The 288,358-nt window shown below is 44.8% G+C and overlaps 4 protein-coding genes and 2 long non-coding RNA genes across 41 annotated transcripts in view; 2 read left to right on the forward strand and 4 right to left on the reverse strand.

Annotated features, from left to right (window-relative positions):
* Window positions 1-1,213: 1,213 nt before the first annotated feature.
* On the reverse strand, window positions 1,214-7,065 carry LOC101943803 (uncharacterized). 2 transcript variants are annotated; one of them, XR_010599138.1, is made up of 4 exons: window positions 6,926-7,065; window positions 3,275-3,350; window positions 2,643-2,809; window positions 1,214-2,118 (listed from the first exon to the last, which is right to left on the reverse strand). It is a non-coding gene; the product is annotated as an uncharacterized LOC101943803 (long non-coding RNA). The 2 variants fall into 2 exon arrangements; XR_254854.3 differs by having other exon boundaries at window positions 2,643-2,813.
* Window positions 6,778-194,557, forward strand: RUNDC3B (RUN domain containing 3B). Its single transcript, XM_008169647.3, is given in 12 exon segments — window positions 6,778-7,029; window positions 7,031-7,041; window positions 17,564-17,679; window positions 80,308-80,441; window positions 89,497-89,582; window positions 93,160-93,249; window positions 110,385-110,465; window positions 112,215-112,383; window positions 130,158-130,315; window positions 158,634-158,780; window positions 176,035-176,156; window positions 192,163-194,557. Coding segments are annotated over 12 exon segments (1,512 nt in total). The 3' UTR covers window positions 192,309-194,557.
* On the reverse strand, window positions 35,983-111,970 carry LOC135981932 (uncharacterized). Its single transcript, XR_010599139.1, has 3 exons — window positions 111,872-111,970; window positions 50,771-50,849; window positions 35,983-36,670 (listed from the first exon to the last, which is right to left on the reverse strand). It is a non-coding gene; the product is annotated as an uncharacterized LOC135981932 (long non-coding RNA).
* Window positions 194,558-200,647: 6,090 nt separating the features above from the next.
* Window positions 200,648-269,392, reverse strand: SLC25A40 (solute carrier family 25 member 40). 8 transcript variants are annotated; one of them, XM_065586974.1, is made up of 12 exons: window positions 269,252-269,392; window positions 267,889-267,993; window positions 252,978-253,099; window positions 247,437-247,496; window positions 245,116-245,222; window positions 242,416-242,483; window positions 239,868-239,992; window positions 228,099-228,272; window positions 223,315-223,424; window positions 219,018-219,099; window positions 216,597-216,677; window positions 200,648-201,174 (listed from the first exon to the last, which is right to left on the reverse strand). In XM_065586974.1, exons 3-12 carry the CDS (start codon window positions 253,072-253,074, stop codon window positions 201,041-201,043), a joined length of 1,038 nt encoding a protein of 345 aa, XP_065443046.1. In that variant the 5' UTR covers window positions 253,075-253,099; window positions 267,889-267,993; window positions 269,252-269,392; the 3' UTR covers window positions 200,648-201,040. The 8 variants fall into 8 exon arrangements, with proteins under 8 accessions (XP_065443046.1, XP_065443041.1, XP_065443042.1 ...); XM_065586969.1 differs by having other exon boundaries at window positions 267,362-267,993; XM_065586970.1 differs by having other exon boundaries at window positions 267,362-267,993; window positions 269,180-269,366.
* DBF4 (DBF4-CDC7 kinase regulatory subunit) overlaps window positions 269,375-288,358 on the forward strand; it is a 40,815-nt gene continuing 21,831 nt past the window's right edge. For 6 of the 28 annotated variants that reach the window (XR_010599135.1, XM_005282417.5, XM_065586961.1 and 3 more), the window contains exons 1-4: window positions 269,421-269,561; window positions 270,020-270,115; window positions 273,181-273,359; window positions 287,978-288,172. Coding sequence is in view for 18 of the 28 variants with exons in the window: in XM_005282417.5 (XP_005282474.2) it covers window positions 270,070-270,115; window positions 273,181-273,359; window positions 287,978-288,172 (420 nt within the window). In the remaining 10 variants the exon portion in view is untranslated. Of the gene's footprint in view, window positions 269,562-270,019; window positions 270,120-273,180; window positions 273,360-280,383; window positions 280,673-287,977; window positions 288,173-288,358 lie in introns of all 28 variants that reach the window. The other 22 variants (XM_065586955.1, XM_065586948.1, XR_010599137.1 and 19 more) reach the window with 19 other exon arrangements.
* LOC135981931 (uncharacterized) lies at window positions 284,974-287,516 on the reverse strand. The gene is made up of 2 exons (XM_065586977.1): window positions 286,538-287,516; window positions 284,974-285,543 (listed from the first exon to the last, which is right to left on the reverse strand). The coding sequence occupies exons 1-2, from the start codon at window positions 287,112-287,114 to the stop codon at window positions 285,068-285,070; spliced, it is 1,053 nt and encodes a 350-aa protein (XP_065443049.1). The 5' UTR covers window positions 287,115-287,516; the 3' UTR covers window positions 284,974-285,067.

Consider the following 288,358-nt stretch of genomic DNA (forward strand, 5'->3'; position numbering starts at 1 on the left):
ACTCTAACTTTTTGCCTATCACTTATAATCACTTAAAATCTATCTTTTGTAGTCAATAAACTTCTTTTACTGTTTATCTTTACCAGTGAGTTTGCCTGAAGTGTGTTGTAAATCTGCTCAGGTTTGCATAGGCTAGTGTATATCCACTTTCCATTGATGAAGTGGTGAACAACTTAATAAATTTCCACTGCTCGTCTTGAGCAGTGCAAGATGATATATTCCTGAGGTACATTTCTGGGAGCTAGGGGGATTCGGCTGGTGCCTTTCCTGTATGATTCATGAATGGCTCTGGGAGCATTCATGTAATCTAGCTGGGTGTGTGGCTCCACATGCAGTTGTACTGAGTGATAAGAGTGCCTGGAGGAGCTTGCTGCTTGTCACTAGCAAAGCATTGTGAGAGACAGCCCAGGCTGGAGAGTTAAAGGGGCAAAGTGGTCCCACAGTCCTAGGCTGCACCCCGGGGATCCCATCACACTAGACTATTGGCCAGCTTTTTGTATCCCACCTATCGGCAAACTGGCAACTACTAGTGACAGTGTTAAAAGGAAATGGGAATGAGAGCTCTTAATCTCCTTTACCAACATTCAGTGAAATCAGATTTGTTCCAATATACCACATTGGTCACTAGATTTGGGATTAAGATTGATCCAGCAGAAAATCCTTTAGAGGATGCTCTGGACTCCTCAGACTTTTCAGGTCTGAAATGCTGGTCCTGCAATGCAGCAGGTGCTCACTTATACCCAGTGATGAGCTGCCAAAGTTTTAAAAACTGGCTCCCTACCGGTTCTTCGGCGGCACTTCGGCAGCAGGTCCTTGACTTGCTCCGGATCTTCGGCGGCATGTTGGTGGCGGGTCCTTCAATGCCGTGGAAGACGCAGAGCGAGTGAAGGACCTGCCGCTGAAGTGCCGCTGAAGACCCGGTAGGGAACTGCACGGTGAATACAAGCCCCCTGTCCGTCCCCCACCCGTGTCCTGCCCCCGACTGCCCCCCGCAGAACCTGCAACCCATCAACCCCCCCTGCTCCTTGTCTGCTGACCACCTCCTCCTGAGACCCCCCACCTTAACTGCTCCCCAGAACCCCACCTCCTACCCAACACCCCCCATTCCCTGTCCCCTAACCACCCCCCCCCCAGAACCTCCGCCCCCTCCAACCGCTCGCTGCCCCTAATCCAACCCCTCCTCCCAGCCCCGGCTTGGCCCCCTTACCATGGTGCTCAGGGCAGCATGTATGGATGCTGTGCGGCCCGCTGGAGCTCAGAGCCCCACCTGTTTACCATGCCGCTCAAAGTGGCAGGAGCTGCCGAGCTGCCCAGGAGCGGTCCAAAGCACTGGCGCAGGCGGCGCGGCATGCTGAGGCTCTGCGAGAGGAGGAAGGCGGGGGAGGGGCCGGGGAGCCTCCCCAGCCGGGAGCTCAGGCGGGCCGGATGTGGCCCGCGGGCCAGTATAATGACAGAAAAACCTCCCTCTTCCAATTGCCCACCCCTTTAACAACCAGTTCTAAACCGGCTTCTAAATTTAACAACTGGTTCGCGCGAACCCGGTGCAAACCAGCTCTAAATCACCACTGCTTATACCACATACTATGGGATTGTCCTGTGACATGCATCTTTTCTGGGCAGAGCTAAATATTCAGTCCAATTTCTTTCTCGCCACCAAGGTGCAACTGCAGGCTGGCCATGTCATCCTTGGCCTAAACAATCCGTGTTAGAAACTGGAATCCTTTGGAAAACTCTGATCATAATCAAATGTCTAATTCTACAATAGTGGAAGTCCCAAATGTGCCCAACTATCAAAAATGGCGTTCTGACTTGGTAGTCTAGTGGCAATGGAACTAATTACATGTTGTAAAAGAAACAAACAAGAGAAGTGTATGGATATATGGTCCCCAACCATATTGGAAGTCTCTGAATAATCAATTAAATTGTTCATTGGATAAGCCTTTTATTTTTGGGGGGGGTGGGGTTTGTGGTGCTCCCTGATACCCTAGTCCCCTCCCACTCCCCCCTTTTCCTCCTCTCTATTGCTGTCGGATAATTCATTTCCTACTTTCCTTTTGGGCTTTTCTTTGGTCCTTTTCTCACTCTCAACATTCTTCTTTCTCTTCCATTTCTCTTTTTCTGAAAAGGAAATTTTGGTGATCAGTTTATGATGTTACTTTACAAAGAACCCCAAACTGGGACTGAATAATGTTAGTAAGAAATGTTGTGTTGGTACTGTTTAAAGGTGTTTAATTAGCTGCTTTAATAGTGTATATAAGGTAAAGGTTATGTAAATCACTGGCTTTAATGAAATCCAATATGGAGTATATCATCTGTGACTCGTGGACTCCATCTCTGTAAACAGACTTGTTTACTGTTAAAGACACTGGATTTCCCTGGCTCAAACCGGACTGAACCAGTTTTTCCCGCCAAAACCAGCTCCCAACATTCTATTCCCTCAGAACTTTTCCCTCCAAAAAGTCTATATAAGAGCCTGCTCAGTGCCTGCGTGGGGCTGTCCATTCCAGTGGCAGCATGTGCACCGTCGGGTCTTCCTACAGCTCCAGAGTTAGAGAGAAGAGTACCATATATCCTGTAGCAAGGTTGAGGAAGAAGAGGCCTGTCATCACTATCCCTGCCACAGAGAACTGAATCCATTTTACCTGTGGAGGGTCCTGCTTTCCTGGTGCCTGTCATCTCAGAGGGTCTCCCCACCTGTGACGAAGTCCAACAATCGTCCGGACTCCCCAGTAGTCCTCCTCGAAGGCTCTAAATCATCCGGAGAGTAGAAGGTCCTGGGCTTCGCACCTGGACGCTGTGTCCACTGCTCCTAACTCATAGGAAAGGTTTCTGTATTGGGGTTTCTTTTATTGTTTTTCTAAATGCCAAGGGAGGTTTTGTGGGTCTGAGCTTGTTTGTGTTTCTTCCCCCCCATTTTCCCCAGTTTTTTGTACCTTTACCCTTAATATACTTACCTTTGTTTGCACCATATTACCTTGTCTCTCTTTATTTTTATTATATCACACAGGGAGGAAGGGACACCCTTATTGTAAGCTAAATCCACCGGTGACAGACACGGAAGGGAGCCGAGTCTGCTCTTCTGAGAAAAGGGGCTTTCCTTTTCTATCTTTCCCCCTACCATTTTCTAGTATTTTCTCTCAGAAGAGTTACCTTACTCCCCTTGGGGTAACAATAACAATGACCATTATTACATAATAGTACCGGCAAATCTTTTTAACCAGTCATATTGGTTATATTACTCTTTGCACTTAATAACAAAGAAGTATGGTCTTACCTATCTCGTCTGATATTGACTCTTTACTCCAGGTTCGATACCTTTGTTCTCTTTGTATTTTTGTTCTCTTTGTCATCTGTGTTAAAAGGATAAAACACACACATTTTATATATATTTCTTCTCCATTCCTTTTAAGCAAGCGACTTCAAACTGCAATTTGCAATTGTAAACTTTTAGCACTTTCAGACTGAATTTTGTATCCTACCTTCACTTGAGCGATTTAATATGGTTCATATTTAACAGCTAGTTTGAACTTCAAATTACTGGCCTGATTCTCAAAAGTCAAGTTAGGCAGAAGCTATGTATCTTCTTTCATTCAATCTGGAGCTCCTTAGACTAGGACTGAGTTTTGTAGTCAGATGTGTACAGGAAGAGAGTTAACAGGAATGGGGGAAGGAAGGGAGTAGAGGAGAGAAGGAGAGATTTAAGAAATTCTAATATATGAGATGAACCAAAGTCATTAGTGCAAAGTCCAGAAGTCTTACAGACTAGGTACTGAGGGACCACATCCCATTCACTACCAAAGAAAAAGGAGATGCTGAAAAAACAGTAAGAACAGAGAAGATAGAAAAATAAAGGTGAAATGACAACAGACATAGTCCAAATTCTTTCACCCTTCCCTTTGGTTTAAAAAAGAAAACACAACTGTATTGTGGTATACAAACCCCACACTGAAGAGCAAGGGGTTACGGAACAGCACTGGGATCAGGCAACCCTGCCCAGAGATACCTGCAAAGCCTGCACAAGCTAGAGGCAGGGCTTGAAAAGGGAGAGCAGAGCAGTCCATAGGCTGGCAATGGAAGGGAGCAAATGGCTGCTCCGAGGGAAAAGCACTGCCCAGGAGCTCATTGCCTGGGACCCGACAACACAATCCATGCAAACCCACAAGGAAGAAGCAGGGAACAGAGTGTTTGAGTCAGAAACTTTATTGGAGTAGTTTGGGGGGAGCAGTGACTTAATTCTAAGGCACTGGGTTTAGCTGCCTACCATTGGGTCCTGGACCAGAATTTGGTGGAGAGGATGGGCCTGGGTTCCCTTACCTACTCTGAGAGGACAATACAATCACAAGAGCCCTCTCCTCTACTCATTTTCACTGGGCTGGGGCAGGGGGTTGGGGTGCAGGAGGGGTGAGGGCTCTGGCTGGGGGTGTGGTCTCTGTGATCAAGCCAGAAATGAGAAGTTCAGAGTGAGTGAGGGGGCTCTGGGCTGAGGCAGTGGGTTGGGATGAGGGAGGTGGTGAGGGCTCCGGCTGGGGGTGTGGGCTTTGGTGTGGGGCCGGAGATGAGGGATTTGGAGTGCAGGAGGGTGCTCCGGGCTAGGACCAAGGGGTTCAGGAGGGGTATCAGGGCTGGGCAGGGGGTTGGGGTGTGGGGATGTCAGGGGTGCAGGTTTCGGGTGGCACTTACTTCAAGCAGCTCCCGGAAGCAGCGGCATGTCCCTCTCTGGCTCCTACGCGGAGGCATAGACAGGTGGCTCTGCATGCTGCCCTGTCTGCAGGTGCCGCCCCCGCAGCTCCCCTTGACTGTGGTTCCCGAACAATGGGAGCTGTGGGGGCGGTGCCTGTGGATGGGGCAGTGCGCAGAGCCCCATGGCTGCCCCTAGGCGTAGCAGCTGAGTGGGGACATGATGCTGCTTCTGGGACCTGCGTGGAGCCACAGCAGGCAGGGAACCTGCCTTAGCTTCAATGCGCCGCGACTGGACTTTTAACGGCCCCATCAGCAGTGCTGACTGGAGCCACCAGGGTCCCTTTTTGACTGAGCTTTCTGGTAAAAAAACAGATACCTGGCAACCCTAGATAGGAACCCCTGACAACTGGGATAGGAACCTTGGAGGAAGAGTTTACTTAGTAGGTCTAAGAGAGAGGGGTCTGACTAGGAAGGCTGGAGAATGAAAAGCTTGGAAGTAGTAGGAAGTAGTCCAGGGACAATAGCAGTAAAGTGGGTGTAGCTGCAGGACCCTGGACTGGAATGTCATCAATCCTGTTTCCAGATAGGCTAGAGAACATGCTATTATCCACTCCAAATAAGCATCTAGAAAGCTTCCCTCTGAACCAGTGGAGCAGGGTCTCCTTGTACTTTATGAGCAGGCATGAGTAATACTGAAGGGAAAATAACTGTAGTTCCAATCCCAACAGAAGGAATCATGATATAATTTGAAGCATCAGCTACACGGTAGATTAGTCAGTACATATCAAAGATAGATAAATTAGTAGATACCAACTGGCCAGCTGAACTCCGAAGTGGGAAAAGCTGAGCTCACAGGTTTTCTTTCATTTAATTAGGAAACAGATTTTTTTTTTTTGGGAAGATGATGGTTAAAGAAATGGTATATCATGTTCAACTAGTCCATGATAAAGTGAACCTGCTGCCCAATAAAAGTTTTCCAATACACCAGAATCAATTAAAGAACCCATGAAGCAATGTGGTGGGTGTTTAGAAGAGTATGTGTAAACCTGCTTGTATCACAGAACAAAAGCTTTCTCTAAGAAACCATGGGAACAGGAAACCTCACCCAAAAACAGCATGCAACCGGTATTCTCACCTGCCAGAAACCTGTCAGTGAGGGAGATATTCTGTATACCAGGGAGCTTTGAGGAATCATCAGTGAACACAAGTCTCAGTTTGATTGGACTGGTCACTGAAAACCACATCCAAAGTAGTAACCATACGACTGGACTCTAACGGATATTGGCTCACTAAACTTGGTCTGAACAGGTAATTCCACAGGACCGGACAGGGCCCTAGGCACACCATGACAAAGAGTTCAAGGGCTCTGTCCCTGATGCCCTGCCTCTAGGTCATGGCTCTACCTGACAGTGAATGGGCCACACATAGGAAGCAAAAAGATGTGTGGGGCTGTGCAGTGAATAGGAACGGGGAGGAAAACCTCCTGCAGATCCACAGAACAGAGAGAACCTGGGAGCAGTTAATTTGAGGCAGGAGTGCAAATGTTTCCAGGGCCAGTTTGGCCTTCCCAGGGAGGTGGGGGCAGTCCAGATTGGGACAGTGTGCCCTGGCACAGCCTCTGCCTCAGCAGCAGCTGGGCAATTAAAACCACCAGCAGCAAGGGCAGCTCCTCAAGGCTACTGAGGGCCAATGAGGAATTTCATATTTCACACCTGGGATGTGTGTGTGTCTTTGCCCTAGAGCTCGCTCCCCCCATTGCCTACCCCCAGCCTCTCCTCCCTACTCTCTGCTGGCAGCTGCCCCTCCTAGCCCGCACCTCCCTCCTGCCGACGCCCCGCCCCCGCGGTGTCCCGGCTCCGCCTCCTCGCCGAATGCCCCACGCGCCCCACGCCGCATCTTCGCGCACTTGACAGTTGGTTCCGTTAAGCGCACGCGCCCCTTTAAAGCATCTGCCGCCCTGTACCCCACCTCCTCCTGCCTTTTGATTGGCTGGCGGAGCCGGTGCTCTGCGGTCCTGGCAGCTGCGACTCTAAGCGCCGCGGTTGCTCCGGCTGCCGAGGGCGGGGGGGACCCCGGCTCCCTCCCTGCGCCGGCCGGATGCACAGCAACACCTGCCGCTCGGACACCGGCACCAGGCGAGGGAGACACGGGGGCCTCATCCTCCTCTGTGGCGGCGGCGGCGGCAGCCCGGAGAGCAGGAGGCCGGGAACAAAGGCTCCGCGCCAGCCCCTTCGGCTCCACCTGCCTTCCGCGGCGATGGCTTCCCTCAGCCTTGGGGGGCTGAACGACTCGGCCCGTAGGAAGAGCGTCCAGTCCCGCAACGCGGCGGTGGAGAGGAGGAACCTGATTCACCGTCTGCAGGTGACTCCCCAGCCCCGCGGCTCCTCCCCGCTCTGCCTCCGTCTCGTGCCCGCCCCCTGGGGCGGCGAGTTCCCCTCCTTCCCCACCCCCGCGCAGCCCCCGCAGCGCTGCCCCAGCGCCGGGCTGTTGCCCGCCCCAGTCTGTGCGGCTGAAATCGCTTTCCACCCCCGCGCCCGCCGCGTGCAGGTGAATGCCCCGCTCCGCCCTTTGGATCCCAGCCCCTCGCCGCGCAGCTGGCTCCGGGCCGGCGGCTGGTCCCCGTCGCCCTGGGCAGCGTGTGTGTCCGCGGGGGCTCAGCGCGGGAGCCTTTGCGCGTGCCTGGCCCAGGGCTTTGGTGGCCCCTGGCAGCGTGGAAGGCTGTGCGCTTGCCCTCGGGGTGTGTTGTGGGTGTGTGTGGGGGGTGACTGGCTTTGGGGCTGCAGTAGGATTAAAAAGGAAGGATGGGAGTCTCCCTCCTGACTCAGCGCCTTTAAAAATGGCTGTTTAGCTGCCTCCCAAGGACCGGCCTAAATTGCTTGCTGGCTTTATTCTTCTTCTCTTTTACAAGGCAGCGTGTGTATTTACCTGACTCTACGGGTAACGCTATTCAAACAAAATATTGGACTAGTTCATACTGGTAGCTTGAAACAAGAGGTTTGCATTTTTTTGCCAAAAATGTACTTGTTAGAACTAATAAATTTTCACATCATACTGTGAAATCTCTATGTACATTCACAACAGGTTGAAGGAAGAACCAAGATGGATTTTAAAACTCTTGAGGATGTTTAGTTCAAGTCTTGTCTTCATTTAGGCTTTCCTCCATGTGGTATCTTGTATGTTGTGAGATACAGCTGAATTTCTCCATGCAAAATAATACCTTTAACGGTTCTAATTTTTATACCCACTACATCTATAAAACGTAAAGTGAAGATTGAAGCTCTCTTATTTACCGTGTTGTACATATAATACAAATATATTTTACCTACTTTTTAAAGATAATTGCAATAGATGATTACAGGAATAGGTCCATTAAAAACGTGTGAGTCTGATTTAAGTTTTGATGCCAACATCTACCATTAATGTATGCGTTTTTAATATTTTTAAATTCTTCTGGTGAAAGCATAGACTTGACATGATTCTGTATGACTCCAAAATATGTATTATTTCACACATTTCAACAGCTCTTCTGGTGCTGTCCTAGTCTTGTAAATGAGTAGTTTATTTTTTCCACATGTGAATTATTACCTATTAAATCATGGGAAACCGTGAGTAAAAGTACAAAAATGCTTTTGAATGTGAATTCCTAGCCCTATCAATATAATGTAGAGCCACCAAATAGATTAATTTGAATATTGACTAAAATGCCTTGTAATGACTTAACTTATTGAAAATAAGTTTATTACTTTATAAATTCTGAACAGATATTTAACTGTAGTATCTCTAATATACAAATATTGTTCTCCATCTATAGTATAACTTTTACAAATTGAAGCTTTCACACAGGGATTGACCAGTGATGAGAACTGAATAAAGTGGGTAAGAAACTAGTCAGTTTTGTGGTTGCCCATTGGGTTTCAAGTGGCAGAAATGAAATTCTCCAGTCTTGTCAATTCCACTTGGCTGTTGGGAAAGCAGCAGAGGTGCTGACATGGCTTGCCTCCTCATAGACTTAGGATCGAAGTTCACTGGTTACTATTGCAACCATAAATACTAGAAAAACTTACAAAAAAAAAAGCAGCTTACATTCTGTGGAAAGTGATGGCTTAGACCTCATCTCTCCTGTTGTTATGGAAAATTTCCTACTCTCTACTGGAGAATGGTTTTCTTTAGCTGATATTTAATGTATCTGTGTTGAGACAGTCAAAAGTGACTCCAATATAGGCAAAGAAATTTTTGAAAACTGAGGCAATATAAATTGTCAGCAACAGCAGTGTATGAGTGATTCCTACCTTCCTATAGTCGCTCTCTAAAATAACAAAATGTTTACAGCTAGAATAACATCGCCAAGCTTAAAAATTAACGTTTTCCACAAGCTTTAAATCTTGGGAGAGAGGAGTGTGTTCACTTTAAAGCTGGTATATGTTCCTGATTGATTCTAGCCTTTTGAGCTTTTTCAAAGAAAAAGGCAAGGAGTAGTCTTATGGAAATAATCAAAACCCATCCGCAGTTATTAAGCCTTTCTGATATTGTAGCGTATCCTTCAGTAGGCATACACTAAAAAACTACAAAGCAGCAAATCAGGCAGCTGACTGTAATATGTTTGAGACAATCAGAAATGCTGTTGGTATAAATGGTGCCATTAGTGTACCCTGAGATAATTGAATCAAATGTGGAAAGCTAAGAACCTGCAAGGAAGAAATTCTTCTGCATTGTGATCTGCAGCCTTCTCTTATGATTACCAGAGAAGACTTCTTCAAATTATCATTCAGCAAAATCTTTAGCATTTCTTCAGCAGGTCTTTTTAAAGTGTCATCTGCATTATTTGGATTTTTACTTGCCCCTTTTACTGCCAATTTTTCTATGCTTGTTCTTCATTAACTAATTAACACAGAATATAGAGGGATTACATAGTTATTTAGAGACTTTTAAAATCCGGTTTTTAATATTGTAGATATTATTTATTATGACACATGCAGGCTCACAGTCAGATAAGATAGTACTGTCACATTATTTTCATATAAGAAAATAACCATTGACCCTCACATTTTTGCATAGGTCCATGAAAACAATTCCTTCCCCAAACAGGCTGACTCCTCTCTACCATGATCACAATAGGGTGCATAGGGTTGGTCTGAGAATTTTCAGGCAGAGTAGTCTTTAGGTTTCTCTCGCCTCCTGCTGTAAAAGTTAGGCCCCACTACTTGTAGTGGTATATATGTATAGTTCTGAACATTTAAAGTTTTGCAAGGGATGGGTTTGTTTCAAATAAATTGAAAAGGTTGCGGGGAGACAACTTAAATATTAAAAAACCATCATAATTTTAAGTGTGTTTAAAATTTGGAGATCTGTTAATAGCCTCAATGCTTTGCTGGTAATATTGTCTCAGTGTGTGTTGAGATTTCACAGCCTTGATGCCCAGCTGGAAGCATCAAGTTCTTTGACAAAGTTATCGACTTTCCCCCTATAAGGTGGAGATTGTCTTCTGTGTTCTTATCTCAAATCTATAAAGGGAAGTTAAAACAGAAGTGATATTCAGCTAAGCAAATGCCTAGCTGGCATCCAAAGTATAGCCCTTACATCTCTGCTCTGTAGACAGAGGTTTCAATGCAGACAAACATCAGCAGTGAGCCACCCTTGGATCCGAAATCCACATATCAACACAGAACCACCTTTCACTCAAGGATACTTCAAGACCATGGAGTTTAAGGTAAATGGCATTGGTGTAGAGCCTCAAGTATAAGCAATAAGGTGCATGAATTCCAATTTCTTGTGAAAATGTTTCGAGATACTGTTGCATTTCTACACATTGGTGCAAGTAGCTTTGATGCTTCAGAGCTCAAGACTGGTGACTCTTGAGCAGAATTGCATCACAAAGCTAAAACTCCATGTACAGGAGTTGATGCAACAATGCTTCTTCACAGAATTAATACTGTTGCATGTAAGGCAAGTGGCAGTGGGCAAGTACTGCTCCATAGTGCTTGTGTTTCCAAGGTGAGATCTGTTCTGTGACTGTTATGAAATAGAATAGAGACACAAGTGGCTGAGGTAATGAGACCTGGAAAAGAGCTCTATAGCTCTAAGTCTTCTCTCTCTCACCAATAGAAGTTGGTCCTCCACCTTGACTCTCTAATACCCTGGGACTGACATGGCTACAACAACACTGCATATGTTAAATAGAATAATCATTGTTTGTCAAGCCTCCTTGCTAGGTGCCATCAATTCTAGCTGCTTCAATCCTGATAGTCAAGGTATTGAACTTTTCATATATTATCTTGGCTCAGAGCTGCCTCACAAAGCTGGACCCCTTCCCCCAATACTCAGAAGCCTTGAAGTGAGGATCATAACTCAAACCCTGTTTGTCCAGTATAGACAGAGTTGTCCCATGAACAATTAAGCCATCTGTGCTTTTCAGCCTGAGATAAGTAGCTTTGATGCAGGACTTCCTCAGTTTGCTGTTAGTAGCCAAGACATTACTCTATTCCCATTTGTACTATGTGAATCAGAAATATGGAAACTTGGTAACATTGATCCTGAATTACCTTTATGGTAAATCAAGTTTCATGGCTTACGGAATCTCAACTTGTCACCTCTCGGTATAAAGTCAAAATACTGATGTAACTGGGACCTGGCAGTGTTTAGTGTGGCTTCAGATCACTTAAGAACAGAGGAAAATTTCCACAGTATGTATGTACTAGTTACCTGACTTCCCCCCCCCCCCCTCCCCAGCCTTTTGAAAGGTGATAGTGAAGAAGAAGAAGAAGAATAGTGTAGCAGCAAAAACATCACAGTTATAAACATGTCTAGCAGCGTCCTTCCGTGTTCTTAAAATAATCTCTAAACTTGGAATCCTCTCTTGTTGAGACATTATTAACTTAAGCCTCTTGGCCTGGATATATCCCAAATAAGGTCTGTTGCAGTTGACTTAAGAAATTTGGGAGAAATTCCTTTTCATCCTGCTGCAAGGATAGAAGAGGTTGCAAGGAAAAGATGGTGACAATCTTCCAGGTCTCCTTCTGACTTAAACATCTTAATAAGGACTCAGAAGGTCTTCTTCAGGTTGGAAAATGCAACCACATCTACAGCTATTTATTGCTGGTCCAGTCCATGACTACCCTGAAGGAAGAGAATGATGTCTCCAAAGGTTGAAATCGTAGGACACTAGAAGAGCTGTACAGAAGGTGTTTGGGAACCTTGTCTTGCTTAAAGAACATTGTGTGCAGCTAGGGACTGTTGCAGTGGTGTTATAGCTATGCCATGTTTGGAATACTTTTTTCCTTAATACTGACCTTTTTCTGTGAGATTACAGCCATTTGAATTGCCTGCTGGTTGGCTAGTGGTATAAACTACTAAGAACTCTCTCCTCTGCATTGCACTGTGAAAATTGCTGCAGGCCCAATAAAGTGGTAATCTAGCCTAGGCCACTGTAGCATGCACAGAGGAACCCAGAGAAGAGAAATTCAGGCTTAGCTTTCCTGCAGATTCTAGCTATTGATGATGATCTGGCGCAATTAGTCTGGTGGCATAGGCTATCTGTGTTGCTCAGGAAATCCAGTGGAAGGTGTGGGAAGCTGGTCCACTGCTCAGGCTGATCGTATGAGCAAGATGACTCTGGTGTCTTGCTGAGGCAATCCAGTAGAATACAGGGTGAAAGGATGAATTTGAAATAGGAATCTCTTCCCTTTTTTTTTTTTTTTTTTCCCCCTAGCAGAAATGTAGATTTCAGCAACTAGGATCCTTTGGTTGCCCTTGAAGGAGGGTCAACTGATTGTTTTCTGAAAACCAAGTTTATTTCAAGTTCCCAGCAATTTGCCTAAGAAAATTCTCAAACTATAAAGTCCTATTTTGGAGAATACTGAGTCTAAAGCAGATCTCATGGATGGATATAGACTAAACTGGAGTCAGATGATCAGATTCTCACCCCCCCCACCCTGGTCCCTGTAGGGTGAGTTGAGGGATTGAGGTGGCATAAAACAGCTCTAGAAACTTCAGATGAGACTGGGGGTGCCAGGGGTGAGGATGGAGATGTGAGGGATGTGAAAAGGCTCAAGATTCTGAGCAACGATGCTCTAGGCTGAAGTCAAGCAGTGAGATGGACGTACACAAGACACATTTCACCTGCCTGCTTTTACTATCCCAAATGTTTGGTGAAAAATTTCTCCAATTATTTGGAGAACATTTGAGAGGACTATAAAAATTAATGAGAGAAATTACCAGGGCCAGATGTTTTACTTAATGCAGTGGGTGTTTTTTTTTTTTTTTTTTTTTTTTTAAATTGCCTTGGGGCAGTGTAAAATTTATAATTCATAATTTCCTTTTTGGTTTTGTAAATTAGTATTGTAATTGCTTGTGTCCTGGTGGTGTCTACAGTCCACAACAAATGTTATTGGCTCTATTGTGCTAGGCACGATACAGTCTCTTTCCTGAGAACAAAAAGTTGGAGAAAGGATGTCTCTCTTAAATATTCAACATCCCTGCCCTTTCAACTGATCTGTAAGAATTCACCATCAACGTGTTTGAGACTGCCAAAAGGCCCTTTAGGAAAACCAGACTTGATATTCCAGATCAATGTTCTGGCAAACATAACACAAGATGCAGTGTTAGTTGGTGCCAGCTACACACCACCAAATCACACTAGGGAACAGGATGACTCCAGCTTAAGTGACTAACTCTACTGTGTAGGGGGAAAAAAGCTGCATGATTATGGGGGACTTCAATTTGAGTGACATATGATGGAGGTCTCGTTGCAAGTACTAAAACATCCTTAGAATTTCCAAACATTAGAGATGACCGTTTCATAACTCAGTGTTGCAGCCAACAAGAGGGAATTCTTTTAGACCCTTTCTTAACAGATAAAGAGAAACTGATCACGGAGTGAAAAATTAAAGGTTGCTTAAGTACAAGTGGTCACGACTTCGTCACATTTATAATGTGCAAGCACAATCAAGTCCAGATCAGTAATATACTTGGTGCTGTATTAGGGCCAGTTTCACAAAGCAGAAAACAATTAAGCCAAATCAGCTGGGAGGAAGAACTTAATCAGAAAAATGTCAATTATAATTGGTAATCCTTTGAAGAACACCTTATTAGATGGCCAAAAAGCCACAATCTAGGAAGAAGGTTGTGCTGGTTTAAAAACCGACCTGGTTTGGAGGGGAAGTGAACACCGCTATAATAAATGTATATATTTAAATTACATAAAAACAAATTAGGGGGTGGAGGGGAAATTGATAATAATGAATATAACTCAGAAGTTAGGAATTGTAGAAAACTGATAAGGGAAGAAAAGGGACACAATGCAAAATCTATGGCCAGCAGTGTTAAGGACAATAAGAAGGTGTGGGGTGGCTTTAATATATTGGGAACAAAAGGAATCCTGACAATGGTATTGGTCCATTACTAGATGGAAATGGTAGAATTATCAATGAAAAGGCAGAAGTGTTCAATAAACATTCATGTCCTGTCTCTGGGGGGAAAAAACAGGTGATACAGTCGCATCATATGAGGTTGATAACTTTTTTTTCCCTTCCACTAGTATCTTTGGATGATAAACAGAAGCTACTAAAGTTAGACATTTTTAAAGCAGCAGGTCCAGATAATTTGCATCCAGGAGTTTTAAAAGAGCTGGCTGTGGAACTCACTAGACCATTTAATGTTGATTTTCAATAAGTTTTGGTGCACTGGGGAAGTTCCAGGAGACTGGAGAAAAGCTAATGTTGTACCAGTTTTTTAAAAAGGGTAAACAGTTACCTGGGGTCATCCTATAGGCCTGTCAGCCTGACATCAGTCCCGGGCAAGATAATGGAACAGCTGATGTGGGACTCGATTAATAAAGATTTAAAGGAGGGTAATGTAATTAATGCAAATTGACATGGGGTTGTTGAAAACAGATCCTGTCAAACTTGTAATAGTGTCAAGTTTGGGTGATAAATGTAATAGTCTATTGGGTGCCTGACTTGGTACAATACAACATTTTGATAATTTATATCGTTCTATTTTTTTAACGTGGCACACATTAAATGGATTAAAAATTGGCTAACTGATAGGTCTCAAAATGTAATTGTAAATAGGGAATTGTGATCAAATGGGTGTCTTTTCCAGTGGAGTCCATCAATAATCAGTTCTTTGCCCTAAACTATTAACATTTTTTATCCATGATCTAGGGGAAAAAAACATTAAATCATTGCTAAAGTTTGAAGATGACACAGAAATTGGGGGGGAGTGGTGAATAAGAGAAGAGGACAAGCTACTGATTCAGAGTGATCTGGATCGCTTGGTAAACTGGGCGCAAGCAAACAGCATGCATTTTAATATGGTTAAATGTAAATGTTAGGGCAGTCAATCGCAGTTAACTCGCGTGATTAAGTAAAAAAAAATTAATTGCGATTAATTGCAGTTTTAATCGTACTGTTAAACAGATTACCAATTGAAATTTATTAAATATTTTGGATGTTTTTCTACATTTCATATATTGTATTCTGTGTTGTCATTGAAATCAAAGTGTATGTTTGTGATTACAAATATTTGCACTTCAAAAATAAGAGTATTTTTAGTTCACCTCGTACAAGCACTGTAATATAATCTTTGTCGTGAAAGTGAAGCTTACAAATGTAGATTTTTTTTTTTTAATTTTTGTTTTGTTTTTGAGTGCAGTTATCTAAACTTTTAGAGCCTACAAGTCCACTCAGTTCTACTGCTTGTTCAGCCAAGCACTAAGACAAATAAGTTTGTTTACATTTACAGGAGATAATTCTACCCTCTTCTTCTTTATTATGTCACTAAAAGTGAGAACAGTCTTTTGCATGGCTCTTTTGTAGCTGGCATTGCAAGGTAGGTACTTCCGTGCAAAATATTGGTATGCTCTTTCATGCTTCAGCCACCGTTCCAGAGGATATGCTTCCATGCTGATGATGCTCGTTACTTAATGCATTAATTAAGTTTGACTGATCTCCTTGGGGGAGAACTGTTTGTCCCCCTGCTCTGTTTTACCCTCATTCTGCCATATATTTCATGGTATAGCAGTCTCAGATGATGACCCAGCACATGTTGTTCATTTTAAGAACATTTTCACTGCAGATTTGACAAAACGCAAAGAAGGCACCAATGTGAGATTTCTAAAGATAGCTACAGCACTCCACCCAACCTTTAAGAATCTGAAGTGCCTTCCAAAATCTGAAAGCGACAAGGTGTGGAGCATGCTTTCAGAAGAGCAACACACCGATGTGGAAACTACAGAACCCGAACCACCAAAGAAGAAAATCAATCTTCTGCTGGTGGCATCCGACTCAGATAATGAAAATGAACCTGCATCTGTTCGCACTACTCTCGATTGTTATCGAGCAGAACCCGTCATCAGCATGGTTGCATGTCCTCTGGAATGGTGGTTGAAGCATCAAGGGACATATGAATCTTTAGCGCATCTGGCACGTACATATCTTGCGATTCCAGCTACAACAGTGCCATGAGAACACCTGTTCTCACTTTCAGGTGACACTGTAAACAGGAAGCAGGCAGCATTATCTCCTGCAAATGTAAACAAACTTATTTGTCTTAGCGCTTGGCTGAACAAGAAGTAGGACTGAGTGGACTTGCAGGCTCTAAAAGTTTACATTGTTTTATTTTTAAATGCAGTTTTTTGTACCTAATTCTATATTTGTAAGTTCAGCTTTCACGATAAAGAGATTGCACTACTGTACTTGTATTAGGTGAATTGAAAAATACGATTTGTTTTTTACAGTGCAAATGCTTGTAATCAAAAATAAATATAAAGTGAGCACTGTACGCTTTGTATTGTGTTGTACTTGAAATCAATATATTTGAAAACGTAGAAAACATCCAAAAATATTTAAATAAATGGTATTCAATTATTGTTTAACAGTGCGATAAATCACAATTATTTTTTTTTAATTGCTTGACAGCCCTAGTAAATGTATACATCTATGAACAAAGAATGTAGGCCTTGCTTACCTCATGGGGTCTCTTTCTTGGGAGGCCATTAATCTGAAAAATTTGGGGGGGGGGCGGTTATGGTAGATAATCAGCTGATTATCTCAGTATGCTGCTGTGGCCAAAAAAGCTAATGCGATCGGATGCGTAAATGGGAGAATCTCGAGTAGGAGTAGAGATGTTATTCTACCTCTGCATTTGGCACTTGTATGATTGCTGCTGGAATACAGTGTCCAGTTCTGGTGTCTCCAATTTATCAGCATCATTCTTGAATTGTGGAGTGTTCAAAGGAGCCATGAGAATGATTAAAGAATTAGAAATAGACTCAAAGCTCCATCTATTTATCTTAACAAAGAGAAGGTTAATGGGCAACTTGATTACAATGTATAGGTATCTACATGGCAAATGAATATGTAATAATTCTTCAGTCTAGCAAAGAAATATATAACATGATCCATTAGACTTGGATGTTGAATCTAGACATAAATTTACACCTTATTTCCATTTTCAATTTAACAATGAGGATAATTAACCATTGGGATAATTTACCAGGGGTTATTGTGGATTCTCCCTTACTGACAACTTTTAAATCCTCATTGGATTTTTTTTCCTAAAAGATTTGCTCTGGGGTTATTTTGGGCAAGTTCTATGCCCTGTGTTTATACAAGAGGTCAGACTAGTTGATCACACTGGTCCCTTCTGGCCTTGGAATCTGTGAATCTATGAAAGCTTTAAGTGTAAGACTAGTGATGATGATGATTTACAATATTTTCTAGGTTACTTCTTGTTGTACTTTAGGTAAATGAGAGCCATACATTTTATAACTTGAACATCTTGATCACTTCCAGTTTGTATTTTATTTTATTTTTTTAAAATTGTGCTAGCTGGTATAGAGAAACAATACTATCTATAAAATTGGTATCCCATTCTTCTCTTCTAGGTTCTCTGTGAAGACTCTGATTGATCGTTCCTGTTTTGAGACTATTGATGATTCTTCCCCTGAATTTAATAATTTTGCAGCCATTTTGGAACAGATTTTAAGTCATCGTCTGAAAGGTACATTAATAATTCTCTATCTTCCAGTTGTTATACCCTCTTTGTTTTCGATTTAAAAAAAAAATGGAGTGTGCACTAGGCTCAGTGAATACACCTCTACCCCGATATAATGCGACCCGATATAACACTAATTCAGATATAACGCGGTAAAGCAGTGCTCGGGGGAGCGCGCTCCGGCGGATCAGAGCAAGTTCAATATAACGCGGTTTCACCTATAACGCGGTAAGATTTTTTTTTTTGGGCTACCGAGGATAGCGTTATATCGAGGGTAGAGGTGTATATGCTCAAAGTTTAAATGGAAACAAAGTGTTTTTTACATTGAGTTTTGCTGATGTAAAACTGAAGTATAGTTACATTTCTATCAATGTCAGATTGCTAGTAATCACATCATGTCACTTGCTCTAGAACCCATCTTCAGAGTGTCAGAAGATATGGCAGCTGCTACACGCAACCAGATCAGGAGAACTAACACTAGAAGTCTTTCTGTGAAGTGCGTGGGCAAAAGGATTTTCAGTTTGTTTTGAATGTTTGTGTCCATCAGTAGAATCCAAGTCTTGAATGTCCTTGGCTAGTCTCATGTCTAATGAACATCCCAAAAGTTATCCTACAGAGCTACAATTTCCATGTGGAAAATCCCTGTTCTAAATAGATAATGAAACTTTGAACTATTCAATATTTGCCTTCCATGCAGTGGTCATGTGATTGTATTGGGTGTATAAACCCACACTGGGACAGGGGGGTTTCAGGAGCAGTTCTGGGCCCAGGAGATTCTGCTTCTCTGCACCTGCAGAGTCTTCTCTAGCTGGTGGAGAAGCTTTTAAAAGGGAGCCAGACAGCTCGAAAGGGGGACAAACAGAATATGAAAAACAGATCTATCCTGAGAACTCTTGAGCAAGGGCACAAATAAATCCTATTGCAAGGGAAGGGTTCGTAAGACAAGGAGCAGGAGAAGGTCCAGGGTGGAGACTAAAGTGAGAGGTAGCTGCAAACTTTCTCTTTTGGGCTTGGGCCTGAGTCTTGTGTCAGGAGCCTGACTATAGTTGGGTTGATCAGGGACTGTTGCTTGCATGAAACCTTGGATAGAGGGAGAGTGTGACTGACCCCGAGTGGGGTGCAGCCCAGGAACTTGGATCAGTGTGCAGCTGGGGCTAGTGTGCAAGAAATGGGGCTACTAGCTGAGCTGACCTGGACTGAACATTCAGTTGCTTTTGTTATTTTCTATTGGACTTTAAGGGAAATACTTTGAGGCCTTGTGAGAAGAAAGTGGTAGGAAGTGGCCCAGGAAGGCAGGCCCAAAGCACTCCAGAGTGTTTGCTATTATTGCCTCTTGTAGGGCCTTGGGTTGGCATCTGGTGGAGGCGGAGGGCCTGGGCTCTCCTACCAATCACTCTTTCCAGGGAAGGGGCATAAACCTCTCTTCCTTCTCCCCTACCCCTCCTTGGAGAAGAAGATAGAGACTGTAAGCACTCCTGCAATTGTTTATAACAAGGATGTATTGAATAAATGTAAAAGGACCTGTGGAAGTATTGAGTTGTCTTGCTACAAAAGAGACACCCTATTTTTTCAGAAGGGAAATAAGTGTTTATGCTATCTGAAGGACAGTAGAATCTTTCTGCAGGTAAAGAAAGGGTCTCTGGTTCTCATAAAATGAATCAGGACTATGAGTCCAGCTCAGGGTTGCCAGGCGTCTGGTTTTTGACCGGAATGCCCAGTCGCTCCCGGAAGTGGCCGGCATGCCTGACTCCTAGGCACAGGGGTGGCTATGAGGGCTCTGCACATTCCCCTTGCCCTGAGCGTCGGCCCTGCAGCAGGGGTAGTTCCTGTGGGACAGGGCAGCGCTCAGAGCTGCCTTACCGTGCCTCCGCCTAGGAGCCGCAGGGACATACCTCGGGCAGCTCCCATAAGTGGCAGTAAGTGCTGCCCAGAGCGTGCATCCCCTCCCACACTCCAACACACTGCTCCAGCCCTGAACCCCCTCCCGCACCTAAACTCCCTCCCAGAGCCCACACTCCGCATCCCCTTCTGCGTCCTAACCCCCTGTCCCAGCCCAGTGAAAGTGAGTGAAGGTGGGGGAGAGCGAGCAATGGTGGGGTGTGTGTGGACTGAGTGGGGGTGGGGCCTTGGAGAAGGGGTGGGGAGGGGCTTTGAGGCAGGGCAAGGGTGTTTGGTTTTGTGCGATTAGAAAGTTGGCAACCCTAGTCAAGCCATCTGTGCAGTGGTGACTTCTTGAGACAAACTGTTTCCTAGTAGGAATTGGAACTACTAGTTTGTGCTATGAGCAGGTTAAGTTGTTCATGTTTTCAAAGCGTAAACAGTGCTTTTCGATGAATATTATTGGAAAAAATGTTGGTCTGAGTCATGATATGCCTGAAAGTGCAATTCTACTCTGAAAAAACTTTAAAATGCCATTTTGGTTGTTTCTCAGTTCTTTCTCAATTATTTATAAACTGAGTATATTTGATACGTAAAACACTTTTACACCTTCCAACTCTGTAAGCACTGAACAGTTCTTGGTCATTCCCTGGAGGTGAGGAGGGTGGCCCTGTCTGGGGAGCCCCCTTTTACCTGCTGCTCTTTACAGTAAAGTGGTCATCATGGGGTTAACTGCATTACAGTTATTGCAGAATATTAAGGGATGGAGCCATCCTCTACCCCTCCCTCCTTCCTGTGTTGTCAGTGAGAGTACTCCCTCTCATGCCCTCCCCCAAACACTTGGTTGTGATGCTGTTGAATAAAACAGCAAGTTCCCAGCCTGCAGTCCTTTTGAGTGGTGGTGTTTTTGTTGCACTGAGCAGTTCCATTACAAACCCTCCAGTACAGCAGTCTTTGCTTTGTCTGTTTCTGGGTAGAGTAGTTGGCATCTCTGGCTGGCTTGTCTCTGCAGTTTTCCCAGAAGCCCACATGATGGTGGTGAAATAACATTTTCAATTACATGAATTTACTTAATATTTCAAAATATTTTATTGCTGACTGCAACTTCAAAATTTGTGTTCTTGTTCAGTAATGGTTTTCTATTAGTTTTTTAAAATTGTGACCTGTATAAGAATTGGATTTCTAGGTGGTCAAGATACAGTGATAGAAATTCTACATGTATACAGCACTTCCAGGTGAAATGATAATACTCTGAACCAGTGAATTTCATATTCCGTCTAATAAGTAAGTTTACTAAGTTAATAATAAGCTGCTTATTCACCTTTTTCCTGTGAGGTTATCTTGCTGTCGCTGTGCATCAGTCAGTCATGACTTTTATAATTGGGTGGCGGTGCACTAAAAATGAATGTCTAATCTAGTGATGAAGAATGTTTAATTGCACTTTTAGTTTTGAAGGTATCATTTTTAGTCTGATTTGAAGTAAGAGGGAAATTAGCAGTTGTCTTAAAAGTGGGCAGGTTCCTGCTTCCACCAGTTTGTTTCCCTAAGCACGCCAAGATAACCACTCCCAGAGGATTCTTGGTGGTTCTATGGAACATAAAGGCACAGCTCCCTTTTGCTCCTGAGCCGTCCTGAACAATCTGGCTCCACCTGGCCCTCTATACCACCCATCTACTCTCATACCTCCTAAATGCCATCAGACACAACTATGCTGTTTGCAAGCTCCGGGGCAGCAAAAAATCAAAAGGACGAGACTGTCTTCCCTCCCCTCTAGACAAAATGGCTGCCGAGGAGGAGAGTGGAGCTGTTATGGCCCTATTGAAAATGATTGGAGAGGACACAATTGAAATTAAATCCACCATGTTCACAATGCAAGCTCCAATTGAATCTATTGATTCTTCTATATTAAATCTGACTGGATATGTAACAAAGGCTGTGGGCTATATAGCTGCCACTGAAAATCAAATAGGAGGTATGCAGACTCAGATTTTTCAGAAATGTTATCAATTCCCTGAAAGCAGTGAAGTCCTAAAGAGTGATCATAGCGTACTAATTTGAGAATGGTGTGGTTTGTGGAAGGGGCTCCTTGCAGAGATTCTGGATTTACCAGAGGATTATGCCTTTGATATAGAAAGGGCACACAAACCTTACCTCTAAACCTGCCCCTGATGCTAAAACAAAATCCATTATTCATTTCCTGAAATTTACTGTTAGTTTGTTATGCAGAAAGCTAGGGAGGAGACATCTCTGGTGCAGTGCTTCTAATGCTAGGATCATGATTTTTCAGGACTTTGCTAAAGATGTGGCATGCAAGACTGCCTTTAATAATGCAAGGAACATGGGTAAGTGAAAAAGCCTTAAAAATACTCTCTGAAGTTTCCAGTCTTATTATATGTAAAGTACAGAGAAGAGACTCATGTATTTCAAAAGCCTCAAGAGGCAGAAAACTTCCGTTAAGTCTCCAGGTCCACTGTATGCTGTCCATTATACGCTCCTGTTTTTTAAAAAAATGGATTTGTGATTTCCCCAATCAATTCCTAACAATGGTTTGAAATTGCCTGTGGATTAAACTCCTCTCCCTATTTCCCCCCCCCCCCTTTCATTTTTGCCGTTAGAATTTTGAAACTTGCCTTAGTAGAGGGGTATCTCCTTAGCTTTCTGTGTGGCCAAGATGACGCCCTATTGCTCTTCTGTGGGATAATCCATTAGGCACTACAATCCAATTCAAATCTGTTTATCCTTTGAGTTCTTCCCGGAGGGTAAAATAATCCGCTTCAACTATTCACCAGTGGGGGTTGCTGCCTAAGGAGGACTCTGGGATCTTCTTTTATCCCTGTTCTCCTGTCCATATCCTATCCTTCCACTGGAGAGCAGAGTTTTGGCCCTGAACTGTTGAAGCCCAGAATCATGATGGGAGATCTTGGTAATTTGCCTAAATCTATAGTCCCTTCCCATTGGGAGTGCTGTGTAGGGAAGGACTGGTGAAAGTTATCTGAATTGTTACACTATACTCGCTCGCTGCTAGTTAACTGTATTAAACACCCTTGTGTATTGTCCGTTCTTTTGCTAGTAATCAGTGGTCCTGATAATGAGGGGTGCCTCTGGGAATGTAAAGGGATAAGATTGAAATGACTGTGCTCTAAGAGACACACTTGTCAGAGACTGAGGCTGCTCATCTTTGGAGGCTAGATTAGGGTTGTAGACTGTTGCTGTTATAACTCCAATGCAAGGATTGTGGTGATCCTGTTGCATAAAAAACTCGGTATAAGGATAGTGGATACTTAGGTCAGCTAAGGATGATAGCTGAGACATCAATTATTTTTGCTAGTATCTTTACCCATACTTGTGTTGATCCTAATTTTATGTCATTCAGGTCAGCCAAGAACACATGAGACATTGCTTCCCTATTATCACTGGTGACTTCAGTGGAGTACTTGATCCTGTTTTGGATAAATTGGTGCCTTCCACACATATAATGAAACTTCTTCTGCTTGGAATTTCTATTTGGATTTTTTACAGTACACTCTACCTACTCTCATCTAGATTACTTTTTAGTAGGCCATGATTTAATTGAAAATATAATGGATTGTCATATTGGAACAATTGCTGCGTCAGATCATGTGCCTGTACGGATAGGTCTTTGGCTCTTGTTGGACAAACCCCATCTGTTCATACTTGGCAGTTTAATATATCCTTACTCTCTGATCCTGAATTCATAGAATATAAATGATAGATTGAAAGTTTATATGAGACCAGAGCTCCAACAGCCCCCTCTTCAGCAGTTTTGTGGAAGACCACCAAAACATTTTTGTGGGAGTATTACTGCATATGCATCTTTTAAAAAAGAAATGGTACAGTGCTAAATTAGCCTCTATAGCAGTGAACCAGCAGTTCTTCTTCGAGTGATTGATTGTTCACGCCCATTACACATTAGGTGTGTGCGCGTCGTGTGCACAGACGTCGGAAACTTTCCCCCTCAGCGGCTCCTGTCGGGCCTGCAGGGTCCCCCCTCCCACCAGAGCAGCGCCCCGCTCTAGCGTGTGTGTGTGTGTGTGTGTATAGATATAGATATAGATATCCCTGCGGGCCTGACCCTCCCTCAGTTCCTTCTTACCATCTGTGGCGGCGTTGGAACAACTGTCTCTCGTCTGAGAGTGTCCCTTAGCGTAGTAGTTAGTGTTAATCTTAGCAGTTATCCGATCTTTCGAAATACTTAAACTCCTTTGTGTTAGGTGTTTGGTCAATCCCGACACCGGCCCTGGGTGGCGGGGCATGCCGCATGCCCAAGGCTTCAAGGCTTGTGCCACGTGCCGCAAGCCTATGCTGTTAAGCGATCCACACGACTCGTGTGTCCATTGCCTGGGGGAAGCACACCAAAGAGCGCTGCAAGATCTGTAAGGCCTTCAAGCCCAGAACTGAGAGAGACTTTCACCTTAAGCAGCTGCTCATGGAGATGGCATTACAGCCCTCCACTTCGACGGCACCATCAACCTCTGTGCAGAGTGCCCCGGCATCGGTCCGTGATCCAGCACCGGTGGGGCACCCTAAGCCTACGGCACCGAAACAGCAGGAACACCTCCGGCACCGGTCGTCTTTGCCGGCAAAATCGAAGGGCCATCCTAAGGCCCGAGGACGCTCCCCACATAAGAGGGTAGCGCCCGCGAAGACCTCGAGTGCTCCTAAGGGCGTTGTGGCCCCAGCACAGATCCCGGTGACAGTGGCTCTGGCGCCGAAAGGCCTGTCGAGCCCCGGGATAGGTGCATCGAGTGAGGAGGAAGAGCTGGAGGAGCTTTTGGAACAGCCCTCCACCCCAGACACATTTGAGGCAGCAAAGGACCTCATTGAATTGTCCTCTGAGGGCCCCCTCCAAGCTAAAGACAATACGCAGAGACTGCCATCCAGAGGCAAACCGGCAATGGTGCGCCCATCACGGTCACCATCTCGGCACCATTCGCAGCACCTGTCCCGGTCAAGCTCCGCCTCCTTGGACTCCCGGCTTCCCTCCGCGCAGACTCATAGACTTTAAGGTCAGAAGGGACCATTATGATCATCTGGTCTGACCCCCTGCATGCTGCAGGCCACAAAACCGTCCCCACCCTTTCCCTGACTCTGCTGATGAAGTCCCCAAATCCTGTGTCTTAGTGACTTCAATTGGCAGAGAATCCTCCTGCTAGAGATCCCTGCCCCATGCTGCGGACGAAGGCGAAAAACCTCCAGGGCCTCAGCCAATCTACCCTGGAGGAAAATTCCTTCCCAACCCCAAACATGGCGATCAGCAAGACCCCGAGCATGTAGGCAAGAGTCTCCAGCCTAACCCTTGTTAACCATTATACTGTTTGCCTACCATTGCTTGGTATTCCTCAGCTAATATGTTTCACCATTAAACCATTCCCTCCATAAACTTGTCTAACTTAATCTTAAAACCAGACAGGTCCCCTGCCCCCACCGTTTCCCTCGGAAGGCCATTCCAATATTTCACCCCTCTGACGGTCAGAAACCTTCGTCTAATTTCAAGCCTAAACTTCCCCACGGCCAGTTTATATCCATTCGTTCTCGTGTCCACATTAGTACTAAGCTGGAATAATTCCTCTCCCTCCCTTGTATTTATCCCTCTGATATATTTAAAGAGAGCAATCATATCCCCCCTCAACCTTCGTTTTGTCAGACTAAACAATCCGAGCTCCTCCAGTCTCCTTTCATACGACAGGTTTTCCATTCCTCTGATCATCCTAGTCGCCCTTCTCTGCACCCGTTCCAATTTAAGTTCATCTTTTTTAAACATGGGAGACCAGAACTGCACACAGTACTCCAAATGAGGTCTCACCAGCGCCTTATACAACGGAAGCAGCACCTCCTTATCCCTACTGGATATACCTCGCCTAATGCATCCCAAGACCGCATTGGCTTTTTTCACCGCCACGTCGCATTGTCGACTCATAGTCATCCTCCGGTCTACCAGAACCCCTAGGTCCTTCTCCTCTTCCGTTACTTCTAACCAATGCGTCCCCAGCTTGTAGCTAAAATTGTTGTTAGTCATCCCTAAATGCATCACCTTACACTTTTCACTATTAAATTTCATCCTATTTCTGATACTCCAATTCATAAGCTCATTCAAGTCTCCCTGCAGAATATCCCTATCCTCCTCCGAATTGGCAACGCCTCCCACCTTCGTATCATCCGCAAACTTTATCAGTCCACTCCTGCAATCGGTTCCGAGGGCAGTTATAAATAGATTAAATAAAATAGGTCCCAAAACCGAACCCTGAGGAACTCCACTGGTAACCTCCCTCCAACTTGACAGTTCACCCTTCAATACCACCCGCTGCATTCTCCCCATTAACCAATTCCTTATCCACCTCTGAATTTTCATATGGATCCCCATCTTTTCCAGTTTAACCAATAATTCCTCATGGGGTACAGTATCAAACGCTTTACTGAAATCAAGGTATATTAGGTCCACCGCATTTCCCTTATCTAATAAGTCCGTTACTTTCTCGAAGAAGGAGATCAGATTCGTTTGGCACGATCTGCCCTTCGTAAAACCATGTTGTAATTTATCGCACTTGCCAGTAACCTCGAGGTCCTCAACTAGTTTCTCTTTCAGAATTTTCTCCAGCACCTTGCACACTACAGATGTTAAACTAACAGGCCTGTAGTTACCCGGATCACTTTTTTTCCCTTTCTTGAAAATAGGAACCACATTAGCTATTCTCCAGTCTAACGGAACCACCCCCGAGTTTACAGATTCATTAAATATTATCGCTAATGGGCCTGCTATTTCCCGCGCCAATTCCTTCAATATTCTCGGATGAAGATCGTCCGGTCCTCCCGACTTAGCCCCATCAAGGCGTTCGAGTTTTGTTTCTACCTCGGAAACGGTAATCCCCCATTCTGTTTGCCCCTCTGTCACGGTGCTAGTATCCCTAATCCCTTCATTGGTCTCATTAAACACCGATGCAAAATATTCGTTGAGATATTGCGCAATGCCTAGATTATCTTTAATCTCCTCTCCGGCTATAGTCTTCAGCGGTCCTACTTCTTCCTTCTTTGCTTTCTTCCTATTTATATGGCTGTAAAACCTCTTACTATTGCTTTTAATTCCCCTCGCTAGGTCCAACTCTACACGGCTTTTGGCCTATCTCTACATTCTCTGACTTCACTAAGGTAAGTTTCCTTACTGATCCCTCCCCTCTTCCACTCTTTGTACGCTTTCTGTTTCTTCCTAATCGCCTCTTTGAGTCAGTCGCTCATCCAGCTCGGTCTAAATCTCTTGCTTAGTAATCTTTTTCCCTTTTTTGGGATACAGGCCTCTGACAGCTCATGCATCTTTATCTTAAAGTAATCCCAGGCCTTATCTGCCTTAAGATTCATTAATACGTTTGCCCAATCCACTTCCCTTACCAGAGCCCTTAATTTATTAAAATTCGCCTTTTTAAGATTATAAACCCTAGTTTTTGACTTAATTCTGTTACTCCTTCTGTTTAGTTTAAACCGGATTAGCTCATGATCACTGGAGCCCAAGTTGTCCCCTACTACCACTTCCTCAACGAGGTCCTCACTACTCACCAAAATCAAATCTAAAATGGCCTCCCCCCTTGTTGGTTCAGCTACCACTTGATGAAGGAAATGATCAGCAAGCACATCTAGGAACATCTGAGCCCTATTATTGCTACTAGCGTTTGTTCCCCAATCTATATCCGGGAAGTTAAAGTCCCCCATAATCACACAGTTCCTATTAGTATTTACTTCTCTAAACACATTAAATAGTTCTTTATCCATATCCTGGGTCGATCCCGGCGGTCTATAGCACACCCCAAGCACTATCCCCGGGGAGACTCTAGTAGTCCTTTTACCTAGTGTGATTATTGCCCAGACGGATTCCGTGTTATCTATTCCATCAACTATTATTTCTTTACAGCTTATCTCACTATTGACATACAACGCCACCCCGCCACCTTTACCTATGTTCCGGTCTTTCCTAAACAGCGCATACCCCTCCATACCTGTATTCCAGTCGTGACTGCCGTTCCACCACGTTTCAGTTATTCCTACGATATCCGGTTTCATTTCTCGGACCAAGAGCTCCAATTCCTCCATTTTGTTACCTAGGCTTCTCGCAGAGAATCGCACCGCCGTTGGGCCCCAATAAGCGTCCGGCACCGACCCCGCAGCCCTACTCGAGTAGGCACCAGGACGTGTCAGTCACGCGATCCCAGAGACCGACCACATGCAGTCGTTCCCAGTCCCGAGGTCACTGGTACCGATCCAGGTCCAGGTCGGCAAGACACTACTCCCAGTCCCAGTCACGGAGGCACTAGTCTCTGACCCTGGATCGGCACCGTCCCATGGCCCCGCCATGGCCTTCCAGGTCACCGTCCATGGTTTCTGAGGCAGACTCTGGCCGGTCCAGCAGATATACCCACAGGGCACAGGCCAGTAGGGAACATGAAGCCGCTTGGCACCCACAATGGGGCCAGCCAGGACAATGGCCATTCTGGACCCCTTGGGCCTACCACCAGCAAGGCCCAGGACCTCGAGATCTGGCCCCCCGGGGCACTGGTCCCGCTCTCCACAGTGGCGCCCCTCCTCTCGCAAGGTCTCCAGACCACCGGAGTGAGAAAGGGTGGACTCGGCACCGAGCCCAGCACTGTCTCAGACCCACATCATAGGGCAGACTCCAGAGGAGCACCCAGTCGGTGAGGAGTTGCCAGAAGAGGAAGACGCACAAAAGGCCCTGACCTCTTCCTCCTCACCAGACGAAGCCGTGCAGGCATGACCGTGTCCGGCTCTCCCCCGATTGACCATCGAGCGCACCAGGAACTGCTCCGCTGAGTAGCCCTCAATCTGGGGTTGCATGCGGAGGAGACAGTAGAGCAGGAGGACCCCATGGTTGACATCCTAAGCCCGGAGGGCGCCTCCAGGATCGCGCTCCCACTCATAAAAACAGTTCAGTCCAACTATAAAACAGTATGGCAAACACTAGCCTCCAGTGCACCAACTGCGAAAGGCGTGGAGAGGAAATACTTCGCCCCCTCTCAAGGTTTCGACTTCTTCTTCTCACCCAACACCCTGTTCGCTGGTCGTCTCTGCAGTCAACGAACGAGAGCGACATGGCCAGCAAGCCCCGGCCCCCAAGGCCAAGGAGGCAAAATGCTTGGACTTATTTGGGAGGAAGGTCTACTCAGCCGGGGGCCTCCAGTTGAGGATCGCTAACCAACAAGCAATTCTGAACAGACACAACTTCAGTTCTTGGGCATCAGTCTCCAAGTTTAAAGAATCCCTGCCCCCGGGTTCAGAACCCGAGTTTGCGTCTATAGTGGACGAAGGGAAGGCAATAGCCAAAACCTCTATACAGGCCTCCCTTGACTCCGTGGACGCAGCTGCTAGGACAATCGCGTCAGGAGTAGTGATGAGGCTCTCAGCATGGCTACAGGCTTCCGGCCTTCCCCCAGAGGTGCAAAACATCTTGCAAGACCTTCCGTTCGAGGGGGTCAGGCTTGTTTTCGGACCAGACGGATGCCAGACTGCATAGCCTCAAAGTCTCTCGAGCAACCCTCAAGTCGTTGGGGATGCACACCTCAGTGACACAGAGGAAACCCTTTAAGCCCCAGCCACCGCAGAGGCAATACCACCCTCGTCCTAGACAGGAACCGTACCGCAGAAGGGGCAGGGATAACCGACGTAGACGTAAGCAAGGGGGGGAGGGATAGCTCAGTAGTTTGAGCATTGGCCTGCTAAACCCAGGGTTGTGAGTTCAATCCTTGAGGGGACCACTTGGGGATCTGGGGCAAAATCAGTACTTGGTCCTGCTAGTGAAGGCAGGGGACTGGACTCGATGACCTTTCAAGGTCCCTTCCAGTTCTAGGAGACGGGATATCTCCATTAAAAAAAAAAACAAAAAAAACCAAAACGCCTAACCAGGGCCAAAACCACGGCCAAGGCAAGCCGCAGCCGGGAAATAAGCAAGGGTTTTGAAGCTGCGATTGAGGACAGTGTACCAACCCCTATACCGGATCCCCCTCTGTTTCAGGGACCACCTGTCCCATTTTTACTGTGCTTGGTCCCGTATATAACATCGGACCGCTGGGTCCTGCACACTGTGGAGGCGGGCTACACCCTTCAGTTCTCCTCGCCCCCTCCCTCCTACCCCCCCATCCCTGTCCCTCTTCAGGGGCCCCTCTCACGAGCAACTCCTCATGCAGGAGGTGCGGGCCCTCCTCGACGTAGGAGCAGTGGAAGAGGTTCCTCTGGACCTAAGGGGGAAAGGGTTCTACTCCAGATATTTCCTCATTCCCAAAGCAAAAGGGGGCCTCCGTCCCATTTTGGACCTATGCAGACTAAACAAATTTTTGGTCAAGGCACGTTTTCGTATGGTCTCCCTTGGCGCTATTATCCCATCCCTGGATCTGGGGGATTGGTACTCTGCCCTCGATATGAAAGATGCGTATTTTCACATCGCCATCTGCCCGGCCCACCGGTGGTTCCTGCGCTTCACCATCAACCAACACCATTTCCAATTTACGGTCTTGCCCTTTGGCCTAGCAACGGCCCCGTGAGTGTTCACGAAATGCATGTCCGTGGTGGCGGCTTTTCTTCAGAAAAGAAAGATGCGCATATACCCATACTTGGACGATTGGCTCCTCGCGGGCAGGTCGGAGGACGAGGTCCGCTCCCACGTGACACTGGCACTACAGGTGTTCCGCAAGCTCGGTCTACTGGTCAATGTACCCAAGTCTTCACTGATCCCCATGCAGAGACTGGATTTCATAGGAGCAGTCCTGGACTCAGTGGCGGCATGGGCAAGCCTTCCAGTGTAACGGTTCTTGGCCATTCAAAGGGTCGTAAGCTCCATCCAACAATTCCTCACGGCCAGATGCTGTATGCAACTCTTGGGGCACATGGCAGCTTGCACACATGTAGTCAGACATGCCTGCCTACGACTCAGGCCGTTAGCCCAAACGTATCACCCCAGCAGAGACAACTTAGACCTAGTAGTGACAATCCCAGCTCGGGTGTCGAACTCCCTCCGCTGGTGGCTCGATCAGCAGCAGGTTTGCGAAGGAGTCTCTTTCACCACCCCGTAACCCACTCTGACGTTAGTAACAGATGCGTCTGATCTGGGCTGGGGGGCGCACCTTGGGGACCTACAGTCCCAGGGCTTATGATCCAAGGAAGAAAAGTTGCTTCACATCAATCTGAAGGAGTTAAGGACAGTTCGCCTCGCCTGCCAGACCTTTCGCACTACCATAGAAGGCCACAGTGTGTCAGTTCTGACGGAGAACACTACCGCCATGCTCTACATAAACAAGCAGGGCGGGTCCCGATCCTCTCCCCTGTTTCATGAGGCGCTCCTCCTATGGGACTTCTGTATAGCCCATTCAGTCCACCTACTCGCAGCATATCTCCCAGGGGTCCAAAACGGGTTAGCAGACCTCAGCCAGTCCTACCACATGCACGAATGGACTCTGAGAGAGGACGTCCTCTCTCAACCTTTCAGAGGTGGGGTTCCCCAGGTGGATCTCTTTGCCACCAAGGACAACAGCCAATGCCCTCAGTTTTGTTCATTACCGAACCTCAGCCTCACTCGACTAGGGCCCAAGCGTCCTCGGCGGCTTTCTTGGCGCAGGTTCCACTCCAGGAAATCTGTAAAGTGGCCACCTGGTCATCGGTGCATACGTTCACAGCCCACTACGCGATCCATCAGACCAGAGAGGACATGGTGGTCGGTAGGGCTGTACTTCAATCAATTGTTCCTTGACTCCTACCCTCCTCCAATGGTAAGCTTGTGAGTCACCTAATGTATAATGGACATGAACAATCACTCGAAGAAGAAAAAACGGTTACCTACCTTCTGTAACTGTTCTTCGAGATGTGTTGTTCACGGCCATTACACTTCCCACCCTCCTTCCCCTCTGTCGGAGTCACCGGCAAGAAGGAACCGAGGGAGGGTCGGGCCCGCAGGGATATATATATATTATACACGCTAGAGCGGGGTGCCGCTCTGGCGGGAGGGGGGGACGCTGCTGGCCCGACGGGAGCCGCTGAGGGAAACAGTTTCCGACGTCCGTGCACGCGATGCGCGCACACCTAATGTGTAATGGACGTGAACAACACATCTCGAAGAACAACAGTTACAGAAGGTAGGTAACCGTTTTTTTTCTTCTTCGAGTGATTGTTCATGTCCATTCCAAGCAGGTGTGTGCGCGCCGCGTGCACGCCAGCTGGAAGACTTTACTATAGCAGCGTCCGTAGGGTCGGCTTAGGCGCCCCCTGGAGTGGTGCCTTCATGGCGGTGTATATAGGGGCCAGCCGACCTCCCACCCCCACCCCCACCCCCTCAGTTCCTTCTGACCGCCGGTGACGGCTAGCTGGAACTTGGCTTGCTTTTCAGCAATCGTAGCAGTGTTCAAATGTTGTTGTAAATAGTTAGTTAGCTTAGTGTTAGTTGGGGGGTTTTCCCCAAGTTTTCATTGCCCCGCTGGGGCATGCCCGGGTCCCCAGGGTTCAAACTCTGCCGGGACTGCGGGAAATTCATGCCGAAGAGTGACCTGCACTCTTCGTGCTTGAGGTGCCTAGGGGAGAGCCACCAAAGAGACAGGTGCAGTATCTGCCGGGCTTTTCGCCCCAGGACTCTCAAAGATAGAGAGCAGAGACTTAAAGTCCTCCTAATGGAGGCGGCGCTGTGGCCGCAATCAGATCCCGGACCTACTGAGACGGCATCGAGCACTTCATCCTCGGTGCGCAGTGCTCAGGCACCGGAGATAAGTCGTGAGGCCAAGGTCACCAAACCCCGGCACTGTAGAGAGTCGGCACACAAGAAACCATCCTCGATGAGACACCGTTCCCTATCACCCGTACTGGTTAAAAAGAACAGACCGGTGAGGGGTCGTTCTCCACACCGGGACGCTAAAGGGCTGGCGCCGTCCACGTCTACTACAGGACAATTTGCGCTGCAGACCTATCCGGCCATCCCGTTGACTCCCGCCCCGGAGAGGGTACAGTCAAGTCTGGAAAAGCCTAGATCCCTGGACATGATGGCGGAAGTGCGCCTCCCATCGACGCCGGAGGCGTTCGAGGCCACCTCAGACTTCTTGAGCCTCCCGGTGCCGGCATTGCCGCACCGGTGCAGAGAACCTCGCGCTCGGCCCCTTAATCAACAAGGCCAAGTCCACACTATCTCCAACGCTATACCCAAAAAATCGAATTCATAGGAGCAGTTCTGGACTCGACACGCCAGGGCATATCTCCCAGAGGCCAGATTTTGCACTATATCCACCATTATTGTCTGCCTCCAGCGTTACCCCACCACCACAGCAAGAAGCTGTCTCAAATTACTAGGGCACATGACAGCATGTACCTACGTGGTGAGGCACGCCAGACTCAGACTGCGCCCGCTCCAGTCTTGGTTGGCAGGGGTTTATCGGCCAGTCAGGGACTCCCTAGAATCGGTGGTGACGTTACCTCGGCCGGTGTTGGACTCCCTTCAATGGTGGCTCGACTCACGGATGGTCTGTGCAGGAGTTCCCTTCCTCGAGCCCTCCCTCTCCCTGGTAACGGACACATCAGATTGGGGATGGAGTGCACATCTGGGCGACCTCAGAACCCAAGGCCTTTGGTCGCGAGAGGATCTTTTGCTGCACATCAATGTCAGGGAATTACAAGCTGTGCGCCTCACATGCATAGCCTTCAAATCCCAGCTGGCAGGCAGGTGCGTTTCTGTCCTCACGGACAATACTCCGATGTTCTATATCAACAAACAGGGTGGTGCTCGCTCCTCTCCCCTTTGCCGGGAGGCCCTCGCGTTATGGGACTTTTGCGTACAGAACGTGATTCACCTGACAGCATCCTACCTCCCGGGGGCGCACAACGGGCTTGCGGACGCACTCAGCCACTTGTTCCAGGGTCACGAGTGGTCTATCCGCTGGGATATAGTTCTCTCAATTTTCTGATTCTGGGGTCATCCCCAGGTGGACCTGTTTGCCTCCAGTGACAACAGGAAGTGTCATCAATTCTGCTCCCTCAGGGGACACAGTCTGGGGTCTCTAACAGACGCTTTTCTCCTCTCTTGGACAGACGGGCTATTTTACGCCTTTCCCCCGATTTCCCATGATTCACAGAGTAATCCTCAAAGCCCGCAGAGATCACACTTGGCTCATCCTGATAGCGCCTGCGTGGCTGCGCCAGCACTGGTACATGTCTCTCCCGCACATGTCTATGCGGGTGCCATTCCGGTTGCCCCTACTACCGGACTTGATCACGCAGGATCGCGGTCGCCTGCTTCACCCGAACCTAGAGTCGCTCCACCTTACAGCCTGGATGCTCCATGGCTAAACCCCGTGGAGTTGCAATGCTCTCAGCAGGTCAGGCAGGTCCTTCTGGGTAGCAGGAAGCCCTCAACAAGGACCATGTATTTGGCCAAGTGGAAGCGCTTCTCCCTCTGGACCACACAGCGGGGCCAGGCTCCCTTGCTCACCCCGGTCCCCCTCATATTGGACTATTTGCTACATCTGAGACACCTGGGACTGACTCTCTCGTCGGTTCGAGTACACCTTGCTGCAATCTCGGCGTTCCACATGGGAGAGGGGGGTACCTCAGTGTCTGCAAACCCACTCGTTGGATGGTTCCTTAAGGGCCTTGACAGACTGTTCCCACATATCCGTCAACCTGTCCCTGCTTGGGACCTCAATTTGGTCCCGTCCGCCCTCACAGGGCCCTGCTTCGAGCCGCTGGCTTTGTGCTCACTGTTATATCTTTCATATAAGGTCGCGTTCTTGGTGGCTATCACATCAGCTCGGAGAGTGTCAGAACTCAGAGCTCTAACATCTGAACCCCCGTACACAGTCTTCCACAAGGACAAGGTCCAACTTAGGCCACACCCAGCGTTCCTGCCTAAGGTGGTTTTCCCCATTTCACATGGGTCAAGACATTTTTCTCCCGGTATTTTACCCGAAACCACACACCTCTGCGAGGGAGTGTAGGCTGCATTCCCTCGACGTTTGCAGGGCTCTCGCTTTCTATATCGAACGGACAAGATCCTTCAGGAAGTCAACCCAACTTTTCATTGCTGTGGCCGACAGGATGAAAGGGCTCCCGGTCACATCACAGCGAATTTTGGCTCGGATCAGAACCTGCATTCGGGAGTGCTACAGTCGGGCCAATGTACCAGCCCCACCTATCACAGCCCACTCCACAAGAGCGCAGGCCTCTTCCGCTGCGTTCCTGGCCCAGGTCCCGACGCAGGAAATTTGTAGAACGGCCACTTGGTCCTCAATCCACACCTTTACAGCCCACTACGCCATTACACACCAGGCCAGAGATGATGCTGCCTTTGGCCGCGCAGTCCTTCAGTCTGCAGTGACCTCCGACCCCACCACCTAGCTTCGGGCTTGAGTCACCTGCTTGGAATGGACATGAACAAATCACTTGAAGAAAAAATGGTTACTCACCTTCTCGTAACTGTTGTCCTTCGAGATGTGTTGTTCATGTCCATTCCAATACCCACCCTCCTACCCCTCTGTTGGAGTATCGGCAAGAAGGAACTGAGGGGGTGAGGGATCAGCTGGCCCCTATATACACCGCCATGAAGGTGCCACTCCACGGGGCGCCGAAGCCGACCCTACGGACGCCGCTACAGTAAAATCTTCCGGTTGGCGTGCACGCGGTGTGCGCACACACCTGCTTGGAATGGGCATGAACAACATATCTCGAACAAGTTTTTTATGGAGAATTCATAACCTTAGCCTTTGGGGCAAAATGAATGTGCTTCCCAGAATACTGTGTATCCCGAGTTCTCCTAGTTACTCTTCCTCCATTTTATTTTAGGAAAATTAATGCAATTTTAAAAATATTTCTTTAGGGGTGCATAGGAGGCCAAATTGCAACTACCAATTACATCTAAAGGTTTCTATTTCCCCAATCTGTAGCATTATCATATAGCCTCTATTCTTAGCAATGCAGCTCTATGGTTCAAGAACATAATGTAAGAGATCCCTCCCTAACTGTTACTGGAACAGGAGTTGGTCCATCCCCTGCTGCTGGCAGGAATACTGGCATCACTATTACCATTTTGATTATAAAATATCCCATATGATATTGGCTACTAGTCAAAGCATAGGCTAGTTTTGTCTCAAAATTTTAAATTCCATCCTTTCGCACAGATTACTGTCCTTAGAGGCAACCCATGATTGAAAATCAATATGAAACCAATAATGTGAAGAGAGTGAATGGATAACGGGATGATTTGGTGGTCTCAGCTGATCTCAGGGGATCAGTGTCCGCCATTCCAAGCATTTCAACAATAATACAACCTACTTGGTCCAGCTGCAAGTCATTACCTGCAGCTTAAGCATTTTTCAAAGGATGTATTTGGTTCTGATGCTCTAGGAGCACTAGAGACTCCAGAATTATTGTTGAGATGGAGAAAGCGCCATAGGTTTACCTGACCAACTATAGCTTGTTATGACTTTCTGGCCCAAAAGTCCCTCCCTAATTTAGATTGCTTGTGCCAGGCCAGGCACAAAGATTTGTGTATATCCTTGAACCCTAGCCAATGGAGAAGTGCCTTGCAAAACATTAAAAACTGTACTATTGATCCATGATTAAGGCTGATTCAACAGAAAATTTATATTTTATTCATGCTGTTCCTGCATAGGTTGCAGGGCATGAGCTTTGCCCAAACAGATTATTGGTGTGTGGTCTAGAGACATTCTGGCTCAATGTTTTGGAACTGTTCTGGGATACAAACCTTTTGGCTAGAAGTAGGCAGGAGGATTAACATGATAGTGAATAGCTCCTTAAAAATTACTACTCAGAACTGTGTTTTGGGATATATCCCATCATATTGGAAACTCCAACTCATGGAAAGCTTGATTCTTCTTCACGTGCCAGTCTCTGTGTGTATTCCACATGCTTCTATACCTGGTAGGCATGCATGCATGCCATGCTCCTGAGTCTGGAAATTCTTCAAAGCAGTGTCCATTGGCCTGCACATGCACAGTAGTTCTGCTTGTGTTCCAGACAGAGGGTAAAAGAGGCAGTGTGGGTCAACGCCTCCCCAGTTCCTTCTTACCACTGCATGGCTTGAGTCAGAATCATGTCCTCCTTCACTTGGCTGTATAACCTGCAAAAAAAGAAAATATTTGTAAATAGTTACATATTTTAGCTTAGGAGTTAATTATAGTTATAAAATATAAAATATTTCTTTTCCCCAGTTGGGGAACCACTCCCCAGCTCTGGGACTATGCCCAGCGTCCCAGGATTCAAGAATTGTATCTCCTGCCCTTGCTGCTTCTCTATCAGTGATGAACATCAGTGGTGCTTGGACAGTCTGGGTGATGTGCGTGTCTCTATGAAGTGCAATATCTATTGCTCCTTCCCACCCTGATCTCAAGAAGCCCAGGAGCTTTGCCTGTGAAAGCACCTGATGGAAAAGGCTATAAGGCCCCTCTCCAATCCATGACAGGGAGACAGACCTCCCCCCACCCCCCATACATTGGCCTCAACTGACCAGCAGTGCCCCTCCAAGCATGTGCCTTGGAGAGGGGCCTTCAAAATCTAAGCCCAAGGACTCTTCTTCTAGGGCTCCTTATGAGAGTAGAGGGCACTCTAGTGGACCTCCTGGGAATGAAGGTCCTCTCTGTGGGCTTGCAATTCCATATTGCTGACTGCTAAGCTTTGTTAGTGAAATAAGACTTTAACTATTCCAGGTTCGTGGATTTCAGAGATAAGCTTCCCATGGAGGATGGCCCAATTGCAGTCTGTTTTAGAATAGGGAAGTTAGTAGCAAAAATAGCCCTCCAGGCTGCAGTGGGTGCCAGAGACACAGCTTCCAGAAATTAGGTCTCTGGTTTGGTCATAAAGAAGAGACTCCTGGCTGCAGTCATCTGAGTTTCCTAGGGAGGTCCAAAACACCATCAAGAACCTCCCCTTTGACAAATCCAACCTCTTTAAGGAGGAAATGGACGAGTCCCTCTACTCACTAAGTACTCGAGATTGACTCTGCGTTCCCTGGGAATTTACATTCCAGTCCCCAGGAGGAAATACTAGAGGCAGACCTATAGACCAAGGCCATCCTTCTCATGCACATTGTTACCAGCAGCCAACTGAGCCTCTGTGCAAATGCTAGAGGATTCAGAGGCCTCACTTCTCAGCCTTCTCTACTGCCACAGCCTGCGCCTCTCTCTCTCTCTCTCTCTCTCTCTCTCTCAACTGCTGGCCAACAGCCATTTTTGATCTATTGGTCGAGACCTGTGTCTGACGCCACCCACCTCTCCCCTTGTGACATTTGGGAGGCGTCTTACACTCTTTGCCCACAACTGGAACACAATCACTATGGACAGTTGAATTCTGAAGATTATCAATCAGGGATACTCCATAGAATTTCTCTCCTTCCCACCTCACAAAGCCCCTCTCAGTCCCTCCTTTGGGAACTACTCTCACAATGTGATTGTTCAACAGGAGAGGGACAATTTTTCCCCTTTTCCCCGACTCAGGTGGGTAACTCCCAATGACAGAAGATGCATACGAACAGGATTATTCCCGTTCTTCCTTTCAACATAGCCTCTCAGAGATGCCTGGTTCGTCAGACTTCAAACATTGTCTCACTTGCAGGGTCTCTATACCAGTCTCTGACAGCCATGAGCAGCGTGTCCATTGCCTGGGTGGTAGACATCTCTCAGAAGTGTTCCCATTGCAAAAAAACTGACAGCTAGGACAAGGAAGGCTAGAGATCTCCAGCTGAAATTCCGGAGGATGGAGAAATCCCTCAGACCAGCCTCCTCTCAGAGTTCAGGATACGTCCTGGCCAGCAGTCGCCAACAGCTGTCTCAGACATGGGATCCTCCTCTAAAATGGCTACTAAAGACTCTTCCTAAAAAAGCCACAAAAAAGAGGTCTCACTGTTCACCACAGTGAGATTCACCTCAGAAAAAGTGATCTCCAACCGCAAAGTCTGCCCCCGGTACCAACAGCACTGAGAGCACTGGATCGTGAGGCACCAGGAACATCCGGTACCGAGGCGTCCCAAGGAGCTAAAGACCCGGCCGGGGTGGTCTAGCTCTCATGTTGGTGCATGTACCAAAGCCAAGCCTCCTAGCTCGGCACCGGTGGAACCGAAGAAAATCCAAACAATGGCGCCACCTGCTGCACCGATGCAAGTCTGCTGCACCGGCAGCCCTCCCTTTGATTTCCAGCCAGAGCTTGCCTCCAGGTGCTGCAACAATTTATCACACGTGGACCTCCTGATTTTGTCAACTCCGGGGACTCCACTTTTCACCACCGATGGCACCCCAGCCAGACCGAGATCCCTGCTGGCTCAGCCCCTTCTCTTTCCAGCAGTGAGGAGGAGGCAGGGATGTACATCCCTCACCATTCCTCACCCAAACCTGGACCCTCGCAGCACCAAAAATCACTGGATGGAAGAGGCTGGCAGGCTCCACAATGAGCACCACCTCCCATGGCCCTCCCACCAAACTGGGCATACTGGGACCCATGGGCATTATACAGGGCCCAGAACATCAGGCCCCCCAACCTACCCAGGTCCAGAACAATGCAATCACCTTTACCAGTTGCCCCAGCTTCCTCAAACGCTGGAGGAGGAAGAGGAAGAACCTGAATATGCACTTAAGGGTGATACCCTCCCACCTACCAATATCTCCTCTCTTGTCACCAGATGAAACAATAATGCTGATTTCTCCCCCCACCCCCCAATCTGGAGATGACTTCAAATCCTTTTAGGATCTGTTTAAACGGGTAGCTGGCTCCCTTGACATATCACTGGCAGAGCTACCAGAAACACAGTATAAACTGATTGGAGTATATCTGCCAAGCTTCTCCATCACCTAAGGTTGTACTACCCCTTAATGCAGCCATTATGGACCTTGCAAAAAATGTCTGGCAGACAGCAGTCACAGGTCCACCTTCTTGTAAGAGATCCAACAAGAAGTACTATGTACCAGCTAAGGGGGCTGAGTTTTTGTTCACCCACCCTACCCCAAACTCATTGGTGGTAGAAGTGGTTAATCAAAAGGGGAAACAACATCAGTTGAGAACCACCCCTTACGCTAAGGACTGGAAAAGGCTAGAACTTTTCAGAAGGAAAGCCTTCTCATCGGCTACCCTCCAATTCCACATAACCAATTACTTGGCCTTACTAGCAAAATACGTGCACACCATGTTTTCTCAGATGTCAACCTTTATTGAACATTTTTGTCTTCTTAAAAAGGAGCAATACAAGGCCAACATTGCAGAAGGTTCCCTCATTGCCAGAACGGCCTTGCAGACTTCTCTCGATTCTGCTGACACGGTGGTATGATCCATCGCTACGTCCATAGTCATGTGTGTTTATGCTCTCTGTATGTGTGTGTATATATATCTCCTCAATATATGTTCCATTCTATATGCATCCGAAGAAGTGGGCTGTAGTCCACGAAAGCTTATGCTCTAATAAATTTGTTAGTCTCTAAGGTGCCACAAGTACTCCTGTTCTTCTTTTTGCGGATACAGACTAACACGGCTGCTACTCTGAAACTTCTCAAAGACTAAGGATATGTCTACACTATGGGATTAATCCGAATTTATATAATTCGAATTTGGAAAACAGGTTGTATAAAGTCGAAATGTATGCGGCCACACTAAGCACATTAATTCGGCGGTGTGCGTCCAAGTACCGGGGCTAGCGTCGATTTCTGCAGCGTTGCACTGTGGGTAGCTATCCCATAGTTCTTCTTCGAGTGCTTGCTCATATCGATTCCAATCAGGTGTGCGCGCGCCGCGTGCACGATCGTCGGAGTATTTTCTACCCTAGCAACACCCGGCGGGTCGGCTGTGGAGCCCCCTAGAGTGGCGCCTTCATGGCGCTGGATATATACCCCAGACGACCCGGCGCCCCCTCAGTTCCTTCTTACCGCCCCTGACGGTCGTTGGAACTGTGGAGCGCGGCATAGCTGTTCTCCACTCTCCCTAGCTTATTCCGTTTTTGTAGGTAGTTGTAGTAGTTATATAGTTTTAGATAGTTGTTCAGTTTACCCTTTAATAGTTGTAGATAGTTAAAGGGCATTAAGGGGGTTGTTCTTCCCCCTTTTTCCCCCGGCGCATAGCCGGGCTCATGCCCAAGGCTCCCGGCTTTAAGCAGTGCGCGTCCTGCGCTAAGCCTATGCCCACAAGTGATCCGCACGACTCGTGTCTGAAGTGCCTGGGAGAGTCCCATCAAACAGATAAGTGTAAGATCTGTAAGGCCTTCAGACCGAGAACCAAAAAGGAGCGGGACTTTCAGCTTCGGCAACTCCTCATGGAGGCGGCACTTAGCCCGGACACTCCATCGGCGCGTCAAGCCCCAGCGCCAAGCGCCTCGGTGCGCAGCGCCCCTGCGGCACCGACTGCCCCTGCACCGCGGGTGGAGTTGGACAAGCCTCCGCGGCACCGGACCCCTTCGGCACCGCACCCGCCGCAGGTGCCTCGGCGCCGATCATTATCCCCGGGACATAAGAAATCCCGTAAGGCGCAGGAGACTGCTGTCCTGAAGACGCCGGCCCCCCCGGTGCCGGGGGTAGAGCCGCGTCCACCAGTGGAGCACCAAAAGCAGGTGCCTCTGGCACCGTCGACTCCGGCACCGAGGCCGTTGAGTCCGGTGCGGACGGGATCACCACCGCGGTCAGTGGTAGAGCCGTGTCTCCCGTTGACCCCAGAGACTTTCGCGACGGCGAGAGACTTGATTGCTCTCACGGAGCCGGCACCGCCCCAACCACCGGCACCGTTGGCTCTTCGTCCGGTGCAATCCAGGGGAAAACCTGCCATGATGCGCCCACCATCTCAAGGACTGGAACCACGGCACCGATCCAGGTCACGAAGCAGGTCCCGACGCCGCTCGCAGTCCCGGCACCGACTATCACCTCAGCACCGGTCGTACTCGTGGCTAAGATCATCGTCGCGGCACCGTTATGATCGTCGGTACCATTCGAACTCGAGAGGTAGTTCCCGGCACCGATACGAGCGACTCTCGACGTCGAGGGGCCGCTCCCGGCACCGGGCCTACTCGAGGTCGCCTTCCAGGTCCAGGTCGGACTCTCGGCACAGACGCAGTCATCGGCACCGATCCCGATCTCTGCACCGCTCACCGGCACCACATAGGGACCGATCATATCCAGACCGGCACCGAACGGCACCGTATCTTCCGGAGCTCATCTCGGCGCGGTCGGCACCGCCATGGCCATCGAGATCAGTGTCTCGTTCCTCCGATGGGGCATCGAGATCGGCATACCCCCCTCAGGGGCAGGCCGCTGAGCCGGACATGGGCCACTGGCAGGAGGTAGCGGAGGATCCCGCTCAGGGATCTTTACACTGGTCGTTCTGGACCCCGTGGGCGTACCACCAAGCACAAGGGGCTCCACCACCATCAGCCTCTCGCTCGGTGCACTCTGAGCGAAGGGCCCCAGAGTCCACCATCTCTCGCCCTCCTCCAGGGGGGATGGAGGCTTCCGTGCCCACACCACCTGACGTCCTGGACCCAGGGGCAGGTAATGCTCTGCTCCAGGGCTCATTGGACCATGACCCGCCCTTAGATCCCTTGCCACCTGAGGCATCTTCCTCATCTTCCCCAGATGAGGCGGTGGCGGGCACAACGAGCACAGGTTCACCCCCGATAGATCTCCGGGCACACCAGGACCTATTACGTAGGGTGGCACGTAATATGGACCTACAGGCAGAGGAGATAGTGGAGGTGCAGGACCCCATTGTGAACATCCTCTCCGCGGATGCCCCATCCAGAGTAGCGTTGCCCCTGATCCGTACGATCCAGGCTAACGCCACTACGATATGGCAAACTCCTGCCTCTATTCCACCTACAGCCAGAGGGGTGGAAAGAAAGTATTTTGTCCCCTCAAAGGACTATGAGTACTTGTACACTCATCCCCAGCCGTGTTCACTGGTGGTGTCATCGGTGAATGCAAGGGAGCGCCACGGTCAGCAGGCCGCAGCGCCCAAATCGAAGGACGCTAAGCGCTTCGATTTGTTTGGGCGTAAGGTTTATTCAGCCGGCGGGCTACAGCTTAGAGCGGCTAATCAGGAGGCGCTCCTGAGCCCCTATAACTTTAATTCCTGGAACTGTATGGGGAAGTTCAAGGAATTGGTTCCCCAAGACTCCAGGGAAGAGTTTGGGGCCTTAGTGGAGGAGGGTAAGAAGGTGGCACGGACCTCCTTACAGGCCTCCTTGGACATAGCAGACTCGGCTGCGAGAACCCTGGCTTCAGGTATCGCCATGCGGAGAATCTCCTGGCTCCAGGTCTCGGGCTTGCCTCCGGAACTGCAGCAAACTCTGCAGGATTTACTCTTTGAGGGACACGGATTGTTCTCGGACAAGACGGACTCTCGTCTGCAGAGCCTCAAGGACTCGAGAACAATCATGCGCTCCCTAGGGATGCATGTTCCGGGATCCCAGCGCAGGCCGTTTCGGCCTCAGCGGTTCTACCCCCCCACCTCGTCTGAGACAGGACTCTGCCAGAAGGCGGGGGCGAGGTGGTAGGAGGAGGTTGACCGGCCCTCAACCCGGTCAGAACCAGGGGCCACCTCGGCCACCTTCAGGCCCTAGGCAGAACTTTTGAAGGTGCGGTCGAGGACGGCGCCCCAGTCATCTCCCAGGATCCAGCCCCCTCCTTTCGGGATCGCCTCTCCCATTTCCACCGTGCTTGGTCCCTTTATAACCTCGGACTGTTGGGTCCTTCGTACGATGGAGAGGGGATACGCTCTCCAGTTTTCTTCTCCCCCCCCCCCCCCTCCTCCCCGTCCCTCTTCAGGGACCCTTCTCACGAGCAACTCCTTATACAGGAGGTTTCTACGCTCCTATCTTTGGGGGCCATAGAGGAGGTTCCATTAGAATTAAGGGGCAGGGGATTTTATTCCCGTTACTTCCTGATCCCCAAGTCCAAAGGGGGTCTGCGACCCATCTTAGACTTACGCGGACTCAACAAATTCGTAGTAAAGTTGAAGTTCCGCATGGTCTCATTGGGGACCATTATCCCTTCCCTGGATCCTGGAGACTGGTTCGCCGCCTTCGACATGAAGGACGCATACTTCCATATAGCAATCTGCCCGCCTCACAGGCGCTTCCTGCGATTTGTGGTAAACAAGGTGCATTACCAATTTGCAGTCCTTTCCTTCCACCTATCCTCGGCCCCAAGACTGTTCACAAAATGTATGGCCGTCGTGGCGGCATACCTTCGTCGGCAAGGGGTACAGGTGTTCCCGTATTTAAACGACTGGCTGGTACGCGGTCGCACCAGAGAGCAAGTTCGAGCTCACGTACACATAATAGTACACACATTCCACGCGTTGGGCATTCTACTCAACAAAGAGAAATCCACGCTAGAGCCTACCCAGAGGATAGAATTTATTGGGGCAGTCCTAGACTCCGGACGTGCACAAGCTATTCTACCAGACAATCGTTTTCATACCATCACAAGCCTCATTCGAGGACTCAGGGCCTTCCCAATTACCACGGTGAGGTCGTGCCTCACCCTGTTGGGTCACATGGCTTCTTGCACGTACATAACCAGGCATGCCAGACTTCGGCTTCGCCCACTCCAGACCTGGGTGTCATCAGTATACCGCCCATATCGGGACAGCCTGAACATGGTGATCACGGTTCCGAACTCAGTCTTGACCTCCCTCACCTGGTGGTTAGATCAGTGTGGTTTGCGAGGGGATGCCGTTTCACGCCCCACAACCCTCTCTGCACCTGGTCACAGACGCTTCATCTCTGGGTTGGGGTGCCCATCTCAACGAACACCATACCCAGGGCCTGTGGACTGCACCCCAGCTAGCCCTGCACATCAATGTTCGGGAACTGATGGCGGTGCGCCTGGCGTGCCAGGCATTTCTCAATCTCCTACGTGGCCGCTGTGTGTTAGTTCTCATCGACAACACCACGGCCATGTTTTACATCAACAAGCAAGGAGGAGCACGTTCGTCGATTCTATGCCAAGAGGCCATTCGCCTGTGGGACTTGTGCATCGCCCACTCAATCCATCTCACGGCATCGTTCCTCCCTGGAGTCCAGAACACTTCAGCGGACCGACTCAGCAGGTCCTTTCAGACGCATGAGTGGTCTATTCGTCCGGACATCATCTATTCCGTTTTCCAGAGGTGGGGATTTCCCCAGGTAGACCTGTTGGCTCGAGATGCAAATAGGAAGTGCCACGCGTTCTGCTCCCTACAAGGGCGAGCTCCGGGCTCTCTATCGGACGCGTTTCTCCTTCCTTGGAAACACCACCTGTTTTACGCCTTCCCTCCATTTCCACTGGTCCACAAGGTGCTGCTCAAACTACGCAGAGACCAGGCTCGAGTAATTCTAGTCGCTCCAGCGTGGCCGAGGCAACACTGGTACACCACACTGATGGAGCTCTCGGTTCAGTCACCGATCCCGCTTCCGTTGTGTCCAGATCTCATCTCTCAGGACCACGGCCGACTAAGTCATCCCGACCTACAATCCCTCCACCTCACGGCGTGGTTGCTCCATGGTTCACCCAGGCAGAGCGGCAATGCTCGCACTCTGTCCAACAGATTCTGCTGAGCAGTAGGAAGCCTTCAACACGGACCACGTACTTGGCCAAGTGGAAGCGGTTCTCCTGTTGGTGCGAACAACGAGCCGTGTCCCCGTTACAGGCACCTATTCCTCTCATATTGGAATATCTCCTCTCCCTAAAACAGCAGGGGTTGGCGATATCTTCGATTAGGGTTCACCTGGCTGCTATATCGGCCTTTCACCCAGGGGAACTCGCGTCCTCGGTATTCTCTAACCCGATGGTCGTTAGATTCCTCAAGGGCTTAGACCGGATGTACCCACAACAACGTCAGCCCGTTCCAACGTGGGACCTCAACCTGGTTCTCTCCAAGCTCACAGGTCCTCCATTCGAGCCACTGGCCACCTGTTCCCTTCTGTACCTATCCTGGAAGACAGCCTTCCTCGTAGCCATCACCTCAGCAAGGCGCGTTTCTGAACTCAGGGCGCTTACATCCGAGCCCCCTTACACGGTTTTCCATAAGGATAAAGTGCAGCTTCGTCCACATCCTGCCTTTCTTCCTAAGGTGGTCTCTCCGTTTCACATCAATCAGGATATATTTCTCCCAGTCTTCCATCCTAAACCACATGCTACTCGCCAAGACCAGCGTTTGCATTCTTTGGACGTACGCAGGGCCCTGGCTTTCTATATTGACCGCACAAGGCACTTTAGAAAGACGACGCAACTCTTCGTTGCAGTGGCCGACCGAATGAAAGGCTTACCGGTCTCCTCACAACGCCTATCCTCTTGGATTACGTCTTGCATCCGGACTTGCTACGACCTGGCCGGTGTCTCAGCACCGCACCTCACCGCTCACTCAACGAGGGCCCAAGCTTCCTCGTCTGCCTTCCTGGCTCAAGTTCCGATCCAGGACATTTGTAGAGCTGCAGTTTGGTCATCAGTCCACACATTTGCAGCTCACTACGCACTGGTACAGCAGTCCAGGGACGATTCTGCATTCGGATCAGTGGTTTTGCACACAGCAATGTCTCACTCCGACCCCTCCACCTAGGTAAGGCTTGGGAGTCACCTGATTGGAATCGATATGAGCAAGCACTCGAAGAAGAAAAGACTGTTACTCACCGTTGTAACTGTTGTTCTTCGAGATGTGTTGCTCATATCCATTCCAAACCCGCCCCCCTTCCCCACTGTTGGAGTAGCCGGCAAGAAGGAACTGAGGGGGCGCCGGGTCGGCTGGGGTATATATCCAGCGCCATGAAGGCGCCACTCTAGGGGGCTCCACAGCCGACCCGCCGGGTGTTGCTAGGGTAGAAAATTCTCCGACGATCGTGCATGCGGCGCTCGCACACCTGATTGGAATGGATATGAGCAACACATCTCGAAGAACAACAGTTACAACGGTGAGTAACAGTCTTTTCCCGCAGTCTCCCGCGCCCATTGGAATTCTGGGTTAAGATCCCAGTGCCTGATGGGACAAAAAACATCGTCGCAGGTGGTTCTGGGTACAGCCTCACCTCCTCCCTCCCTCCCTGCATGAAAGCAACGGACAGCAGACAACAATTTCGCCCCTTTTTTCCTGGGTGGGTGAACACTGCAGACTCCATACCACGGCAAGCATGGAGCCCGCTCAGCTCAAGACAGCAGTCATGAACATTGTAAACACCTCGCGCGTTCTCGTAGAGTTTATGCTGAGCCAGGACCAGAAAAACGAGGCGAGGAGGCAGCGGCGGCGGCAGCGCAGCGACAAGCATGATGAGGACATGGACATGGATACAGAATTCTGTGAAACCACGGGCCCCGGTGCTTTAGAGATCATGTTGTTAATGGGGCAGATTCTATCCATGGAACGCCGATTCTGGGCAAGGGAAACAAGCACAGACTGGTGGGACCGCATAGTGTTGCAGGTGTGGGATGATTCCCAGTGGCTGCGGAACTTTCGCATGCGTAAGGGCACTTTCATGTAACTTTGTGACTTGCTGTCCCCTGCCCTGAAACGCCAGAATACCAAGATGAGAGCAGCCCTCACAGTTGAGAAGCACGTGGCGATAGCCCTGTGGAAGCTTGCAACGCCAGACAGCTACCGGTCAGTCGGGAATCAATTTGGAGTGGGCAAATCTACTGTGGGGGCTGCTGTGATGCAAGTAGCCAAAGCAATCACTCAGGTGCTGCTACGAAAGTTAGTGACTCTGGGAAATGTGCAGGCCATAGTGGATGGTTTTGCTTCAATGGGATTTCCTAACTGTGGTGGGGCGATAGACAGAACCCATATCCCTATCTTGGCACCAGAGCACCAAGCCACCGAGTACATAAACCGCAAGGGGTACTTTTCAATGGTGCTGCAAGCACTTGTGGATCACAAGGGACGTTTCACCAACATCAACGCGGACTGGGCGGGAAGGGTTCATGACGCTCGCGTCTTCAGGAACACTACTCTCTTTAAAGGGCTGCAGCAAGGGACTTACTTTCCGGACCAGAAAATAACCGTTGGGGATGTTGAAATGCCAATAGTTATTCTTGGGGACCCAGCCTACCCCTTAATGCCATGACTCATGAAGCCATACACAGGCAGCCTGGACAGGAGTCAGGAGCTGTTTAACTACAGGCTAAGCAAGTGCAGAATGGTGGTAGAATGTGCATTTGGCCGTTTAAAAGGTCGCTGGCGATCATTATTGACTCGCTCAGACCTCAGCCAAAGAAATCTCCCCATTGTTATTTCTGCTTGCTGTGTGCTCCACAATCTCTGTGAAAGTAAGGGGGAGACCTTTATGGCGGGGTGGGAGGCTGAGGCAAATCGCCTGGCTGCTGATTACGCGCAGCCAGACACCAGGGCGATTAGAAGAGCACACCAGGAAGCGCTGTGCATCAGAGAAGCTTTAAAAACCAGTTTCATGACTGGCCAGGCTACAGTGTGAAATATCTGTTTGTTTCTCCTTCATGAAAACCCGCCCTCTTTATTGACTCATTTTCTGTAAGGAACCCACCCTCCCCCTTCCCCCAGCTTTCTTTCAAACCAAATAAAGTCACTATCATTTAAAAATCATTTATTCTTTATTAATAGATTAGAAAAAGAGGGAGGGAACCCGGGTGGTATTTGGGAGGAGGATTGCTGGGAAGGAAAAAGCCACAAAGAAAAGGTTAAAACAATGACAGCCTTTTGCTTGGGCTGTCTACTGGGGTGGAATGGGAAGGTGTACGGAGCCTCCCCCCCCCCGTGTTCTTACACGTCTGGGTGAGGAGGATACGGAACATGGGGAGGGGGGAGGGTGGAACAGGGGCTGAAGCGGCAGTCTGTTTTCCAGCAGCCGTTCCTGAAGCTCCACCAGACGCCGGAGCATGTCTGTTTGCTCACGCAGCAGCCCCAGCATTGCATCCTGCCTCTTCTGATCTTCCTGCCCCCATCTCTCATCTCGAGCGTCCCTCCTGTCCTCACGTTGGTCCCTCCTGTCCTCACGTTCACTGGCTTCTTTCCTATACTTTGAAACTGTTTCCTTCCACTCATTCAGATGAGCTCTGTCACTGCGGCTGGATTCCATAATTTCAGAAAACATCTCGTCTCGCGTTCTCTTCTTACGACGCCTTATCTGTGATAGCCTTCGGGATGGAGGAGGGAGGCTTGAGGAATTTGCAGCTGCTGTAGGGAGGGGAAAAAAGAGAATTGTTTAAAAAGATACATTTTGCAGAACAATGCTTATACTCTTTCACGGTGACCAACACTATTCACATTACATAGCACATGTGATTTCTGTGCAAGGTCACATTTTGCCTCTTAATGCTGAGTGCCTGTGGCTTTGCTGCTAGAGATCACAGGTCTGGGCAACAGAATTCGGCTTGCATGCGGCCATGGTAAGCCATTGTCTTACAGCTTCTGCGCCCTCCTTTCCCACATACCAAGCATAGCCTGTAGAGTGCTGCGGTTTTTCTGTTAACATTCAGCAGCAGCAGAAAACAAACTAACCACCCCATCCCCCCCCCCCCTCCCGCCATGAATTCTCTGGGATGATCGCTGTACCCCTCCCTCCCACCGCGTGGCTGGTATCAGGGAAAATCCCTGCAGGAACCAAACTAACCACCCCCCCCCCCCGCCGCCGCCCCCCTCCCGCCATGAGTTCTCTGGGATGATCACGATACCCCTCCCCCCACCGCGTGGCTGGTAACAGGGAAGATCCCTGCTAGCCAAATGCGAAAAGCTCAGGGCCAATTTCCCATCTGCGCTTGGCTAACTGCAGGGAAGGATTTATTTTCCGCCACAGGCAAACAGCCCAGTAGGAACGGCCACCTCTGTCCCCTTAATTAAGTTCCCGTATTTCAACCAGGTTACCATGAGTGATATCACTCTCCTGAGGATTACACAACAAGATAAAGAACGGATGTTGCTTGAATGCCAGCAAACACCGGGACCATACGCTGCCAGTCTTTGTCAGGCAATGATACCAGATTACTTGCTGCAAGCATGGCGTGGTCAAGTGTCCTACCATGGAGGACGGAATAAGGATGCACTGCCCAGAAACCTTGTGGCAAGGCTTTTGGAGTACCTCCAGGAGAGCTTCATGGAGATGTCCCTGGAGGATTTCCGCTCCATCCCCAGACACGTTAACAGACTTTTCCAGTAGCTGAACTGACCGCGAATGCATCCCAAGTCCTCAGGGCAAAGTAATCATTAAAAACCGTTTGCTTTTAAAACAAGTTTTATATTTTAAAAGGTAAACTCACCTGAGGTCCCTTCCATGGGGTCAGAGTCTTGGGTACTGGCTTGGGAGGGTTGGGAGGGTACTTCAGTCAGGGTGAGAAAAACATCCTGGCTGTTGGGGAGAACGGAGTGCTGTGTGCTCTCTGCAAGCTCATCCTCCTCCTCCTCTCCCCCATCGGCAGAATCCTCAGGTGTAGCTGATGAGACTATCCCCGACCCGGAATCCACGATCACAGGTGGGGTAGTGGTGGCAGCCCCCCCTAGAATTGCATGCAGCTCGGCGTAGAAGCGGCATGTCCGCGGCTCTGACCCGGAGCGACCGTTTGCCTCCTTTGTTTTTTGATAGGCTTGTCTGAGCTCCTTGACTTTCACGCGGCACTGATCTGAGTCCCTATTGTGGCCTCTCTCCATCATGCCCTTGGAGATTTTTTCAAAAGTTTTGGCTTTTCGTCTTTTAGAACAAAGTTCTGCAAGCACTGAATCCTCTCCCCATACAGCGATCAGATCCAGTACCTCCCGTACGGTCCATGCTGGTGCTCTTTTTCGATTATCAGCCTGCATGGTTACCTGTGCTGATGAGCTATCTGTGGTCACCTGTGCTCTCCACGCTGGGCAAACAGGAAATGAAATTCAAATGTTCGCGGGGCTTTTCCTGTCTACCTGGCCAGTGCATCCGAGTTTAGATTGCTGTCCAGAGCGGTCACAATGATGCACTGTGGGATAGCTCCCGGAGGCCAATACCATCGAATTGTGGCCACACTATCCCTAATTCAAAATGTTAAAATCAATTTTGGCGCTACTCCGCTCGTCGGGGTGGAGTACAGAAATCGATTTAAAGGGCCCTTTACATCGAAATAAATAGCGTCGTTGTGTGGACGGTTGCAGGGTACATTCGAATTAAAGCTGATAAATCCGAATTAAAGTCGTAGTGTAGACCAGGCCTAAGTAATTCTACGCCCACATCCTAAGTTTATACCCAAGGTCACCTCCCCCTTCCGTCTCAACTAGCCCATTTACTTACCTGTATTTTTCCCCAAACTGCATGCTGATCACCGGGAGGCCTCCCTTCACATGCTGGACGTCCGCAGAGCGCTAGCTTTCTATATAGAAAGAACAAAAACATTTAGAAAATCATCCAGACTGCTTTTGTATCCACAAGAGAGCGTTTCCAGGGTCAAATCATCTCCAAGCTGAGAGTATCTAAATGGATATCTACATGTATCCAATTATGTTACCAAAGCTATAATCTGCAAGCTCTTTCTGGACTTCACACACACTCCATCAGAGCACTATCCACATCTGTAGCCTTTCTCAATAATGTACCCATCATGGACATTTTGTAAAGCAGCTACCTGGGCATCAGCCCATACTTTTACCAAACACTATGCATTAGAACAACAATCAGCTGCAGATGCTCAGTTTGGACTGTCAGTGCATTCCACCGTACATAAATAAACTCCAAAGACTCACCCCTCCATTGAGGGGCACTGCTCTACAGTCACTAAAGTGGAACACCCATAGGGACACTCCTTGAACAAGAAGACAAGGTTACTCACCTTGTGCAGTAACTGAGGTTCTTCGAGATGGTTGTCCCTGTGGGTGCTCCACTACCCCCCTCCATCCTTCCCTCTACTTTGGAGTTTCACATCAATCCTCTGTGGTAGAGAAGGAACTGGGGGACGGTTGGCTGTGCATGCGGGGTAACTGCTTGGAGTGCTGCAGCGCAGCCAACCAGGGCACTGTTACTACAAATCTCTGATTAGAAGCACAGGGCGCCAAGACCCCTAAAGTGGAGCCCCCACAGGGACAACCATCTCTAATAACTTCAGTTAATGCAGAAGGTGAGGTAACCTTCTCTTACTGCCTCTTATACCCTCAGTTGGAAGCATGAGGAGAGCTACTGCACATGTGCAGACCAATGGACACTGCTTTGAACAATTTCCGGACTCCGGCACCAGGCACATATGCGTACCAACATGTGGAATATGGATAGGGACCACACGTCTCGAAGAACCTCCAGTTACAATAAGAAATCTCCACTTCAGTAGAGCAGTGCTTGTAACCAAATACTTATATTGCTTATATGGAAGAACAGACTGCCTCCAGGTATAAAATCTTGGCTCAGCAATTTGATTGACCTAGTGCAGGAGTGGCCAACCTGAGCCTGAGAAGGAGCTAGAATTTACCCATGTACATTGCCAAAGAACCACAGTAGTACATCAGCAGCTCCCCATCAGTTTCTCTCTTCCTCCCCCACCAGCTTTGAGCGCCTCCCACCCACCGGCAGCCCCGCTGATCTGCGCCTTCCTCTCCCTCCTCCTAATCCGCTGTTTCGTGGCATGCAGGAGGCTTGGGGTGGGGGTGGAGGAGAGGAGCGAGGGCACGGCAAACTCAGGGGAGGGGTGGAGTGGGGGCAGGGCCTCTGGCAGAGCCGGGGTTGAGCAGTCAGCACCCCCTGGCACATTGGAAAGTTGGCGCCTGTAGCTCCAGCCCCGGAGTCGGTGCCTATACAAGGAGCCGCATATTAACTTCTGAAGAGCGGCATGTGGCTCCACCCCTGACCTAGTGAGTAACATTTTGAAGAAGAGGGACCTCAAACAAATTTGAAAAGATTTGGTCTAACTCTTTAGAAACCTTTAATTCCTAGCAGATGGAAATTGGAAACCAAGACATCACTCTTCCTCCTTTCCTTTCCTTTTTTGTTTTGTCTTTCTCTGTTCTCCCTGTATTATTATTATTATTATTATTATTTTATTTTATGTTATTTATTTATTGGAGGGGCGTGGGGGGGACATTTTGGGTGTGTGTGAGATATACAAACACAATCTAATCACTACCACTGTGCAAAATATCTTTACTTCCATTTTACAATATTCTGGCAGAGTAATTACTTTTTGTTAAAGTTTGCCTAATCCAGTATTGCACCTCTACCTATAAACTGATGCCAGTATTTTTGCTATTGGGTGCTTGGGTGTTTGCATGTGTTGAGCAAAACTGAAATATGAGTGGTCTGGTATTAGATTCTTAAATGTAGGCACCCAAGTTAGAGAAATTTGAATTTGCTTTCTCTCTTGTATACACTAATTAAGGTTGTTTGGTGTTTTAAATATCTTGTCCTTGTAAACTTGAAATATGCTGTCAGTATGGATAAAAAGTCAATGTTTGTGGGATCTCCTGTTACCTGTGCAAGAACTGATCTTGTCAACACCAGTTTGTTTAAATGTAATTATTGGGTAAAACTGAGAATAAAGCACATTTGGCTTTGGTTTTGAGAAAAGAGTAAAACCTCTTAGGTGTGTTGTCATTTAGGATCTTCTAGTCAAAGTGTGGTAAAACAATCTGAATATTTTAGTGCAGAGTTTTCCAAACTATGGTCCATGGAGTACTTGATGATGGCTTGCAGATAGCTGGCCACATGGTGATCTCCTCTTTTTCCAGGTGTTAAATCATATTAAACACAAATGGCAAAGTAATATTAGGAAAATATTTCAAGTAAGCATTTGCCAGAGTTGCCAGAGAGGTTTTATGAATGTTGTGATAAATGAAGGGGGGGGGGCTCCCTTTTATGACACCCAGCCAGTTAGCTATAAAATCCCTCTTAGTAGTTGTTCTCCACTTGCTTTACCTGTAAAGGGTTAAAGTCCCCCTGCATAGGTAAAAGGAAGGGAGTGGGCACCTCACTAAAAGAGCCAATGGGAAGGCTAAAACTTTTTTTAAAATTGGGGAAAAAGCTTCCCCTTTGTCTGTCTACTCTCCCAGAGAGAAGGGCTAGAGCAGCTAGGCTATAACAAGCTTTGAGCCAGGTATGAAAAATCATCTGAATCATACCTAGAAACTACTCACTCGAAACCCCCAGATATGCAAGTAGATCAGGAAATATGTAGGAAGACATGATTAGGTTTATATCTCTTTTTTTTCTTTCTTTCTTTTTTTTCCATTTTGTTTATGGATTGTGGACTCCTCTGTGCTAACCCCAACTGCTTTTGTTTTGTTTGTAACCTTTAAGCTGGACCTCAAAGTTATTCTTGATGCTTAATTCTTGTAAGTGGGTTTTTTAAATCTAGCAGTAGCCTGAGTTTTCAAATATATTTTCTTTCTTTTAGATTTTAATAAAATGTACCTTTTTTTTAAGAACAGGATTGGATTTTGTGTCCTAAGAGGTTTGTGCACATGTTGTTTAATTAACTGGTGGCAACAGCTGATTGCCTTTGTTTTCTTTCTCAGCTCTTCCCTGGAGGAGGGGGTAAAAGGGCTTGAGGGTACCCCGCAGGAAGGAATTCCCAAGTGCGCCTTCCTGGGTTCTCAAAGGGGTTTTTGTACTTGGGTGGTGGCAGCATCTACCCATCCAAGGTCAGAGAAAATCTGTAACCTTGGGAGTTTAATACAAGCCTGGAGTGGCCAGTATTACTTTTTAGAATCCTTGCGGTCCCCCACCTTTTGCACTCGAAGTGCCAGAGTGGGGAATCAGCCTTGACAAATTCAGACGGAAATGGTCAGCACAAACAAAAGGTGAATGATGAGAATTTCTTTATTAAGATATGATCCACACCATGAAAGAGTTGCTACTAGGGCTGTCACGCGATTAGAAAAAATCAATCACGTGATTAATCGCACTGTTAAACAATAATAGAATACCGTTTATTTAAATATTTTTGGATGTTTTCTAAATTTTAAAATATATTTATTTCAATTACAACACAGAATACAAAGCTCACTTTATATATTTATTTTTGATTACAAATATTTGCAGTGTAATAAACAAAGAAATAGTATATTTTAATTCACCTAATACGAGTACTGTAGTGCAATCTCTTTATAATGAAAGTTGAACTTACAAATGTAGAATTATGTACAAAAAATAACTGCATTCAAAAATAAAACCATGTAAAACTTTAGCACCTACTAGTCCACTGAGTCCTACTTCAGCCAATCACTCAAACAAGTTTGCAGGAGATAATGCTGCCTACTTCTTGTTTATAATGTCACCTGAAAGTGAGAACAGGCGTTCTCATGGCACTGTTGTAGCCGGCATCGCAAGATATTTGTGCCAGATGTGCTAAAGATTCATATGTCCCTTCATGCTTTCAATCACCATTCCAGAATACGTGTATCTGTGCTGATGACAGGTCTGCTCGATAACGATCCAAACAGAGCGGACCAATGCATGTTCATTTTCGTTATCTGAGTCAGATGCCACCAGCAGAAGGTTAATTTTCTTTTTTGGTGGTTTGGGTTCTGTAGTCTCCATATTGGATTGTTGCTCTTTTAAGACTTCTGAAAATATGCTCCACACCTCATCCCTCTCAAATTTTGGAAGGCACTTCAGATTCTTAAACCTTGGATCGAGCTCTGCAGCTATTTTTAGAAAACTCACATTGATACCTTTTTTGCGTTTTGTCAAATCTACAGTGAAAGTGTTCCTAAAACAAACATGTGCTGGGTCATCATCCGAGACTGCTATAACACGAAATACATGGCAGAATGAGGGTAAAACACAGAGCAGGAGACCTACAATTCTCCCCCAAGGAGTTCAGTCACAAATGTAACACTCTTTTTTTTAACAAGCATCATCAGCATGGAAGCATGTCCTCTGGAGTGGTGGCCGAGGCATGAAAGGGCATATGAATGTTTAGCATATCTGGCACATAAATACCACACAATACTGGCTACAAAAGTGCCTTGCGAACGTCTGTTCTCACCTTCAGGTGACATTGTAAATAAGAAGCAGTCAGCAGTATCTCCTGTAAATGTAAACAAACTTGTTTGTCTTAGCAATTGGCTGAACAAGGAGTAAGACTGAGTAGACTTGTAGGCGCTAAAGTTTTACATTGTTTTGTTTTTGAGTGCAGTTATGTAACAAAAAAAATCTATCGTGAAAGTGTAACTTACAAATGTAAAGAGATTGCACTACAGTACTTGTATGAAGTGAATTGAAAAATACTGTTTCTTTTATCATTTTTACAGTGCAAATATTTGTAATAAAAAAATCATATAAAGTGAGCATTGTAACCTTTATATTTTGTTTGTAATAGAAATCAATATATTTGAAAATGTAGAAAAACATCCAAAATATTTTAATTTCAATTGGTATTCTACTGTTTAACAGTGTGATTAATTGTGATTAATTTTTTTAAACGTAGTTAATTTTTTTGAGTTAACCGCGTGCGTTAATTGCGATTAATCGACAGCTCTAGTTGCTACCTACTGTTTTAGAGATTGGGTTCAATATTTTTTTTTCTTTGTAGTAGATATTTAACAAGGGCATAATTTAATTAGAAATATGCATATTATTCCAGACCCTATATTTTCTTGTCTTTTGTCTTACATTTTATATTCTTTGGGACATGAATTGTCTTATGGTTCTGTTTGTACAGCAATGGGCCCCTGACTGGGGCTCCTACACGTTATGTTAGTACAAATAATTATCCTCCTCTTCCCTTCTGATCTTTAATGCTATGCTCCTTGTACTTGAACCATGGAACCTTGTTGATTCTGGCACATTTAGCTGCTTGTGTTGGTGCTGTTGGCACTAAGTGCCTTCTTTCAAATTCCCTAGAACTATGTGAAGTTATAAAGATGGAACTATTTTGTGCAATACCATTCAGCTGCACAATTGTCTACAGGGTAACATCATAAGGAGACTTTCCAAAAACTATCTGTAATTTTTGCATCTTATTTTTAAAATGTTCTCTGATCAGATCTTCAGCATATTATTGGTATGGATCATCCCTTCATGGATGTACATTATTTCTGCTTTCTAGAGAGCTCCAACTGGGTGTTCAGATTGTTGGGGCCAAATTTATAACCTATTGCATTACTGAACACTTGGGTCCCAATGTTATAAGGAAATATAGTTTCAACTTTCACTTAGTTCTTTCTCACTGTTACAGACTTGAGGTTAGAACCTGTATACCCTCCTTTGGTGCTTTTTTCATTTTCTTAACAACCAACACCCAAAATCCTAATCTGTGCAAGTACATATTGAAGCTCTATTAGTGATAGTATAGTATAGTTTTATTAGTGAGTGATTAGTTTTTAGACTTAGTTCCTTGTTGGTGCATGGTCTCCATGGTTGACTTTAGTGTGCAAGTTTCTTGGTCCTGTTCTACAGTCAATTTTTATTCTCATTGTGATCAACATAACTGATCCCAGCAAGGATTCAAATGGTGCACATTATGGAGGGGAAAGATGTCCATAACCAACTAATATTCCCAGTGCCTGAGTGAAGGTCATTCCTTCCAGAGATGAAAGGTCTAGTTAGCCTTACTCCCTGAACATACAGTCACTGTCTAAAGAGCCTAGTTATTTAAAAGCCAAAGTCTTGGTGTCCAAGACTGGTTATGAAAAATCCTGAAGATTGAAAAATGGAGAAGAAAAGAAGGTGAGTCAAGCTCAGCCCCAACTACTTCCTCCTCATAGAGGAAAAGGCACATCTGTTCCTCTAGACCTTTTCTGCAGTTCGGCAAGAAATTGAAGGTCTGGGACTGAGTTTTGCTAAAGAGATTTGTCTGCATTAAAGTAATTGATATCAGTGGGCACTGTTTACTTTGGTTCTAGCCATCTCGTTGGCTTCTTCACCACTATAGTATTCAGTATCTGATGCTGTTAAAGAGTTGTTTGAGAATTTTTCTCTATGTCTGTAACGGGGCACGCTCCGTCCCTGTCCTCTGATGGCCCAGAAACCTCTCACTCTACGGTAAGTGGAAACTTTGTGTGAATGATTTATACTCCCATCACCAACACCAATACAGTCTCATGCAGCAAAGTATTTAGAGTGCTGGTTGCCCTTTAGCCCTTTCCCACAGGTCAAGGGAGGAACAGAGGTCTGCCTTCCTTGAGATCTCAGAGCATACTAGACTCAGCTAGCCCCAGGTCCTCCCTCCTCACTTCCTTCCTGTGTCATCTTTTATATACCTGAACTAATGGCTACTTTTCATCAGCGCTTCCAGCCTGATAGCTAATTAGATGTGTATCCCCAGTCACCCTTCTCCAGGAGAACAGCTGCCTAAGTGATCAGAGTGCTAGCTCACCTGTTTGCTTTCAGCACTCTGTCACAATGCCTTAGTTGGGAACCTTCTATATATGTGGTATCAGGAAAATGGAGGTTGCCTTGGCACTGAGGCTTTGGGCCTGAAAGTTCTCTCTGCCTTGCTGCCCTGTGTTAGGGCCTTTAGCAGCCCTGTTGTGAGTCTTTGGCCTGTGAGGCTGTTATATGGATTTCTAGGACTGATACAGATGGCTTATCTAGCTGTGGTTTTCCTATGACATTTTTCCTTGTGCTGCTTTCTCTCCAAAGGACCCTATGTTAGGGGCACTTCTTCCGTATTGAACATGGCATGGCTAGATTTAGCGATGTCTTGGGGCTGAATCCAGTTTTCTAGAAGATTGGCTGCTCCTTCACCCCCTGGATCAGTTTCTAATCACCCGTCAGCTTTAAGTGAACATCCATTACCTGTGTTTTGTACATGTTCTAGAGTAGGCTCTTCTGCTGAGTATATGGAGAAGGGTGACCAGTCTTCCAGTTAACGTGCTGGACTGGGACTTGGGAGATCTCAGTTCAATTCCAAGTTCTGTAAACTGCTATTGGGTTGCATGGCGATAATAAAGCATAAGATAAGGGTATATTTATATGTATAATTTTGCAATTTACCTTTTTAATATTCTATAAATTACTTATTTTTCTAAATCTTATGTGAAGAACATTGTGTGTAGGCTGACATTTGAGTAGCATAATTACTATCTGCTGTCATGCTGTCAGAGGAAGAGAAATTTCACACAGTTGGGTATAAATATAATTGTCACATAGTGACAAAAACTGTTGGAGTAATTACCCACTTGACAATGTAGGGAACCTTTCTATAGCTTTTTCTAACTTCAGTGATTTATTGAACAAAAATTCTCATCAAATATCCTTTTGTCAAATGACTTGATGCATAAGTATATATGGCATATGTGTCTTTATACACATACATCATGAAATTTCACACTACAGGGCCTTTCCTTCTCTCTCCAAACTCTGAGAGAATTTTGGACTCATTTTTTATTCCCCCTTTCCTCATTTTCTAATTAACATATTCAAATGCATTAATCACCTTTCAATATTTAGGAGAGGTTAGGAGATGTGGGTCTGGAGAGGGTTGCTTCATTGAGTCAAAGCAGGCAAAGTATCTGAAGACTCTTACAATCATAGAGGATCAGGGTTGGAAGAGACCTCAGGAGGTCATCTAGTCCAACCCGCTGCTCAAAGTAGGACCAACACCAACTAAATCATCCCAGCCAGGGCTTTGTCAAGCCAGGCCTTAATATCCTCTAAGAATGGATCATCCACCACCTCCCTAGGTAACCCATTCCAGTACTTCACCACCCTGCTAGTGAAATAGTTTTTCCTAATATCCGACCTTGACCTCCCCCATTGCAACTTGGGAGCATTGCTCCTTGGTCTGTCATCTGCCACCACTGAGAACAGTTGAGCTCCATTGTCTTTGGAACCCTTCTTCAGGTAGTTGAAGGCTGCTATCAAATCCCCCCCTTACTCTCCTCTTCTACAGACTAAATAAGCCCAGTTCCCTCAGCCTCTCCTCATAAATCATGTGCCCCACCCCCTGATCATTCCCGTTGCCCTCTGCTGGACTCTCTCCAATTTGTTCACATCCTTTTTGCAGTGGGAGGCCCAAAACTGGATGCAATACTCCAGGTGTGGCCTCACCAGTGCCAAATAGAGGGGAATAATCACTTTTCTCGATCTGCTGTCAGTGCTCCTACTAATGCAGCCCAATATGCCATTAGCCTTCATGGCAACAAGGGCACACTGTTGACTCCTATCCAGCTTCTCGTCCACTGTAATTTCCAGGTCCTTTTCTGAATAACTGCTGCTTAGCCAGTTGGTCCCCAGCCTGTAGCAGTGCATGGGATTCTTCCATCCTAAGTGCAGGACTCTGCACTTGTCCTAGTTGAACCTCATCAGATTTCTTTTGGCCCAATCCTCCAATCTGTCTAGGTCACTGTGGACCCTATCCCTAATCTCCCGTGTATATACCTCTCTCCCACAGCTTAGTGTCATCTGTGAATTTGCTCAGGGTGCAATCTATCCCATCATCTAGATCATTAATGAAGATATTGAACAAAACTGGCCCCAGAACTGACTGGGAACTCTGCTTGATATCGGCTGCCAACTAGACATCGAGCCGTTGATCGCTACCCGTTGAGCCTGACAATCTAGCCAACTTTCTGTCCACTTTATAGTCCATTCATCCAATCCATACTTTAACTTGCTGGCAAGAATACTGTGGGAGACTGTATAAAAAGCTTTGCTAAAGTCAACATATATCACGTCCACTGCTTTCCTCAGATCTACAGAGCCAGTTATCTCATCATAGAAGGCAATCAGGTTAGTCAGCCATTCTAACAACTCAAAGAGCCTCTTGATTTTGGAGTAGATCCCAGCACAAGCCTTGGCAGTCTTCCAGCCAGATTGGAGTATGTATGTGGTCACTGCACTCACCGCTCCCCACCAGAGTTAAATTCAGCTGCTCTCCTGGCAGCTGGACCTGGGTGAGCAGCAGGAGGGAGTTGTTTCTCATGGTTGCTGGTCAGGGCTTCGTGGGGAAACGACCAAGCACGGTTGGTGTATGGGCGGAGCAGGGAGTGGGGCCATGGTCCATGCACCGGGGCCCACAAAAGATTCATCCAGCCCTGTGTGCAGTACAGCAGCTGCCTGAGAGAGAGCCTGGCTGGGGCAGCAGCTCCCTCCCCTCCTGAGCCTGGCTGCCAGGGACAGGGGCTGAGCGAGCTGGAGCCCTCCTCCCCTGGCACGTTTCTGGCTTGTTCGGCCCCTCTCCCCGGCAGCCGGGCCCAGGCTGGGACACTGCCCTAGCCAGGCTCTTTCAGGCAGCCGCCATGCTGCATGGAGCAGTGACCTGGAGCAGCTGGCATGAGAAGCAGCTGGGCCCGCCCCTTCTGCTTCCCGCTTGGGCCCAGCTGCCAGGGACAGGGGTCGAGTGTGTCGGAGGGCAGGTGCAGCAGAAGAAGGGAGCCCCTCTCCCTGCCTACCTCCCCCGCCAGGCCAAACAGAAATATGGGAGGGGAGGAGACAACTACGCATCACCTCAGCAAAAGAGCATTCTTCTAAATAAAACATAAAAATCCTCAAACCCCAAATTGTTTGCCTCTTTTTTCACTTTTGTAATTACCACTGTGATTATAGCTGTTTACAAACAAAAATGTTAATAAGGAATATAAGACTAAAAAGTAAAAGATTGCCCAAGTTTTCAATGCTCAGTAAATAGTGTCATAACAGAGCCAGGAAAAAACTTGCACTTCCCAGAATTAGGCTTGGAAGGATTAGATTTTTATTGGTAAGTGTCAGTAATGTTCGATTTCACCATATATATGCAAACTGACAAAATTCCATTCTAATCAAAATTTATGGATAAAATAAGAAAAATGCTCCTTGAGGACTTTCTAGAGTCTAATTTAAGGATATTTATATTGTATATTTTGACATGGGATATTGGCAATTTGTGTTTTTAAGAGTTGTACAAGCTTTAACTTATTGAATCTCAACATCTATTATAATTAAGCAATTGTCTGGCCCTGCCCCCCATAAGTTCCTGCAGTTTGAAAATGTAAACTGAAAAAAATGCTTAAGCATATATATCTGCCATCAAAATTATAAAAACATATTTTTTTTGGCCAAGTTTTCACATAATGTATTGCAGAATAGGAAATTGCTAGTGGTGCAGTAAAAATTTATTATATTCTAGAGAAAGAGCACTGTATATGGTTATTTTACTTTAAAAATTTTTAGAGAAATAAAATCAAGATTTGACTTGTCATAATTTTATTATCTCTTTGGAAGAAATATGTTATGAAACATAGGGCTTGAAAGAGTGCATCTTATTGATGGAAATGACTAATACACTTTGAATGCCATACCTTTTTGTGGGGGTGATTAAAAGCAGTCTGTAGTGATTATAATGGGTGATATAAGTGTTCTAGTGCAGGCAGAATGTTGCTGGACTGATATCTGTTGTAGCACTTTGTATAAATAGAAAAATTGGGGACTACTGAAAATGCCCCGTATAACTTTGTGGTTTAGTATTAGAATGAAAAGTAACTCATAAAGGATGGTTAAATTTTAAAACTTAATACTGTCACATTTTGTTAATGGAGAAAGTGTATGGGGGGGGTTGTTTTTTTCCCCAGCCTTAAGCAGCATGCTTCCTTATACTTTTTTAATTGCTTAATTGCCAATTTGTCGCTCCTGTGTATAGCCCTAGTAAACGGGGTTTGCACAGGAGCTCTGAAGGGATCAAATGGTGGAGTCTTCCATCCTTATTCTTTCTCTGAATGCCAGTTCAGGAATGTGACTCCCACTATTTTAGTCACATGGGGTTCTTTCCATGTCTTAGGGGATGTGTAGTGGGGTGGTTACCTGCTCCTACCCTGAGGGGTTTAAAACAGCCCTGGGAGAGGGCTGTAGCAGGGGAAAAGCTGGGCTGATTGGGGAAGCAGCTGCAGCTGGGCCACGCCCCAATCAGCCCACAGCTGGCCTGAATAAAAAGGCTGGGAACCGGGAGCTCAGCAGTCTCTCTAGTTGTTCAGGGAGAGGGACCTGAGCAGAGTACCTGAGTGGAGCAGGGCTGGGGAAAGGCCAAGGGGGCCAGGAAGCTCTGGCCTAGGAAAGCCCCAGGCTGCAGTCCTGGTAAGGCCTATTAAGTACTGGGTTGCAGGGGGCAGCCCAAGGGTAGCCAGAGGCAGCAGGTCCAAACCCCTTTGCCTGTGATGAGTGGCTTATACACTGCAGTCTCCCCCAGTGAATGGGGGCTAGATGAGGACTGACAGTAGCCAAGACTGAGGCGAAGTGGAGGTAGTGGGTGGGGGTTCCCGTGGGAGTGGGAGACCCAGAGCTGTGAGGGGTTACTGCCAGGGGGCAGCACCCCAGACAACAGGGCACTGGGTCCAGGAGGGACACGGGGGCCAAGCGGTAGCGGGACACTGGCCTGCAGAGGGTGCTCCAGAGGCTGGATGAGCTAATTCCCAGAGACAACCAGCAGGAGGTGCCGCATGATTAAAGACAAACAAAATAATCACATTTATTAATGGTGATTATTTTCTTTAAAGAATAAATACAAACAGCAAACAATGTTTTGTACTTGCAGTTTCTTCTGTATATCTCTGTGGAGAGCTTTCAGTAGAATACTCCTTTGACAGCCTTGGCTCTCCTTTGGGGGTTGGGGGGGGAAACTCATCTCTAGGTAAGTTAAGATCAAAGTATATTCTTTCCAAAGTCAGTAGTGAGTCCTGTCTCAGTAGATCATAAATTCTTTTAGTTCTCTATAGATGGGGAAAGGAGTTTTGTTTTAAAGGTTGGTGAATCCTATTTGGTTTAAAAACTGTTTGTTTATAAATGGGGAGAGTTAAGTAATCTTAACTAAATCCTGTGAAATGCAAGAGTTTTTAACTCCGTTACCTAAAAGAAGCTCTTCAAGGTATGGTCTGAGACAAACAAATCAATGACTATTAAGGATCTTAAGTTCCAATTAAATCCCCCTATTTCTGTTTACCAAGATTAACCATGAATCTTCTCAAGCAATACATTATCTAAACAATCTGGTGTTTAACAAGAGAAGCTGTTAATACTTTAAATGATAATAGTATTTCAATATCCCATTAAAATTATTACAAGAACGATTTAAATTTAATCTCTTGGCTGAGCTTTTGCAAACTCCCCCTCACCAATGATGATTAAGTATTGCAGAGGTAGTGCTGGGCTGTAATGGAGCTTCCTTTTGATGCTGTATGATGACTGCTTTTTTGTTTTAGCTGCCTTGTTGCTGCTGCTGTTTGCTTGCATTTAGAGATGAGACTGAGGGCTGGTCTACACTACCACTTAAGTCAATGTAACTTGCGTCACTCAGGGGGGGTGAGAACAACACCCCCCGAGTGATGTAAGTTACATCGACTTATAGCATGGTGTGGACACCATTTTGTCGGTGGGAGAGCGTCTCTCGTCAACATAGCTTCCGCCTCTTGTGGAGGTAGAATAATTATGCTGACGGGAGAGTGCTCTTCAGTCGGCAAAGCATGTCTTCACTAGATGTAGCATGGTAGTATAGATTTACTCTAAAATGAGCAGATTGAGTTGAGCTGAGTGCTGCTGTTTGTTAGAGAGAGGAAGACTGATTTTTTTTTCTTTCTATATTTCTACTGAAAGAGGAAGGCGTGCCTCTTTCAGGGGTTTGGCTAAGTTCTAGTATTGGCTGTGGTCACCCTTTCATTGGCTCAACACTTTTGTGAGATTGTCATAGTAGTATATTTGGCTCATGAATATGCAGTCTGCTAATGCATATGCAGCAGGGTTCTAATTGCTTTTGTCTTTGTGGCAGGAAACTCTCAGTTAAAACTAACTTTAAAGTATCTTTTGTTCAGTCCATTTTCTGATCTATCACTGTAGTTCCATCATAGAGTTTAAGGCCAGGAGGGCCCACCAGATCATCTAGTCTGACCTTTTGTATATCCTAGCCAACACCACCCAGCTACCCACAAACTAAATTTGGTGTAATTTCAGTTATTAGAACCCTCTGGAGACACTGTATCTAAGGGCTTGTCTACATTTAGTTTGCACTCAAATGACCTCTGTCCACATCACAGAAAGGCTTAAAGTGTACTAACTAGCTAGTTAAAACCTATTCTGTACTCCACTTTGAAAGTATATTAAGTTCATTGCTTACTGAGTTAGTGCGGATTAATGTTCATGTGCACTCCTTTCATTTGCACTAGCTTGTCAGTTCACTAACTGCTATGCCACATAGGTTGCATGATGACAGGACTGACCTGTCTGTTTACATGTGTGCTCTCTTCTGCACCGGGGTCATGTAGAGTAGATTTCACCTCCGTATTTAGATGCTGGCACAAAGCCAGGTTCAGTCCATTTGGAGTCTCATACCTCCATGTTCTAGCAGTACTATTAGCAGTGCAATTGCTAGCATTATATAATGCTTTGTGCAGCTGCATGGAGCTGTCTGGGGGGTCATTGATCTCATCACTGGGGACATGCAAATGAGGAGGCAGCCCTTTCCAAAAAACACTGGAATAAAGACGTGTATGTATGTAGCCATCTGAGCAGGTGGCTAAGAAGGATCACTGCTGGGACCCTATTCAGTGCTGCAATAAGAGCAAGGAGCTGAAAAGTGATTACAAGAAAACGAGAGACAAAGAGGGTCTCTAGCAGTGCTCCTGTTCCTCCTATTAAGAGGAACTGGACAGTATTTTCTCCCGGGATGCCACCACCAAACCTCAGTTTAGTAGACAGCACTGAAGGCACCAAAGATGACCTGGATTTGGATGAGGAGATTTCCCTGCCAGACAGCCTGGATCTCTTTGTTTCAAAAGAATCTGAACTAGCTCCAGAGAGCACTTACGGGGATACCCAGCCTGACAGTCCTGAGGAGGGTACCTAGGTTAGTAAGTGTCTTTCCTTTTGTACACTAATTTAATCTAGCAGTTTTGGAGCTAGGAGCCTTTCCAAGCCCTTGCTTCTCCTCCCTTGTCCCTCCACCTGTGTGCTGAAAATGTGACTGTGATGGGAGAATTCAGCTCTAAAACACGTTGCTGCCCCAAGAATAGAGCGTTTACTGCCCTTGACCAGGCCAGCATCAATCCCCAGTCCTGACCCGCTTCCCAGCCAATCTCTGTAGCCTTCCTGTTCCCCTGCTCACATGCTCAGAATGATGGCCGCTGTGTGCCATGGGCTCCCCCTGCTCCAGCATGGTTTGTACAGTGAATATATCTGTTGAAACATGTAATGTAGGACAAAAAGTAGTTTGATTCACAGTTTGATATGTTCTATGCATGAAGTTACAATGTATTCTAGGAGGTGTATGTCCCATGATCATATCTCATAGCCATGAAGATTCACATTTTTCTGAGCACTTTGTGCATGACTTCAGGGAGATTAAGCAGAATTTAAGGCAAAAAAAGTACTCTGGGGTGGACATTGTATGGTACAGCAGCCTTATCATTCATGCCAGCATAGATCATGATGCCCTTCCACTCCTGAAACACTTTTGGAGGACCATCCTGGTGAATATCATCACTGCTATCTTTCTGGTCTGTCCTTAGCCTTTTTGAATAAGTCCATCTTCTGCTTCTTAGCATACAAATCAGCGTAACATCCTCCAAAGTAATCACTGCCTAAAGAGGCTTAAAGGCAATCACTATACAGCTCTTATTTCACTGCCACCATTCCCCAATCCATTGCTCAATATTTCCCTGACACCCACTGCCCCTGGATACCAGACCCTGCAAAGCTGGGATAACCACCCAGCTCTGAAAGTATCCCATAATTTACACAAGGTTCATTATAATAGGGTTCCTAGGCACAGAGGAAAAAAAGGTGAAAAACAACCTATGATCACTGATGTCTCCCAAGACAGGGAAGAAGCTCAGGGGATGGTGTTCCAAAAGAGTGGGGAAAATTTATCATTGCTGTCATGGAAACTGAACTTTATAAGAACAAGAGCTATTTGTTAAAATTCATATCTTCCACAGCTCCTGCATCTGAAATTCCAAGACCTTCCAGGACAGGCCCCTTATCTACATCTGAGCAGTTTGCCAATCTCCATGGAATAAAATGCAGGACAAGGGAAGGAATGTTTACAGATCTTCTCATAGACTCTCAGAAAAGATCTGAAAGCACGGAGTACTGGAAGGATCTTTCACTGTAGAAAAAGGATTGGCAGCTGAGAAGAGACACATGCCAACAGAGCCTCACAATGACCCACAAGATCATTGACCTTAACTGGGACACTATATTGAAATGGATGGATATTCAGATACAGAATGCTCTGCTGAAGAGATTGCTGCTACACGCGCCTACCCAGTACAGCAAGCTCAAGCAGGACAACATCCCAGTTATGTACTCTAATGTCTGGACAACACTAGTTACTGGAACCAACAGCACTCCTCTGGACATGCTTGTAACCAGAGGCCATTCTCTTCCCAAAGGCCACCCCTTCCCAGGACACACCCAAGAATCATCCTACTGGGTCAGACCAATAAATCATCCATCTAGCCCAGTATCCTGTCTTCTGACAGTGGCCAGTGCCAGATGCTCCAGATGCTTTAGAGGCAATTTATCGAATGACCCATCCCCTGTCATCCAGTCCCAGCTTCTGGCAGTCATGGGGTTGCATCGGGGGAGGTACCGGAAGATTAGAAAAAGGCAATTTTAGTGCCCATCTTTTTTAAAAAAGGGAGGAAGGAAGAATTTGGGGAACTACAGACTGGTCAGCCTCACCTCAGTCCCTGGAAAAGTCATGGAGCAGGTGCTCAAGGAAACCATACTGAAGCATGTGGAAGAGAGGAAGATGATCAGGAACAGTCAACATAGATTCACCAAGGGCAAGTCATGCCTGACCAACCTGATTGCCTTCTATGATGAGATAACTGGCTCTGTGGATATGGGGAAAGCAGTGGATGTGATATAACTTGACTTTAGCAAAGCTTTTTATACGGTCTCCCACAGTATTCTTGCCAGCAAGTTAAAGTATGGATTGGATGAATGGACTATATAAGGTGAACAGAAAGCTGGCTAGATTGTCCAGCTCAACGGGTAGTGATCAACGGCTCGATGTCTAGTTGGCAGCTGGTATCAAGTGGAGTGACCCAGGGGTCGGTCCTGGGGCCGGTTTTGTTCAACATCTTTATTAATGATCTAGATGATGGGATAGATTGCATCCTCAGCAAGTTTGTGGATGACACTAAGCTGGGGGGAGAGGTAGATACACTGGAGGGTAGGGATAGGGTCCAGAGTGACCTAGACAAATTGGAGGATTGGGCCAAAAGAAATCTGAGGTTTAAGTGTAGAGTCCTGCACTTAAGACGGAAGAATCCCATGCACTGCTACAGGCTGGGGACCGAGTGTCTAAGCAGCAGTTCTGCAGAAAAGGATCTGTGGATTACAGTGGATGAGCAGCTGGATATGAGTCAACAGTGTGCCCTTGTTGCCAAGAAGGCTAACAGCATATTGGGCGGCATTAGTAGGAGCATTGCCAGCAGATCAAGGGAAGTTATTATTGTGCTCTATTCAGCACTGGTGAGGCCACATCTGGAGTATTGCATCCAGTTTTGGGCCCCCCCACTACAGAAAGCATGTGGACAAATTGGAGAGAGTCCAGCGGAGGGCAAGAAAAATGATCAGGGGGATGGGGCACATGACTTATGAGGAGAGGCTGAGGGAACTGGGCTTATTTAGTCTGCAGAAGAGAAGAGTGAGGGGGGATTTGATAGCAGCCTTCAACTACCTGAAGAGGGGTTCCAAAGAGGATGGAGCTTGTCTGTTCTCAGTGGTGACAGATGACAGACCAAGGAGCAATACTCTCAAGTTACAGTGGGGGAGGTCGAGGTTGGATATTAGGAAAAACTATTTCATTAGGAGGGTGTGTATGGGGAGATTTTGGCAAACCAGTAAAATGCCAAAGTGAAAGTAAAACCATTATGGCTTATTGCTAAAACCAGCCAATTCAGCAGGCTGTAAAGTGGCCATGCAGCTTGACCAAGGCGGGTGGGGAGGGGTTTTTGGGTGCCACAGAAAGGGCAGCTTGACCCTGTGTCCTTCCTGATAAGAATTGTGTTGAAGTTGCTGATACATGCATTTTAGAAGAGCAGGATGTGCCCCAGGAATGTCTGTTGGGGGCTCAAGGCTGCAACCTCTGGAAAAACCCACACCTGGTTAATCAATAATCAGAAGGAACCTCTTGCTTGACCGTTGAAACTGCTTACTTAACAAGTTTTCTTTAAGGGAGATGTCATTCTATTACTAATGTATAAATAAGGGGGAAAAATTTGAGGTAGTTAGACTCTTTTGGACTCTCCTTCTGGATACATCTTGCGGTCCCCACCGGCAGACGGAAGATTTGGCCACCGGAAGCCTGCCACTGTGTCACTCGAGAGCCACACTCAGCTTTGGTAATTATCAAGGGTTGGGGGTGTTTTATTAACCTGCTGTGGATATGTGTAAGTGCTTGAGACTAAGTAAAGTTTATCTTTAAGTGAAAGCACTCTTGTGTTGTCCTGTTTGTGCCAGCCATCTATCGGTTGGATGGCCGTGTCTTCCCTGATTTATTTCCTGACACCACCTCGCACAGAGTAAAAGTTACCAAGAGCTTTGGGTTGAAAGAACCCTGGGTAACAGGTGGTGAAGCATTGTAATGGATTACCTAGGGAGGTGGTGGAATCTCCATCCTTGGAGGTTTTTAAGTCCTGGCTTGACAAACCCCTGGCTGGGATGATTTAATTAGTATCGATCCTGCTTTGAGCAGGGGGTTGGACTAGATGACCTCCTGAGGTCTCTTCCAACCCTAATCTTCTATGATTCTATGTGGGCTAATAACCACTGATGGACCTTGTGACCCGATGTGCCTAGGACCGTCCTCACTGGAAATGCCAAGGTCAGGGCAGGCTGCAAAAGGGAGAGCAGATATTCCCAAGTCTTGTGGGTAACACTGAAATTAATCTCCCCAACCAGTCACAAACTGTGCTTTTGATCCCCACACTGGTTATCAAGAATCCAAAAAAAGAAGAGTGAGGGGAAAAAAAGAGAAAAGAAACCACACAGCCACTTTATTGCATTCCAGTTCTCTGGCTCCTAATAAGCACCTAAGTCCAGTGCAGTGAGAAGTTATTTAAAAAACTCTGTTCACAGATGATAAACGTTTTTTCTGACCCCAAAGGGTCCGCCACATTACCAGGTCCTTATACATTTGGATCTTACCCAAAATACCACACTGCCAGCCAATCCTTTAGTGCCTAAAACTAACGGTTCATTATAAAGAAAAAACAAGAAGAGGGATGTTAAATGGTAAAGCAACCACATACTGTGATACAGCATGGCCAGAGGGCAGCAGGAGAGGGTTAGAAGGGAGCCTTATTCCCTGTAGAGGGAAGAAAGTTTGCTATAGATTAATTAGAGCACCTGAAGTCTGTCACCTGATTAAAAAAAAAACCCTGCTTCAATCAGACGGGGAAGGAGTTGGAACAGAGAGGATTGGTGTTGGAGCAGAGAGCAGTTTGGAGGGAAGCAGAGGGAAGTTTGGAGAAGTGCTGCAGTGGGCTAAGAAGACCAAGACCCGAGGTAAAGGGACACCTGGCTTGTGCAGAGGGAGGGCAGGAAGCCCCCACAAGCTGAAGGGCAGGAGAGGGAAGTAGCCCAGGGGAAGGAACCACTAGTTCAAGTGGTTTACCGCTATCCTTAGGGCCCCTGGGCTGGGACCTGGAGTAGAGGGCAGGCCCGGGTCCCTCCCTCTCCACTCCCCTCCTCTAGGACACTAGTGGGGCAGTTAATATCCCAGGGGCAAGAAATGGCGCCCTGAACCCCCTCCCCCCAAGAAGAGAAAGTGCGAGACCCATCATAGTAGTGCCGGCAATTTGCCACAACACAAAGACTTCAAAGTCCATATATCCGGTTCTTAGCAGTATTGGTGAGTGTGTTGGCTTGAAAGTCCCTCTGGAACACATCCACAGCTAGGATGGGTCACTTAGTCCTTTGTTCAGAGCTTGTTTGTAGAACAGTTACTTCAAAGGCAAGAAGCAGGACTGAAGACAAAATGGAGAAGATGCAGCTGTCTTTTATAGTCTTTTTTTGCCATACAACTTGTATTTCCTTTGTTCCAAACAAGCTGCACAGCCCATGACCTGGAAGCCTTAGAGTTGTGTTCCTTGCATGCCTTGCTGAGTCATAAGGTGTATCTCTTGCCTTTTCTCAATTGGTCAGTTGTATAGCTGATGTCTCTTGATGGGCCATCAAGCAGGCTAAGTAGTGCTGATGCCAATCTATTGGGAGTGTCAGCCAGATGCACAGCACAAGTTTGGAACTACAAACATACCATACATATAACTTACAATATAAAGTGATACAAACACACAAACAAGATTATCATACTTGGCAAATTGTAACATTTTTGCTGCTACCTTACACAGCATATCTGCACAACTCATCGCAGTTTTACAATATTGGTATTCATAATATCCTAAAGTGTCCCCCAGTTTCCATATAGTGTCACAGACCTATCCTCCATGAACTTATCCAATACTTTTTTTGAACCCACTTATACTTTTGGCCTTCACAATGTCCCCTGACAACAAGTTCCACATGCTGACCATACATTGTATGAAGATGTACTTTCTTCTGTTCGTTTTAAATTTGCTCCCTATTGATTTAATTGCGTGACCCATGGTTCTTGTGTTATGTGATGGGGTAAATAACACTTTCCTATTCACTTTCTCCACACCATTCATGATTTTATAGACCTCTATCATGTCCCCGCCTTAGTAGTCTCTTCATATGGAGGCTGTTTAATATCCCTAATCATTTTTGTTGCCCTTCTCTGTATCTTTTCCAATACTAATATATCTTTTTTGAGCTGGGGCAACCAGAACTACATGCAGTATTCAAGGTGTGGGCATACCAGGGACTTATATAGTGGCATTAAGATATTATCTATCCCTTTCCTCATGGTTCCCAACATTCTCTCAGTTTTTTCAGTTGCCACTGCACATTGAGCGGGTGTTTTCAGATAACTTGTCCATGATGACTCCAACACCTTTCTTGATGCTAATTTAGAACCCATAATTGTATATGTATAGTTGGGATTATGTTTTCCAAAGTGCATTACTTTGCATTTATCAACATTGAATTTCATCTGCCAAATTGTTGCCCAGTCACCCATTTTTCTGAGACCCTTTTGTAGCTCTTTGCAGTCTGCTTGTGACATAACTATCTTGAGTAGTTTTGTATCATCTGCAAATTTTGCCACCTCACCGTTTACCCCTTTTTCCAGATCATTTACGGTATAGGAATCCTCAGGTGTAGGAATCTCCCTTACATCCTTGCAACAGACGGATTATAAAAATTAATTTGGCTTCTCCACAATGACCTTGTCTTCCTGAGTGCTACTTTAGCACCTCAATCATCCGGTGGCCTCACTGATTTTGGCAGGCTTCCTGCTTCTGATGTACTTACAAACTAACAGCAATTTTTTTAAATTTTTTGCTATTTGCTCTTCAAATTCTTTTTTGGGCTGCCTAATTATACTTTTACACTTGATTTCCAGAGTTTATGCTCCTTTCTATTTTTCTCACTAGGATTTGATTTCCAATTTTTAAAATGTCTTTTTTGTCCGGTTTTTTACTCTGTTGTTTAGCCATGGTGGCATTTTTTTATTCTCCTTATGGTGTTTTTTTTATTTGGGGATATACATATAGTTTGAGCTTCTATTATGGGTTTTTAAATACGTTTTCATACACTTATTTCACCCTTGTGACTGTTCCTTTTAATGTCTGTTTAACTAGCCGCCTCCTTTTTTTTTGTATGGTTCCCTTTTTGAAGTTGAATGGTGCTGTGGTGAGTCTTTGGAATTTCCCCCTCCCCTCCCAAGATGTTAAATTTAATTATATTATGGTTGCTATTACTGATCAATTCAGCTATATTCACCTGTTGGACCAGATTCTGTGTGCCATTTAAAGCTGAATCAAGAATTGCCTCTCCCTTTGTGGGTTCCAGGACTGACGGCTCCAAGAAGTAGTCATTTCACGTGTCTAGAAATTTTATCTCTGCATTCCATCCTGAGGTGACATATTCTCAGTCAATATGTGGATAGTGGAAATCCTTCATTATTGCTGGCTTTTTTTTTTTTCTTTTTCATTTTATAGCCTCTCTAATCTCCTTGAGCGTTTCACAATAATCATTCTCATTCTGGGCAGGTGATTGAAAGTATATTCCTACTGCTTTACTCTTATTAGTCAAGCATGGAATTTCTGTGTGTAGAGATTCTGTGGTACAGTTTGATTCATTTAAGATGTTTACTACATTTGACTCCATGCTTTCTTTCATGTATAGTGCCACTACTCCACCAGCACGATCCACTCTGTCATTCCTATCTCTTTTGTACCTTGGTATTGCCATGTCCCATTGATTATCATCATCCCACCAAGTTTCTGTGATGCTTTATTATATCAATATCCTCAATTAATCCCAGGCACCCGAGTTCACCCATCTTAGTATTTAGACATCTAGTATACAAGCACTTCTAAAATTTTGTCAATATTTTGCCTTCATGAGATGTACTGTAGTTGAATGGGACTCTTTCTCTGACTGTTTTTCTTCAGTTCCACCTGTATTTTATCAATTTCTATCCTCTTTTTTTACTAGGATATAGAGTATCCCATTTAATAAATCCTCTCCTAAGTGATGTGTTTATCTGAACTGTGTGCTCCTCTGCACTTGTCTGCTTTCTCCCAATGCTTAGTTTAAAAACATCTCTACAACCTTTTTAATTTTACATGCCAGCAATCTGGTTCCATTTTGGTTTAGGTGGAGTCCATCCTTAGAGGCCTGCAAATCCATGTATATCTGCAGACTATTTTTGAGGATAGTGGATTGGATCTAGATACAACTGCGTAGAGCTCTGCTCCCCGTCAGGGCCTGGCCTGCAGCGTCTGGCTTGGGGAGCACAGCACGCTTGGGGCTGTTTGTGGCTGGGGCTGGTGGCAGGTCGGAGTCAGGGCTGTCCAGCACCCGCTCGCCGCAACTCTTCCTGTCCAGCAGCTCAGGCCCCTCAGGCAGCACCAGCATCCCCACCATATTGCGGCCCGCCACCTCGTGGGCAGCTGGGCCTGCCCCCAGGGATTGGAGTGGGCTGGGCCCTGGCACCCCACTCCTCCAGCCCTCTGTGTGATGCAACATGCACTGCTGCTGCCATGTGCTGTTGCTCAGGAGCCCCCAGGAGCAGCACATGATGCAACATCCCTTCCTCTCAGCCTACCCCTCTGTACCATCCCTTCTCCTCAAGACCCCGCCCCCACACTGCCCTTTTACCCCTAGTCCCCACCCTCACACTACCTCTTCCCTGCAAGACCCCACCCTCCCCCTCACTCCTTCCCATCTCCGTTACTAGCCCTTGTAAGATGGCTTGCTGCTGCTGGTGCTGATGCAGATACAGGTAAAAGACGGCTAGTGTATCGTGGGTCAGATTGTGGGTTGATCCTGTCAGATGCGGATCCACATTTTTGTACCCAGGCAGGGCTCTATCCATCCTTTTTGTACAGGCTCCTCCTTTTCCAAACAACTCCTCAGTTTCTAATAAATCTAGATCTCTCCTCTGAACATCATTGTCTCATCCATGCATTGAGACCCTGCGGTTCTTCCTGGGTAATGGACCCTGTATGTGGAACTGGAAGCATTTCAGAGAATGCTACCATGGAGGTCCTGGACTTTAATCTCTTACCTACCAGCTTAAAATTGGCCTCCAGGACCTGTCTCCTACCTTTTCCCTATGTCAGTGGTATCTACTTGTCACATGACTACCAGCTGCTCCCCAGCACTGGACATAAATCTGTCCTAGATGTCTCAAGAGGGCCACAAATTTCAAACCCAGCAGGCAGTTCACCGTGTGGTTCTCCTGGTCATCACGAACACAACTATCTATATTTTTAATAATCGACTCCCCCACTACTATTTTGTCTCTTTCTAGTAACAGGGATCACCTGCTCTGGTGGCGTATCCTTAGTGCGATAGGATGATGACATCATCTGGAAGGAGGATCGCAACTATGGGTTCATTTCTCTCCACTTCAGCTTGATGTTCTCGTTCTCTGAGATTTTTATCCTCCTCAACAGTACAGAGGCTGTTAGATGGTGGGAGGGACAGCTTTACTGTGTCCTGGAAAGTCTTGTCTGTGTATTTCTGTCTCCCTTAACTCCTCCATTTCAACTATTGTGCTCTGAAGAGCTTGTACTCTATCTCTGAAGGCCATGATCTGTTTGCATTGAGTGCGCACACAAGGCAGGTAATCATACGTGTTGCATTCAATGTAATAAAGTGGATAGTCCCCACTCTGCTGCTCGACTTCTGCCTGCATTATTTTTACTCTTGTAGCGGTTTATTTTTTGTTTGTTTGTTTATGTGAGGTTTGTTGTTGTGTGTTTGTTTTTTGTGGGTGATGGTGGTGGGAGAATTATTGGCCTAACTTTTTAGAGAATGTTCATTAGGTTGAACTGGCTTCCATGCTCTCCCGTTTGCTCCTCCTGTTTGCTAGCTTCTCTGGTTACTTGGGAGCTGGCTTTTAAAATCCCTGTTCTCCCTGAGTTAGCCTTGCCCCCTTGTCAAGGGATCCTAAAGGGATTAGGGTTCAAAGGATGGCAGGCTAGAGCCTCATTAGGAAGCTCTCAGCCTTGCCTAGCAGGCCGCACACAGTGCCCTAAACAGATCACACTATAAACTTCAACCAAGCAGGCACACGGCAAGCAAAGAAGCTCACAACAACAAACCAACTAGCAGACAACACACTCCCTCTAAGGGTTACATAGTTGTTTCTCCTTTACTGTGAGAACTCTGTGGCAAGACTCTGTTTGCTGCTCCTGTTTGTTAGCTGGGCACAGGGCACAAAGAACAGCAAGTTTTAGGAGGCCTACTTTGAACCCTTCAGCCCTCCCCAAGCCTTTCTCCCATGGCATTCCAAAAGCCCGGTGGCCAGCCATCAATGCCATGCAGCAGCCCTCATCCACCACAGGGTCCTGTGGCCAGCCCCGAAGGCAAAGTGACCAAGACGACAGCACATCTACACATGGCTGTGAACATTACTGCTGCAATGTGTATGTGCATTTTGTGATTGGACTCTTAAGATTGCGCTTTACTGTTCTTGAGCTTCTATTGTTTTTTTGTTAGTGAAATTGCACACTTCTATTGACAAAGTTTTAATTTGCACTATTTCTCAAATATCTTTTAGTTCAAGGGTGACTACAGTTTAATAAAAGCACATCCCATACTTTATGTATGTTGTAATTCCAACAAGAGACAACGCAAATCACTTAAAAATTAAAAAAAAATTATTATGCAGTGTATACCAGTACATTAAACAGTTTGAGTACACTGGCTATTCTACATAGAAGCACAAGGCAGCCTCTAGTCTTGTCATTAGCGAGTACCACCTCCCCTGCAAGTGGCCAAAGGCACACTCAACTTTAATCCTGCAACTACTGCGGTGTTAGTTAAAAAGTTCCTTTCTACTATCCAAATGTCCTGCGTGGCTGGGACAAACCTGAGTGGTGTGGCAACCCCGTGCACAGGGAACTGGAGCCCAGGATCTGGTCTAAGAGTAGGAGAATTATGGGATTCCTTCACAGAAAATGTAAGGGCATGAGGCTTAGTGCCTCAGAGGGGTGCACTCAAAATAATTGGGGGTGGAGAGGAGTCAAAGGTGCAGTTAGCTCTGTAAGCATGACAGGTTGTAGGGTTTGAAGCCAGAACCTGCAGATCCACGGCACATACCTCTTCCACTAGAGTTAAGAGTTGCTGATAGCAGAAACAGGCTGTTGTCCTCTATGCAGACAAGCCTCAAGTGGGCTACACAACTATTTGTAAGACAACTGTTGAATACAGGATGTCTGGTTTTCTCGGTTCTCTCTCTGGTTCTGGGAGAAGACTATGGTCTGGTAGTTAGAGTAGTGGTTACAGGCAGTATCATCAAGCACATTGCTGTGGTATATTCATTCTGAATGCCATTGTGACAAAGTGGGTGATACTTGTGTCCTCTAACCTTAGAGACCTGGGTATGATCCCCCGCTGTGCCTGAAATGACCTCATGAAGCGTGTTACCTTATTAGTAAAATGGTCCCAATGATGCTTACCTCCCTCCTAGGATAGAAATATGAGGCCTGACTTGTTAATGGATGTAAAATGCACATGAATATTACAGTTAGTCAGTAGAAGAGATAAGAGCAGAAATCAGTCTCCTGGCTTCCAGCCCATCTCATGAGGAATATCTCATTATGAGCGAGATTTTACTTGAGATGTAGGCAGGCATGAGAGGGATGCCACATGGATGAGTGTAATGTGAGAAGCATGATACTTGGCAGTTCTGGCTGTGAAGGTCTTTAAGGCTTCATGTGAGGGGGTATACTGGGCCTCTATGGTTCTAGGGCAGGGGTAGGCAACCTATGGCATGCGTGCCGAAGGCAGCATGCGAGCTGATTTGCAGTGGCACTCACACTGCCCGGGTCCTGGCCACCAGTCTGGGGGGCTCTGCATTTTAATTTAATTTTAAATGAAGCTTCTTAAACATTTTAAAAACCTTACTTACTTTACATACAACAATAGTTTAGTTATGTATTATAAACTTATAGAAAGAGACCTTCTAAAAACATTAAAATGTATTACTGGCACGCAAAACCTTAAATTAGAGTGAATAAATGAAGACTCAGCACATCACTTTTGAAAGGTTGCCGACCTCTGTTCTAGGGTGAACCAATTCTGGCCTGAGCTTGTCCTTGTTAATTTCTTAACTAACTATCAGGAGATGTATAATCTACTGACATTCCCTAAGAATGGGCACAAAAGCTAGGGAGCTGGTCTAAGAATTCTGGCCTAAAAAGTTCAGAATGTGGGATATTTTAGACAGTTTTTTTTTTCCCCCTCCGTTTGTTGCAGTTAGACTGGGGCATCTTTCAGGTAGTCTGAAGCCTTGGCTAACGAGGTTCTTGGTGTTCCTCTGAGGTATATTTTACTCCTGGGGGGGATTCTGCACCAAAACATTCAAAATTCTGCATACTTTATTTGTCAAAATAATGCAGTGTAATCATGGCAGTTTCAATTGTTTTGGTAATTTAAACTACAATATAGAAAAAAGTCATAACTATTCAGCATTTCCTAAACACATGAAAGTTAAGTTACAAACACTTGGTAACTAATACCCTGCATTCCAGTTATAATCTTGGATTTTCATTTAAATTACATTACAGAAGACCAAACAGCTCTTCTCCTCTTTCTCCCCCGCCCCCCACCCCCAAAAAAATAGAATGTCATTTTAAATTGCTCAGACTTTCACACATGAAAGTCATACAGTTTTGCTAATCATTGGCCTGGAGCTTGCCGGCTACTTTGGGAAGTGCTTGGTTCTGATTGTCCTGACATTTTGACTGTTTGGTAAGTGTTTTATTTGCCCTCAGTCTTTTTCCCCATTTCAAAAAAAAAAAATCAGAGAATTAGAAGTATACTTTGACAGTCAGGAAAAAAAATCTAAAAATAATGATTCCTCACCAAAGGAAACATGATCTTTAAACAATAGGGAATCTTTTGACATTTTGGAAGGTATTTCAGACACAATTCTAGCAAATTCTAAAGGAAGGGAGAATGAATGAATGAAACAGGCTGGCCAAGATTATTTTTCATAGGCAAAGTTTTTTTTCAAGCTCTGTTCTGGTATTGTGAATGAAGCCCATCTGGATTCTTTTAAAATCTCCCAGAAACTTCTTGACTGCCATCATCTATCAGCCTGGATTAAAAACAGATTATTTCCACATTCTTTTGGTAACTATTTCAGTCTGTCATTAGCCGGTTAAATCTCCTGGTATCCACTGTGCATCTTATATTTATATATTTCCTCTTTTTGTGGAAACAATTAGCTTCTTTGGGGATAAAAATCCTCACTGGTTCTGTTAAATAATAGAAGAAACTGAAAATCTATAAGTTTCTGGTACATTGGAAATCCTTGTGATTGCTGTCCCTTTTGAATGGAAGGATTGAGATACTATACCTGCTTCTCCCTATATATATATATATATATATATATATACATACACAAAAGTCTTTCTTCAGATTTTTAACTCCCTACATGAATTCATGTGGCAAGGTCAGGAGGTGAGGTGGCAAGTCACTTAGCAAATGCCCTCTGGAAATTAGGCTTGAGCGTTCTAGAGCTGGGGCAGAGCCTCAGCTGATGTAAATTGTCATAGTTGCATTTGTAGGTACGACAGTTTACAAGAGAGGAGGTTCTGCCACCTGATTTCACTCACTCTGGCATTTTAAGCATATGAGGTGGTTCAATTTTAAGGAACACGTAAGACTGATATTTGAGGTTTTAACTTTTTAAAGAGATTATATTTTAAAGGGGAAAGAAGCAAAGATCTTTTATTTCTTAAGTTTTAATTTCTAGGTATTTGTTTTCTTTTTTTATCTAGATTTGAGCTTTGTATGGAGAAACTGCATATCTATCGTTATGATTAGTCATCAGATAGCACATTACACAGTTTTTTTTTTTAATTTTAATTCTTTGCGTGTGAGTGTAACCCACACATCTCCAGGGTGTGGTGTTCTGTCCACACTAGTGGCACCAAGACCACTTAGAGAGAGACAGAGTTAAATGGGTCTGCTCTACAGGCTTAGCTAACAGCCAGTTGGCTTTTTGCTCATGCGGTAGAGACTCATGCACTAAGCTCCAGAGGTCCCAGGTTCAATCCCACCCGCTGATGAGCGGGGTCTGTTGGTGTTACACAAGCACTATTCAGTCTTGGAAGAAACGCTGTGTTTGTTTTGTGGTGATTGTTTTGGGGGAGCTATTGCGAGCAACAGGAGAGTTTGCTCTTTGCCTTAATCACGCTAATCAATTGGGCAAACCATGCAAGGGTGGTTTTTTTTTTTTTTGGCTAAGATTTCTTAAAGGGAATTTGCTACATGCTGTTTTACCACCTGTATTCAAGGACTGGTGGGTTTATATACTGCAAGTAAAACAAGTTGCAATAAGAAAATACTTAACTTCACATCAGTGATTGCTCCTCCAATGGGAAGCCAACTGCCAGGGCCCCAAAATCTGCTACTGGTTGGCATAGGGCTGGGGTTCTCAAGCTTTTTGGCAGCATGATGCCACTTTAATGAAGACTTTCCTGCTGGGACCCCAGACAGCATACAAGTTGTGATTTTGAAGAACAGCATGGCATCCTTACACTGCATGCAAGGTCACGGTGTGCAATGTGAGAAGTCACGCTGAATGGAGGATGCCATTTTTCTCTACAAAATGGCTTCCTACACACAGTGTAGGACCCTGTACATATGGTGCATGTGAGGATATGCTGTGTGAAGGATGGCATCCTGCATGCATAGTGATCTCACACTCACTGTACGTGCAAGGTCATGCTGTACATAGCAAAATGGTGCCCTCTGCCCTCTGGTGATGGGGTCACTACCCGCAGTTTGGGAACTGCTGGCATAGGAGCAATGGTATAGAACAAATGGGAATAAATTTAAAATTGCTGTAAAGCATAACTTTATGGAACAGGTTCTCATTCTGTCTTTGATTCTTTTTATTCATGAAGTGTATATGGCCCTATCTAGTAAAAAACCATTGTCACTATCAGCACTTGAGTTTTTAGCTGTTTTTGAACCCTGCCTTTGAGTTTGTGAAGTACACTGGGACCCTGATTACAATTTAGAGCTCTGGGTGGTATGGCAATATAATACTTTAAAAAAAAATAAACGAAGACAAAACTAAACCTAAACTGGTTTCAAAGCAAGGTAAGCTGCACCAGTGCAAGTCACTTTCCATGCAAGTGCAGCACATTTACACTAGGGACTTCCATTGGTGCAGTTCCTCTGGTGCAGCTATACTAGTGCAATAACAGTGGTAACAAAGCTCGAGGTGTATCCAAAATATTGGCTATGTGTCCTCGTTGTTTCTAACAATCCATATTCTTTACCTACAATTTTGTGTCTCCTGTCTTCTGATTAAGGTCAGATCACCTGGTTTGGCTATGAAAGCCCTCGTAGCTTCTGGGACTATATCCGAGTAGCTTGCCGTAAGGTTTCACACAATTGCATCTGCAGCATTGAGAATATGGAGAATGTCAGTTCTTCTAGAGCAAAGGTAAGAAATAAAACATCAAGGTGGCTGCAAATTACATAATTTATTGTATGTATATCTTAATCTTTATTTTTGTTCCCAACAGGAAAATATAAATGGTTAAGTTTATCCTGTAAAATACTTCAGTTTTTTTTTTAAATAACTATTTATTTGGGAAGTTTTACAAATCATTGCCATGTAAATAGCAGAAACAGATTGATAATCATTACAACAGTGAGCTTATTTTTTTTGTTTAGAGAAAAATAATGTAGGAATATAAATCTCATCAAATCTTCCTATTTAACAGAGTGTTTATTGTATAACAGTTTGAGCCTGTTCACACCATCCAAAACATATTGTTTCTCATGATTTTATTAAATTGAGTGAAACTACTGACTCTACTCATATTTATCAAATCAGGCATGTCTATCAAATATTAATATTTAAAAAAAAACATGCTGATTTTTTTTCTATAGGTTAATGTACTTTGTCTGAGTCCTGAATAAATGGTACCCAAATATCAAAGTATCTTTGTCCTCTTTAATTTTTCAGTAACATCCTCCCATTTATTTTGGAACCATTCTTCTCGTTTTGAGCTATTTTTCTTTTTCCAGTGAAAGGCTATTAGAATATGAGAGATTAATTCTTCATTTCTTTATGACTGTTTCTTCTAGGAAGCCCCACGAGGATTACCAAGGGTAATAAATATACAATAATTGATAATGTTTGGTTATGAAGTGCATCCCAATAATCTCTGGACTTGTCCACTCCATGTGCATAAAATCTCTTCTTTTCACCACAATTTCTCCAACATTTATCCTCATTCAATTTTTATACATAAATAAAATAATTTTCAATCTGACTGTCATATTATTGAAACAGTATTTTAAAGAAATTTTCTTTTATCATGCTACACGCTGAGGTTGCAGGTCCTGTTTCGCAGATCAAAACACATTCTTCTGGGGGTAATTTGTCTGTACAAATCCTTCTTCCTCTGTGCCATGGGGACATTTCTTTGTTGGGAAAGTTGTCTGCAAAGTTTGACAATGTTTTCTCCCCTAATCGACCAGAAGCCAACATTTCTATTAAAGTTAGTTTCTGTATAAAAACCACTCTTCTAGAAAGTGGAGAAATAATATCTAACTTGAAAGTGCCTTAGGAGAGTGGGCTAGTCTGACACACACTGGTTGGAGCCACTGTGTTATCTCTCTGCCACAGTAAGATTGAGCTTTGTTGGAGATTAGATTGTGTGTGTCAGCTCCCAGCCACCCCAGAGTATCTTCTCAACCAGCAAACTCCTTGAGACTCTACCAATCTTAGCCTTACCTAGCAGGTAACAATCAATGAACTCAGCCACTGAGCACCTTAGAGTTGTCTCTCTTCAATGTACAGACCCTATCACTTTGCATTCACTGAAGATATTTGCTGCTCTTTTAAAGAGTTAGGGCATTACAGATTAGTAACTTAATTGGGGTAATGCACCCTTCCCTTCAAGCACAACACTGAGTTGGTTTGTAGGAAAAATAGAACAAGTTTATTAACAAAAGGATATAGGTTAAGTGATACCAAGTATAAGAAATAAAAACATAAAGGGTTGCAAGCAAACAAAAGTGAAAATACACTTCTAAGACTGAAACCATTAGTGAGTTACAGTCTTTGCCTAAGCAGGTTTATCACCTGTATCAATTCCAGAGACTTGGTTGAATGACCCAACATTCTGTGATTTCAAGAGCTCTGACCCCTTGAATCCCCCAAGTAATGGATAACCTTGGGGTTCTTTCCTTTTTCTTTTTATAGTCCAGTAAACCTTTTGAAATGTATTATTTAAAAAGTAATCCCTAGACCAAGCTTCTCTCTCCTACTGGGGTGCAGGCACCATCCTGTCTTCCCAAAGGTCATTAACTCTCCTTCAAGATGCAGGAAGACTTCCAGGGAGTAGTCTCCATCCCCTGTTGAGTTTAAGATCTTCTGTTTCCCACTCTGTAGGTTGATGGCTTTGTTACCTCTTATGTAAATAGATCTTCATTGTCTCTGTCTGATCTGGCTGGTCAGACAAGGAAATACACATTCCTTTGTATAGGGCAGATTGGGATTTTGCGTTGTTTGCCAAACACATTTTAAGAACCTAATTCTAGCTCATTGGCCAATGCTTAAAAAAAAAAAAAGACATACCTACTAATTCTTCTTCCAATGATGCACACGTCAATTCCCTGTCAGGTATATGTGTGCGCCCAGTGCACTGGAGTCGGAGACTTTTTCCCTTACCTGTTGGGGCAGCGCATGCACCCTGTGCTGCCTGGCGCGGCTGCACAATTGTATAAAGGGAAGAACCACCCCCCAATCTCCCTCATTTCCTTCTTACCACCCATGACTGTTGTTGGAGTCCTCCTGTTCTTCTTTTTGTTGTTGGAGTGTTCTTCCTTGCTCCTGCAAGTTTTTCCTTGTTCGTAATGTTGTGTATATAGTTGATACTCATTTAATATCCGAGGGGTAGCCATGTTAGACTGTATCCACAAAACAATGAGGAATCCAGTGGCACCTTAAAGACTAACAGATTTATTTGGGCAAAACCACTTCTTCAGAAGCATGGAGTGAAACTTACAGATACAAGCATAAATATACTGGCCTATGAAGAGAAGGAAGTTACCTTACAAGTGGAGAACCAGTGATGACCAGGCCAATTCAGTCAGGGTGGATGTGGTCCACTCCCAATAATTGAGGAGGAGGTGTTAATACCAAGAGAGGGAAAATTGTTTTTGTAGTGAGCCAGCCACTCCCAGTCCCTATTCAAGACAAAATTAATGGTGTTAAGTTGGCAAATGAATTGTAGCTCTGCAGTTTCTCTTTGAAATCTGTTTTTGAAGTTTTTGTTGTCCAAGGATGGCTACTTTTCAATCTCCCTGGACGTTCAATACCAGATTGAAGTGTTCTCCTACTGGCTTTTGTATGTTACCAGTCCTGATGTCTGATTTATGTCCATTTATTCTTTTACATAGAAACTGTCTGGTTTGGCCAATGTACATGGCAGAGGGGCATTGCTGGCACATGATGGCATATCACATTAGTAGATGTGCAGGTGAACAAGCCCCTGATGGTGTGGCTGGTGTAGTTGGGTACTATGATGGTGTCGCTAGAGTAGATATGGGGACGGAGAAGGCAAAGGGGTTTGATACTGGGATTGGTTCCTGGGTTAGTGTTTCTGTGGTGTGGTATGTAGTTGCTGGTGAGTATTTGCTTCAGGTTGGGGGGGCTATCTGTAAGCGAGGATTGGCCTGTGGGGGATCGTTTTCCAGGATAGGTTGTAGATTGTTGATGATGCGCTGGAGAGGTTTTAGCTGGGGGCTCTGTGATGTCCAGTGGTGTTCTGTTATTTTCCTTGTTGTGCCAGTCCTGTAGTAGGTGACTTCTGAGTACCCGTCTCGCTCTGTCAATCTGTTTCCTCACTTCCCCAGGTGTGTATTGTAGTTTTAAGAATGCTTGATAGAGATCTTGTAGATGTTTGTCTCTGTCTGAGTGATTGGAGCAAATGCGGTTGTATCTTAGGGCTTGGTTGTAGAAAATGGATCGTGTGATGTCTTGGATGGAAGCTGGAGGCATGTAGGTAAGTATAGCGGTCAGTAGGTTTTCAGTATAGGATGGTGTTTATATGACCATTACTTATTTGCACAGTAGTGTCCAGGAAGTGAATCTCTTGTGTGGACTGGTCCAGGCTGAGGTTGATGGTGGGTGGAAATTGTTGAAATCCAGGTGGAATTCTTTGAGGGCCTCTTTCCCATGGGTCCATATGATGATGTCATCAATGTAGCGTAAGTAGAGGAGGGGCGCTAGGGGACGAGAGTCGAGGAAGCATTGTTATAAGTCAGCCATAAAAATGTTGGCATACTGTGGGGCTATGCAGGTACCCATAGCAGTGCCACTGACTTGAAGGTATAAGTTGTCCCCAAATCTGAAATGGTTGTGGGTGAGGACAAAGACACAAAACTCAGCCACCAGGTGTGCCATGGCCTCATCAGGGATAATGTTTCTGACAGCGTGTAGTCTATCCTTGTGTGGAATATTGGTGTAAAGAGCTTCTACATCCATGGTGGCCAGGATGGTGTTTTCAGGAAGATCACCAATGCATTGTAGTTTCCTCAGGATGTCGGTGGTGTCTCGAAGATAGCTAGGAGTGCCCGTAGTGTAGGGTCTGAGGAGAGAGTCCAAATAGCCAGATAATCCTGCTGTAAGAGTGCCAATGCTTGAGATGATGCGGCGTCTAGGATTTCCAGGTTTATGGATGTTGGGTAACAGAATATCCCTGGTCAGAGCTCTAGGGGTGTGTCTGTGTAGATTTGTTCCTGTGCTGTAGCAGGGAGTTTCTTGAACAGATGGTGTAGTTTCTTTTAGTACTTCTCAGTGGGATTGGAGGATAGGGCCTGTATAAAGTAGTATTGGAGAGTTGTCTGGCAGCCTCCTGTTTATAATCCCACCTGTTCATGATGACTATAGCACCTCCTTTGTCAGCCCTTTTGATTATAATGTCAGACTTGTTTCTGAGGTTGTGGATGGCGTTGCGTTCTGTACAGCTGAGGTTATGGGGCAAGTGATGCTGTTTGTTCACAATTTCAGCCTGTTCACATCTGCGGAAGCACTCTATGTAGAAGTCCAGTCTGTCATTTCGACTGTCACTCCTACCCAGAGTGTTAAATCAAGCAGGACCATGTGCCGATAGTGCCAGTGTGGCCTCACCAGCATTGGTTTTCCTCTTTGCTGAGCCTCTCGGCTGGGGTTCCTTTGACACTTCCATTGGACCCAGACCTCATATCTCAGGACCATGGTCACTTCTTCAGTCCCAACCAGGAGGCTATTCAGTTGATAGCCTGTGTAGCAATGTGGGACTCACCCCTGCGGCGCCTCCTGCTGGTGTCCTGGGAATTAGCTTGTCCAGCCTCCGGAACGCCCTCTTCAGGCCGGTATCCCGCTGCTGCTTGGCCCCCGTGTCCCTCCCAGACCCAGTGCCCCGTTATCTGGGGTGCTGCCCCTTGGCAATAACCCCTTTCTCTCTGGGTCTCCCATCCCCGGGGAACCCCCCACCCACTATACCCACCTCGCCTCAGTATAAGGCTACTGACAGTCATCGTGTAGCCCCTGCGCCCTGGGGCAGACTGCAGTATCAGCCTACTCATCACCGGCAAGGTTGGGTTTGGACCTGCTGCCTTGGCCTATACCTGGGTTGCCCCCTGCAACCCCCAGTACCCGTTGACCTTCTGCTAGGCTGCAGCCTGGGGCTTTCCAGGCTGGAGCTCCCCAGCTCCTCTGCCTTTCCCCAGCCCTGCTCCACTCAGGTACTCTTCTCAGGTCCCTGCAGTCAGGTCCCTCCCTCTCAGAAGCTAGAGGGAGTCTGCTGAGCTCCTGGCTCCCAGCCTCTTGTATAGGGCCAGCTGAGGCCTGACTGGGTAAGCAGCCGCAGCTGGGCCATGCCCCAATCAGCCTAGTAGCAGCTTCCCCCGCAACAGCCCTCTCCCAGGGCTGTTTTTAAACTCCTCAGGTTAGGAGCGGGTGACTACCCGGCTACAGCCTGGATGTTTCATTGTTAACATCTCAGGAGGAGAGCAGTTTAAAGGAGGTACAAGATGTCCTCTTGAATAGTAGTAAACCTTCTATTCGGTATATTTACCAGGCTAAATGGCAGAGATTCTCCATCTGGTCCCATCAAAAAGGCTCTATTAAAATATATGCTGGATTATCAAATGGTGATTCACTCACTGCCCCCCCCCTCTTTCTGGGGTATAGTTCTTCAAAGTCACAGTGACCCACGCAGTCTTCATTTTCATTATCCCGCCAGTGCCACTTCCCTAGTGGCGAGTAGGTGTACCCGGTCCTGCCCTCTACTCCAGGTTCCAGCCCAGGGACCCTCAAACCAGTAGTTCTGGGCTTTGCTCTCTGTCCTCACTGCTCCTGCCTTGGACTGCTTCCTACTCTTCTGGTATACTCTGGGTATATCAGCTCCAACTTCCTCTTCCCAGGGTGTGACTGCAGCCTTTCCCAGTAGTTGCCCCTGTGTGTTGCCAGCTTCCTGGTTTTATAGGCCCCATCAGTTTGTGCCCAGCTGAACCTCCTGCAATCAAGCTCCTGCTCCCTGGCTCTCCTTCCAGAGGCAGCCTCTGAAGTTAATAGGCCTACCTGGCCACCTTAACCCCTTCCAGACCACCCCATCACATGGACTATTTGTTATACCTGAAATAGCTAGGTCTTGCCTTTAGTTCCATCAGAGTCCACCTACCAGCTATTTCAGCTTTCTAACCTTAATGCGTCTTCCCTTTCAATCCCTGACTACCTTCTCATTTCTCCATCTCTCCGTGAAAGTAGCCACCTCAGTGGCAATCACCTCAGCCAGGACAGTGGATGAATTCCAAGCTCTAGTGTCTGACCCTCTGTACACAGTCCTCTACAAGGATGAGGTAAACTTACCCCCCATCTGAAATTTCTCACCGAAGTGGTGGTCTCTCACTTCCACATCAATCAGACATTATATTTATTAATTTATTTTCCTAAGTCTCATGCTCATAAGGATAAGGAGAGACGCCACACATTAGATTTTAGGAGAGCGCTAGCGTTTTACTTGGAGAGAACTAAACCATTTAGATCCTCGCAATTGTTTGTGGCAGTTGCAGACAGTATGAAGGGCCTTCTGGTCTCTTCTCAGTTTTTAATTTTGTTATGGATCTCCTTTTGTATATGTTTGTGCTATGACATGGCCAATGTAACTCCATCGAGTAGGGTACTGGCTCATTCAACCATATCACATGCGGCCTGTGTGCCTATATTCTGGTTATTTGCAGAGCTGTAACTTGGTCTTCAGTGCATGTAAGATGGCATAATGAGAGGCAAATGTAATAGTATAGTAATGATGCCAGATTTGGGCTTGTTGTCCTTCCATTATTATTCTGGTAGACTCCAATCCCACCTCAAGATTGAACTGCTTGTGAGTTACTTGAAGTGGAATGGACATGTGAAATCAATTGAAGAAAAATAGTTACTAACCTGTTCTATAACTATTTTTCTGCGAGATGTGTTGTACAAAAGCTCCCTGACTTATGCAAGCGTTCCGTTCCAGAACGCCGTGCACAGGGCCGGCTCTAACTTTTTTGCTGCCCTAAGCAGCAAAAAAAAGCCCTGCCACGCCCCTGCCCCCCCCTCCGACGAGCGCCGCGCCGCCGGAGCCCGCCCCCCCCGCCAAGCGCCCCGCCGCCGGAGCCCCTCCCTGAGCGCCCCGTGCCGCGCTGCCGGAGCGCCCCCCCCCCCCGCGGAATGCCGCACCGCGCTGCCGCCCGCCACCCCAAGATTGGCCGCCCCTTACCAGGTGCCGCCCCAAGCATGTGCTTGGTTGCCTGGTGCCTGGAGCTGGCCCTGGCCTTGCATAAGTCAAATTTTGCGTAAGCCGAGGACATCTCTCTGACAGTTACACCAAAAGAAAAAAGCTTACGGAACTTACAGAACTTTTTCCGTAAGTCCGTATTTCCGTAAGTCGGGTTTGCATAACCCGGGGAGCGTCTGTATGTCAATTCCGTAACCCACCCTTCTTTCCCTCTTTATCAGAGTCTATCTGATAATAAAGAACTGAGAGGGGTTGGAGATGGCTCTGCCCTTTATACTATCACACAGCAGCACAAGACAGCAGAGAGCACGTGCACTGCCCCAACGGGTACCATCGAGGGAAAAATCTCCGACATCTGTGTACTTGGCATGCACACACCTGAAGTGGAATGGACATGTGCAACACATCTTGCAAAACAACAGTTACAGAACATGTTAGTAAACATTTTTCCCCTGTGTAATACAAATAGCGGAGAGTTAGCTCTCTTGACTTGCATAGCTGCTTTTGGGCTGGCATAAAAAGCACTAATCCATTTAAGAAGTAGGGGCCAATATCCATATGGGACTAAATATTAAACAGGTAGTTCCTCTATTGTCTAACAAAAAGCTTTCGATACACCAAGTGATAACAAAATAAATGTTGTTTTTATTTGGCACTACGAGTTATTCCAAAGATATATGGATATTGTGTACTATTTGTCTATCTTTAATGAGTGCAGTTTGATCTGGGTTTATATAAACTGAGAGCATGGTCTGCATATGGTTAGTTAGTATTTTTGCTAAAATCTTTATAATAATTCAGCAGTGAAATGGGCCTAGTAAGAGTTGCGTGTATAATTTTAAAAAAATAACTAACAAGATGACTTGCCACATAATTAATTGCCGGTAGATTTGATATAGTTTGGAAGTAGCTTGACCTGATTGGGGTAATCATAACTGTTGCCTAATTAAAACAAACAGATTGTTTGGAATTATTTCTTATCTTTTGAATTAGGACCAACTATCATATAAAAATTTCTTCTTTATTGTAGGAGCATGCCCAGATTTTACTACTGTTTCAGTCAATAATATCTGGTCTCTCATTCACAAATATTTGGTTTGGAGCATGCCACGTGTTTACTGGTGTTTGATTTGGGTATATTTGACTGGCACCAGTGAAAAAATTTAAATTAGAAAATACTATAGATTGCACTGCCAAATATTTAACAACACAAAGTTTAGCTTTTAAAATTATGTACAGACAGACATCATTTTATAATATAATTCTGTGTAAAATTACTGATTGATAAACAGATTTCAGTAATTGCAAAAATGCAGTTTACAAGGAGTTCCAAAGTAAAGGTATTTTGCAAAACTTATTTACAGAAATAGGTATGGAAAGCTGCCAAAGCTTTCACATCTGTTTTCATTAAATTAGAAATATTTTGTACATCTGAGTCAAAGTTAGCCACTTCTATATTCTTGAAGGAAAGATTGCTACTTCAGAATTCTTATTTGAATACCCCTGTAAAATGTGAGAAATATGTTTTGTATTTTTGTTTTTTTATTCCTGTAGTCAAGTATACATTAAATACCAAATTTATATTTTTAGTAGCAGATTGTGTAGTGGCTTTCCCCCTCCAGCTGTACTGGTCTGATTGTTTTCCAGAGGTTCAAATAAACAGAATGCTTTTTAGTACAGTATGTGATTTAAGTATTTGATATTGTTTCTTCTTCCTTTCAGGGCAGAGCGTGGATCAGAGTGGCACTTATGGAAAAACATTTGTCAGAATATATTTCTGCAGCTCTAAGAGACTTCAAAACAACCAGGTCTTAAAGTCCTTTTATTTGCTTAATGCTAAATTTCAAAATGTTGCTTAGGCAAAAGACCCGGGTTTGGGAATGAACTTGGTACTTGAGCTATATAAGAATAATCAGTAAATAGCAGAAATGGTGTGTTTAGTTTGTATGAGGGGTATCCGTTGCTGCCTTTGCAGGCTGATCTAGAGGCCTGTATTTGTATGTTAGCATTGGCATAATTGGAAACTTGTATATTCCTCTTTGATAAAAGTTTGGCTCTTTTTTTTAATGAAGATTTTGGGGAGGATCAGTGAGATAGGAAACTAAACTTTGGAAGAGGGGTTGGTGCTTGTTGCCTACATAAAGGTAAAAAATTAAACATTGGTCTGAGGTCTTCCTCTCAAGATAGAGGAAGTGCCTTTAGATTAAAAAGCCCTCAGAAACACAGTGAAAGAAGTTTTAAATTTGTCCCAGTTATTATGGAGAATTTCCCCAGGCATAACTTAAGGGGGAAAGGAAGAGACTTCTGGCAAAGTACTTTAGAAAGGACAGAGGGAAAGGTTAGAATTAATGCACACCAGTGCTGGTTATAGCTATGAAGTACTGCTGTAAAATGTAATAACTTTGGTTATATTTGATAATATACCAATTATGTAGTTCTATTGTCTTAATAAAAGAGAAGGCAATAGTGGCTAGGAAATCTAATATGAGCTTGTAGTATGATAGATATGGTATCAAAATATGTTGCTGCTGTTTTGGGTTGCTCTTGCAGGGGCTTCATGTCATAGATCAGAAGGGTCTCTGTATATAGAGCTGAGACTGCCCCTATAATAATGCGAGTATCAGGCCTCACGATATCAGAGAGACTTAAATAGACTGAAGAATATTCAAAGAACAGCAACAAAATTGAGTAAGGGAAAATAATTTCACTTGCCATATTTTGTTCTTCTGTAACACTTTTTGTCCATGGATCTCAAAGTGCTTTACAAATCTTAAATTGCACCAGCGTCAGGTAGATATTATTCCCATTTTACAGATGAATTAACTCAGCCTTCCAGTCACATGCTCTTTGCTTAAAATTATAAGCATTTATCCAGGTATACTTACACTTGAACTGTGTGAGAAATTCTTAAAGCACTTAGGCTTTTTTTTTTTAAAGACATGCTTAACTCTTGTTTTATTAATTTTTCTTCTAAAGAATTTTGTTATAAAAAAAAGTCCTCTTAAGCTGTCACTCTTTGTTCATGTCCAGTAGTTTAACTTGCTAGGTAATAGATAACAGTAATTATGATTAGCTGGCTGTTTCACTAGTTTAGCTTTTAGAAAACAAACCTTTATCACCATTCATTTGGAATGTGAGAAAGTTCCCAATAACCTTGAAATGTATACAGATTCTGTGTTTCAGTAGACCTTTAAAATTAAATTAATGGTTGTTATACATTCAACTTATGAAATTACTTTTAGTAATATTGAACTTTTGGTGCAGGAAGTTTAGATTTCCAGTTACTCAGCACTAAAGCAAAACATTTTGGGGTTCCCAATCCACAAGCAGCAGAGGACTAAACCAATGATTTCCTGTGTGGAGCTATAGAATTAACTGAATTCTCATATAAATTTGTGTATAATTATGTCAATATCAGTTGAATTATCCAGAATTATATTTAGAGATTTATGTCTTTAAGTTTTTATTTTTATATATATATAGAAAGAGAGAGAGATGGCCAAAATTTTCAAACATGAGTTCCTAAAGTTAGGCACCTAAATAAGTTAGGGTTACCATATTTCAGCAAGCAAAAAAGAGGACGGGAGGAGCCCTGCCCTAGCCCCACCCCCGTCCTGCCCTAGCCCCGCCCCTGCTCCTCCCACTTCCCTCCTCAGAACCCCCAACCCTCCCCCTGCTCCTTGTCCCCTGACTGCCCCCTCCTGAGACCCTCCCCCCATCCTAACTGGCCCCCTAGGACCCTACCTGTACCCTGACAGCCCCAACCCTTTTCCACACCCCCACCCCCAGACAGACCCCTGGGACTCCCACGCCCCATTCAACCACTCTCCACCCTGACAGCCCCTTCGCCCCCAGAACTCCTGACCTATCTAAACCCCTCTGCTCTCTGTCCCCTGACTGCTCCGATCCCTCTCCCCACCCCTGCCACCTGACAGCCCCCCCCCAAACTCCCAAACAACCCCCCTGCTCCTTGTCCCCTGACTGCCCCCTCCTAAGACCCCCCCAAATGCCGCCAGGACCCTACCTGTACCCTGACTGCTCAAAACCTTATCCACACCCCCACCCCCAGAAAGCCCCCCCCTGAACTCCCGATCCCCCTCCCCGTCTCTTGACTGCCCCCTCCAGAACCTCCCTGCCCCTTCTCCGACCCCCTGGCCCCCTTGTTGTTGGCCTTCGCCTAAGGTCTCTGTGAACTTGCTCAGGAACGGTCTGAGCCGTTCGTTCTGGCATGCTGGGCAGCAGTGGGGGAGGAGCTCCAGGCTGCCGGAGGCGATCTGCGAATGCAGGGAGGGAGGGAGTGATCTCTGCTGCAGGGGAGAGGAGGAGGGGCTCTCTCTGGCTGTCCGAGCCCCATGTAAGCGGCACCATCTGGCCGGCTGCCCTGTTAGCCGCGCGTGCTCTGCATGAGGGGGTGGGAAGTCTGGACATTTACAAATTCCCCCCCGGACGCTATTTTTAGCTCAAAAAGCCGGACATGTCCGGGGGAATCCGGACGAATGGTAACCCTAAAATAAGTGGCCTGACTTTAAGGGTGCTGAGCATCTGCTGGTGCTATTAATTTCAGTAGGAGATGGATGTGGTTAGCCCTTTTTGAAATCAGGCCATTTATTTAGGTTCTAAAATGTGGATTTTGGTGTTTTATCTTAGGCCCCAGTCTTTCAATGATCTTTCATGCACTATGAGAGTCTTTCCCTCTGGCAAGGAAAGGCTTCAGCAGTGGGGAGGCAGTGGGACACTATGCTGCTAAAAATAGGAGTGTAGTCTGCTAATATAGTCAACTGTTGAAAGTTAAATCTGAATACTGGGTCTTAAAATTAACTCTAAGTACAATTAAGAAATATAGATGAAAAAGGCTTTTACAGTGGCATCAATTGTCATTCTTTCAGTAGGCATGATACACATTCTCATTCACAAGTAAAACTCCAATTGTCTTTTTCTCTCTCTTTTTGGGGGGTGAGGGTTGTTTTTTGGCTTATCCTTTTCTATTGCTATTTCTCAAGGGCATGAAATAGTCTCCTAATACATTAATTAACATATATCTAGTTATTTTGTTTGGCAATGTCTGGATTTGATACATTTTAAAATAGTTTTATCATTATGGATCACTTCCCTGCCCCCCTCTTGAATGTATTCCTTTATAGTGATCTCTTCCTTTGCTTTACCAGAAGTGAAATGTGAATGCCATCTGGGCAGCCAATGGCTGTTTTCATTTATTTGGATTTAAAAAGTCTTTTTTAAAAAATAATAATAATAATAACTTGAATAGTCAATGTGATAGCTGAATTATTATTTAGAACAGAGATTGGTGCTCATTTCTGGGGGGGGTTTGTTTGATTTTTGTGTGTGTGTGTGTGTGTGTGGTGAAAACCATTTTGTTTCTTGAAGGAGATTTTATGAAGATGGAGCAATTGTCTTGGGAGAGGAAGCAAATATGCTTGCTGGCATGCTGTTGGGACTCAATGCTATTGACTTCAGGTATTCAGTTTGTCTGACAGGTGTTTAGTTATACTAAACTATATATCCTAACCTTTATTTTTTAATCATTTGTAGATTCTGGAACCTTTAAACCAGTTTTCAGTGTAGTTAAAGATGTCTTTTTCGTATACTGTGCCTAGCACAATGGGGTCCCAATTTGAGTGGAGCTTGCATATGCTGCTATAATACAAATATATAATATCCTTCATGAAAGAGAATATCAACTGTGTGCTCCAGCATGGATTTTGGCTTGTGTATGCATGTTGCTTCATTTCTTTCCTCTTCTGTCTCAGTGTATTAAGGCAACAAAAACACACACGTCTGCGTGTCCTAGTCTAAACTTCAACCAATGATCAGTTGCTTCAGTTGCTGATATTTTGATGCATTAAGAGAAACCACTTTTGCATCACATCCATTATTCTTCAGTTCTTTTCCTCCTGTACTGACTAAAAATGTTGTTCAAATAATAGTGTCCCTTCATTACCATCAGAATGAATGATTAATTTTTGACATCTGTCAAATTTGTCAGTTGCATGAGTACTTTGGTAATTGCAGCTCAAATTTCAGATAAAACACTGATTTAAGTGACTAAAAAGATTCTTTTTAATTTTATACTATTTTAAATTTGTCCGTTCTAGCATAATGTAGTTGATCTTCAAACAAATATTTGCTTTAAATGTTCAGAAATGTGTCAAAGTGCTTCAGCTACTGTACACTATAGCAGGATCTGTAGTTAAGGTGGTGGCACTATTTGTTCCATTCTAGCTTCCTGTTCATCTTCGAGTGTCCTCTGCAAATTCCCATTCTTGGGTTGTGCCAGTTGGTGCAGCCTAGACAGTAGAACCTGTTCTAAGCAGTGCCTGTTAGAGTGCTCACACGCCCTCTCTAAAATGTTATGAAGGCAAGGCTATAATGTGGCATGGCGTCTACTGTTCCCCAGTTCCTTTCAACCGCAGCATTAGACAAAAGTGAACCTCTCCATATCTCTTGGATTTCATCTATAGTACCATTAGATATGTAGGTATTTTAGAGTTAATGCTAGATATTTTATCTCAGACACTCTGTTTCCTTCCCCAGACCTAAAGCAGAGCTCTGTGTAGCTCAAAAGCTTGTACCTTCCACCAACAGAAGTTGGTCCAATAAAAGTTCTTACCTTATCTCTCTTGTCTTTCTCATACTTAATACTCTTAGTAAAGTTAGAATTTTTAATCTCTCTGTTCTAACTATAGTAGTGGAGTCAAAAATCAGACAAGCAGTCTTCAAAAGAGGCACTTTGTGTCCAGAAGTATTTCCAGCATCAAACGTTAATATAAGGCATGTCTTGGTGAAAGACACACTTCATCCAGAAGCTTCATCTGCTGTACATTTACTCCAAGAATGAGTAAAGACGGACAGAATGGATCACAGGAACTCTTACTAGTTCAAGTAGTGTCCCTATGGGTACTCCACTTTAGAGGCATTCGCACCCACTGCAATTCAGATTGGAGATTTTAGGTAGCAGTGTCTGTCCAGGCCACACATATGTTCTCCCTGTCTTGTGCCCTGCATCAGAGCTATATAGTGCTGTATGGGCAAACTGCCCTTAGTTCCTTCTCAACCGAGTCAGCCTGAGATGGAGCCCCAGCAGCATCTGAATTGAAATTTCCTCATTTCTATCTTATCTTGTTCGAGTTAGTTAGTGTTAGTTCATAGTTTCCATTAGTTATTGTTAGTACTCCCCTTTTTCTTTAAAAACAAACAAACAAAAACCCTCTTTTCTCTTCTTATTAAAATAGCAAACTACTTCCTGTCCTTATTTTTTCCTTGTCTCTTCCCTCTGGGGAAGTGAAACCTGGACAGGGTATGCCTGGCTCTCCCTGGTTTAAATGTTGCCTCTCCTGCCATGAAGCAATCCTGGTCAATGACCGATTGCTGCTTTCGCTGTCTTGGGGAGTCACATGTGCCTCAGAAGTGTACTTTCTGCCTTAAATTAAAATCAAGAGCCAAAAAGAACCATGAGCTAAAATTCCGGCTGCTAATGATGGAAAGTTCACTCCGAACAGCCCTCCCCTCCACCACGTACAGCGGTCTCCAGTGAGGCCCATTCCATTGACTTCCTCTGCTCAGTATTCCCCTGCAGCTTTGAAGAGGAAATGTTTGGATTCCTCTCAAAAAGCCTCAAAAAAGTGGGCTTCAAGTCCACTAGATAGAGAATCTATCACAAAGAGATGATCCCTGACAAGGTCTACCACCTTGGCACTCACCAATCTCTGCCTCTGTGCCTACGAGGCTGCAGGCTCCTCAGGTATCAGCACCGCCAGCAAGCCTAGGGACTCTAAGAGTTCAGGCTCCAGAAGATTGGTACTGTTGCGTGAATGGAGCGGTAGAGAGAAAACAAGCTTCTCTACATCAGTACTGTCACAGGCCTCTACAGCCAGGCAAAAAAGCCTCCTGCTGTTCCTGGCCCCCCGGCAGGGAGCGCGGCAGTGGCCCCGCTCTCCCCGGCTGGCCAGAGCGCCGCGGGGAGGGCGGCGAGCCCGGCTGGGGCCCCGCTCTCCCCGACCGGCCAGAGCGCCGCCCCCCTCCAGGTGCCGCCCCAAGCACATGCTTGGAGGGCTGGTGTCTGGAGTCGGCCCTGTCTACAGCCCCAGTATTTAGTTCTTCGGCTCTGCAGAAGACTGGTTCAGCAACTACTTGTCATTCAGTCTCATCAGTTGAAGGCTCTCCATTCCACTATCAGAGAGTGAGCCAGCCTGAGGCCTCTGCAGAACCAGCTTACCATTATGAGAGACACGACACATCCAGTTGGTATGGACATCCTTGGTTGCCCCACCCATGCCCTTTGCACTACCTCAGTGGCCTTACTGGGATTCCTGGGTAGCCTATAGACACCAGTTATTGAGGGCCCATAGTGTTTCGCATAGGCATAGAAGAAGACGATCTTCAACAGTTTGTCTAGACCTCATGATCTGCAAGAGGAGATCTTTGAGGAACAGAAAGTGAGACTAGACAAAGAGATTACTTCTTCAACCAATATCTCTTCAACTTCTCCTGTTAAAGCTGTTATGCCTCCTCCACCAACCTTGGCTGATAACGTCAAACAATTTCAGGACCTTATCAAGAGGGTAGTGGATTCTTTAAAAATTCTGCTGAAAAAGGTTAAGAAGTCGCAACACAAGCTGCTCAATGTCCTGTACGTGCCCACATTGCACTTCTCGTTAATGAGGCCTTGCTGGACCCAGCAAAAATTATATGGCAGACACCAGCCACAATACCTCCCACATGCAAGAGAGCAGACAAAAAATACTATGTTCTCTCTAAAGACTTTGGACTTTTTATTTTCGCAATCATCCCTGAACTCCATTGTTGTTGACCCTGTACATGAATGTGGCAGACAGCGCCAAGCTAAATCGACACCCGGTCACAAGGATTTGAAACCTGAGTTATTTGGACTAAAATCATATTCATCAGTGACCCTACAATTTAGGATCACCAATTACCAAGCTCTTATGGCAAAGTACAATCAGGGTGCTGTTGAGGTCCATCTCCCCAGTCTACAGTCTCTCTGGCTCAAGGCATGACTCCTTGATGGTTTGAAGGCTTGGAAATGACCTGCTCCGAGGATGTAAAGGTGGTGCTGTTATGTAGCAGGAAACAAACTATTCATCGCACAAATATTCAAAAGTGGAAGAGATTCCAACTCTGCTGTGACTTGAGACAATTATTCCTACATCCCCTCTGCTACTGCTTGTGCTAGATTCCATCCTAGAACTAAAAATGTCAGGATTATCTCTAATTTCAAAGGTGCTTCTTGTAGCCATTTTATCATAAAATAGACATTTATTCTGTTTTCACTCATCCTACAATAAGAAGGTTTCTCAAGGGTAACCTCTTCCCACAAGTCAGATGCCCTACACCAGCCTAGAACTTCATCCTTGTCCTCAGTTGCCTTTCAAGGCCTCCCTTTGAATCCATGGCCACCTGCACTCTTCTACACCTCTGTGAAAACTGCATTCCTAGTAGCCTTTACGTCCTCTCAGAGAGAGGCTCTAATGTACCCCTCATTTACAGTCTTTTTCAAAGACAAGGTTACACTATGACCACACCCTAAGTTCATACTGAAAATATCTTCGGAATTCCATATAAACCAACTTATCCACCTCCCAGTTTTCTTTCCAAAACTGCACCAGGACAAAGGGAGGCAACATTTCACACACTTGATGTCAGGAGAGCACTAACCTTCTATTTAGATAGGACTAAGCCCTTCAGGAAATCTCTCAAACTATTTCTCTCCATTGCAGACAGATCAAAGGATCCTCAGTCTCTAAACAAAGCCTCTCTAGATGGATATCTGACTGCATTACCTATTGCTTTCATTCTCTCAATCTTCAACCTCCTTCTAGAGTGTGAACTCACTCCATGATGACAGGTTTGAGAGGGATAGCCGTGTTAATCTGTATCAGTAAAAACAAAGAGGAGTCCTTGTGGCACCTTAGAGACTAACAAATTTATTTGAGCATACCCAGATGAAGTGGGTTATAGCCCACGAAAGCTTATGCCCAAATAAATTTGTTAGTCTCTAAGGCTACACTTACCCGCTAGTTCGGCGGCTGGCAATCGAACTTCTGGGTTCTAGTCTAGTCTGGACGCGATAAGTCGAACCCGGAAGTGCTCGCCGTCGACTGCGGTACTCCAGCTCGGCGAGAGGAGTACCGCGGAGTCGACGGGGGAGCCTGCCTGCCGAGTGTGGACCAAGGTAAGTTCGAACTAAGGTACTTCGACTTCAGCTACGTTATTCACGTAGCTGAAGTTGCGTACCTTAGTTCGAATTAGGGGGGTAGTGTAGACCAAGCCTAAGGTGCCACAAGGACTCCTCGTTGTTTTCACTCCATGAGATTTCGCTCCACTTCCATAGCCTTCCTCAGAAACATTCTGGTCACAGAAATATGCAAAGCAGCAAATTGGACAACTGCTCATACATTTGCTGAACATTATCCACTCATCCACGACTCCGTATCCAATGCCATATTTGGCTCCACTGTCTTATCCTCAGTTCTAGACTTGACTCTGAAGCCCCACCCCCCCCTTAGAGGTATTGTTGTAGAGTCACCTAAAGTGGAGCACCCATAAAAACACTGCTCAAAGAAGAAGAAAAGATTACTTACCTTATGTAGTAACTGTGGTTCTTTTGAGGTGTGTGTCCCTATGGATGCTCCACTATCTGTCGTCCTACCCTCTACTTTGGAGTTCTTACCAATAAGCTCTGCGGTAGAGAAGGAACTGAGGACAGTTTGCCTGCACAGAGCTATATAGTCCTGATGCAGGGCATGGGACTGGGAGAGCACATGTGTGGACCAAACGGACACTGCTACCTAAAATCTCTGATCTGAGGTGCAGGGGGCGCAAACACACCCAAAGTGGAGCACCCATTGGGACACACATCTCAAAGAACCACAGTCACTGCACAAGGTGAGTAACATTTTCTTGTGAAAGCAATAGCAGCAAAGTCTATTGTATCTGATACATCCAAGAGCGTGTAATAGGAGTGAAGAGACCTGTGTCATCTCTGAGTTTGGCACCTACTAGGACTAAGGTACCTATGAAGAAATCAGCACCAGAGGTAACCCCAAGGCCAGCAGTGCTCATGGCACACGGGATATTGGATCTGATGAAACTAAAAGCTCTTAAGCTTCTGTCAGCACTGGCTTCAGACACTCCAAAGTCAAGGCCACCTGAAAGGCCACCAGATGCATCGGTTGCAGCTCTGAGGAAGATGTATAGAATCATAGAATATCAGGGTTGGAAGGGACCTCAGGAGGTCATCTAGTCCAACCCCCTGCTCAAAGCAGGACCAATCCCCAACTAAATCAGAATCAGAAAAGAGCATCCAGTGTTAACAGGGCTGGATCCCAGATGAGTAATTCATTGGATCCATCAGACCTGGATCCATCCACGTCAGTTCCCAGACTGAAGATAACAATCCAAAAGGAAAAATCTAGACAGAACATTCTGTTACTGGATTTGAGGGTTCCTACGGATCTAAAGACAATGGCAAAGACCTGACCAGAATTGGCAACAGTGGAGTCATCGGAACCAGACAGAATTACTGTAGTAGTCAAAATTTGCCATACGGCTCTACAACCAGATTGGGCAACAGATCTACAAGAGATACCTTCAGGGTTGGGAGAGAGGAAAAGCCCCTTCACATGTCTGTGTTCGGGGTCGTAGAATGGAGGAAATACCTAGTTTCTCTCCAGAATTTTCTCTTCTGTCTCCAAGTCCCTCAGATTCTCTATAACACCATTTATTATGCGTCACATCCTGGTTCTTGTAGTTCTCCGAACTTCTTGGCTATGGATCTGAGATTGGATCCACATTTGGAAGAGGAGTAGGATACACCTAAACAACCTGACGCATTCCCTATGTTTCATTCTGTAGGAGCAAGATATACACCTGGATATTGAACCTTTAATCCTCCTTAACCCTTGATTATAAAATGGTACCTGAGGGTGGGTACTGGCAACAATGGGCTCCTTAAGCTGCATGGTTCTGTTGGTATACATCAAGGGGATTTATGGAGTCTCCCAGCTACTATTTGGCATATGAATCATTCTCCTGCTAAAGATCAAGAAAGGATCTGTATAATAGATTTGAGCTTTCTGGATCTGTCTCCATCTCCTGACTTCAGTGAAGAATATCTGATGATGGTACCAGGTCCTCTATCTGAAGAGGAAGAAGAATTATCCCCACAGATGGACTAGCAGCAGCTAGTAACAGAGCCGGACTCTTCTGGTCAGAATGTGGGCATCACTTCTGCTTTGTCTTCCTCTGAGGATGCCCCACAGTTTTGTGAATTGGTAGATCTAAAATTACCTTCTGTGGCAATGAAAGAATTCTCCCATCCAGTTTTTGACATTTTGAGAGCCCCTTCACAGACCAGAATTTCTTTACCCATATTGGATGGGCTGTTGTCATGGCCAAATCTGTTTGGTCTACTCCAGCTTATTAGCCCATTTTTTTTAAAAAGCTGCTAAGTTTTATACCACCTGTCCTATGAGGAGGAGTTCTTATTTTCACTACATGCAGCCCAGCCCTAACTTGTTAGTAGTAACAGTGGCTATCGACAGATACCACATTCCATGTTATTTGCCAAGGAGGGTAAAGATTGTATACTTTAGGACAAAAGGTTTTTTCTTCATCTTCTCTGAGTATTATGTCCTGTTACCAGTTTCACCTACAAGAAAAGATGGCCACCTTTATTCAAGTGCTATCAGAAGATGAGCATAAACTGGTGAATGATATTTTAACTGGCGGACAGAACATAGTGAAACATGCTCTTAGAGCAGAGGTCCACAATCTGTGGGGTGTGCTTCCCTGGGGGGTGCAGAGGAACATTTGGGGGTGTGTGGCCCAGGCATAGGCATGGGAACTAGAGGTAAGGGGATGTAGGTTTTACGCGGGGTCCAAGCTGCCGGCCCCGTGCCTGGGGTCCTGGCTGTGGCCCCAATCTCAACCCCCTTACCCCTGTCTGATTTTTTTTTCTCCCTCCCCTCCCAGAGATACAGCCCTGCTCCCAGCCCCAGCTCTGGGGCGGGGGCGGACAGGGGTAAGGGGGTTGGCTATCAGCACCCCCACTATTAAAAGTGAGTTGCAGCACCACTGACCTGGGGCCCCAGCTGCCGGCCCCCTTACCCCGTCCTTATCCCCACTCCTGGAGTCATGGCCCTGCTCCCACCTCTTGGGGGTGCGGACAGGAGTAAGGAGGGGGCGCGAGGTAAAAAGTTTGGGGACCACTGTCTGAGTATCATTTGATGCTCTTTGACTAAAGCGACAGCATCTATTATTAGCTTAAGAAGACATAGCGTGTTAAGATCTGCTCTTCCCAGTGAAACAGGTTCAGAATAGAGGACTTTCCCTTTGAAGGGGAGAATCTATTTAGCAATCAAACAGATGAACCACTGGAGAAGCTAAAGGAATACATGGTCTACTGTCCAGTTCCTTAAGTTAATTCCTTCTGCTGAGGGAAGAACATCTGCCCCTACATTGAGATACCATAGCTGATCTTACCTTACATCATCCTCATTTTACTATTACACTTTCAGTAGCAACAAAGAGGCAACTGTCACTCCAAGCTAGTTTTTTCAGCTTTGTCTGAGTGCCTTTGCTCCAGACATTGGGTGAACCAGTTTGCGAGGTGTACCATACATTAGAGTTCTGTATTGTTTTTAGCTAGACTTGTCTGTATAATGGTTTGTATGACATGGAAAATGTATTTGTGCTCCATGTTGCATCCCCACACCTCTCCTTACTGCAAGTTTAAATATTTTTAAATGACTAAAAATATTCAAAGGTTTAAGACTTTTGGAAAAACTCACTTTGACTATTTCTTCAGAACAGTTTTTTAATTTGATAAAGGAATTTCTTTAACAAAACTAAGCTTCTAAATTGACTGCAGGAACGGTCTCCCTCTGAGGAGCAATTTTTAGAAAGTGTATATTTTGGTGTTTGGTGCGGGAGGGAGAGGAGGAATGAAAAAATTGTATTTGAGCCTCTTGGAAACCTTGTGAAACTATCATTCTTCTTCGAGTGCTTGCTCATATCGATTCCAATTAGGTGTGCGTGCACCGCGTGCACGATCGTTGGAGAAATTTTCTACCCTAGCAACACTCGATGGGTCGGCTGTGGAGCCCCCTGGAGTGGCGCCTTCATGGCGCTGGATATATACCCCAGCCGACCCAGCGCCCCCTCAGTTCCTTCTTACCGCCCCTGACGGTCATTGGAACTGTGGAGCGCGGCATAGCTGTTCTCCACTCTCCCTAGCCTAACCTGTTAGTTCTTATAGTTGTAGTTAGTTATATTCTTTAGACTAGTCATTGTTGTTAATAGTTCACTATTTTCATAGAATCATAGAATATCAGGGTTGGAAGGGACCTCAAGAGGTCATCTAGTCCAACCCCCTGCTCAAAGCAGGACCAATTCCCAACTAAATCATCCCAGCCAGGGCTTTGTCAAGCCGGGCCTTAAAAACCTCCAAGGAAGGAGACTCCACCACCTCCCTAGGTAACGCATTCCAGTGTTTCACCACCCTCCTAGTGAAATAGTTTTTCCTAATATCCAACCTGGACCTCCCCCACTGCAACTTGAGACCATTGCTCCTTGTTCTGTCATCTGCCACCACTGAGAACAGCAGAACTCCATCCTCTTTGGAACCCACCCCCCCTTCAGGTAGTTGAAGGCTGCTCTCAAATCCCCCCTCATTCTTCTCTTCTGGAGACTAAACAATCCCAGTTCCCTCAGCCTCTCCTCATAAGTCATGTGCTCCAGACCCCTAATCATTTTTGTTGCCCTCCGTTGGACTCTTTCCAATTTTTCCACATCCTTCTTGTAGTGTGGGGCCCAAAACTGGACACAGTATTCCAGATGAGGCCTCACCAATGTCGAATAAAGGGGAACGATCACGTTCCTCGATCTGCTGGCAATGCCCCTACTTATACAGCCCAAAATGCCGTTAGCCTTCTTGGCAACAAGAGCACACTGTTGACTCATATCCAGCTTCTCGTCCACTGTGACCCCTAGGTCCTTTTCTGCAGAACTGCTACCTAGCCATTCGGTCCCTAATCTGTAGCAGTGCATGGGATTCTTCCGTCCTAAGTGCAGGACTCTTCACTTGTCCTTGTTGAACCTCATCAGGTTTTTTTTGGCCCAATCCACTAATTTGTCTACGTCCCTCTGTATCCGATCCCTACCCTCTAGTGTATCTGCCACGCCTCCTAGTTTAGTGTCATCTGCAAACTTGCTGAGAGTGCAGTCCACACCATCCTCCAGATCATTAATAAAGATATTAAACAAAACCGGCCCCTGGACCGACCGTTGGGGCACTCCGCTTGAAACCGGCTGCCAACTAGACATGGAGCCATTGATCACTACCCGTTGAGCCCGACGATCTAGCCAGCTTTCTATCCACCTTACAGTCCATTCATCCAGCCCATACTTCTTTAACTTGGCGGCAAGAATACTGTGGGAGACCGTATCAAAAGCTTTGCTAAAGTCAAGAAATAACACATCCACTGCTTTCCCCTCATTCACAGAGCCAGTTATCTCATCATAGAAGGCAATTAGGTTAATTTTAAATAGTTGTAAATAGTTAGCGGGAGCTAAGGGGGCTATTTCTCCCCCCTTTTCCCCCCGGCGCATAGCCGGGCTCATGCCCAAGGCTCCTGGCTTTAAGCCGTGCGCGTCCTGTGCTAAGCCTATGCCAACGGGGGATCCACACGACTCCTTAGGAAGTGCTTAGGAGAGTCTCACCAGACAGATAAGTGCAAAATCTGTAAGGCTTTCAAACCCAGGACTAAAAAGGAGCGGGACTTTAGACTCAAGCAGCTCCTCATGGAGGCGGCACTTAGCCCAGATCCTCCCTCGGCGCGCCAAGTTCCGGCACCGAGCGCCTCGGTGTGCAGCGCCCCTGCGGCACCTACCGGTACTACACCGCGAGCAGACGCAGATAAGGCCTCACGGCACCATCCTCCCTCAGCACCGCATCCGCCACAAGCGCCTCGGCGCCGTTCCCTGTCTCTGAGACATAAAAGACCCCGCAAGACACAGGATGCCGCTGTCCTACAGGCACCAGCTCCCCTGGCACCGGTGGTAGAGCCGCGTCCGCCGCTAGAGCACCAGAAGGCGCAGATATCTTCAACACCGTTGACTCCGGCACCGGGGGTAGGGCCGTTGAGTCCGGTGCGGACTGACTCACCGCCTCGTTCGGTGGTGGAGCCCTGTCTCCCGTCTACTCTGGAGACCTTCGCAACAGCAAAAGAACTCATCGCCCTCATGGAGCTGGCGCCGTCCCAGCCCGAGGCACCGCCTGCTCTTCGGACTGTGCAATCCAGGGGCAAGCCTGCCCTGGTACGCCCGCCATCTCCGAGCGTGGACTTGCGGCACCGCTCCCGGTCTTGGAGCAGGTCCCGACGCCGCTCGCAGTCCCGGCGCCGACCTTCACCCCGGCACCGGTCGTACTCGCGGCCTAGGTCTTCTTCACGGCACCCATCTACGTCTCGGCACTGTCAGGACCATCGGTACTGATCGGAGTCTAGGCGTAGTTCTCGGCACCAGTACGAGCGCCGCTCCAGTTCGAGGGGCTGCTCCCGGCACCGCGTCTACAGGCGGTCGTTTTTCATCTCGGTCCAGATCCGGATCTCGGCACCGACATGGCCAGCGGCACTGCTCTCGATCACGGTACCGCTCACCGGCACCGCGCAGGGACAGCTCGCCTATGGACCGGCACCGATCGGCCCCGTACCGGACCGAACCAATGCAGCCACGTTCGGCACCGCCCTGGCCCTCGAGATCAGCGTCTTGCTCATCCGACGGGGCTTCTTGATCAGCATACCCTGCTCAGGGTCAGGCTGCCGCTGACTTGGGTCGTTGGCAGGAGGAGGCAGAAGACGCTGCGCAGGACCCTACGCATTGGTCTTTCTAGACCCCGTGGGCGTATCATCAGACGCAAGGGGCTCCTCCATCGGCCTCTCACTCGACACACTCCGAGCCCAGAGTCCCGGAGGCCACCATCTCCAGTCCTCCCCCAGGGGACATGGAGGCTCCAGTGCCTACACCACAGGCCCCAGACCCCGGGGCAGGAGATCCTCCGCATCAGGGTCCCTTCGAACCGGACCCTCATTTGGATCCCTTACCCCCGGAGGCATCCTCCTCATCTTCCCTGGATGAGGCAGTGGCGGGCACAACAGCCTCAGGCCCGCCCCCAGTAGATCTTTGTGCCCACCAAGACCTATTACATAGGGTGGCACGTAACATGGACCGCCAGGCGGAGGAGATAGTAGAGGTACAGGACCCGGTGGTGAGCATCCTGTCTGCTGATGCCCCATCCCGGGTGGCATTACCACTGATCCGTACGATTCAGGCTAATGCCAATACCATATGGCAAACCCCTGCCTCCATTCCAACCACTGCCAGAGGGGTAGAAAGAAAGTACTTCGTCCCCTCCAAGGACCATGAATACTTATATACGCACCCTCCACCGTGTTCACTGGTCGTGTCCTCGGTGAACGCAAGAGAGCGTCATGGCCAGCAGGCGGCAGCGCCCAAATCGAAGGACGCTAAACGCTTCGATTTCTTCGGGCGTAAAGTGTACTCGGCGGGGGGTCTGCAGCTCAGCGCCGCGAACCAACAGGCGCTCTTGAGCCGCTACAGTTACAACTCATGGAACTCCATGGGTAAATTCAAAGAGTTGGTTCCCCAGGACTCAAGAGAGGAGTTTGAGGCCTTAGTGGAGGAAGGTAAGAAGGTGGCTAGGACCTCCTTACAAGCCTCCCTGGACATAGCGGACTCGGCCGCCAGGACACTAGCATCTGGCATAGCCATGCGACGCGTCTCCTGGCTCCAGGTTTCGGGCTTACTGCCAGAACTGCAGCAGACCCTGCAGGATCTACCGTTCGAGGGTCCGGGGTTATTCTCGTACAAGATGGACTCTCGGTTGCAGAGCCTCAAGGACTCGAGAACCATCATGCGCTCCCTGGGGATGCATGTCCCAGGACCCCAGTGCAGGCCCTTTAAGCCCCAGCCGCAAAGGTTCTTCCCTCCCCCGCCTCGTCCGAGACAGGACTTCGCCAGAAGGCGGGGACGAGGTGGTAGACGAAGGTCGACCGGCCCTCAACCCGGTCAGAACCAGGGCCCTCCTAGGCCACCTTCAGGTCTTAGACAAAACTTTTGAAGGTGCGCTCGAGGACGGCGCGCCAGCCACTACCCAGGATCCATTTCCTTCCTTTTGGGATCGCCTCTCTCGTTTCCACCGTGCTTGGTCCCTTATAACCTCGGACCGTTGGGTCCTTCGCACGGTGGAGAGGGGATACGCTCTCCAGTTTTCTTCGTTTCCCCCCTCGCACTCCCTCCCCCCCGTCCCTCTTCAGGGACCCTTCTCACGTGCATCTCCTTACGGAGGAGGTTTTGGGCCTTCTCTCTATGGGAGCCATAGAGGAGGTTCCCCCAGAGTTAAGGGGCAGGGGGTTCTACTCCCGCTACTTCCTGATCCCCAAAGCAAAAGGGGGTCTGCGTCCCATTTTAGACTTACACGGACTCAACAAATTCATAGTAAAGTTGAAGTTCCGCATGGTCTCCTTGGGGACCATAGTCCCTTCCCTGGATCCTAGCGACTGGTACGCCGCCCTCGACATGAAGGACACATATTTTCACATAGCAATCTACCCCCCACACAGGCGCTTCCTTCGATTTGTAGTAAACAATGTGCACTACCAATTTGCCGTCCTTCCCTTCGGCTTGTCCGCGGCTCCGAGAGCGTTCACCAAATGTATGGCTGTCGTGGCAGTATACCTTCATCGGCAAAGGATACAGGTGTTCCCGTATCTAGACGACTGGCCGCACCAGGGAGCAAGTTCAAGCTCACGTCCAGATAATACTACAAACATTCCACGAGTTAAGCATTCTACTCAACAAAGAGAAGTCCACTCTGGAGCCAACCCAGAGAATAGAGTTTATCGGGGCAGTCTTAGACTCCAGACTTGCCCAAGCTCTTCTGTCAGACGCTCGGTTTCACACCATCACAAACATCATCCGAGGGCTCCAGGTCTTCCCAATTACCACAATAAGGACGTGCCTCGGCCTGTTGGGTCACATGGCCTCTTGTACTTACGTAACCAGGCATGCCAGACTTTGGCTTCGCCAACTTCAGGCCTGGATATCGTCAGTGTACCGTCCTTATCGGCACAACCTGAACATGGTGGTCATGATTCCGAACTCTGTCTTGGCCTCTCTCACCTGGTGGCTGGATCACAAGGCGGTTTGCGCAGGAATGCCGTTTCACACCCCACAACCCTCCCTGCACCTGGTCATGGATGCTTCATCCTAGTTTGGGGCGCTTACCTCGGAGAGCACCATACCCAGGGCCTGTGGACCGCATCCCAGCTAGCTCTGCACATCAATGTTCGAGAGCTGTTGGCGGTGCGTCTAGCCTGTCAGGTATTTCTTGGTCTCCTGCATGGCCGTTGCGTGTCAGTCCTCACAGACAACACCACGGCCATGTTCTACATCAACAAGCAAGGAGGAGCCCGGTCGTCTCTCATATGCCAAGAGGCCATTCGCCTGTGGGAATTCTGCATTGCCCACTCGACACATCTCATGGCATCGTTTCTCCCTGGAGTCCAGAACACTCTAGCGGACCGTCTCAGCAGATCCTTCCAGACGCACGAGTGGTCGATTCGCCCAGACATCATCCATTCCACCTTCCAGAGGTGGGGATTTCCCCAGTTGACCTGTTCCCATCACGAGCCAACAGGAAGTGCCACGTGTTCTGCTCCCTCCAAGGGCAATCTCCGGGCTCCCTGTCGGACGCTTTCCTTCTAACGTGGAAAGACCAACTGTTCTACGCTTTCCCTCCATTTCCACTTGTCCACAGGGAACTGCTCAAGCTACGCAGAGACAAGGCTCGTATGATTCTAGTCGCTCCAGCTTGGCCGAGACAACACTGGTACACCACGCTTCTGGAGCTATCGGTACAAACTCCGATCACGCTCCCCTTGTGCCCAGACTTGATCTCTCAGGACCACAGCCGACTCTGTCACCCCGACCTACAATCGCTCCACCTTACAGTGTGGATGCTCCATGGCTGAATCGTGCAGAGCTACGATGCTCACATCCCGTTCAACAGATTCTGCTGGGAAGTAGAAAGCCCTCTACACTGACCACTTACTTAGCCAAGTGGAAACAGTTCTCCTGTTGGTGCGAGCAGCGGGCCACGCCCCCCTTGCAGGCGTCTATTCCTTTTATACTTGAATATCTCCTATCCCTGAAGCAGCAGGGCTTGGCGGTATCTTCAATCAGGGTTCACCTGGCCGCTATATCGGTGTTCCACCCAGGAGAACTCGCTTCCTCGGTCTTCTCTAACCCGGTGGTCGTTGGATTCCTCAAGGGCTTAGACCGGACGTACCCACAGCAACGCCAACCCGTTCCGGCGTGGGATCTTAACCTGGTTCTCTCCAAGCTCACAGGGCCCTCGTTCGAGCCATTGGCTACCTGCTCACTCCTGTACCTATCTTGGAAGACAGCCTTCCTTGTTGCCATCACTTCAGCAAGGTGTGTCTCTGAAATCAGGGGGCTCACATCTGAGCCTCCGTACACAGCTTTCCATAAAGACAAGGTGCAGCTCCGCCCCCACCCTGCCTTTCTTCCCAAGGTAGTTTCAGCTTTTCATGTGAACCAGGATATATTTCTCCCGGTCTTCCATCCTAAGCCACACGCCACCCGTCAAGACCAGCGTCTGCATTCCTTGGACGTACGCAGGGCCCTGGCTTTCTATATTGAGCGTACGAAGCTGTTTAGGAAGACGACGCAACTCTTCGTTGCAGTGGCCGACCGGATGAAAGGCTTACTGGTCTCCTCACGTCTCTCCTCTTGGATCACGTCCTGCATTCGTGCTTGCTACGACCTGGCCAGTGCCCCGACGCCGCGCCCACCACCCAAGCCTCCTCGACTGCCTTCCTGGCTCGAGTCCCGATCCAGGACATTTGTAGAGCTGCGGTTTGGTCGTCAGTCCACACCTTCGCCGCTCACTATGCGCTGGTACAGCAGTCCAGAGACGATGCTGCATTCGGATCAGCGGTTTTGCACACAGCGATGTCTCACTCCGACCCCACCGTAGTCACCTAATTGGAATCGATATGAGCAAGCACTTGAAGAAAAAACGGTTACTCACCTTTGTAACTGTTGTTCTTCGAGATGTGTTGCTCATATCCATTCCAAACCCGCCACCCCTTCCCCACTGTCGGAGTAGCTGGCAAGAAGGAACTGAGGGGACGCTGGGTCAGCTGGGGTATATATCCAGCGCCATGAAGGCGCCACTCCAGGGGGCTCCACAGCCGACCCATCGGGTGTTGCTAGGATAGAAAATTTCTCCGACGATCGTGCACGTGGCGCGCACACACCTAATTGGAATGGATATGAGCAACACATCTCGAAGAACAACAGTTACAAAGGTGAGTAACCGTTTTTTATTGTACTTAAACCTTAATTTTAGATCAGAACCATGTTTAATCTTCTCTATCTGTGTTGTGATCTTTATATTTGAGTTTTAGAAAACTATATGGATACATGGGGACATTTCTGAATGTTAGTATGTTGGTTTCTAAAATGTTCATCTGTTCCTGCAACTCATCACTTGAAGTGTTTAAAAAAAAAAAAGTTATTGCAGTAATTGGTTGTGATGTTATAAATCACTCGTCTTTGTTCTGAATAAGCAGAATGAGTAGGTTAACTCTTTGCAAACTTTTTCTTCCAAATATCTGTAATAAACCTCAATTTCTCAACCCTTTCTTCTCCTGTGAAGCTTTCTTCCTCTTCTTTCTTCTGCCTTGTTCCTAGTAGCACTCCCCTTCATGCTATTCCCCCTCCCTCCATCTGCACCCTCACAGTAAAAAATAAAGAATTTAAAAAGCAGAATTAATAAGGTGTGTGCCAGTTGCTCTGATCACTTCCTTTATATGTACATCCTTTTCTCCATCCATTTATCTGGTCTTTTAGGCCTGGAACTAGCAACCACTTACACACATGCTTGCTTTTATGCATGTGAGTAGTTCCATTACAATCAGGTCAAGTATCTGTGTAAACCATTTGCGAAATCAGGACTTAAGGTAGCAAACCCATGAGGGTGGTGATTGATTGTTCCTATATGATTGAAAAGAGCTGAACATGCTTTGGGAATTTGTAGTCTCAATAGTTTTAATGTGCAGAAAATGCAGCAATATATAAACAGAATTGTATCTAAAGGAATGTCTTTCTCCAACTTTCCATGCACAATTGGCAGCTCTTCAAAACCTTTGAGAAAAGGCAAACTAAGAACATACTTCCCTTTCCCCCTGAATAATGTATAAAAATTACATCATTCTAAAACCGAAGCAATGACTTTTCACTTTTTAAATAAATTAGTTGGTAATTTAACTTTAACAAACTAGATTCAGGATATGTGATGGTATTTCAGTAACTGAAAACTGTACCCCACAATCTTTTTTTTTTTTAATAATACTTTGATTTTGTTGGTAAAGAAGATCAAATTATATCCTATTAAGATTGAACTGTGCCACTGCTATTTCATTTTCTTGGTGTAACGTGATTACTGATTCTCTGTATTATGTCAGTTTCTGCCTGAAGGGAGAGGGATTGGATGGCAACTTTCCAGCTGTAATAGATTATACACCCTATCTGAAGTTCACCCAAAGGTACTTTTCATTTTGAAACTTCATTTTATTTTTCAGCTTCACTTGGTAGTTGGATATTTTGCCTTTTACTTACCTTTTTGAAGTTTATTTGGCTTTCAGTATGTTGTGACATTCTGCGCTTGGTGACCAGCATGGGATGCTTAGCTTTTTATTGCTGTAATACTGCGTGACTTATGAGCTGTGAGCAGTCATGCTGAAATTTTAGTCTATACTCAGATGTTTAATACTTATGCTAATTTTAAAGAGAAAAATTACTTTTATCACTGAAGCTTAGACTTTTTAATTAGAGCTAATATCAGATTGTAGAGCAGCTGTAATCAATGCTTTTTTTCTGTAGGAAGATATGCCAATTACATTTTCCTTCCTATGTGTACGTTTTTTTTCACATAGTTAATGGCATTGTTCGTATAAAGGTGAGAAAAATCACATCTGCACCTATATCTTGTTGACTTCTGTTGCATCTTGTAAAGTCTGTCTATATGTGGTATTAGTATTTAGCCCTTCAAAAATATCCTGTGGTTACCTGTATAATACCTGGGTCTCTTCAACCAATTTTTAACTATATGGTTTAGCATAATGATCCTTTTTGACAAAGAACATTTAGTTAATATCTGTATCTGACTGAGAACAGTGAGGCCATCAGTAGCCCCACTCAGCACCTCAAAAGAGCATGGAAATACTGCTATAGATTTTGTTGCTAGATTTAACTGTTTTGAAAAGCAGGCGGGAATTAAGATGTTCTCCCATGAAACATTTGATGTACTGTCGCTAAGACACATGGCTGAAAAATGAAAATTCTAATTCTTCTCTAGAGATGCAGATCTCATTAGCTTTTTTTTTTAATTGCCTAATTGCAAAGTTCAGTTTAAGTTAACTACAACACTACAAAAATATTTTTGACCCAAATCAGTAATAGAATGTGAGCATTTCTTTAGTGTGCACACAAAGCTTATCGAAAACCCTGTGTCTGTTCAGGGTCACCACTGTACTGATCTAGTCTAAAAGCTTTAATGGACACCCATATTTGTCACAGCAGGGCTGATTCCCTGATTTGTCTTAAAATTAAAACAAATTAGACCCCATAGGTACTAGGGCAGTGATTCAAACACTTTTATGTTGAACCTTGATAATGAGGACTAAAAGATCCATAAGTAACGAGTGTGTTATAGTAGCATGCCTTCACTGTTGGTATTCTTCTTGAACTGTTTTAAATAGCATATTTGAAGAGAATCCTATAAATACTATGATTTATAGTATTTACAATGCTAAATACTTCTAGAAGAAACATGAAAAATAAGTGAATTATGCAGAACTCTCACAACTGAAAACTAGCTAAAAGTTCTTGATGATGCAGCAGAAAACTTAGTAACAAGGAAAAAGGTAAAGGGATAAGCTAAAATTCTTACCTTTCTGAGTTAATGGCCACCTCTCCAATGTAACATAGCAAGATCTTCCTTTTTGTGCTGCCTTACATAGCTGATAACTTCGCAGACACAGATTCCTGGCATTACTTTCGGTGGTTGTGAAATAGCTTTGTGTTTGCTGAGCAAATAATGACTATCTTGTAAACTGTAGTTGTAATGTTTAATCCTACAGCTATTCCATTACTGATTTATTTATTTATTTATTATTTATTTTTAAAGAAGGCTTTGCATTTCATGTTTTAAGAGTAGCAGTGCTTCAGTTTCAAGGCAGGTTTTGTATCAGTTGACTGTAATTTTCATTTGGTTTATAAATTTGGTCCTTCAGTTCTGATAGCATCAGCAGTGATGAAGAAGAGCTAAGGACTCTCGGAAGTAGCGGCAGTGAAAGCAGTACTCCGGAAAATATTGGACCTCCTTTCCTCATGGATGAAAACAGTTGGTACAACAAATGCAAAAGGGTAGAACAGAAGTATCGACTCACCTTGGAGCAGAAGGTAAAAAAATCAGTTTGTGGAGGGGTGAGGGTGACTGAACTAATGTGTACTTTTATGTCCAATATTATTGTCACTGAAAAGACATAGGATCCTGTAAACAGGTATTCTTCTAGTAATATATGTTTGTCAAAACATAACAAATATAGCTATTATTGTGGGTCAGGTTAAATGTAATTGAAGTTGGTGGGTTGGACTGCCACACTTTATTTAAGATGGCTGTAAGAAACAGTTATACTCCTTTTGTAGTAGCTCCCAACCTAAAACAAGCATATGTGAGTCCACCCAGGAATGTGAACTTATGTGAATGGAGGGCTTGGGTGGGGAGTGTGGAGAGAGAAGCAGAAGCATACAGGAACAGGTTTAGAAAACACATGCAGTCTGGACAAGCTGGCTAAAAGAGGCTTGGGGCTGTAAGCAATGAAACTACCTCCTGAGTCTTGGCTCCTCTATGTTCAATGAAAACAGGACTTTGTATCCGAGCATAAGCTTTCGTGGGTAAATACCCACCTCGTCAGACGCATGTCATGACGTGCAGACATGCGTCTGAAGAAATGGGTATTCACCAACGAAAGCTTATGCTCCAATACATCTGTTAGTCTTAAAGATGCCACAGGACTCTCCGTTGCTTTTTACAGATCCAGACTAAGACAGCTACCACTCTGATACAGGACTTTGTATATTTCTTATAAATAAACAAGATTGCTTCAAAGGTACCTATTGAAGCACTGGGGATGGGCAGGTGTGGGCCTACCCATTACTAATGGCCTCCCCCCTCAGCTTAAGGGGAAGAGCTATTGGACCCAGGCATCAACTAATTTTGGGGGACGACAAATGAAAAAAATAGGGACAGAAGTGAAGGTCACAAGGATAAAATCAGGGATCCAGAAGAGGCCGCTGAGCAGAGAACCCTGGACAGTACCCACTGGTCCTTGAAGGTATCAGGGAGGCAGTGGACACAGCTCAGAGGAACTCTGCCTGGCGATGTGACTTCAAGATGGATTGGAAATAGGCCTCACAGTTGCAGAGCACCTCCATGTCTAGCTTCCTCCTCCGGGTATCAAAGATTCCTGATATCATCAGTTTCTCCTCCTACCTGGAGCAACCTGCAAGACCCTGAATTTTTCGCTAGCTGCTCAGGCCAAACAGGGTAACACTACTTTGTGTGTTCTTTGGCTTCCATATATCTAAGTACTGATGTGTGCCCTGTCACTATTGAATCTGATAATTTACATGAGGTCTCTTAATATCTAGACAGAATAAATAATAATACTTAGCACTTATATAGCCCCTTTTAATTAGAAGATTTCAAATTACTTTAAAATAGGCCCTATGATACCCCAATGTGGTACAATAAGTAGGAATTTACTATATGCACTTTATTGGTGGATAAACTGAGGCACTGTTAACTCAATCGTCCAAAGTATTACAGTGAATTGATGGCAGATCTGAAAATCTAATGCAGAATGTCTGTCTCCCAGTTTCCATCTCTAGCCCGTAGAGCGCATATAAGCAATTGGTTATACCTGGTATAGCTGCATGTCTTGGGACTGGCCTAGCTATCTGAGAGTTCCCGGTTTCATAACCCTTTGTCCTCTTCATCTGATGGCTACATTCCACCAGAACAATTAGTGTTGACTAGTCAGGGAGGCTTGAGAGTGTTGGAGATAGAACTTTCACAAAAGCTGGACCTAGACTATGGAACTTACTTCTGCAAGAGATAAGAATGACTATCAAACTAATCACTTAGAGAGAGAAATGCAAAACTAATTTCTTTGACTTAACTTTGCCTCAGATGCACAACACACACTTTCACTCTCTCACATACACATAAACAACAAAAAATATATAAACTAATCAAGCTATTTCTCCTTCAAACTGGAGAGGGTTAGAGAGAGAGAAGAGGTGTGGAAGGGAAGTGAGGGACAAAATATTTGGAGTCACTCAAATACTATGAAGAAGGCATAAAAGTACCAGAATTAGGCAGCTTTTCAAAAACAAGACTTAATGCCAAAGGTTTGAAGCATATTCAGGTGGTTTGCTAGTATAGCGTATGTCCAACCCATTTTATAGCATAATATTTCAGCCCTATTTCTAACACAGAATGCTACCCTCAAGAACTGGGCAGTAACACATTGGAACAGAGAAAAGGGACAAAAAGTGTGTGGGGGGGGTGGGGTGGGGGGGTGAGTGTAAGTGTTGGTGGCTTAAAAAAAAAAGAGAGGGATTGAAGGTGGGAGAAAGTGTTTGAAGTAACAAAACCCAGAAAAAAGAGGAAAGTGAAATAGTGGGACAGACAGATGGAAATAAAATTAAAGCTGATGGGAGAAACAAAGAAAAATTAAGAAGGAGTGAAGGAAAAAGAGGAGGAATGCATAAAGGGGGTGTAACGAGGTTTGCTTACCACTCTGGTGCCTCTTCATCCTGTCTTGGGAATTAGCTCTGCAGTTGAGTGCGCCCCCTTCAGGTGGTGCATTGCCACCGTGACTCCCGCTCTTGGCCCACGTCTCTCCAAGGACTGCGGCGCCCTCTTCAGCGACACAGCCCTCCGGCCATGCCACACACGGGGGACCTGCAGTCCACTGTTCAGCCACTTCCCGCCAGTGGCAAACTGCAGTCCATGGTCTAGCCACTTCCTGCGTGGCTCTGCCACCTTCTTTACCTTTGTATCAGGGCCTCAGTCTGCAGTCCCCAGGCAGTCAGCCAGGACCTGTCTCTCTGGCTTCCTCCGCCACTGTTTGCAGCACTGCTCTGTCCAGGGTGCTGGCAGTTCTCTTGGCCCTTCAGGGACACAGTCCTTCCTCCCTGTGCTCCCAGCAGAAAACTGCCTTCCTCTGCCTTGCAGCTCGTTTTTTATATAGGCCTACTTGGCCCTGATTAGCTGCTCCTCTCAGCTTTCCTCTGATTGGCTGCCTCCAGCGCAGCCTTACTAGGGCTGCTTTTAACCCCTTTTTGCCAGTGAGGGTTAGCCGCCCCATCCCAGGGAGACCTACTATGTTATAAAAGATTCTGCTTAATGGCTTCGTTTAATAGAATATTTAATGCCAAATTTTTAAATAAACCCCCAGAAAAGTAAAGTATGGGCAATAATAAAATTGGGTGGGTGGAGTGTGGATAGTCTGGGGAAGGAAAACCATAGGGCTATACCTGCTCCACTAAGCACTCCCTTAGTGAATGAAAAGGAGAGGGATAAAGGTGGATGTTTATATTCCAAATGGCAGAGTCCCAACCTAGCAGCTGGGACTGAATGTTCTACTCCAGTGCAGAGTCCCTTGCCCCTGCTTTCAAAAGGAAGTAGAATCACGGGTTGAAAAAGGGCAAGCTATATAGAATAAAAAGATTAAGTGAAACTGGGCTCCAGTGGTGCAATGGGTAGGGCACAGTACTTATAGAGCAGTGAAGTGATGCTGAGATTGAGAGTTCAAACCTCACCTGGAGCACTAGTTCAGGGGAGGGATAGCTCAGTGGTTTGAGCATTAACCCGCTAAACCTAGGGCTGGTGAGTTCAATCCTTGAGGGGGCCACTTAGGGATCTGGGGTAAAAATCTGTCTGGGGATTGGTCCTGCTTTGAGCAGGGGTTAGATGACCTCCTGAGGTCCCTTCCAACCCTGATATTCTATGAGTCTGTTTGGCTACATCTTTGCTGTTTCCCTCTATCCCCCTGAAATTTCCCACCATTGCTAACACCAGTCCAACTCCACCACTCGTAGCAATGATGATACCATTAGGATAACTAGAGCTCCTGTAGGCCCCACCGTGTTTAACACCATGATACCTAGCACTGATCAGAGCAGTTCTAAGGGTGCATCTACCTTGCAGCTGGGAGGTATAATTTCCAGCTCTACACTTTCTAGTTCTGATTAAATTAGCACACTAAAAATAGCATTGTGGCTGTGGCACAAGTGGCAGCTCTGGCTAGCTGCCTGGGTATACTCTTGTCCGAGGTCTGAGATCCTAGGTATGTACTTGGGTAGCTAGCCTGTGCTGCTGTGGCAACTTTGCTATTTTTAGCAAGTTAGCTTGACGGAACTAGTGCATACATGTCTACCCAAGTGGGAATTACACCCCCCAGCTGCAGTGTAGAAGTACCCTAAAATATCATGTAGCCTGGCATTAGGGATATGTCTACACTTTGAGCTGGAGGTGTAATTTGCAGCTTAAGGAGACATACCTGCACTAGATCTGATTGAGTGAGTGGCCAAAAACAGAGTACAGCAGTGGTGGAAAGGACTAGCTGCCCTAAGTATGTGTCTAGCATCTTGAATGTGTATGTACTGAGGGGAGGAGGTGGGGATTTGGGGAAGGAGTTGGAATAGGGGCAGGGAGGGGGCGTAGTTGGGGCAGGGACTTTGGGGAAGGGGTTGGAATCTGGGTGGGGTAGGGGTGGGAAGAGGTGGGGCGGAGCCTCATGGAAGGGGTGGGGTGGGGATGGGGGCAAAAGGGGATGGAGTACCTACAGGAAAGAGGGGAAGTTGGCACCTATGACACTAGCTCAATCTTAGCTAGCACAGGTACATCTCCTTGAGCTGGAATTTACATCTCCAGCTCAAAGTGCAGATCTACCCTAACACAGTACTTTTGTTTATACTAGTGGCTCATCTTTGCTATGACTGTTAGTTACAATAGTGGAATTTTTTTTTTCTGACCAAAAATATTGCTCTCCCAGCAACATAGCACTGTCCACACTGGCGCTTCTGTCAGTGCAACTTACGTTGCTCAGCATTGGGGTTTTTTTCACACCCCTGAGTGACATAAGTTATACTGACAAAAGTAGTAGTATAGACATAGCCAATCAGTGTCAGCGCTGTCTTCACAGGAGCTGGAAGTATAATTTCCAGTTTAGGTAAACATACCTTTGTTAGCTCCAGTGGAGGTAGTGCACTAAAAATAGAAGTGTGGTTGTGGCAGCATGAGTTGCAGGATGGGCTAGCTACCCTGAATATTATCCCGTCTGAAACCCTAAGTAGGTACTCGAGGTTGCCACATGTCTATTTTTAGTGTGCTAACTTGATCAGAGCCAATGAAGGTGTGTCCTTTTGACCTGGAAATTACACTGCCAGCTCCACTGTGGACATACCCTCATAGAGAAACTAGGCACAATGTGCATTCATTCTCTCTGCTTTTTGACATTTTTTCTTTTGTAAAATTTGTGTGGTGGTGGCGTTCCAAAATGTTTGGCAAACCAATTTCTAACTGCTACATTATTTTTACTACTTTAGATCTCTCAGGTTTTTAGCTATTCATCTACATTACATCAAGGAAAAATATTGTGTTAACTTTTTTAACATAAATATAGAATTATTAGTCTCTCAGTGTTGCTGGGTAGTCTGTTCTGTTTGCTGTCTCAGATTACCCTGGTTGCTTTCTTCTTAAATTTTGATAACCAAAACTAGACACTACACTTTAAAATCATGTCTATGGGGTCTGTATCTCTCTTGCTTTGTAATTAATTCCTCTGTTTATACATCCAGTTATCATGTTTGCATGTAAGCTGCAAGAAAAGCACAGCACTCCTGCTTTTCTTACATGCTGTTCTTCAGATATTTCTTTGCTAGCTTCCTCTAGCTCTATTTAATTGAGAAAGTAAACATTATTCTCTACACTTGGAAAGCCTTATTCTATGCATATTTCTAAGTTCTTCTTTGAGTGATATCCTTATGGGTGCTCCACTGTAAGTGCAGCAGCACTGCCTATGCCAGATCTTCTTCATCACTGCCTGTTAGACAGCACATGTGCACCTTTCCATTCTCGAGCTGAGTGGGACATATATACCATCTCTCGGCTCTGGAGACCGAGGCAGACTGACTTTGGGAGCTACGGCACCAACAAAACCATGGCACCGGTGTCCTTTTCGGCACTGCCAAAGCCTTTGGTACAGAGCAAATCCTCAGCATCACTGAAACTGCCGGAACTGACCAAGTCCTCAGCACTGACCAAGTCTTCAGCTCCACCTGCGGGCTGTTCAAGAGAATGCACCTCTCCCTCGGCACCAAGTCATGCACTGGTATGGATGATGCTCCTCCCTCCTCTCCAGAAATTCAGATACCCTAAAGATCTGCTTGTATCTGACATGACTGAGTCACCTCTGCTCACACACAACCTCCCCCCACTTCCACCCTTCTCTCTGGACTCATAACATTCCTCCCTCCTCACCCTCACCCCCCCATCGAGGATGGCACCTCTTCCCCAGTGATGAGGAAGAGTGCTCCATCCTGCTCTTATTCGAGACAGGCTCTAATGACTTCATCTACACATCTAGACCACAATCCTGGTATGGACCACTGTGGATGCAACCACATGTTCCACTCCCTCCGCATTGGCCATATTGGCACCCTTGGGCTATGTACATGGTGCAATTCAGGAAGCCTCCCATGGAGCAAAGCCGGAGACCTACACTTTTCCCTTCTCGCCCACCAGAGATTGAACCTCCCCCGGTACTGGGTGAGGCGGAAGAACAGGAGGAGGAAGCTTCACCAACACTACATTTTTCTTCTTCTTCCCCTGATAGCCTCATCATGCCCCCACCTCCTGCTGCTGATGACTGCAGGCACTTTCAAGAATTATTCCACAGGATTGCTGACTCCCTCCAGATTCCTTTTGGAGGAAGTGAAAATCAGTAGCATAAATTGCTCGATATCCTGCACCCATCTTCTTCCTCCAAAATTGCCATATCCACGAGGCTTTTCTCAATCCCATGAAAGTGCTCTGGCAGACCCCAGTGTCCATCCTTCCGACCGGCAAACGGGCAGACAAAAATGTAGAATTTCTTTTCTCGCATCACACCCCAAATTCTATAGTAGTTAATGCGGTGCGAGAGAGAGGATGACAATATCAATCTCGATCTTCCCATCAGGACAGAGACTAGAAAGGCTTAGGTTTATTCGGACACAAGACTCATTCATTTGCCACATTCCAATTTCGAATATCTAATTACGAGGCTTTTATGCTTAAGTACAACTACCTCAACTACTCCAAAATAGAGGAATCCTGCCATAACCGTCCTGAGACATAAAACAATTCCAGGCGCTTATATCTGGCCCATACAGCCCAACAAGCCTCATTAGACTCTGCGGATACCGTGGCCTGTTCCATTGCAACTGCTATATTCATGACGCATGTGTCGTGGCTGCACCTCTCAGCCTTTCCTAAGGTGCTACAAACCACAATTGAAAACTTACCCTGTGAAGGTCCCAAACTATTTGTGGAGCGTAGGGATGATTCCCTACACTCCCTTAAAGACTCCTGAGTTAATGTCTGCTCCCTCTGCATTTACACACCAGCACCAAAGAGACTCCCGCTCCTGACCACCACAGTACACTCCTCAGCGGCACTATGACTCTCAGCGCCGACAAAAGCCCCATACAAAACATAGGCTACTCTTTAAGGAGCTACCTCTCATGAACCTCCAGCCAACCAAAAATTTTGAAGGTGTGGTCAAGGCCCCAAGAAGTCTCCCCTGTTCCAGTACTACCAACCACCTTCGACATCCCACCAGTTTGGTGACCAATTAGCTCCATTCTTTCCATCATGGAGACTAATTACCTTGGACAAGTGGGTTCTAGAGATCATCAGGGAAGGATACTCTATCCCTTTCCTATCTATCGTGCTCCGCCACACTCCTTCCCTGTCCCTCTTCAGGGACCCCTCTCATAAACCTATTCTACGAGAAGATTGAGCAGGAGATTCTCCCATGATCACAAGTGGGAACTGAATACTTGAATCCTTTAGCTTATCTTAAACTACTGGGGATACTCCAATATAGATCTTTTTGCCACACCACAAAATGCCTGATGCCTTCAATTCTGCTCGAGAGCGGGACTGGGAGATGGATTTATGGGAGACGCATTCCTCATCACATGGGTTGCACTACTGCTCTATGCCTTCCTTCTCTTCTCCCTTCTGTTTTGAGTACTCCACAAGGTTCAGAGGGACCTTATATCATCCTTATAGCTCCAACATGGCCATGACAGATCTCGTATACTTACCTCCTTTGCATGATGGTATGCTGACCAATCTCTCTCCATCCAACTCTGTGACTCCTTTCATAGGATGGGGTTGCATCCTCCATCCCAATCCACAGATTCTCCACCTCAAAGCCTGGCTCCTCTGTGGTTCCGGGATTTGGAAATAACCTGCTCAGACACTGCTAAACAGATGCTCTTGAATAGCAGGCACAACACAACTAGACGCGCTTACCTTCACAAATGGATTAAGGTCCAATGCTGGTGCGCCTCTCATCAGGTTGATGCAATAAGCACTCCACTGACACTAAGTCTGGACTATATTTTAGACTTTAAGCAATCAGGATTATCCATCAGCTCTATTCACGTGCATTTGGGAGCCATCACCACTTTTCACTGCCATCTTCACACACCCACTCATGAAACGTTTCCTGAATGGTTTCCAAAATCTTTATCCTCACGCATGAGATCCGACCCTGGCCTCGTCCTGTGCTCTCTTACTAGACCGCCATTTGAACTGATGGCAACATGTTCCTACATTCACTTATCAATGAAAATGGCCTTTCTTGTCACTATCACCTCTGCCTGATGGGTCAGTGAAATTGGGGTCCTTATGGCATATCCCCCATACACACTTTTTCATAAAGACGAAGTTACGGTCCATCCACATCCCAAATTTTTGCCAAAGGTTCCATCATCTTTCCATCTTACCCATCTTCCTTGCTTCTTCCCGAAGCCTCAGAGCAGCCAACAGGAGGCAGCACTGCACACCTTGGACGTCAGGCAAGCATTAGTCTTCTGTATGGACAGAACTAAACCTTTTAGAAAATCACCACATTTGTTCCTTTCAACAGCTGAAAGATCCAAAGTCTCAGCCATCTCTAAACAATCCCTGTCCAACTGGATCTCGCAGTGTATACATCTGTCCTAACAACTACACAATTGGCAACCTCCTACTGCAATTGGATCATGTTCCACCCGCTCGCTTTCCACCTCCAATGCTTTTCTTAATAATGTCCTCATTGATGACCTTTGCAAAATGGCCACATGGGCATCACAAGACACTGGCCCATCACTCTGATGGATTCCCCCTGCGGTGCCACCTGGAACTGGGGTACCACTGAGCCCTCTGACTCACCAGCCTGGTCTCCCTCTCACATTCTGCTGCGGTGACAAGCTGCAGACCTGCTCCCGGTCCTACACTTTGACCAGCATATACACAGGCAGGGACATGCCCGGCTGCAGTTACATGCAGGCTGACCAGCCACTGCATAAACCAACAATAGAGGCTACAGCCAAAATAACCACCAGCTTCCCAGCCTAGGACCCCAGAGCTGTACTGTCCTGTCCTTGTCAAAACCCTGATCAGTATGAATTTATTGTCCAGTTTGCCTCCCCCTCAATGCGGAGATGAAATACAACAGCCTTTGCCCTTGAGTTAAGATTTCCAAGCACTTAATTCAAACTCACTGGTTTAGATAAAGCAGAAACAAGTTTATTAACTACAAAAGATAGATATTTTTAAGTGATTATAAGGGATAGCAAACAAATCAAAGCAGATTACCTAGCAAATAAACAAAAACATGAACTAGGCTTAATATACTAGATAGATTGGATATGAATTAGCAGTTTGTCACCCTGACAAGCAGGCTTGCAGATTCTTAAGGGACAAGCTGCAGTTGCTTTGCAACTTGGGATCACCAGGTTTCAATACACAGGCTAGAAACTCCTTTAGCCGGAGTTCAGCACTTCCCCCAGTTCAGTCTTTGTTCCTTAGGTGTTTCCAGGAATTCTCTTGTGTGGGGGGTGAAAAACAGCCAATAATGTCACTCCCTGCCTTATATAGCTTTAGCATATGGTGGGAACCCTTTGTTCCAAACTCAGTTCTCAGACCAGCCTGTGGAAAAACACAGGCCCCCAAAATGGAGTCCAGAGTCATGTTGGGCTGGTCACATGCTCTTGCAGAGTCATAGCAGCCATTGCTTACAGGCTGGCTGAAACATCCACAGGAAGGTTCTCCAGGTGGGGGATAAGCTTCTCATAAGGCTATTGTTTTCCATAATGGCCCATTACCCTGAATGGGTCCTTCACTACCAGCTATTTAGACTGGAAGCATTTTGCCTAGTGGGTGTCACCCAGGTGTAACTACATGTGAAATACAGATACATAGTCAGTATTCATAACATCAGATACAAAAATGATGCATGCATGCAAATAGGATAATCATATCCAGGAAATCATAACTTTTCCAATGACTTCTTACATGCCCCGTCTTGTAAAAAATGCATCATAATTATGTCATAATCATATCTTAATATCACTATGAAGAATATGGGATGCAGTGTCACAATCACTACGCCATTTCTTGTGATGCCACAGCTGACACTCTCCTGGGACATACTGTCCTATCATCTGCAGTAAATGCTCTTCTGAAGCCCCAGCCTTCCAATTAGGGGCACTGCTTTCGAGTCATCTACAGTGGCACACCCATAGGGACATCAGTCAAAGAAGAGAAGTTTGCTCACCCTGTGCAGTAATTGAGGTTCTTCAAGATATGTCCCCCTATGGGTGCTCCACTGCCTGTCCTCCTCTCTGGTTCGGAGCTGACACACGAGCTCTGCGGCAGAGAAGGAAGTGGGGGGTGGTCGGACCGCACAGCACTAGATATGTCCCGCCCATGGCACGAGAGGGGGAAGGTATGCATGTGTGGTCCAACGCGCACTGCTGATGAAGATCTCTGATTCCAGGCACAGGGGGCGCTACCGCACCTACAGTAGAGCACTCATAGGGACACGCATCTCAAAGAACCTCAGTTAGTGCACAGGGTGAGTAACCCTCTCCTCTTGTGTTTTCCTGCCCTATACCTTATATTTGTATATTGAGTGTTCATTACAAGTGATAAATATTTAACTTTTTTTTTTGTGCTGTTTTCATGTTTAATTTGGTACTATGAAGCTTTTATTTCATTTCAATTCTTTTTGTAGAAGTTGAATTGCAAATATTTTATGTCGGATCCCATCGACTTGATTCTGATTCTTTTATATACCTTCAAGGTGTCTGGCAACTATTACTTAAGTAATAGAGTTGTAATCAATTTCTGGTGAGGATGTTTTTCAGCGTTCATCCATCAGTCACAGTTTCTTGATCACTTTATCTAATTTATCTCTTCCTCCATTTGCTGCTTTCACTTCATGGAACATGGATAGATTGTTCAAACAAGCATTAATAACCCATAAGATGCTCTCATATTGTGTCAGGGACCATTATGCTCCAATTAAGTGTTCATGTCCACTCACTATAATGTTAAATAAAATAAAAAATAAACAGGAATACTCTGTCCTATGCCAGCAAAATATGAACATATTAAGTTGTAACTTTTGTTCTTCTTTGAGTATTGTCCCTACGAGTGCTCCACTTTAGGTGTGTTTGCACCCCCTGTACCTTTGATTGGAAATTTTTCATAGCAATATCCACAGGGCCTGCACATGCATGTTCCTCAGTCTCATGCTCTGTGCCATTGTTATATAGCACTGTGCGGGCAAACTGCCCTCAATTCCTTCTCAACCACCTCAGCCTGAGATGGACCTTTTGCAGTTGTCTGCATTGAGGTTTACCTCAATTGTGTCCCCTGAACTCTTTTAGTAGTTGATTACCATTAAGAACAACTATAATAAACCAGTAGTTTAGTTCAGCTGTAGTAGTTTATATTTTAAAAAAATGTATAGATAGTTTCTCTCCTGGTAGTTTTACTTTACTGGGAGGATATCGTATACCCAGTTCTCCCAGTTACCATTGCTGGAAGGCAATCCCGGTGAGCGACAGACACTCCCGGTGCATCCATTCTCTCAGGGAATCTCATATTTCCTAAAAGTGCAACTTCTGTCTGGCATTAAAATCTAGAGCCAGAAAACCAGGGAGATCAAACTTCAACTTCTTATTGTTGCTTCTGGCCTCTGATCGAGGCCAGGGGTCCCCCCACTACCCTCACTACACTGGTTTCTGAGTAAGTCTTCTGCTTCCACTGTCTCTGAGCCACACCCCTCAAGGTCATCTAGGAGGAAGACCCAAGATTCCTTCCATAAAACTCCTAAAGACCATCTCCCAAGTTCTCCAGGAAGGGATTCAACCTTGAAGTTGCGGTCTCCGCTGATTCCAGCCACTTTGGCACCCATTGCTGTCTGACCTAGTACCATGAGGCTGCTGGTTTCTCTGGTACTGAGGGCACTGCTAGACCTAAGGACTGTAAAGACTTTGATTCCGAGATGTCATTGGTACTGTCAGCAAAACAGTCCAGCAAGAAAAGCTCTGCCTATTCTCACTTGGCACCGAAGAAGCTTGCTCAGGCTCCACCTGGACTCCCCTTGGAGTGGTCGAGATTCACAATACTGGCATTTCTCTCAGCCACTATCACTTCAGCACAGGCTATGGACATGGTACCAAGATCACACTCAGTACTGCAGGATTTTCATTTTCCCCAAGACTTTGCTGTATCTGAGACATGGCAACTACTTTACAATTCAGAATTGCCAACTACCGGGCATTATTGGTGAAATGCAGTCATACAAATTATACCAAGTTGCACCCTTTTATTAAGCACCTACCTGCTGAAATTATTGTGGAAGGCCATTTGCTCACAATATATTTGTAGGCCTCCCTCGACACTGCTGATACTGCCACCTGTTCAATCACTACAGAAGTAGTTATGAGACGGGCCTCCTGGCTCCAGCTGTTAAGATTTCCAAAGGAGGTCCAAAATATGATTGAAGACCTACCTTTTTGATTGTACTTAACAGTTCGCTGACAGCATGAATGAATCTCTGCACCTGTTAAAAGACTCCAGGATACTTTGTGTTCTCTCAGGATCTATACACTTACCCACAAGAGAGAGTTGAGCAAGTCCCAGATGGCGCAGAGATCCCATCCCGCCCAATTCTTGAGCTCCCAGAGATCATACAAACCTCAACATAAGAGACAGGTTCCAGAGAAGAAAACCACTTGCTTCTCAACCTTTGACCTCACAGCCTTTCATCTCCAAGCACAAATTTTGGAAGGTTGGTCGAGGTCCTGAGTTACCATTCCCATTCTTACCAGCTGCATCAATTCATCTGCCTTCCTCCCTTCAGTGACCGCCTTGACCACTACCAGCGGGCATGTACAAGTGAGTTTTGGAGATTATCTCTACAGGGCACTCCATCCACTTTACTTGTCTTCCACCTGTCAGCCCCTTCTTCCCCATCCATCTTCAACCACTACTCTCACAAGAACCTACTCTGACAAGAAATAGACACTCTCTTGCCTACTCATGGGAGCTATATAACCAATTCCCATGTGGCACAGAGGGAAGGGGGTTTATTCCAGGTATTTCCTGGTTCAAAAAAAGAAGAGTGGTTGGAGACCCATCCTAGATTTAAGGCTGCTCAACAACTTTGTGAAGGCACACAAATTAAAAATGGTGACACTTGGAGCAATAATTCTGTCACTGGACCTAGGGTACTGGTTCTCAGCCCTAGACCTTCAGGACACACATTTCCATATAGTGATCCACCCATCTCACAAATTATTCCTATGTTTTACTGTCAGTCTGGATCATTTTCAATACTGGGTGCTCCCTTTCAGCCTATCATCTACCTTAAGGTCTTTTTGGGTCATGTCAGTAGAAGCGGCACACCTCCACAGAAAAGGAATTCTAGTTTCCCTTACCTAGAAAATTGGCTTCAGAAAGGGGGCTTCCTGGATGTAACTTCTCAGGCGACTTGTGAGGCCATTGACCTCTTCCTCAAATTGGGTCTACAATTGAACTTTCAAAAATCCACCTTGGATTAATTCTAAACAATTAGAATTAATAGGAGTTTATCTCGATTCAGTTGCAGCAAGAGCCTACCTCCCAATGCAAAGATTCATGGCCCCTCTCCAACACAATCAGCACAATCCAGATAATCCCTCAAACCCTGGCCAAGAACTGTCTTCAGCTATTGGGACACATGTCAACTGGCACTTTCGTGATAGGACCATGCAAGACTCAGAATGCAGTGTCTTCAAGGGTGGCTCATGACTGTTTATTTACACAACAGACAAAGTCTAACTACATTACTTTCCACACTCACCTGCATCAAGGAATCTCTTAGTTGGTGGAAAAACCCTCACATTTGTGCAGGAGTCACTATCACCCACCTTTCCCCAGTTGTCACAACGGATGCATCCCTGTTGGGTTGGAAAGCACATCTGAACATTCACGTGGCCCTGGCCAGATGGACACCTGAAGAAACCACTCTGCACATCAGCCTCCTGGAACTCAGGGCTGTCACATATGCCTGTCTCCAGTTTCTACCACTAACTGGGGCAAACACATAAAGGTCATGAGGGACAATATGTCATGCATGTTCTATATCAACTGCCAGGGCAGGGCAAGATCCTGCTCCCTTGGCACAGAGGCTGTCAAGCTTTGGAATTGGTGCATATGCAATCAGGTCATCAGCACAGCAGCTTACCTTCCAGGAGTTCAGAATGGGACCGCGGAAATGCTCAGCAGGTACTTTTCAAGACCATGAGTGGGAAATAGATCCCATCATACTGCACCACATATTATGGCAATGATGCACCTCTCAAATAGATCTGTTCACCATGGCAATAAACAAGAAAAATGCCAAGTCCTGCTTCATAACCGATCACTGATCCTTGGGGGATGCCTTTCACCTTTATTGATTGCTGGCTCTATTGTGTTCCCCTAACTCCTCTACTCAAATGAAAAAGGCCAGAGTTATTCTAACAGTTCTGACCTGGCCCAGACAAACATAGTTCCCTTGCTTGATACAGATGGCCATTTACTCATTGATCACTTGCCAGTCCTCTGCTGTCCTAGGAAGGTGAGAAGATCCTTCACTCCAATCTCAGATTTATTTGTCTCAAAACCTGGTTGCTCAGTGGTTCACGGGATTAGAAACAACATGCTCATCGGAAGAAAAAAGAATGCTGTTACACAGCAGAAAATGATCTACACACTACACTCACTTACAAAAATGGACAAGATTTGCCTGCTGGTGTGACCTCAAACACATTCTACCAATAACCATATCACTGCCAGATATACTGGACTGCACCTTTAGAACTAAAAACTTGGAGTTCTTGCTGAGGTCCATTAGAATCCACTTAGCAACCATCATGGCTTTCCATTCTCCAGTAGAAGGTTATTCCATAATTGTCTACCCAACAACAGTGAGGTTCCTCGGGAGGCTCAAAATCTCTTTCCACTAGTCCTACTCTAGTTTGGGACCTCAGTCTGGTTCTTAAATGCCTTTCAAGATCACCATTTGAACTGATGGTTTCCTGCTCACTCCACCATTTTTTTCTGATAGGTATCATGTTGGCTTGACAAGTTGGGGAAATAAAGGCCCTTATGGCATACCCACCTTTCACAATATTTTTCAAGGACAAGGTCAACAGTACGACCACATCCCAGGTGGAGGAGCAGGATTTTATATTTGTACCGTAAGAATTAATGTAGGATTTAATTATACTGCCAGCCACCCTTTTTTGAATAGCAGAAAAAAATGACCCTCTGGGACATTGGTAGAAATGCATCTGACAGACTGCCAGTGTCCCTACTGATGTTAAGGCAGGAACAAACCAGAACAATCCTTAAGTTTAATTTACAATGTCGTTTATGTTGAGCAAAAAACACTGCTGTTTGTATACCTTTAAAGGTCTCTGTAAAAGACTGTTTGTGTGAATGAGGAATGTATGCATCAGAAAAAGATAAGGTGTGAAGACCATTGTTATAGCCAGATGGTCAAGGAAGAAGGAGTGAAAAAACTTACCACCACCAGAGAACCATCAACGTGCATGAATAATTAAGGAAGGGCAGATTGACGACCCTTTAAGACAAGACAATTGATTAAATCAAAACCAGGACAGAATAACCCTCTCGGTGGTGTTTGGGAATGTTAACATCAAAAGATAACACCAATTAAGAAGTAACCGGTCACAAACTGACACAGCAAAATCCATAGACTTCAACAACAACAACAAAACTATAAGAACAGGGTGCTAGGCCATGGGACTTTGGGTTCATCTTGCCAAAACTCTGGGAGCATTGGATTGCGACCGATAGAGCCTGGCTCCCCTCTGTGACCAATCTGCTGGCCACTAGATTGATCCAGACTCTGGTAACTATAAACATCAACTGGCAGGACTGTGTAATCCTGCTCCTACACAAGCTTTTACCAAAAATATCTTCTGAGTTCCATATTAACCAACCCGTTCATCTTCTGGTCCTCCACCCTAAACCTCACCTAAGCAAAGAAGAGGCGCTGTTATACATTTGATGTCAGGAGAGCCCTGGCCTTCTATCTTGATAGGACTAAACCTTTCAGAAAGACTCCCAAATTATTTGTCTTGATTGCAGATCGATCAAAAGGGTCTGCGGTCTCTAAACAAAGACTTTCTAACTGGCTATCCAACTGCATTAGTTCTTTCTACCAATCTTGTAATATCCAAGCACCCTCAAATACACACACTCATTCTAAGCCTCTACAGCCTTTCACAATAATGTTCCCATTATTGAAATATGTAGACCTCTATACATATGTTTGAGTATTAGTCAATAACTCATGACCTAAGTTGCTGTAAGCTGTGTGGCCGCGTAGCTGCCTGTTTAGCGCTGCACAGGCGCTCAGGGAACCTGCCTGGGACCTGCTGCGGACAGGGAAGGGGTGTCCCTCCCTCCAACCTGCCACGGCTGGGGCACCCCTCCCCCGGCTCCAACTCTGCTGCGGCCCGGACCCAGTCTGGCAGAACGGCCCAGACCCAGCTGCGGCCAGGGCGGCCCTCCTCCGGTGTGGATGCCTATCCTGCAGCCCCAGCCACAGAGCTGTCAGGGCGGGGAGAGGTGCCTCTTCCCCTCCCCCCCCCCCACTAGCCCAGGTGCTCCTGTGGGGGGAGAGAGAGCTGGGGGGGAGTTCTCTTTCCCCGCCGTAGTCCTAGAGTACTCTCTTGCACCCTAAATCCCTCATCCCCGGTCCCCCCTCAAAGCCCTCACCCCCTGCAACCCAATCCTCTGCCACAGCCCTGAGCCCCTCATCCCTGGTCCTACCCCAGATGTCACACATCACCTCCATATTGGTGCACATAACAAAATTCATTCCATTTGGGTAGGAAAAATTAGAGGGAACACTGCTCATGACTCTGCTTCCAATGCTGGGTTTGGCTCAGCTATATTTTCTTCGATATTGGACTTGATGTTGAAGCCCCCTCCTCCTTAGAGGAAACTGCTCATTAGTTATCTAAACTTGAGCACTCATAGAGACACTACTTGAAGAAAAAGAAATGGTTACTCACCCTGTGCGGTAACTGGTTCTTTGAGTTTTGTCTTCCTTTGGATGCTTCATTAACTGCCTTCCTTCCCCTTTGCTTTGGCGTTCTCTGCTGTGGAGCTTTGCAGTACAGAAGGATCTGAGGTTGGTTCACCCGTGCAGTGCTATATAACAACGGCACGGAGCACGAAATTGAGAAATACACATGCATGGGCTTAATGGACACTGCTATGCGAAATTCATAGATTCATAGATTCTAGGACTGGAAGGGACCTCGAGAGGTCATCGAGTCCAGTCCCCTGCCCGCATGGCAGGACCAAATACTGTCTAGACCATCCCTGATAGACATTTATCTAACCTACTCTCCGATCAAACGTGCAGGGGATGCCAGCACACCTGAAGTGGAGTACCCATAGGGACACACATGTCAAAGAACCACAGTTACTGCATACAGTGAGTAACCATTTCTTATTCTCTAAAGGTTTTTGTTTATTTCTGCATTTTCAGGGTTATCTTGAAGAGCTAGTACGCCTTAGAGAAACCCAGCTGGCTGAATCTGTCTCACAAAACAAACTACTGCTACAGAGGATTGAAGATATGGATCTAGCCCATAAAATGGAGAAGGAACAGCTGGAGTACATAATTGTAGAGCTGCAGGACCAGCTGTAAGTTAGACTGTGATGGAGAAACTTTGCTAGAGTAGTAACATCATCTCTCTGGTTTCCTGTATTTTCCTGTATGATTTATATGAATTTCTGGTCCCATGAAAACAAGTAAGACTTAATCTTGAAGAAATTGAAGTAGTTCTCCTTTTTATAAATGTGGAATAACTTTTCATCAGCTGACAAATTTTATATTCAAAGACAGCTGCCCTGCAATAGTATAGGATACTAAAATTGTAAGAATTTAAAAAAAGCAACTACTTAAAGATCTAAGACGGCTTAACTGAAAATAGTTATTCCTATTTATTTCATCATGCATTTTTCTAATTAAAATTTCTATACTGCATTTTATCATTATTAGTTTAAATTCTGTAATGCAAAACATTTTGTGGGAGGCAAAACATTATTTTGGATGTAGTAAAATTTTCATTTATTGGGGAAAAAGGTATTTCTCCTTCACAAATACACCTCCTGCTTTACAATTCTATTCTGTTTGTATGGTGCTCTGAAACACTAGAAGCAGTTCTGCTAGCACTGAGGGCTTCATTATTGACACACCATGTGCTTTTCACCCATGCTTTTATGTCAGATAAAAGGGCTGGAACAACATAAGATAGATAAATTAAAGCCCCTTTAAGTACTTATGTGGCCCTCATTACTATAGCATCTGAGAGCCTCACAATTTTTAATGTATTTATCCTCTCATCATCCCTGTGGAGTACAGAAGTACTATCATCCCCATTTTAGAGATGTGGAAATGAGACACAGAGAGAATAAATGACTTACTATGGTCACACGGGAGCAAAAACTAAACCTGGGTCTCCAAATCCCAGTCTAGTGCCCTAACCACTGAACCATCCTTCTCTGGGTCAGATAACCTGCCTCCAACGATGGGAGAATTCCCCCAGGGAAAGGAAATAAGGACAACAGTCTCAGGATCTCTTCTGAAGACATTGTGTGAGCTCTGACATAGGGTATGCTGGGGTATAGCTGGGTGATGGGCAGGGCAACAGCACATAGCACTGTGGAGATTCTGGGCAGCGTCCACAGCTGAGTCATAAGTTACACCAGTGTCCACTTTGGCCCCTGGAGTAGCCTAGGATCTGGGAGATTTCAAGGGTGGCTTAAAGGCACCTTTAGGCTTCTCCTGGGCTGTTCCTCTTAGAGGTGCAGCCCTGAATCTCACTCTGTATGCATTTAAAGTTGTCTAGTTAATAAAAAAAATGTTTTTCTTCCACCTTCTATTAGATCATGGAATTGCTGATGTTTGTAACTTGTGCATCCCTGCTGAGTTTCACAGAATAATTTGTATTTCATTTGTTATGATTTCAAGGCTCCTAGAGGGTTTTTCCCCCCCTTCATTTTCTCAGATCAGGACTAGAGAAAGTCTGGCTGCAAGCTGTGTGAGAACTGCCTGTACTAAAATTCTATTACTGACCCACAGTTTAGCAGTTGTGGCTAATAACTGGTCTTTCATCTCCTAGAGCAAAACTTTCAAAAGTGGCTACTGATTTTGAAGGTGCCAACTTTGGTCTAGTTTGATATTTGAAGGTACTAAACATCTGTTGTTCCCATTGATTTCCACTGGAGTTATGGGTGCTCAGTATAAAGGAGAAATGTGTGGCTAAATTCAGCACTGTTTTGAAAAACTCAACCTTCATTTTTTTTTCCTCTTGGAGTGTTAGCTAGCTTAGATTCTGGAGTACGATTATGTGGTGCTCTTTAAGACAAAAAAATCCCGCCTTATATGGCCATTTGCAATGCCATTGTTGGGGCAGTGGGCTAAATCTCCTTTCATAAATGTAAGGCAGCTACTTAGAGATCCATGTACAATTTTACACATATTAATGTTGTGAATGCAGCAAATCTGTCAGATTTACTCTCCCAAAAATGAGTTTGCAAATTCAGTTAGTTACTCAACCCAGAGAGTTAGAGGAAGGGCAGAGAAAATGACTTGGAGGAGGAACCTGAGAGTGAAAACTAGCAGCAACTGGCATTCTCTAAACATATTTCCTCCATATTTGCCCACCCTTGATCTTTGCTTCATGGCTAAACAGAAACTGAGTTGGTAGGGCACCTAAACAGCCTTGTTACCTTAGTTTGCCTGCATTAAAGCATTAATTTGTCCAGTTGCTATTAACATTATAAAATGATTGAACCTGTGTTTATAGAACTCCAAGTACAGACAGGTATCTTTGGCCTGGTCTACACTGGGGGGCGGGGGATTGACCTAAGATACGCAACTTCAGCTACGAGAATAGCGTAGCTGAAGTCCACGTATCTTAGGTCGACTTACCTCATGTCCTCACAGCACGGGGTCGACTGCTGCTGCTCCCCCGTCGGCTCCGCTTCCGCCTCTCACCGCGGTGGAGTACAGGAGTCGACGGCAGAGCAATCCGGGTTCGATTTATCATGTCTGCACTAGACGCGATAAATCAATCCCCGATATATTGATCACTACCCGCCGATCCGGCAGGTAGTGTAGACGTACCCTTAGTTTTATGTCCTTCCTCATCTCCCCCCATCCTTACTATTAGAATATTAAAGTAGTGAAATGTGTGCTGCAGTTTCTTTTACTAACAGCCATAAATAAGCTTGGGATGGTAATACTTCCCTAATTCATATAGGTGTTGAGGCAGAACATATTAATGTTTGTAAAGCACCTTCAGATCTCTGATTTTAAGGCCCTTTGCTATATTAATGGAAAGTGCTACTATATTATAAAAACAGTCTTTGTTTTCTTTTTAATGAAACTGTTCTGCTCTGCTAATGTTTTTGCTCAAGTAGTGAATTTCACTGCTTTAACTTTATTACCATTTTATTACAGCTGAAAATAAGGCTAAATACATTTTAGGTTGCCTTTGATCTTGATCTTTTAGACAGTTGCGTGCACCAATTTGAAATATTTGGCTTTCCATTTCCTTGCCTTTATTCAAGAATATTTTTAAAAGGTATCTTTGTAAGTGTGTGCTAAATCTGAAATTGTACATGGAGGATACAAAAGGATCAGCCGTAAAAGATAAAGTAGTAGTGCTATGAGAGGTGAAGGTTGTTTATTTTAAGAACAGTGCACTCCACAGTGGACTTACGAAGGGCCTCTTCTTGAGTCAGCTTAATGTGCCAGCTCCTATTTATTATGTATTCTGTTCCTATTTCCAGATAGTAACTGCTATATTTTTTCTGGGTGTGACCTGAACTGTTGTATCCCTTAGCTCTCCAGCCTGGATGCCTTTTACTCTCCTTTGCTAGTGAATAGCATGTAAAGTCACTCCCAGATGAATACGTGAATGCTATGCCCAGCCAGCCATAAATATATACAGGGTGAAATCTGCATATCCCTCAGTCCCAACCGTACCCTCCCCGCCGAAATTAGTCCATCATTCCAACAAAGGGTAATGAGTATGCACCAGCCCTGTTGACCTGAGTAGAAATTTCCCAAACACGTCAATCAAACACACTTTTTTAGATAAAACAGCAAAACAAGTTTATTAAATAGAGAGATTTTCAGTGATTATAAGCGATGAGGCATATTAGTCAGGACTGGTTACAAAAGAAATAAGTTTAAAAATGCAAGCTAATTCCTAAATTTTACCAAGCTAAGTAATCTTGAAGACAACAACCACAAAGTTTTTTTTTCTCACCCAAAAGTTTACAGCAGTCTGTACTAGCTGGAAAGCCTTCCAGCTAAGACCCCTTCCCCTAATTCCAAAAGCTTCTTTTTTTCTTCCAAGCGTTGTAGCTGCCGTGAGCAGAGATGGGGGAAAGAGGTAGTTTGTGGGTTGTGAGTTCTCCATTCCTATACCTTTTCCCCCTCTGAGGATTACCCCCAGCTGGGGTGTAGACACAACATCCCCTGTGTGACTGGTGGTGCCTGGGGCAGCCCTCACTGGAAATGTCAAGGTCAAGGCAGGCTGCAAAAGGGAGAGCAGATACTGCCAAGACTGGCGGGTAACACTGAAGTTAAACTCTCCAACCAGTCACCAACTGTGCTTCTGATCTCCCACACTGGTTATCAAGAAGCAAAAAAAGAAATCACACAGCCCCCTTTATTGCATTCCAGTTCTCTGGCTCCCAATCAGCAAGTAGGTCCACTACAATGAGAATTTATTTAAACAATTCTGCTCACATATACAAAATGTTCTTCTGACCCCAGAGGGTCAACCATGTTACCAGGTCAGTATAGGTTTGGATCTTACCCAAAATACCACGCTACCAGCCAATCCTTTAGTGTCTAAAACTAAAGGTTTATTATAAAGAAAAAAGAAAGAACAAGAAGAGAGATGTTAAATGGTAAAACAATCACATACATACGAAAACTTAAAAGTCCATCAGGTTCCTAGCAGTATTAGTGAGTTTGCTGGCTTGAATGTCCCTCTGGAACACATCCACAGCTTAGATGGGTCATTCAGTCCTTTGTTCAGAGCTTCAGTTTGTAGCAAAGTTCTTCCAGAGGTAAGAAGCAGGATTGAAGACAAGATGGAGAAGATGCAGCTGTCTTTTATAGTCTTTTGCCATGCAGCTTGTGCTTTCTTTGTTTCAAACACAAGCTGCCCAGCACATGGCTTGGAAGCCTTTTCTGTCCATAGGCATGCCCCTGCATGCCTTGCTGAGTCATAAGGTGTAACCCTTGCCTTCTCTCAATGGGTCAGTTTTGTAGCTGATGGCCCATAATGGGCCATCAAGCAGGCCAGGCAGTGCTGATGCCAAATTGTCTGCGAGTGTCACCCGGAAACATAGCAGATTATGAGTTTTCAAATGATCTCTCACAAAGCATACTTTGTACAAAATATCTCATAGCCATATGAAAGTGGTGAACATGGAGTACAGGATGTCACATTGGATACAGTGCATCACACTAGGGTTTTATTTCATTACATTAATAATGTTATAAAGAAACTACACTTCAAAATAACACCCTTTTTAAAGCAAAAAAAGTATTGTTTGGATATGATTTTTGTTATTTTTTGCTTCTCTCAGTGAATGGTTGGCTTAAAATATTTAGTTGGGAACCTCCATCTTTCATTATTAAATATATATTAAATCTCAGTGCCATACACAGAATGCAGAAATGATCAATCAACTGTTAATTCATCTAACGAATATCCTATGCCTGGTTTTCTTCAATTGTTCCCTAAATCCTTGCAGATTTTTTTTCAGTATTTAATATTTATAAAATGTGACTGTCTTAGGCTGTAAGCATATATACAAACAACTTTTTACTACATTAAGAATATTGTAAACTAGATTAGTAGAACATCCACCTCTCCTACAAAACAATTTATCAAAAACCACAGTAGGAAAAACTAAGCATGACAGCATGCCCCAAAGGTTAGCAAACTTGATATTTTTGTGTGCTAAAAGGGGGCACATCCCAAAGTTAAGGGCCCCGTCTTTAATACCACCACAGTTGATTTCTATTAAAATCATCCTGTCCTCAGCTCTTCTTTAACCTGGAGGCTAGTAAGCTTGAACAGCTCACTTGATCTGAACTGCCATAGTATCACACACGGAGATGGGTAGTCTAAGGTAGCTGGGACCCAAACCATGTAGAAATATTATACATCAAAATAAGTAGCATGAATTATCTCCAGAAACAAATTCAAGCCCGTGTAGATCACAAAGAACAGACTAATATATTCCCTGTGAGAAGCACAGCTAATGAAAGCTCACAGATATATTTTATATTAGCCAACATTTCCAAGTGGTCTTCACTTGTTAATCAATGTAAATTGCAGTAATCCACTACAGAGGTAGGAAAAGCCTGGATCTATGGGTAGGTTTGCATCTGAAAGAAAAGATTACAGCTTTCTCACCAGCACTGATGACTGCTGCTGACTTGATATCTGGTAACAGCTATGGATCCAGCAAGAGACAAGATCTAATTTAAATTACCAAAAGATAAGAGGGCTTATTTTGTTGAAGGAATATTTATAATTTTTCATTTCTTACAGTTGCTTTCTAGATGCATCATCATAAACCCCCATTTTATCCAGATTGTGCTTCAACAAGTTAGATCTTATTCCAGCAACAATTTGTTAGACACTGGAAAAGCCAAACAGTTATCCAGATCCTGTGAAAAGGAGATGAGAAATTCATCTACATATGCACATCATCTACATGCTTCAGTCTATAATGCCTGCCTGTCTCCTCAGGAAGCTTATGTACACATTGGATAGAAGGGATGATGAACTGGAATCCTTTGAATGTCTGCATGAGCACTCTCACCATTTACCCAGTGTTGCTCTCTTGTTTCTCTCCAAAGGAAAATACAAACAAAGCATCTGATGTGCTCCGTATATCCCAGCTATAGTCTGCAGAAGCATTAGCAATGCCTTGTGGTCAAATGTTCCAAAAGATGCTGATGGATCTAAATAAACGCGTACGAATGCTTAAGCTTTATCATTCAGTGTATTGCCAGAGTTCTCTGTCTTGCTTTTTCAGTCTTACCAAAAAGGAAGGTTAGAGACCAGTAGATAAAGATGATATTTGCAGAGTCAAGAGTTTCTTGAAGAAAGATAAATAATGCCTTTTGAAAAGAAGCTGAAACCTTGTCTTCCTAGAAGGAGGAACTAAAAATCTCCACCAATGACTGACTCTCCACCTCCCTATTTGATTTTACCACCTATCAAGAACATCTTGAGGATCCAGGCCTGAAAGAATGGCACACATTTTAAAGTCTTAATTCCTGTTTGTAGAAGAATCTGTCAACAGTGAGTAGCTGGAAACACAGATTCCTAGCACTATTATAATTAAAATAACATTGTAATAATCCCATTCCTCACTTCCCTCTGTGTGCATGATTCGTAATTATCTGTCTGCAGTATGCCGATTTTTCTTTTACTTCCTTTTTATGGATGGATCCTGATCCTTTGCTGTGGTCCTTTGAGATTGAAGGTAATGATGCAGCACGGTTGGCATTCCTAATTGTGTCCTCCAGGTCCACTGCTCTGTATATACAAGTGAAGGGTATAATTCGACCCTTTAATTTTTTTGATACAACACATTTTAATCAAAATAGGAAAAGCATAAAAATACAAGAAGTCCTAGATGAAAAATAACTGAATCCAGCTGCACTATAACCTATGAGTTGCTAATGGCTCAATTATTAATTAAGAGGGCAGGATTCCATTAAGGACACTAAAAGTTCATCCTCTCCTTCCCTATAATGTGTTTCATTCTGTTAAAGGAAAAGGCAGTTAAACCATCATACTCCTGTTCAGTGTTTTAGGAATGAGCAGGGAAATTAGAAAAGGAACCATAAACGCTACTCTATATTACAAACATCTCTATGAGGAGAACAAAACCAAAATATTATAACCCTACGGTATTATTCTTGATCGTGCAGCAAAGTGCAAAGGATTCTGAATGTCCATTATCAAGAGCTTTTTATTTTGCAACTTATTCTAGCAAGAACTTGTTTTGGATCAGTTTTTGGAGGCTTTGTTTTTTCTGTACCTTTGGGGGAGACATCTGTCTACATCTTGTCTAAAGGATTTTTGACAATGGTTCAGTTACCAAAATATATGGTTATTCTGGAACTGATTCAAGGCCCTGTTTAATTCTTGTACCATATTCTTTCAGCCCCACATCACTGTTAAGTCTGGGTTGCCATGGCCTTTGTAATCTTATCATTCTAGGAATGCTAAATTCTCTGGAGCAATAGGTAAAGCATCTTTTTTTTTAATATATCTATATCTATCTATCTATCTATATATATATATATATATAATATATCTATCTATCTATCTATCTATCTATATATATATATATATAGATAGATAGATAGAGCACTTATTACTGTCCATTTTTTAGGGATTCTTCTTGCAAGATTCTCAAAGGAAATTCAGTCCTTAAACAGTTTCAGTATAATAAACTCAGTTTGCCTAGCTAACTATTTAATTACTTTATTTCCTCACTCCATAGAAATTGGGAGATACAGTCCAGTATTTGATCTTGCTGCTAAATTCATTTCCTAATATGGCAAAATTCAGAATACTAATCCTCCTTTCCCTAAATCCCTTTAGGGAGACAGGTTGTGTAAACTCAATTTACATTAGGAACATTTTCCTTTTTTCAGACACATTCTTTTCAGGTTGGCAATTGTTACGTTGCACCAGCTCTTGTACAGAGGAGGTCAAGTGAGGTGTCTATGGAAAGGTTGTAGTTGCTTGTTATGACTATACTGTCTGTATGTATGTATCATTTTTGTATTTGAAGTTATGAATGTTGGCTATGTACTTGTATCTCAATGTGTTTGACTCTAAGTAGCTTCAGTGAAGCATTTGGTCAGCTTCTTGAAAATGGGCACTTACTGAGAATAATCCTATCGAGAAACACTTAACTGACAATGGACTTTGGGAAACACCAATCCACATCTGAGCTTTCCTGGGAACGTTCAAACTAACATGTAAACAATGGTGTCGGCCTGCAAAAAGCTGAATCATTCATGGACATGTGACTTGCACAGGTGGCTACAAACTCCATCTTGTTGCTGTGATTTTGCACAGGAGAACAAAGGGGTTTCCACTCACAAGAAAGAGAATATAAAAGGCCCTGGAACCCCCTCCATTTTGTCTTCAGCAGACTTAAGAGATGGCCTCTCCACCCCCAAGAGATACCTGAAAGAAACTGGAACAAAGGACAGTAACTACAGGGGTGTGAGTGATTGCTGGACCCAGACTAGGAAGAAGTCCAGTCTGTGAAAGAAACTTATTGGAACATCTCTAAGGTTGAGATTTACCTATATGCAGTTTCTTAATGTATTAGGCTTAGACTTGCACATTTTGCTTTATTTTGCTTGGTAACTTACTTTGTTCTGTCTGTTATTACTTGGAACCACTTAAATCCTACTTTTTATACTTAATAAAATCACTTTTTGCTTATTAATTGACCCAGAGTAAGTAATTAATGCCTGGGGGAGCATACAGTTGTGCATATCTCTCTATCAGTGTTATAGAGGGTGGATAATATATGAGTTTACCCTATATAAATTTTATACAGAGTAAAATGGATTTATTTGGAATCAAGGCTCCCAGAAAGACTGAATACTGGGTGCTGGGAAAGTCTCTGTTAACTAAGAAGCTCCTGAGCTCAGTGGATCTGTTTCAGTGAACTGCAGGGGGGCATGTCCCAACCTCCTGGGTCTGTGCTGAAGCTGACTGTAGTGTCTAACTCAGCAAGACAAGAGTGGAGGGAAGCCTCTTCTGGTAGGGAGTTTCTGTGACCCAACCCATCACAGCAATGTCTATTTTAAATCCCTTGTACTGACTTCTGGTCTTTCCTCCATTCCTTATATTTTTATTTAGTATGCTGAGTACTTGCCTTGATTTTTCTTAATGTGGCTTTCTCAATGTGTAAATGTAGATTCGATTTCTCTTTTTAAGGTGGTTTTTCTTTATTGTGTTGGCTGCCTGATGAATGAGAAAATTTGTAAGGGCTTCCTATAGACCAGTTTATATATAGATTGCCATAACAAGGGACGGTATATACAAATTCCCTCTTCCTTCACAAGTTGTCTTTCAGCTTCCATTTCAGTCATTTTCATGGTGGTGTGTATATATATATATATATTTTTTAATTTATTTCCTCCAGAGGTGAGGATATTGTACATAAACAGAATAGCAAGAAGGCTATTATATCTCACTCAGAAGTTAACATTTGATAAACTGTCCTAGTTATACAATATGTATCCTGCTTCTAGAATTTTTAGATTATGGTTAAGTCTAGTACACTTACAATCTATAAGCAAGGCCTTTCAAAATGGATAATCAAAAACATCTGCCTTTTGAATGCCTCAGAGCACATTTGGCTGGGGTTAAAAAAGTCATTTCAATCACTCATGAAAGGTACATTCCCACAAAGGACAAGTGTTGTGCGGATTCTTGGATTTTCCTCCTTTGTCAGTATTTACTGACTATCTGGACTCCGACAAAACAGTTACTCATTTTGGCAAGGCGGTTTTTTAGAATCTCTTTGCCTACAAAATATTGATATTTTGATCCTTAAACACCCCTGCTTGGGAATGGTCTTTTAATCTCTATGAAGTGAGGACCTGAAGATTCTATTACATAGAAAAGAGGGGATGGGATTGTATGGCTCAGAAGATTAGTAATAGAGTACATGTAGACAACTTGTTCAAATTTAGCCTAAGTTAATAATGCTGCAAAGTCACTGGCATTTTACTCCTGTAATGTGATCTTCATTAATATTGTAAGCATCTTACTCCGTAATGTACGCTTATGGGGAAAAAAGAAGGTTAACATAGATACGTTATATACTACGAATCTATAATTTTAGGACTTGTATGGTAAGATGTGAGTTAATGTTTTTCTTTGTACTGAAAGTTAAATTAAGGCAGTATATACAGTATGTTGCCTCTTCATCAACTATTAATAGATTTATTTAAACTTTTTTGTAAATGAACTACATTTTTCTGTTTTTGCATATACACTATTTATACTGTATATGCTACTTATGTTTTACTTAGGCCAGGTCTACACTAACCCCCTAATTCGAACTAAGGTACGGAACTTCAGCTATGTGAATAACGTAGCTGAAGTTCGAAGTACCTTAGTTCGAACTTACCTTGGTCCACACTCGGCAGGCAGGCTCCCCCGTCGACTCCGCGGTACTCCTCTCGCTGAGCTGGAGTACCGCAGTCGACGGCGAGCACTTCCGGGTTCGACTTATCGCGTCCAGACTAGACGCGATAAGTCGAACACAGAAGTTCGATCGCTCGCCGCCGAACTACCGGGTAAGTGTAGCCAAGACCTTAGATGGAGAAAAAAATCATGTGAATATTGTATTTGAGAAGTAGTGATACAATATAGTTATTAAATAAGCCCATGCCAGGTGCCATAGTTAGAATCAAACTTTAAGGTCAAAAGGAACCATTGTGATCCTCTAGTCTGACCTTTTGCACATTGCAGGTCACAGAACCTCATCCATTCACTTCTGAAATAGACCCCCTAACTTCTGGCTGAGTTACTGAAGTCCTCAAATCATGATTTAAAGACTTCAAGTTACAGAGAATTCATCGTTTACACTAGTTTAAACCTGTAAGTGACCCATGCCCCATGCTGCAGAGGAAGGAAAAAAACCCCCAGGGTCTCTGCCAGTCTAACCCGGAGAAAAAATCCTTCCCAACCCCAAATATGGCAGTCAGTTAAATCCTGAGCATGTGAGCAAGACCTACCAGGCAGATACCTGGGAAAGAATTCTCTATAGTAACTCAGAACCCTCCACTTTTGGAGTCCCATCTCCAGCTGTTGGAGATTTTTGCTACTGGCAGTCGCTGATGGGCGACATGCCATTGTAGCCAGTCCCATCATACCACCCCTTCCATAAACTTATTAACTGCAGTCTTGAAGCCAGTTAGGGTTTTTGCCCCCACTATTCTCTCAGAAGGCTGATCCAGAACTTCACTCCTCTGATGGTTAGAAACCTTCACCTAATTTTGAGCCTAAACTTCTTGATGGCCAGTTTATATCCACTTGTTCTTGTGTCCACATTGGCGCTTAACTTATATAACTCCTCTCCCCCTCCCTGGTATTTGCCCCTCTGATGTGTTTATAGAGAGCAATCATATTTCCCCTCAGCCTTCTTTTGGTTAGGCTAAACAAGCCAAACTCTTTGAGTCTCCGCTCATAAGGTAGGTTTTCCATTCCTTGGGTCATCCTAGTAGCCCTTCTCTGCACATGTTCAGGTTTGAATTCATCTTTCTTAAACATGGGAGACCAGAACTGCACACAGTATTCCAGATGAGGTCTCAGCCGTGCCTTGTATAATGGTACTAACAGTTCCCTGTCTCTACTGGAAATACCCCGTGTGACGATGGTGCCCGTGAGAGCCAGCTGAGGTTACTCAATTAGGGTGAACTGCAAACAGAACAGGGCAGACAAACCCCAAAAGCTGGTGGATATTCCAATACTTAGATTTACCAAGCCAGCACAAAACAGCTTCTCTATTACCTCACTGGTTACTCAGAAGTCCAAATAATGCAGTTCCCTTAAAGTACCCAGCCTCAGGCCTCGATCCAGACACACATGTCAAACATATGATGATAAATTCTGAAAATCTTATCTCATCATATAAAAGAAAAGGTTCTCCCAATCCCAAAGGATCAGCCACAAACCCAGGTCAAATAATAACTTAGATCTTACCCAAAATACACATTTATAGCCAATTCAAAACTAAAATGTATTAAAAAAGGAAAGAGAGAGTTGGTTGAAAGATCAACATACATACAGACTCGAGTTCAATTTCTTGAGGTCCAGATACATAGCAGAGATGGTGAGTTTGTAGTTGCCAAAACTTTTTAAAATTGATCTATAGGTTATAGTCCAATGTCCATATTCAGGGTGACTCCAGTCAGTGACTGGGGATCTCAATTCCTATGGCTTAGGGTTTCCCCTTCTTGAAATCCAAAGCAAATCTGAGATAAAACAGGATGGTGTCCCAGGGTTTTTATACATTTTCCAGCAGCCTCTTGGCCTGAGAGAATAAGCTTAATCTTCTGTCTCCCAAACATCCTGGCAATTAGCATGGTGTAATTTATCCGTTAAACAGTCCATATACAGTTTATCACAACCTTCAAAGAGACATATAGACAATAATACTATTTCACTCAAGTGTCATCATAAATGTTAATATTCCTTTTTTGATCTTTAGCAATAGACAAGACTTGTTTGCTCAGGTTTTGTGATGTAAGCAAACCTCTACCCTTCTATCTCTAACAATGCAGGCTTGCATTTCAAAGCTGTATTAATTTACATATCTTCCTAACAAGTTCAGCCATGGGTCAGGTCAGTCTGTGAGTTAATTAACTCTTTCTGGCCCTGTTTCACCTTTCAATGAGATATTCTATTACACTCATAACATCACACCTCGCCTGATGCATCCTAGGACTGCAAAAGCCTTTTTCATGGCTGCATCACATTCTGTGATCAACTAATACACCCAGATCTTTCTCTTCCTTTGTTGCTTCCAACTGATAAATCTGCAGCTTATAGCAAAAATTCTTGTTGTTCTTAAATGCATGACTTTCCACTATTAAATTTAATCCTATTTCTATTATTCCAGTTTACAAGGTCATCCACAAGTTCTTGTATGATATTCTGGTCCTCCTCCGTATTGATTATACCTCCCAACTTTGTGTCATCCGTAAATTTTATTCGCACACGCACTTTTTGTGCCAAGGTTAGTAATAAAAATGTTAAATAAGATAGGTCCCAAGACCGATCCCTGAGGAACTCCACTTGTAACCACCCTCCAGCCTGACAGTTCACCTTTCAGTATGACCTGTTGTAGTTTTTCCTTTAACCAATTCCTTATCCACCTTTGAATTCTCATATTAATCCCCATCTTCAATTTAACTAATAATTTTCCATGTGGAACTGTATCAAATGCCTTACTGAAATCTAGGTGGATTAGATCTTCTGCTTTCCTTTCTCTACAAATTTTTTTTTACAAATACATGAGAAGCAAGAGGAAGACCAAGGACGGAGTAAGCCTGTTACTCAATCGGGGGGCGGAACAATAACAGAAAATGTGGAAATGGCAGAAGTGCTAAAATATTTTTTTTTGTTTTGGTTTTCACCAAAAAGGTTAGTAGCGATTGGATGTTTAACATAGTGAATGTCAGTGAAAATGAGGTCGGATCAGAGGCTAAAATAGGGAAAGAACAAGTTAAAAATTACTTACACAAGTTAGATGTCTTCAAGTCACCAGGACCTGATGAAATAGATTCTAGTATCCTCAAAGAGCTGACTGAGGAGATATCTGAGCCATTAGAGATTATCTTCAAAAAAAGTCATGGAAGACAGGAGAGATTCCAGAGGACTGGAAAAGGGCAAATATAGTGCCAATCTATAAAAAGGGGAATAAGGACAACTCGGGGAATTACAGAGCAGTCACCTTAACTTCAGTACACAGAAAGATAATGGAGCAAATAATTAAGCAATTTGCAAACACCTAGAAGATAATACGGTGATAAGTAAGGCTGCAATTTTGTCACGGAGGTTGCGGAATCCGTGACTTCCAAAGACCTCCGTGACTTCAGCCCCTGCGGCTGGGAGTTGCAGGGTCCTGCCACCTCCTGTAGCAGTAGGGAGCTGTGAGGTACCCTGCCGCCTGAAGCAGCAGGCCGTCAAGATCCCAGCCACCATGGGCAGCGGGGGTACCCTGCAGCTCCCAGCCGCAGTAGGTGGGGCTGCAGGGTGGATTTGATTTAAATCAAATTGATTTAAATCACTAGTCAGGAAGACTCGATTTAATCATAGGTTTCTACATAAAAGTGCATTCTTGTTAGTCGTTATAACCTTAATACATATTCTTCACAAGTCAAAGATAGATTTAGGTTTCATTTTTAGAAGGTACACACTATACATTTTTAAGTGATTTATTTTGAAAACTTTTCAGATTAGTTTTACAGCTATATCAGAAAATGAATGATTGGTTATTTCATTTACTGAAGGTAATTGAAGCAGATATTTATGAAGTGACTGGGAGGTGAACTATCTCCAATTCAACAGGTTAATCATTAATATTTGGAGGATTTTCTTGTCATGCTGTAGTAGAAGGAGAACATCACCAGACAGACAGTTAAATTGTTTTAGTTAAATAAAACAATGTTATGTATTCTGGATATTTTTCTTCAACAGCAAACATATAATATTTTAACAAAACAAGCATATGAATTTTTGAATTTAGTTAAATATTCAATTTTTTTGAAGTCAGGTTTGTTTTTGTTAAAATTGTTTTTAACTAAAATAGTTAAATGACATATTTAAAAAACAAAAAGTAAATAGACTATGTCAGCCAGGTCAACATGAGAAACTTAAAATATTGGCTTCTGCAGCTAACTCAGTCATCTTCACCTTCATTTTCCTGTTTGTTCATAATCTGGAAAAGAAAAACAAGCTTTCCTGCTTTTTCGTGTCCCAAACTATTTCTCTATTTGGAATGAAGTAGTCTAAAGGAAGAAAATATTCTTTCTACATCGGCGGAAGAAGCTACTGCTGTTAAAAGTGAGATTATCACTTCAACAGTCTCTGAATCCAAGTGCTTAAGTGATTTCCACCATTTTACTGGTGTGACTTTCTTTAAAACAGCAGCAGCAAACATATATTTCTTGAATGGTTCACTCTTAACTCTGAAGTTTATTATAGTTGGCATTATGGAGGGATGATTGCTGGATATCCATGTCATAGCCAACTCCTCTTCTTCAGCAGTGAAGGTTTGACCCTGGTACCGAGTATTGAGAATATTTGCAAGAAAATGAGCTGGAGCTAGTGCTTGTCCCATTCATTTTTTTAATGCTTGTAATTTAGCGTTCTCATTGCATATTTCTCTTTAAGATCTCTCTCAGTTCCTTCCAAATTTCAACAGCGTCAGCCATAAAACAGCTATTTCCCTGCATTTTGTTCAAGGCTACAGAAATAGGCTTCAGGGTACTCAGCGTGTGTTCAACATTTCTCTTTTAAGCCCAATGTTGAGAACTTTGGCTGTGACCGTGTCATCTATTTTTTTCACGATTTTGTTCACAAACTATCATCAGATTAGGCCAGTTCTTGATATAGTGCTCAAAACAGTCCACTACTGAGTTCCATCGCACATCTTGTGGGAGAGCTAGCTTGGTTCTTCCCACTTTTTTCAGAGCAGCTGCTGCAAAGTGGTTGTTACGGAAGTATTTTGCAGTTTCAATAACATTAGCCTTTATTTCTGGAACACTGAAGTCTTTGGCTAGGAGGTGCATCAAATGAGTACTGCAACCATATGTTATTAGCTTGGGACTTTATTCACTCTCTTCTAAATAATTTCTTCTCATCTTGGATACGTTTGCAGTATTGTCTGTGACCAAGCTATGTACTAGACATTTGAATTTTTTTTTCAGTTTGTTACAGCTTTTACTGCTACTTCTTGTAAGTATTCTGCTGTGTGTGCATTTCCTGATGTATCAGTTGTTTCTGTAAGGAAGACATTCCCTTCTTCTGTTGTCACACAAGCACATACAACAGAATCATTGTGGACATTGCTTCTCCACCCATCAAGTCTCAGGTTAACAATTTTACCCTCTAGACCTTTTGCTCACTGCTCAATTTCTCTTTCATACACTTTTATCCTGCAATTTGCCTGTGACATCTGCTCTGTTAGGTGGACTGTATCCTGGTCTTAATGACTAAACCATGTTAATGAAGTGTGGGTTCTCAATCATACGGAAAGAAGAGTTTTTTTGTTGCATAAACAAACCAGGCAATTTTTTCATCAATTACCTCTTTTTGTAATCTGCTGGTTCTTATCATAAACTTATCTATGGTTGTTTCTGGATGATGGAGATTTTTTTTCTTTTTGTTACAGGTGATCTACTGTGGCTATGTGACATATACGATGTGACTGAAACACTATCATTGGCAGATAACTCTGAAACTATAGAAAATGATGGTGATCTTGAAGGTGGATAGTCTTTAGAATCCTGTATGTTGAGGATGGATTCTCCTAAACAAAATAAGTCAGTGCAGTTATTTAATTATTATTACCATACTGCTCATTTAGTATTATTCATTGCATTCACTGACACTCAGTATTACTTTAAAGGTGAAATTGTAAAAGGAAGATCTGCCTATTTCAGCTATTTATTTATCACAACTGCATCTAAAGATGATAGTACCATATTGTAACAACTATATTTTTTGCTCAAACATGAGAATTCAAGAATAATCCAGAAGGAAGACAGGCAGTCCTTAAGAAAGAAGTATGAAATAAAAAAAGTTTACCAACCTGAAGATCCTGCATGTTGAGATATATTCCTTTCATCATCTTCAACACAGCTTCCTCCTGAGAAGGAACACTTCTCATGATGTAGTTTCATTCAGGCAACCAGGCCTTGCATTTCTTTGTTGCACTGTTTGCATTTTGCACGCATGCCTGTCTTACTCACAGGTAGAGGAACTTCATTAAAATATTCCCAAACTGGGTCTCTTTTACAGCCTGCTGCCATTATAGGTTTTCCCTTATAGTGAGAGAATGGTATGGTAGATCTCAAATCAATGAAGGCTACACTCAGGAAGACCTCAAGACTTCTGGAATATGAGGCTCAAACAGTTTCACTTTTGTTTCTACTGCCTGTCCCTCCCTTCTCACATTTATCTCCAGACTTCTTCTCTTGGTCCAGATCTATTCTGCCCACAACAATCTTCTATTCATTTAACTTTTTGAAACTTTTCACTTTTAGAGAGAGGTAAGGGATTGACTCTGTGTACACAAATTTGCAGAGGGACAATAGGGTTGAGATGTGTTATTTCTCACCTCTATATATTATTTATTTATTTTAAAATAAATGTTTGCTGTTAACAAGAATGCTATCTCTGGAGAGACAAATCCACAGTTTGAGAACTGCAAAACTAAGCATCTCTGATATCTTCTAGACTGAGCACTGAGTCCCATTGGGTAGATAGAAAGATTAACCTAAATAATCTATACAGAAGTCCCTGGAACCCCATAAAATTGGGTCCCTAATCCATGAATTGTTGGAACTTATTTACAAAACTTTTCTTAAACATTACATGACTATATTGTCTCATACTATAGAATTAAAATTTATAATTCCTATTCCATGATGAGATATCTTTGAGCTATAATGTATCTTAATTAAAACTATCTTTAGATATGTTTTCCCCTCAAAAAGCATTTTATCAAAAAAATCTGATTTAAATAAAAAAAATCAATTTTTTGATATATTTTTTAAATAATTGATTTTTATCCACCCTGAGGGGGTGTACCTTGCAGCTCCCTGGCCACCATGGTAGGGCAAGGGACCCTGGCAGTCCCCTGGATGCTGTGGGGCAGGGGGACCCCTGCAGTTCCCCAGCCACCAGGGGGGATCAGGGGCATCCCCACAGCCCCCTGGCCACTGCAGGGGAGTCAGGGGGACCTCTGTAGATGCCTGAATGTGGGGGCAGGGGAACCATGGAACTCTGAGCTCCCATGGGTGGTGGGGGCTCCGGAGCTCCCAGCCACCCTGCAGTTGTCCAGTCCCTTCTCATTTTATCATGGATGTTTTTAGTAAAAGTCAGGGACAGGTCACGGGCTTCCTTGGATTTTTTTTTTTTTTTATTGCCCATAACCTGTCTGTGACTTTTACTACAAATATTCATGACAAAATCTTAGCCTTAGTGATAAGTAACAGTCAGCATGGATTTGTCAAGAACAAATTGTGTCAAACCAACCTAATAGCTTTCTTTGACAGGCTAACAAGCCTTATAGATGGTGGGGGGAGCGGTAGATGTAGTATATCTTGACTTTAGTAAGGCTTTTGATACTGTCATATGACTTTCTCATAAACTAGGGAAATACAACTTAGATGGAGCTACTATAAAGTGGGTGGATAACTGGTTGGAAAACCGTTCCCAGAGAGTGATTCACAGTCAAGCTGGAAGGACATATCAAGTGGGGTCCCGCAGGGATCAATTGTGGATCTGGTGCTGTTCAATATCTTCATCAATGATTTAGATAATGGCATAGAGAGATTACACTTATAAAGTTTGCGGACGATACCAAGCTGGGAGGGGTTATAAGTGCTTTGGAGGATAGGATTAAAATTCAAAATGATCTGGACAGACTGGAGAAATGGTTTGAAGTAAATAGGATGAAATTCAATAAGGACAAATACAAAGTACTCCATTTAAGAAGGAACAATCAGTTGCACACATACAAAATGGGAAATGACTGCCTAGGAAGGAATACTGCGGAAAGGGATCTGGGGGTCATAGTGGATCACAAGCTAAATATGAGTGAACAGTGTAACACTGTTGCAAAAAAAATCAAAAGTCATTCTGGGATGTATTAAGAGGAGTGTTGTAAGCAACACAAGAAATAATTCTTCCGTCCTACTCCGCGATGATTAAGCTTCACCTGGAATATTGTGTCCAGTTCTTGGTGCCACAGTTCAGGAAAGATGTGGACAAATTGGAGAAAGTCCAGAGAAGAGCAGCAAAAATTATTAATGGTCTAGAAAACATGGCCTATGAGGGAAGATTGAAAAAAAAAAGTTGTTTCGTCAGGAGAAGAGAAGACTGAGAGGGGACATAAGATTTCAAATACATAAAAGGTTGTTACAAGGAGGAGGGAGAAAAATTGTCCTCCTTAACCTCTGAGGACAGGACAAGAAGCAATGGGTTTAAATTGCAGCAAGGGCATTTTAGGTTGGACATTAGGAAAAAATTCCTAACTGTCAGGGATGTTAAGCAGTGGAATAAATTGTTTAGGGAGACTGTGGAATCTCCATCATTGCAGATTTTTAAGAACATGTTAGATAAACACCTGTCAGGGATGGTCAAGATAATACTTAGTCCTGCAATGAGTGCAGGGGACTGGACTAGATCAGTGGCTCTGTCTTTCCAGATTACTGTACCCCTTTCAGGAGTCTGATTTGTTTTGCATACCCCAAGTTACACCTCACTTAAAAACTACCTGCTTACAAAATCAGATATAAAAATACAAAAGTGTCACAGCATACTATTACTGAAAAATTGCTTACTTTCTCATTTTTACCATATTATAAAATCAATTGGAATATAAATATTGTACTTACTTTTTGGTCCATAGCATATAGAGCAGTATAAACAAGTCATTGTATGAAATTTTAGTTTGTACTGACTTGCTAGTGCTTTTTATGTAGCCCGTTGTAAAACTAGTTAAATATCTGGATGACTTGATGCACTCCCTGGAAGGCCTCTGCATGCCCCCAGGAGTACGCGTACCCCGCGTTGAGAACCACTGGACTAGATGACCTCTCAAGGTCCCTTCCAGTCCTATGTTTCTATGATTATTCCCCATCAAGAAGAGAACTTATCTTTGTGTTTTGACTTTACATCCTGTTAAGTTGAATGTGGGTGTTGTTTTATTAATTGATATGTAAGCAGGGTCTGAATGAATTCTCCCCTGACAGCTAGCTGGGAGAGGGCAAGACTTTAGGTGTGTTTTATGTAAATACAGTTTGCTCCTGCTCTGCTTAAATATTCAGCACATAGAGTGGTGTCAAAGTAAATCAATTTTGGCTGGAGTTGGGTACAAATCACTTTAGTACTGAATGCAGGGATAATGAAATGCTATTACCAAAGTCTTGTAATTATTGTAGGAATACAGGAAAGCAGGACTGTGCTTAGCCTGTCCCAAATGAGGGGGGTCACCTTCAGCTGAAAGGGCCTCATTCACAGGGCTCTGGCATTTGAGCCTCTGGTTTAAAGTAAGAGTGGTGGGGACGGATGTCCCAGCCAGGAGGTGTGTGAACTTTCCCTATGAGTCCCCAGACTGGTTTGACCTGTTCCTCCCCACTGTTCAAAGAATAAAGCTAAATAGGCTTCATTAGGAGCCTCTTTGTTCTAAAAATCAGTTGTGTGGGACTGTGTTTCTGCCCAGACCTGAAAATCACTGAGACCTGAAATCACTTGAGATGGGGCAGTGTTTCTGCCCAGCCTACAAAGAGCTGAAAATCATTAAGAGATTGATATGCAGAGGTCATAGCAGAGAGGTGGCAACAGAAGGCGACTGACAGCTTACAAACAAGTGGCTGGTGAGGCAGAGAGGTGGAGCGAGTAAGGTGCTTCCTTGCCGCCACCCAGGGTGAACTCTGGGTCTGCACTGACCAAGGACAACAACTGTGAGTGGGGTGCAGAGAAGGGACAGGCACGCTAAAGGGACTTTTGGGTTGCTGGACTTAAGAACCTGAGGGAAAAAGGACACTGCCCAACTTACTTGCGGGTGGGTCTTTTGCTCATGGCTTATGTTTATGAACCCTGTTTGCAGTGTTATCCCAAATTAACGCCAAGTTACTTCCCTCCTTTTAATAAGTCTCTTTTCTACACTCAGACTCTGTGCTTGCGAGTGGGGAAGTATTGCCTCTCAGAGGTGCCCAGAGGTGGTGTGTAATTTTCCCAGGTTACTGGGTGGGGGTTGAGCCGTTTCTGTGTTGTATTGATAGAAAGGAACCCCTAGATATTGCACAGATATAGTCTGCCTAGCTGCAGATTCAGTAACAGTATATTTTAAATGACAGACATTTTTGTAACCCATTTCTGTGTATTTAGAGGGGTACTGGTGGGTTGGTGGGGGAGGGGAGGAAGGAGAGTTGTTTGAATGCCACAGAGATCTGCTTCTTCCTGTAATGATGTTAACAGTATGATGTCAACTTCTCTAAAGTTTTTGCTCAAATTTTTATGTTTAAAAGGCTTCACTTTTAACTTTTCATGTGCTCATTGGTTGAAACTTTATCTAATACGTGAGACTTAATATGAGGCACTTTGAATGCATTACACAGTAATCTTCAGACAATGTGTCTGATTCATATTTTGAATAGTTACATTGTGCTATTACATTAAATTTTAATCCATTAAATTTCAATCCATTAATGGGAGAGAAGGGAGGAAGAATTTGTACTTTTAAAGGGCGAAAACCTCAGAACCTTTCTAAAACATAATCTTTGACTGAAAGGAAATTGGTTCAAAATTAATTTTTGTCACATTTTCATATTAGCTTAAATTATGGCTGGTCTTGTAAATTAAGATGTACAACATATTTTTCATCCTTTGTAATTATATTTGTTCTAGAAATATAAATTGATGCTAATTTTTTAAAGAAAATGTGGAACATGATTTAAGCTGTTATTTCCAAAGAGCCTTTATTTAAAAAAACAAAACAAAAAAATCCCGAAACAGAAGAAAAAAATCATGATCAAAAGTCAGACTGAAAAAAATTCCTAACATACGGGTGGGATTTTTAAAGTCCATCCGTATACCCGTGGTGCATTGTGAGTCCAGGTTAAAGGCAAACTAACTTATTCTACACGAGAAGTGTAGGTACATAGAATAATGGCTTAATGTAGCGACATTGCTTTCATAAACATCTGTTACATATTTTTAACAATTAGCTATTCATTTCTTAATCTATGCAGTTACTCTAAATCTGCAGACTGGTTAACAAAGGTTCAGACATCATCTTTTGTGAGGTTCCTTAATGTTGATAAAACCATGCTGACGCTCCAGTCTCCTTTTGGCTGCTTGGGACTGCAAATTGGTCCTTAGTACCCTTGCAGGTCCTCCTTTTGAACTACTGAGAGAAGGGTGTTTGATTTCTCTTACATAAAATGGCATCTCACTATATAACTTAGTGAGTGTGTGGGATTTTTCTGCAGGGATTTACTGGGGTTTTTTGTTTGCTTTAAACCAAAGTGGTGAGTAAAACAGTGTCTCTTATTTTCCTCCTTTAGATGCTTATTTGCTTTTGTCTGGCTCTTGATGTGTTCTTTCCTTTTTTATCCATCTTCTAGGTATGAGAGGGGGAAAAGTTACACACCTTGAATATTAGGAAGGCATTACACACATTTATGAAAAGGATGCTAGAAATGAAGAGTTCAGATCTCCTATTCATCCTGTATCAGAGTTCTGAAAGAGCTTTGAAATCTAAGGCTTCTCTAGCCAGTAGGTGAGTGAATCAGAGAGCCTCACTGAGCTACATGCAAAGAGCCTATGATCATCAAGGCTTGCTGACTAGGGTAATTGCTACCCGGTTTTCTGAGTAGAAGAGGCAACTTCGTTTGCAAGATGTAAGCTACCACTTAGAGATCAGTCAGTGCTTTCTTGTGTCACTACAAAATTTGCGTGCAGGCTTTTGCAGATTTCTACTTGGACAAGGTTATTCATGTGGAAGGCACGTTCTAACATTGGGTAGTGCTGCAGAAGTTCCCACTATCGTGACGGGTATCTTTGGAAGTTAGAGAAGTAATTTCTGACAACCACAAAGTTCACCCAGTTTTTTGTTTCATTTGATACTAGTAGATTCTGCTGTTCCCAAGAGAAACATGTCTAAATGACAAAAACACAATAACAAAATTCAAAGGGATCGAAAAAGCCTTATACAGTAGTAGTAGCCTATGTTTTTGTGAAATTTACACCTCAGTGAAACATTAAAAAGAATTTTTTGTATTCTCTCTCAGCACACACTAGTCATAAGCTGTTAATGTCCTGCATTTTGGTGTACAGATTTTCCTCAGCTATCTGAAAAAATAAATACACTAAGTTAATCAATGTTAGGTAAAACAGCTGGTAAATATTCAGGTGGGGAGCTGATTGTATAAAGATGTCTGTTCCTGAAATACGGGGTCTGTGAACACTTAAAGCCCTATGAATCCACAGTGTTTTCAGCTGAAGGCTTCACTAATCCAATTTCTCCCTAGTTCTTAAATAAACAACTTAAGGTTTGAAAGTCTGATATGTAGAAGAGTTGCTATGAATCGTTGTTTAACAATGGCCATCTCTAAGTTATATCTGTTCTTATCAGTTTAGTATCAGCATTGAGTACCTGGCAATTTCACTGACAGAGCAAATGTCTCTGCAGTTGCAGCAGATGCTTAGCAATAGTTGGGAGTATGTTAGCACTGATGAAAAAATGCATCCTCAGTATTTCTACTATAATAAGTAGTGATCCATTAATAAAACAGAAAATATAATTGTTATTTTAAAGCAGGGAGAGAGTGCTTTAAAATGGTATATGGAACGGAGATGTACTGTAAGGTTAGGGCAGTGGTTCTCAACTTATTTATCATTGTGGGCCGCAGGGGCCGGGTGGCAGGGCAGAGGCAGCCACGCACAGCTGCCCCAGAACCCTGAGCTCATGGAGCTGGCTGCGAGCCCTGGATCCCTGAACCCGCAGGGCTGGCCAGGAGTTCCGGACCCCGCTGTGCGGGGCATCCCAGGCCCCACCCCGCCGCACCAAGCAGCTGGGAACCCAGATCCAGCCATGCGAGCTGGCCAGCCTTTAGCCAGACCCAGCTGTGTGCTAATTGGGCTGCTGGTTGAGAACCACTGGCTTAGGGTTTTTTTATACATCTGGCCTGAGTCGTATTTTTTTTTTTAATCATGTACTTTATTATTGCATGATTTTCTCTGATCTTTCTCACTCCCTGTTCTCTCTAAAAAGTTACTAAATGCAATGGCATTTTGAATCAATGCAAATTTTAATTTGTTTTTATGAATGTATGAGTTGTTTGACAAAAGATATTGTTTTAAAAATCTAGCACCAATAATGGATAGATGAAACTTTAATCCTCAAATAAATCACGTGTGAAAGGTTATCTGAAAAATATTTAAATTCTATTTTTGCTTATGTATCTTTTACACACACTTTTGTTTGTTCTCTCACACATGCACTATGGGAAGTGAATGCCATGAAATGTGGTGAGGGGATTTTAGCACATCTGGACATTTGATATCTTAAATAAACTTCTGCAAAATGTATTCCATCCCCATGATTACTAATGTTCCTTTTCTTTGTCAAGACCTAGACCATATCCTGGTGCATATGCTGCACTTAACATCCATTAGCGCTGAATTATCAGTTCTGTGAGATACAGGAAATTTCCCTCTCTTCCTCTTCAATATTCAGTGGTTCTACAACATTTTCTATATTTTAAATGGCACAAGCTATAAAAATATTATATAATCTGATAGAACCATCATATTTGTTGGGATGAGGGATGCGCTCAGGTCCGAGAGAAACACTGGGAATGGGGAAAAGGCAATAATCATACTACTGAATATCAGAACCCTATGCTCAAAGGTTTTCGAGTGGTGGTTGAGATGTCATTCACGGAGTACATGCTCATACCTTGCAAGTAGTAGGAAGCTAGATGCTGTGGCATGGACTATGTTTCAGACGTGCAAAATGTATGCTAACATTTTGGGTTTTCTCTTTCTTTTGAGGGGGGTGTCGAGGTTGGGCCATCTACCACCTAACGCCAAAATATATTTGTTTTTTATTTTTATCATTCTCATCCCTCTTTTTATATATATATATATATATATATATATATATAAAACTACTGCCACATGATGCTGCTTCTGGAGATAAGGCCCTTTGATCAGAACTTTTCTTTGTAAAGGTATGAACTGAACGCTAATCTGGGGCACTTTGCTAGTTGATCCAACTAGATGGGAATTGTGCTCTCACATCATCAATGTTCAGGACCAGGGAGAAATGCATGTACACTGTAGCATTATGCACTGTGACCCAGTTCAAGCCCTTTATTCAGTTAAGTGATTCTGATGTAGTTTGAAAGAAAAATCATGAAAATAATCTCTACCTTGTGATGTCTGAAGTAAATTTTTCTTTGGTTATATAACACATGAGAAACTACGTGTCCTTTGTAAACCAGCTGTAAATAAAGATCTGATGGTTTTCAAAAATAATAGAAAAGTTCTATTATTTTGTCTGTCTTGTTGTTTTATACTGTACTTTGCAATTACAATTATTAATACAAACTTTCTGATGGGAGGAGCATGTAACCCTACTGCTATGATTGGTTTTACTTCTGATTTCTTCTTTTGAAGGTCTTGAATTAAAGCTTCTGTAATCTATTATAGTTTTGTCAACATATTTGGCTAAATGCCAACTTAATGTTACTACATTTTGTTTGCAGATAAAGCTGTATACTTGTCATCTAGGACATGATATTCTTGGAAGGGTACCTGGGTTTGTGCTATATAAAACATGGTGATGCATTACTACTTTTTGACTTGTGTCCTGTACCAAGCTTAAAGCTCAAGACAGTAGGATTTGGAACAAAATAAAACAGGAAACTTCTGCTTATTCAACTACCCTCTAAAAACATGTAGTTTATGTATTGAACAATGAGAATGTGGTTATACTGTGTAAAGCTTTAAAACACACAACTGAAATATCCAATGTACTTTACAATACTACAAATAAAAGTAGGTGTAATTATTACTATTCCCTTTTAACGGCAAATTCCTAATTTTATTACATGCCTTTACCTAGACTTGACGCTTAATGAGATCTCTTCAGAGTTGTTTTAGTTATATTAGTTTGCTAAGACTTGAAGGTTGATTTTCAAAGAAGTAAAGAAACAATTTAAAAATGGAAGTATCTTGGAAGACATTTTATGGTTGGACTTAGAGGCACTAATAAATTAGCAACACTGTTATAATTTCCTTGCATAATAACAAAATTCAAAGGGAAAATGTCTTCCTCTACTAACTATATGGTAGCTCAAAATATATTAATTTTACTATTAGATTTGCAAAGAATACTTCAAGAGAAATTTATTTTCAGCTGATTTCACAATTGCTATTTATGGCTAATATCTGAAAACATGAATCTAAGCAATGTGGATACGACTATGTATTTTCTCCAACAATGATCAGTAATAACTTGTTTCAGTTACAGTACTTGTAAATAAAACAACAATTAAAAATGTGAATCTAAATATAAAGGAAAACAAGCCAACTGTTTGGTTCTTGTTTCAAAAGGGAAAGCATGTTCAGTGAGAGGAAAATCTACCTCTACGTACTACTGTAGGCACATGTCTATTCTTGAGCATTGGGGAGTGGCAACGTGGAATCCTGTCAACAGTATCTGTAGATTTTTACTTTCTTGATTTTCCTTTGGGGAGATACCAAGTTTGGTTAGGCAGAGTTTCAAAATTTATTTTTCTAAATTCTTATAAACTCATTTCTTTCTCTGTGGAATAATGTTTTGGGCATCCTGATAGGGTGAAGACTTGGGGAAAACACCTTGAGTAACAGAAACCTAGGTTACACACTAGTAACTGGAATTCTACTTTTGTCATCTCCACATAGATCGACATTTTGTCCTTCTTGCTATCCAGCTACCTATTTCTCCAGTGAGCTAACACTGGCACTGAGAGCTGTATGGTGGTAGCACATAGTTATAGGGCAGTTTAACGCTCCACATACAAAATTGCCTGGGCTCATATACATGACATTTTAAATTTCAACAGATTTGGGTTATCTGGGTGGTGTTCACTACAAACTCCAGAAAGGAAGGGGATATGTGAAGGAGATGATGCAATAGAAGAATTCATAGTATTGGAAATAACCAAATTGTGACTGTGTCGTCCAGCTATGTGAAATTCCCCATTTTTGCCTTGTGAATTCTTCATGGTGGGAAAAAGGCTCCTCAAAATTTTCCCCATTGTGGAACTTCATCATTTTTTCTGTTACAAAAATGGCAACATTTTATGCATAACTTTCCTGCCTCATAATGATGGGGGAAGACCACACCAAAAGAGAAAAAAAAATCTGGAGATGATAGTAACCTGCCCTTCTACTTTACCCTTTTGGAGGCCTCTGATTCCTTATATGGTATTGGGGAGCCTCTACAGGATTCTGGTCTAAATGTTTTGATTGTCTGGAAGATAAAACTGCATTGCAAAAACAAAACACCTATGTAAAGAAAAATCCCAATACATTACTTGCTAATGCACATAAATACAAATGTAGTTTAACTCATGAGAGAATATCATCAAACTATTGGTAATGCAGTTCAGTATTTCAGACAAAGCACTGGCTGTCAGGAGGATCTTGTGTTCCAATTATTGAACGTCTGACTGTGTGCAACGCTGACTTCTCACAACAGATGTGAGAAATATGGTGTGAAGCCTGGATAAATTAACAGATGACGCTATCTTTTTATTAACCTTCTGCTTTGCTCTCCTGTAAGAGTTGGTTGCTGTTTCCATTATACTGTTTGAAAAAAAGGTGGTCTTGTACTTAAGACAAAGCCTGGTAATCTAAAGACCTGGGTCTTGCTCCTGCCTCTGTTAAAGACTTCCTGTGTGATTTAATACCTTGGTGTCTCCATTTCCTCATCTGTAAAATGAGAACTGTTGTCTACTACACAGGAGTGAAGTGAGGCTAAACTAATTCAGGCTTGTAAAATGCTCAGTAGCACTTTCTATACGAGTGGCTTAGATGTGCAAATTATTACTAGTAATTATATAAGGTATTTTCAACTAGTCTTTGTTAGTACTTCTGGACTGACCTATGGTATGCACACTGTCGTCCTATAACTAAATTTGCCTAAACAGTTCTGTTCCAGAAAAAAAGTTTTCTGATTAGATTCTTTATTTTGTGCAAAAAACACCTTTAAGAAATCATATTTTTAAATGCAAATATTATTTATGCAACTGATCCTCTATCTAGTCTGCAGAATAATAGGTCTTCTGATGTTCAGTAATGCAGTCAAAAATGTATCTTTAAGATGCAATTGTTTTTTCAGATGGTAAAGTGTAATTTCAGCTTTTTGTTTTTCTGTTCCTACACACTGATTTCTCTTAGGAAAAGAGAACTTACGAAAATTACCTTTTATTAGTTGTATCAGAATAGTGTTCAAGCAGATGTTATTTAAGAGGAAACGTCATCCTGGATAGGATTCTTTGTTATATGCTTCCTTACTGTGACTTGAAACATTACATTTAATGGAATAAGATTCACTGTCTTTATGTTAACAGAACTGTGCTAAAGAATAATGATCTGAGATCAAGACAAGAGTTAACTACCCACCTCACCAATCAATGGCCTTCCCTGGGAGCTCTGGATGTCAATGCTGTTGCCTTGGATACTCTACTCTATAGAAAGCACAGTCAACAATGGGATGAGTAAGTTTAATATTTTTTGTTCACTCTTATTGGGGCGGACAGTACTCAGAATCATACTAATATCTCCTCTGTTTCCCTGACATATCATCTGTTAATGTACCCCCTAATACTAACCGTGTCCTTAGGGCCTGGCTACCTGCGCATGATGTAGAAAAGTGTAGGGGTTAGGATGCAGTTTTAATATTTAGCACTTTGGAACTCAGACACTATGTACAATTGTACCACATGTGTAGTTGTGGTACCAAATGAGGATCTGCACATTGAATAAAAACATGAAAAGGATATTCACAGAGCAATTTTAGAATTTAATGTCAGAACTGACATACAGCAAGTTGGTGTTATTAATGAAAATCTATTTGGGGTTATGAACTAGGATATAATACTGCAAATTGATGTTTGATATAGTTTTTAAACAATCACTTAATTCAGTTTGCTTAACTTTGGGTGACTGATATGGCACAATAAAACAAGAATAATGAAGTATGAGCATTCAAATATTTTTTTAATGTGGCATATTCCAGAAAGTGCAAATTATTGCAATCAAATCAAGATGCAAAAACATCAGCATAAACTCCATTATCCGCTTACACACAGCAGAAATCTTTAATACATCATTACAATTATCTTTATCTATGATAATTTACAGGACATATTGTCTCAAGTCAGCAAAGCACTTGATCACATGCTTAATTTTAAGTATGTGTCCGTTCCATTGAAGTGAGTGATACTGAATGGGACACGTGCCCACTGAAAGTTAAGCATGTGCTTAAGTGATTTGCTGAATTGTGGCCACAAATTGTATGACATTGCTGTATTATTTCCTATTCTAGAATGAGCCACTTCATTGCAGGTTATCCAAAATTTTAGGGAGCAAATTCTTAAATGAATACTTCAAAATTTGATCTGTATTACAGTACTTTACATATCAGGTGCAAAGTGCATACAACTATTTCATTTAAAACAAATACTTCAGTATATTTTCTAAAATGAAAATAGTGCCAGCAGCCCAGTATTTGAGCAGCCCTATAGTAAATGAATCATTTTGCAATGGGAGAATTAAGTTCTCAATTCTAAGCTTTCAAGGATAGTGAAGAAATTAGTATTCAAAATTATCAGTTTGTTCTATTGATCTGAGGTTTTTATTAATTGCATCTTCATGTTGCCGTTTGATCTTCAACTGCTATAGATTAGGGGTCATTCAATCAACTAGAAATTTCAACCACGAAGGTAACATTATTGCTCTTAAATTGTAAATAGAAATCCAATTAGAATTTGATACCATCATGCATAACAAAACTGGTAAATATGAAACGCTGTGCTGCCAAAACAAATTCTAATAAAGTTTAATGGTAATAGAATCTCATGATGGCTATGAATGCCACGTCACATGAGATTTCTTTAGTTTTTATGTTGTATTGAATTTGAAAAGTCATTTTAGAAAATGAGTAGGAAACAAAAATCCTCTTGCTGCTTTTCTCATTTCCCTTTTTTTTTATATTATGTTGCTACACCTCATTGTCTCCATAAGTACAGTTGCTCTAGCTCTTTCTCCCTTTTACAAATTCTTTCCAAGAAAATTGGTTTAAAGACTTTAACAACATCTGTGGGTGGATTATAAATCTGCTTCACACTGCAATGTTTTTTCCTATTTGCTTTTTATTAAATATAATATAAACATAATGAAATATACATAAACTTCTTGTAATATATTTTAATCATTTGCTACACGTTCAACATTTAATTAGTTCTGCCTTGAGTGCACGAGACTGGACTCTCGAGATCCCTTCCAGTCCTATGATTCTATGACTAGTGCTCTATTTAGCCAAAGGTTTTTTTTCTTCAGATTTATTCAGCTTCCAGTTAACATTCGTTGGTTTAAAATTACATGTTTGGCTTTAAAACGATTTTGTTTGATAGTAAAAAAATTAACTCTGCAATTCAGATCTGCCCCAAACCTACAGATATAGGAGCATTCCCACAGCATATGGATTAAGTTAGCACCTGCTGACTCACAGCACCGACATATGATTTTCTGATGTATTAATCATAAATGGAGGTTCAAGGAGCAGTTCAAAACACTAGCTAAAATTTGTTTCTATTTGTTAGCAGATGATAATTGGCCTAGTTCTTCCTCCCATTTCTTTCTTAGAAACTCCATGTTTAATTCAAATTTGCTGACCAGTTGTGCATATAGTGTTGCCTTTGGTCTTGGAATCTGGGTAATATTTGGAGAAATGAAAGCAGTTCAGGTGGGTCAGGGTAGTTAAAGCATTAGGGTCAAACAGATAGGATATAGCATGTTTAAGATGGATATGTTTCTACTCCTTTTTCGAGTGCTTGCTCATATCGATTCCAATTAGGTGTGCGCGCGCCGCGTGCACGATCGTCGGAGAATTTTCTACCCTAGCAACACCGGCGGGTCGGCTGTGGAGCCCCCTAGAGTGGCGCCTTCATGGCGCTGAATATATACCCCAGCCGACCCGGCGCCCCCTCAGTTCCTTCTTACCGCCCCTGACGGTCGTTGGAACTGTGAAGCGCGGCGTAGCTGTTCTCCACTCTCCCTAGCTTATTCCGTTTATTGATAGTTATAGTTATAGTTCTAGTTGTATATAGTTAGATAGTTGTTTAATTCACTTTATTAATAGTTGTTGTATAGTTAAAGGGGATTAAGAGGGTTGTCTCCCCCTTTTTCCCCCGGCGCGTGGCCGGGCTCATGCCCAAGGCTCCCGGCTTCAAACAGTGCGCGTCCTGCGCTAAGCCTATGCCAACAAGTGACCCGCACGACTCGTGTCTGAAGTGCCTGGGGGAGTCCCATCAGACAGATAAGTGTAAGATCTGTAAGGCCTTCAGACCGAGAACCAAGAAGGAGCGGGACTTTCGGCTTCGGCAACTCCTTATGGAGGCGGCACTTAGCCCGGACGCTCCATCGGCGCGTCAAGCCCCAGCACCAAGCGCCTCGGTGTGCAGTGCCCCGGCGGCACCGACCATTCCGACTACGCGAGTGGCGTCGGACAAGCCTCCACGGCACCGGACCCCGTCGGCACCGCACCCACAGCAAGTGCCTCGGCGCCGTTCATCATCGCCGGGACATAAAAAATCCCATAAGGCGCAGGGGACTGCCGTACCGAAGACGCCGGCTCCCCCGGCGCCGGGGGTAGAGCCGCGTCCGCCTGTGGAGCACCAAAAACAGGTGCCTCCGGCACCGTCGACTCTGGCTCCGAGGCCGTTGAGTCCGGTGCAGACAGGGTCACCACCGCGACCGGCGGTGATACAGTGCCTCCCGTCGACCCCAGAGACCTTCGCGACGGCGAGAGACTTGATCGCTCTTACGGAGCCGGCACCGCCCCAACCACCGGCACCGTCGGCGCCGTTGACTCGTCCAGTCCAGTCCAGGGGGAAGCCTGCCTTGATGCGCCCTCCATCGCAGGGACTGGAACCACGGCACCGTTCCAGGTCCCGAAGCAGGTCCCCACGCCGCTCGCAGTCCCGGCGCCGGATATCACCTCGGCACCGGTCGTACTCGCGGCTAAGATCATCGTCGCGGCACCGTTCTACGTCCCGGCACCGCTATGATCGTCGGTACCGGTCAACATCGAGACGTAGTTCTCGGCACCGTTACGATCGACGCTCAACGTCGAGGGGTCGCTCCCGGCACCGGGCCTACTCGAGGTCGCCGTCCAGGTCCAGGTCCGACTCCCGGCACCGGCGCGGTCATCGGCACCGATCGCGATCTCGGCACCGATCGCCGGCACCGCACAGAGATAGAACATCTCCAGACCGGCACCGTGCGGCACCGTATCCCACGGGGATCATCTCGGCGCAGTCGGCACCGCCATGGCCATCGAGATCGGTGTCTCGCTCCTCTGAGGACGTATCGAGATCGGCATACCCCCCTCAGGGGCAAGCCGAGGAGCAAGATATAGGCCACTGGCAGGAGTTAGCAGAGGACCCTGCTCACGGCCCCTCTCACTGGTCTTTCTGGACCCCGTGGGCGTACCATCAAGCGCAAGGGGCTCCACTAACTTCAGCCTCTCGCTCGGGACACTCTGATAGAAGGGCCCCAGAGTCCACCATCTCTCGCCCTCCTCCAGGGGGCATGGAGGCTTCCGTGCCCGCACCACCTGACGTCCTGGACCCAAGGGCAGGTGATGCTCCGGCCCAGGAACAGGGAGACCAGGACCCTCCCTTGCATCCCTTACCACCTGAGGCATCTTCCTCTTCCTCTCCAGATGAGGCAGTGGCGGGCACGTCGTGCACAGGTCCACCCCCGATAGATCTTCGGGCTCATCGGGACCTCTTACGTAGGGTGGCCCGTAATATGGACCTACAGGCGGAGGAGATAGTGGAGGTGCAGGACCCCATTGTAAATATCCTCTCGGCGGATGCCCCATCAAGAGTGGCGTTGCCCCTAATCCGCACGATCCAGGCTAACGCCACTACGATATGGCAAACTCCTGCCTCTATTCCACCCACAGCCAGAGGGGTGGAGAGAAAGTACTTTGTCCCCTCAAAGGACTATGAGTACCTGTATACTCATCCACAGCCGTGTTCACTGGTGGTGTCATCGGTGAATGCAAGGGAGCGCCACGGTCAACAGGCCGCAGCGCCCAAATCGAAGGAGGCTAAGCGCCTCGATTTGTTTGGCCGTAAAGTTTATTCAGCCGGAGGGTTACAACTCAGAGCGGCTAACCAACAGGCGCTACTGAGCCGTTATAGTTTTAACTCCTGGAACTCTATGGGGAAGTTCAAGGAGTTGATTCCCCAAGAGTCCAGGGAAGAGTTCGGGGCCCTAGTTGAGGAAGGTAAGAAGGTGGCTCGGACTTCCTTACAGGCCTCATTAGATATAGCGGACTCGGCTGTGAGAACCCTGGCGTCAGGTATCGCTATGCGAAGGACCTCCTGGCTCCAAGTTTCGGGTTTGCCCCCTGAGTTGCAACAAACCCTGCAGGATTTGCCCTTTGAGGGACATGGGTTGTTCTCTGATAAGACGGACTCTCGCCTGCAGAGCCTCAAGGACTCCAGGACAATCATGCGCTCCCTGGGGATGCACGTTGCGGGTCCTCAGTGCAGGCCATTTAGGCCTCAGCCTCAGCGCTTCTACCCCCCCCCACCTCGTCAGAGACAGGACTCTGCCCGGAGGCGGGGGCGAGGTGGTAGAAGAAGGTGGACCGGCCCTCAACCTGGTCAGAACCAAGGGCCACCAAGGCCACCCGCAGGCCCCAGGCAGAACTTTTGAAGGTGCGGTCGAGGACGGCGCCCCAGTCATCCCCCAGGATCCAGCCCCCTCCTTTCGGGATCGCCTCTCCCACTTCCACCGTGCTTGGTCCCTTATAACTTCGGACCGTTGGGTCCTTCGCACGGTGGAGAGGGGATAAGCTATCCAGTTTTCTTCAATCCCTCCCTCCCACCCCCCTTCCCAGTCCCTCTTCAGGGACCCTTCTCACGAGCAACTTCTTATACAGGAGGTTTCCACGCTCCTTGCTATGGGGGCCATAGAGGAGGTTCCAGTAGAGTTAAGGGGCAGGGGATTTTATTCCCGTTACTTCCTGATCCCCAAGTCCAAAGGGGGTCTGAGACCCATCTTGGACTTGCGCGGACTCAACAAATTTATAGTAAAGTTGAAGTTCCGCATGGTCTCCTTAGGAGCCATTATCCCTTCCCTCGATCCTGGAGACTGGTTCGCCGCCCTCGACATGAAAGACGCATACTTTCATATTGCAATTTACCCGCCCCACAGACGCTTCCTGCGATTCGTGGTAAGCAAGGTGCACTATCAATTTGCGGTCCTTCCCTTCGGCCTATCCTCGGCCCCAAGAGTGTTCACGAAATGTATGGCTGTCGTGGCAGCATACCTTCGTCGACAAGGGATACAGGTGTTTCCGTACTTAGACGACTGGCTGGTACGCAGCCGCACCAAAGAGCAAGTTCGAGCTCACGTCCACATGATAGTGCACACATTCAACAAGTTGGGCATCCTACTTAACAAGGACAAATCCACTCTAGAACCTACCCAGAGAATAGAATTCATCGGCGCAGTCCTAGACTCCAGACGTGCACAAGCCATCCTGCCAGACAACCGCTTTTGTACCATCACGAGCCTCATTCAAGGGCTCAGGGCCTTCCCAACTACCACGGTGAGGTCGTGCCTCACCCTGCTGGGTCACATGGCTTCCTGCACGTACGTAACCAGACATGCCAGACTTCGGCTTCGCCCACTCCAGACCTGGGTGTCATCGGTATACCGCCCACATCGGGACAGCCTGAACTTGGTGGTCACGGTCCCGAGCTCGGTCTTGACCTCCCTCACCAGGTGGCTAGATCACAGTGTGGTTTGCGAGGGGATGCCGTTTCACGCCCCACAACCCTCTCTGCACCTGGTCACAGACGCTTCATCTCTGGGTTGGGGCGCCCATCTCAACGAACACCATACCCAGGGCCTGTGGACTGCACCCCAGCTAGCCCTGCACATCAATGTTCGGGAACTGATGGCGGTGCGCCTGGCGTGCCAGGCATTTCTCAATCTCCTACGTGGCCGCTGTGTGTTAGTTCTCATCGACAACACCACGGCCATGTTTTACATCAACAAGCAAGGAGGAGCACGTTCGTCGATTCTATGCCAAGAGGCCATTCGCCTGTGGGACTTCTGCATCGCCCACTCAATCCATCTCACGGCATCGTTCCTCCCTGGAGTCCAGAACACTTTTGCGGACCGACTCAGCAGGTCTTTTCAGACGCACGAGTGGTCTATCCGTCCGGACATCATATATTCCGTTTTCCAGAAGTGGGGGTTTCCCCAGATAGACCTGTTTGCATCTCGAGACAACAGAAAGTGCCACGTGTTCTGCTCCCTGCAAGGTCGAGCTCCGGGCTCCCTCTCGGATGCGTTTCTCCTTCCCTGGAAAGACCACCTGTTTTATGCCTTTCCTCCGTTTCCTCTGGTCCACAAGGTACTGCTCAAATTGCGCAGAGACCAGGCACAGGTAATTCTGGTCGCTCCAGCGTGGCCGAGACAACACTGGTACACCACACTGTTGGAACTCTCGGTTCAGACACCGATCCCGCTTCCATTATGTCCAGATCTCATCTCTCAGGACCACGGCCGGCTGCGTCACCCCGACCTGCAATCTCTTCACCTCACGGCGTGGCTGCTCCATGGTTCACCCAGGCAGAGCAACAATGCTCACTCTCGGTCCAACAGATTCTGTTGAGCAGTAGGAAGCCCTCAACACGAGCCACGTACTTGGCCAAGTGGAAGCGGTTCTCCTGTTGGTGCGAACAACGAGCCACGTCCCCGTTACAGGCACCTATTCCTCTCATATTGGAATATCTCCTCTCCCTAAAACAGCAGGGGTTGGCAATATCTTCAATTAGAGTTCACCTGGCCGCTATATCGGCCTTTCACCCAGGGGAACTCACGTCCTCGGTATTCTCTAACCCGATGGTCGTTAGATTCCTCAAGGGCTTAGACCGGATGTACCCACAACAACGTCAGCCCGTTCCGACGTGGGACCTCAACCTGGTTCTCTCCAAGCTCACAGGTCCTCCATTCGAGCCACTGGCCACCTGTTCACTTCTGTACCTATCCTGGAAGACAGCCTTCCTCGTAGCCATCACTTCAGCAAGGCGCGTTTCTGAACTCAGGGCGCTTACATCTGAGCCCCCTTACACAGTTTTCCATAAGGATAAAGTGCAGCTTCGTCCACATCCTGCCTTTCTCCCTAAGGTGGTTTCTCCATTTCATATCAATTAGGATATATTTCTCCCGGTCTTTCATCCTAAACCACATGCTACTCGCCAGGATCAACGTTTGCATTCTCTGGACGTACGCAGGGCCCTGGCTTTCTATATTGACCGCACAAGGCACTTTAGAAAGACGACGCAACTCTTCATTGCAGTGGCCGACCGAATGAAAGGCTTACCGGTCTCCTCACAATGCCTATCCTCCTGGATTACGTCTTGCAACCGGACTTGCTATGACCTGGCAGGTGTCTCAACACCGCACCTCACCGCTCACTCCACGAGGGCCCAAGCTTCCTCGACTGCTTTCCTGGCGCAAGTTCCGATCCAGGACATTTGTAGAGCTGCAGTTTGGTCATCAGTCCACACATTTACAGCTCACTATGCACTAGTGCAGCAGTCCAGGGACGATGCTGCATTCGGATCAGCGGTTTTGCACACAGCAATGTCTCACTCTGACCCCACCACCTAAGTTGGGCTTGGGAGTCACCTAATTGGAATGGATATGAGCAAGCACTCGAAGAAGAAAAGACGGTTACTCACCGTTGTAACTGTTGTTCTTCGAGATGTGTTGCTCATATCCATTCCAAACCCGCCCCCCTTCCCCACTGTCGGAGTAGCCGGCAAGAAGGAACTGAGGGGGCGCCGGGTCGGCTGGGGTATATATTCAGCGCCATGAAGGCGCCACTCTAGGGGGCTCCACAGCCGACCCGCCGGTGTTGCTAGGGTAGAAAATTCTCCGACGATCGTGCACGCGGCGCGCGCACACCTAATTGGAATGGATATGAGCAACACATCTCGAAGAACAACAGTTACAACGGTGAGTAACCGTCTTTTCTTAGTCTCTAGATTGAATATTTCTTTTAATATTGTAAAAGGGAGGAAAGCATCATTTTCAATCAGTTGACTGATGGTCAAAATCCCTTTCCTAATCCAGTCTGGCCAAATGATGGGTTGCCTGCTATACAAAATTTTGAGTTGTCCCAGATAGAGACCTTGGTATGTAGAAAAGGATGATTTTTAAATTTAGTAAACATAGTACACCAAGTATTTCAGGCTGCCATAATAGTCAGTAATTGTTCTTTAGGGAATCACTAGTAATCCAAGTGCAGTGCATGGAAAAGGGGTAAAAAAGGCAACCAATTCTGCTCCCAGCTGGAGCCAGTCCAGGGTCCTACAGCACAAGGGAATGAGCCACTGTGCTGCTTGGCTAAGAATTATTGCCTGATGGTGAACTTTAAAGTTGGGAAATCTAAACCCACCTGTTTTGATAAGGAACGGTAATCTTTTTAAGGAGATTTTGGATTTGTTACCAGCAACCCACAAAAAGGACCTGAACATGTTGTTGATTTTGGTGGTAAAATAAAAGGGAGAGATATGGAGGGAGGGAATTCAGAATGAAAAGGACCCTGGAAAGAGCATTCATTTTTTTTTTAATTTGTTCCCCAAAGGGAGATTGGTAGTGCCTGCCATCTATTTAAATCATTTGCTAACTGCATGATTAATGGGGCTAGGTTAACCTTGACTGTTTTTAATTTCCTTGGGAAACAGGATGCCAAGATACCTGAGGTTTGTCTGTGGCCATCTAATGTGGGACGGAATAATAAGTAAAACCCTTCAGTGGACGGTTCTGCAACCGCCATGCATATTTTAATCCCAATTTGTCCACGTAGTCTCTTATAATGTTTCCAGAATGCGATTGTGTATGCTGGGGCCAACCTGACTTGTCTTAAAAAAAAGGGCCAACACATTATTAAAATCTCCTGCTATGATGACTGAGCCTAATGGGATATTAATTAATTTGGGGGGAAAATTAAAAACTTGGGTTATCTTTATTGGGTCTATATATATTTGAGTATATATGGAGAGTCAAAGATATTACCCTTCACTAGCAAAAATCTACCTTCTTCAATTTTATTTACATCTAGAATGTGTCAATTGAGTCTTTTGTGAAACAATATTGCTCCAATTTTGGCTGAGGAGGAGAAATTGTTAAACACCTCTTTCCCTATCCATTACCTTCTAAATTTCTCTGCCTCCAGGTCATTATGGTGGGTTTCCTGTAGGAAGAGGGTAAGGCAGACCAGGAAATGTAAAAGACAGGTATAATGTTAGAAGCAGGTAGAAAAACTGAGAAAAAGAAATGACCAAAAATCACTTAAAATACATAACTCCTATCCAAATGGAAATAGAACCTAAGTCAAAGAGGCTTACAAGGGGATGACCTCATCACTCACTTCCCCCCCATTTCCCCAAAACACCCAGTTGGGGGTATAGCTGGATTCCCTTTAGCTTTATTAAGAAGAAATAATCTCATAACAAGGGAGGGCATGGTTTCTTCACTATTCATAACAACATAAAAAAAAAGGTGTGGGGGGACGGGGGCGGAGGCGGAGCCAGTGTCTAAACTTAAGAACAAGGCTATAATAGATGTACAAGAAAGTTATGCAAATTGTTTAAATAACTTTATTCTATCATAATTGGATCACTTGCAGATAAGGGTTTATTAGAAGAACAGCTCTTCCTAAATTTTGTCACCTAGAGCCTTGTCCATGCTAGATTATAGTCTGAATGATATTGCCCAGTAGCCATATCAGTAATATAAATCAACACAACACCTATTAAAACTCATTTAACAAAAATAAAAACTAAAAATAAAACCCTGGAATAATGCTATTGAAAAAACAACTGACAGATTCATACTAACACATTTTGAGTAATTTGGTGAATCATAACCAGCGATATAAAAATTATTCTTGGATAGGATTTTAGGAGATCAGATTTCTTCACATTTGGGGAATTGAAAAGATTAATCATTAAACTGAAATCTTCATTACATTGTTTAGATGTGGTGTGTCTTGTAAGTGTATGTTTAAGGCAAATGGATGAATATTTTCAGATTTACTGTAAACCCAGAATCTAGGAAATTAGATGGGGGAAATTAAGTAAAATCATCAATGGAGAAGGGAAGAATTAAAAAAAATAGGGGGATTGGTTGGAAAAGGTACTGGGAGAGAATGCCTCAGACAGAACAAAATCATACTACTTTGTTGAACCTTGCCAATCTACTGACGTGAAGAGTCCTAGGTCAAATGAAGCAATTTGCTTGGAGTTAGGAACTCAAAAGTGGGTGTGCTCCCAGTGCTCTCCTGGATTCATGAGGGAGTATTGATATTGTAACACTCCTACCTGCTTAGCACCAGCAGCCAGAACCCATAGCTGCTTCTTGAGTCTGGATGGATGTTCAGGAGGGTCAAAATTCGAGCAGAATTGGGATCCTTCTCCCCAGCCAGCACCCTCCATTTCACATTGCTATAAGAAATGTGCCAGGCTTAGTCTGGGATGCTGTCACTGCTAAAGGAGGAATTTTAGGGGGAAAGATCTTAGAGAGTGATATCCATAGGCTCCAGAGCAGTATACTTACCTTTTAAAATAGGTATGATTATATATGTAATTATATCCATGGCTGAACCTATCTCTGAGTATTTTGCTAAACCTGTTACAGAATCCTAGAAGTGTAGGGCTGGAATGGACTTGGCCTCACTGAGGCATGACCAGGTATACCTAGAGTACACCTAATAGGTATTTGTCTAACCAATTCTTAAAGACCTCCAATGATAGGGATTGCATAACCTGCCTTGATAACTTTGTAGTTAGCAAATTTTTCCTGATATTTAACCTAAATTTCCCTTGCTGTAGATTAAGCCCATTACTTCTTGTCATACCTTCAGTGAACATGGAGAACAGTTGGTTGCTGTCCTCTTTGTAAAAGCACCTAACTTATTGGAAGACTGTTATCTAGTCTGCCAAGTTTTTTTTTTCCCCCCCAAGACTAAAGATGCCCATTTTCTTTAACGTTTCCACATAGGTCAGATTTTCTAAACCTTTTATCGTTATCGTATTTGTTCTTCTTGGGACTCTGTCCAATTTATCCACATCTTTCTTAAAGTATGACACCCAAACTTGTCCACGGTACACCAGCTGAGGCTATTATTTATCATCCTATTATCCTCTAGGTGCTTACAGATTGATTGATTGTTTAATTTGTTCCAGTATTTTTCCAGGTATTGAAGGTATGACTAGTCCAGGCCTGCACAACACGCGGCCCGCAGGCCGCATGCGGCCCGCGTGGGCCCACTGTGCGGCCCGCGGGCAAGCGGTGGGGGGCGGTTTCCGGGTTCACCCCCTGCCCGGGGGGCCCGACATCACAGCCCCGCGCGCTGCGCTCTGACTGCCCTGACAGTCAGAAGCGCGGCTGCCGGGTTCGCCCCCTGCCGGGGGGGAAGGCAACCTCAGCCCCGCGCGCCGCGCTCTGACTGCCCTGACAGTCAGAAGTGCGGCTGCCGGGTTTGCCCCCTGCTGGGGCACGGGGGCCCGACCTCCCCCACCCCTGGGCAGGGGGCGAACCCGGCAGCCGTGCTTCTGACTGTCAGGGCGGTCAGAGCGCGGGCGCGCGGGGCTGAGGTTGCCTTCCCCCCCCCCAGCACGGGGCGAACCCGGCAGCCGGGCTTCTGACTGTCAGGGCGGTCGGCGCGTGGGGCTGAGGTTGCCTTCCCCCCCCCCCCCCCCCCATGACAGGGGGCGAACCTGGCAGCCGCGCTTCTGACTGTCAGGGCGGTCAGAGTGCAGGGCTGTGAGGTCGCCCCCCGCCCCCGCGTCTCCTGCTCCTCCTGCCTGGCGTTCAGCGTCACTTCCGGGGCTGCTAGGCGGGAAGCGCTGGGCACGAGGCAGAGCCGGTAAGTCCGAGCGAGGGGAGAGGCACCCGGCCTGGGCTCGAGCTGCAGCTCACAGGGGCTGGGGTCAGGGGGATGTCCAGCTCAGAGGGGCTGGGCTCGGAGCTGAGGTCAGGGCTGCTGGGGGATGGGGTCGGGGGGGGTGCTTAACTCAGAGGGGCTGGGCTCGGAGCTAGGGGTCAGGGCTGGGGGGGGCTGGGGCCAGGGGGGTGTCAGGCTCAGAGGGGCTGGCGGTCAGGGGGGTGTCCGGCTCAGAGGGGCTGGACTTGGAGCTGGGGGTCAGGGCTGCTGGGGGATGGGGTCGGGGGTTGCTCAGCTCACAGGGGCTGGGCTCAGAGCTAGGGGTCAGGGCTGCGGGGGGATGGGGTCGGGGGGGTGTCTGGCTCAGAGGGGCTATGCTTGGAGCTGGGAGTCAGGGCTGCTGGGGGATGGGGTCGAGGGGTGCTTAGCTCAGAGGGGATGGGCTCGGAGCTAGGGGTCAGGGCTGCTGGGGGATGGGGGGGCGGTGGGGCTGGGTGGCGCTGGGGTGTGTGGAGGGGGGCCTGTTTCAGCACTGCCGGCGGGTTTCGGCCCTCAGCTATTTTCTTTGGAGTAATATGGCCCTCGCCGCTTTACGAGTTGTGCAGGCCTGGACTAGTCTATCATTCCCTGGATCCTCTTTGTTCCCTCTTTTAATAGAATAGAATAGAATCATAGAACTGGTGTCCTCGAGAGGTCATCTAGTCCAGTCCCCTGCACTCAAGGACTAAGTGTTATGTAGACCAACACCTGACAGGCGTTTGTCCAACCTGCTCTTAAAAATCCCCAATGATGGAGATTCCACAACCTCCCTAAGCAATTTATTCCAGTGCTTAACCACTCTGACAGGAAGCTTTTCCTAGCGTCCATCCTAAACCACCCTTGCTGCAATTTAAGCCCATTGCTTCTTGTCCTATCCTCAGAGGTTAAGAACAATTTTTCTCCCTCCTCTTGTAACAACCTTTTATATACTTGAACACTGTAATCATGTCCTCTCTGTCTTCTCTTCTCCAGACTAAACAAACCCAATTTTTTCAATCTTCCCTCATAGGTCATGTTTTCTAGACGTTTAATCATTTTTGTAGTTCTTCTCTGAACTGGACCTCAATGCTCCAGTTGAGGCCTAATCAGTGCGGAGTAGAGCAGAAGAATTACTTCCCGTGTCTTGCTTACAGTACTCCTGCTAACACATTCCAGCATGAGGTTCGCTTTTTTTGCAACAGTGTTACACTGATGACTCATGTTTAGCTTGTGATCCACTATGACCCCCAGATCCCTTTCCGCAGTACTCCTTCCTAGGCAGTCATTTCCCATTTTGTACGTGTGCAACTGATTGTTCCTTCCTAAGTGGAGTACTTTGCATTTGTCCTTATTGAATTTCACCCTATTTACTTCAAACCATTTCTCCAGTCTGTCTAGATCATTTTGAATTTTAATCTTATCCTCCAAAGCACTTGCAACCCCGCCCAGCTTGGTATCATCTGCAAACTTTATAAGTGTACTCTCTATTCCATTATCTAAATCATTGATGAAGATATTGAACAGAACCGGACTCAAAACCGATCCCTGCGGAACCCCACTCATTATGCCCTTCCAGCATGACTGTGAACCACAGATAATCACTCTCTGGGAACAATTTTCCAACCAGTTATGCACCGACATTATATTAGTTCCATCCAGGTTGTATTTCCCTAGTTTGTTTCTGAGACGGTCATGTGAGACAGTATCAAAAGCCTTACTAAGTCAAGATATACCACATCTACCGCTTCTCCCGATCCACAAGGCTTGTTTCCCTGTCAAAGAAAGCTATCAGGTTGTTCTTGCCAAATTCACACTGACTGTTATTTATCAGCTTATTATCTTCCAGGTGTTTGCAAATGGATTGCTTAATTATTTGCTTCATTATCTTTCCGGGTACAGAAGTTAAGCTGACTGGTCTGTTTTATTCCCAGGGTTGTCCTTATTTCCCTTTTTATAGATAAGCACTATATTTGCCCTTTTCCAGTCTTCTGCAATGTCTCCCATCTTCCATTGCTTTTCAAAGATAATTGCTAATGGCTCAGATATCTCCTCAGTCAGCTCCTTCAGTATTCTAGGATGCATTTTATCAGGCCCTGGTGATTTGAAGATATCTAACTTGTCTAAGTAATTTTTGACTTGTTTTTTCCCTATTTTAGACTCTGATCCTACCTCATTTTTCACTGGCATTCACTATGTTAGATGTCCAATCGCCACCAACCTTCTTGGTGAAAACTGAAACAAAAATGTCATTAAGCACCTCTGCCATTTCCACATTTTCTGTTACTGTCTTTTCCCCCCTCATTGAGTAATAGGCCTACTCTGGTTCTACATAGGTTCTATGTTTGTCCTTCTCTGGGACTAACCCGTCATCCTTGAGATCTCAAAGATAATCACATTAGATTCCAAGATTGCTTCAGCTAATTCCTTATGTATTCTAGGGGGAATTTCATCAGGCCCTGCTGGCTTGAATACATCTAATTTATCTATATATATTTTTAACCTGCTATTTTGGCTTGCGTTCCTTCCCCCTTATTGTTAATATTAATTGTGCTAAGTATCTGGTCATAATTAACCTTTTTAGTGAAAAATGAAGCAAAATAGGTATTATACCCCTCAGCCTTCTTCGTGGTGTTTCTTATTAGCACTTCTTCCCCGCTAAGTAGTGGACCTCCATTTTCCTTTGTCCTTCTCTTGCTCCTAATGTAGTTGTAGAACCTCTTCTTACTACCTTGTGTCCCTTGTTAAGTGTAATTCGTTTTATGTCTTAGCCTTTCTTATGTTATCCTTACATGCTTCCACTATTCTTTTATACTCATCTTTAGCAATTTGTCTGTATTTTCACTTTTTGTAGCATTCCTTTTTGATTTTCAGGTCTTTAAAGAGCTCTTGATGCAGCCATATTGGCCTATTACTATTCTTTCCTTCATATTGGAATAGTTTTCTGCTGTGTCTTTAATATTGGCTCTGAGAAACTGCCAGCTGCCTTGAGCTCCTTTTTCCCTTAGGCTTTCTTCTCATGGGTCCCTACCTACCAGTTCTCTGAGTTTGTTACAGTCTGCTTTTTTTGAAGCCCATTGTGCTTATTCTGCTGCTCTCCTTCCTTTCCTTAGAATTATGAAATCTATCACTTCATGATCACTTTCAACAGATTGCCTCCCACCTTCAGATTCACGACCTATTCCTCCCTGTTAGTCAGAATCAAGTCTAAGATGCCTGCCCCAGTTATTTCCTCCCTCTGAAACAAGAAATTGTCCCCAACACATTTTGGAACTTAATGGACATTTTGTTTTTTGCTATATTACTTATCCAAAATACAAAATCCTGGTAGTAATGGGGGACTTTAAGTACCCAAATATCTGTTGGATATTTCTGTTTATTTTAGAAATATTTCATCCACCTTCTCTTCCTGCTTTGGTGGTCTATATTAGACTGATACCATTACGTCACCCCTTCCCCTCCTTTTATCTTTATCCACAGACTTTCAGCTGGTTGGCCTCTCAACTCCTTCTGGGCCTCAAACCAAGTGACTACATTCTTGATGTACAGTGCAACATCTCCTCCCTTTTTTCCTTGCCTGTCTTTACTGAACAAGCTGTACCCCTCTATACCAGTATTCCAGTCATGAAATTTATCCCATCCAGTCTGTGATGCCAATTAAGTAATAATTTAGCTTATACTAATACCTCTTCGAGTAGCATCCTTGTGGGTGCTTCACGTTCAGCGCACATGCACTCTTGTGCCTTTGATTGGAGATTTTTGGTAGCAGTGCCCATTCGGCCTGCATGCATGTCCTACACATCCTCGTGTCCCGTACTGAGGCTACATAGATCTGTGCAGGCGAACCACCCTCAGTTCCTTCTCAACCACCTTTGGACTGAGATAGAGTCTGGCACATGTCTGTTTGCTGCATACTTATTTGCATCTTTTATTAGTGTTTAGCTGTATAGTTCCAGCGGGTTTAGTAACTTATAGTTGTAATGTTTGTTCCCTTTTTTTTTTTCTTCTTGGCAGGTGAATGCATCCATTCCTCTCAGAAGGAAACACATTTGCAAATTTTATTAGCTTCACATTGGCAGTGAAATAGAGAGTTTAAATTTCTCACCCATTTTGGTCATTTGTACTATTATGAACCTTATTCAGAGTAAGAAAATGGAAATTTTTGTAGCTCTAAACAGGTGGTGTTTAGCTCTAGAAATGTCCTAACCAGGGTTAACTTTCCTGTGAGAAATTAAATGGATGCAACAGAAGAACACGAAGTTTGTGTACGTAAACTGTAAGGGTATGGTCACATTGGATTAATTTTGCATTTGGCTTTTCCTATGTACTAAAGAGCTACTTATAATATACTTTCATATAATTCAGTTCATCTTCAGATGCCTTTGCTAATATTGTTCATTTAATCAAGGGGGGGGAAAGGACGTTGTGTCATATTTGATAACCCTAACAGAGTTAGTTGTTCGTAATGAATTTTCATTCTTCTAAGCTTCAATCTTTTGTAGTGAAAATTCTAACTTTTTCCATTTACTACAGTATTTCTTCTTTATTTTTCTTTCTAGTGGATTCACCAAATTCATCTTTTCAGTAGTTCATGGTAGAAAAACTGAAATAGAGACAATATTGAAGGAAAGCAAGATTAGCTGGTCACTGTTTTTTTTAAAAAGACCGTGATTAAACACACTAAAATTTCAATAGAATGTCATTTAACTTTTCTTTGAAAGTTAGGAAAAATGATATCTGTTTTACAGGAAAAGTTTTCAAAGTCTGGACCAACTCTCAGCAGAAGTTAGTCTTTCTCAGACATCTCTGGATCCAGGTAATTCACAAGATGGAGATGGAAAGGAAGATGGATTAAATTTACTAAGTGAAGGTAAAATACTGCCTGAAAGTTCCACTTTGTTCAGGTCCTTGTTAATACTTTTTAATAAATACTTTCAAGTACTCTTCAATTTCAGCAATCAAGGCATCTTGCTTTTCTTCTGGAGAGTAAACTTTCAACCTGATAGGTGCAAGGAAATAAAATGTACCTTTTCAAAGTTAGTGTGTGACTCGACTGATTTTTCCCAAGCACCTTATTGAAAATATGTTTGCATGTATCAAGTCCCAATGATATGAGTAGTACATTATTTTGTGCTGTGTTTAAGGCAAGGCTTTATATTGACTTCAAATATGATTGTTACGTTTCCCCCTTCACCGTGTGGGATCTGGTGTCATTTTTCTGTTATAATTAACCTAAGGTTCCATTAGTCCCTAAAGTTCCAGGCATTGGGGTTTGCAGCTCCCTTAGAATGTTGTTCTCCCACTGTTCTTACTTTCAGTCTTTCCTACTGTCCAGTCTCATGCCATCTGGCATTCAGATGCTGCTTTTGTCTGCAATGCTGCAGGCTGCCATATGCTTTCCATTAAAATTAAGGGATAGGAAAATAAGATAGGCAACAGACAAAATCGGTGGCTAGCACTACACATCTGTATCTTCAGTTTTCTTTCAAGTACCCTCTTGAATAAGTGTGAATAAGCAGGAAGGTGCAACAAGACATTTAAGAATCTAAATGTTTAATATGAGTTACTATAAAGAATTCCTCCTACTCCCTCAAACTTTAGTCACGTGCAGCCTGGGAAATACAAAATCTCCCCCCCCCCCCCTTTTTAAACATATCTTTAATGGCTATGATAAAGTTATTTTTTCCCAGTTAAAAAACTGTCGTCATGACCAGTGCCTTTAAAATCTAAATCTATTTCAAGACCCATTGCATACACTAGTTCACTTAGAGTAATTGCTAGTTCAATGTTACACCCTGTGCTTGGTCTCTCTGTGATAGCAGTGTGGTTTCTTTTATTTTTGCCACATTTGACACCATTTTACTACTTCAAGTACTAGCTCATGTCCTTTCCACTGTAGGCGTGTGCATGCCTCATGCACAGCTGTGGGAGAATTTTTTTCCTGAGCGGGATCTGTTGGGCTCACCCAACCCCCCTCTGTTGCCACGCACCACTGCGTATTAGTATTCAAGGTCAAAGCTGCCCCGACTCCCCTCATTTACTTCTTACCGCCAGTGGTGGTTGTTGGAGTGATTGCAGACTTGTTGTAAGAAGTGCTTCCCTCACTTCTTTGTGTACATATTCTATTATTGTTAGTTAATTAGTTGTAATGGTAGTTTGTTTAGCTAGATTTTTAGTGCTAGGTTTTCGTTTTAGTCTCTAGACCACTTTTTATCTTTTGGTACCAAAACAATTCCCTGCTCACTGAGCTTTAAGTTTTGCCAGACTTGTGCTAAACCTGTGCTGGTCAGTGACCCACACCCGGCCAGGTTATAATGTTTGGGAGAATCCCACATTAGTGACAAATGTGACATTTGTAAGGGATTCAAGCCCCGCTCAAAGAAAGATAGAGGTGAGGCTCAAGTGCTTATTTATGGAGGCAGAGTTTTGCCCTCCATAAGAATCATCTTACAGGAAAAGTGTCCTAAGTACATCAGCAGAACACCCCACCAGAGATGTCTGTGGCACCTCGGTCCCATTTGCCGGTACTGAAGAAAATGCTTATGCCTTCCTCAGGCTTAGTACCTCAAATGAGTGGGTTATTACCAAAGCCAAGTAGAGGCAGAGACTCTGCGAAATGTTTGGGGGGGAAGACTCTCCCTGGGGCACTCATTGCCCAGGAAGAGGGAATTGCTGCCTCCAGAACCTGTGCCAGGTTGAGGCTATCCCTGAAAGAACTTTGCGGAGCCATCAGACAGTGCTGATCACTACCACCCCAGAGGTGTACGCAGCTGCAAGGGACCCACATAGATTCTTGGTACTGGTATCACCGGTACTACAAGAAGGACTACAGCCAGTATTGACGCCTGCAGCTTCTACTTCACTGTGTCAAGAAACTGCAGAACTATTGCTGTCCAAGCTTCCTCAAAAGCCAGTGCAGTAGAGAGGCAAGCCTGTGGTGATATCCCCAGTATCACCATCTCTGGGCTTCGACTACCACTGGTTCTACCTCTCTGTTGCTAGAAGTGTCAGATTCTTCTTTGGTCTTGAAGATGAGGTTGTCTGTATGACATCCAAGATAAGGAACATACCCTCCATCAGAGGCTTTGGGACCACAGGCCATGCAGCAACTCAACACTGAAATCCTTCTGAGGGACAGTGGCCTGGGCAAGGATGGGGCCTTGGCCCATATCAGTGGCTCTTTTGGACACTACGGCATGTCTCCCCTCCAGCTAGGACCTTCCCTCAACCATCTCACTCTGTGTCCTTGAGAGCTCTTCGGGGGCATTGGCACTGAGGCATTGGCATCATACACCAGTACTCAGTGCTAAGATGGGTACCAGTCTTCTGGTAGAAGCTTCTCCTCTGCAAGACATAAATCACCATAGAGCCAGCTCTTCATCCTCTTCCTCATCATCAGATGAGACTAATGAGCTGACAAATGATTTACCACCACAAGAGGACCACACATGGAGGAGGAGAGAAGTAATGAAGAAGCCATTGTCCTTTATTTTATACCCTCCTCCTTCTCCCCTCCCCGCCAACCCTGTTCGGGTGTAGACAAAGCAGTCTCCTGTGTACGTGAGATCCATCATAGTCTCTCAGATTAATTGTAAATTTCTTGCTTGCACCTTCTGTATACATGATGTTTGGGATGACCTGCCAGGCCTTTGTTGACAATCCTTTGTTATTTCTGAGGAGCTAGTCTGTGGGCGTTCCCCAGACTTACAATATGTTTCAGTAACAAACATATAGTAGAATCTCATAACTCCATATACAATGTTGATACACACATTTTAACAGGACAATAACATTCAGCAGACTGACACCTCATAAGGCATACTTTGTACAAGATTTGTCATAATTTTGTAAAAGTGGTGATCATAATAGTGTAGATTGTCACATCCTCCTCCTTGCCCCCCACAGCAAGAGCTGAGAGGTGGTTACTATATCCCCTCTAAGGGATATGACCATTTCTATTCTCATTCTCCCCCAGGTTCCCTTGTGCTGACAGCTGCCAATGAGTGGAAGAGACTGGGAGAACAAGAATCAATACTAAAAGGGAAAGATTCCAAGAGACTGGATCTGTTTGGTCAGAAACTTTATTCCACAGGAAGTCTGCAACTCAGGATTGCAAACCAATAGGCACTCCTGAGTCACTATGACTTTACTTTCTGGAAAAATATTTTAAAATTTAAAGACACATTACCAAAAGGATGGTAGACAGGAGTTTGCAGTAACAGTGGATGAGAGTAAGCTGGTTGCCAGGACTGCTCAACCATGGCATCAGCTCGTACTATGAGAAGATGTTCACGGTTGCAATCAGGAGACCATCCAGGACCTCCCTTTCGAATGTCCCTCATTATTTTCAGAGAAGATGGATGACAGGCTCTATAGCCTGAAAGATTCAAGGGCAACATTAAAATTTCTGAGTGGTAGCCGTGTTAGTCTGCATCAGCAAAAACAATGAGGAATTCTTGTGGTTTTAACCCATGAAAGCTTATGCCCAAATAAATTTGTTAGTCTCTTAGGTGCCACAAGGACTCCCTTTGTTTTTATTAAAATTTCTTGGACTCTATACTCCAGCGACGAAAAGGAAACTATTTCATCCAGAGCAGCCAAATGGGTACCAAGTTTTTGCTCCCTGGTCCCAAGATGCACCAAGGAGAAAGGGCAGGGGTTATAAAAGGCATCTTCCACTGCCCTCTTTTTCAGCAGCAACTATCTCATCCCATCCAGTTGCCTTGTCCAAATAGGCATTTTAATGGGTTGGTTGAGGCCAGGGTACCAGTTACCATAGTTCCATGTGTTTCCCACCTTTTGTTTACCAATCGCTTATCCCACTTCCTAAACAGTTGCACCAATCTGATGTTATGTCGGTCTGTCTTAAGCAGGGTGGAATAATCACATCTACAAAAATTAAGAGTCCATGTGTGTGTACCTGGATGACTGGTTGATTAGAGGTCAGTCTGAGGCTCGTGTTCTCCAGTGTATCCACTGTCCTGTCCACCTTTGATGTACTGGGACTTCTGCTGAATCAGGACAAATCAATCCTAAAACCAGTAGAGAGAATAGGTTCATTGGGGTGGTCTTGGACTGCCACAATTCAGGTTCGAAACATTACTGTTGAGGCTGAAACATACCCACTCCCCACAGCACGCAGCTGCCTCAGTCTCCTGGGTCACATGGCAGAATGGTCCTGTGTAGTTCAGCATGCCAGGCTGCATCTCGGAAAGCTGTAGGCATGGCTAGCTTTAGGATGTGCCCTGAATCATTGTCATTTGGACAAAGTGGTTCCAGGGCCAGTGTCATTGTTGGATTGGTGGATGGACCCTCTGAAAGTGTGTGTAGGTCTCCTATGTCTCCCTGCGACCCACCTCACTCTAGTCCCAGATGCATCATCCCTTGGTTGGGGAGCTCATATGGGGTCCCTGCAGACTCAGGGTCTTTGGTCATCTCAAGATCAAAAGACTTCTATAAATGTCAGAGCTAAGATAGTACATCTAGCTTGCTCGGCCTTCCTCCCCCAGATAGTGGGAAAGAATTTAATTTTAACACACAACTCTGCAGTTATGTTTTACTTAAGCAGACAGAGAGTAGTGCAATCAATTCAACTGTGCCAAGAGGCAGTTCACCTATGGGACTTTTGCATAACCAACTTGATTCACCTCAAGGGCTTACCTTCCAGGGATACAGAACATGTGAGCTGATTAGCTGAGCGTATGCTTTCTTGAGTGGTCATTACGTCCAGATGTGGCTAGATCCATCTTCCAGCTCTGGGGGAACTCCCCAAGTGGATTTATTTGCAACAAAGACTATCAGAAAATGCCATCAATGTTGTTCCAGGGGAGGTCTCAGCTGGCAGCTCACTGACAGATGTCTCCTCCTATCCTGGAAGAATCCCCTATTGTACACCTTTCCTTCAATTCCTTTGCTACCCAGGGTCTTGTCCAAAGTGAAACAAGCCCATGCTCATCTCATCCTTGTAGCACTAGCATGGCCTTGTCAACATTGGTACTCAACTCTACTAACCTTGCTAATTGAGCCTCCATTATCTGTCCTGTTGGACTCAGAGGTGATTTCCCAGGACCATGGTCATTTGCTCTATTCGTCTCTGATCCTGCCATCTGATAGCCTGGATGCTTAATGGATAACACCCCTTTGAAAGATCCTGTTCAAAGGACATTCACAAAGTGCTTCTGAACAGCAGAAAACTCTCAACTAGGAGCACTTACTTGGCTGAGTAGAAATGCTTCTCCATTTGGTCCTGACAGAAAGCTATATCTCCAGAGTGGGCCTGGACCTCATGCTGGACTTATCTTCTATATCTAAAACACAGTTTGTCTATTCGCTCTATAAGGTTGCATCTGGCAACTATTTTGGCCTTCCACAACTTGGTGGATAGTAGATCCCTTTTTTCCAACCCCATCATAGCCAGATTCCTAAAGGGCTTCGTCAGAATAAATCCACACATGCAAGATCCTGGGATCTGAACTTGGTCCTAACAAAATTGACAGGATTGCCCTTTAAATCCCTTGCAACTTGCGCTCTGCTTACTTCTATGTGAATGTAGCATTTCTAGTGGCCACCACCTTGGCCAGAAGAGTGGAAGAGTTGAAAGCCCTAGTGTCAGAGCCTCTATATAGAATTTTTAATAGGTTTAAGGTTTATCTTCATCCTCATCCAAAACTTCGCACTACGGTGGTCTCTAATTTTCACATTAATCAAGTAATCTATCAGCTGACTTTCTGAAACCTCATGCCCACAGCGCTAAGGAGAGACTTCATTTGTTGAATGTGAGAAGGGCTCTAGCTTTCCAACTGGAACATACTAAGTTATTTAGGACCTCTACTCAGTTGTTCATTGTGATTGCGGACAGAACTAAGATTCTCAGAGGATTTCATTCTGGATCTCTTTATGCATTTGTTTTATTACCTGCTAGCTACTATAGCCCCCCCAGCTAGGGCACTGACACATTCTACTAGCGCACAGGCAACATCAGTGGCTTACTTGGTGCAAGTACCTATCATTGACATTTGTAAACTGGAGATTGGTCATCAGTCCAGGGATAATGACAATTTTGGATGGGTGGTCTTACAAGCACTGTTCAGTTCGACCTTGAGTCCGCCTCTATGATTGTCTATCTGTGAGTCACCTACAGTGGAATGGACATATGCAAGCACTCAAAGAAGAAAAAAATGGTTATCTACCTTTCTGTAACGGTTGTTCTTTGAGATGTGTTGCACATGTCTGTTTCACAACCCGCCAACCTTCCCCTCTCTATCAGAGTCTATCTGGTATGAAGAAACTGAGGGGAGTCGGGCGGCTTTGCCGCCTTATTCCAGCACATACTGGCACATGACAACAGAGGGTTCTTGGACCACCCCAATGGGTACGACTGAGAGAAAAAATTCTCTAGCAACTCCGTTTGAGACATGCGCACACACCTACAGTGGAATGGAAGAACATCTCGAAGAATAACAGGTACAGAAAACTAGGTAATTGGGTTTTTATGTATTTTAGGGTTGTATCTGTATTTGTATCTGTCGAAGTACTGAGATCTCTCACATCTAGTGGAAGTCAGGGCCTTAGATGGTTCAGATTTTGCTATAATCTGTTGTAAAATGCATTTTTTTTAATGCAATACTGCACTTATTATCATAGACTCATAGAAATGTAGGCCTGGAAGGAACCTCAAGAAATCAAGTTCAGTCCCCTGCACTGAGGCAGAACCAAGTAAACTTGGTTGACTATCCCAGACAGGTGTTTTTCTAACTTGTTCTTAAAAACCTCCAGTGATGGGGATTTCACAATCTCCCTTGGAAGCCTATTGCAGAGTTTAATTACCTATATAGTTAGGTTTTTTTCTAATATCTTAATCTCCCTTGCTGCAGATTAAGCCTATTAGTACTTGTCCTAACTTCAGTGAACATGGAGAACAATTGATCCCCATCCTCTTTCTAACATCCTTAATATATTTGAAGACTGTTATCAGTCCCCCTCCCTCCTATGGTATTTTTTTTCCTCAAGATCAAACATGCCCAGTCTTTTTAACTTTTCCTCATAGAAGAGATTTTCTAAACCTTTTATCATTTGGACACTCTCCAATTTGTCCACGTTTTCCTAAAGTGTGATGCCCAGAATTGGACATGGTACTCTAGCTGAGCCCTCGCCAGTGCCAAGTAGAGCAGGACAGTGCCCTCCTGTGTCTTACATACATGTGGCAAAGTGCTGGGAACCAACAGCTTAGGTCACATCAGTTAAACACCAATTAACTCCTCCCAAGGTGGATCTGACTGTACCTAATTAATCCTTCCCAGCTCACTTTAATCTGCTAAAGAGTTAGTTAGACCGTTAATGCAGAGGGTAGAAGAAGGCACCAGCAGGAAATGCTGGAGGGAGAGGCAGGCTAGCACAGCTAGAAGGTGCAGACAGGTCTTCCTTCTCCTCTTCTTGGCAGAAGGGTGAGGAGAAACTGATGTTGTAAATACTGTGGTGTATGGATCAGTAACGGTGGTGAAAAGAGTAATGAAATAAACTACACAGCGGTGTTTAACAACTGAAAGCCTCTGAATAGTCTGCATAGACAAAGCAGAAGATAGGAGTGACACTCGGCCCTGTCACAATAAGACATATGTATTCTTATGGTAACATTTGAAAATGTGGTTTTCTGAATTGCAGATTTTTTAATATAAAGTTCTGTTGAAAGGGATTGTGAAGTTCATTGTGGGAGTGATAGTTTAGCGTCTCGGTTGTCAAACCCAACTGCTGATCCCAAAGAGTGCTGTCGTATGCTGAACATAATTTACACCCCGCCCCCCCAAAGAGTGCTCTGGCACCTAATAACAACCAACTCCACCTTGACACTCCTGCTGCCTCTGCCAGGTGACATGAACATCCCTCAGCTCAACTATAAATGCTAAAGCCTCCTTCTACACCACCTTTATCTCATCTCTGAGATGTTCGTAGTTGCCAATTATCCAGCTGGAAATGTAGGTAACTTTCCTGATAATAGTAATGTTATGTTAAAAAATCCCTTTTCACCCCATCCAAAGTTTTAGAGCTCGTATGATGGATGCATGCTGCTGAACTGAAATAGTTAAATTATTTTTCCCAGCTTTCCCATATATTTGCTCAGAATATTGAGTTTAAAAAAAAAAACTTTTTTTTCCCTAGGGATAGAGTGAGGGTAGATCTTTAAGGGTGTTCGGTTGAGTTCATTCCATAAGCACTGTATTCGGTCACCCATATTTTTTTTAAAACAGATGTAAGACTTAAATTATGCAAAGATCCATTGGAAGATGCCGGTAAGTGCTGTAAGAGAGTGGATTATTTTCACTATACTGGTTTTTTTCCCCAAAGGTAGGGCTTCCCTTTAAATGAGAATCCAGAGGCACAGTGTTCAGAAATGCCTACTTTACAGATGCAAAATTCCTTGAACTTTTGGTGGACTGGGTTGCAAATACAATATAGTGCGTGAGACGTCTTAGTCATCTGTTCAAACCCAGTTCAGGTTGGTGGCAACCAAAAGCTGTTATCTGATCCCTGTTTGGTGGCCTGTGGAAATAAGGTGATCTCACTGGGTAAGTGTCTGCCTGTCACAAAACGCACTACCATAATTGGCACTAATTAGCTCCACTGTGGGCAGGGAGGACGTGGGTTAAATTGACATGTTGCCTGATCTAGCCTCATCTCTGGGGGTGTGGTCCCTCCAGGTTGCATGTTTGTGAGGCAGAATGGAAAGTTTGCACTGACACTGCCAGTGTAAATCTGATATCTTTTATGAGGAATTATCAAGAAGGATGAAAAACAAAACATGTTTATCTTCAGTAATAGCATTTACGGATTCCAATGGGGTTTTTTCCAACAAAGATTAAAAGCACTAAATCTCTGGTCATGGCATCATTCTGGTAATTTACTGCTGATGTTTGGTTGAAGCCTTAATGGAAAAAATTTTTACTGATTATTTTCCCCTTTGTTAGCAGTGTCTTCCACAATTCTGGACATCTGGGCTGCTCTTTTCTCGCTGCAGCTCATGGAGGCGGATCAGAGTTTTGGTGTTGCATGGTCTGGCCACACACTCTCTGCTCCTTCTTGCTGCCAGATGAGTTATTCCTAATCTGTTAAACTTGTATAACATCATGAACAAATATTCCAGAGATAACTAAATAGCTACATACATTAGACCAAGAAAGATGGCCGTATGGTAACAATTCCACTTAATATCTGACCCTCAACTATAGGAGATGCTTCTAGCAGAAAGGAAATTATCAGTAAGAAATGTAACATTCTGGAGTTCAGTGTCTCCCAGAATTCTGGACATCTGAGAAGTAGCGAGCACTGAACAGATATAGGGAGGGTTATGAAACAAAAGTTTGGCAAGAAAGAAGTACCTCCCTCCCCTTTTTGTGAGCTCGCTCAAAAGTTTCTATTATTTCTGGCCACTACACACAGCACCTCCCTGCCAAAGGAAGCCCCTGCAGAAGACAGAAATTCTACCTTGTAGTACTTAATGAAGGTGTTAGCTGTTTTGTAAATTTTCAAAGTGAACACACTTGCTCATTCTGGCCAGAAGGTTGGTAAGGATCTCGTGAAGTGTGCTTGATCCATTCTGGGACAGAAACCTCTGATGATTTGTAGGCTTCCACAATACATAATCTAATCCACTGAGCAATGGAGGACTTGGAATCTGAGCCCTTGGCATTTAGGGTGGGAAGGCATGAATAAGGAGCCCAATCTTCTCGCAGATTTTTATATGCTTGAGATAGATTTTCAACACTCCTCTGACCTCTAAGGTGTGCCACACCTTTTCAGTTGGATGTTGTAGTTTTGGACAGAATGAAGGAAGCGCAATTTCTTTGGAAGTATAGAAGGAGAAATTTACCTTAAGAAGAAAGGATTCTGGTGTTCTGAGTGCCACTTTTGCCTTGTGGAACACATAGTAAGTCTCCCGTATAGATAAGGCTGCCAGCTCCGACACTCGCCTTGCAGATGTGACAGCTACTAAGAAACAATTCTTAATGGATAAATAAAAGGCCAACACTGAAGTCAGAGGCTCAAAGGAATGGATTATCAAAGCCCTCAAAAATAGTGAAAGACCCCATTTGGGGAAGAGTGGCACATCAGTCTGGCTAACCAGTCGGCTCAGAGGAATCTATTAAGATGTTTAAAAAAAAAGTGAACAGTACAGAGTTTAAGCATAGAAGTTTTGGTTATCAGGGAATAACGTACAGATTATCAAGGTAGCAAGGTTTGGTTTACGATTGGGTGACATAAGGAATACATAAACTGCAAAATCCCCGATTGGGGGTAAAAGGTTGATGGGTCAAATTACAGGCATTGAGATATGAGGGTATGAACTTCATAAAGTGGCTATGTTCGGGTGTGGAGTATAATGAGCGGATATGATGATGAGGATGGATTGACCCTCATTTGGTGAGATTTAATGTTCAGGGAGCTTATGGTTTCAGTTCATATGATCCAACGGAGAAAGTCTCTTGTCCCTTTCTCATGGTCGAAGAACAATGTCACTCTGGCTCGCGCCTCCTGGTACTGTCGGTGGTCGGTGATGTGCTCGATGTAGATGTCCCTGGACCATTGGATGGTGTCTGAGACCATGAGGCGCCGCATGAGCCATGCGTAGAGTCAACCGATCCCACAGGTCTGCAGCACACGCTCGTTGCAGGGGTCCCAGGCACCCAGGGCTCCGACGATCAGGGCATCCATCTGCACCTTGTAGCCCTTCGCTCTCAGAGGGTCGGCCAGAGGAGCGTACTTTTCCAACTTACGAACTCGGGCTTCGCGAAATGCCGGGGTCCTGTTCTCAAAGGAGACCGTAACATCGACGTGGATGATCTTTTTCTGGGCCTCGTGGGTGACGACAATGTCAGGTCGTAGCTGGCTGTCAGTACCGGGGATGGTGCAGTTCACTGAGATCTCCCCCAGGCGTGGTGCGATGGTTTTCACCAGGCGGTTCGGGATGGCGTTGTAGCTCAGCTGCCAGGCTCTGGAGTGGGGTGTGCAGCTGCACAGGATGTGGGGCAGGGTCTCATTGGAGTAACCAGACTTCCTGCAATGCTTGTCTCAGTTCCCATGGCGGACGGCTCCGTTGAGCGGGACACAGTTGAGCTGGGCACAATGGATGAACTGCCAGTTGGCGAAGCGGGTGAAGCCTCCCCCGGTGAGAAAGTGGTTGCTGGCGTCCCACTTGCTGGTCAACTCACAGGCTTTACCCTAGTTCGGTTTACGCTTCAGGGTTTTCATGTACAGCGAGTGGATGGCGGCCTTCAGAGTCCTCTCCAGCAAGCCCCTGGTGCTCGGGGTGATGATGGTGTTGTCGGACCTGATCTGCGGCACCCGGACTCCCAGCTTCCGGCGCTCCTCGCACCACTCCCAGCAGCAGCCGATGCACTTCCCCAGGCGACGTGTGGCGTTGTGAGTGTGGGACCACAGTGAAGCGATGTCACGCCCGTCCCGTCCGAATTCCCCATCCAAAGAGCCGCTCAGGAAGGTGGCGATGTCTTGGTTGGGGGGGGGCTCTACCGATCTGCTTCTCTGTTGCATCACACATGGCGTTCTCCGCGATATTCCTTACCGTGGCGTCGGGACATGTCAGCAGGCAGAAGGCGTGGGTGATCACTGCGACGTAGCACAGATCACCCATGCAGGGGACTTTGGCGCCACCGTGCCTGTGAGCGATGTAGACCAGCTCATTGCTGGCTCTCTGGGGAAAGAACAGCCACTTCTTCACCAGCTGCCGGATGATCTTGTCCGCCTTGTTGAGGGGCACCTTCGCCACAGCGGATCCCCTTAGGGTGAACGAGATGCATGGGATCAGGAAGGTGTTCAGGGCGTTTATCTTCTGCCACTGTGTCAGCAGGGAGGCATCAATCTTGGCGGCGTCCTGCAAGATCTCCTGGATGGTGTCCTCGGGTGTCTGCTGGACACGGAAACCTGTTGGCGTGCCCAGGTGCTGGTATGCCTGCCCCTCTGCTAGGGGGATGATGGGCTCACCCTGGATCTGGAACCCCATTGCTTGCACCAAGTCCCTTTTGCTGCCATCAGTGTGCAGAGTTGCACACTTCTTCGCATTGAAGCAGAGCCCCATACAGTCAGTAGCTTGGCTGGTGGCGTCTAGCATACCTTTGAGGCTCTCTGGGTCATCTGCGGTCAGGACCAGATTGTCCACGTAGGCCAGAATGCTGATTTTCTGTGGATTGTCTTCCAGGGAGCCTGAGAAGCATTTTGGTCTCTGCCTTGGTACAATTCACAAACAGGTTGGCTGAAGGGAGGCCGAACATGTGAATGATGAGATTAAAAACCACCTGATTCAGGCATCACTCGGAATTATTGAGCCGGCACCTCCCGAGCCAGTCTGCATATTGGTTCAGATCACCTTTGTTGTGGATCACTCTGAGGGAAAGAAGGAATGATTCTGCCCACTTTATTATTTCCATTGCTTCCACATGTAGTGTTGGACTCCTTGTTTCCCCCTTTAAATATGCAATCATATTGTCTGATTGAACTAGAACATCGTTCCCCCTCTTAGCTCTAGGAGGTTTTGCTATGAGCCTTTTCCTCCTGGTTCCATAGGCTCTGGGCTCTTTGGGTCTCCAAGTGAGCTTCCCAGCCTTCCACACTGGTGTTGACTGCTTGGACTAAAGGAGCTGGAAGGCAGATGGGCATGCCTTTGCAGATTGTCGTGGGCTGACCACTACTGTAAGGAGATGAACACCTGTGCTGAAACTTATACTTGATCTTTCTTGTGTTCCGTGGTGTGATCCCACACCTCTAGTATGAAACCTTGAAGACTTCTGATGCATGATTGTGCCCATGGAGATCCATATGCACGACACCACAAGTTCTAGCAATTGGAGGCATAGTGCTATAGTAGCTCTGGAGCAAGAAAATAAATTCCTGGGTGAAACTAGAGAACTTTTCTTGGCATTGAAGCTGGGTCCTGGAGAAGATTTCACATTCAAGATGTGACCTTTTGAGCTGCAATGGAGCTTTGATCAGATGTCATCCAGGAAGGGGTACAGGTGAGTTTCCTGTGACCGGAGTCTGGCCATTATCACAATCAACATCTTTGTAAAAACCCTGGGGGCTGAGGAGAGGCCAAACAGGAGTGTTTGTTATTGCCAACATTTCCTGCTGTTTGCAAACTACAGAAGTCTGCGCAGGCGCAGTCTGATGGGAATATGGAAATGTGTGTCATCTGGGTCAACTGAAGTCAAGAAGTCCCTCCTGGGACAGGTATGATACTGTAGAGGCCACAATCTCCATTCAAAACTTTTTCTTTATCCACTTGTTGCTTTTGAGATAGAAAATGGCTCTGATACTCCCCATTTGCTGCCGTACAATGAAGAAGATGGAGTAGAACCTGGAGAACCTTTCTTCTGAGGGAACCCACTCTGTCATTCCCATATCCAAAAGATGAGATATTTTGTTCTGCATCAGACTGTTTTACAGGGCTATTGGAGCTGGGTGATTGGATGAAGAAGGGATGGGTGGAGCCTGGAGCTCAAGGAGGTCGGTCTCACTCACTATATCTGTGACCCATTTGTCTATGGTCAGTGAAAACCATTCTTCTAGGAAATGGGAAATCCTGACCCCTAGCTTCAGCTCTTGGGGGAGCCTATGCAATCTTTGTCATAAAGTGGATTTGGGAGGGTTGGAGACTGAGGTCCCTCTGGAATTTCCCCTGGTACTTTGATTCCAGTATTTTCACTCAGGTAATTTGTTGCCCCTTCGCTGGTAAACAATAAACCTGGTACCTCTGTAAGGATGAGGAGCAAAAGGAATGCCTCTGTCTGAATGCTGGTCTATTTTCTATTCTGAGGACCCTTAGTGAGGAAAGGAGAGACCGTTTGTTCGGATTTTGCCATCTTGTCAGCCACCATCTTATCCAGTTTTTCTCCAAAAATGAGGGAGCCTATAAACTTGGCTGAGCATAGGACCTGGTTAGAGTAAGTATCCATCTTCGAGGGTTGAAGCCATAGGCGGCGCCTGGCTACTGAACTGGAAGCCATGGCTTGGGCTGAAAACCTTATTGCATCCATTGAGGTGTCGCTACAAAGGCTGTTTCTGGGAAGACTTGAAAGTGGAGCCAAAGTCAGGGTCATCTCAAAGCCCTTAAGAGCAGATGTTCCAGCCAGGCAAGAGATGCTCCTGCAAAGCGGGTAACTGCCAGGAACACTCAGAAGGTGGCGGAGGAGGCTTCAGAGCCCTCTTTGTGACTGGCCTCCATCATTCCAGCCTTGGGGTCCTTAAGGTAGAACTCTCCTTTTGAGGGAATAATCATATTTTTGGCAAGGGATGCACACAGGTGTCAACCTTTGGTGTCCCTTGTGTTCTTGAATGTAATAGAGCCTGAGATTGCTCTTGTTAATGTGCTTGCCCTTATCAGGCTTGTTCCATTCATCCCTAATCAGTTCCTCAAGGAGTGAAGCGATATTGCAGCCTCAAGGGAGGATTTTGAAGGGAAAAATTTATTCTAAGGCTTACTCACAGGAACCTGCTCAGGTTTCAGAGCCAGATAGCTCACCTTCCTCAGTTGAGGAGGAGGAAGAGGACTCTCATCTCCTGGATTTTTGTGCTGTCTTTCCCTTTAAAATTTTTTAAACCTTTTTAGTGTGCTTCAGGAGTATAGAAACTCTGCAGTGGCTTTGGTGAGGCCTTTTGTGGCTTGCTTCCTTAGGGTCTGGAGCCCTCTTGAGAGATGTTTCAGAGCCCACCCTGAAAGGTGCCAACTTGTAGTCAGAACCCTCCTGATCTGCTTTGGGGCGGGAGGGGGAGCTGATTTAGAAGCCCTGCTTCTTTTTCCAGGATGCTCAGGACCCACTTTAAGTCTTGTGGGCAGGACTGGTGAACCTGCAAGCCTCCCCTCTTCGTTCTTGGGGGCCCCCTGGGACTTACTCCATGAGTCCAGTGGTCAGGCTCCTCCTCACTTTTAGAGCCTCTCCCTGCTGTGCACTGGGGTTCCTGGTCCATTTTTTCCACATTAGAGTTGTGGCTGCCTCAGTGGGTAGGGAATAGGGATGCAAAATGTTAACCAGTAAGCATTAGTCTAATTGGTTAACCCGCCTTAACCATTAACCCCTCGGCCCCAGCTGCAAGGTGCGCTGGCTGGTGCTGCCCCAGCCCCCTCCCTTTAATCAGTTAACCGTTTAAACGATATTTTAATTGTTTAAATGGTTAACTTTTTAAACTATATTTACATCCCTAGTAGGGAACCCCATTTGCCTGTTGGACTCGTAACCCAGGGACCTAATGGAGTTAGGGGATGGAAGGCTGGGTACAGGCTGGGCCCAGCTTGCCATCTGCCAACCATGGGAAAACTGCCTCACAGCACCTTTTGAATTCGACCTGGTGCTTTCTTGGCTGCTCTGCCATGACTCTATGGGTCACAGGCGCTGGCAGAGACTCAACCCTGAAGGGTTAACCAACCCAGGGAGGAGGAGGAGGAATGCTGTGGAGGAAGAATACTGCTCCCCACTGCCCAAAAAACTGGGCAGAAGTGTTAAAATAGAAAGAGTAAGGACAGAAGCAAAAGAAACGACCACTGTGTGATGCTCCAGAGGCAGAGAATCTGCAAGGAAGCAGTAGAAGAGGCATGGTCAGACCACGTGGCACCAAAACTCTGATGTGTCTGTGAGCTGTAGAGAGAGAACTGCCTAGACATCTAGAATTGTGGGAGATGCTGGACACTAGCATGTTTCCCTAAAAACTGACAATGGCATTTGTGCATGTGTGCTTATGTTGTATCGAGGATGAACATTCTATAAACAGATACATATACTGACCTTCTCTCTTCCCTCAGTGTTACTGCTGTTCAGGTAAATCTAGTATTAGGAATTGCATTGTAATAGTGATTTAATGTAATTCTGTTTTAACAGGGAAGGAAGACACTCCATCACTGCTTGGTCTCTGTGGTTCTCTGACTTCTGTAGCAAGTTATAAATCTCTTACAAGTCTGAAATCAAGTGAATACCTTGCAAGTCCTACAGCAGAGATGACAAGTCCAGGTCTAACTCCATCTTGAGCGGATATACATAACAGGAAGAGCTTTTGTGTTGTATGCCAGAATTTGACTTGCTGTGAAGACTCTTAAAGGTTCAAGCAAGCTAAAGAATATGCTGCTTTATTTTGTCCTTTTTTCATAATGATCTATTTAAAGAAAAGTCACAAAACTTACATCCATTGTTTGTCATGCTTTTCTTTAAAAGGATTTTTCCCGGACTTACCCTTTGAGATCTTAAATTGTTTAAGAATCCTAGTCCGGTATAGAATGTATGTATGATTTAGTAACATATGATTACCTTTTAGAATGAAATATGTGAATATCAGTCTTCTGCTAAACAGTCGTGATCTATGTTCCACAGGCTCTTAACTAGAGCACTTCCTTGCACTGCTCTGCATATTTGTCAACACTTGCAGAAGAGACAGGGAATAAGTCTTGGCAGGCTAGCAAAGAATATCTGAATTCCAGTTTATACTATATTACAAAACATTGCTTGTTTAAATATCATATTTTAATCTGCATATGTTCTATTATGTAGGATCTGAAATAACTTATTTAACCTGTTAGATGTTTTGAAATACTGACAGGTAAGTGTTAAATTTGCATTCCCATTATGCCACTTAGAGTTAATTTTTATGTTCAGATAAGGCCATATTAAGAAACAGTATACATCCCTAGGTTTTGATAAGGGAACAGAGTAACAAATCTTATACATCAGGATTACTTCCAACTTTTAAGAAGGGATTAAGAGGCAAGTCACCAGGTGATCGTAAGACCCAAATGAGGAACAACTTTGCAGGTAGAAGGTGCATCTTAGTTACTTGCTTTTTGTTACTGACTTATGTTAATGTAAAGGTGGGGGGAAACATGGTGATGTCATCACCTTAGAGCTTTGGGGGAAATTTCCCCCCCCTCATGTCCATTGTAAAGGATCTCAGGAGTAAAAAAGGATTAGAATGGAAATTGATAATTTAAATAACAATATTCTCATGCTCGTGTTTTTTTTTCCCCCATGAAAGAGTTTTGGATAGGTATTTTTCTTGATTATGTTGTGCAGTAATACTTAAACAGAAGTGAATCCTTTAAAATTCTATGCCTCTAATTAAGCTACTGATATGAATTACCTGAAAACATTTTGAAATGAAACTAAACTTTACATCTTCCCAGTTTAACTCTCACCTTTAAAGTTTGCAAATTAATTTTTGAATTGCAAACTGTATTCTAACACTGCAAACTGTATTCTTATATCTTTGTAAGATGTAACGAGTCCTTTATCTATGAATTTTGCTATTAAGGTAATGCTGATCAGTATCTTTAAAAAAATATTAAATGCATGTAAGTGTGTTGTATTTATTAATCAAGGGGAAAATGCTTTGTTGTGCCAAAGAAGTTTCAAATATTGTTTACATGAGTGGCTTCAATACTAATAAGGTTATTTAATTACAGCATACTTTCAGATAGATTTTTGTTTACAGTCAGATACTACATTCTATACTCTTTGCTTTATTTATATTTGCCAGAGAAATGTGCCTCTTGTAATCTTACCCTTTGCACTACTAGTTTTTCAAAGGGTCGGATAAAGAAAAACAGGCAATCTAATCATTCTTGTAAACAGAAGAATGCAGGAATGTTGCCTTGATAAGCATGTGAAATTACACATTTTCAGAACTGACTAACCCACTCTAATGATCTCTGAAATAAAACTTAATTAAAACAGTAGTGCTCCTTTACTAAGGTCTACCAGAATGACTATTACGGCATAAAGTAATGTCCTGGTTCTTGCACTAAGAACATGCTCTCATGGCAGTTCAGTAGCTTAATTGAACAGTATTCATTAAATAGTAATTTCTAAACTAAAGATGCATTTTTAATACAATGAGGGAAGCAGGATTCTATAAAGTTAACATTACTGATTTGTGTACAGTAACTTGAGCAACTTGTGCTGTTTTAAACATTTCTCCCAGTACATCACTGTTTGGCTATAATCATGATTTTCTAGTCATGTCAGCAGATAGCTCTGTTGGAGGAGCCGCTATAAAATTCATCTGTCATGTAATTTAAGTTTTATGTAATCTTTCACACTAGTATTAGTTTGTAAATGTCAATGTTCGTGCATGAGGAAGCTGATTGTATGTGTGTGTCAGTTCTAAATGCTGTCCATTTTTCAGAAATATTTGAACAAAAATAAATGCCAAAATTGTGTGTATTTTGTTGCCGTGCTATATTATAACTGTTGCATGTAAATTAAACATTTTGTATCGTTGCCACTACTAGCTCGTCTCTGTACTTTTCTAATCAAGAAGTGTAAAGTAAGATCACTAACACACTAGTATCATGTGAGCATAAAGCAATTTAAATTTGTTCTAATATTCCTAAAGAAGTGAAAATTAACACATTACTTCATTTAAGGTCTTCTGAAAGTCTAAACAACGAATATGCATTTCCTTTTAGCATGAGTGATAATGGAGACTATAAATTAACCCCAAACATTTAAATTATGCTTTGACTTGGAATCTGTGCTAAAAAAACAAACAGTATAATACATCACCTTTTTTTAAAAAAAGATGCTATTCTAAACTACTATCTTTAACTCTTGCCTCAAGGTGTTGGCTCTATTCCCAATTTTTATCTACTAAATATTCCCTGCTTTCATCCATTAAATTGAAATGCACCAGTATTTTCTATTTACATAATTGCTGTAGTTGGTGCAAGAACCTTATACAGTCATGAATGGGAGAGGAGGAAATCCATGACATTTTTTAATATGTGATCCACGTTATGAAAGTCTGAACTCCTGGGTTATACTCAATTGATAAAGGCAGGAACTTGAGCTTAACCTTATGTTCTGAATGTGAGATTTTCTGACATAGAAAGTCTCCTTAATAAAAGTACTTCATACAGGCAAAATGAATCTTTTGAAGTAAAGAAAGGAACACCTCAGCTTACATTTGAAATGAGAAAATAGTGGTTCAGTGGGCTCCAAAGAAAAGGCTAGGTATTGTCATAAAATATCATTGAGGCTAAGAGTTTGACAGGATTTAAAAACGTATTAGGTAGTCACAGGCTTGTCTACACTATCCCGCAGTTTGGATTAGAGAAGTGTTAACAGCACTGTGGGTCAAAGTGCTATGCTCTAACTCCCCTGTGCGGATGCACACTAAAATATTCCTACTTTGCATTAACGTAATCCTCTTCAGACAGGCTTACATTAATGCAAAATAGGAACCTTTTCATTCACACCTGCTGCATCCACACTGGGAAGTTGAAGTGCAGCACATTGACAAGCATTACTGTTCTCACCTCTGTAGTCCAAACCGCAGGGCAGTGTAGACCTAGCCTTAAGTGAATGGCCACAGTCCAATTAGTTAGGATAAAAAAAAATGTTTTAAACATGTGCTTCAGACATAAATTAACCACTAAGACAAACTTTTCTTATTTTACAAATATCCATTATGGCATTTCTTGCCCCTTCCTCTAAAGTACATGTTGTGCCACAATAAACAATATCTCAAGCTATGGCGTAAGAGCTTTCAAAGCCAAGATGCTGCAGAGGAAGGCATAAAACTTTCATGCAGTATTTATGCACTATATTATAAATAAAATTGAGCACAGCTCGTGGAGCCATCTACATCCTGAAGCATGAGGGCTGAAAACTATTGCCCTGTAATTGCAAATTCTACTCATTCACAATCTAAATTCTTTAAGTTTCTAAGAAATTCACCTTGATCAAGTGGCATTACATAATTGAATTATACACATCACAAAAAGCATTTTTCTTTCAGTGTTAAATCTGCCTTCTGGTTTAATCTTATGCTTTCATTGTTCTGTACTTTCAGGGCAGGGAGTCTCTCTTCGGAATTTGTACAACATAATACGGCCTCAATTTCAATTGGAGCCTTTGGATGCCATTATAATAAATATTTAACAAGTGGATTCCTAACCTTTTTGCTAAAAATCCTTTGGCATTCTAATAGTTGGACGGAGGGCCCTTATCTCCCCTCTTCTGTGCACTTGCACAATTGTCATACTTATCTTCCTTGTCCATTTTGCATTCTATTTTTGTTTTAAACTCCTATTTACCAGAAGGCAACATCCTGCCTGGGCCAAGAGCATCCAGAATTAACTCTTTTTGGGCAGGGTTGCCTGTTCTTTCATCCAAGAAGAGTGTAAAGACAGATGATAAACACCCTTGATGACTCAGGTCTTTGGCCTTTTGAGGCACTAGTCATTGTGACTCCATTTCCCTCCATGCCTCCTGGATAGCCTGTGACCTCAACAATAAGAGTTTGTTAAATTGTTTAAAAACTATGGGCCTGTCACAGTGAAGTAAATGGCTGTTTTATTTGTGATCATGCCTCTAGTTTTCAATTCATTACTAAAACCAATTATAGCAGAAGGACAGAATAGGAAGGACCTTCCAAAACTAAAATAAAATATAGCGGAAGGACAGAATAGGTCATACTGGTAGGGGAGTGGCACTATCTGTGAAAGGAAATCTAGAGTCAAATGAAGTAAAAATCAGAAGCAAGAACCCTCCTAAACCACCCATGGGGCCACTGGGGATTGAGAGCATTCAAGGACAATAAGGCCATTGTGGAGAAACTAAATTAATTCTTTGCCTCAGTCTTCACAGTTGAGGATGTGAGGGAGATTCTCAAACCTGAGCCATTCTTTTTATGTGACAAATGTGAAGAACTGTCCCAGATTGAGGTGTCATTAGAGGAGGTTTTGGAACAAGTTGATAAACAGTAATAAGTCGCAGATGGTATTTACTCAAGTGTTATGAAGGAATTCAAATGTGAAATTGCAGCACTACTAACTGTGGTATGTAACCTATCATTTAAATCAACTTCTGGTCCAGATGACTAGAGGACAGCAAATGTGATGCCAATTTAAAAAAAAAAAAGGCTCTAGAGGTGATCCTGGCAATTACAGGCTGGTAAGCCTAACTATAGTTGAAACTGTAGTAAAGAACAGAGTTATCAGACACAGATGAACACAATTTGTTGGGAAAGAGTCAACATGGTTCTGTAAAGGGAAATCATACCTCACTAATCTACTAGAATTCTTTGATGTGGTCAACAAGCATGTGGGAGGGGTGATATAGTGTACTTTGTCCAAAACTTTCTGAAAATCTAAGTCCCTCACCAAAGGCTCTTAAGCAAGTAAGCTGTCATGTGATAAGAGGGAAAGTCCTCTCATAGACCAGTAACTGGTAGAAAGGATAGGCGTATATGGTCAGTTTTCAGAATGGAGAGAGGTATAGAGTGGTTTCCCCGAGGGCTCTGTACTGGGACCAGTACTGTTCAACGTATTCATAAATGATCTGGAAAAATGGGTAAAGAGTGAAGTGGAAAAAATTGCAGGTGTTATAAAACTACTCAAGATAGTTAAGTCCAAAGTAGACTGCAAAGAGTTACAAAGGGATCTCACAAAACTAGGTGACTGGGCAACACAATGGCAGATGAATTCCATGTTGACAAATGCAAAGTAATGCACATTGGAAAACATAATCCCAACTATACATATACAATGATGGGGTCTCAATTAGCTGTTACCACTCAAGAAAGAGATCTTGGAATCATTGTGGATAGTTCTCTGAAAACATCCACTCAATTTGCAGTGGCAGTCAAAAAAGCTAATAGAATGTTGGGAATCATTAGGAAAGGGATCCATAAGAAGACAGAAAATATCATACAGCCTTTATATAAATCCATGGTATGCCCACCTCTTGAATACTGTGTGCAGATGTAGTCGCTCCATCTCAAAAGATATATTGGAATTGGAAAAGATACAGAAATGGGCAACAAAGATGATTAGAGGTATGGAACAGCTTCCATATGAGGAGAGATTAAAAAGACTGGGACTTTTCAGCTTGGAAAAGAGATGACTAAGGGAGGATATGGTAGAAGTCTATACAATCATGACTGGTGTGGAGAAAGTAAATAAGGAAGTGTTATTTACTCCTCATAATACAAGAACTAGGGCTCAGCAACTAAAATGAATAGGCAGCAGGTTTAAAACAAAAGGAAGTATTTTTTCAGTCAACCTGTGGAACTCTTTGCCCAAGGAAGTTGTGAAGGCCAAGACTATAACAGGGTTCAAAAAAGAATTAGATAAGTTCATGGAGGATAGGTCCATTAATGGCTATTAGCCAGGATGGGCAGGGATGTAAAACCATGCTTTGAAGTGTCCCTGACCTCTGTTTGCGAGAAGCTGGGCATGGGCAACAGGGGATGGATCACTTGATGATTACCTGTTCTGTTCATTCCCTCTGAAGCACCTGGCATTGGCCACTGGCAGAAGACAGGATACTGGGCTAGCTGGACCATTGGTCAGATCCAATATAGCCATTCTTATGTAACTTTTTCAGCAACTGTCATTCATTTTTAACCTATCCCTCCTACTCTGTCCACTGGCTCAGCTATAGGGTTAATGTTTTCTGTATTTCAAATTTACCATCTTTTCTTTTACAAGTTTACATAAACCAAGTGGGATAGTTTAAAGCCTGGTTTTAGAAGCTACCTCTTGCATGACGTGTAAGGTGTCAGACAGAACAGAGCTGAGGTTTCAAAACAAAACCAATTAAAAAAAATCACAAAGCATCTATATTAAACCACAGTCAAATTAATGAAATAAATATTCATGAATAAGAGTTTAAACTTTCTACTATCAGAAACAAAATTAATTATCTATCTGTACACAGGATCACAAAACAAGAAAAAATTTGATTTTATTAAATATTAACATTTTTATCCCATCGATCGCTGGTATCTGAACTCATTTCCATGATGATTAAACCATGTATTACATTCTTTATCTCCATTTTGAAAATATTTGAACGTTTCACATTTTTATTGGGATGTATGTAGTTTTCATAAAGTGCTATTTCTTTTTATATTATTAAAGTGTAAATTATCCTGAGAAAGAATTCTTCATGGATCACTTGAATGAGAACTCATTTTCATGCCCCCTCTCACCATTGTTTATTCTGCATCCTTTTAACCTGCAGGACTCTTAACCATCTTTGATGGCTAGCAAAACTGTGTTTTTCCACAAGAAAAAAAAAAAAGCTCTCTTTCCTTGGCCACATAACATATAGTGGGCACTATCTTAGTTTACTGAACTCTGTGAGCATGACAGGCAACACTTAGTCACTATGAAGTGGATGTACTAGTACTGTGCATAAAAATATAGCAACAACAAAGCCTACAATGCGATCAGTGGGGACAAAGAGCAGTCCAGAATTAATGAAAGGATAAAAACCTGAAGAGCCACAAATGAACTGGTGATTTCTAGCTTACAGCTTCAGGGTTGTAGAAAGGTCACCTACATACTTACTCTAGTTTTAGGTGACAAAGATGAACCCCTGACAAAGTTTAACACCTCCCCCCTTCACCACCAAGAAACCTTAAATGCCAATTGTTAAAGAACTAGGTTGTGGTCCTCAGATGCTATGGAAGTGAAGTTAGTTTTGTGAAAGCTTTCATCATACCTCTTGCATGCACCCAAAAGGTATCCAAGACATCTTAATATTTAAAATTCCTTAGCATAATAGCCACTGTACTTCAAAAGTAAGATTGCACACAACTAGTCAGTCATAGGCAGCACATTTTACCCTCCTGTAGGCTCCCTCCTACCTTGCTTGGACATCACAAAGCTTCCCTCTGGAGTTTTTGGATGTGCAAAAATCCAGGATCAGGCTCTTAATGGGAAATTTGATTTCCAACTTTTAGAAATAAACCAGATAATCAGCTTAATACATGGCTCTGCAATGGAATCCAAATATTAAACTATTTTGCTTTGAAATTGCAACTTAAATGGCAACAGAATCAAAGTGAAAAACATGCAAATGGTTACATGGCAAACAACTTAATTCTGATTATTCATTTAACTCAAGATTGTGTAATGTAAAGTTTCTAATCAATACAGGACCAGTGAAAGTTACAGGATTCCTAACTATTATATTTGTGGTCTATAGGATACTCCTACTTACAATTTTCAAACCACATATATGGAAGGCCAAATATAAATGTTTTTTACGGTTCTATTTCAAGGCTATTTAGTGGTGCCCCCTTCTACCCTCGGTCTCACTGAAACACTGATGAAATACTTAACCTAACTTTCAATAACAAAGAAGACTGATGCCAAGACAACCACTCCTTGAAGGGACAAATATCTAAACATATCTAGGTACATGATTGAGCATTCATGAAAGACTTTCCATGTTTGTTTACATATTGTCTATTTTTCTGAACACAAACCTAATAGATTCTCAGAGTATAAATACATTTAAGAGAGGCTATTTGGAGAAATATTAAAATGCATGTCAGAAATAATCATGTTCCATACCAGTCTCATTTTCCACTGAAAGAGGTTTTTTCTTTAATACAGGTGGCAAATACTATTTCATGTTTCTGACCAATCTCAAAGTGTGTTTTACCCATTTCTGATGATTATAAAACTATCAATTTACTTCCTTAGCTCTCTAAAAGCATGGTCTTTAAAGAGAGAATTCACATGAAATTTTAAACAATGGTTCTAGGAATATACACACCACGTAGCACTCTTACACTTTTTTGAATTCAGAAATAAAGGTGCATAAGCAACCTGAAGGAAGTGCTAAGTAAAGGGAATTGCATCTGGTTAGCAAATGTCATGGTTGAATTTTACCTGGTCTGGAAAAGTTTAATTCTAGTCAACAGTCAAAGTTGGCACAACCGTGACCAGATACCTTGACTATCGTTGCAATCTCAGCTTGAGTGAGAATTAATAGCTTTGTATATTTTTTGTTTGTTTAATTTACGAAAGAAGGACTTCCCATATTCATAGGTGCTGATCATTATGGCACAAGCAGGAGCAACTTTAATCAACCGTGGAACAATACCTGCAGGAAAAAAAAACATGTATTCACCAATTATCCCTAAATATCACTCATTTTCAGAATAAGACAGACCACAGGCTTCTATAACACTGTGTAGTATCACTCTCCGCAGCAAGTAAAGTGGTAAACATCCTATTCTTAAGGAAACTGAGGCCACAGTCTTGCAAACACTTAAGTATGTAATATACTCAAGCAGTCCCAAGGAACGAATGCAGTGGTGCCAGCACTGGGAAGTGTCATGATTTTGGACCAATTTTTGCAGTTGCACCCATGACCATGTGAACAACTACGGGAAGCTTTTTATCTGAGCTGTCTGTAGTTCCCCCTTTGGCTGCTAGAGCCACCGTACACTCAGAGCAGGTACGGCACTATGGGCTCACCCCAGCCATCTAACAGTAGCCCCACTTCCACCTTTCCCTGCTACAGTACAGTGAGTGGAGGTAGGAGCTCAGAGGAAGCTCTTTCCCTGTGGACTGGAGAAGGGACAGCTGCTAGAACCTGTATGGGGCTGTTGGGCTACTGAAGTCTGTCAGTGGGGAGCGAGTGCACTGGGAGTCAGGAGGATTTAGGACAATAGGAAGGTGGGAGTCATGAAGCAGGTGCAGAAGGAACAGATGCCTGCATTTTTGGGTGTACATTTTATATGCATGTAATATTGAATTTTCAACCTTTAATTGTCATACAGGCAATTGGTATGGGTAGATGGGGTTCAAAAGTGAGAAGATAGCACCCCTACCTGTTTTTTTTTTTAATTTTCACATTATTTTCTTACTCATGTGGGCTCTTAAGTGGGCAATTCCACCACGACTACTTGAGTACAAAGGTATGCATGTGCAGAATCAGGCCCATAGTTAAAATGTGCATTGTTTTGTGGATGATAGTTGTTCATGGGAAGTAAACCTTCTAATCTGTTTAATCCATTTAACTCTCATAACAGTAAGTTTAGACTTGTATGTCACTTTAGACAAAAATAACTGCTATGCAAATTTTGAAATTCTAAAACTCCTTTTTTTGGGTTGTGCTCCTGATTTGGACTTCATTTTGGATTACATTTTGATTTTCATTTGAATTGTTTAAAATGTATTGCACTGACTTCCCACATTTTCATAAAGGACACTGAAATAGAAGAAAAATGTTGGTTTTATAAAACATAGGCTTTAAAAAAAGGAGTGCAATTAAAAGTGTTTGTTTGGATTTAAACACACTTCTGGAGTGTTTGCCATCATAGTGTGGCTGATGCATGAGAATCAGAAATAAACTTCCTACTTTGTTTACTTTTTAAAATTCATTCAGCTTAGAAAATAAAAATAAACCATATAAATGAGGAGGGAAATGGTTACTAACCTTTGTGTAACTACTGTTCTTCAAGATGTGCTGCTCATGTCAATTCCATGTTAGATGCAAGCACGCGCCACATGCAAAGTCGCTGGAGATTTTTCCCTCAGTGGTATCCCTCGGACCGGCTCTAACACCTTCTGGTGCCACGCACTCATGCACCGGTACAACAGGTCGACCAGCCCCACACCCTCAGTTCCTTCTTGCCAGCTAACTTGCCAGGGGCAGAAGGGTGGGTCATGGAATGGACATGAGCAACATATTGAAAGAACAACAGTTATAGAAAGGTTAGTAAATGTTTTTTCTTCCTCGAGTGCTTGTTCGGGTCCATTACACATTAGGTGATGCCCAAGCAATACCTGAGGAGGTGGACTTGGAGTTCATGGACATGAGGATTGCAACACTGCTCTACCAAACTTGGTGTCATCCCTAGCCTATCGGGTGATGGCGTAGTGGGAGAAGAATCATAGGACTGGAAGGGAACATGTGTTTGTCTAACCCGCTCTTAAAAATCTTCAATGATGGAGATTGCATGACTTCCCTAGGCAATTTATTCCAGTGCTTAACCACGCTGACAGGATTTTCCTAATGTCCAACCTAAACCACTGCAATTTAAGCCCATTGCTTCTTGTCCTATGCTCGGTGGTTAAGGAGAACAATTTTTCTCCTTCCTCCTTGTAACAACTTTTTATGTACTTGAAAACTATCATATCCACCCTCAGTCTTCTCTTCTCCAGACTAACCATACCCAATTTTTTCAATCTTCCCTCATAGGTCATGTTTTCTAGATCTTTAATCATTTTTGTAGCTCTTCTCAATTTACCCATAGCTTTCCTGAAATGTGCTCAGAACTGGACACAATACTTCAGTTGAGGCCTACTCAATGAGGAGTAGGGCGGAAGAATTACTTCTCATGTCTTGCTTATGACACTCCTGCTAATACATCCCCGAATGATGTTTGCTCTTTTTGCATTACTGTTACACTGTTGACTCATATTTAGCTTGTGATTCACTATGACCCCCAGATCCCTTTCCTCAGTACTCCTTCCCAGGCAGTCATTTCCCATTTTGTATGTGTGCAATTGATTGTTCCATCCTAAGTGGAGTACTTTGCACTTGAATTTCATTCTATTTACTTCAGACCATTTCTCCAGTTTGTCCAGATCATTTTGAAATTTAATCCTATCCTCCAAAGCACTTATAACCCCTCCCAGCTTGGTATCGTCGGCAAACTTTATAAGTGTAATCTCTCTATGCCATTATCTAAATCATTGATGAAGATATTGAACAGAACCAGACCCAGAACTGATCCCTGAGGGACCATAATCAATATGCCTTTCCAGCTTGACTGTGAACCACTGATAACTACTCTCTAGGAACGTCATGAGAAAGTATGTACTGACGACCAGGTCGCTGCCCTGCAGATGTCTTGGATTGGGATTTGGGCCAGAAACACCGCTGATGAAGCCTGAGCTCTCATCAAATGGGCTGTCAAGATGGCAGGTAGGACTCCTGTCTGCTCATAGAACGTGTGAATGCAGGAAATGATCAAGCATGAAATTCTCTGGGCTGAAACTGATAAGTCTTTCATCCTGTCTGCTACTGCCACAAAGAGCTGCATGGATTTATTGAACGGCTTGGTTCCCTCCATGTAGAAGGCTAGGACACATCTAACATCAAGCATGTGGAGATGCCACTCCTCTGTATTTTTGTGTGGTTTTGGGAAGAAAAGGGGCAGGATGATAGCCTGATTACTATGAAACTGAAAGAATGCCTTTGGGAGGAATTCTGGGTGGGGAGGTGCAGTTGAACCTTGTCCTTAAAGAACACCATAAATAGGGGTTCTGACATAAAGGCCCTGATTTCTGAGACCCTCCTGCCTGAGGTAATCACTACCAAGAACGCAACCTTCCAGGAGAGATACAACAGAGCTATGCCAGTAGCTAAAAGGGAGGGCTTGAGAGTCTCGACAGGACCAGATGTAGGTCCCAGGGAGGGAGAGGTTTGCGAATTTGAGTGTAAAGCCTCTCTAGACCCTTAAGGAAGTGAATGGACATTTCATGTGAGAAGACTGACCTATCACCCACCAGAGATTGGAAGGCTGAGACTGATGCTAGATGCACCTTGGTAGATGAAATGGCTAGGCCTTATTGTTTCAGATGGAGCAGGTATCCAGCATGGACTGGAGGGGTGACTAAGTTGGTGAGAAGCCTCATTGGGAAGACCACACCGAGAAATGCTTCCACTTGGCTAGGTAAATTGCTCTAGGTTCTGAGGCCAAGGCTTTAATTTCAGAGACCCGTCTTGCAAACGTCACCACCACCAGGAATGCAACCTTCCATGACAGGTGGGAAAAGGAGCAGGAACCCAGCAGCAAAAAGGGCGGGCCGGTGAGCCTAGAGAGGACCAAGTTAAGATCCCACTGCGGGACAGGAGCCCATATCTGCAGGAAGAGTTTCCTGAGCCCTCTCAAGAATCCGACCATCATGTCATGGGAAAACACCATCTGCCCTTGGATCGGTGAGTGAAAAGTGGACGTGGCCGCAAGATGCACTCTAATGGAAGAGTAGGCCAGGCCCTGGTTCCTCAAATGGAGCAGGTAGTCCAGCACAGCCTGTATGGAAGAACGCAAGGGAGAGATGCCACGTTCGGATGCCCAGTGGGAAAACCTCATCCACATGACCAGGTAAGTCAGTCTAGCTGAGGGCTTCCTACTTCCTAGGAGAACCTGTTGGACTCCTTCCAAACAGGTCCGCTCCTCCGGATTCAGCCACACAGCATCCACGCCAAGAGGTGGAGGGACTTGAGGTTGGGGTGTAGGAGACAACTGTGGTCCTACAACAGCAGAACCGGTCGGTTGGGCAGGGGCCAGGAAGGGGCCACTGGAGAGGGAGCCCTTGCCGAGAACAGAACCGATGGTATTTCCTGTTCTGTCTGGTGGCAAACAGGTCCACTTGCGGAGTTCTCCACCTTTGGAAGATCATGCAGTCTACCTCTGGATGGAACAACCACTCCTGGTGAGAGGAGATGTGCCTGCTGAGTTGGTCTGCCAGCGTATTCCTGACACTGGGAAAGTGACAAGCTTCCAGGTGAATTTTGTGGCCGATGCATAAGTCCCATAGACGGAGTGCCTCTTGTCAGAGAGCCGACAAGCACACTTCCCCCTTGCCTATTGATGTAGAACATCGAGGCTGTGTTGTCTGTCAGGACTCATACCACCTTGCCTGACAGGTGGGGCAGGAAGACTCCACACGCCAGCCGGACTGCTTGGAGCTCTTTGATGTTTATGTGCAACTTCGCCTCTTCTGGGGACCACATCCCCTGTGTCTGGAGGTTGCCAAGATGTGTAACCCGGCAGAGGTCTGAGGCATCCGACACCAACTTGTTGGAGCGACGGGGGTTGTCGAACAAACCCCTTTCAGGACTGTCCTGTGGTCGGTCCACCATCACAGCGAGGTAAGTATCGCCTGGGGAATAGTAATGATTTTTTCCAGGGGGGCTTGGAACGGAGGATAGACTGTCCCCAGCCATTGTTGCAGGGGCCGCATCCAGAGCCTGGCATGGCGGACCATGTAAGTGCACGTTGCTATGTGACTCAGCAGGCACAAACAGACTCTAGCTGTAGTCAGAGGGAACGTGGAGACTTCCTCGATGAGGTTCGTCAACGTGTGGAACCTTTCCAGCAGCAGGAAGGCCCTGGCGCAGATCGAGTCAAGGACCGCTTCGATGAACTCTATCCTCTGCACTGGCACTAATGTCAACTTTTTGTCATTTACCAGTAGGCAAAGAGCGCGGCATGTGGCTTGAAGCTCCGCAACATCCCTTTGGACTTGAGACCTGGAGCTGCCCTTGACGAGACAGTCGTCAAAATATGGGTAGATATGGATATCCCGACGCCTGAGATAAGACACTACCACCAACATGCACTTGGTAAACACTCTCGATGCTGTTGCCAGGCCGAACAGAGGATTGCTAACTGGTAATGTTGGGGCCCCACTGTAAACCGGAGGAAGCATGTGTGTCCTCGAAAGATCGCTATGTGGAAGTAAGCATCCTTCAAGTCGAGGGCAGCAGGGAGGGGATAATAGAAGCCATGGAAACCATGCGGAACTTTAACTTCTTTAGGTATTTGTTGAGGTCTCGCAGGTCCAGGACAGGCCATAGACCGCCCTTGGCCTTTGGGATTAAAAAGTACCAGGAATAGAACCCCTTGTTCCTGTACTCGAGAGGAACCTCTTCCACCGCACCCAGCTGTAGCAACCCCTTTACCTCCTGCGTAAGAAGACTCTCGTGAGGGGGTCCCTGAAGAGGGACAGGAAAGGTGGATCGGAAGGGGGGGTATAAAGGAATTGGAGGGTATAACCCTGCGTCACTGTGCTGAGGTCCCATCAGTCCAAGGTTATAGTGGTCCAAGCAGGGAGGAAAAGGGGAAAGTGGTTGGAGAACACTGGGACAGGTGGATCCGGGGAACAGTCTGATAGGTCAACCTCAGGCGCACCTTCAAAATGTTTGGCCCCTTGCTTGGCATGGGTCGAGCCCAACGGCTTGGACGGCACTTGTAGCCCTTGCCTCGTTTGTGGGGCTGGTCCTGCTGAGGCTGCCTCCCCTGGCCCTGAGGCTGCTGTGGTTTGAACCGCTTACGTGCTGGGTCTGGGACGTAAAGACCCAGGGTTTTCAGGATGGTGTGGGAGCCCTGGAAGCCATGCAACTTGCTCCTGCAAATAGGGCTTAGCCGTTGAAGGGCAAGTCCTGCATTGACTGCTGAGCCCCAGAGGACAACCCAGAGAGGAACAGCCAGGAGGCTCGCCACATGGAGATAGTGGAAGCCATTGTGCGGACAGCAGCATCAGCAGCATCCGACGCCGCCTGGAGGGCCGTCCTGGCTGTGGTCGTGCCTTCATTGATGATTGGTCGGAACTCCTTCTTGGAAGCCTCGGGGAGCGACCCTTCGAACTTGGCCAGAGCTTGCCATATATTAAAGTCATATAGGCCAAGGAGGGCTTGGTGGTTGGCCACTCTCAGCTGAAGGCTGGAAGACTAATAAATCTGAAATCCAAAGAGATACAGCTTCCTCAAGTCCTTTATTTTTTGAGGGTGGCCCTGGGTTGACCTTGCCTCTCTTTGTGGTTAACCGCCTCTACTATAAGGGAATTGGGGGCAGGGTGGGAGTATAAGTACTCATGTCCCTTGGTTGGCACAAAGTACTTGCGTTCGGCCCTCTTAGAGATGGGGCCAATGAGGAGGGGGTCTGCCACAGGACATTAGTGATTTTGGAAACCCCTCCATGAAGGAATAGGGTCACCCTGGCCGGAGACGAGGAGCAAACAGAGTCCAAGGGCTCTTCCAGTTCCTCTGCCTGAAGCCCCAGCTTGGAAGCGACCCTCTTCTAAAGTTTCTGTGCATTTTGGAGTCATCTTGAGGAACTGGGTGAGGGGGCCCTGTGATAGCCTAGTCTGGCGACGACGAGGACAATGCCAATGCCGCAGGAACTTCCACTTCCATTGGTAGTCCAGCAGCTTACTCCCCTGGGTCCTCCTGGACCTGTGGGGTTTTACCCCCCGAAGCCTCACGCACCGTAGGGGGACGGGATACCGAGTCCGCTGGCCTCTTCAAGACTCCCGACTCTACTGGGCAGCCTGGGAAGGTTGGGTGAGGCTGTGGGACAGGTTTCGGTGCTGATGATGTAGCCCTGCACCACAGGTACCGGGGCCTGTCCCACAGTCAGGGAACTTCACTCCATGCCGGAGGTATAAGCGGAGTGGTTGGTACTGGGCGACCAATATCGGGAGGAGCGGTGGCTCTTGTCCGACTGGTGCCGGTCATTGCGTCCTGAAGCTGACCTGTCTGAGCAAGACGGGCGTCTTGGTCGGGATCTCGGGGACCGACGGCATTTGGTGGATCTGCATCGGGGACCTGGCGATCCACATCTCACGCTACTCAAACAGTACTGGGATGTCCAACGGGACTGGGAGCTAATACAGGCTGGTTGCCAGGAGGCTCTTCCTGACTAGTGCGACCTACTGCTTGGAGACGGGCGATGAAGGCTCGGTGATCTGCGATCTCCGATACTCAAATGGTCCGGTGATCGGTACCGAGTCCTTGGGGACAGTCGGGCTCAGTCCAGGAGTTCTTGCCAGGCGGCCACTCAGAGGGTCTGTGCCAATTTACCGGCGAGGTACACCTTGATTCCCTCGATTGGTGTCCCCTGTACGGAGACCGAAGAGGGCTCCTGTGATGTTATCTGATTAAAATATGATCTGGAAACATTTTGTCTTCAATCCTGCTTATTACCTCTGGAGGAACTTTGCTACAAACTGAAGCTCTGAACAAAGGACTGAATGACCCATCCAAGCTATGGATGTATTCCAGTGATTTGACTTAAGCCAGCAGTTTATTCCATCACTGCTACAAGCCTGAACCAACAACTTTGCCATTACTGTATGTAACTGATTCCTTTAACCAATTTTAACTCTCACCTTTTTTTTTTAAATGAATAAACCTTTAGATTTTATATGCTAAAGGATTGGCATCAGCGTGATTTTGGGGTAAGATCTGAGTTATATATTGACCTGGGTATGTGGCTGGTCTTTTGGGAACAGAAGAACCTATTATTTGATGAGACTAGTTGTAAAGAACCAGTCATCTCTGAATCCAGTGTTTTTGATGGTGATATAAGAACTGCAATGCCTGAGGAAACTGCCTTTATATTTTCTTGTTAGCCAGCGTGGTGAAACAGAAGTTTACTTATCTGCCCTATTTCTCAGCAGTTCCTCCTGAATTTGGCATCCTCAGTTGTGACCCACTGAGGCACGGGTACAGCTCCACTGGGCCTGCCTCTCTAGTCCTGAGGCGTGATGGCTTTGGGTGGACAATCAATGGTGGGACGCCCCTCTCGACAGGGAATGGTGCTGCTGAAGCCGGGACACCCGCATAAGTCCCAACGTGGGTTTTCCCTGAGACTGGGGTACCGCTGGAGCTGGTGTGGGCGGCACCAGGAATATCAGGATCTCCTGAGCTGCTTGAAGGGCTTCAGGTGTCGATGGCACCTGAAGCTGGTAGGGGCCTGCACCGCTATCTGGAGTCACAGGGATGGGCTTCATCACTTGACTTGAGCTGGGGTCCGACTTCCCAAAGGATGCATTGAGCTACATGGCACAGGTCATGGCTTGCCCCAGCCCTCTCCTTTCCCTTAGGGGAGGTAGGAGATCTTCCTGCACAGTCTTTTTCGGCTTCTTGACCGGAGCCATGGAGGGGGACCGGTGCCAGCTCATGGATGGCGCCGGCGGAGCACTGTGCACGGAGGCTGTGGTGCTCGGTGTGGAGTCGGACTGCTGCTCCCGTGCCGGAGTGAGTGCCGACTCCATTAAGAGTGCTTTCACATGGATATTGCGCTCCTTCTTCGTCCTAGGTTTAAAGGACTTGCAGATATGGCACTTGTCACTTATGTGCTCTTTGCCTAAGCACCTTAGGCAGCTGGTATGTGGATCGCTGATGGGCATAGTCCGTTTGCAGCGATCACAGGGCTTAAAGCCTGGGGACCAGGGCAATGCCCCGTCTCCTGCTGAGTCCCGTTCGGGACTAATGAAGAATTTGAGAACTACTACTAAGGGTAACTAATAAACTACTAACTATATACAGCTATATTACAGGTTTTCAAAGTTCTCAAGAACAGAGAACAAAACAATGCTAGCCAAAGCAGCAGATGTTCCAGTGCCATCACTGGTGACAAGAAGGGACTGAGGGTGGGGGGAACCAGCGGTGCCTCTTATACCGCGCTATGCGGGCGCCAGTCCAGAGGGCACCAGAGCCGGTCCTTTATGGACATTGCTGAGGGAAAAACTTTCGGCACTGGTGCATGTGGCGAGCACACACAAGTAATTTGAAATGTACATGAGCAAGCACCCACCTCTGAAAGATGGATCTGGTTGAAGGGACCACTTGTGGTGAGAAGAAAAAGACTTTCTGAGATGATCTGCCCAGAATGTTCCAGGCTTCTGGAAGGTGGAAAGCTTCAAGGTGGATGTAATGTTTCACACAGAAGTCCCACAGGTGACTGGCCTCTTGACAAATGGTGGAGATGCACGCTCTTCCTGGTCTGTTGATGTAAAATATGGCTGCCATGTTGTCCATAAGCACTCATAAGACTTTGCCTGTGAGCTTGGGTAGGAACACCTGGCATGCTAAGCAGACTGCTCTGAGCTCTCTGACATTTATGTGCAAGGAGAGCTCTTCCTGAGATCACAGGCCCTGAGTCCTGAGGTACTCAAGGTAAGCCCTTCAACCTTGATCGGACACATCCAAAATTAGGGATACTGCCCATTGGGGGGTGACAAAGAGAACGCAGGCATGCACTGCTTGGGACCCCTCCAGTCGAGGGAAGTGAGGACCGGGTCGGGAACTGTAAACACCAAGTCCAAGTGGTGGCGGCTAGGTCAGTACACTGAGGCCAGCCATGCTGTACCATGTAAGTGCACGCAGCCATGTGACCTAAAAGTTTGAGGCATGAGTAGACTCTAATGCCTTGCCATCTGAGGAAGACCACCACCACTGCCATGCATTTTGTGAAAACTCCAGGGGCTGCCAACAGGCCAAAGGAGAGGATGGTGAATGGACAGTGGGTCTGGTTTATGATAAACCTGAGGAACCTTCTGTGACCCTGGAAGATGGAGATGTGGAAATAGGTGTCTTTCAGGTCGAGGGCAGCGTACCAGTCCCCAGGATCTAGGGAGGGAATAATGGAGACTAGGGAGACCATGCAAAACCTCAGCTTATTGAGATAGCTGTTGAAGCGATGCAGGTCTAGGATGGATCAAAGACCCCCTTTGGCCTTTGGGATTAGGAAATAGTGAGAGTAAAACCCTTTCTTTCTCTCAAGTTCTGAGGCACCTTCTCTCCAGCCCCTACCCTCAGGAGGTCTTGCACCTTAGACTAGAAGTTGCTTGTGAGAAGGGTCCCTGGAGAGGGACAGGTGGAAGAAAACTGAAGGATGTAACCTTCCTCCACCATACTCAGCACCCAATGATCTGAGGTGATGAGGAACCATGCTGAGCTGAAGTAGGAGAGTCAGTCTAAAAACAACGGGGTGGGGGGCAGGATCTGGAATGGAAATTGATATAATGCTCTTGAGCACCCCTTCCAAAGTTCTGCTTGGGGTCTCCTGGATATCTATTCGAGCCCAGTAGCTAGGCTGAGGTGTAAAGGAATGACCGCCTGCACTTATAATCTGTGCTTCATTTTTTCAACAGGTCTTGGCGAGGTGGCAGAGATGAGAAGCGGGCAGGTTGCTGAGGTCTGAAATGCTTCCTCGAAAGTGCCAGAGGGTAGAGGCCCAGCAATCTGAGGGGAGCCCTGGAATGTTTCAGGTGCTGAAGTTTCTAATCCATCTTTTCAGAGAAGAGGGAGATTCCCTCAAACAGAAGATCCTGAATGGATAGTTGAACCTCCGGTGACAAGCCCAAGGATTGGAGCCAGGAGCATCTTCTCATGACCACAGCCGATGCTACTGTTTTGGCTGCCATGTCAGCTGCGTCTAGGGCCACCTGGAGGGAGGTCCTGGCTACGGTCTGTCCTTCCTCCATCAGAGCGGAGAACACTTGCCCGGACTCCTGGGGCAGCGAGTCCTTAAACTCTGCCATCGAGTCCCAGACATTATAGTCCTACCTCCCGAGCAAGGCCTGCTGGTCGGAGATGTGGAGCTGTAACCCACCAGTAGAATAAATCTTTCAACCAAACAGGTCCAGCTTCTTTGAGTCCTTTGGCTTCGGGGTTGCGCCGTGCAGCCCTTGCCTGTCTCTTTCGTTGGCCGCTGTGAGCACAAGGAACCGGGGGGGGGGGGGATGGGATTATAGGCTTTCATACCCCTTGGCAGGAACATACTACTACTTCTCTGCTCTTTTTGAAATAGGGGGTAGAGAGGAATGGGTCTGCCATAGGGACCTGACTGGACCCATAAAGGCTTTGTTGAGGGCTAAGGCCACCTTTGATGGGACCGCTGTGGCCAAGATGTTGATCAGGCTGTATGAGGACTCTTTAAGCCACCTCTACCTCTAGTCCCAGGTTAGAAGCCACCCTTTTCAATAGCGCCTGGTGAGCTCTAAAGTCATCCTGCAGCACCGAGCCATTCAGTCCCATCTGGGGAAGAGGAGGAGACCTGCACCAACCACATCACACAGGCCTAACTCCTGAGTGTCAGTACTGGAGTCAGGATCAGGTGTTGGATGGTGTGGCGAAGAGGCTCTTCTCTTGGGCACCACTGACTACGAACAGTTGGAAGGTAGCCACAGTACTGGGGGGAACCCCCATGGATTCCAAAATGGCCATTGGACCCGCATAGGCCACTGCCCTCTGGGGCAGGTGCATGCATGGGGATCTGGTGGGATGTATGTCAGGTACGGGTAACAGTCCCTTGACTGGGTGCAGGACTCTACCTCTGACTCCAAGTCAGCTTGGGGAGACCAGGAGGGGGTCAAACCTCTTGCTTCCACTGGCCAGTGCTGAGGATCCAGGGATTGGTACCAGAGCGGGGAAGTTTCGCTGATGTCAGCAGGGCCGGTTTCCCTCGCCTGGGTCAGCAGTATCAGGAGAGTCGCTGTGAAGGCCTCTAGGGGGGACAGCACTGCGATCCCGCCATTGCCATGGTGTTCCCCAGGTTTCAGTGGATGGTCTTGAACCAGATTCAACAGCATCTGCGAGCAGGGCAGAGTCGACGGTGTCACTTGCTGAACAGGGGTGGAGTAGTGGCCCAACGCAGTTCGCACTCTGCTGGACTCCCCTTGCTTGTTCTTCCTTGGTTCCGGGAGCATCCCCTCTTGGACCATTGTTTCTTGTGCTTCTTTCTCGGCACAGGTAAAGGGGAACTATGCCGAGGAACCCATGCTGCTGGAGGAGCACTCTGCACCGATGTCAAAGTACTCGGTGCCGAGTCCAACTGGCTTGGCTCTGACGCTGGTCTGAGTGCAGCTTCCATCAAGATGGCACTTAGCGTAGCCTCCCTGTCCTTTTTTGTACAAGGCTTGAACTCATGGCAGATCTGGCAATGCTTTTACACATGGGCTTTCCCCAGACACTTCAGGCAGCTGGAGTGTGGGTTGATCACCAGCATGGGCTTGCCCCACGAGGCACAGGGTTTGAAGTGCAGAGATCGGAGCATGCCCAATCCCAAGGGTGGACGATGCCCCTCTAAACTAACTGTATACACTACTGCTAAAGAATAAAACTGAAGTAACTAAACTTGAGAAAGAAAGGAGGAAACAACAGACTCACTGATTGAATGCCTTTCCAAGGCAAGAGAAGTTGTTCCAGAGAAAAGCCTTTGACAAGGTCCCTCACCAAAGGCTCTTACGTAAATTAAGTTGTCATGGGATAAGAAGATACTTTCATGGATTGAGAAGTGGTTAAAAGACAGGGAACAAAGGGTAGGAATGAATGGTAAATTTTCAGAATTGAGACGGGTAACTAGTGGTGTTCCCCAAGGGTCAGTTTTAGGACCAACCCTATTCAACTTATTCATAAATGATCTGGAGAAAGAGGTAAACAGTGAGGTGGCAAAGTTTGCAGATGATACTAAACTGCTCAAGATAGTTAAGACCAAAGCAGACTGTGAAGAACTTCCAAAAGATCTCACAAAACTAAGTGACTGGGCAACAAAATGGCAAATGAAATTTAATGTGGATAAATGTAAAGTAATGCACATTGGAAAAAAATAACCCCAACTATACATACAATATGATGGGGGCTAATTTAGCTACAACTAGTCAGGAAAGAGATCTTGGAGTCATCGTGGATAGTTCTCTGAAGACATCCATGCAGTGTGCAGCGGCAGTCAAAAAAGCAAACAGCATGTTAGGAATCATTTTAAAAGGGTTAGAGAATAAGATGGAGAATATCTTATTGTCCTTATATAAATCCATGGTAGGCCCACATCTTGAATACTGCGTACAGATGTGGTCTCCTTATCTCAAAAAAGATATACTGGCATTAGAAATAGTTCAGAAAAGGTCAACTAAAATGATTAGGGGTTTGGAACTGGTCCCATATGAGGAGAGATTAAAGAGGCTAGGACTTTTCAGCTTGGAAAAGAGGAGACTAAGGGGGGATATGATAGAGGTATATAAAATCATGAGTGGTATGGAGAAAGTGAATAAGGAAAAGTTATTTACTTGTTCCCATAATCTAAGAACTAGGGCCCACCAAATGAAATTAATGGGCAGCAGCTTTAAAACAAATAAAAGGAACTTCTTCACACAGCGCACAGTCAACCTGTGGAACTCCTTGCCTGAGGAGGTTGTGAAGGCTAGGACTATAACAGTGTTTAAAAGAGAACTAGATAAATTCATGAAGGTTAAGTCCATTAATGGCTATTAGCCAGGATGGGTAAGGAATGGTGTCCCTAGCCTCTGTTTGTCAAAGGGTGGAGATGGATGGCAGGAGAGAGATCACTTGATCATTACCTGTTAGGTTCACTCCCTCTGGGACACCTGGCATTGGCCACTGTTGGTGGACAGGATACTGGGCTGGATGGACCTTTGGTCTGACCCAGTGTGGCCATTCTTATGTAAGAAGGAACTGAGACAGTGCAGGGCCAGCTGGGCCCCCTTATACTGGTGCTTGAGCATGCGGCACCAGAGGATGCTAGAGCTGGGCCGATGGATACCATTGAGGGAAAAATCTCTGGCGACTATGCACATGGCACACATGCACCTAACATAGAATGTACATGAGCAAGCTCTCGAAGAACCACCACGTTTTCCGTTTTAGTAATTTTATGTGATAAAGATGAGGATTTTTAGTATGATTTTTTTATTCTGATAGTGTGCCTTTTTAAACAAATAAACTGAAGCCAGTGGTGCTGTAAAAACTGATGTTCCAGAGTTATATGGAGCATCCAATACCACCACTTCTGCCTTATGGGTTTAGTAATACAAGGCCATAATATGACTGTGGCATATTCTAGCCCTCCCTCAAAGCATCATGACACAAAAGCCCAACTTTCAATGATGTTACGTAATCTTCCTGATTCTGTTTTGGGCCTTCTGGAATTCATTAGCCTGCAATATCCTACAAGCCAGCAACTGTCCAGACTGATTTACCATAGTAAACTCTATTCCTAGCTACCACCTTTCTACTCAGATGCAAATCAAGATCTCAGCAAAACTTCCTTAAACGCTTATGACTGCAGACAGAAAAGGCTGTTGAAGCTGCAGCTTTGTTTCTGAAGACAGAATATCAAAAGAGTTAGTGAGGAAAAAATAGAACTAAAAACAGGGGGTCATGTAGGGCTGGATGTTCCTAGCATTGATGCGGAAGTAGTAGTGATTGGTAGGAGATAAATCACACTTAACCCACAATAAAATTAGACCCCCACTGAGCCCCTAAAGAGAGTTGGATCTCCCTTGCCCCCAAAGAACAGAGTTCTTAAGTGTCTCCAGTTCTGTCTTAGTTCTCTGTTTGCTTTACAAATTGTATCTCTCACCGTCTGGAAAAGCTATTTTCACTTGCAAAAACTACCTTTTCTCCCTATCTAATAACTGGACATAAAACACTTTTTTGTTTTGTTTTTCATAATTCTTTAGTTGCAGAACTTTTCACACCACTTTCCTGTCAGTGACAATTTGGGAAAATAATTACAACTACATTAATTGATATAACAGATACATGTGCTACATGCTAATTGTCACATGCTTGAAAAATAAACCACCTCTGTTCTTAGACACTGTTAGACATCTTCATTGATAATCTCTCAATTAAGAGTTGGCTAGAATTGCATATACACCTCTACCCCGATATAACGCAAAGTCGGATATAACGCTGTAAAGCAGTGCTCTGGGGGGGGAGGGCTGCGCACGCCGGTGGATCAAAGCAAGTTCGATATTACGCGGTTTCACCTATAACGCGGTAAGATTTTTTGGCTCCCGGGGACAGCATTATATCGAGGTAGAGGTGTATATTTCATGACTGCTCCACAGTTAACAACATTCATGTGGAAGGATATGAGTATTTTTTATCTTGCACATGTTAGATTCTATAAAAACTTGTTAATGATTAAATCCACTTAATTTCCTTTTTTCTTGGAAATATATTAAAACAGTTACCAGCAAATAATCCAGTAAACCCGTGCTCAGCAACAATTCTCTTCATTACTGTCCATGTTGATGTGGACCTCTTCTGTGATACTAGATAGAGTACAACAAAATAAAGTGTGAATTAAATAGTATACAAATTAATACCACCACAGAAAAGTAATAAATACTCTTGAAAATCAGAGGGATCACATCAATCAAATGCACTAGCTGTTTTTATTTTAGTCACATTTTAAATTCATTTTACATTAATTTTGCACATACTGATGGAAAATGAAGGAGTTGTTTTATTATTTCAAACTGATGGGAATTGACATGAACAAGCACTCGAGTTGTTCATGTCCATTCCAATACTTACTCTCCTTACCCCTCTGTTGGAGTTCTGGCAAGAAGGAACTGAGAGGGTGCAAGGTTGGCAGGGCTGTATATTGGACACCATGAAGGCGCGACTCCAGGGAGCGCCCAGGCCGACCCTACGGTTGCCGCTAGGGGAAAAATCATCCGGCTACTGTCAGGGGCGGCTCCAGGCACCAGCACACCAAGCACGTGCCTGGGGCAGCAAACCGCAGGGAGCGGCCTGCCGGTCGCTGTGAGGGCGGCAGTCAGGCAGCCTTCGGCGGCATGCCTGTGAGAGGTCTGCCGGTCCCGCTGCTTTGGCGGCAATTCGGCGGCGGGTACGCCGAAGGCGCGGGACCGGTGGACCTCCCGCAGGCGTGCCGCTGAAGCCTGCCTCACTGCCGTGCTTGGGGCAGCAAAATACATAGAGCTGCCCCTGGCTACTATGCACATGCGCATGCACACACCTGATTGGACTGAACATGAACAACATATCTTAAAGAACAACAGTTACCAGAAGGTGAGTAATGGTTTTTTTTATCTCTGAATCATCAGAATGCAGCATAGACAGGGACTGTTGATTAAATTGTTGATCATTACCATATATGTGTAAATACACAAAAGCACAAACATTATCTCCCCACATGTCTTTCAGGGTTGAATTTGAGTCATTTATTCTGCAGGATGTTTAACCATTTCTGACCATGCATCACAGGGTTAAAACAAAAAAGAATTCTGTACGCGTGTTTCTTTACCTCTCTATCCATAGCTCAGTTAGGCCCACTGTATTTCCATCTCTGAACTGGTAGAGCTAACCTGCTTTTTGCAGTTTGTTTGTATCTGTCTTCATTTCTAGCCAGTACTGCTGACAATCCACTCAGTCCCTTTCTTTCCTGGGCCAGCACCTTTAAGGCTTAGGCTCACCTTTGATCCTAGGCTTTTGGCCTTGAGCAGAGTAAACCAGGCCAGCCTTATGGGAGCAAAGCAGGAGCATTCCCCAATTTATAATTTCCCCATCCTTATCTTTGCCACTATTTTTTTTTCTGGTTTGCTTCTCCCTCAGCAGCCTTCTTGGATTTAACTCATTGCAGTCAGGCAGGATAATATCTAACAGATAAATTGAGGTCCATGTGATACACGTTATATCACGCATTTCATGATTGGCTTGGTTGCTTTTCAGGAACTAATCCCTGTACAGCATGCTCTGTCCATATGCAATTCACTATAACCTGATCTCTACATTCCAGATTTATCTTGTCCATTGTCCCTAGTACCAGGGTATTCCTGCTTATCTTAGCTAGAGTGACTCCAGCCTAATGTAGATAAGGGTGTAACAAGCAACTTAATCTTCCATTCATGCCCTCTGAGAAATGAAGCTAAACAGTGACATGTCAAGTTAGACATACAATGTTCTACAGTTTTTCTTAACTGAAACAGTATTACAGGAAACATCACCAGCTTCTCATTTTTTCTCTCCTCCGAGTCATTAAAAATACATAAAATAGAACAGTTCCCATGAAGTATTCCAGAAGACATTACAGCACATAGAACGGGAGGGATAGCTCAGGGGTTTGAGCATTGGCCAGCTAAACCCAGGGTTGTGAGTTCAATCCTTGAGGGGGCCATTTAGGGATCTGGGGCAAAAATCTGTCTGGGGATTGGTCCTGCTTTGAGCAGGGGGTTGGACTAGATGACCTCCTGAGGTTCCTTCCAACCCTGATATTAAAAAAAAAAAAAAAAAAAAAAACAGAACAGGGCAAATTACAGCGTTTTGTGATACATCATAGAAGAAAGAATATGGGGATGATTTAAAGTCCCCACTAGAAATCCATGTAACTAAACAGAATTATGTTTTAAAATTTCCCATCTTTATTACTTCCAATTAGTAATATGCACTCCTGTGCACAAGGCCAACAATGGCTCTTCTTCCCATTTAAGCCTTAAGACGTAAGTGGTACAGTGGTACAGTGGACTTTATTTGAGCCCTCTATGCTGGGGAGAATTTCACCTTTGAACAGTGGAATGATAGATAAAGATAGCTCCTAAGGTAATCTAAAATGTAAAGAACGTGCAGTAATCTCGTTCCAAACAACTTACAGTTTAAGGTCTCATATTCCCAAATTTCAGTTTGTTTGTGTGTTTTCACCACATCAAATGGTAAAGTTACTGTAGCTGCAATCTATTAAAGAGTAAAGAGATTTTATTAATATTTCACTTAAAATGTCACAGCAACACAGTGTGAGAGTGAGCCCAGGCTAGTGGGTCAGAGGGCTCAATGGTACCCCAGTTCTAGATGGCATCCTGGGGGGAATCGGTCTCACACAGTATCTCCTTCTTCTAGATTCCTGGTGTTTCCTGTCATTTGTCTGTCTTTCAAGCCCTAATCCTGAAACTGGATCCACTAGCTTCCATTCCAGTGCATCACTGGGGGATCTGGACTTTAGATTGTAAAACCTCAGGGAAAGTGACTACAGGTGAGTCGCATCATACGCTCATTTAACTTGTGCGAATCAACTATACGTGCTCGGCAAAAAAAAAAGAAAAACAACAAGATACCTGTAAATAGTGTGGGTGATTCCACCCACCATTCCACTCAATGAGCGTAAGTCCTGGAGTGAGCGCGAGATGGGAGACGTGAATCTGCTGTTCCCTCAGTCAGTCTCAGTTCCCGCGTGCCTCTCATAGTGTGAGCATCTTGCCTCACTGAGTGTGATTCTAGTGTTTAAAGATACGTATTTTTCGTACAACATGGCCCCTAAACACAAGCCAACTACTTCATCTGGTGCTCAACCAGAGAAAGAGGAATCTGTTCCAACATTGGAGGAAAAACTGGCTGTGTGGACTTATTGAGAGACGGTATGTCAGTCTCCAACGTGGCACGTAAATATGGCCGCAACAAATCTAGCATCTGTTCCATCAAGATTCGAGAGAGAGAAATTCGTCAAGCCATGGCATTAAGTGCTCCAATAACTACTAAGGTGACAAGCCAGGTGCGTGATAAGACTTTAGTGAAGACTGAAAAGGCATTAAACTTCTGGCTGGAAGACATGAACCGCAAACGTGTGCTTCTCGATGGCAACACGTTGTGAGAAAAGGCTCTTAGCCTCTACGCGCTGTTGAAACCTCCTGCCAAAGAGGGACAGCCTTCTGATGAGAAGGAATTCAAAGCCAGCCAAGGTTGGCTTAACAGTTTTAGGAACCGCTTCAACCTCAAAAACGTGCAAACTACTGGTGAAGCTGCATGTGTCAATGAAGAGGCAGCAAAAGCCTACCCCGAACAATTAAAGAAAATCATAGAAGAAAAGGGCTATCTTCTGGAACAAGTTTTTAATGCTGATGAGACTGGGCTCTTCTGGAAAAAAAATGCCCAACCGCACTTACATTTCAAAATCAGAAGGACAAGCCCCTGGCTTCAAAGCAGCTAAAGACCATGTGACTGTGTTGTTTTGTGGCAATGTGGCTGGGCATTTAATAAAGCCGGGCTTGCTCTACAGGGCTGCAAATCCCCGTGCCCTGAAAGGCAAGAACAAAAATCTCCTGCCTGTGTTCTGGCAATCAAATAAAAAGGCTTGGGTGACGGCAGCATTATTTCTGGATTGGTTCCACAAATGTTTCATTCCGGAGGTCAAGCAGTATCTTGAAGAGAAAGGACTTGACTTTAAGTATAGACAATGCTCCTGGCCACCCTGCGGCACTCCGTTTGGCACATAACAATGTTGAAGTCATCTTTCTCCCCCCCAATACCACCTCCATCCTTCAACCTCTCGACCAAGGCATGATTCGCTGTTTCAAGGCCACGTACATGAGGCTTACGTTCTTATGGATATGTAGCGCTATGGATGCTGATCCCAATCTTAACGTGATGGAGTGTTGGAAGTCCTTCAACATTGCTCATTGCATCACTTATATTAAACAGGCAATGGATGCAATCAAGCTTGAAACAGTCAATGCATGTTGGCGAAACCTATGGAAATGTGTGAATGATTTTAAGGGTTTCCTGACCCTTGACGAAGAAGTGAAACACATTGTTCAGGTGGCCAGGCAAGTAGGTGGTGACGGCTTCGTCTATATCCTTAAGGAAGAAATTGAAGAATTAATTGAGAGCCATAGAGAAACATTGACTAACGAAGAGTTAGAGGAACTGATAAAATAGTCTACAGAAGACGAAGATAACGACGACGAACAGGAAGAGACAGCAAGTTGGAATCTTCATAAATTTGCTGAAGTGTTCCAAGTAGCAAAACACTTGAATGATTTAATTTCTGAATACGATCCCTCTATGGAACAAAGCCTCAAAATCACATGTAGTATTACAGACGATTTGAGACTGTATTAAGAAATGTTTGAGCAGCTCAAGAGACAACAGCGACAGTTGCCGATCACTATGTTTTTCCAAGGAAAAACAACCAGCAGCAGATGAGCCTACGCAATCAACTTCTCGAGCTGAACCAGAGCCAACCACTTTGTCTACGACTCGCTCTCCGTCACCCAAGGTCTCCATCACCTCCATCTCCTGGATCAACATCAAGCCCTGACGACCCCCTGTAATTACCCGCTGTAATTAAAAATACAGTACTGTAAAATTATATTTTGCATATGTACTCTTTATTATATACTGTACATTACTGTATACATTATACATTTATACATATTACTGTACAGGGTTGTATACACAAAACCATGTACCGTATACAGTACTTTATGGGCGATTTAAGGGATTTTCCAGGGTAATTTTGACTATATGCGATTTTTGCCTTACACGCTGACTTTGGAACCTAACCCCTGAGTAAGATGCGACTCCACTGTATACTGAGGTGTGTGCTTTGTCCATGATCAAACACATTAGATTTTGCCTTACAGTACTCTATCCACTAGAGTTTATTTTGCAATTTCAACTACGAGGTCTCCCCACCAAAACAATGTCTGGTACTGTATCTACCCACCGATGATTTGGTATTCCCTCACTTGATTATATATATTTAAAAGAGTTTGAACACACAGTACACATATATGCTACAGAAAATACTTCATGGCTATGCTAATCACAATGCTGTGTTTATCATCTGTAAAAAAAACCAAACCAGTGAAACAGAATTATTTTTAAAGTTTGATTAAAACCCCAAGACAACAGCATTTTTAAATGATTGCTGCTTACTATAAATTGTCCAAATGAACTGAAGTCAACCATATAACAATCAACTGAGTTTTCTGAGAGGTTGTGATTCCACCATTCCATTATGTCGATAATGATCTTGAAATGAAGTTGTGAGTTTAAAAACAAATTAGTAGGTCTTTCTAACAGCTATGTATCTTAAAAATGTAAACATGCAGGAAAGTATGAGAACATTTTGAATATCATTAACTCCCCACCCCACAGGCACACACCATGTTGTCCTTGTTAAAAAAAGTGAAAAGACAGCAATTATACTATGTATAGGTTAAAATAGATATAAAAGCTATCAAGTATCTGAAAACAGCATATTCTAGCTTTGCTGTTGTGGTTACTTTGAGGCCTAACAGTTGCCCACATAGTGCTTCTTTTCAAACAAACCATTTTCACAAAGTTAACATGATTGAAGTAATGTGGAAATAATAGCCAGCTTTGGCAAAGTTCAGGCTAACTGTAGGCTTCAGCTGTGATTGTTCCCTGAACTCTGCCAATACTTCTTTTTATTTTATTAACTGCAGCTACAGACTCCATGATTTAACAGGCTGCTAAAATTTGTAGTAATAGAAAAAAGTTCTAAGAAGATTTCCAATCAAAACTACTTAGATATCTTTTACACTTGTATTTTACTTTAACATTTTATTAACTAACGAGGAGTCCAGTGGCACCTTAAAGTCTTCTTCCTCTCCAAGTGCAAACAGATGGACATCCTACCAAATGGACTGAAGGTAAAAAAATCCATTGCAATTGACATATTTTTAACTGTTAGTCTTTAAGATGCCACCAGACTCCTCGTTGTTTTTGTGGATACAGACTAACACGGCTACCTGTCTGATTTTATTAAATGTTTTCCAATTTGCTTCACTTACAAATAAAAGCAATAACAATTCAAGTGTTTCATCACCAGATGACTGCATTTTATGTATAGCTAAAGACACATTGATTCTAACCTTGTGTTCAACAACATATTCACAATTTGTGGGAGAATCTCCTGTAATTTCACTCCTTGTGTTTTATTAATTACATATTCAAACTCCCAATGAATTGAACAGTTTATTTATTAGAAACATCCTAAATGAAGGCATGTTAGCATGTGGTGTGGTAGAGGATATGGCATTGAACAGAGCACTTTGGAGGGAGAGGACTCATAGAGAGAACCCCATCTGACGGGATTAATGCAAAGAAGAAGTTTGCTTAGAAATATCAGCAACAGAAACGTAGACTTACAGAGCCAGCTGTTGCCCCTGAAGTAAAGCTGATCATAAATGTTGGTTCATGTGCATCTAATGTCTTGTACAACCGCTTCTTGATGTGTTCATAGTTATACCAGTATATTGCTATGGAGATAGAAAAAACAAACAAAAGAAACCAAATCTCCGAAACCAGAAACTTGCAACAAGCAACATAAATCTGTGTACCAAACACAGAAGAACTAATTCATTCCCCTTCTTTATCTCTTAGACATCTAAAAATGCTACTGTTTGCATGCTCTTACCCTAAGAATGCCAGAGCAAAGAAAGGGAAGAAAAATCCAAACAAAAACAAAAAAGGGGAGAGAGAGAGAGAGAGGGGGAGAGAGAGAGAGAGAGAGAGACAGACAGAAAAGGATGCAAATTTAAAAAGAGAAGGAAGGAGACAGAAGAGACTGGGAAAGAGAAAGGAAGACAAGAGGACTGGCACAAATCAAAAGAGGTAATCCTCATATTTATGAAAGAACTGAATGAGCAGGATACACAACCAACAGCTGCGCTGTTCTTTTTTTTTTAAGCAACAGATCAATAGATTGAAAACTGTGTGTATTTATTTGAATGTGTAATATCAGTCATAAATGGCTGAATATGTATATACAATTATGTCAATGTGCAAAATTGCACACCCATACATATTTGTCACATATTATCATAATTCAATATGCTGTTAAAATTAATAGAAAATTGCATACTTAACTTTCACCAAATGTGGTTGTAAAGCTTTATTTCTAAACCAAATTTACAAAGGCATTTGCACTTATTGAGAACTAAGTCTACAGCAAATTTTCAATTTTAAAAATAATCCATTTTCTGTTCAAATGAAAATAATCTGAATATTTCTTAAAAGGCTGAACATACTCTCCTCTTCCTCACATCCATACTCAGCATTCAAAACACAGCCAAAGGGATATTCACTATTACAATAATTCTAAATGATCATCTCAATGAAGGTTGTCTCTAAAGTGCCTATTATTCTGTGGGAAAAACAAAAATTTTTTGATGCTACTTGAAGTTGAGGTTTACAATGACACTGAGCTCATCTTGGAACTTTGCTACACTGATAACTAGACAATCTTTCAAACACTTTGGAGAGGCAGCCCAAGATTTCAGCAGGATAGTTCTAAAACTGTTTGAGGAAAACAGGTTTCAGAGTGGTAGCTGGGTTAGTCTGTACAGCAAAAAGAACAAGGAGTACTTGTGGCACCTTAGAGACTAACAAATTTATTTGAGCTTAAGCTTTCGTGGGCTAAAACCCACTTCATCAGATGCATGCAGTGGAAAATACAGTAGGAAGATGTATATACACAGAGGATATGGAAAAATGGGTGTTGCCATACTAACTATAACGAGAGTAATCAGGTAAAGGTGGACTATTATCAGCAGGAGAAAAAAAACTTTTGTGGTGATAATCAGGATGGCCCATTTCCAACAGTTGACAAGAAGGTGTGAGTAACAGTAGGGGGGGAAATTAGCATGGGGAAATAGGTTTTACTTTAATAGTATGTAAAACCTAATTAAAGTAAAACCTATTTTCCCATGCTAATTTTCACCCACGAAAGCTTATGCTCCAATACATCTGTTAGTCTATAAGGTGCCACAGGACTCTTTGTTGCTTTTTACAAAATGGCAGATGAAATTCAATGTTGATAAATGCAAAGTAATGCACATTGGAAAACATAATCCCAACTAATCATATAAAATGCTGGGGTCTAAATTAGCTGTTACCACTCAAGAAAGAGATCTTGGAGTCATTGTGAATAGTTCTCTGAAAACATCCACTCAACGTGCAGCGGCAGTCAAAAAAGTGAACAGAATGTTGGGAATCATTAAGAAGGGGTTAGATAATAAGACAGAAAATATCATATTGCCTCTATCCCACATCTTGAATACTGAGTGTAGATGTGGTCGCTCCATCTCAAAAAGAGATGCATTGGAATTGGAAAAGGTTCAGAAAAGGGCAACAAAAATGGTTAGTGATATGGAACGGCTGCCATATGAGGAGAGATTAATAAAACTGGGACTTTTCAGCTTGGAAAAGAGACGACTAAGGGGGGGTATGATAGAGGTTTATAAAATCATAACTGGTGTGGAGAAAGTAAGTAAGGAAGTGTTATTTACTCCTTCTCATAACACAAGAACTAGGGGTCACCAAATGAAATTAATAGGAAGCAGGTTTATAACAAATAAAAGGAAAAAGAACAGGAGTACTTGTGGCACCTTAGAGACTATATATATCTCCTCAATATATGTTCCATTCTATATGCATCCGTAGAAGTGGGCTGTAGTCCATGAAAGCTTATGCTCTAATAAATTTGTTAGTCTCTAAGGTGCCACAAGCACTCCTGTTCTTTTTGCGGATACAGACTAACACGGCTGCTACTCTGAAATAAAAGGAAGTATTTTTTCACACAATGCACAGTCAACCTGTGGAACTCCTTGCCAGAGGATGTTGTGAAGGCCAAAACTATAACAGGGCTCAAAAAAGAACTAGATAAGTTCTTGGAGGATAGGTCCATCAATGGCTATTAGCCTGGATGGACAGGGATGGTGTCCCTAGACTCGGTTTGCCAGAAGATGGAAATGGGCTACGGGATGGATCACTTGATGATTACCTATTCTGTCCATTCCTTCTGGGGCACCTGGCATTGGCCACTGTCGGAAGACAGAATACTGGGCTAGATGGACCTTTGGTCTGACCCAGTATGGCCGTTATTTTGTTATGTTCCAAGTCTGGGGTGGTTTGTGTGGAATAGTCTTAGAGTTTGCATGTAGGCCAGCTGTAGACTGCTGTTTGTTATGCCTGATCCAAGTTTTGCCTTAGGAAGAGAAACTGTGAAATTTTGTCCAACAGTGCTCAGTTCCTAAGGCATTCTGCAGCATATGGGGGCATGTTTTCACTGCCGTGGTACTTGTGGTATAACTTCAGTGTTGCCCCTATCCTGACTCCTGTCTGCTCACAAGTCTCTAGCTCAAGTTAGGTGGCACTTTAAACTCAAGCTAGCTGGCCTGTCAGGGGATACGGGTTAAAGTTCAAGTGTTGCTGATGCTCAAGCAGGTAATGCAGTGGGAACATTGCAACTCTGCATTGCTAGTCCAATCATTCTGTGCAGCTCAAGTGTTATTTCACTGTATAGCCACTCTTACTCAAGCTAGGCTAACTTGAGGGGTTAACTAGAGCTAATTCTGAGTGCTAGTATGTGTATTATTGGTGTGCAGGGATACTGCTCAAAGAGGACAGAGTTAAAGTTGCATTGTAGAGGTGGCATGTACCTTACTTTGTGTTTCCTGGTGTTCAGAGGGTTATATTTAGTCACTCTCCATATTCTGGAAGGGCACAAGGTAGCACTGAACAACCTTAATCTGTGTAAATGAAGTTTTGGGGCAGTTAATTTTCCTGGTTAAAAAAAAAATCTCCATTTCCCCATGTACCATAGCCAAGCTCTCCCTCTCTGTGCCTCTGACTACTTGGCAGTAATTTCCCCTGTCACAAAAGGCACTGGCTGCACATCAGTCCTAAACCATCTCCTCATCTCCCATCTCTTTGCATGATCCCATTCGTACCCCTTCGCTTGCAACCCCCACTGAACAGCTCCTTTCCTCCTCACACTTCTTGGTTTGCTCTGACCTCCCCTTTCCCATACGAGCAGCAGCATCAGGAGAGGGGTGAGCTTTGAGCCCTTTCCCTACTGTAGGAGGCAGCATGGGGAAGGAGGGAAGTTGTAGGTTCCTTCCCTGGGATCAGAAAGCAGTGGAGAGAAGGAAATCTCTGGAGCCCCATGAGGAAGAATTGTTGGAAGAAGGGGGATAATTGTAGGGGAAGAATGTGGGAGTGCACAGATGGCTCCACTTCCCTTCCTCCCCAGGAATGTCACTGGGAGAAGGGTGCCTAACTTTCCCCTTCCCCCTTTTTGTTCTGCTCTATCAGTGCTTCTGAGCTGCAGATAGCAAAAGACCCTCTGATGACAATCCCTTATTCACTGAACGAATCATAGAAAATATTGGCTCTTAAATCAGAAATATTGATCTCTGGACAAAGCTTCCAATAAGGCTCCAAAAGGGCAGAATGTAGACAGAAAGCAACATGCACAACACACATGCTTTGAAAGTTGCCAAGGACAGGACTCAAACTCACAGTACATTGCATGCTGGTCAGGTTCAATGACCACAGCATATCACATTGAGCCCACGCAGTTACTAGCATTAAGCTGTCTGCAAAGCCTCTAACTTGCAACGGAGACCCAGTCTTGCTGCACATGCACGTTTCACTCTCATTGACAGATCTGTTTACCTTAAACTGAGCTGGAATTACAAACTTAACCCTCAATGGCTTTTGGAATATTGTTTCCCCAAAAGGTCAGTGGGTGTCATGCATTTGCTAAAATAAATCTTGAGTGAGTGAAATCAGTTTGGGGAGGATCAGAAGTACAGTTTGAACCCCAGCTGTGTGCAAAAAAAAAAAAAGTTAGAAAAAGCAGGTGATATTGTAAACATTTTTTTAGGACGACTATATCTGGGGAACTCCTTGCTCAAGTTACCCCAAATTTGAACCTTTAATCTTACCCCACATCTCCATGAGGCACAGCAAATTTCAAGACAGTTCAATTCAGCACATGGATTTTAAAGCACTTCGATAGTAAAGCACTCTCAACCTTACTTAGAGCCACATGCTATAATGTTATCAAAGTATAAGGAAAAATGTAAAGGAACTGACAAGAAAGTATTCTCCATAACACAAACTTTTGATGCGACATAAACCCTTACCTGAGAAAGGTACATCTCTCAGAGCAGTGGGACCCCAGCCCCTCCAGAGTGAAAGCCAACCATCTTTGGCCAGTGTATTATTGATGTATATACGCAGTTGCTTGTAAGATAACTGGCGAGACTGCATTTTAGTTCTGATCAATTCCAGTGGACTTACTATAGTTAATGAACCCACTGAAAATGGGAAAAGATTAAGGTTCATTAGTAGGACTTAAAAACAGTCAATTCTGTTAATAGAGCAATTTCCCAAACACTAAAAATAATCCAACATTTCTCCCACCCTATATTTTTGGTTCCTTTCAGCCACAAGATCAGAGGCTATGTCTTCATAGAGACCTAGGCCTGGTCTACACATAAAACTTAGGTTAACCTAACTGCATTGCTCAGGGCTGTGAAAATTTTTGTGCTCTGTGCAATGTAGTTAGGTCCACCCAGCCCCAACGAAGACATAGCAGCTAAGCCAATGGAGGAATTCTTCTGTCAACTGAGACACCATCTCTTAGAGAGGTGGATTATCTGTACAGTCAGAAAAACCCCTTCCATCGACGTAAGAAGCATCTAACACTACAGCAGCAAAGTTGCAGCACCATAGCTGTGCCACTAGAGTGTAGACATACCCTCTGTGTGTGACAAACTGCACTAGTTTGCTTTGGGACCATGCTACCATATACTAAAAGTTCCATAACGCACACTACAAAACTTTTAGTGCATGGTAGCAGAGTCCCCATAGCCAGTTAGTGTGTGACAAACTAGTGAGCTGTACATTCGACTGTGGCTTGCTGTATGTTAATACCTAGTCTACACTCCAAACTTAGGTTGACGTAAGTTGCCTTTGGTCAACCTGTTAATGCATGTATCTACACTCAAATTTGTCTCCGGTCAACGTAAGCACCCTGTTATAGTGACTCAATAAAACCATCTCCCAGACCTGCCTTGAGCGATGGTAGACCTACTGAGATCAACGCAGTGAGAGTGTAGACACTGTGTGACCTACATCAACCCTAACAGTTCTCCAGCAGTTGGCCTGCAATGCCCAACAGTGACCGCTCTGGTCACAATTATGAATTGCACTGCCACGGAAACCAGAAGCCACCGCCATCCTTTAAAACACCCCCATATTTTTGAAATGCCTTTTCCTGATTGCCCAAATTCATGAGCACACTTAGCAGCTCTCCCTTGTTGTGTGTAACTGCCCAACCAGCCATACTAGCTCCACACACTAGACACGGTTTTGCCTGGAGTAGACAGCAGGTACTGGGTCTCCGGGCCTGTGGGAAAAAAGAGGCTGTGCAAGCACAGCTACAGACCAGCCATAGAAGTGTGGACATCTCTGAAAAGATTGCACAGGGGTTGCAAGCGAAGGGGTACGAATGGGATCAGCAGCAATGACACATGAAAGAGAAGGAACTGCTATAAGAGTATCAAAAGGCCAGGGAGGCCAACCATCAATCTGGTGCTGACCCGCAGACCTGTCACTTTTACAGTGAGTTGCATATCATATGTGGCAAGACCCCATCAGTACCTTGCAGATTACCATAGATACCCTGCAAGAGACAGAGAGCCAAGCATGAACAGTGAGGAGGAGGAGGAAAAGGAGGAGGAGCAGGGAACGGGGGGAGAGGTGTGTCCAGCAATGCCAGGACCTGATTGTGACTCGACCACAGTCTAGCCAAGTATGGATGAGTCTGATGAAGGGGAAGGAACCTCGGGTAAGTGTGTGCATGCATTTTTTCTTACAGCGTTAAATTTGTGCCGGATTCAGTCACAGAGACTCCCCTCGAGACTGTCACTTGATGAGCTGGGATACCACTGAGAACAACCCTCCTGCCAGAACAGGCGCCCCTCCAGTCCTGTCTTGCTGAGTTAGACACTCCAGTCAGCTCCAGCACAGACTCAGTGGTTGGGCCATGCCTCTCTGCAGTTCACTGATATTGAGATTCACTTCAGCCCAGGGCCTTCTCAGTTAACAGGGACTTTCCATGCGCCTAGTGTTCAGCCTTTCTGGGAGTCTGAACCCCAAATAAATCTGTTTTAATCTGTATAAAGCTTATACAGGGTAAATCCATAAATTGTCCACCCTCTATATCACAGATAGAGAGAGATGCACAGCTGTTTGCTCCCCCAGGTTTTAATCACTTAACCTGGGTTTATTAATAAACAAAAGTGATTTTATTAAGTATAAAAAGTGGATTTAAGTGGTTTCAAGTAATAAACAGAACAAAGTAAGTCACCAAGCAAAATAAAACAAAACATGCAAGTCTAAGCCTAATACATTAAGAAACTGATTACAGGTAATATCTCACCCTCAAAGATGTTCCAATAAACTTCTTTCACAGACTAGACTCCTTTCTCGTCTGGGCCCTATCCTTTCCCCTGGTACAGTACTTGTTAGTTCCAGCTTACATCTCAGGTGGTAAGCAGGGGTTTTCTTATGATTGGCAGCCCCTTTTGTCCTCCTCCACCCCCTTTTATAGCTTTGGCACAAGGCGGGAATCTTTTGTCTGTGCTTATCTCCCCCCCCCAATGAAAATGTACCAGATTTAAGATGGATTTCATTATCAGGTGACATGGTCACATGTCACTGTAAGATCCCTAGTCTCAATTCCCCATGGGCTGGCCCACATCCTACATGTACACAGGAAGGCTTTCAAGTAACTAGGGCCATTTACAACTGATTGTTTCTGGAGCACCCTTAATGGCCTCCACTTAATATGTTTACATCAGTGATACAAGTTTATATCTTATTCTCCTAACTCCAGATATAGAAAACTGATAAGAACAGATAGTAGATAATGTTTTCACCTCTCAGCTCTTAGAGAGCATGCAAACAAATAGGATGAACATACTTAGTAGATTACAAGCTTTCTAATGGCACCATACAAGGGGTATTTAGCATAAAGCATATTCCAGTTATATCATATTCATAAGCATATTTCCATAAAGCATATGGACTGCAATGTCACAAAATGTAAAGATGGTGCCCAGCTCAGCCCCAAGTTAACAAGACACAGGTATCGACTTTTCTTTATTTTACTACTATGAGAAAAGGTAGTGGTATAACAAACAGAGGTAGAGCTGGCATCTGCTTTTCATTCCCCTGTTGGGTTAGATGGGGGAGGAAATGCACATCATTTTTTTTATACACATAAGGATGTCCCTTGTATCTTCCTAAGAGATTTTGATGAAATTTTCATACAGATACTCTGCAATCCTCTCCTGAAGGTCTCTAGGGATGGCCAGAAGAAGTTACTCACCTTGTGCAGTAACGATGGTTCTTCGAGATGTGTGTTCCTGTGGGTGCTCCACTCTAGGTGTCGGTGCGACCCTGCACCAGAGATCGGCGATTTCTTGCAGCAGTACTCGGCCAGGGGAAGGGCACGCACAGGAGTCATCTCGTGCAGCCGCTGCCACTCCCCCACCGTCCCCTCCATTCCTTCTCTACCGCAGAGCTTGGCTGTGTGAACTCCGAAGTAGAGGGGAGGAGGGTGGGTAGTGGAGCACCCACAGGGACACACATCTCAAAGAACCATCAATACTGCACAAGGTGAGTAACTTCTTCTGTATTGGTAGTGATTGGGTCCTACTGTGAACCTCAAGAACCGTCTGTGGGCAGGATGTATTGTAATATGGAAGTATGAGGCTTGGAGCTCAAGGGCTGCAAACCAGTCCCCCGTGTCTAGCGCTGGGATTATTGTGGCCAGAGTGACCATTTTGAACCTGTGGTTGCGTACGAACCTGTTGAGTTTTCAGAGATCTAAGATTGGTCTCCATACCCCTTCCTTTCTTCTCTGTCAGGAAATATTTGGAAATAAAAACCCCTCCCTCAGTATTGATGTGGTACTGGTTCTACAGCACCCAGCAATAGAAGGTGGTCTACTTCCTGTTGCAGAAGGTGCTCGTGAGAGGGGTCCCTAAAGAGGGACAGGGAAGGGGGGAAGGTAGGGCGGGATGGCTGTGAAAGGAACGGTGCAGCCAGATTGTATGATCTCGAAAACCCATTGATCTGTGGTTATAGCAGCCCAGGCATGATAAAATGGGCGTAGGCAGTGACCAAAATTATGGGATGGGGTATCTGTTGGTGCTAGAGGTATGGGGAGGTCGTGCATACCCTTGACCAAGACTTCAAAATTGTGGCTTAGATGTAGATGGACGAGTGGACAAGGCCTGGTGCTGTGGAGCTCATAGTCTCGGAGCCCGTTGTTTGGGTCTGTTCTGAGTGAAGTATCGAGGTTGTTTACAGTTAAACGAGGTGTCTCATGACCTCTGGTATGGTATAAAGCGAGGGCGTTTGTCAGGCGGTGGATGTATGCCTAGTGTACGCAGTGTTGCTCGGGAGGCCTTCATGGTATGGAGGACGTCATCTGTTTACAACAAGACTAGTGTATGCCTATCGAAGGGGAGGTCCCTCCACTTTTAGCTGTTGTTCTTTTGAGATTCCCGAAGCCTGCAACCATGATGTTCTTCTCATAACCACAGCTGTTGTGGTTGTTCGGGCAGCTGTGTCTGCTACATCCATTGAGGCTTGCAGCGCTGTGCGGGCTATTAACTGACCCTCGTTGATAATGGCAGTGAGTTGAGGACGTTTATGCTCGGGGCAGTCCTCCACGAACTCTTGTATTTTACTATAGTTAGCGTAGTCGTAATTTGCTAGTAGAGCAGAATAGTTGGCACTTTCTGCCCAAAGAGGTCCAGTCTCTTGTGTTCTTTATCTTGCAGTGAGGAGAGGAAATTAGGCTGTTTACCGCGCTGATTAGCAGCCTCTACTACCAGAGAGCAGGCTTGAGGATGTGAAAACAAAAATTCCATGCTTTTGGCTGGAACAAAGTATTTCCTGTAAGCCCTTTTCTTGGTGGGTGGTGCCGATGCCGGTTTGCCATATTTCCTCCGCAGGCTCTATTATAGCCTCATCCATGAGGAGGGCAAGCTTGGTCGATGATGCTGGTTGTAAGATTTTTAACAACTTATGTTGTTTCTCCTGCACCTCATGTAAGGCAATTTCTTAGTTGTTTGCTACTCTTTTGAAGAGTTCTTGGAACTGTTTCAGGTCATCTGGTGTTGTAGGGGTAGACGGCGTCACCGCTTCGTCTGGTGCAGAAGATGAGTGTGGGTCAGGTGGTGAATCATCCAGGTCTGCCTGAGATAGTATCTCTTCCTCTTCTGTCTCAGGGGGGTCAGAGGTTTCTCTGTGTGGTAATGACAGATGTACTCTGGAACTTCTTGTTGCTGGGGAAGGGGGACCAGAATAGGGGTTCTGGTATGTGGGCCAAGGACCCCATTGTGGCCATTGCATGGGGTAAGGTGGTAATGGGTAAGGCCAGTGCTGTGCATACCAGGGCTCTGAATGCTCTGAGGGATGAGGCTTTGGCTTCACAGCATTCCATGTAGGTCTCATCTGTGATGGTGATGAACATTGAGAGGAGAAGTGGGTGTCCTGCAAGTCTCCTTCCTCGCCACTATGCATGGAGGATGGTGCAGGAGATGAAGGATGGTATCCTACTATGTAGCTTGGGGAGTGTTCGGTGCCGAGCAGTGGTGACTGTGGTGCCAAAGAAACTGCTATGTCAGCAGGACACAGAAGTTGCGCTGGTCCCGCCTTGGGCTTGCGGTCGACCATTGGAACGCTGACCAGTGCCGGGTTTGGCTTGTTAGCCAGCATCAAGTCTTGGGTCAGTGCTGCTGCCTGTGCCGTGCTCTACCAGGGTAGTCAGTGCTGTGGAGGAGACTTGACGTCTCAAGCCCGGTGCCTTGTAAGTGCTCACTCTGGATGAGTGGAGCACTGAGGGTAAAGACCTCCCTGGGGAAGCTCTCTTTTTCTAAGAGACCCTTGCTGGAGAGGTCGAGGCTCACTTCCTGACAGTTTTGGAAGTTGGAGCCTTATCAGAGCTCAGGGATCTCCGTCTGTGAGACTCCCCGGAGGACGTCTCTTGCGGAGGTTGGAGGGATTTCTCCAGCAGAAGCATTTTGAAGCGGGGATCCCTGTCACGTCTTGCCCTTGATGTTAAGTTGGTGCAATGTGCGCATTTCTGGGAGATATGAGTTTCTCCTAGACAGCGAATGCAGGATGTGTGGCCGTCAGAGACCGGCATCGGTTCACAGCAAGAGTCACACTTTTTAAATCCTGTTGAGCCCAACCTAACTGCAGTTAAGCCTTTCCCCCTCTCAAGAGATAAAGGTGGGAGTTAATTGTAAAGGCAAACTGTAGAAACTGTTCCCAGAGTTAAGGAGAGAAAAAGCCTTCTTCTTTCTTCTCTCTCTTTTTTTTTTTTTTTTTTTTTAGAAAAACCTCTAAGAGGAACTAAGGAAACTATGTAACTATGCATAGGCTAAGACTAACTAAACAATGTAACTAAGTATAAGCTAAAAAGAAGTTCCTATATACCTTGTAACTTTGATACTTTCTGGGAAAAAAAAACACCAAAGAGAGCACTGCCACGGAGCTCTGTCTGCAGCCGAGGACGATTGAGAAGGAACTGAGGGGACGATTGGGGGAGCACGCGCTACAGGAGGTACCAATTGCTGCAAGAGACGACTCCTGTGCGCGCCCTTCCCCTGGCCGAGTATTGCTGCGAGAGATCTCCGATCTCCGGCACAGGGACACACTGACACCTAGAGTGTAGCACCCACAGGGACACCACTCGATGAAGAACCTTATTTCTTCCTCTGCGATAGAACGCTTCCCCATACTACTCTGTGATGACTTCAGCCAGCACCACTGCAGTAAATAGGCTAGCACAGTGATACACAGATCTTAGTGGTTTAGGAGTCAAATTATCAATCAACATTACCCAAAAGAGCCACTGTAGTGTGAATTTGTTGTTTCATTTACCATAGTATTATATATTCATATATTAACTGCATGACAAGGGGAAATATTTAGTTTATCTTAATCAGAAGGATTAACTGTCAGCAGAGAATTAAACTGATTGTTTCAGGTCAGCCTCGGAAATTTTTCAAATACGCCTAAGTGAAAGTGCCTGGAGCATAAGTTTCTGCTCACATAAGTCTTTTGAAAATGAAACCGTCTCCTAAGTTACTTAGGCTGACCTATTGTGCCATATTTATAAAGCCTGACCGAGGGGTGAAAGTAGGCCAGTACACTGGTAAGAAGTGGCCGCTGGTACCGGCCCATACGCAGCTGACATTAAAGTGCTGCCGCGGCAGCGCTTTAATGTTGCTGTCTGTTTTGCCCCCAGGGGCCAGGCAGCGTGGATGGGCTGGCAGGGGGAGGCTGACCCCTCCCCCAGCCCTGCCTCCTTTCCGCCCAAGGCCCCGCCCCTTCCGCCCAAGGTCCTGCCCCTTCCGGCAGCCCAGAGCCAGGCCCCCATACGGGTAAGTCTTCTGTGTTACTTTTACTCCTGGCCAGACCTCAAAGTTATATGTTTTTCCCCTGATTCTTGATATAGAAAAGCAGCCTTTAACACAAAGTTTTTGATAGAGGCTCATGGATTCAGCATATTTATTTTTATGCAAATGTTTTAAGACATTATAATAAATTTAGGCCTTAACAATTCAGATTTCATTTTAAACAAGTTTATTTTTAAAAAGAAAAAAATTATAATTTAAACAACAAAATGAAAAAAATCTGATTTAAATAAAATATCCAATTTTTTTGATACTTTCAACAAAAATCATTGATTTGTATTCACCCTGCTTAAAAGTGCCACACAGGTTTGCAGGCTTTTTAAAAAGGCACAAAAAATTATGGGATATGGATGGAGAAAGTTGCTTGATGGGAACTTGATCCTTAGCTCCCAGAGGTACCTATGCCATGCATTTCTTCCCCACAACACATTGCAAAAAATTTCCAAAAGGCACTGAGCCAGATGGTGGTGTATGGCAGAGTGGGATAACTACCCGTGGTGCACTGCACTTTGCATAAACACAACCACCCCAGTGAGTACACACCACACTGCAAGAAACCAAGTATGCAGGTGCATGAGGGATATACTAACTTTGGTGACTGTATGCCATTGTAACTTGTGTCGATCAAAGAGTGAAGTGTAGACATGGCCTAAGTCTTCACAGAGACAAGCCCTAACTCTCCCACAATTGTTGCCTAACACCTCGTCTATGCTAGAAAAGATTTACTGATATATTTAAGGTTTCAGAGTAGCAGCCGTGTTAGTCTGTATCTGCAAAAAGAACAGGAGTACTTGTGGCACCTTAGAGACTAACAAATTTATTTGAGCATAAGCTTTTGTGGGCTGTAATATAATATATAATTTTGATATATTTAATAATGGCACACAGTCGTAGTAAAGAATAGCTTATACCAACAAAATAATTCTTTTGACAGTATAGCTTATACAAGTTCCCCAAACAAAAATATGTTGGGGGAGAGGGGAATCATACCCCTGATTGACACAGATATGCTGGCAGAAGTTTTACGTGTGGACCAGGCCTAAATAATTCCTGTTGTACAACCTTCCTTCCTGGTGAGAATAACTTGATCATACACATGAGCCAAAGGCCTAATTCAAGGTTTAAATGTATTTCTATAAATAAACTTGATTTTTAAAATGTTAATTCTTTCATTAATCTTAAATCTTACTGAAAGGTGACTTGCAAAGGGGAAAACATGGGCCTGCCTTTCTTGCTTCTTTGTGGTGTATAAAAGATAGCTTAATTTTAATTTTTTTATTTTTAAAAATATTTGTATTTTAAGTACTTCTTCTATTTGTTTTGTTTACTTTAGAAATATCAGGAATATCAAGTCTGGCATTCCATTTGTTGGAAGACTTAGATCTCAGATATGTATAAAGTGAGTTCTCTCACCCCTTAACTGAAAGAGCACAGAGTGGGGACTCGTTAACAAACAAGCCTCTTCACTATCATCCAAGCTGATAAGGATATTTCATAGAGTTAAGGCCAGAAGGGACCACCAGATCATTTAGTCTGACCTCTTCTACATCACAGGCCACCAACAACCTAACATCTGCACATTAAACCCAACCACTGAAATTAGACCAAAATATTACAGCCCATAGGAAACTAGCTTATGTGCCACAGGCAAAGAACAGTAAGGACTAAGGTGCACCGATGCCTGAGACCCCTGCAGTGGCAGGGAAATGATTAAATGAGATACAACCAAACAATCCAGTGTGGCATGTGATCCACACTGACATGCTGCAAAGGAAAAAAAAATAACATTCCCAGGTCACTGCCAATCTGACATGGGGGAAATTCCTTTCTAACCCCACACATTGTGATCAGTTACCCCAAGGACGTGATCAAGAACTAACCAGCCATGCACCTGAGAGAGAGAATGCTCAATACCACCTCACAGCAGTGGCTGTCCCTATCCAATGTCCAGACATGGCCATCCCTAATGCTTCAGAGGAAAGAAATTAAAAAAGAAAAACAAACAAACAAAAAAACCTCCCATACTACATCAGTGGACGAAAGAAATCCCTTCCTGACCCCTGCAGATGGCTGGCTGAACCCTTGAACCATGAGCTTTTAAGAACATAAGACATAATCCGGAAGTGACCCCAGGACTGTTGACCCCTCCTCCATACCATGACCAGCAACCCTGTCATAGAATTACAGTCATAAATTGGACCAGCTCGCTCTTCAAACTAATTGAGTTGTTTGTTCCTACAACTCTTATTGGGAGGCTGTTCCAGAACCTTACCCTACTGTCATGGTTACAAACCTTCTAATTTCCAGTCTGAATTTGTTCATGGCCAGTTTATCCCATTTGTTCTTGTGTAAACATTGTCCTTTAGCTTAAATAGCTCTTCACTCTTCCTGATCTTTACCTCCCTAATGAATTTATAGACAACACTCATACCCTCTATCACAGTGACTCTCAACCAGGGTATGCATACCTCTGGAGGTACACAGAGGTCTTCCAGGAAGTACATCAACTCATCTAGATATTTACCTAGTTTTACAACAGGGTACTTAAAAAACACTAGCAAAGTCAATACAACTAACATTTCATACAGACAATGATTTGTTTATACTGTTCTATATACTTTATACTGAAATGTAAGTACAATATTTATATTCAAATTGATTTATTTTGTAATTATATGGTAAAAATGAGAAACTAAGCATTTTTTCAGTAATTGTGTGCTGTGAAACTTTTATGTCTGATTTTGTAAGCAAGCAGATTTTAAGTGAAGTGTAACTTGGGGATATGTGAGACCAATCAGATTCCTGAAAGGGGTACAGTAGTCTGGAAAGCTCATCCAGTATTCTCTCATAATATAAGCCCTCCATTCTCCTGATTATCCTAGTAGCTCTTCTCTGCACCTGTTCCAGTTTAAATTCATCTTTCTTGAACATGGGTGACTAGAACTGTACACAGTATTCCAAATTAGGTCTTATCAGTGCCCTTGGTTTGCCCTTTACAATAGCATTAATACTTCTCTATATCTACTGGAAATGCCTTGCCTAACATATCCTAGGATTGTATTTGCCTTTTTCATAGCCACATCGCACTGGCGGCTTACAGTCATCTTGTGATCAACCCATACACCTAGGGTCTCCCTCCTGTTTTGTCACCTCCAACTAATGAGCACCCAGCAGTAGCAGAAATTCTTATTATTAGCCCTTAAGTGCATGACCTTGCACTTTGTATTATTGAATTTTATTTCATTTCTGTCACTCCAGTCTTCACAGACATCCAAATGTCCCTGTATAATATTTCGATTCTCCTCTGTATTGACAATGCCTCCCAATTTTGTATCATCAGCAAATTTCATTAGTACACCCGTATTTTTTGTGCCAAAGTCATTAATAAAAATATTTAATAAGATCGGTCCCAAGACTGAACTTTGAGGAACTCCGCTAGTAAAAATAGGGGGAGGTTAACTCACTGACTTCAACTACTGTGATGATCAAGTCCAGTATGTTGTCTCCCAATTGTTTACAGGATTTTTGTTTGACAATCAAAGATTTTTAAACAATTTTAATAAAAATCCAGTACCCTCTGAATCAGCTACCATATTCTACCTGTCACAGTCCAATCCTACCAGTTCTCCAGTGTCCCTAAGGACTCCTAGAAAAACAAGAAGATAGAAGACCTGAATTTCTTGTGTAGAAAAATGCAGAAAAAAAGTTTTTTTTTTAAATCTAGCTCTTTATACATCATAAAGAAGCAAAAAGGTGCATAAGTCCAAATTAGGTTACTAGCAAAGGAAAAAGAGAGTATGATCAATGTTATTTATTGTTCATTAGACCAAGAATGAGAATGAAATTAATTTGTCTTTAGCAGCATATGATGGGGTGGCACCCTACCCAGGTGTGAAATAGTTAACTAGAGACAGAGAGCAATTAGTAAACCTGGTTTCACTTGGAGGGAGGGCCAAGTCCAAATGAAGGTGAAGCCCAGCTGGGGAAGGAGTTGGGTGGTGTGCATAAAGGGAGAAAGCCCAGCTAAGAAGAGGGTGGCCAGGAAAAGACCTCTGTAGTCCCTCTCTGGTTACTAGAATGGAGGAAAGGTCTAGAAAGAGGTAGAGCTACAGTCAACCCAGGGAGGCACTGTGGGAAAAAGCCTAACAGAAATCCACAAAGGTAACAAGTAGCCTGAAGTAGCAGATCTTAGCTGCTCACAACAGGATACCTAGACTGGAACCCAGAAGAGATGGAGAGCCTTGATTCCCTTCTGGTCCACTTAAATAGATGATGGTGAAACATCCTGACACAAGGGGAGAAGGACTATTAAGTCTGGAATGATAGCAAATTTGCCTTAAAATGTAAAATAGCTGGAAAAGGAATAGTAAAGACAATACCATCGTATACAGATAATTTATGACTCACATCTGCTTATGGAGCCTGCAAGAACTGGAATGTAGTCACTGTCTTTTCCTAGTTTAGATATCAAAACTTCACTCAGTTGATCGTAGCTGGTAAAATAAATTACTGTACTTGGAACTGCCATTATTCTAAAATACAAAAACAAAGGAAGTCTATCAATTGTCACAAAGAAAACCGGATGTCTCCAACATAATTTAGATCAGTTATCAAGTACAGATTTTTTGGGGGGTTAAATAAAAAAGAATACGCATTTCAACTGTTTTATGGATGAAGGAAAAAACTCATCATGTCCATCTCCTGCAACTCACAAATGTCTACCAAATCTCCATTAACCAACCGTGTGGTGAAAATACATGCACACTGGGTTCCTCTCGATTTCAATTGTTTTCACAATCTGTCTTGATAGGTTACTCAGAGGTCTTATCAATGCATACAATTTCTTTCAAGTCTGATAGTTTGCCAGATTGTGCCACCTTATTCATGCTGCAAGGTACTACTCAATATGGATAAGGGTGGCACAATCTGGCCTTTAATGATTATGACAAACAACAATTTATCTAATAATCAATTTCTAACCAAACCGAATCTTATGCTGATGCATGTTAGGGTGGTAAAACTTGTTAAAAACATGACACCCAATTAGTTTTTCCTCCCAAATAGTAAATATACTACTGCTAGGTTAAAGCTAAGCACTATCTGCTGCAACAAGGACATTTGAAATTCAGAAGAAAATTCTAAATGCATACTACTTAGACTAGAGAAGCCTTATTCTGAGGCAGGTATCATGCACTGGGACTCTAAAGGTTATCTACATTGCAATAAAACACCTACAGCTGGCTGGTGTCAGTTGGCTCAGGCTCACATGGCTTGGGCTTCAGGGCTATAAGACTGCAGTGTAGACTTTCGGGGTTGCACTCGGGCTCCCAAGCCAGATTATCTACACTGCAATTTTATAGACCTTAACCCAAGTCACCTAACATAGGCCATCTGTAGGTGTTTTACTACAGTGTAGACATACCGTAAGATCCCCTCTGCTGGACAGTATGGAGGGGACAAGATCATGCTATTTAGGCAGGTTTATTTATGCCTGGACTTAGGCACCTCTCTCCATGACAGGTTTGGGGATAAGCACACACCCCTCTCCTTTGCATCTCCCATTGGCTAGCTTAGGCAACTCCCCTGCCTACCATGCTATTTTTATGTATCGCCATTCATTGTATAGGGAGCCAAGGTGCCTAACTCAGACTTTGTGGATCACGGTGTTGCTGAGATTTTCTAACTTTTAGGTGCCACAACTCTCAGCATCACAATGACTAAGTTCCTTTGTGGATCTGGGCCCTATTTACTAAATTGAGATTTGTTACTCACTTAGCTACTGGATAATGATACTTTTATCTTACCCAGCATGGGTCACATTGGTGGATCTTAGTTCTTGAAGAATGAAAATGTTGGGGTAAGCGCATTTAAATTTTCCTATTCTTCAGCATAGTAAGGATCACAGATCCTACTGTTGGATTTTATCTTCAGTGTGTAAGTAGGTAAAACAACTTAGCCTAACATAAAACAGAACTTGAAATAAATATGCATAGAGTCTTTTTCCTGAGTTACTATATCATGCAACACAACAACATTGGATGAGGCTTACAAGTCAGCTTTGATATATTTACTGAAGAAATGCATGGAGAACAATTAGGTAACAGTGCAGATTTCTTCCTACAAAATGTATGCCTCCACCCAAGAGGCCATTTCTATTCCTAGGAAGTGTAGCCTGAGTGCTGAAAAATAACTTTTTGTCTTGCTTGGCTCAGGTATATATTACCTGATCCACTTAGAAACTTATGACTTTAAAGCCTTGAAATAGCCAGGTGCTAGACCACAAGTAACAAGCTTTATCTCATCAGAGCTTCACTTTTGTTTTTATATTTATAATGCTGGGTGGACATTGAAAGTATACTTAGTGCTATTGCTTGGGTCAAGATGATTGTAGCACTATGTTCTGTGATTTATAGGTTATGGAGTTGACTTTAAGGAGTAATGATAGGTTTGCTTTGAGAGCCACTTTCTTGGCATGAAAAATGCTGTATTGGTACTCTGTATATAGAGCTCTTGAGCCCAGATCCACAAAAATATTTGAGCCCTTAACTTCCACTGATTTCAATGGAAGTGAGGAACTTTAAATACCTTTATGGATCTGGGCCTTAATTCCTATTCTTGCCAGGATGATATGATGCTTTCAAAAAACCACCTGACAGAGAGGGAACAATGATACTGCACTTGAAAGGTATTAGCTGATAGTCAAAGGTTTGATGTCCCTGCACAGCTACTGAGGATACATCAAAGAGGCTTCATGGAGAAATCTCATTGACTGGCTGAAGTTATATTCTTGCCTCTGAAGGTTTCCAGTACACTAGATATAACTGATAAGTTAACTCAGGAAACTTGTAAATTGTCTAAAATTAAACACTTAGGAATAAGCATACTCACTGGTCAAAATAATGAAGTATAACTACCCTTTAAAACACGTTATGGAAGATATGAAATTGCAACTTACAACGTTGGAGGAAGTCCACTCCACAGTGATTTAATACCCTCTATTTTAATAATGTTCACAAACGCATCCTAAAATAATAACCAAATACAGATCATGGGTTAGTTATTTAACTCTCCAATTCATGAAACAATTATGTTGGTGGGCAGGAGATGGAATTAAAAATACACTGCAAGAGAAAGTAGTACACTAAAAAATAGTTTGTCACACTAAGGCCCCAATCCTGTAAATACTTAGACACATAATTAACTTTAAGTACTAGTTCCTCCATTGGTATCAATCAGAATATTCACATGTATAAAGTTAAGCATGTACCTAAATATTTGCAGGATCAGGACCTTAATTTGTAACATCAGTAGACATCAAAGAAGTATGACAGATATGACTAGAAACAAATTACTTTCAAAACAGGTACAGCACAGGCAGCAACTGTGAAAGCTTACCCAAACTATCCCACCCACACACCTCTACTGTCACCTGAAAGAACTACCTCCAGGTATAAGAAGATAATTCACTCTCCATGCTTAGTCAGTACTTGGCTTCTAACAGCAAGAATGCATATTATGCTTGGCCAATTAGGATGGGATTTTATGGTGATATAGACACCACCGATAGAAACTATGTGGACCACTAGTTAGTTTCATATGGGTCACCAGTCATTATAGGATGATGATTTTCTGTCACTGTACCTACCTGTACTGTATTTGAATATATGTCCTTTGTTTGTTATACCATTACATATAAAGAACCACTTCCTCAAGGGAAGTAAATTGGCACAGTTCCATTGGCTGATTTACACCAGCTGAGGATCTAGCCAAACGTTTGTTCCCATAATTAATAAACTTTTTGTTGTGATGTGATTCTAGCAAGACAATTAATGTTTACATAAGGCCCAAAGTGTGCTGGACACATTTACAATCTAAAACAGTATAGCGGGAGGATGGGAGAAGGGATGCAACAAAAAGCAGTGACTGAGCAGGGAAATCATGCATCTTATTAGTTACATGATATGTTAACAGAATTTGACATTAGTTCATGCAAGAGGCTTTCAATGGCAAAAATATTTTAAAAAATTTTAAATGGCAATTTCTTGAAAATTAGACACCCAATCATATGGTAATAAAGGATAGCTTTATTAGCCTCAGAATTGTCCATAACTACTTCCCAAAAATAAAAGAAAACTCCAGAATCTGGTAAAATTAGTCCTCCTCTTGTATTCCCCACCAAAATGTCCCTTGGTATAGGGGAAATGTGCACAAGATCATTTACCAAACAAACAGAATTTAAGTGACTTACTAAAGATTATGCAGTGGAGTTGATTGAAAAATGCAGACAAATATTTGTGGAAAAAAAATCTATTTTGTGAAAATTCATTGAAATTTTCAAAAAAAACTTCAACTACGCTAAAAGCTGGTAAAAAATCCCCCAATACTTTTCATGAAAAAAATGTATAAAATTGCAAAAAGCTCACTAAAATTTTGAAAATTCTTGAATACCTCTATTATGTAGTAATACACAAGAGTTAAGCAAAGAAATCTGGTGGCTGAAGTGGAGTCCTGTGCTTTAATTTCTAGATTCCAGTGTCTCTTCTACAAAATTGCTTCAAATCACCTAGTGAAATCCTGGTCCCATTGACTTCAATCGAGCCACAATTTCACCCCTGTACTTAACTAGGACAACCTTAAGATTGGGCTAATAATGCATATTCAATTCAGTAAATGCTGAAAGATCTGCAGATAGAAAAGTACAGTAAGTACAGATAATTATTATTATGCATGTGTTTCAGACTGGGGAGGTAGGATCAGTGGGTCAGTATCTTGGCAGGAAGGAATTGTGGCTTCCCTTTCCACCTCTCCTTTGTTTTAATTAATCTATGATTGTTCTAGGTGAACATGTGTGAGACATAAAAAGACAGATCCTTTCTCAAACACTTTGGATAACTATTAATAATTCTATAGTTATAACAGATAAAAGTAAGTAAAATAAAATGGAACTCAGAATAGTGGCTTAGGAATTGTGGGTGGAACCAAATGACCTGGTTCTAGTTTTTGTTCAGACACTTAATTTGCTATGATTTTTAGCACTTTTTACCATAATTTAAAGTGAAGAAATGTTATTCTGCATATGCATATATGCGCAGAATACCATTAGCTACACAGCAGATTTTGTTCAGATGTGCATTGACTGGATAAGGCGAGGCCCTGCAGGAGCCATTATGCTTGGCAATCAGCACAAAACTGGACACACAAAAATAATAAGCTCAGCATTCATTCATTCTTCCTAGAGTTGAAGTTCCAATTTAAAAAAAAAGGAAAAATATGGGAACTACCAAGTAATGTTTTGTGTCTACATTTAAGGTTTTAGCTTGGGTCCTGCAGGCTGATTAACAAAGCTGCAAAAACCAACCCTGCAATCTGATCTGCATGGATCTGAACCTTACTGTTTTACAGTAGGTAGTGTGTCAGAAAGAAAAGCAAAATCTTATGAGATACTTGCTATATTTAAACATGTTGATAAATCTTCTATAAAATCTGCACTGTCAAAGTATGTACACTCCTAGTGATATTGTCTTGCAATATGAAATGCCTCTCAAACAACATTGGATAGCACATGAACTCCTTAAGAGGTTTAATTGGTAGTATATCAATGTTTATTTTTAACACATTCCCAGTATACTTAGTATTATAAATATAACTTCCTTACCAACATCCCTCTGAAATGGCCAGGTTTCTTATACCAGGCTTTGCTGTTCCCATCCTCACAGACATATACATGATCCATAAGGCCATTGGAGTATACAAAACATTTTCCTAATTAAATGTTACATATAAGGAAACAGTTAACTCCTGCAATATCTTTACCATTCAATAGCATTTCTAAATCAATCATATGGGTAACAAATATGCTGGTCTGACAAACTGGGGCAGAATAAACTTGGAAAGCCAATAAAGGCTGGCATTAAAAAGGGAAAGGGAGGTGAGCAGCAAACACACCTACCAAAAACATCCCTGCCAGATTAAATGAAATTGCTTACCCAGACTTCAAAAGCTGGAGTTAAGCATTAATGGAGCTGGCGCTACATTAGTGGCTGTTGAAGGAGCAAGAAAACAGGAAAGGATTTGGATATAATTAAATCAGATTTCATTTATACCATCTACCCTGTGAGTAGGTACTATTATCCCCATTTTACCAATGGGCAAACTGAGGCACAGAGAGGTTAAATGACTTTGCCCAAGGTGACACAGGAAGTCTGTGGCAGAGCAGGGACTTAGGTATCTTGATCACCTTCTTATTTCTTTTCTCTCTCTCTCTCCTTTGTTAATTATATATAAATAAATAGCAAGAATAAATTGGCATATCTTTGACAGAAGTGTAAGATGACAATATATCATTTTAGCTTTCTGTTTACACAAGTGATCAAATAAGAATTATTGCTCCTTTTCAAAATTCTCCTCAAGCTCTGAAGATGGGCTTTACTGTTGAATTAGGATTCCAGTAATCATGGTTTTATAATCTCTATAATTTATAATAAATCTCTTGTAGGAATATTCAACATAATTATATTGATGTCTATTTCTCCTTAATCAACTGTATATAGTTTTGCAATGTTCTTGTGCTCTTCATAGTTAAAATACTGATGCGATCAGAAGAGTGGCTATGTAAAAATGGCACCTTCTTACTTAAGAAATCTTCCTGGGCGTACTGAGTTATACCCACTTACTTAATTGACTAAAATAAGTTTTTGCTACTTTTTTTACTCTTATTGTCATCATAGAGTCAACCCAGCTATAGAAGAGCGAACTAGAATCTTCTCTGGCTCAGCATCAACATAATTGTCAAGTAAATTCAAACTAGGGTTGCCAACTGTCTAATCACACAAACCCAAACACCCTTGCCCCACCCCTAACCCGAGGCCCCACCTCACTCACTCCATCCGTCCTCCCTCCGTCGCTTACTCTCCCTCACCCTCACTCACTTTCACCAGGCTGGGGCAGGGGGTTGGGGTCAGGAGGGGGTGCAAGCTCTGGCAGGGGGTTTGGGCGCTGGAGGGGGCAGGCTCCGGGAGGGGGCTCAGGGCTGGGCAGGGGATTGGAGTGCAGGAGGGGTGAGGGCTGCTGGCTCTGGGAGGAAGTTTGGGTGCAGGACGGGGATCAGGGCTGGGGGTTGGGGTGCGGGAGTGAGTGAGTGGTGCAGACTCGGGTGGCTCCTGGTCAGTGGTGCAGCAGGGCTAAGGCAGGCTTCCTGCTGCCCTGCCCCGGCGCCGCTCCTGGAAGCAGCCAGCACATCACTGCGGCGCCTGGAGATGGGGGCAGGAGGCTCCGCGTGCTGCCCCTGCCTCCAGGCACTGCCCTGCAGCGCCCATTAACCACTGTTCCCAGCCAATGGGAGCTGCGGAGTCGGCGCTCAGTGAGGGGGCAGTGCGCAGAGACCCCCCTGCTGCCCCAGGGCCCGCAGTGACGTGCCAGCCGCTTCTGGGAGTGGTGTGGGGCCAGGGCAGGCAAGGAGCCTGCCTTAGCCCTGCTGCGCCGCTGGACTTTTAGCAGCCTAAAATCTAACGGTTTGGCTTCAGTAACCTCCGGGAGATAGAGCCCGACTCTGGGAGACTCCTGGCGAAACCGGGAGGGTTGTTAACCCTAGTTCAAACTGCAAGATCAAGTTTTGCTTTCAGTTACATCTGTACAACTCAAATAACAATACTGGAGTTGCAGAGTTGTACCAGAGGGCAGAATTTGGACCTCAAAAACATTACTACTAGAGATGAGGTGCAAGTCAGAAAGAACACACAGTTGGACTTTCTGGTCCTAGTTGAGTCTGCAGGGCTGAAAGTTGGAGGTGAGGGGGAATCTTTTTCTTAAAAAAATAAGCAAATTCGAACTAAAGGCATTAAGACAAACACAGAACCTTACATCATCATTTTTCGGAGTAGAAGTACACTTAAAATAGATTTGGGGGAAATTATTAAGATTGAAAGTGTTTATAAAGATATCAGATTAACTTAATTATTTAAAAACCTGTATATTTACCATTAGCGAATGAATTGCTTTGGGCTTGCAGTCGAATTTTGACAACATCAAGAGGTGTCACTAAAACAAACCAAAAAAGAATCACATGACTTTTTGATGAATACATTTTAGATGTATTATTTCCTCCTTAGGACCGCATTGCAAGCCCTGGAAGAGTAGCAGCACATCGATTCTGATGACCTGTCATGAGACAGTTCCACAACTACTACACTAATTATTTCTCAGAAAAAGAAAATAATCATTTTGCAAAGTGTGACGGGATCCCCAGGGTGCAGCCTGGGACTGTGGGACCGCCTAGGCTGTCTCTCACAATGCTTTGACAGTGACAAGCAGCAAGCCCCTCCAGGTGTTGTTATCACTCAGCACAACTGCATGTGGAGCTCCACACCCAACTAGATTGCATGAATGCTCCCAGAGCCACTTATGAATCACACAGAGAAAGGCACCAGCCAAATCCCCCCAGGCTCCGAGCCTCGTACCTCAGGAATATACCATCTTGCACTGCTCGTCTTATTAATTGGTTCACCACTTCATTGATGGAAAGTGGATATACACTAGCGTTTGTAAACCTGAGCAAACACCCTCACCAAACACTTCAGGCAAACTCATTGGTAAAAATAAATAGTTAAACAAATTTCTTGACTACAAACAATAGATTTTAAGTGATTATAAATGAAAAGTTAAGAGTTAGTTACCAAAATAAAATATAAGCACGCAATCTAAACTCTCAACCCTATTAGACTGGGCAACATTTAGATGAAGCAGTTTTTCTCACCCCACTGAATATTGCAGTACATAGTACACCCTTGAAACCTTGGTCAGTCTCCTGTTGGAGTCTTCAGTCTTCTGAGTGTCCTAGTTGCTTGCAGCGTAGGTGGGGGAAGGAGAAAGGCCAAGCACTTGGCCCCCATGTTCTGTTTTATACCCTTAGTCCATGTGCTTGGAGAACACAAGTCCAGGCATGTCTGGTGGGCATTGCTGAGTCCCAAGGTGAAGCAATACCCTGGTGTGTCTCCCGTGAGTGAGTCATTGAATTGTAACTCCTCTGCTGGACAATGGGTGATAATGTCTGTTCAGCACCCACCCAGAGTTGGTTACCTGTGCCCTTGTCATTATCTCTGGAGAGTTAGTATCTGGGCACTTCCCAAACCCACAGAATATTTTAGTGACAACCATACAGCACATTCTCATAACTTCATATGCATTAATAATATACATATTTAGATGGAACAGTGGGTTTCAGCAGATCATAACCTTTCCCCTGATATCTTACACGGCATGCTTTATGTGCAGGATCACAAATATATATAAATGAGGAACATGGGGTTTACAGGGCGCTTCCCCAAGGTATAGAATGTCACACAAGGTATCAGCTAGAGAAAACAGAGAACCTGTTTAACAGATGTTTTGCTGGACTAAGAATAGCTAATATCCTATGTGCCTTGTAGGTGACCAGCTATCCCTTTGCCTTCTAATTTCCCATCAGACAGACTGATATAAAATGTTTAGAAGAGCATGGGGATTATTCAAACCCCAATCAAAGTGGCATGTGCTATTAAGCTGTACTGCTGAACTTGTATAAAACAGCACAGCAAAATCATTTAAATGGCATACCGCAGTGGAAACAGTGCGTGCTAATTAAGCAATTGTCCATATTATCAGAGTAACATAGTACCCATAGTGTGCTAGTGTATACTTGTCTATTTCATTAATTGATTTTAATGGCAATCTGCAAAGTAAAAAAAGTTGACTTATGCTCTCCTTTGCTTCTTTACAATGCATTTAGATGCAGGTATGTGGAGGACTGGCCTTTTTTAAAAAAAAATCAACTTTCTTTTCACTTTAGAAATTAAAGTTTGTCTATGCTGAAAGCTACAGTGACTGGAGGAGTAGTGAAATATGACATCGGAGGAAGTCATATCTATGTTGAGAAATTTACACACACACACAAAAATCAGAACAACTAAGAGGTAAGGGATCTTTAGTGAGACTATTTGCTAAACAAGAAGTGTAACACCTAATATAATTACAATTCCTAATGTACATGGAAGAGGAGAATGGTTTTATTAAAGATCCAGACACATCCCTCCCTTCAACTATCGGCTTACCATACGTCCGGATTTCCCTGGACATGTCTGGCTTTTTGGTCCTCAAATCCCCGTCCAGGGGGAATTTTCAAAAAGTTGAACATGTCCGGGAAAATAGGGAGGCATAAGCCAGGGTCCGCCCGGCCCCAGACGACCCGCCGGACCTGCAGCGCAGCCCAGCCGCCCCGGCTACATTGTAGCGAGCTCGGGTGGGCGGAGGGCGGCGCAGCCGCAGAAGGCGGTGGAGGGGCCGCTGCTGCCCCCGCAGGCCGGGCGGACCGCGCGCCCCAGCCGAGCCTGCAGGACCACGGGGAGGCCGGACCCAGCCAGTGGCTCAGGCTTCCCTCGCGGGCGGGGACCCCCCGGCCACTAGGGGACCCTTCCTGCGGCCCCGGCGCTGCAGGAGCTGTTTCCAGCGGGGACAGACAGGCCGGGGAACGTGCTTGGCGGCGGCAGGAAGGAGGCTGCGGCGCGGGGTGGGGAGTGCAGTGTGTGCCGGAGCTGCAGGGACCCATGCCGCCCCGGTCGCTGCTGAGCATCCGAATCCCCCGCCAGGCAGAGGCTGCCGGGTGAGTGGGGGAGCAGGGCATGCGGGGGGGCGCAGAGGCTGCAGGGCGAGGAGGAGCAGGGCAGGCAGGGGCATAGAGGCGGCAGGGGGGCGCAGGGGCAGGGCAGGCGGGGGGTGCAGAGGCTGCCTGGGCGGGGGGGTGCAGGGGCTGCAGGGCGAGTGGGGAGCGGGGGTCACAGAGGCTGCAGGGGCGGAGAGGTGCAGGGGCTGCAGGGCGAGTGGGGAGCAGGGAAACACTTAGCAACCCCCAACCAAGATCAGAGCAGGAGGGAGGAGGGGGAATGAGGGGTGCTCAGAGGAGGGGGCAGAGTTGGGGCAGGGACTTTGGGGAAGGAGTTGGAATGGGGGTGGGGGTGGGGCAGGGCCGGGGGTGGGGAAGGGGCGGAGTTGGGGCAGGGCCAGGACCCCTGTGGAGTGTCCTCTTTTTTCAGTGTTGAAATATGGTAACCCTTTTCAACTAAGGAGTGAGAGTTCATAATACACATGGCTGGAGACTCCTAAAAGGTCCTCTGGCAAATCCAAGGAAGCTCATACATTATCTTGTTTTGGTCTTCTTCATACATCATAATATAGCAGAAAAAGGGCACAAACCCAATTAATAAAAAAATCCTCAGCAGCTCAACTAAAATATTTTCCACAGCATGTCAGTGAGTAAAAAACAATACTAAAGTTGAAGCAATTCATTTAGCAACCATATAGCATGAAAGTGTACACCTGCAAACTACAACATCTGCTAATTACTTCAGGCTCTATTCGGAAAAAAACTATAGCAAGTCACATGTGATCTCTGCACAAAAACAAAGTGATGGATGCTCATATGTTTTCCTTAGCTATTTTCAACTAGCCAACAAAATTAAGATAAATCAATACTAGGCACTTTTAAATAGATTAAAGAGTGTCCACAAAAGGGGGCTGCACCAGTTCAATTAAAACAAACTAGAAAGAGATTTAGTTATACTGGTACAGTTTCTGTATAGACAAGCCCAAATATGCTATGGAATTAAGCACTTTTGCTTCAAGTTTGTCTTTTTTTCTGCAGACACCCAACATTTTGTTTTCCATCTTCCCTCCTGGTTGGGACCTGCCAGCAGCTGCCTCTTGCTTTCCAGATTTCTCCACTATGCAGTGGTAGTTGGATTACAGTGAATGTGATCAGCACTGCTCCAAGTAATCACACAGAGTTGGAATCTAGTTTACAGCCAGGCAGCAGGGGGAACCAGAAGCATAAACTAATGAGCTGGGCAGTGTGGAGAATAGTGCAGCTAGTAAGGTCCAGGGAAATGAGCTGCTAAAGGAGGCTATAAGCTGGTCCCTTCCCTTGCACAAACATGGAAGGAGGTTCCGATCTGGGTTGCTTGCAGAAGACTGTAGGAGCCAAGGACTGTGCAGAGTGCAGGGATGCAGGTGAAAAACATAGTGAAAAACTCATCCTTTAAAATAATCAACATATTATACACCAATTAGTATTTTAAATTATCAGATGCAGCTGCATGTATTGCTGTGGAGGAGAGGGAACAGAATAAATTGATTTTGCCATGTAATTCAGCAGTGGTTACTGAGGAACTTTAGGCATTGCTGCAGCAGAATCAGGTCCCACTGAATACAGGGAGCCTTAGTTATAGCTGAGGTCAGCATTCCATCTGTGCTGCAAAATGAAAGAAGCCAACTCCTGATGGCAAATCCCGTTTTAGAGCAACACTGTCAATCAAGGGCTAGTGAAGACATACCCACACAAAATTGCAAACAAACCACATCAGAGGGGGAAACAAAGGAAACTTTCAACCTATTATTCTCCCTCCAGCCAACTCAAATGAGAATTCCTCTAACAAAACACAAAACTATTGCCAACAAAACCACTTTTATCTTTTATAATATTTTTCAGCTTTGAAGCACTTTATAGTAATTAATCAATAATAAATAAATAAATAAATAAATAATGAAGATATCCCATCTCCTAGAACTGGAAGGGACCTTGAAAGGTCATCGAGTCCAGCCCCCTGCCTTCACTAGCAGGACCAAGTACTGATTTTGCCCCAGATCCCCAAGTGGCCCCCTCAAGGATTGAACTCACAACCCTGGGTTTAGCAGGCCAATGCTCAAACCACTGAGCTATCCCTCCCCCCTCAATTCTTCTACAAGACAGGTGTTATATTAATTATGCAGCTGGAACATACTCAAGTCCATGCAGCAAGTCAGAATTGGGATAGCAGTTTAAAAGTTGTTGGCTTCCTGTCTTCTTTTTCCAGCCTTGTGGTCAGTTCACTATATCACGGTGCCTCTAAAAATCTAATTATTTTTTTTCCTCAAAGAAGAAATTCTTCAATACATTTACTTTTCAGGTTCATTATAGCTGAATTCCCAATCCTGCAAACACTTATGCAGGTGAATAGCCCCACTGAACTTGAGTGGGATGACTTGTGTGTAAAATTACTCACATGCATAGTGCTTTCGGGATTGAAGACTGGTATAGTAAACAGACAACTTACAACAGAGACCTTTATCTGTCATCCATGTTTCAGAAGTAGGAATAACTGAATCAAAACTTGTTTAGCCTCATTTTGATTATAGATAGAAAAGTAAATTATTCTGTGACATTACAGGGTAAGGGCGAGGAAACAATGATAAAAGTTAATAAAAATTGTTCCCATTTTTGGAAGTGACTACATTTTGTTAAGAGACTGGAAAGACTCCAACTGACTAAAGTATTTGTGGGTTCAAAATACTTAAATAGTAATGCTGATAGAGAACTCATCAAAGGCTTTATTGTGCTATAGTATAGCAGAATAAACGTATGTAAAATAAATGTTTAAAGATCTTTTTAAATTGTCTAAACAAAAGAGAGTTATGATTTACTTTATGCTAAGTTTGATCAATATTTTATCTTACCCAACAGTGATGTAACAATAGCTCCACAACAAGAGGCAATTGCTTGCTGAGTAGTGGTTATTTTATACAATTCGTTGTTATTCTCTTCAGAACCCATAATTTTGCTCTCACAGAAAAGCAACCTATTAAGAAACAGAAATTAGATTGTTTTCAAAACTTATGGAAAAATCATTAGAAAAAAGTGTAAATATTAGTATTCTGTTTGCATACCAATATTGTCAAGTCATTATCTATTGTAAGAGTTAGAAAATGTATTTGTTCTACAGCTTGTTCTGAAAATATATTAGATCTAAGTTTACTTAAATAAAAATTAAAACAAAAAACTCTGATGCATAGTTAACTGTAGATTTTTAATACCTTTTGAACATTACAAATAAAGAGGCTCTAATCCATGTCCACATCTTCCCCAGCTAGGTGCTCAACAGCATTTGCTAGTCCAAGTGAAATGGCTGGATGTTGTCAGCACTCTGAAAGCACTGCAGGCCATATCTCTTCGCTAACCATCCTAGCAACACCACATTCATGCTGAACACGAGAAAATATATATTCTACTCCTGAAGGCATTCTGCGGCAAAAAAATTACAAATTCTGTGCCAAAAAATTAAAAATGCTGCGCACAATATTTAAAATTCTTCAAGTTTTACTTGTCAATAAATAAATGCAGAGGCTCCAGCATGGCAGTGCACAAAGGTGTGAGATCACCCTGCAACCTCCCCACCGCCCATCCCGGGTACACGAACTCAGAGGTGAGGTGGCACCCGACCCTGACACAGCATAAGCCCTGGGCCTGCCCCAGAAACATCCTGGGGCCCTGCCCTTCTGTGCTAGGTGCACCAGGTGTGGAGCAGGCAGGCTCCAAGTGTGGAGGGGCTCAGTGTGGGGGGGATCCAGGTGTGGGGTCAGAGGATTCTGTGTGGGACAATCTGGGTGCAGGCAGCTCAGTAGGGGGTCTAGGTCTGGGGTGATCTGGATGCACAAAGGCCCATTGGGGGGCGGGGTTTCCAGGTGCAATGGGACTCTGCAGGGGCTTCCAGGTGAGCGTGGTTGGGGCTCAGTGAAGCGGTCTGAGTGCTGGGGGAGTGGGGTTTGGTGGGGGACTGGATGCAGCTAATTGGGGGTCAGTGGTGTGGGGACTCAGGGTGGTGCAGGGGTGTGGTGCTCATCAGAGTGGGGGGTTGAGTGCAAGGAGCTCAGTGAGGGGTGGTCTGGGTGCAGGGGTGGGGGTCTGGAGGCAGGCAATCTGGGTGCAGAGGGCTCCAGATGCAGGGGTTGAGGTTCAATGGGGTGGGTTTAGGGTATGGAGGGCTAGGGGGGTTCTGAGTGTGGGGGGTATCTGGGTATGGAAAGCCCAGATGCACGAGGGTTGGGCGGATGGGGGAGCTGAGGAGCGATGGGGGCAGGAAGCGTGGAGGATGCTGAGCTTCCTACAACTGTGGGGTGGTTTCTGGGGGTGGGTCTGACACAGCCCCAGCCACTCCTTGCAGGGGAAGAGGAAGTCCTATCCTCTCCTTCCTCCAGCCCAGCTGGGATTAGCAGCTGATCCTGGCTCAAGGTAGGAGCCACTGGCTGGGGTGTGCTCAGCCCTGTGGTGATTTACCGCTCCACTGGCTGCTCCGAGTGCCTGAAACGATGTACCTGCGCAGCTAGGGAGGGGTGCGTGACTGCTCTTGCATCTCCCCGTTGCTTCCCTGTCAGAAAATAATTTTTCTGTAGGGAAGCAAAGAAATCTACAGGGGACATGAATTCTGCGCATGCACAGTGGCACAGAATTCCCCCAGGAGTACTGTTTCCCTGCAGAATTTTACAACATTGCCTTTGAGGAAGAGCACTTGTCCCATACCATTCTCTCGGTGTGATCTGTAAGGAAAGGGTGGAACCATTCAAGAGCAGCACATCCATCCCTACTGCAATCCAAGAGTAAGTCAATAATACCTCATGGTCAGCACTACCAAAGGCTAACAGATCTAACAATATCAGCATGGACATTTTATCCATCACCAGGAAGAGATCATCTACCAATGCAATGAGGGCTGTTTTTGCCCCTTATACAGGTCTGTACCCAGACTGAAAAGACTCAAGAAGAACTGAAGCATCTGGGCACTCAGGCTTATCTCATAAAAAACTTCTCTATAATCTTACCCAGAAATTGCAGTATTGACCAATAGTTAATGAGACTGTTGACATCAAGTTTTCATTTCTTGAACAAAGGCCAAGAGAAGCCAGAAGGCTGTCCTCATGAGCCAGGAAAGCCACAAGTCCAAAGAATAGTATGTGGGACAAGTATTATCTAAAAGTCAAGGCATGTCTTACTAAATGTACATATAATTAGTGCAGCTGTTATTTTAATGATGTTGCAAAGTTCTTGTAAATTTTAAAGGGTTCTATATAAATGTTGTGTGTTATTATTTGTCTTTACTACCTAATGACTTTAATCTCCCCATTATAAAGGCTAATCTTAACTGGCTACATGATGCAGACAGGTATCAGAGGGGTAGCCGTGTTAGTCTGAATCTGTAAAAAGCAACAGAGGGTCCTGTGGCACCTTTGAGACTAACAGAAGTTCTGGGAGCATAAGCTTTCGTGGGTAAGAACCTCACTTCTTCAGATGCAAGACTTGCATCTGAAGAAGTGAGGTTCTTACCCACGAAAGCTTATGCTCCCAGTACTTCTGTTAGTCTCAAAGGTGCCACAGGACCCTCTGTTGCATGATGCAGACAAATCTCTTTAAAACTCTTCTAGAGCAGTGGTTTTCAAACTACGGGTCATGACCCAGTCGTGGGTCACGGAATGTAAGGAACTGGATCGCAGCAGCTCTGGTCAGCACCGCCAACCGGGCCATTAAAAGTCCTGTCGGCGGTTCTGCCCGACTAAGGCAGGCAAGTCCCCCTACCTGTTCTGTCACCGCGCTGTACCCCGGAAGCAGCCAGCAGCAGATCCAGCTCCTAGGTGGGGGTGGGGGGCACAAGGGGTTCCACGCACTACCCCCCACCCCAAGCATTGGCTCCACACTCCCATTGGCCGGGTTCCGGCCAATGGGAGCTGGCAGGGGTGGTGCCTGCGGGCGAGAGCCGCGTGCCTCCACCTAGGAGTCAAACCTACTGCTGGCTGCTTCTGGGGCACAGCGCAGGCCGTGGTACCAGAACAGGTAGGAAGCCTGCCTTAGCATCCCCGCTGTACCGCTGACTGGGAGCTGCCTGAGGTAAGCCCGCGCCCCAGCCCCGCGCCCCAGCCTTGACCCCACCCAAACCTGGAGCCCCTTCCTTCACCCCAAACCCTTCATCCCTGGCCCCACCTCAGAGCCTGCACCCCCAGCCCAGAGCCAACCCCCTCCCATACACCAACCCCCTGCCCTAGCCCAGAGCTCACTCCCACACTCCTCATTCCCGGCCCCACTCCGCAGCCCTCAGCCCTGCACTCCAACCCTCTGCCCCAGCCCTGAGCCCCTCCTACACCTCAAACCCCTTATCCCCAGCTCTGTTGGGTTGAGGGCATAAACAATTTTCTACAAATGGGTCGCCAGAAAAAAAAGTTTGAAAATCACTCTTCTAGAGCATGCTTTCGATTTGACTGTTAATTAAACAAATAAGTAACTGGTTTGCCAACCACTCCACATTGTCTCTTTAGCATTTAAAAAAGATATTATTTTGTATTAAAACTACTGTCAAAACATAAACCACACACATTTCTCCAATAGGTAATAATCCTATTCAAAAGGAGAATCCTTCATATAGCAAACTCACAAGTTCCCAAAACCTTGGTCATGGTAGGAAGATATACTACATCTGTAATGTGATTTACAAACTTGGGTTCAGAAAAGGATTCCACACTCCCAGTGATGGAACCTAGCTGCTTTCTTTGAAGATCTCCTCTCACACACTCTTCTATGAAGCAAAACAAGTCATGTAGGACCACAAGTGAAAATATTTTGGGAAAAGACGGTTACTCACCGTTGTAACTGTTGTTCTTCGAGATGTGTTGCTCATATCCATTCCATTAGGTGTGTGCGCGCCGCGTGCACGATCGTCGGAAGATTTTTACCCTAGCAACACCGGCGGGTCGGCTGTGGAGCCCCCTAGAGTGGCGCCTTCATGGCGCTGAATATATACCCCAGCCGACCCGGCGCCCCCTCAGTTCCTTCTTGCCGGCTACTCCGACAGTGGGGACGGAGGGCGGGTTTGGAATGGATATGAGCAACACATCTCGAAGAACAACAGTTACAACGGTGAGTAACCGTCTTTTCTTCTTCGAGTGCTTGCTCATATCCATTCCATTAGGTGACTCCCAAGCCCAACTTAGGTGGTGGGGTCGGAGTGAGACATTGCTGTGTGCAAAACCGCTGATCCGAAGGCAGCATCGTCCCTGGACTGCTGCACTAGTGCATAGTGTTCTGTAAACGTGTGGACTGACGACCAAACCGCAGCTCTACAAATGTCCTGGATCGGAACTTGCGCCAGGAAAGCCGTCAAGGAAGCTTGGGCCCTCGTGGAGTGAGCGGTGAGGTGTGGTGCTGAGACACCTGCCAGGTCGTAGCAAGTCCGGATGCAAGACGTAATCCAGGAGGATAGGCGTTGTGATGAGACCGGTGAGCCTTTCATTCGGTCGGCCACTGCAACAAAGAGTTGCATCGTCTTTCTAAAGTGCCTTGTGCGGTCAATATAGAAGGCCAGGGCCCTGCGTACGTCCAGAGAATGCAAACGTTGATCCTGGCGAGTAGCATGTGGTTTAGGGTGAAAGACCGGGAGAAATATATCCTGGTTGATATGAAATGGAGAAACCACCTTAGGGAGAAAGGCAGGATGTGGGCGGAGCTGCACTTTATCCTTATGGAAAACTGTGTAAGGGGGCTCGGATGTAAGCGCCCTGAGTTCAGAAACGCGCCTTGCTGAGGTGATGGCTACGAGGAAGGCTGTCTTCCAGGATAGGTACAAAAGTGAACAGGTGGCCAGTGGCTCGAATGGATGACCTGTGAGCTTGGAAAGAACCAGGTTGAGGTCCCACGTCGGAACGGGCTGACGTTGTTGTGGGTACATCCGGTCTAAGCCCTTGAGGAATCTAACGACCATCGGGTTAGAGAATACCGAGGACGCGAGTTCCCCTGGATGAAAGGCCGATATAGCGGCCAGGTGAACTCTAATTGAAGATATCGCCAACCCTTGCTGTTTTAGGGAGAGGAGATATTCCAAAATGAGAGGAATAGGTGCGTGCAACGGGGACGTGGCTCGCTGTTCGCACCAACAGGAGAATCGCTTCCACTTGGCCAAGTAAGTGGTCCGTGTTGAGGGCTTCCTACTGCTCAGCAGAATCTGTTGGACAGAGTGTGAACACTGTTGCTCTGCCTGGGTGAACCATGGAGCAGCCACGCCGTGAGGTGGAGTGATTGCAGGTCGGGGTGACGCAGCCGGCCGTGGTTCTGAGTGATGAGATCCGGATACAACGGAAGCGGGATCGGTGTCTGAACCGAGAGTTCCAACAGCGTGGTGTACCAATGTTGTCTCGGCCACGCTGGAGCGACCAGAATTACCTGTGCCTGGTCTCTGCGCAATTTGAGCAGTACCTTGTGGACCAGAGGAAACGGAGGGAAGGCGTAAAACAGGTGGTCTTTCCAGGGAAGGAGAAACGCATCCGAGAGGGAGCCCGGAGCTCGACCTTGCAGGGAGCAGAACAGGTGGCACTTCCTGTTGTCTCGGGATGCAAACAGGTCTATCTGGGGAAACCCCCACCTCTGGAAGATGGAATGTATGATGTCCGGACGGATAGACCACTCGTGCGTCTGGAAGGACCTGCTGAGTCGATCCGCTAGAGTGTTCTGGACTCCAGGGAGGAACGATGCCGTGAGATGGATTGAGTGGGCGATGCAGAAGTCCCACAGGCGAATGGCCTCTTGGCATAGAATTGACGAGCGTGCCCCTCCTTGCTTGTTGATGTAGAACATGGCCGTGGTGTTGTCGATGAGAACTAACACACAGCGACCACGTAGGAGGTTGAGAAATGCCTGACACGCCAGGCGCACCGCCATCAGTTCCCGAACATTGATGTGTAGGGCTAGCTGGGGTGCAGTCCACAGGCCCTGGGTATGGTGTTCGTTGAGATGGGCGCCCCAACCCAGGGATGAAGCGTCTGTGACCAGGTGCAGAGAGGGTTGCGGGGCGTGAAACGGCATCCCTTCGCAAACCACATTGTGATCTAGCCACCATGTGAGGGAGGTCAGGACCGAATTCGGGATTGTGACCACCATATTCAGGCTGTCCCGATGTGGGCGGTATATTGTTGACACCCAGGTCTGTAGTGGGCGAAGCCGAAGTCTGGCATGCCTGGTTACGTACGTGCAGGAAGCCATGTGACCCAGCAGGGTAAGGCACGACCTCACCGTGGTAGTTGGGAAGGCCTTGAGTCCTTGAATGAGGCTCGTGATGGTGCCAAAGCGGTTGTCTGGCAGGATGGCTTGTGCACGTCTGGAGTCTAGAACCGCACCGATGAATTCTATTCTCTGGGTAGGTTCTAGAGTGGATTTGTCCTTGTTGAGTAGGATACCCAACCTGTTGAATGTGTGCACTATTATGTGGACGTGATCGCGAACTTGTTCTTTGGTGCGACCGCGTACCAGCCAGTCGTCTAGGTACGGGAACACCTGTATCCCTTGCCGACGAAGGTACGCTGCCACGACAGCCATACATTTCGTGAACACCCGTGGGGCCGAGGATAGGCCGAAGGGAAGGACTGCAAATTGGTAGTGCACCCTGTTTACCACGAATCGCAGGAAGCGTCTGTGAGGCGTGTAAATAGCAATGTGAAAGTATGCGTCTTTCATGTCGAGGGCGGCGAACCAGTCTCCAGGATCGAGGGAAGGGATAATGGCCCCCAGAGAGACCATGCGGAACTTCAACTTTACTATGAATTTGTTGAGTCCGCGCAAGTCCAAGATGGGTCGCAGACCTCCTTTGGACTTGGGAATGAGGAAGTAACGGGAATAGAATCCCCTGCCCCTTAATTCCACTGGAACCTCCTCTATGGCCCCCATAGCGAGGAGCGTAGAAACTTCCTGTATAAGAAGTTGCTCGTGAGAAGGGTCCCTGAAGAGGGACGGGGAAGGGGGGGAGGAGGGGGGAAATGAAGAAAACTGGATAGCGTATCCCCTCTCCACCGTGCGGAGGACCCAACGGTCCGAAGTTATAAGGGACCAAGCACGGTGGAAGTGGGAGAGGCGATCCCGAAAGGAGGGGGCTGGATCCTGGGGGATGACTGGGGCGCCGTCCTCGACCGCACCTTCAAAAGTTCTGCCTGGGGCCTGAAGGTGGTCTAGGTGGCCCCTGGTTCTGGCCGGGTTGAGGGCCGGTCCACCTTCTTCTACCACCTCGCCCTCGCCTCCGGGCCGAGTCCTGTCTCTGACGAGGCGGGGGGGGGGTAGAAGCGCTGAGGCTGCGGCCTAAATGGCCTGCGCTGGGGGCCCACAACATGCATCCCCAGGGAGCGCATGATTGTTCTCGAGTCCTTGAGGCTCTGCAGGCGAGAGTCCGTCTTATCTGAGAACAATCCATGACCCTCAAAAGGCAGATCTTGTAGGGTTTGCTGCAGCTCCGGAGGCAAACCCGAAACCTGAAGCCAGGAGATCCTGCGCATAGCGATACCCGAAGCCAGGGTCCTCGCCGCTGAGTCTGCAATGTCCAAGGAGGCCTGCAAGGAGGTCCGAGCCACCTTCTTGCCCTCCTCTACCATGGCTCCAAACTCTTCCCTGGACTCTTGGGGAATCAACTCCTTAAACTTCCCCATAGAGTTCCAGGAGTTGAAATTGTAGCGGCTCAGTAGCGCCTGTTGGTTCGCCGCTCTAAGTTGTAGCCCTCCGGCTGAGTAAACCTTACGGCCAAACAGATCGAGCCGCTTAGCCTCTTTTGATTTAGGCGCTGCAGCCTGCTGGCCGTGGCGCTCTCGTGCATTCACTGATTCCACCACCAGTGAACACGGTTGGGGGTGGGTATACAAGTACCCATAGTCCTTAGACGGGACAAAGTATTTTCTTTCCACCCCTCTCGCTGTGGGTGGAATGGAGGCAGGAGTTTGCCATATCGTATCCGCATTCGTTTGGATCGTGCGGATCAGAGGTAACGCCACCCTCGATGGGGCATCTGCTCCAAGGATATTCACGATCGGGTCGTGCACCTCCACTATCTCCTCCGCCTGCAGGTCCATATTACGGGCCATCCTACGCAGGAGATCCTGGTGAGCCCGAAGATCTATCGGAGGGGGACCCGTACATGAAGTGCCCGCCACTGCCTCATCCGGAGAGGAGGAAGAGGATGCCTCCGGTGGCACTGGATCCAAGGGGGGGGTCCTGATCCCCCTGCTCTTGGGCCGGGGCATCACCTGCACTTGGGTCCATGGTGTCAGGTGGCGTGGACACGGAAGCCTCCATGCCTCCTGGCGGGGGCCGAGAGATGGTGGATTCTGGGGCCCTTCTGACCGAGTGACCCGAGCGAGAGGTCGATGGTATTGGAGCCCCTTGCTCCTGGTGGTACGCCCACGGGGTCCAAAACGACCAGTGAGATGGTCCATGAGAGTGGTCCTCTGCCATCTCCTGCCAATGGCCCAAGTTTCGTTCCTCGGCTTGCCCTTGAGGGGGGTATGCCGATCTCGACAGGTCCTCCGAGGAGCGAGACACCGATCTTGACGGCCATGGCGGTGCCGAGAGCGTCGAGACGATCCCCGTGGGCTGCGGTGCCGCACGGTGCCGGTCCGGAGATGATCTATCTCTGTGCGGTGCCGGCGATCGGTGCCGGGACCGCGACCGGTGCCGATGACCTCGTCGGTGCCGGGAGTCGGATCTGGACCTCGACGAGGACCTGGAGTATGCCCGGTGCCGGGAGCGGCCCCTCGACGTCGAGCGTCGACCGTAGCGGTGCCGAGAACTACGTCTGGATGTCGAACGGTGCCGACGATCATATCGGTGCCGAGACGTAGAGCGGCGCCGCGAAGAAGATCTTGGCCGCGAGTACGACCGGTGCCGAGACGATATTCGGTGCCGGGACTGCGAGCGGCGTGGGGACCTGCTTCGGGACCTGGATCGGTGCCGAGGTTCCAGCCCTTGTGATGGAGGGCGCATCAAGGCAGGTTTCCCTCTCGACTGGACCGGGCGAGTCAACGGTGCAGTCGGTGCCGGTTGTTGAGGCGGTGCCGGCTCCGTGAGAGCTATTAAGTCTCTCGCCGCCGCGAAGGTCTCTGGCGTCGACGGGAGACACTGTATCACCGCCGGCCTCGGTGGAGACGCTATTTGCACCAGACTCAACGGCCTCGGCGCCGGAGTCGACGGTGCTGGAGGCACCTGTTTTCGTTGCTCCACCGGCGGACGCGGCTCTACCCCCGGCACTGGGGGAGCCGGCGTCTTCGGCACGGACGTCCCCGTCTTATGGGCTTTTTTATGCCCTGGGGATAATGACCGGCGCCGAGGCACTTGCTGTGCTTGCGGTGCCGACGAGGTCCGGTGCCGGGGAGGCTTGTCTGACGCCACTCGCGTGGTCGTCATAGCCGGTGCCGCCGGGGCACTGCGCACCGAGGTGCTAGGCGCCGGAGCCTGGCCCGTAGAAGGAGTGTCCGGGCTAAGTGCCGCCTCCATCAGGAGTTGCCTGAGCCGAAAGTCCCGCTCCTTCTTGGTCCTTGGTTTGAAGGCCTTACAGATCTTGCATTTATCTGTTTGGTGGGACTCTCCCAGGCACTTCAAACAGGAGTCGTGCGGGTCGCTCGTGGGCATAGGCTTAGCGCAGGAGGCGCACTGCTTGAAGCCGGGAGCGTTGGGCATGAGCCCGGCCCCGCGGCCGGGGGAGAAAGGGGGAGACGACCCCCTTAATCCCCTGAACTACAATAACAACTAGAACAACTTTAAAACTATTTAACTATAAACACTAGAACTACAACTATAACTATAACTGCGAATGACTAACGAAGCTAGGGAGAGTGGAGAACAGCTAAGCAGCGCTCCACAGTTCCAACGACCGTCAGGGGCGGTAAGAAGGAACTGAGGGGGCGCCGGGTCGGCTGGGGTATATATTCAGCGCCATGAAGGCGCCACTCTAGGGGGCTCCACAGCCGACCCGCCGGTGTTGCTAGGGTAAAAATCTTCCGACGATCGTGCACGCGGCGCGCACACACCTAATGGAATGGATATGAGCAAGCACTCGAAGAAGAACTTACATTTTCACAAAAAAAAATTTGGTTAAAAGTTAAGGTTGTTTGCATACAAAACCAACCAGACATTCTTAAAAGCAAAGAAATGCCTTCACACCCAAACATCACATTAACTATTCACAATCACTGCACCTCCATAAGGAAATCACTTGCAACTCCAGTATATTAAGAAACACATTGTGCTAGCATGTTAAGCTGGAGAAGTGTTGGAGAGCCTCATCAGCAGATTGTGTACTACAACTGGGGAGGGAACATAGGATGGATCCTGGGCAGTGGGCGGAAACTGCAGATAAGACGTCAGCCCATCAAAGTTGGCGTCAACCATGACACAGTGACTATTTTTAATATTGAATTTGTATTGTTTTCTCTTGCATTCATATTGTAAGTCCCAGGGCCAGAAGACAGAGGGCTTGAACTCTCTTCTCCCTCTATAGCAGGGGTTGGCAACCTTTCAGAAGTGGTGTGCTGAGTCTTCATTTATTCACTCTGATTTAAGGTTTTGCATGCCAGTAATACATTTTAACGTTTTTAAAAGGTCTCTTTCTATAAGTCTATAATATATAACTAAACTATTGTTGTATGTAAAGTAAATAAGGTTTTTAAAATGTTTAAAAAGCTTCATTTAAAATTAAATTAAAATGCAGAGCCCCCCGGACTGGTGGCCAGGACCCGGGCAGTGTGAGTGCCACTGAAAATCAGCTCGCGTGCTGCCTTTGGCATGCATGCCATAGGTTGCCTACCCCTGCTCTATAGGGAAGAAAGGGAAAAGCCACCTATGACTAGCTTCATTTACAAAAACAGTATTGATTATCTATAATTCCATCTTCTGAGTTTTGCTGCTTTAGTTGGAATTTGTTTTCAAAGTATAAATAATAATAGATTATTACTACTGTACTCATGAAAGGACATAGGAATTGTGCAGGGTATACCCTGGAGTGAATAGATCACCCTGAGCAGTGGTTCTCAACCAGGGGTACACAAGTCTTTCCAGTGAGTTCGTTAACTCATCTAGACATTTGCCTAGTTTTACAACAGGCTACATGAAAAGCACTAGCGAAGTCAGTACAAACTAAAATTTCATACAATGGCTTATTTATACTGTTCTATATACTATCAGTGTTTCTCAATCTGGGGGGGGGGGGTCGCAATTTATTATATAATTAGACGTAAAAATGAGAAAGTAAGCAATTTTTCAGTAACAGTGTGCAGTGACACTTTTGTATTTTTAGATCTGAATTTGTAAGCAAGTAGCTTTTAAGTGAGGTGAAACTTGAGATACGCAAGACGAATCAGCCTCCTGCAAGGGGTACAGTAGTCTGGAAAGGTTGAGAACCACTGACCCTGATTACATAGGGACTTTAGTTTGGTAACAAAACTCAAGTCCAACACAAAGCAAGGGGGAAAGGGCTTTATCCTAAAGACTAAGAGCTCAGTTGCAAGGGTCTTGTCTTGGTTTTCCATCTGAAGATTCTTTGCCCTGTGTGGAGTAAAATTGCAGGACTGGACCAATGGCTGTAGTCATGCAGAGCTGACTGTACAGATGGCAACGGCTCTCAACACCAACAGAAACAAAGGTAATATCACAGAATTGGATCAGGTAGCTACGCCTCAGAGTGGGATGTGGAGAAGTAGTTCTCTCTGGACCGGTGCAATCAGGCAGAGCCGAGCAACTTCTCAGCTTCCACTGAGTCTAATTGGACCTGTAAGTGGGGTTTGGGGTGAGTGTGATTTGTATTGACACTAAGAGTTCTGGGTCAAGGAGCCAGACAGTTACAATTTGGAACTGTATGGTTGATCAGACTCCTGGTGCACTGATTTTGGGCTGTTCATTTTCTAGTATGTTAATATGAATATGGTTTTCATGTTTGTTTTTATTGTTTTTCCCTAAATAAAAAGATACTTGTGGCTCCATGTTTCTCCAGGGTTCTGAGTGGGGAAATCCCACCTGCAAAAGTGACCAGGGAGGTTTTATTTTTCTTTCCCAGAGCCAGAGGTAGGAGTACAGATGTGGGTGGTGGCTCAAACCATAGTTTTATTGAACGTTGTCCTTGTTGCTGCCATTGGTACCTGGCAGAAGGGTTACTATAACAACATAAATATCAGTTAACTTTTTATTTTAAACTCTGACCAGTCTCACACACAAAGGAACAGTAAATGAAGATCAGTCTCGTAGCGGAAGTCCTGTGCATCACACCTATATTAAAGATAGGTTTCAGCTCCACATTCGTCCCTAATTTTAGTGCTTTTTTATTCAAGATGAACAGCAAAGAGGCTTTAAAAGGCATTTTAAATAAGTTACTACTTGAGAATAATAAATTTTAAATACTGAGAAGGGCCATGTAATGGAGAAGTGGATGTTATGATGTAATAACTACTTTAAATTGTTTTCTTTTAATAAGCCTGTAGTTCAGCTCCATTACAATCCTGTAAATATCACAAACACAGATTTGTTACCGTAACGCCAACCCACACATGGGCATTGGGGATCAAACCTGAGACCCTCTGGAACTAAACACATGAACTTCTACTGTATGAGCTAAAAGACATCTCTGTATACTCCTGGGGAAGTTCTGCGCCACTGCACACATGCAAAATTCATGTTCCCCACATATTTATTTGCTTCCCCGCAGAAAAATGACTTTCTAACAGGGAACTAAAGGGAAGATGCAAGAGCAGTCACACACCACTCCCTAGCTGCACAGGTAAATTGTTTCAGGCACCTGGAGCAGCCGGTGGAGAGGTAAATCACCACAGGGTTAGGCACACCCCAGCCAGTGGCTTCTACCCTGAGCTGAGATCAGATGCTAATCCTGGCTGGGCTGGAGGCAGGAGAGGACTGGACTTCCTCTTCCCCTTCAAGGAGTGGCTGGGGCTGTGTCAGACCCACCCCCAGAAAGCTCCCCTAGCTGCAGGAAGCTCAGCATCTTCCCCTGCTTCCTGCCCACATCGCTCCTCAGTTGCGGCGGGGGGGGGGGGCAAGAGAAGGGGTCACTGTTTGGGGAACTGCTCCCCCATCCACACAATCCCGTGCATCCGGACCTCCCATACCCAGACACCCCCGACAAGCCACACCCCGTACACCCAGAATCCCCCTAGCCCTTCATACCCAAACCCCACCCCATTGAACCTCAACCCCTGCATCTGGAGCCCTCTGCACTCCAACCCACTGACTGTGGACCCCCACCCCTGCACCCAGACCACCCCGCACTGAGCTCCCTGCACTCAAACCCCCACTCTGATGAGCACCACACCCCTGCACCACCCTGAGCCCTCACATCCAGACCCCCAATTAGCTGCACCCAGACCCCCACCCCACCAACCCCCACTCCCGCAGCACCCAGACCCCCCTGCTGAGACTCCACACCCAGACTCCTCCACTGAGCCCCAACCACTTTCACCTGGAAGCCCCTCCAGAATCCCATTGCCCCTGTACCTGGAACCCCGCCCCCCCCCCCCCAACGAGCCTCTCTGCATCCAGATCCCCCAACACCTACACAACCCACTGAGCTGCCTGCACCCAGATTGTCCCACACAGAATCCTCTGACCCCATACCTGGATCCCCCAACACTGAGCTCCTCCACACTTGGCTCCTGCCTGATTGAGCCAGCCTGCCTGCCCCACACCTGGTGCACCTGGCGCAGAGGGGCAGGGCCCCAGGGCATTTCTGGGGCAGGCCCAGGCCTTGTGCTGCATCAGGGTTGGGTGCAGCGTCATCACTGAGTTCGTGTCCCTGGGATGGGGAGGCTGCAGGGTGATCTCCCACTTTCATGCACTGCCATGCTGGAGCCTCTGCATTTATTTATTGACAAATAAAACTTGCAGAATTTTAAAATATTGTACTCAGAATTTTTAATTTTTTGGTGCAGAATGCCCTCAGGAGTATCTGTTAGCCAAGGCTATAGCAGACTCATCATTCTCTCGGGTGCCTAGCCACCAGTAGAGGGGGACATAGCGCCAGTTTGAGCAAGCAGGGGGTTACCTTATAGATACCCAGTTTCTGATTTTTTAAAAAAATTTTCAACTGTGTTGCAGTAAAGCAGGATTCGTTAGGAAAAAATACATCTGAACTGATGGAGCATTCTAACAAACCTCTGGTCCAATTCATTAATTACATGATATATTTCAAGTTTCAACAGAATTCTTATCACTTCATGAAATATAATTGCGTAGAAAGCTATAACTGAAAACTGCAAAACGGCAGTAGATTTACCATTGTTGGCAATTATTTTCTTGCATCTGCAAAGTTGATCCTCTTCTTTGTTTTCCTTATTCAAAAATAAATATTCTAATATTGTTTTCTTTGAAGGTTTTGTCAATGCAAGGAGTCTACTAATCAAAAGCAACTCTTAAAACAAAAAAAACCCACAACAAGCCAGCAGGCATGCACAATGGTGAAGGACAGGAAAAGGTTTGAGCATAATAAGATAATAAAAATGGGGCGTGGGATGCCATAAAATCATATACATCAGGACTAGATGGGAACGCTTAAGTAATCAAATTTTATATAACCTTTTTTATAGCATTTTCACTGATGGTGTCTCAGCAATCTTTCTGCTTAGGCCTCACCTAAACTAGAAAAGTTAAATCCCAAAAACTATGTTTGTGTCATGACTGGACAACGGTGGTCAGATGTAGTGGTCGGAGCAGGAGTCGGGCCAAGTCAAGTAGCAGGAGGTCAGAGTCCAAGACAGGCCAGAGGACAAACTAAGAGTCAGGATGTAGGCAGGGGAAGATTACCAGGAGATGAAGGTCAGACGCCAGGTTACAAACAGCAATCGAAGAGCAAAGACAAGGACAGACCAGGGTCAGAAGCTGGAGTCTAGGGTCTAGTGCAAGCAGAGTCTAAAGTGGATAGAGGGAGAGAGGCAGTCAGTCCGCATTGTTGCTCAGATGCCCTCCCCTCTTAGCTTCCTGGGTTAAGTACAAGTATCAGCCAATCAGTGGGCTCCGAAGGGCTACCACTCAAGTCCTACTGGGCAGTGCTTCCTGTCAAGCTCAGCCTCACAGAGTCCTCCTGTAGGAACCCAGCCTAAGCCTGGACTAGCCATACAGCAGCACAGAATCCCTATGGTCCCAGGTCCCAGCACTGTAGGCTCTTACAGTCTCATACAGGTTTTTTTTTTTTTTGCCTTGTCCGATGTAGTTACCAGTATAAGCCCTAGTCTGGGCACAATTATATCAATATTGCCTACCTTGCTTCCTGAAAAGTATATGCATTTTTATATCAATATAGTTAAAGCAGCAAAACTTTCTAGTATAAACAAACCCAACCTCTAATGGTTCAGAGTCTTTATGTCTAAACAGATCTTCTCACAAGCTCATATACCTCCAGAGAGTCCATGTACCACCCCCAAAAGACTGGTATCATTCATACCCCCATAGGCTTTCACCAGGAAAAAGGTGTGCTCTTAACTTGGGTGAGCTAACTCAAGTTCACTGGGATTTTCCCTTGAATTAGCTAACTCTAGTTAAGAACACACTCCCCTCACCCCCAGTAAAGATAAGGCCTCAGAAACTTCAGTCCTCGAAACTGAAGGATATAATCAGCCCCTCCTCAAGATCATGTCCTCCTACAGATTTCTGCCCACACCCCAGGCTGAAGAGAATTTGCTCTCTCCATAGAAAAGCTCCTTCACCCCACCCCACAAGACACAGTCCCCTTTAGGAACATCAGCCTCTACTACACACACACCCCTCCCCCTCTACCCACACAGACTCCATGTCCCCACACTAGTGACTGCAACCCACACTCCTTCCCCCAACAGTATTCCCCACTACTGACTATTGCCCCCCACTCCTTCCCCCACTAGTGACTACAGCCCCCATTCCTTCCCCCCCACCATCCTCCACTAGTGACGACAGCCCTAACTCCTTCTTCCCCCCCGCACCCTCCCCCACTAGTGACTCTACAGCCCCCCCACACACACACACACCCTCCCCGACTGCCCCCGCTCCTTCCCCATGCACCATCCCTTCAGGATTGCGGCCACTGACAGACAATGTCGCTTCCCCACTTAGGGACCTGTACCCCCTACAGCAGCGTTCCCACCCGGAGAGCTCGTCCACGGAGGCCATCAGCCGCCCGCGCGCTGCCCCGTACCGGGCTGTTGGGAGGCAGGAGCCCGCTCCGAGTGACTCTGCTCCCAGCGCTGGGGGGAAGGGCAGCTCCGGCACCGAAACTAGCCTTGCGCCGGCATCCCCCTCTGCCGGGCAGCGCCGGTCGTGCCGCCTCCTCAGGGGGCGGCGCTAGTCAGCCCCGCCCGCCGGCGGGCCGCGCAGGGAAGGAAGGAGGCCAGGCTAGTAGGCCCCTGTTGAGGTCGGACTCGTGAGGCGGGAAAGCACCGAGAGAGCCACCGGCGGGGTGAGAGCGCCCCGGTCACGGGGGCCGGGGCTCGGCCTTAGAGCCCGGGGTGAGCGACCAGGAGCAGCCGGGGGAGAGGGGCAGCGGGAGCGGTGGCTGAGGCGGGGGTTACCGTTGGGAGAGGGGCAGGGGAGCGGAGGGGGGTCACCGCTGGGAGAGGGGCAGGGGAGTGGTGGCTGAGGAGGGGTGACCGTTGGGAGAGGGCCTGGGGGAGCGATGACTGGGGCGGGGGTGACCGTTGGGAGAGGGCCTGGGGGAGCGATGGCTGAGGCGGGGGTGACCGTTGGGAGAGGGGCAGGGGAGCGATGACTAGGGCGGGGGTGACCGTTGGGAGAGGGCCAGGAGGAGCAGAGGCGCGGTGGCTGGGGTGGGGGTGACTGGGACCTGGAAGCAGCAGTGTGTTGGGGGTGGGAGCCAGAGAGCAGTAACTGGGGGTGGAGAGTGCATGGGCTGCCTCTGCCCTTCTCCTGTGCGTTTAATCTGTCTCTTGAACTATTTCTCCTGCAGGTAATAACCCTCGAAGGAAGGTGGACGGAAAAATGTGACTCACCAGGAAAATGAAACCAAGTGCTATGAAGATTAGCAACAAAGGACAAGTTACACGTAGGTGATGGTCTTTCCCCATGTGATCTTAAACTGTTATGGAAAGCAGTTCAAAGTGATGTAAATCTCATTCAGTTGCTGTAATGGATTTTTTTAACAAGTTAATTTAGGTAAATTGCTAACTGGGACCTGCTTTTCTTAAGTCCTTCAAATAACAAGGGGGCTACATTTAATTACTACCTATGATGGTGCCTCAATCCAGCATTTTGACTCCTGGTGGGCTCAAGGATGTAGGCCAGGGGTAGGCAACCTACGGCATGCGTGCTGATTTTCAGTGGCACTCACGCTGCCCGGGTCCTGGCCACTGGCCCAGAGGGCTCTGCATTTTAATTTAATTTTAAATGAAGCTTCTTAAACATTTTAAAAACCTTATTTACTTTACATACAACAATAGTTTAGTTATATATTATAGACTTATAGAAAGAGACCTTCTAAAAATGTTAAAATGTATTACTGGCACGCGAAACCTTAAATCAGAGTGAATAAATGAAGACTCGGCACACCACTTCTGAAAGGTTGCCGACCCCCGATCTAGGCGCATGGCACTAGTTCTAGGACTGAAGCCTGATGTACCATTTCCTATAAATGCATAAACATGTTTAATTTTATTTGTTAAGATAGTCCCATTGAAGCAGTGTTACTAACAAAAACTCAAACGCAAAATGGATAAAGGAATCTCTCTGCTGTATCTGTAAACACCACCATCTTCCAGTAATTGAAAATTCAAAAGAAAGCTGAAATGGTTAGGTTTTTAAAACCTTTCTCTGTAATGTTGAAAGCTCAATACTGCTTTATGCTGATACATGAGAACAAAAAGTGAAACTGACTAGAAATAAGTGAAACTGGTTAGCCTGTTGATTGTACAAGCAGTCTGAAGTGCTGAAAATAAGTAATTAGTAGATACATGGAAGAGTAAATTAGGCCTAGGCCCTATAAACTGCTCCACGCAGGCAGAGAGCCACTTCCCCCATTGACATCATTAGACCTGGCAGCAGGTCCATCCTCAGAGCAGCTTGCAGGAATGAGGCTTTTGGTATTTGTCTTGTTAATTTCTGGTATTAAAGTAACCTAGATAATATAATTGATATATAAATTATTGGAGTTACCTTTCATTTTCCCTTTAAGGTCCCAGTCTTGCAAGTTGATTCACCCAGGATGAGGTCTTTTGCAGTCAGTGGGGCTCATGGGTGCATAGGTCTGCCTTCGCTAATGGGAGACAACTTGTGTAGATCATTTTACAGGATCATGGCCTTTGTGTGGTTACAAGATAAAGCTAATCCCCCACTTTTTGAGAGACTCTGTTTTTTATTTTAAATTATATAATATGCTAGAAAGGTGAAGTTTTATGGATTGATCTTTTTTGCAATCCGTACTCATAACTCAAGTTAATCTAGTGACATCCATGACACTGTTCATATGAAGAAAATTCTAATCACAGGATTGGATTCAGTGTCTCTAATCTCTTGAGTAAAGCTATTAATTTACATGTTTAAGGGCTTAATCTTGCAATTATGTTTGTCTGGGTGGATCTACTGGGCTCCAGAGAGGTCCACGCGCACATATCCAGTTGAAAGGCTGGAACCGTATTGTGGTTTGTTTAGGCATATGTTAAATTGCATGCTCTTCAAGGGGAAGAGCTATTTTTGTTGCCTAAAATATTTACTGTTAAGGTTCTATCACAGTATTAGTTTTATGTGACTAATCATGTGCATAAAGTTAAACTTATGTAAATATTTGCGCCCACCATTGTTTGGGATACCGCACATGAGTGTTTCCTGTAGGTGCTACCATAATACTATTGTAACTTTATTTAATCATATTATGGCAGCATCAAGAGGCCTCCACCCAGTATGGAATCCCATTGTGTTAGGCAGTGTACGTACATATGACAAGGGAAAATCCATTTCACAAAGGTTTTACAATCTAAATACAAATGACTGACAGAGCAGAAGAAAAGACATTATTAATTTAAAAAAAGTACTTAGCTTTTTTAATATAGTATGTTTGCAAAATTTTAATCTGAAGTTTCATGGAAATAGTTCTTCCATGAATGATTGCAATATGACTTCTCTAAATTTTTTCTTCAGTGAGATATTACCTTAAAGTTCTTTTGCTGTTTAGAAAAGTGGAATTATTGAATGGTTATTAGTTGTTTAGATCCAAATTCTGCCCTCATTTAGGACCCATCCAGTTCTCAATGATTTAAATGGGAGTAGGATTGAGTTCTTCTACCTGTTTAACAAATCTGAAGTCAAGTGACAGAGCAGAAACTAATCTTTTTTTTTTTTTTGATATTTTGTTTGCCTTTAAATATATGTTTTGCAGATAGTATTGCTACTTTAAGGGAATAGTAAAGAGAGGTACTTTCAGTTCCCAGAACATTGTCCGTCCTTGATGATACCAGTAAATTTTCTAGTGATGTATCATTACAAACACAATGTAATATTTGGCAAATTGGGTGGAGAGAAAAGAGGACATTCTACTGCTAATGGTAAAAAAGGAAAATCAACTGTAAAAGAGGATTTTAACAGAACTGTAAGGACTTGGTGTAACAATATCCACTGAATTCACTGGAAATCTTTCTACTGCCTTTAGTGGGTTTTGGACAATGCCCTAAGAGAACAATTTGAATGAATTAGGACCCACACTTGCAAATACTTATGCACATGCTTAACTTTAAGATGTGAGTAATCCAGCTGCATGCTTAAAGTTAAGGATATGCATAAGTGTTTGCAGGATTGGGGCCTTTGGTGATTGCTCCCCTTTAATATTAGTGTCATTGTTTTTAAATTATTTTGGATAAGCATCAAAATGTCTTCTGAATAATGAACAAAACTTTAATATTGTATTACGTTAAAGCTCGGTGCTCTATTATTTTTAAGATACTTTTCTTGTATGCTTTAGGGTCACAGTTCATCAAAAATATATCCTGCTCATGCGGAATCTTGGCTTATCCTTCCCCTACTCTCCCTACTTGAATTTAGCCTTAAAGAGGGAAATGTATTTTTGTAAACGCACAAGTACATACAATATAATCCTATTCAAATGATCTACTCTTTTGACAGCAGGTGGAACGCAAGGAAAAACAGAAAAAAATAAACCTTCTCTGAAAACTTTGAAAAAAGATACCACAAAGACAGAGAAATCTAAATATAAGCCACTTACTGGGAAGGTGTTTTATCTTGATATTCCGTCTAATGTGATCTCTGAAAAATTAGAGAAGGATCTTAAGGAACTAGGAGGGGTAAGTTAAAAATCATATGTGTTTACAAAGTAGGAAAAATAATAGCAAGTCCTGAATATTTTTCCAATACATTGTGTTATGTATATACGTGGCTAAAAATGAATAATTTAAAAAATGTTGTCAAGTAATTTCATTTTCTATATGTTTTTCTCATTATTTATAATGAACCCTTAGCTTAACACTAGAAAAATAATTTTCTTAGTGAATGTTTGTTTTTTTCTATTTTAAATGGAGCTGGTAGCATCGTCTATAAGATTAAGGTCATCCAATATTTCCATTTAAGACCTTGTTTTCAGTTACTTATAACTTTGCCTAACTCTAACCGTTTTGTCTGAAATTTTCTGTGCTGAGTGTCTGTCTCAGGCTGAATTTTTATTTGAAAGTTTGTCTAATTGGGTTAGTTGTTTCCAAAAATGAGATTAGGGGAAAATATGTTGTTTTGCCCATGTTTAAAGCTTTTTTACAACAGTATCATTGGACGCTCCAGTGTCTCCATGCTTCAGAGCAGACTTTGGCAAGGAGGTCACATTGGTGCCAGGCACGTGCCTTTTGCTGTCCACATGAAATTTTGCATAAATTTGGCCAAGTAATGAGCCTCACCAAAAAATCTCATTTTAAAAATGCTCAGAAGAGACTTATTGGAGTTTGGTAGCTAAATTCTCCAAATATTTCATCTGAGCATGCTTCAGCCCAGAGCTGCAAGGACTGGATAGTTCTTTCCCTGCAATTGCTTCTCCATGCTGTCAGGGGCAGTATCTCTTGTGCGGCCAGCACTCCTGGCTCCCCAGGCAGCGAGGAGGGGGAGGTGACCTGATTTGGATTCAGAGGGATGGGGGTGTAGTGATAAAAGTGTGGGGTGTTGCAGGAGCCAGAAGGTGGCTGGGGAGGTAGGTGCTGCAGGGTGGAGTGTTTGGATATGAGCAAACGGGATGGGGGGGCATGAGGAGGTTGTGGGGTTGGATAGGATCAAGGATGGAAGTGGACTGGGGCTGGGAAGTGAGGGGTTGGCTAGGACCAGAGAGGGTGGGAGGCAAAAACAGTGCCATTGGGGTGGGGGGTTGGATAGGAACAGAGGAGGAGGGGGCAGGAGGCCAGGGCTGGATGGGAAACGGGGGGGGGGGGGGGGGGGAGGACAGGTTGGGGGCAGAGGGACAGAATGACTAATAGCCACCACACCATGCTCCCCTACAGAATCAAGGAGTTCTGTGTCTCTGTATTCCTCTGCTGTGAAAGAGCTGTGAAACCCACTGGCAAAGTGTATGTCTCAGCCCATTGTAGTGGTTGGTTTACATAGAGAATAACAGCCTTCTACTGCTACCAGTTATTCTGCTATCTTAAGATGTGGTCATTGCTATGAATCTATAGGTCCAGATTCTGCTGATGACCCAAGGTGGGGGTCATTATGCTTCCACTGCACAGAATTTCTTTTTAGTTTTCCCCCCGAAAAAACTACATTAAAAGAACATTAAGATTGCAAAGTCAAGCATTCAGAAGTTAGGAAATGCCAAAATAAACATTACTCATGCAACCTTAAATACAGACCCTTTGTACATATGCATTATTAGATAGTCTTTAATTACTCAATCATGCAGAACCAGATTAATGCATAGGCAAAGTAGGTACGTGCCTAGGACCCAAATTTGTGGGGTATGGGCCAAAGTGGGTTGTGATTGGTTTTTTGTTTTTTTAAACAGTGATGCTGATTTGCATGCACACTGAAAAAACTTCACTCGAGTGAATGGCATTGCAACGTGGTGCATGGGATTACAGCACCACTCGAGTTTGTCCCAGCTGCTTCTTTGTTATGGTGAGCAGCACCCCGAGCGGCTGTTCCTGGCAGATCCACAACATGGCCAGCCCAGTCGCAATGAGTGTACTGTATGGCCATGTGTTGTTTATATTAGAAGGTAGGGACCCGGAAGTGTGTTTGCCTAGGTCCCAGTGATGGGTTAATCCATCCCTGCAACCATGCACTTTTTTTTTTTTTTTTTTTTTTTTAATCACAGGATCCCATTTCATACAGTGCTCAGGTTGGACAGTGATCTGGGAAGGAATCAAGGTTGTATAATAAATGATATTTTCTGTAGGATGCCAGCCTCATTTGTAAGAGAGTTGAAATGCGCATAGAAGGAGACAGGGATTGCGAAAAGTAACAGAATGGTTTTATGCTGAAACTGAATTCTGGAGACCTGGATTCTATCCCTGCCTCTGTCAGAGAGTTCCTTTGTGATTTGAGGCAAGTCATTTTCACCAGAATTTTCACAATTGGCTGCTAATTTTCTGAGTTCACACAGTGAAATACCTGGGGCCAGATTTGCAGAAATGCTGAATGCTCACAACTGAAGTCAATTGGAACTATCTTTTCAACATAGTGTTATAAAAATGTTAAGTACTCTGAAAAATCAGGCCCGAGGTGTCTCAAATTGGCAGTTAAAGTTAATGCACAATTCTGATATTTTGGATCTTAATCTGTCTGTACCTTAGTTCCCCATCTGTAAAGGGGGGTAGTAATAGCACCTAATCACACAAGCATGTTGTGAAGATAAATTTATTAATATCCGTGAAATACTGCAATCCTATGGTGAGAGCACCACAGAAAGTTGAAGAGGAAATGAATAATTTTGTATTTGGTGCAAGTTTTGGATGATGTACGTTAAATATTTAATGTGGCAACACATTTAATTAAAAGGATAAAATAGAAATATTGAATAACTACTCATTCAGTATTAAGGCGGGTTCCCCTGGAAAAGTGGTATGTGATAATGTAATTAGACAATACTGGGAATGAATTAAATGATCATTGAATCTCATGAATAATTTCATGTACTTTCCAAAAATAAAAAAACCAACCTCACCAACCGCCAACTAGAGGAGTTGGGGAAAGGTAAATGTGAATTTACCAAGCCTGAAAGTGTCTTAAATTTTGACTGTCTCAGAACATAGCGTCTTAGGGTCTAGGAATTCATTCTGAATGCCACAAAATATTGTTTAAAATGCAGTCTAACATCTCCAAGTTACCTTAATAAATAGACAAAAGAATTGAATTTTGGATAAAAACATTTTTATCCAATTAAAAATACAATTTTTAAAAATTGAAATTATATATCTTTTTACAAGTTGCCAATTCTTTACTTCCTGTTTTATAGTTTTAGATGGCTAAGTGGATATTTAGTACTTGTTTCTTTAGTTGATTTTCTAATTGTTAGTAGAACTTCTGATTTTACATTAAAGAATGCTACTAAGAAGTTTCACACTTAAAATGTTAATCTGTGCTGCAAAAACATGTCCAGGACCTCATTAGCATCCTTGCTAGAAGAACAATAAAAACTCAGACACAAAATGGATAAACAAATATCCCTGCTATATTTGCAAACACCATCACCCTCCAATATATTGAAAATCCACAAGACAGCTGAAATGCTTTGACCAGGTTACATTCCTCCATATTTTAAGCCATTGAGACTTGTGCTGCTAAATCATGGAGATGCTTTTGAAAATCCCAGCCATAGATATCTAAAGAGTGGGCTTCCTAAGCTCCTGTTTTTGAAAATGATATCCTGTGTGTATAAAAAAGTTCACAATAACTTTGTTAATGTATTGAAAGTCTGAGTAGTTTTTCATTTTTAAAACTGAAGTAATTTTATTTTGAAGTGAGAGATTTTAAGCTGAGAAAGTTTCTAATAAAAATACAATTTTAGCTGCTGATGCTGCATACACTTAGGCACATGCATAGTGGAAATCAATGGGACTATTTATGAGAGTAAATTTACGTACCCGTTTAAGTGTTTGCAGGGTCAGAGCCTTATTTTTCAATATTTTGTTTTTTTGCCTATAGCACTTTTGTAAAATTCAAATAAGATATCCTACCAATGATAGTATTTCTTTTTTGTAAACCGCATCTATAATTTAGTTAATATATAAATTTTAATCTAAAGTTGCGGTGGCACAGATTTTCAACTTTGTTTTATGAAGTCTCAACCTGATTTAAATCAATTATTTTTAAAAAAAAATTCAGGTGATACCAATCATAATTTAAAGCAGTGATTTATTGGCTTGTCTCAGGGTAGAACAATTAAATGAAAAAAAATTGTAATTTTTTTATTATTAATTGTGGATTAAGCCTCCCATACATAGGTACAACAGTGTATTATTACCTTATAACAGTTCAATTATTTCTAAAACAGCTTGCAATTCATATGTAAATAACATTTTCTATAGTGGCATTCATCTGTGACTAGGTCAGGTTTCCCACAAATTTTATAGGCCTTCTGTTGCTGAGAGCAAAAGTTCAAAATCAAATATAAGGAAGCAGACTGTTCAGAACTAATTTTGCATGTTTTTAGCTCTTAGAAATACTTTAATTTTATAATATTGTGGAGATTTACTTTGCTATGCAATGTCAATGGTAATTTTTAATGATTGTATTTTTATTATAAGTGCTCAAACTGTTTTCATAGTTAGGGTTTAAGTTTAGTCTGAAGAGTTGTTCCTTTTCGATTCTTTCAAATTGAGGCATGTCAGAATATTTTTACTCTGCTATTCTCTAGTTCTCTTGCCATCCTTTCCTTATTTGTCAGTTCTTCTGGGGGATCTGATTAGAAAGTAAAAATCAGCACAATTGTACTTAAGCATCTGTGAAACTGAGTAAGTTTGTGTTATCACTTACACCAGGAGTGGGCAAACTTTTTGGCCCGAGGGCCACATCTGGGAATAGAAATTGTATGGCGGGCCATGAATGCTCACAGAATTAGGGTTGGGGTGCGGGAGGGGGTGAGAGCTCTGGTTGGGAGTGCAGGCTCCAGGGTGGGGCCAGAAATGAGAAGTTCAGGGTGTGGGAGGGTCAGGGGTGCAGGCTCAGGCCAGCGTTTACCTCAAGCGGCTCCCGGAAACAGCGGTCATGTCCCCCCCACTCTGGCTCCTACACAGAGCTGCAGCCAGGTGGCTCTGTGCGCTGCCCCATCTGCAGGTGCCAACCCTGCAGCTCCCATTGGCTGGCTCCCTGTTCCCAGGGAGGGCCAGGGGGCCGTGTGCAGAGCGTAGCCCTGTGGCTGCCCCTACGTGTAGGAGCTGGAGCAGGGCCATGCTGCGGTTTCCGGGAGCAGCATGGAGCAGCCCCCAACCCTGCTCCCCAGCTGGAGTACCGGAGCAGGACAAGCCCCAAATCCCACTCCCCAGCGGGAGCTCAAGGGCCGGCTTAAAACAGCTGGTGGGCTGGATCCAGCTGACGGGCCAAATGCGGCCCACGGGCCATAGTTTGCCCACCCCTGACTTACACTGCTCTTTCTGCTAGGAAAGCACAACTGTGTAATAGCAGAGATGCAGTCATGATAACTTTTGCAAGATTCTTCTGATTTTGTAGGTTATGTTCCCAAATCTCCAGAAAAGAGAAAATGTGGGATTCATGCAACCCCTATGTAAAAAAAAAAAAAAAAAACCCTGCTGCGTCCAGCTGAATTTCTTCCAGCTCTTCTCTGTGGTTTTCAGTATCTATCTTCTCTTCAACTATCCTTCTCTCTCTTTATCTCTTTTCCCTTCAGTTTAGTTCAGTGGTCCACCCAGAATTCCCATTTCTTCAACTGGCTTTGTGCAATTGTAGTTGGTTCCAAATTGCTACAGGAGCAAAGCAAGATCATTCTACCTATAAATTCTGCAGGTTTCTGCAGCTGCATGGGGAGGGATGAGTATCTTTTGTATCAAGTTAGAAAGTGCACTATGACATTTTTGCTGTCTCCATTCTCTCTCTTCCTGTCTGTTCCCTAGCTCTTCGTGTCCTGTTTTTACTCCTATGAGCCATACTTCTTCCTTGTCTCCCTCTCTTCAACCCCTCTGCCCCTGTAAGCCTGCACCAAAACACACAGGATTTTTAGTTTAGGCCCCAGTCCTGCAAAGGTTTGTGGTCAGCTTAACTTTATGCACATAAATAGTCATTAACTTCAGTGGAACTACTCATATGTGAAGTTAAGCATATTTGCAGGATTTCAGCCATAATTTCCAATCTAAAAAACCCACCAGCAACGTGGAATCATTACGACATAATTCAAATAATCACATTAACTTTTACTCTAATACTGTCGTCCCGTCTCCCTCCCCTCCCCCCCCCCCCCCCGGCACTAATCCTCTTATTGTTGCTATTCTATTTTTAGTGTCATATCTAAACAGTGGGGCTAAATTCTGCTCTCTATTATTATACTTGTAAGAATTTGGACTGACTTAATGACATCAGTGGAATTGCTTCTGATTTACAACAGTGTAATTTAGAGCAGAATTGGCCACCATTCAGGTCAGGGGCTGGCTTCTTTCTGACTGAGAAGCATCATCCACACCTATAGCACTGGATACATTTGTATCTAGTCAGATGCATTGTGCATGCTTTACAACAACATTTGGAAAGTCAACGTTGTTTAGCACTTTTTGGAAATTAACATAGCAGTTATTTGATCTAACAGCTGCATTGTCGTGGGATCCAGATTTCAACCTTTTAGAATATGATCGAAACCTAAATTTAAATAAATGTCATTTTCAAAGAATGCATTAATTAAATATTTGCAAATACTCCATTGAACTCTCAATTAATTATTATAAATTCTGTGAAATCCTACTAAATCTTTTTTAATCCTCTTACATTTTTGATCTGAAGAAACAATTTGCTCCAAGCTCAACACAGGACATAGCTTTGACACAGAAAGCTGTGGAACTCCACGTAAAAGTTGGATTAGTTGAATTTGTATAAAAGAGCGTTGGCAGTAAAAATGTTTCCATTCCCTATAATTGCAGCAGTTGATAGGAGCTGCTTACCACGTCTGCTTTTCAGAAAGCTATAATGGCTACAGTTGTGTGAACTAATAGGAGCCTACTGGGGAACTGTCAACTTGAATTGTGTTATATTGGTTATTGCAAGTTTTGTTGTTGTATGAAATTATTAGGGATGAAATTTCACAGCAATGTGATTTCAACTTGAAGGTGTCCCTTTGAATTTAACAGTATAATCTTTTTCTCTTCTTTCTTGTTCTTCTCTCCAACCCAGAACTTTTAAAATTATTTTTTGGAAAGGATAAGTGCACAAGCAAGAGAAATGAAATGGGTATTATTTCTGTACTGCTATTCTTGGGGAAGCAGCATGGTCCCAATTTTGTGAGATGCTTTGTGCTCTCAACTCTACGGTGATGAAGGGGACCCCGGAGCCCCAGCAGCTCTGGGTACTGGACCCTCATAAGAACGGCCGTACTGGGTCAAACCAAAGGTCCATCTAGCCCAGTATCCTGTCTACTGGCAGTGGCCAATGCCAGGTACCCCAGAGGGAGTGAACCTAACAGGTAATGATCAAGTGATCTCTTTCCTGCCATCCATCTCCACCCTCTGACAAACAGAGGCTAGGGACACCATTCCTTACTCATCCTCGCTACTAGCCATTAACGGACTTAACTTCCATGAATTTATCCAGTTCTCTTTTAAACGCTGTTATAGTCCCAGCCTTCACAACCACTTCCAGGCAAGGAGTTCCACAAGTTGACTGTGCACTGTGTGAAGAACTTCCTTTTATTTGTTTTAAACCTGCTGCCCATTAATTTCATTTGGTGGCCCCTAGTTCTTAGATTATGGGAACAAGTAAATAACTTTTCCTTATTTACTTTCTCCACATCATTCATGATTTTATATACCTCTATCATATCTTCCCCAGTCTCCTCTTTTCCAAGCTGAAAAGTCCTAGCCTCTTTAATATCTCCTCATATGGGACCCGTTCCAAACCCCTAATCATTTTAGTTGCCCTTCTCTGAACCTTTTCTAATGCCAGTATATCTCTTTTGAGGAGACCACATCTGTATGCAGTATTCAAGATGTGGGCGTACCATAGATTTATATAAGGGCAATAAGATACTCTCCGTCTTATTCTCTATCTCCTTTTTAATGATTCCTAACATCCTGTTTGCTTTTTTGACTGCCGCTGCACACTGCATGGACGTCTTCAGAGAACTATCCACGATAACTCCAAGATCTTTTTCCTGATTCATTGTAGTTAAATTAGCTAATTAGTTGGGGTTATTTTTTCCAATGTGCATTACTTTATATTTATCCACGTTTAGATTTCATTTGCCATTTTGTTGCCCAATCACTTAGTTTTGTGAGATCTTTTTGAAGTTCTTCACAGTCTGCTTTGGTCTTAACTATCTTGAGCAGTTTACTATCATCTGCAAACTTTGCCACCTCACTTTCTCCAGATCATTTATGAATAAGTTGAATAGGATTGGTCCTAGGACTGACCCTTGGGGAACACCACTAGTTACTCCTCTCCATTCTGAGAATTTACCATTTATTCCTACCCTTTGTTCCCGGTCTTTTAACCAGTTCTCAATCCATGAAAGGACCTTCCCTTTTATCATGACAGCTTAATTTACTAAGAGCCTTTGGTGATAATACAGACCCAGCCTTAAATATTTTCCTTTGAAACCGCCACTCAACACTTAGTCCTAAATATTTTCCATTGAAACAGCCACTGATGAGGGTTTTGGCATCATCTTCAGAAACTTCTTGCAATTCCAAAATACCATGTACAGTGCTTAGATACCACAGCAACTGATGATTTAGAAAAACGTTAAGATAGGTAGAGACTTGTTAATTCTGTTACACCCTGAATTTCTTCAGCTGTGTGGTGCTGGAATCATGTACCTGACCCTCCTCCCTACCCACTTTGTCACAGTTATTTTTAGTAAAAGTCAGGGACAGGTCAAGGGCTTCCGTGAATTTTTGTTTATTGCTCTCCTTCTATATCCTTCCCCATCCCCACTGGTTCCCAGTCCTCTTGCCCAGACAGTCACACCACCCAGGCTCCTTGACAATCTCATTCTCCTTCCCAGCCTGGCTCCCAGTCTCCTTGCCCAGCTGGTCTCCATCTCCTCCAACCCAACTCCCAGGCCCAGTTTCCCAGTCCTCTCCTCCTGCCAGCCTCCAATCCTAATCTCCCCAAAACCCTTCAGGTTATTTGTCCCAATCTCCAATTAGACGCACCCCAATCTGACTCTTGCATTCAAATCAGGCAGCTTTTTTCCTCCATGTTGCCTGGCTGTTAGCAGGAAGGGCATTTAGGGTGCAGGAAAGGCAGGGTCCCTCATTTACGTTTGGGGACCATCCCCTGGGCCGTAGTAGCCCAGAGCTGCAATTGCAGGGATAGTCCTACTTCAGCCCCCTGCACCACTGGACTGTAGCATGTTTATTGTGGACAAAATCTTCAGGGAATTTAGTCCCAAAAAGTTTGGTAAGTTTCTACTGAGCATGTGTGAACTGTGATTGTTCAGAGTCTTAGGCCTTGTCTACACTACGAGAGTAGTTCGATTTTACTTGCATCGAATTTTTGTAATCGATATTGCAAAGTCGAACGTGTGTGTCCACACTAAGGACAGTAATTCGACTTTGTGCGTCCACACTAACGGTGATAGCGTCGACATTCGAAGCGGTGCACTGTGGTCAGCTATCCCACAGTTCCCGCAGTCCCCTCTGCCCATTGGAATTCTGGGTGTAGCCGGCAATGCCTTCTGGGTAACAAAATGAGTCGAGGGTGCTTTTGGGAAACTGTCGTCATCCGTCCATCACTCCCGCCCTCCCTCCCTGAAAGCGCCGGCGGGAAAACAGTTTGCGCGCTTTTCCAGTCATTGACAGCGCGGACGCCACTGTACTCCGAGCATGGAGCCCGCTGCGACCATCGCTGCAGTTGTGGCCGCTCTCAACGTCTCGCAGCTTATCATAAAGGTTTCCCTGAGGCAGATGCAGAAAAGTCAGGCAAGGAGGCTACGGCACCGCGGTGATGTCCTGAAGTCTGAGAGTAGCACAGACCTGTCAGAAAGCAGGCGACCCAGCGCCGAGGACATCACAGTGGCAATGGGTCATGTTGATGCCGTGGAACGGCGATTCTGGGCACGGGAGACAAGCACTGAGTGGTGGGACCGCATAGTGCTGCAGGTCTGGGATGAATCCCAGTGGCTGCGAAACTTTCGCATGCGGAAGGGAACTTTCCTGGAACTTTGTGAGTTGCTGTCCCCTGCCCTGAAGCGCAGTGACACCCGGTTGCGAGCTGCACTGAGTGTACAGAAGCGAGTGGCCATAGCCCTGTGGAAGCTTGCAACGCCAGACAGCTACCGGTCAGTCGCGAACCAGTTTGGGGTGGGCAAATCTACCGTGGGGGTTGTTGTGATGCAAGTAGCGAAGGCAATCGTTGATGTACTGCTGCCAAAGGTAGTGACCCTGGGAAACGTGGAGGCGATCATAGATGGCTTCGCAGCGATGGGATTCCCAAACTGCGGTGGGGCCATAGATGGAACTCACATCCCTATCCTGGCACCGGACCACCAGGCCACCCAGTACATTAACCGAAAGGGATACTTTTCCATGGTGCTGCAAGCACTGGTGGACCACAGGGGACGTTTTACCAACATCTACGTGGGATGGCCGGGCAAGGTTCATGACGCTCGTGTTTTCAGGAACTCTGGTCTGTTTAGACGGCTGCAACAAGGTATTTACTTCCCGGACCACAAAATAACTGTTGGGGATGTGGAGATGCCTATAGTCATCCTCGGGGACCCAGCCTACCCGCTAATGCCCTGGCTCATGAAGCCCTATACTGGCGCCCTGGACACTGAAAAAGAACTCTTCAACTACCGGCTGAGCAAGTGCAGAATGGTGGTGGAGTGTGCTTTTGGCCGTCTCAAGGGGAGATGGAGAAGCTTACTGACTCGCTGTGATCTCAGCGAAACCAATATCCCCATTGTTATAGCAGCTTGCTGTGTGCTCCACAATCTCTGTGAGAGCAAGGGGGAGACCTTTATGGCGGGGTGGGAGGTTGAGGAAAATAGCCTGGCTGGTGATTACTCACAGCCAGACAGCCGGGCGATTAGAAGAGACCAGCGGGAAGCGCTGTGCATCCGGGAGGCTTTGAAAGCAAAGTTCCTGAGTGAGCAGGGTAACCTGTGATTTTATAGTTTGTGTACTGAGAAGCTAAACCTGCCCCCGTTTCTTTACCCAGGTAATGTTGACTATCCTATCCAGTTACATACCCCCTTCACCCCCCCTCCAACACACGTGTCGAAATAAAAATAGTTCTACTTTGTTAAAGCACACCGTTTTCTTTAATACTGTTTTAGCGGGAATTTTTAAAAACTGGGACGCAGACTGTGGTGCGGGGCGGGTCTAGTGTTGTGATGCGAATGCAGCTTCTAAACTCAAGGATTGACAGGCTCCGCTGCGGTGGGATGCTTGTTTCAACGGAGCCTGTCACCCCTCCTGATCGGGACTGTGTGTATGGGAGGTCTATTTGACTTTGTGGCAGGGGGAGGACGGTTACAGATCCCATGCTGTGTGGCTCTGTGATCCTGTCTAAGGACCGGCGCTTAAGATCTGTAACTGCCCTCCCCCGCCACAAAGTCACAGAGCAACCCACCCCCCCCAACATTACATCAAAACAACCTCCCAGACTAACCGGGGCAACTAGTCACTGCATCACTGCACTGTGTATGTGCCCTGCTGCTGTGCCTGCCCCCGACTATGTACCCTGCCAAAGGAGACTGTCCTGTCCAATTTCCAACCCCCTTTCCCCTCCTCCTCCAAAAGAACATGATTGAAACAGTAGTTAACAGAAACGAATTTTTTATTATCAACTACACATGGCATTGGGAGGTGAAACTTGGACGTGGGCTTGTGTCAGGCGGGAAGGAAAGAACTTTTCAAATTTTGGGAAATGAGAGCCTTCTGCTACTAGAGCTCTCTGCAGGGGTGGAGTGAGAGTTAGCAGGGACTCTGCCGCCTCTCCTTCTTTGCACTTTGGGTGAGGTGGGTATGGGACTTGGTGGCGGGGGAGGGCGGTTAGAGATGGACTGCAGCGGGGCTCTGTCCTCCTGCCTCCGTTCCTGCAGAACATCCACAAGGCGCCGGAGCGTGTCCGTTTGCTCCCTCAGTAGTCCAAGCAGCGTTTGAGTCGCCTGCTGGTCTTCCTGCCGCCACCTCTCCTCCCGATCCATGTTGGCTTGGTGCATTCGGGTCAAGTTCTCCCGCCACTGGGTCTGCTGTGCTGCCTGGGCTTGGGAAGAGGCCATAAGCTCAGAGAACATGTCCTCCCGTGTCCTCTTCTTCCTACGCCTAATCCGCGCTAGCCTCTGGGAGTGTGATTCCAGGCTAGGTTGTGAGACAGTCGCAGACGGGGCTGTGGAAATGGGAAAAAGGGAGTGAATTCCTCTGAAAGATAAATGTAGTTGTGAACAAAGAACATAGTCTTTCTCTGTGAACAAGACCATGCACAGCACCTTTCACATGCGCACTCAGCACAAGGTCGAATTCTCGGCCTTCGCATTCTGTGCCTGGGGTCTTGAACAGCACATTTGAGAAGCGAGGCAGCACAACGGAATTTCTGTTGCAGGCAGACATGGTAAGCCGTACACTTGTGGCAGTTTAAAACTTTTATATTACCACTGGCCTCATTTCACATTTAAATCAATGTCAGTCCCTGCTGCCAGCAATCCGGCAAGCGGGAACTCTGCCCCTGTCCCACCCCCTCGCGGCTGTCCCCGGGAATGATCCCTTTCGGCTGCCCCTCTCCCGCCTCCACCGCATGGCTGCAAACCAGCGGTGACAGTTCTGTAAAGGAACGGGAAAGCAGTCCCAACACTAACATTCCCCTACCTAATTAAAAGCAGGTCACCATGGCCGACATCACCCTGATGAGGATCTCCGAGAGCGACAAAGAGAGAATGCTCCGGGAAAGCCTCCAAAGACCAGGGCCGTATGCCGCCCTGCTGTGCAGAGCAATGATCCCCGAGTACCTGATAATCTCGTGGCGCGGCAACGTGTCGTACTTCGGAGGACCCAATAAGGCCGCTCTCCCCAAGAACCTCATGCAACGGCTTTCAAGTTACCTCCAGGAGAGCTTCATCGAGATGTCCCAGGAGGATTACTGCTCTATCCCCGCACATATAGACCGCATTTTACTGTAGCTGCAGTAGCAGGGAATACACAGTAGAGCGGCTTGTGCAGGACAATCACTGAAAACCGGACATTGCTAGATTTCTTTTCAAAACTTGCACTGCCCCTTACTAAACCGTTAAGCGCCTAGGGCACACTAATCATGAACAACCCATTCTTTTAATTGTTAATATTCCTGTTTTGTTAAAAATAAATGTTTAGATGTTTACAACACTTACTGGCTGATCCTTCACCAGATTCTGTGTCCGGGGTAATGGCTGGGGACGCTTCGTAGGGGATCTCTGTAAGGGTGATGAAGAGATCCTGGCTGTCGGGGAAATCAGCGTTGTGAGAGCTGCCAACTGCCTCGCCCTCCTCATCTCCTTCCTCATCTTCCCCGTCCCCTAACATGTCTGAGGAACCGGCCGTGGACAGTATCCCATCCTCAGAGTCCACGGTCACTGGTGGGGTAGTGGTGGCGGCAGCACCGAGGATGGAATGCAGTGCCTCGTAGAAACGGGATGTCTGGGGATGGGATCCGGAGCGTCCGTTTGCCTCTTTGGTCTTCTGGTAGCCTTGTCTCAGCTCCTTGATTTTCACGCGGCACTGCGTTGCATCCCGGCTGTATCCTCTCTCTGCCATGTCTTTAGAGATCTTCTCGTAGATCTTTGCATTCCTTCTTTTGGATCGCAGCTCGGAAAGCACGGACTCATCGCCCCACACAGCGATGAGATCCAAGACTTCACGATCAGTCCATGCTGGGGCTCTCTTTCTATTCCCAGACTGCACGGCCATCACTGCTGGAGAGCTCTGCATCGTTGCCAGTGCTGCTGTGCTCGCCACGATGTCCAGACAGGAAATGAGATTCAAACTGGCCAGACAGGAAAAGGAATTCAAATTCAAATTTTCCCGGGGCTTTTCCTGTGTGGCTGGTCAGAGCATCCGAGCTCGCACTGCTGTCCAGAGCGTCAACAGAGTGGTGCACTGTGGGATAGCTCCCGGAGCTATTAGCGTCGATTTCCATCCACACCTAGCCTAATTCGACATGGCCATGTCGAATTTAGCGCTACTCCCCTCGTCGGGGAGGAGTACAGAAGTCGAATTAAAGAGACCTCTATGTCGAACTAAATAGCATCGCAGTGTGGACGGGTGCAGGGTTAATTCGATTTAACGGCGCTAACTTCGACATAAACGCCTAGTGTAGACCAGGCCTTAGAATTTAGCTAATTTGGTCAGATTTTCATGGGGATGGCAAAATACACATACCAGACACAACGGTCACCCTGGCTAACTTTCAAGTCCCTGCTCCAAAGCAAGAGGGCACTAGAACTACTCAAAGAAGGAGTTGCATGGGCAAAACTTATTTTTCTTTATCCTCATTCTTTGAAATTGTTCAATTGTTTTGAGAAAATTCAGCCTGAGGCAAGCAATTTTGGAAATTTTCAGCCTGCATGAATAAAGTTTGTCAAAGTTATAAGCAACTGAAAACAGTTGATAATGGGAAGGGTCATCACCCTTAATTATAAGCAGTACTACCCGCTAATTTCGCTATTGTTAATGCAGCATTTTCTAAACTGCAGTTAAGAAATGTAAGGATATTTTATTGCTTCTTGGTTGGTTAAATAAATTAAAGAGCATATGATTGAGATAATTACTCACTTTTTTTCTTTTAAATTTAGAGAGTGGAGGGATTTCTTAGCAAAGATATCAGCTATCTGATTTCTAATAAAAAGGAAGCAAAATTTGCTCAGGTTCTTGGACAAATTTCTCCGGTCCCAAGCCCAGGCTCTGCACATACGGGCGGAAATAGTTCACCTCATCCCAGTAGCAGAAGAGATCGACATGATGGAAATTCATTTAAGATGGTGGATACAGTAAGTTTCTTGAGAAAAATGTTGCAAATCGTGCATCCTACCCCAGCTGCTCATACGATCTTCCCTTATTTTGTTTTCTAAAGGCTGTGTAAACTGTGGAGCTGAGATTGACTTGGTTCAACATAACAAACATAGTTTGAACCAGTTTAAAACTAACTCTGATAGTTAAATATGGCTTAACCTGCC

Source organism: Chrysemys picta, chromosome 2 (assembly GCF_011386835.1).
Source record: "Chrysemys picta bellii isolate R12L10 chromosome 2, ASM1138683v2, whole genome shotgun sequence".
Taxonomy (NCBI): Eukaryota; Metazoa; Chordata; order Testudines; family Emydidae; genus Chrysemys; species Chrysemys picta.

What these genes read in the sequence shown, in the direction of transcription:
- LOC135981931 (XM_065586977.1), bottom strand. Translation starts at nt 287,114, where the DNA reads ATGCAGAGCTCTCCAGCAGTGATGGCCGTGCAGTCTGGGAATAGAAAG. An exon ending in ATCTGGTGAAGGATCAGCCA is followed by an intron (nt 285,544 to 286,537) that starts GTAAGTGTTGTA and finishes CCATTTCCACAG; the next exon opens with CCCCGTCTGCGACTGTCTCA.
- SLC25A40 (XM_065586969.1), bottom strand. Translation starts at nt 267,387, where the DNA reads ATGCAAGAAAATAATTGCCAACAATG. An exon ending in TGCAGGCTCCATAAGCAGAT is followed by an intron (nt 228,273 to 239,867) that starts GTGAGTCATAAA and finishes TCCCATTTTCAG; the next exon opens with TGGGTTCATTAACTATAGTA. An exon ending in GTTTACTGGATTATTTGCTG is followed by an intron (nt 201,175 to 216,596) that starts GTAACTGTTTTA and finishes TTTTTCCTGCAG; the next exon opens with GTATTGTTCCACGGTTGATT.